Consider the following 243,793-nt stretch of genomic DNA (forward strand, 5'->3'; position numbering starts at 1 on the left):
GATTTCTCAGCAGAAATCTTACAGGGTAGGGGAGAGTGGAATGATATATTCAAAATGCTGAGAGACATAAACTTTCTGCCAAGAATACTCTATCCAGCGAAATTAACCTTCAGATACAAAGGAGAAATAAAAGCTTTCCCAGATAAACAAAAACTGAGGAAGTTTAATGCCACTAGACCTGCCTTACAAGAAATTATGAACTGAGCCTTGATACCTGAAACGAAAAGGCGAAGGTTTACAAAGCTTTGAGCAAGGAGATAAATAGACAGACAGAATCAGCAAATTGCAGCTCTCTATCAGAACAGCTTAGCAAACAATTATAACATAAAAGATAAACAGAAAGAAAGCATCAAAAATAACAATAAACACTTCAATTTAGTCACAAACTCACAACACAAAAAAAGATAATTTGTGACAACAATAACTCAGAAGGGGAAGAGAAAAGTGATAGAACCTGCTTAGACTAATGGAGACAAGAGGCTATCAGAAAATGGACTATCTCATCTATGAGACCTTTATTACAAACCTCATGGTAACTACTAAACAAAAAGATCAGAGTAGAGCCACAAATCATAAATAAAGTGAAAACTGAGAAAACCATCACAGAAAATCACTGAACTGAAATGGCAGTCAGAAACACAAGAGAAAAGACATAATGGAAATATAGAACAACCAGAAGACAAGAGATAAAATGGCAGTATTATGCCCTCATATATCAATAATCACTCTAAATGTAAATGGATTGAATTCTCCAACCAAAAGACACAGAGTGGCTTGATGGATTAAAAAACAGGCCCCAACAATATACTGTCTCCAGGAAACATATCTTATCTCTAAAGACAAACACAGGCTTAGAGTGAAGGGATGGAAGATGATACTCCAAGCAAATGGCAAACAAAAGAAAGCAGGTGTTGTCATACTTATGTCAGACAAAGCAAACTTCAAAATTAAAAAGACAGCGAAAGACAAAGAGGGGTAGTATATAACGATAAAAGGGACATTCCACCAAGAGGACATAACACTTATGAATATATATGCACCTAACACAGGAGCACCAAAGTATAGAAAGTAACTATTAATGGACCTAAAGGGAGAAAATGACAGCAACACAAGAATGGTAGGGGATCTCAATACCCTATTTACATCAATGGATAGATTGTCCAGACAGCATGCCAACAAGGAAAAAGTGGCCTTAAATGAAATACTAGACCAGATGGACTTAAAAAAATATATAGAACATTTCATCCAAAAACAGAAGAATACACATTCTTCTCAAGTGCACACGGAACATTCTCAAAGATAGACCATATGTTAAGAAACAAGGCAAGCCTCAACAAATTTAAGAAGATTGAAATCATATCAAGCATCTTTTCTGACCACAATGCTATTAAACTAGAAATCAACCACAAGAAAAAAGCTGAGACGAGCACAAATATGTGGAGACTAAACAACATGCTACTGAACAACAATTGGATCAATGAAGAAATCAAAAGAGAAGTCAAAAAATACCTGGAGACAAATGAAAATGAAAACACAACATACCAACTCTTATGGGATACAGCAAAAGTGGTACTAAGAGAGAAATTTATAGCAATACAGGCCCACCTCAACAAACAAGGAAAACCTCAAATAAGTAACTACACCTAACAGAACTAGAAAAAGAAGAACGAACAATGCCCAAACTTATCAGAAGGAGGGAAATTTAAAAATTTAAATACAGTAATACATTAAAAGGATCATACACCACAACCAAGTTGGATTTATATCAGGGACAGAGGGATGGTTCAACATCCACAAATCTGTCAATGTGATATGCCACATTAACAAAATGAGGAGTAAAAACTACATGATCATCTCAATAGACACAGAAAAAGCATTTGACAAGATCCAGCATCCATTTATGACAAAAATTCTCAACAAAATGAGTATAGAAGGAAAGTACCTCAACATAATAAAGGCCATATATGACAAACCCACAGCCAACATCATACTTAATAGTGAAAAACTAAAAGCCATCCTTCTGGGAACAGGAACAAGACAAAGGTGCCCACTCTCACCACTCTTATTCAACATAGTACTAGAGATTTTGGCCAGAGCAATTAGGCAAGAAAAAGAAATAAAAGGTATATAAATTAGAAAGGAAGAGGTAAAACTCTTGCTGTCTGTGTATGACATGCTTCTATATATAGAAAGCTCTAAAGAATCTACCAGAAAACTATTAGAAATAATCAACACTAGAGCAAAATTGCAGGGTACAAATCAACCTACAAAAATCAGTTTCATTTCTACACACTAATAATGAACTAGTAGAAAAAGAAGTCAAGAATACAATCCCATTTAGAAACACAGTAAAAGGAATAAAATATCTAGGAATAAATTTAACCAAGGAGGTGAAAACTATAAAGCATTACTGAAAGAAATCAAGGAAGACATAAAGAAATGGAAAGATATTCCATCCTCATGGATTGGAAGAATAAACATAGTTAAAATGTCTATTTTACCTAAAGCAATCTACAGATTCAATGCAATCCCAATCAGAATCCTAATGATTCTCTTCACAGAAATAGAACAAAGAATTCTAAAATTTATGTGAAACAAAAGACCCCAAATAGCCAAAGGAATCCTGAGATAAAGGAAAAAACCTGAAGGCATCACAGTCTCTGACTTCAAAATATATTACAAAGCTGTAGTAATCAAAATGGCATGGTACTGGCACAAAACAGACACAGAAATGAATGGAACAGAGTTGAAAATCCAGAAATAAAACCACATATCTACAGACAACTAATTTTTCACAAAGGAGCCAAGAACATACAACGGAGAAAAGAAAGTCTCTTCAATATACGGTTTTGGGAAAACTGCACAGTCACATGCAAAAGAATGAATGTAAATCGTTATGTTACCTTGTGCACAAAAATTAACTAAAAATGTATTAAAGACTCGAATGTAAGAACTGAAACTATAAAATTTCTTGAATAAAATATAGGCAGTACACTCTTTGACATCAGTCTTAGCAGGATCTTTTTGAATAATGTGTCTACTCAGGCAAGGGAAACAAAAGAAAAAATAAACAAATGGGTCTACATGAGACTAAAAGGCTTCTGCAAGACAAAGGAAACCATGAACAAAATGAAAAGACAACACATAACTGGGATAAAATATTTGAAAATCATCTATCAGACAATGGGCTAATTTCCAAATTATATAAAGAACATACAAAACTCAACAACAAAAAATGAACAACTTAATCAAAAAATGGGCAAAGAATATGGACAGATATTTTCCAAAGAAGATATGTGGATGGCCAACAGGTACATGAAAAGATGTTCAACATCACCACTTATTAGGGAAATGGAAATAAAAACTATGATGAGATACTACCTTATGCTTGTCAGAATGACTGTAATTAACAAGACAAGAAATAACAAATGTTGGAGAGGATGTGGAGAAAAGAGAACCCTTGAACCCTGCTGGTGGGAGTGCAAACTGGTACAGCCACTGTGGAAAACAGTACGGAGATTTCTCAAAAAATTAAAACTAGAAATACCATATGATCCAGCTATCCTACTACTGAGTATTTATCCAAAGAACATGAAATCAGCAATACAAAGAGATTTATGCATCCCATGTTCATTGAGCATTATTCACAATAGCCAAGAAGTGGAAGCAACTGAAGTACCCATCAGGTGATGATTGGATAAAGAAGATATGGCATACATACACAATGGAACGCTACTCTGCCATCAAAAAGACAAAACATCCCATTTGCAACAACTTGGATGGAACTTGAGGGTATTATGTTAAGCGAAAAAAGCTAGACAGAGGAAGATAAACACTCTATGATTTCACTCATCTGTGGAAGATAAACACATAGATAAGGAGAATAGATTAGTTTTACCAGAGGGGAAGGAGGTGGGGAGGTAGGTGAAAGGGGCAAAGGGACACATATGTATGGCGACAGATAAAAACTAGACATTGGGGGTGAGCAAGATGCAGTCTATACAGAAACTGACATATAATAATGTACACCTGAAATTACACAATGTTATAAACTAATATGACCTCAATAAAATAGTTAAAAATATCTATGATAGGCAAATAAAAACTAAATGGGTTCAATAGTAAAGTCTCTTGGAAAGCCAAACAAAAAAGAATTGAAAACAGGGGAGAAAACTTAGGATAATTAACATACCTGTCCACGAGATTCGTCTCCTTTAAAAGGAGTTTCAAAAATAAGAGAACTGAATATAAAAGGCTGAAAGAAATATCAAAGGAATAATAGAATGAGATTTCCCAGAACTTTCCAGATTGAAAGGGGCCACTGAGTGTACAGCACTATGAATGAAATAAAATAAAACATATATCAAGGCACATCATCATGAGATTTTTGAACTGGGATAAAAAGAAGACACCCAAGAGTTCTTGAGAGCAAAACCAAGTCACATACAAAGATCAGGTATCAGGGTCACCCTAGAGTCATCAAAAGTGATACTGAAAGTTGGAAGACAGAATAACATCTCTTAACTGCTAAGGGAAAATGATTTTCAACCTAAAATTCTATACCCAAGAGTGGAGTAGAACAAAGACATTTTCACATATGCAATGGATCAAAAATTTACTTCCCGTGTCAGTCAGCATGGGCAGGAAACAGAGGGCTTACTCAAATTGAGGAGAGTTTAATTATTTACATTTTTTCTTTTTGAGATTAGCCCTGAGCTAACTACTGCCAATCCTTGCCTTTTTGCTGAGGAAGACTGGCCCTGAGCTAACATCCATGCCCATCTTCCTCTACTTTATATGTGGGATACCTACCACAGCATGGCTTTTAGCCAAGCGGTGCCATGTCCACACCCAGGATCCAAATCAGCAAACCCCAGGCTGCCAAGAAGCAGAATGTGTGCACTTAACCACTGCGCCACTGGGCTGGCCCTGACTATTTACAAATGTGTGGTCAGGGTTAAGGGAATCCAACCAGGAAGGGTGAAGTACCCTGAAGCTGGCGGGAGCAGGGAGCTGTTGCAAAGCCAAGTGCTGAAGGCACAAAGGGAGGGAGCGGTTCCTGACCCTGCAGAGACAGCTGCAGCTATAGAAGACAACCACCTGATGGAAGCTGTGGCCACCACCAAGGAACGAGCTGGGCACCAAATACATCTACTTCCTTTTTCTCCCACTCAACTTCCATACCTCCCATTGACCAAAATCAACCGGAAGCCAGAAGGCAAGGAGCCTAGTGATGACGTCTCCATAAATGCCAGTCTCTCAGGGCACAGTGCTCTGGAGTGACAGTTGGAGAACTTCTAGCACCCCTGTGTGTACTCTTGCTCAAGAGGCCGCTGAGCAATGTGATTCAGTAAAATGGAAGAGTAAACCAAAGAAGAAGAAGCCACAGAATCCTGGAAACAGAGACTCTAAAACAGAAAAGAGAGGGGGAAAGTCCTAGGGTGATAGTGAAGGAAAGTCCCAAGAAAAAATCTATGCTGTATCCCAAAAGAGCAAAACTCCAAATTGGAGAAGACAGAGTGCTCTTGGAGAGAGGTACCAAGGAAAGAAAGATGAAGCTACGAGAAAAGTTGACATGTTTAGAAATTAAGAGAAGATTATCAGCTTTATCAGACAGTTTAGGCATGAAGTAATAATAGATACTTAAAAAAATAAGCAAATACAGAAAAAAAGAGGCAATTATTAGCTCCAAAGAGACTTAAAAGTTGTATAAAAAGGAGATATAATTATGATTCACTATAACATACAGGATAGTATAATATAGTGAGCAATATTTACCTGGTTGTAGTAAGCAGAATAATGGCCACCAAAGATGTTCATGTCGTAAGCCTTGGAGCCTGTGAATGTTATCTGCATGGCAAAAGGAAGTCGCAGATGAGATTAAGTTAGTTTTAAGATGGGGAGATTATCCTGGAGGATCCAGCTGAGCCCAAGGTAATCACAAGCGTGAGAGGGAGGCAGACGGGCCAGAGTCAGAGTCACAGAAGAGATATGATGAGGGAAGCAGAGGTCAGTGACGCAACGTGAGAAAGACTCAACCCACCATTGCTGGCTTTGAAGACGGAAAGGGGCTCCCAGCTGAGAACTGCAGGCAGCTTTTAAAAGCTAGAAAAGGCAAGAAACATTCTTTCATAGAGCCTCCAGAAGGAAGGCAGCCTTGCCAACACTTTTAGCCCAGGAGGACTCATTTCAGACTTCTGACTTCCAGAACTGTGAGATAGTAAATTTGCATTGTTTTAAGCCACTAATTTTGTGGTAACTTTTGACAAGAGCAATACAAAACTAACACAATAGCCATAGTAATATAATCAAATAATATTATTTAATCAAAAATTGTAAAGAATTTTTGGTGGTTTTAAAAATATATCCACAAATTCTTTGACATTCCTTCTCCCAAAAGGCCTAATCATCTTCCCTTTTGTGATTCGCTTATAATAAATAGAAGATACTAGAAGCAACAGCTTGTGACTTCTGAGACTAGGTCACAAAAAACATTGGAGCTTCTGCTTACACTTTCTTGGATTTCTCACTCTTGGGAAAGCCACTTGTCATGTCATAAGGACATTCCAGCAACCTGTAGAAAGGCCCAAATAGGGAAGAACTGAGGCCTCTGGCCAACAACCCACACCAATTGGCCATCCCTATGAGTGACTTGGAAATCAGATCATTCAGCTCCAGGAACCCCACATTCCTGACCCACAAAAACTGAGAGAATAAATGTTTATTATATTATGCCACTAACTTCTAGAGTAACTTGTTATGCAGTAGTGGATATCTGATATATAATTAAATTAGGAGGATGAGAGGAGGGAGAGAATGTATGTATATGTGGTGAGTGGAGAGAAAAAAGCTAAATAATTATTTTTAATAGAAGAGAGTCAATAGGTGGTAGAAAAAGTTGAAAATCAGAAAATAGAGGAATAAACATATATTACTTAAAATACAGAAGAAACATCTGAAAGAGTGGAACGTGTTTGCCTTGTGGTATCCAGAATTGAGAGTGGAGGGTAAGGTTGAGTCTAATTAACAACAGTAAGAGTAATATTTGGATTTTAAACTATATACATACCATACTTTTCTAAAATAAATTTTTTTAAAAACAACTTCCATGGACCTCCCCACAGGATCCAATGTCAGAGACCATCTTGCTCAGAGAGAACTAAGCTCCCAGTTCTTCGATTCAGCTAGAAGGGTATTAAGAGAGAGTATTCTGAGATAAAGGTCTAGGGATCCTAAGTGGAAATACTCAGGGAGGAGAGTCTGACAGCCAGTCAGAGCTAGATAACCCATCCAAAGCAAGTAATGAGGTCTAAGAGACCCATAGCAACATAGAGACTAATCTGGAGCTTGAAATAAGGGACGGAGCCTTCAGGTTGAAAAGGAGACTGGCTAAGGAGAGGACCAGGAGATGTTAGACCAATCATCAAAATTCCCTGAGAACCCTGGGCAAGATGCTGATCCTAATGAGGCAGAACTGGACCAACCTAAAATATGGGCTATTTTAAGGAGAAGGGCATGGGAGAAATACTTAACTAGTTTTATATATACTTATGGACATCTAATGTAACTAATGATAAATCTACAAAGTGGTTTTTGTGGAACTGCGTTACTACATTATCATCTGTATAGCTGAGGATGTTAACGCCTTTCCTTGACTAAAGACCCCATGCTAAGCAGATGACTATAAGAAATTCACATTCAAATTATAATAATCATTATCATTATTATTATTATTTATTATTATTACTATTCCAGTTACTATATACTTGACATGTCATTTTATAGTGGGCATATATTTTAAATTGTTGAAATTACAGTCTAAGGATTGACTGCTAAATGCCCAGAAGCACTGTCTTCTGAATCCATGCCAGATTCCCATAAATATGAATCACCAACGCCATAAGATTTTTAGTGTCTTATATGTGCAATCCTCCATGATTGCCAAAATGATGATGATCATTATCATAATCTGCTCTAAGTCTTTTATCTTTCCTAGTAACTTCTCCCATGAAAAGCTCATGGTGGTCTGCTGGGAACAGTTCCTACAACCCTCTGCCCTGTATCATGAAGGAATTGCCTAGCTGGAAAAAGAGTGTAACAATACCGAGGTTTCAGGGACTTATTGCCTCTGTTGGGTGGCCTCATCATTCACAGCTGCCTGAGGAAGTGCAGACAAGAGAAGGAAGAGGCCACCCATACTGAAGGGAGAGCAAATCTGGGGGTTGATATTCCTTATTTGCTTCACACGGCTCTTGGCTTTCACTTGACATGCTTTCAGTCTCTGATCATACTTGAATCATTTCCCCTCTCTCGTCTCAGTAAATCCTGACTTTCCCAACCCATGTATGATGCCTGGTCTCTAATCTTGCCTCTCAGATCTGGCTGCCCCTTCCTCCAATCCTCTGATCTTACTTTCTTCTTTCTTGCCTCTTCCCAGCTGTGTCTCTCTGCTTTTCTGGCACCAAATCATCAAAGTACATTGAACTATGTAAATACAATAAGCACATTTGGATGTCCTCATTCTGCACCTCCACATCCATCTTCAGGTCTCCTTTGACTCCAGAAATTCCTTATTTTGTTACTCAAGACGGCACATCCTCTTAAACCACTTCCAAGCAGACATTCTCCCCAGCCAGGCTGGCTCAACCCACTTGCCTATTCTTGTATTTGCTAACATCTATTAGATGATTTTTAAGTACAAATATACATCTCCCTAAAGGTCCTTGGTTCATGATAAGGATAAAAGTGGAAAATTTATCACCAGAGAATTAGATGTCTTTCAATGGTAAAGCCCCAAGTCAAGCCATAAATTATCTCTACATTGTTTGTGTAGACAACAAGCTAGGCTCTGGGCAATAAACCCATCAATAAACAGGGAGACGGAAGAGCAGAAGGATAGTTCCTGCCTCTGGGGCCTTATGTGAGTACCGGAAAAGACCCAGAGAGGTAACAGTCAATTAAACCAGTCATCGTAACTCTTTCTAGAGGTCTTCAGAAAAGTCAAATACCTACTGAAAGCCAAAAGACAGGCTGGAAGTGAATCACATGAAGGAAATGGCCTCTATAACGTGGCTAAAGGAGAAATCAGAAGACAATGGGAAGATTCAGTGAGCTCCACCTTCGGAAGAGGACAGAATACCTTGGAAGCTTCCATTCACGATCCTAGAGGGAGCTTGAAACTATATACAAGGGATCGAGACAATAAGGACTCTGTAAAATGCTGAACTATTTACTGCTTCTCCACCTTTGGTATTTTTCTGCTGCTATTTTCCCTTTGTGATCAGCAGTAAAAAGCTTAAAAACAGAATGGTCTTTCTTGTTTGTCTTTGGAGGGTATTAAGGAAACAAACTCTAAAGGACGGTGGCAGCTTCTGAAGGGAGGGAAGTGGATTGATTTCCTGGAGCCTGCTGCAGAGAGGAGAAAAGAGACCACAGGGAGCTGAGTAGGGTTTTAGGAGAAACCCCAGAGCTGCAATAGAAAATACGTGGTGGAGTTCCACCAAAATTACCCACAGCACGTGTTGTTCTGCAACATCTCTTATCCCACGACATGAATAATATTTCTTTCCCCTTGGGTCTTGCTGCAACTCTGACAAGAACAGCTTTTGGCTGGTAGATTATCTGAAGCCAACTGGTGGCATAAAAATGTAGTAAGGCCCACACTCCGCCACCCCTCCCGGGTGGTGACTATATGCCTCTGGTAATGTTATAAAGCCGTCAAAATGCACCTTAAACCGGAGGCTGGAACTGATCTGTCCAGGGCCAGAACAAACTCCTCATCTTCTTCACGGAAAATTCACTGAGTGCATTGAGTGTCTAGCTCCACAACAGGTTCTAAGACTACAGAGGGATCTTAGAGCTTTTTTTTTTTCTTTTTTTTAGTATAAAAGAGAGACTATTCTAATTGAGCAGCTGCATGGTGTAATGCTTAGGAACACTGATTTTTGGAGACAGTCTTCAAGTGTTCAAAACACAGCTCAGTCACTTACAGGATCTATGATCCTTGATTAGTTGCTTTACCTCTTGAATTCAGCTCCTCATCCATTTAGCAGGGATAAGACTAAACCTCTCTCATGGAGTAGTTTTTATAGCTAGAGGTGCACCTTGATCGGAGCTTGAAGAAGGCATGAAACACATATAAATAAAGAGAAAGACAGGAGCACTCAAGGCAAAGGGGTCAGCCAAAGGCACCGTCAAGTCTGGCATGGAGACTGACAGACTCCATCTGGCATCTCATGGCTTTTGTGATCCTCAATGCTGACCACAGGAAGTGCTGACTGTGGAAATTGTACATATGCCTCTCTTGCTGGGCTTGAAGATTTCTTCTCCCCAGGACCCAGGGTGACTCACAAATAAAAGAGGGAAACTCTTCTGTAGAAGAATGACATTTTTGTCCTTTGGGTCCAATCTTCATTCACCAAGTGCTCACTGAGCACCCTTGAGAGATGGCAGAGAATAAGATTGTTCAAAGTGACAGTCCTGGTTCAAATTCTCTTCTGCCACAAATTTAACTTCACTCGTCCGACTCTCAGTTTCCTTAGAGACCTACGTGATTCTGCTACAATACCACGCAGGCCCAGTGCTCAAGCGTATTTAGTTATTTGCAGCTCCTCAAACAGACTCCACTCTCTCCCACCAATTTGCATCAGTGAATGCTGTAGTGGGGCTGGAATTTGAATCCAGGTCCATTTGATGGTTCAGTTCTGAGCTCTTACTCACATCATAGATAGCCAACACATACATAATGACTCATCAGAGCTACTCTGAAACCTGGGCACGTGTCTCATACATGCACAGAATTCAAATCTGCACCAGCAAATTACAGGCCAGTTTTTCAAAGGACCAGAAGCTCCTCCCAACAGCTCGAGGAGAGGCTGATAATTGTGCACAGAAGCTCCTGCTCACATATACACAATTACCCGGTTTTCACATGCAAATATCCATCTGCACATGGATTCTTTGGTAAATGCCAACTTCATAGGTGCAATCCAGGTGTCCAAATTTGAGAACTTGGCATAGAGAGGAGCACTCAAGCTCTGAGTCCATTATGGACTGGGACCATTATCATAATTAGTCCCAATGGATATGTCTGTCATTCGATAACAATGGTGGATGATTCGGTCTCATTCCCTCATCTCTTTACTCCTCCTTCTTCTGCTCACCCCTTTTATAAGAAAAGCCAGCCACGTCTTGCTTAACTGTCCTCCCTGCCCCCATACCCTCCTTCTAAAATGAAAAGCCCAGATGTGGGTGACCCATCTGTAGCGTCTATCACGTTTTTAGCATCTTCTTTATTTAGAGCTGGGAGAAAGGGACTCATTAGAGAGGAAGTCCACAATGAAATTAGGAAACATTTCATCAGACCATTGTCCCGACACAATACGTGCAATGAGGGAAATGCTGGAATTGGCTGCAAACCCTAAACGTGTTTCAGCCTCAGTGGCTTGCTCATCACTGGCTTCCCCACGCTGACCAGAAAGGGGAGCCTAACAGCTCCCTAAGTAGAATCCAAGCCTCTGGAAGAGAGTACACCATTAGGGCAGGCAAATTCTCTCTCTCTCTCTCTTTTTAAAGACTTCATATTTATAGAGCAATTTTAGGTTCACAGCAAAATTGAGAGGAAGGTACAGAGGTTTTCCACCTATCCCCTGCCCCTACATGTGCATAGCCTCCCCCATTATCAATATCCCTCACCAGAGGGAAGAGCGGTACATTTGTTACAGTTGATGAACCTACATTGACACATCAGTATCGCCATAGTCCACATGTCTATAGTTTACATTACCATTCACTCTTGGTACTGTGCATTCTATGGGTTTGGAAAAAGTATGATGACATGTATTCACCATTATAGTATCGTACATAATATTTTCCCTGTCCTAAAAAATCCTCTGCGCGCTGCCCATTCATCCTTTCTCCCCTCCAAGCCCTGGCAAGCACTGATCTTTTTACTGTCCCCATAGTTTTGCCTTTTCCAGAATGTCACAGAGTTGGACTCATACAGTATGTTGCCTTTTCAGATTGGCTTCTTTCACGTGGTAATACACAATTAAGTTTCCTCCGTGTCTTTTCATGGCTTGATAGCTCATTTCTTTTCAGTGCTGAACAATATCCCATTGTCTGGATGTACCCCAGTTTATTTGGCAAATTCTCTCTTTTTCTTGTGGCTTTGCTCTGCCGTTGAGGCTGGGGGTATCTGAAGCTGCAGGAGTTAGGACCCGTTGGGCCTTTACCAGCTTCAGTCCTTGCCCATTGCCTCAGCGGAGGCATCTACAAGGACCTGGTGGTGAGGTATAACTCTTCCTAAAGCATGTAGCCTTTGGCAGCAGACTTTTCCCTCAGTTTCCTGGCATATGAAGGGCAGAAGTTTGCTGCCAGGGACCTATGCCAAGGACTCAATGCGTGAAAACCATTCCTGAATGCCAGTGCCATTTCTGGTATCTTGACTCTTTTATTAAGCAGAGCAGAAGGTCAGAAATACATAGGCTCCAAAACAGAGGCACTGATGACACATTTCAGGCTCTGGGAAACCCATTTGGCTATAAGGATGTCCAATCGCATCTCCAAATACCTAATCCACATTGCATCAAAATCAGCCCAATACTACATAAGCAGAAATTAAGGTACAAAGAAGTGACGTCGAGAGAAGAGACTGGATTTCAGAGAATACAGATGGGCTTAGCAAGGACTTGGTCACTAGCTTTGGGCCATTAGGATCCTTAACCTCACTTGTAACAGTGTTCAGAGTGGTTGTGTTACCTCATTCAGAAGGTTGTTGTGAAAGTACAATATGAAGATAGTTATTACAGCAATCAGAACAATTAAAACCTCACATTAAAGTGTTCGGTTTTCTTACTAACAGGCCACACAGCAAATTCTCTGCCATTTGTGGGATTAGAATTCATTCCTCATGCGGTGCTGAATCCATTGCTTCTTCATCTGTTTAAATGGCACATGAGATTTGCCATTCTCAAAAGACAGGGAAAATCCATTTCTTGATCCAAGTTACAGAGCACACGGTTTAGGACTGAGTCCAGGAACTTGAATGGAAGCTGTTGACTGAGTAACTCAATCCACGCCAGAGTTAACTCATCCAAGCTCAGCATCTGACACATAGTAGGCACTCAATATACACTTGATGAATCAATTAATTAATGAAAAATATGTAGAGAAAAGTCCTGCTAAAACGAAGACAAATTTATTCAACAAATCATATCAGTGAATACCTAATGTGTGCACGCCTCTGTCGTTCACCTGATACATAAGCTGAATCAGAACTCCTTTATCCACAAGTCAGCTCTCCATCAACTTTCTCTATGGAGAACTGCGGCGAGCAAGCCAAAAACAGTTCATGGTTCTATTTGATCTCATGTAATTCACAAGTCCAACAAGTTTGTCTCCCCATCAACTATCAATTAAAAGAAGAGAGGAGATAAAATAGAAATGCACACAGAAAACAGTGAGAAGCAACAACTGACAACATAGCAACCCATCAGACGGCAGGAAAATTGGAAAAAAATTGATAAGAATTACGAGTTTGGGGTATATACCCCCATACATCTCTGCAACCCTTGAGGACACTGTTATATTTGATTTCTTTGAAAATGTTGTGGTGTACAAGTCCAAGTTTCTTTCATTATCGCATTAATCATGATAACGTTGAAACTGACAACCCTTTCTTAATGACTCACCTTGCAATGTTTAAAAGGCAGGAAAGTCTGTGATACATTTTCAGGGAGGCTGATGTTAACCACAGAGTATGCACAAGGAGTAGCTAACCATAAAAGCTGCTTTATTTTTCCCACTACCCCTTTAAACTTGTTCTGTGGGACAACGATTTCACTGTTCCTGGATGAAATTTTAGGAAATCTCCGTGACTTTTCTGGTTCTCTGAGGTAAAGTCTTACAGTTGGGAGCCAGGGAGCAGTTCCTTGTGCTTTTTGCTTGCAGAGGACACTCACAATCCTGAGTGGTCCCACTGGATTTCCTCCTTGCTTTGGGGGTGTTGAGTGCCTTACTCTAAAATCTTCCTTATAAGGTCCTCCCTGACGTAACCACAGCCTGAGTAAGGGGACACTGGAAGAGGGGCACAAACGTTGTGCAATACGTTTCCAGACATTTTCCTTTGGCATTTGCATCTTGGTGCCTGTCTCACACGTGTTTGCTACCTGATATCTGGGATATCTTGTGGCTTCAGTCCAAACTTCCAATTCAACATTTGATTATATTAGAAATATATATATAAATAATATATATATTTAAATATACATGTATAATATATATAATATATAAATATAAATATAATATATATGTTCCACTTAGAATAATATACAACGGGGAGGAGAGTTAAGACTTTAATGGGATAGCCATTCAGCATGCAGAATTACTCATTCACTGAAGGGTTTGGATAGCTCTTTTTTTCCCCTATATTTGGAAACATCTGTATTTTGGGGTTTTTTTGAGGAAGATTAGCCCTGAGCTAACATCTGCTGCCAACCCTCCTGTTTTTGAGGAGGAAGACTGGCCCTGAGCTAACATCCGTGCCCATCTTCCTCTACTTTATATGTGGGACACCTACCACAGCATGGCTTGCCAAGCAGCGCCATGTCTGCACCTGGGATCCAAACTGGCGAACCCCAGGCCGCCCAAGCCGAACGTGTGAACATAACCACTGCATCACTGGGCCAGCCCCAGGCAACATCTGGATCTTTGATGAGATGTTTCCAATTCAAATCCAGATGTTTGAGATCATGTAAGTAGCCAGAACTTGGAAAAGTAAACTTTAGTATAGCCAAAGAGCCCTGTTTTTGCTATCATTATTTAGACGTGATCTGATTGCACATGGAATTATACCTCAGAAAATCTGGATTCAAGGCTGGACTTGGACAATGAACCTTTCTTTACCTAGAAGAAGTTACTTATGCCTCTGAACTCAATCTCTCCATAACCAATAAAGAGGCCTGTCTACTATATTCCGAGAATCCAATAATGTAAGTAACTACCCTTATTGTGAAAAATCCTTATTTTGTTTGGAATATACACAATAAAAAAATGAAATTTATGCCAAAGAACCTGTGTTGGTTTTACAATGTGTCCACAAATTTCTTTGATACTCGTCCCTTCAAAAAGTGGAGTCTAGTTCTCCTTCCCTTAACTGTGAGCTATATTTAGCAACTTCTAGCAAATAGAGTGTCAAAGGAGAAGGCCGTGCGTCTTCTTCCTTACTCTCTCTCAGATCAGTCCCTCTGGGAAGAGCCAGCTGCCATATCACAAGGGCACTCAAGAAGTCCTGTGGAAAGGTTCACATTGTGAGAAACTGAGGCCTCCTGCCAATAGCCAGCAAGGAACTGAGGCTTCCTGCTAACAGCCGTATGAGAAGGAGCCGTCTTGGAAGCTGAACCTCCAGCCCCAATCAAGCCTTCAGATGATAGAAATCCTAGTTGATAGTGTGACTGCAATCTCATAAGACATTCTAAGTCAGTAACCACGCGGTGTAGCCACTTCCATATACCTGACCCACAGAAACTGTGAGTTAACAAACATCTGTTATTTTAACTCACTAAATCTTGGAGTAATTTGTTGTGCAGCAATAGAGAACTAATCCAGACTTGATCAGATTTTCTGCTCTCTCTGAGAATCGACAATGCTCACAAAATCAGTGATTTCTAAGAAAACAAAAACCCCACAAATCTCACTCTTTGAATCCAAAGAATAGCATTTCCAGATTTTTGGCATTGAAGTTCTACTTAAAAAACAATTCTTGATTCTGGCCCCTTTAAATCAGTAGTTCATTGATGATGCTGTGTATGCTCAACAAATTCACGTGGTAACTAGAATTATTTTTAAATGGGTGGTGAAAACACAGAGTCCCACTACTCTAAACTGTGCTATGTACGTGGCCAACATTGACAAATTTCTTAACAATGCATCTAAAGCTACTTCTAGACACTTCTTGTATTGGCTCCTTTTTATAAGGGTATCAATTTGCTTTTTATTTGTTTAGCAACTTATTTTTTAAAAGGAAAGCAGATGCATGTTTCTTATTAAGATAAAACTTATCTTTTGTGAGCACAAGATCAAAGAAGTTGCACTTAGGGCACTAAATAATGCTTATGCAGCACAGATAATAATGACACCATATATCTGTGGGGTGTGTGCAATTATATGTACTTATCTCATTTAACCCTCCCAACAATCCTGGAGAGTGGGTAGTATTTCTCCCATTTTGCATATGTGATGGTACAAAACTATTAATGTGAGAATCATCAACTTACCTCCTCTTTCAGACCATCAAAGATAATCCTCTATGCACAAGGCAATTTCTCCTTTTCTTTCCCCTCTTAAAGGTTTTCCAGAATCCTTTCTCGAAAGAGGCATAAACCAAAGTGCTGAGAAAGGGAAAGTTGGGGTGAAAGAAAGTCTACAGTTAGGAGGATGGAAGGGTGTCCTCAGGAGAGGAGGATGTTAAGAGAGAGACATTGGAGTAGCTGTAGGATGTGAGGGAAGAAGGATTTTAGTGTATTTTATGGACAGTGTATTTGCATCACCTTTAACCTCATTTGAGAGATGTGAGAAATTAATGGAATTTGTTTTAATTATTTTTGCCTGTTGAACTGTGCTTTTTCAACACAACACTTTAAAACTCCAGAGTTTTAATTTGGCACATTTGAGAATGTTCAGGTGCAGAAGAATATAAATGACCTTCCTGGGAATCCAGATCTTCTAATTAAATCAAGTGTTTTTCCCATTTTATCACTTGACCTCCTCGTTCATACATTCATGCAACAAATAGCAACTGACCGCATGCTAGACTCCAGGCACTATCCTAGGCCTAAAGGAAATAGTTGGCTTGAAGGTGAAAAAACTGTCATTCTGAAACTCAGCAAAAGAGTTAGAGACCTGAATTCAGTCACCTCTGGGTCTGGATTGTTCTCCTATTTGGAATAAACAACTTGGGTGGACTCTTTAATTACCCAAATGAAAAGCCAACACCCACCCATTATTCAGAGCTAAAGCTGTGAAATGACAGTAATACCATGTTTTAGAACGAGAACAAAAGCCTTCTCTAACTGTAAATTTTTACCTGTGGTTGAGCCAAAGCTTTTGTTGATTTTCTTCTTTCGTTGTATTCTTTTCATTGTTTCAGAGATTGAGTGGCAGCAATATGCCTTTTCTCGAAGTGGATCCAGTGCACCCTGTGCCAGTAAACCTTTGTTTCTCTTGAGGAGAGGACGTTCAGGCACGATCCTAACATTAGAATGAAGGAAGGAGAGCTGTGAAAAGGACTCTTTGTAGTTCTGGAGGCTGTACTAGAATGGGTGCCCTGCACGCTGTGTTATTTAAGACTAAATAAAACACACCTTGGGAAATGCATCGATGTTAGAATACTGTGTTGCAACGTGCTAGCCCTGTTGGGGCTATTGTCACTGCCTTAGAATACAAAATGAGACCTTGAGAAGTAGCCCCAGGATGGACTGAAGAAGAGAACAACGAACATTTCTCTGTCTTCTTATTCAAGCTTCCCATATTCTGCTAGACTACTTCCTTTATCTTGAAATTCTCTCCTCTCATGGGTCCTAAAACATTACTCTTTTTGATTCTCCTCCTACATCACTAGATGCTCTTGTTCAGACTTCTTTGCTGGCCCTCGTCCTCCAACCGAGTTCAATTGTCTCAGATCTTTCTCTCTTCTGTAGCTGCATGTTCTCCCTCTGCAATCTTATCCAATATGGAGGCTTTAATTGTCATCAATATTTTGATAACTCTCAAGTTTATATCTCTAGTTTTCATCTTTTCCTTAAACTCAAAACTTCCATATCTACTGTCTTCTTGACATGGCCACTTGTCTACCCAATAGGCATCTCAAAGTAAACATCTAAAAAGAACTTTTGATTTGGCCCCAAACCTATTCCTCCTCTAATCTTCCCCTTCTAAGGAAATGGTGCTTTTACCCACTAATTTGCTCAATTGAAAACTGGGAATCAAATCGAACTCTTCCCTTTTCTCCCGCCTTTGTAACTGATCAGAAACTTGCATCAGTTCTATCTTCCATACACACTCACTCCTTTCCCTCTCTACTTCCACCGCCATCGTTCGAGGCTATTTCAGGATTCTCCTACTGGCATCTCTGCGTAACATATTGCTTAACTGCTCCACTAGTTTTTCAGCAGTCAGAGTAAGCTTTTAAACAAACTTTATTAAATTATGACCCTCTTTTAGGAATATCGCCTACTGCATTTGCACTAAAAACCAAACTCCTTACCGTGCCTACAAGCCTCTACCTCATCTGGCTCCCACCTGACTCTCCAAACTGATTCCCATTTTATACCACTCTCCCCCTCACTTCTGCCATTGTGTCCTCCACTTAGGGGAAGGAAAGCCTCTCCACTGCACCCTACAGGCCAGAATAGTGGCAGCAGCACTGTCCAAGGGGAGTGGTTGGTCCTGGACCTATTGGGAGACTACGGTAGGAAAGCAGTGCAGATCCTGATGAAGGGGAGACAGAAGCAGCACCACAGCCTCACCTCAACTGAGAGCCATGAACATGAGACACCAAGAGATGCTCTGAGAGCACTGGAGGGGCCAGGGCTCATCAGTTGGTAGAATGAAGCTGCTACCAATGAGACAGGGTGCCTACCCGCTGTAATCTACAACATTAATAGAAAGGTGACTTCTCCACTGGTGACAAGCACCTAAGACGTTCAGTTTTTGCACCAACAAATCAGATAGAGCCTCTGCCCTCCAGGACATTTCCGCCTAGTAGGAGAGACAGACAGATAAACAAATAATTGCAAAGCAGTGTGATAAGTACTCTCACAGGAATAGATGGTAGTAAGAACGATGGCACAAAGGTAGCAGTGGGTAATACTTGCGCCAGGGTGGCACTGAGCAGACATGGCTATCAGAGGATTGTTCTGCTGTGGCTGGATTTACGGCCCCTTTGGGCTTTTCCAGAGAAAATTTCTAAATGACCACAATTTCAGATTTCAATATTTTCAGGGAAAAAAAAAAAAGACCAGTGCTATGTTTAAAGAAACAAAGGAGACTATCTTTACTAGATGGTGAACTTGATTTAAAAGTGCTGCTGAAAACACGCATTTGCAACTTTTACAGAAAATAAAATACACAGAAGTTGAGTTTTGTTTTCTTTGCGTACATTTTTTTAGTGCCATGCTGATACTATTAATATTACTACCTTTGGGGGGGTACATTTTTCATTATAATTCCTGAAAAATAGAGAACCACCAAAGGGAGCAATGGAAGTGCCTTGATTACTGTAGTACAAATACTGTCACTTTGAGAGTGGCAGGAAAGCGGACACAGATCAATACATAATTGTTCCAGAAGCCAAGAGATGCCAGCAGGGGCTGGCCTGGTGGCCAAGTGGTTAAGGTCGCACGCTCCGCTGCGGGCGGCCCAGTGTTTCCTTGGTTCGAATCCTGGGCGCGAACATGACATCGCTCGTCAAACCACGCTGAGGCAGCGTCCCATATGCCACAACTAGAAGGACCCACAATGAAGAATATACAACTATGTACCGGGGGGCTTTGGGGAGAAAAAGGAAAAAAATAAAATCTTAAAAAAAAAAAAAAGAGATGCCAGCAAAATCTTTGCTTTTTTCTTCCCCTCTGTGGTCCAAATGACACTTTAGATTTTTATGCCAGTTTTCGCCTTCTGGAAAAGTTAAAAAGAAAACTTCATCCTGAATATTTGTGGCTCTTCCTCCACTGGAGATCAAAATAGTCTCAGAGATAAAGCCTGATGTTTTCCCTAACGCCACTGGGCGGCAGTTTCTGGGCTTGCCTCGGGTACCCTGTCTACCCCATTCCAAAGCTGTCATAGTGCCGTTGGCATTCCAATATACAGATGGCTCCTCATTTCAACACACCAACCATTTGCTAATGATAAGGAGCACAATTAGATTACTTTTCTGGAGGCAGAATCAATATCCTGGTGTATGTGGACCCGATTAGCCATTGCTAATTAGAGCTCTCAGACATTAATCAAACACCATGTATGGAGCTAATCAACCAATGTGGGAAGCAAAAAAATCTATAGTCTCCCCTTGAATTCTCCATCCCGGTTCACCTTGGAATCAGACCCAAAGACAGAAATCCTTGCAGGAGGTCTGCATTAACTGGGCTGGGAGGCTGTGCTCTTTCATGGGCTCCTGAGCCTTCTGGACTGTGGGGCCAATGTGATGTTATCAGCCTCCTTGTTAAACAAACACAGGCTCCATCCTGCAGCCTGGACACACTCCTCATTGACCCTGTGGCAGTTATGGACGTGTGCCAGCTGTGGGCTGGACCCAGAGAGGCAGACCAACGTTCCTAGGCCTAAACAATAAATAAAACTAAATGCTCAATAACTAATATATTATTCATGAAATAGCCCAATTGCCCATCATGCTATGTACTTGTATTCATACAATTATTCCTGTGTGTTTCAATAATGAATGTTAGGTTTGTATTTACTAACGTAAATCGTTGATTAATCCGTGTTCAAATCAAACAGTGCCTTATATGAACTCTCCGAAATGCTATACTAGATCAGTTTGCCTACCTCGATTTGGGGAGAATTTCTATCATGCTCATTCTAAGGCATATGACTGAGCCCTTTAATTTGACAAAATCTGCTGGATAAACCAGGCTTGAATAAAGATTTTGCTGATAACGCTGGGCAAAGCCGGCGGTGATTTAAGATTTGTGGAATGTATTGAAAATATTTTCAGCAACTACGTCCTTAATTTCTGATTCTGTAATGCTTTCGAATGTTACCTTTCATAAAGCTATTTATTGCCCAACAAGCTCTTTTAGTCTCATCATAATCTCCTTTAAAAAGATATTTTGCTAAAAAGTCACAACACGTGTGCATGCCATCATTCTATTTTTTCTTCAGAAATAAAAAGTCAGCTTTAAATGAAGTCAAATCCCCAAAGGTTCACGTGAGATCGGAAATTCACAACCTATAAGGATCGATCAATTTTTAGGCCCTAAGAAAGCACGTTTTTCCAGCCATTCTTAACATTATCAGCTTTAGACGTAAGGAGTGAGAGAGAAATGGAATTCCCAGGACTTAATTACAGAGCGAATTGAACAGCACTGGAGGAAGGAACAGTACGAAATAGTGACAAGAAGTGTGGAGTCAAATCTTGCTTGAATCCTGATTTACAACAACCTGGACAAACATTAAGGACTCCAAGCCTCTAAGATGAGGACAGTTATGCCCAAGGTCATAGCGTGGCTCTGAAGGTGATGCGAAGTAAGACACGTGAGAGCTTGAGACAAGGTCTCCTTAGAGTTGCACGATCAATAGTTGATGCTAGTTCCCTTGACCTCGTCCCTTATTCTGGTTCTATAGACCATAAATTAGTTCTAGAAAGCAGGAATTGCATCTGTACCCTTGGTGCCTAACACTACGGTGGCACATAGTTGACTCAATAAATCATTATTGAGCCAAAATTAACTGCCAGAAAAGCCACCAAAAGGACATTTAGGCGACATGTGAATGCTTTTTTTACCCTCCTTACCAAAAGTCAGCATTGGACAGAATCTCCAAGGAGGCAATTCTAGACATCAGAAGAAACATTCCAGAAGAGCCAAAGCAAATCTCTCCTTTAATTTCCAACATTGGAAAGTATGGTTATTGAAAAAATTCTCTTTCACTTCCTCATGTAATTTTTGGGATATTCATGCATGGAAAGTGTCAGGCAGAGCATGGAACACAAATACAATGGGTATATTTATGGTATGAACTATATAAAGCCCTGGGTAGACTGTTGGTGAAAACAGAGAAGTGGGCTATGGTGCATAGATATTGGAGAAAAGTCAAAGTTTAAATGAGGGACATCACTAATATCTGATGTGATTCTCAAGATAAACACACCAAGTGGGAAACACTGAAATTCAATTCCTTGAGTTTGGATCAAGGGTACACCATGGGCTTCCACTTACAGTCGTGTGTCGCTTAACGACTGCGTTAAGCTCAGAACGGCTGCATTCTGAGAAATGTGTAGGCAAACATCACAGAGTGTACTCACACTAACCTAGATAGCATAGCCTCTACACACCTAGGCAATACAGTACTGGCCTTATGTGACCACCATCGTATACGCAGCCCATCCTTGATGGAAATGTCCTCATGCAGCACACGACTGTAATTGAAGTGTTGAGAGGACAGATACAATGTTGTCTCTCTACAAAGTGCCTTAACCATCAAGAGAAAGGCAGTGAACCCACACACAGGGCCAGGAGTAAAATGTCAGACACTTACTGAAGGGACTGGCCTTAGAACAGGAGCACAGGATGTAATTATGAGCATGTCTTTCTAAACAAAAATCATATTTTCATTTTTCAATGTACACAAATTCAATACAATGTAATTTTCTAAGTTGACTACTAACATTTATGTTGTCCACATGTCATGATGGTGGTAATCTAAATTTGAAAAACTTGTACAGAAGTTAGAAATTTGTTACTTTACCAAATGTTGACTATTTAACATATTATTTAGTGTTTTCCCATGTCCAACCAAACCCCACTGTGATACGTTTTTGCAGGCAAATTGGGAAGAAAGATGGCCCACCAAAGAGGTGTCTCCTGCCAACTTCTGCATTATTGTTGGTCTCAGAGGAACTGTCATTTTTTTCACAATGATTCTTAATTTAGTAAATCGTGAGTCTTTATTTACAACCTAAGAATATCTAAATCGAACAGTCAGCATCATCTCTTTCTGTGTGTTTAGGAATTAAATCTCTGCCATTTGGAACCAAATTCCCAATTCTAAAGATATCAGGAGTCCCCAGAGGAGCCCAGGCCTCACCCAGCAGCTCTAGAGCATGGTAGAAATTCAACCAAGTCGCATAGGGGAGCATCTGGCAGCCAAGCCTTTGCTACAGGGGTTGTTCAGTTTTTATGCAAATGGATATGGGGCTCTGTGAGCCACTTTGCGTTCTAGAAGGAAAACAACAGATGCTGGCGCACAAGAAGGAGAAGGGGCTGAATTTTTCCTTAAAACTATGAGCCTCTGAATTCATGGTTTCATCTCAGAACCCCTTCTCCAGTACCACCCCTGCCAGAACTCTATTTATGATATTCCAGCATCCTGAGTCAATTCAAATACACAACCCAAATTTCCTGTAATGAGGGACTGTTGAGACACAAACACAATACAGCTGTGTTGTATCAAGTTATTGTATTAGGTGGGCATAACTTTAAATATTAAACAATCTTTCCAGCCTCTAATTATTGTCACTCACTACAGTAGACATATGTCATATTATCTGCCCCACATTGTTTCTCCTTTTCTGATGAGAATATCCCCTTTCCTTTAGGTAATTATCCTTCTGCCACTCCATAGAGTGCTGGGGTGTTTGGGGAGATAATGACTTTCCAAGTAGGACCATCAGAGATCTTCCCTAGATTTTGTGTGTGGACACTGAGAGAAGAGAATCTTTTTCTTTGAGTGCCACACTCTGTGGCTTTATAAAACCTGGAACTCTCTCTGCAGACTTGCCCACCCCACATCCAACCGTTGGCCATTTGAAAGTCAAGGAAAAAGATAAGTCAAGAGACCTGATGACATCATCTAAATCCTTGGATACAGTCATGTCTGAGGCCAGCTTAACTTCTGGCCTTCCAAATGACATAAGTCACTATATAACCTTGTGTAACTTAGAACCTTTTCTACAATACGCACACTTTTTAGTCCACAGATCCCCACTTTTAAGCTCCTTAATTTGTTAACGCAACACTTCTGCTACGCACAAGTCTGTGTTGAAAACTTTCTTCCCACACGCCTAAATACAGAACATGGTCTTTTCTTCTCTTGGTTACAGATTCAGCCAATTTTATTTTATAATGAAAGTGCTTGCCTCACCAATTTTGCTGCTGTCCTCAGGGATCTGTCCCCCTGGAAAGGTCTAGTGACACTTTCTTATTAAGGCACAGGCTCTTGTTTTCCTTCCCTGGTATGACTGTCTCTAATTATACTGTCTGGATTTTCCTTTCCACTACTTATTCTGCTCTTCTTATTTTCTTTCTTCCTTTGCTGTCTTTTCTTTTAGGGCACGAGAGTAGGGGTTATTAACAAGGTCCACACGCCATCCATTAGTGGGTTTCAGAGATTTCTCAAAGTCTCTTGAAATTACATTCAAGTTTTGCGTGAATATACATATATACATGTTATCAATTGCTGTATAACAAATTATCCCATAATTGAGCAGTTTAAAAGAGCAAACATTTATCGTTTCACAGTTTCTGTGAGTGCTAAATCCAGACATGTCTTAGTCGAGTGCTCCTGTCTCTCGCGATGTAGCGATCAAGGTATCAGTCACTGGATTCTGGTCACATCTGAAGACCCTGGTAAAGGAAAATGCCCTTCTAAGCTCACTCATGTGATTGTTGACAGGACTCAATTTGTCGTGGCTTGTTAGCTGGGAACGTACCAGTTCCTTGCCACATGGGCCTCTAACAGGGCAGCTCACAACATGGCAGCTGGCTTTCCTCAGAACCAGCCAACGAGAGTAAGACATGGCGAGCGAGACAGATGTCACAGTCTTTTTGTAATCTAACTTCAGTAGTGACATCCCATCCCGTTTGCTGTATTCTGCTGATTAGAAGCAAGTCACTAGGTCCAGCTCATACTCGAAAGGAGGAGGTTATCCAATGGTGTGAAGACCAGGAGGTGGGGATCATTAGGGGTCATCTTACAGGCTGCCTGCTTCCATGTGTTGTGAAGAGGAAGATGAATCATATCTTTATCTTTTATCATATTTTTTATTTCTGAATCAACATTTGTATTCTCTCTTTGTTTCTGTCTCAACCATCAGTTTCACCCACAGTCCTCTACATTTTCACACCAAGTCACTAGAAATCTGTCTGTAACAGACTGGAGTTAGCCCTCACCACCCCTCCCATTACAATAGTCATTATATCTTCTTTTCTTAAAATTTTTGTGATACAAAGATCCTATGATGTCACTCACCCCCATCACACACAGGCGCTTTAGTCCATGGTCATTTGATGAGAAGTGGAGAGTTTTGATCACACAGGACAACAACCCCATTGTGGAACACTGGTACTCATCCTTTCTGACTTCAGAACCCTTTGCATTCTTAAAAATTATTGAGAACTCTAAAGAGCGTTTGTTTCTACAGGTTATGTCTATTCATACGTACTGTGTTAGAAGTGAAAACTGAGAAATTTTTTAAACATTTATTTATTCTTTTAAAAATAATAAACATGTTATATGCTAGCAAATATTTTTATGAAAAGTAAAAATATTTTGTTTTCAAAATCAAAAAAGTTATTAAGAAGATGACAATGTTTTACATTTTGAGAAATCTCTTTAATGTCTCTGGCTTAAAAGAAGCCAATTGGATTCCCATATCTGCCTCTGTGCTCAAACTTTATAATATGCTGTTTTGGTGGAAGTATATGAAGAAAATCTGGTCTCATACAGGCACATAGGTAAGTCGCTGTAAAAAGGAGAAATATTTTAAAACCTTTTCCTTCCATCGTAGTTTTTCTTTTTTAAGATCAGCACCTGAGCTAACATCTGTTGCCAATCTTCTTATTTTCTTTTTCTTCTCCCCAAAGCCCCCAGTACATATTTGTATATTCCAGTTATAGGTTCTTCTGGCTGTACTATGTGGGACGCCACCTCAGTATGGCTTGATGAGCAGTGCTAGGTCCATGCCCAGGATCCAAACCGGTGAAACCCTGGGCAACTGAAACAGAGCTCGAACTTATCCACCCAGCCACAGCGCCAGCCCTTGTAGATTTTTTTTTTTGATACTACACCAAAACTTGACAATGGTAGTTTTCTAAAGGTCGCAGAATGTGGAATTTGAAATTATATCAATGATTTCTTTTCACATTCTGTTATATTAAAATCCATTGGTCTATCTATCTTACACTTAAAATGGATCTTTTATCAATGCATGATTTATAACATCACATCATGCACTGGCTATGTGAAAAAAAAATTGATTCACTGAGATCCACAGATCTTTCAAGTGTTGACATATTTTGTTACAAAATACCACAACCAATTTCATCATAATTCTTTAGGTATTGGGAAGCAGTCAAGCTGCTTCACGGTGGAGAATACAAGTTTTCCAAAATTCTACTTTTCACTTCAAAGCTCAAATTTTATCATTGGCCGTAAATATTGTCAGTTATTTTCCTTGAAATAGCAAGCCCACTTCATACATTTTTGAGAAAATATCTGCCAAATACCCAGGTCTAAATAACTGTTGTTTGTCTGTCAGTTGGTCTTTCAAATAAAAATAGTGTTCCGTGAAAAGGAGGGGCTAGTTCTGCTGCAAACGCTAGCTTTCCTGGAGCCAGCCATCGCGCTTGGGCACACAGCAGAATGCTTGAAGCACACATCCTATTCCATCACACAGCAAAGGACAAAGAGGTAAAGTTTTGAAATTTAATAAAATTAATAATTTTTGTTGCTTTGTCAAGGTCACTTTATGACACTGGCTTGCTTTTTTCTGCCAGCGTGTGAAGCATACAACCACCACCAGTTCATCAGGTACCACTGCCTAGAACTGTCCTAAGACGCCAACGTGTTACCTACCATTGCTTTTGCATCAGCAGTGTGAATATCAACATATTGAAAAAAAATCAAATAGCGTCTTAGTACTACTACGAAAATAGTTTTGACCACATGGTCACGTTGAAAGTGTCTTGTGGGCACCCAGGTGTCCATGGACTATACCTTGAAAACCATTGTTATAGATTGTTTTTATTTTTTTAATTCTAATATTCATTATTACTCTGAGGAAGCAGGATTTCATATACCATGTACTCACTTCTGTTTATCTAGAGCTGATGGAAAAAGATTTCTCTAATAAAATTACTGTTCTGATTTATAGAGTATAAGCCATCCAATATTTCCCAAATGTCACTAATTCTCAAATTTTTCCAGAGAAACGATCGTTTTTTATACTTGAATATTTAAAAGGACCTTTTATCCAGCTTAAAATGAGGCTATCTTACTACAAATAGAAGAAATATATTAACACCCTCAAAGTAAATATATAAACTCAGATTTTAAAAAATCTATAACAATCTCTCTCTACCTTGTATCTCCTTCACTTTGCTGAATTCCATTGTACGCAAATTAATGTCTATATTTCTTTTAGATTCTTCTATCTACAGATTGCAAGTTGCTCCTGTTGGGGATAATTAGAAAAAAGGAAACTGAGGATTAGGAAAAAGAAAAAAGAGGTAAAGCAGATGGCAGGGAAGAAATAGAAGTTTGGGCATGAAGCTCTGGGAGAGATAAAGGGAGAGGAGGAGCAAAAAGCTGCAGCCCCTGCATTGCCCTCTAGGGCCTAGGGAGGCAGGGAGATGAGATAAGTGTAAAAGGGACGAGTGAGATGCTCTTCGATGTGACCAACGTTGGGCTCTGGCATTGGAAACAAAAAATGCCTACCCAGCTGTGTTAAATAAAGCTTGCCGCAACACTTTTCCACTTGAAATATCCAAGCACTATTGTGTCTGTGAGACCAAGGCAGGATTCAGGACATGGGAATAACCAAGTCTAAGTTATAAAATCAGAAAAGCTTTGAGCATCTGGGTGAAAGGAGTGTGCGAGTACACATGTGCACACACACACACACACACACATTGTCTCTTGGTGTGCATATTTTCTGCAATGAATCAAAATAAATTGGAAAGCATCTTATAACTGTGGGAAGAAGAGATCATGAAAAGTTTCCATTAAGCAAGAGAGTGTAAACGGAAATTAATAGTATAATGTCCAGTATAACCCATTCGAGTTGTAAAAAATGCCTTTCATATTCTTGTTTTTCCTATTGTCTTTATTGTTTAGCAGATATTTTATAAAATATTTATGAGAACTTCTATCGGTTCACTTGTTACCTTGGTTCTTAAAAACTATCTTTGCCATCAGGCAGTGTTTTCAAGGTTCAATGGAATACATTAGGAGTCGAAGAGGATCTGAGCTCCTCTTCATTCATTCTATGGGAACATCTCTGCTTTGACCTACTCTGCGTGTTAGTCTTCTCCCGAAGATTTCTTCTAAAGAGAGAACTCTGGTGATATAAAAGAAAAAATTTTTAAGTAAGAAAGCCAAGATCATAAAGTCTAAAGTCCCTTAGCGGGAAGTCTCCTTCCAACTTTCAAAAAAATGAACAAATGCCACACGCCAAAATTATATGCAAAATAACATGCAGAGACGTGAACAGGCACATTACAAAAGAGGACACCCAGATAGCCAACAGGCATAGAAAAAGGTGTTTGACTCTTTTAGATGTCGGGAAAATGCAAATCAAAACCACAAAAAGATGTCATCACACACCCACCAGAATGGCTAAATTTAAAAGACGAGGATACAAAGTTGTTGGCAAGAAAATGGGAAAACCGGAACTTTCATTGACTGCTGTGGGTGGGCCAACTGGTATACCTGTTCAGAAAACTGGCAATATCTACCAAAGCTGAAAATGCACATAGCCTACAATCCTCATTTATACTCCTAGGTGTACACCCAATATACGGCACCAAAAGGCATTCAAGGATGTTCATAATAGCACTATTATTAATTGGCAAAACCCAGAAACAAAGCAAATGCCATCAACAATAAGGTAGACAGACAGTAGCACAGCATATGATGGAAAACTATACAGCAATGAAAAGGAACGAACCACTGCTAAATACAGTGGCATGGAGGAAAAGAAGCTAAGCACAAAAGAGAATATAGGGGCCGGCCCACTGGCATAGTGATTAAGTTCATATGCTCTGCTTCAGTGGCCCAGGGTTTGCAGATTCATATCATGGGCGTGGACCTACACATTGCTCATCAAGCCATGCTGTGGCAGCATCCCACATGAAATTGAGGAAGATTGGCACAGATGTTAGTTCAGTGCCACTCTTCCTCACAAAAAAAAAGACAGAAAGAGAGAGAATATATTGTGTGATCCCACTTATATAATGTTCAAAATCAGGCAGAACTAATCTATAATAGAAGTCAGGATAAGAGTTATTTTTGCAGGAGAAGTGACTGGAGGGTGTCCACGGGGGGCTTTTGGTATACTGATACATTCTGTTTCTTGATCTGGGCTTTGTCAGTTTACTCTCTTGGTGAAAATGAATCAAGATATATACATATGATTTGTGCTCTCTGTTGCATTTCAATAAGAAGTTTGCTTGAGAAAAAGAATAATATGCAATTTAATTTTTAATTATGTAGAATTTTAGGATCTTTTAGTGTCTCAGTGTTTCTATTAACCTCCCTGCTCTCTTTTTTAGCTTTATTTTCTAGATTCTGGACCTATTAAATACTTGCTCACTATTTTTGAAAAAGTTCCATTATAATGAATTGCTACTATAAAAGCAGAGGACCTTGCTTTCCTCATCCCTGTACACATGCCCTGAAAAGACGAATTCATAAGCTAATTAAATACGTGTGTTTTGAGAACCTACCTGGACCAGGCACTACGCTTGGCTCTGGAGATGGACAGGTGACAGAAGCAGACAGTCTCCACCTGAGGGAGTTTACTGTCTAACAAGGGAAATCCACAATTAAAAGCAGTTGTCAGAGATGGTGTTAAACACCAGGGTGAGTGAAGGTCAGGATGCCAGGGGGTCACACAGCAACATGGATGTCTCTTTTCACATCTCTGGGACCACATTTCTCTCCCCTATTTTTGAAGGCAAGTTGCACTTACAGTTAGTACCACAAAGTAGGACGACCTACAATTGTTCTCCAGTTGTTTCCCATGTTTTAACCTGTCACCCCAAATTGAGCATAGGGAATTAGTCTTATTCTGTATCTCCTGTTGGACTTAATTCTGGTCAAGATTTAGACCCTTTAAAATATCTGATGAGGGGAGGAAGGAGGAGCATCTATAAACAAAGAGAATTTTCAATAGAAAAGAGAGGTAGGCATTGCCAAGATCCAAGCAGAAGTGGGAAGCATTTCCGCTGAGGGAAATCAGAGGGCAGCAGCCCGAGGATGGTGGGGGATGGTGGTCTCCCAGAGTTTGGGACTCTAGGCACTCAGAACTGTAGAAGGAGGGTTCTAGAAGCACCTACCTGGCTGAATTCAAAGAAGAAAAAAATTGATCTAACTTTCCTACGACGGAAACCAGGATATGTTTGGGGATAGAAGAGGATCACTCCAAAAATGTATCTACAGCATCAGAAACTTCCTCGACCGCTCATCTGCTATAGCTAACACTTTGACATCCTCCACCAGGGGGACATAAGAAGAGGTACAGGGCTCATCTGATAAGATCTATGTATGGAACTTGCACAATGCCAGGATTCCCAGCAGTAAAACACTAACAGCTTAGGCTCCAGGACAGATAAAAATGGAGGTGTGGGAGGAAGAAGAGAGATGGAGACAGGGAGAGAGGGAGGGAAAGGGAGAGAGTGCTTGTCACAGCCTGAAGGGATCAGGATGCTGAGAAATAAAGGGAAGGGAAAGGTGGTAAGAGGCCAAAAGTGATGCTGCCTTCATTTTGTTAAATTACCAGAGAATGAGCCTAATTACAGTTCTCCATCTGGTAACCTAACCAGAACATTCTACAACCAGCAGGGCCCCCATCAAGCTGGGATTATTGTGGTTATTATTATTATTTATTACGTTTTGATATTCAAATATCTAAATTAGGCAACCAATCCCCTTAAATGCCACTTTCTTTCCAGAATCCTATCTCTCGTTATAGTTTATCAGCTCATTATTTAGCACCACAGGTCCGCCTACCTCTTTACCAGGGTATTCAAAGCAAGCAAAAGTCTAGGCATCATTTTCTTCCTCCTGTATAATCGGCATCAAAGAAATGTAAGTTCCTCCGAAGATTTGCAAAGTTGTGGTTCCTGCCTTTCATTGATCCTCTGTCACGAGCGGCATGAAGGCTGGTCCCCTAACATGCATTAACACGCCACTTTGCACAGGTTCCTGTGTTGCACATTAACTCCGTTTTACAGTTCCGGAGCCCGCAGCCTCGAGACCCCTTCTCCATCCCAGGCATTCATGCTTCCATCAGCTTCCTATGGCAGGATCTGTATTTATAATTCATGCTTCTCCTTTGGTTTCCTTTCCAGGTCTCTCTGGGCTGGTGCTTAAACAAAATTTCTACCCACATCAAGCAAATGCTAGTCCTTCCTCAATTAATAATTAATAGTAATGATGATAATCACGAGCAAGTTTTTAAAGAGTATTTATCTTTTGTCTTTCATCTAGAGGTCAATTCTCTCACTGCTGCAAGGGGTACTACTCATACATCCCCGAACATCGCCAGCTGAGTTGTATGTTGCAGTTAACAAAAAAAGCCCAGAGAGCCCATAGCAGAAATGTGTTGTTTTGCCACCAGAATCCCACCTGTCCTTCATGTGGTAGCAATCCTACATTTTGCTTTGAGGGAATGCTCTCCGCCACTCCCTATCCCAGCTCTCTGCTTTGTCCTCAGTTGAATCCGACTGTACCCTCAGGCCACAGGGATGGAAAATATCACCTAGATTAAGCCAACAAGCCTAGTCTATATCTCTGCTTCTCAGAGTGTGGTCCTTGGAGCAGCAGCACAGCGTCACCTGGGAGGATATGAGAAATGCAGAATCTCAGGTCCCACCTGAGACCTTCTGAGTCAGCATGGGCCTTTTCAGAAAATTCCAGATAATCCATTTCCACATTAAAGGTTGAACGGCAGAAGTCAAAGCCCCCTGCATAGTAATTGTACTGGAGATAACAAATTAGGCCATTTAGGACCAAGGGGACCTAATTCCCAAACTTTCATGTTAGCAGACAGGGAAGTAGATTCCCATGGTGACTGGATTTGAACCTGGAAGTGTGTATTTCCCAGTTGCTGGCGGCTCTTTTGTGAGCAAAAAGGGAAAGGCTGAATGAAAATCCAGTCCGCAGAGGAAGAGAAAGGCCAGCTAGACGATCAGTTACATCACTGAGCCTCTGTGCTCACCTGCGTCTGAGGCCACATCTGCGATGAGACTGTTCAGGTACTGGAGACACATACTTTCCCTTTTCCAATGAAGGAAATGCGAACTGGGCTTTCTGTCACTTGCAACCAGAAAAATCCTAAGTGATTCAGGACTCAACTCCCCCCAGAATTTATCCCTTGCCTAACTCCTGGGGCAGGTACTTTCTGACATTCTAAAGGCAGGTCTAAGCCAGTTTTTTTAACCCGTTCTTTCAAAACATCTCCTAGGTTAGACTTTTAAAATATGCACCACCTCAGGCCAAAGGGTACCAAATTGCTTAAAGGTTTCCTCTCTGCTTTTAATATATTAAATGTGACCCCTGCTTCCCCTTCTCTCAGAGATGAAAGACTTCTTGGAAATGCTAGGCACGCAGCTGTCATTTGGAAATGACAGCCAGCCCAGAGAAGGTTAATGCTCTCATCAAAAATGCCCATCTTCTAAGTTGGTTGAACGGATCTTTCAGGTTCACCTGACTGCTTGTTCCTTTCCCAAGCAGCCCAGCATCTCAATGAAGTGCCATTGCAATTTAGTTGGCTTTGCCCAAGTGCCACGGGCGTCCAGGTTTTCCTGTGGGTTCCCGGTTTACTAAAACCCAACCACGGATCTGCCAAGCACATGCCAAAGGAGGCAGGTCAGCACAGTCATCCAGGGCTGTTTTCTACTTCTGTAGGAACAAAGGGACACTAGAGCAACTGTTATGGAGAATTTGTTCCAAAAATGAAGGTGCCAACTGCTTGCCTCCACTCCATTGACTTCCCAATCTATGTTTCTCGGAGATTAGCCCCCCATCCCATGTGTCTCAGAATTGCCTGGGGTGTGCATTACAACTGTGGGTCCCTGGACCCCATTATTCCTCCTCCAGACTGTCTGGGCTCCAAGTTAATTATTTCACTGGAGCTGGAATTGATGTGCTTAATAAAGGTCCTTTCTAACTCTGAAATTCAATGACTGTCAGGCAAGAAGTATAACAGCGTCTCTGAGAGGCTCATGGTAAAAGGGCGTGGTTGACATGACGAGAGAGAAGCTTGCCAGGATGTGAAGAGGGACAGTAATCTTTGCTCAACCACACAGATTAGTTGATTCAGTTACTGATCAGGCCGGACTCTCAGTGAATGAGACACAGAACCAGGCAATTTTATGGGACGTTGGAGAGCGAGTGTGGAACTGGAGAAGCAGCGAAAACGACTGTAAAAAGGAAAGAGGCACCATGGCAAGTCCTGTAGGCAGCTCCTCACCTCCCCAAAGCTCAGACATTCCCAGAAAAATCCAAGTAGCTCCCTGGACAGGGTTAGCAGCATTTATGAAGCATCTTCAAATGTACCTGACTCTAAAACCTACCAACAGACAGAAACATTTGGGGGCATTTTGGATTTTTTTTGTATTTTGGGAAAATTCCCTTATATTATTACGTCAGTTACAAAATTAGGCTTGTTTCTAAGATATGCTCGGACAACTTAACTTTTCCCTGGGCCAGCATAAGTAGATCAGAGCACAAATACTGATCTAATCTATTGGGAGAGCGATCGTCTATTCATTCTGCTATTATTCTCAGCACAGCTCTGCTCTGAGAAACGGCCTGAGTGTACAGATTGGGAACATGAGAATTTATCTCCTTAGAACACACTGTGGATGTGTTTTACACGAGGCAGGCAGCCCTTTAGTGTGCCAGTAGCATCCAGACGGGAACCAGAGAGATGTGTTCCTTCACTCGTTAGCACATCTGAGAAGAACAGTGTATCAGCATCCTGCTATTGCTGCAATGAATTACCACAAACTATGACTTAAAACAACAGAAATTTATTCTCCTATAGTTCTGAGGGCCACAAGTCTGAAAGGACTCTTCCGGGACTAAAGTCAAGGTATTGTCAGGGCTAGATCCGTCTGGAGGCGCCAGCCTTTTCTAGCTTTCAGTGGCTGCCGGCTCTCCTCGGCTTATGGCTGCATCATTCCATCTCTGCCATCGTTATCACGTTGACTTCTCCTCTTCTGTAGTCAAACGTCTCTCTGCCTCCTTCTTATATGGACACTTGTGATTACTTCTAGCGTCCACCCAGACAATCCAGGATAATCTCCTCATCTCAGGGTCTTTAACGTAAACACGTCTTCAGAATTTTGCCATGTAAGATAACATTCACAAGTTCTGGGGGTAGGGTGTAGACATCTTTGGTTGCCCTTATTCAGCCTACTACAACTAGGTTTGAGATATGTGACTTCTGAAGAATGGGTTTTCTGGGAGCGGGGTAAATACAGTGTCAGAAATTCCTGGAGTGCAGCCAGAAATCCGAAATCTTGCCCCTCTGCCATCTAGAAGAGCACATTCAGGCAGCTGCACTGGCTCCATCTCATCTCACAGAGCTGGAACCTTTATAACCCTCCGAGTCACATACATGAAGGTGACAAGGGTTGCAACTTGACTCCCAGAAATGGAGTCAGTTAGGAATCCCTCACCTCTAACTCAGCATTCACTCATACTGGCCAAGTTTCACTTTTAGTTTGTTCTAGACACACCTGCCACGGTTGAAAGAGAAGAGGTTACCAGTCTACAAGTCAGCAGAGAACACTCCCAAAGCAAAAAGAATTGACTCAGAATTCTTCCTGTTGCTGCTTTTCTTCTGAGGTGGAGCCGAGTTTGACAGCAGTACCAGGAAGGGAGAAAGGGAGAAAAATCTACTTTACAAGTTTTCAGTGGGTGCTGAGAGATGCATCTTTCTGTGTGCCTGAAAGAGACGGTTTAAGATGACCTGACTCTGTGGTCATAGCAGGCCTTTAATTATGGGACTTTGCGTCCTTTTATGTTTGCCTAAGAGAAGAATTCTTCGTAAATCAATGACATTAGCCATGTGAAAAAATTACTGATTCTTTGAACTCAATTCCCACAAGGTAAGAGAGAGTCTAGTCTAAACACATTTTCTGAATTCTGACGTCATTTTATGACTCTACGCCACGTTGAAAACTTATCTGGTGTTCGGACAGTTCATTCTTTCCTGCTTCATGGTCTCAAAACCACAGGTCAACATATGAGATGAAACAGTTTAAGAAGTCTCCTAGGATGCAGTTCCCTGAGTCCCAACATTTTCCAGTTCACACGTCCTTGCTCCCACTTCCTCTGGGTCTGGAATGCATTGGTTCCAAATACTTTACCCCAGGGGATCTTTCTGCCAAATATCAAGATTACTCTGAGCATTGACAGCCATTGTTACCCCTTCCTTCCCTCCTGTATCTAACCTGCAAGTACTTTTCTATTCTCAACATATTCTCTCCTCCTCCTCCTTCTGTCTCCCACAAAGCTAGACATTGCTTTAACCTCTTCTAGCCTAGATCCTTCTCCTTCAGCAAAACCTTCTGGGCCTGGGATTTTTATTTGCACAATCAAATAGCCTTTGAGGTATTGACAACTAAAATGTAGCTATATTTGGTTGAAGAGGAGCAATGGATTTCCAGCAAGACCAGCTTCAGCGAGAGGCAGATAAACAATCCTGCAATTTATACTGCGCAGAAGGACAAAATGAGGAGAGTGACTTGGAGAGACAAAATCCACCCCTCAAAACTCCTTGACCTTAAGCACGAAATCTCTTCAGAATGGCCCCAGCAGTCCGAAAGGCAAACAGCGTGCTTATTTTTCTAAGTCTATAAATGTGCTTTACCTGCCAGCAGAGCTGTTAGAATTTAATAGGCTCATACCGATGCTCAAGTGTTTTGAAACACCTATTACAAGGGGTGTTTTCAAAACTGACTTTGTCCCAACCAAAAGCAAGGGAAATCAACTCATAAGAGAAACAGGAAATTAACTGCATGGATTGGACTTCAATGATGAAGATTAGAAGGTTCTGAGTTGCTGCTGCCACCATTTAATGGAACTTGATCTCCACAGGTCTGTTGACTCTGCACAAAGAAAAACCTTGTTCGGGCTTCCAGCCAGCCCCATTAAGTGGGAGACCTGGATCATGAGGAACAGCAGTGCAGTCCCATGACCTAGCCCCTCCATTCAGATCACACCTGGCACATGGAGGCACCTGGTCCTCAACTTCACTCATATGGCGGCCTTGAGACCAAAAATTAATGTTCACAACAACCTTGCGGGTTGGTAGTATTATCATTATCATTATCATTATTGTTTTCCCCCTCAAGCCCCAATACATAGTTGTATATCCCAGTTGTAGGTTATTCTAGTTCTTCCATGTGGGATGCCGCCACAGCATGGCCTGATGAGCGGTGTGTAGGTCCATGCCCAGGATCCGAACCAGCGAACCCTGGGCCACCAGAGTGGAGCACATAAACTTAACCACTCGGCCATGGGGGTGGCACCTGTTATTATTATTATTATTTACAGACAAGGAAGCTGAGGCTTAGAGAACTTTAATCACTCTCCCAATGCAGAGAGTAAATGGCAGAGTTGGGGTCTGAGCCCAGGGCTGTCTGCCTCAGGAGACACAACCACTGAGCAATATTCCCTCACAAATGTCAAAGGGCGGTTGGACTGCACGATCACTGAGGTACCTGCCAGCTGTTTCTCTCTGATTCTTTTAATTTATTAAGAAGGACTGGGGCCAGCCCAGAGGCATGGCGGTTAAGTGCGCACGTTCCGCTTCGGCGGCCTGGGGTTCGCCAGTTTGGATCCCGGGTGCGGACATGGCAACACTTGGCAAGCCATGCTGTGGTAGGCGTCCCACATATAAAAGAGAGGAAGATGGACACGGATGTTAGCTCAGGGCCAGCCTTCCTCAGCAAAAAGAGGAGAATTGGCAGCAGATGTCAGCTCAGGGCTGATCTTCCTCAAAAAAAGAAAAAAAGAAGGATTGATTAACTTTGGTGGTTTAGTCACAATTTCTCCCTCCAGAATTTGTCTTTTCTGTACCATTTCTAAACCAGAAAGAACACTCTCTCTCTCAATATAGCTCTCTCTTTCTCAATCTCCCTCTGTTTGTTGGAGACTGCCACAGACTTTACGAAGCAGTTACGCAGAGATAAGCCCAGCGTTTAAAGGATGGACTAGAACAAAGACTCCCATGACTTTTCCCTTTTTTTGCCTTCTCCTCTGACTTCTTCGCATCCAATATCTCTTTTCGGCCCCCCAATAATTCCATGAGGTAGGACTATTATTATCTCAGTTTACAGATGAGGAGACTGAAGATCCAAGACCTTAAGTCATTTGTCCAAGTTTACATGACTAATTAATGGCAGAGACAGAATTTGAGGCCCATTCTGTGTGGCTTCACCACTACATTCTTTTGCCTCCACTGTTTTGCCTTTCTGGCTTCCAGAGACGGAGAGCTAGGCGTGCCCCTCCCTGACTCAGTGGCCTGCACATGACCCTGATGCGGTGTGCTTGTGCCTGGGCTCCTCCTGGCCAGCTGCTGAGTGTCATGAGGCGTTAACTCATTTGGCCGTCTCCGGGGGGGAGGTTCCAGAGCACACTGGCAGCCTCCGCCCAGCAGGCTTGGCAGTTGAGAAACACTGCTCTCCCTGTCTGCAGTGAATAGCCCTCCAGTTAATCTACGATGGACGTCACAAGGCTTTGGATGCACATGCCGGTCAGGGAGTCAGGGTGTCCGTCAGTCACATGCCCCATGGACTACATCTCCCGCACTCCGTGGCCCAACTGCCCTAGGACGGAGGAAGGACCTTCACCCCACAAATGGCCCCTTAACACAAGCCAGGCAAGCTAAGATGCCAAATGCTTGCACACAGGATACCAGGGTGGCAGGCCCTGCAGCTCCTCTTTCCAGCTCAAAGGAACCCTGGAGCACTTCCCTGGACCAGGGGTCACGAGGGCTGCATGGCCACCCCTCAGGGTTCCAAAGGCCTCCCCGGTTCACTTTGGCCTCATGTCCAAGTGAACATAATGAGATTGGCTGACATAATTGAAATAAACAGCGGTGGTCTAACAACTTGGAATTTTTATCGTATTACAAGGCCACGCTACTTTCAGTATACAATAAATAAATATTTTAATAAGTCCTATGATTATCCTGTTTATAATGCAATTCCACATCGTTGTCTTTTTGTGATAAGAGCTTTCAAACTCTTTCTGCAAGGGCTAGTTAGTCAACATTCAAGGCTCTGTGGGCACGCACAGTCTCTGTGGCATATTCTTCTTTGTTTGGGGGGTTGTTTTTTATGACCCTTTAAAATGTAAAAACCCTTCTTAGCTCACAGGCTACTCAAAAACAGGCTGCACGCCAGATTCAGCCTGCAAGCCACAGTTTGCCATCCCCTAAATTTAAACATATAAAATATATTACAACCCTTTTATTAGAGTTTCATTTTTTTACTGGTTGCCTCAAAAAATTATATAAGTGGCTGGACCTGAGGTCCACCAGACGCCAGCCAGACCTCATGGAAAAAGGCCTATGGTCTATTCTTAATGTCTTGGTAAATGCTCCCTGCACACTCCATGGAAATATAAAGTAATTAGCAGGAGGAAGATTTAGGAATAAGTGTGACAAAAATTAAACTATTATCATTGCCTTTGGATGAATCTTTGGAAATCATTCATCTTTCCACTTAGGTTTCCCCATCTGTACAATGGGTATAACAATATTGACATGGATCTTGGGCAGTAACCAATAGGTTACTTGTGTTTCTGTGGTCTGGCACTTTCTGCTCAGAAACTAAAGTTTTTAGGTCAATTCCTGCTCTGCGGCTTTTCAGTGGAAGCATTTACTATTTCCTTTGGCAACTGTAGGAAATCGTTGATGGGAAGGTGAGTAATCCTGAGTCAGCAAAATGCCTTAGGGTTTGAGGAACGGCATCGGCTCTGTGACTCCCTTCCCCGGAGCACTCTGCTCATTGTGCAGTGATATGGAATGACCCTGGAGGACCCTTGACCACACCAGGCTCCCTTCTACACTGACGCCTCTCCTCCAAACAGGCCAAGTGCACTGGAACCAACCTCATGGCCTGGTTGATTAGGAATCCCAGAGGGCCTTGACCAGTCTGCTGTAGGAACATGATCCACCCAGGTGGATGCAGAACAGCGACGCTTTCTCAGGGATGCAGCAAGCATCCTGCAGAGCCGTGGTCCCTGACCTGGGAGCCGGCAGACCTGGGTTTGAGTCCCTGCTCCATCGCTCATCAACATACTACCTTAGGAAATTTTTTTAATCCCTGTGAAGCTCATTGGGTAAAATGAGGGCTGTGAACTAAATGATGTCTAGGAAATTTCTGCCTCTAACTTTCTAAGTCTCACTAAGCCAACCCACTCCTAGTAGATGCCCTTCATTCCTACTTCCCAGTAAGATTCCTACTTCTCAATAAAATAAAGGGTAGGAAAGGTGAACTCGTCCACATCCTCTGCTCTCCCATCCTCTAAACGATGGACATCCTCTCATGTTTCTTCTTCAATTTCATAAAAAGAAAGTAAAGCATCTTTTCTTCTGTAGCTAAGTGCCTCCTTCCACCCCAATTCCATTCCTTTCCACCAATCTCAGGATCAGGTTCCATCAGTTATTTCCTCCTGCCTGCGTCTCCACTCTCCCTCTCTATCTGTCCCCTTTCCCTAGCATGGAAAGGTATCTCAGTGACCCCATTCTTAAACCGCCACCACAAAACCCCCCGCTGGACCCTGGCTCCGCCTCAGGTTGACGGTCTGGAGTCACCTCTAGCAGGTCTGGCAAGTGGTCCTGGAGCACTGAGCTCCGGAAGCCCAGGGAAACTCCCTCTGCCATAGCACAGACGCCTCTGAGGAAGAGCCCCCGAAAAGTCTGTTTCTCCACCAAGCTCACCCAGCCCACACTGAGAACGTGCCTGGAGGGACCCAGTGCTCCTCATTTCTGTATCTCAGAACGTCCAACGGTGCTCTGCATATAGTAGACTCATTGTCGTGTGTTCCCAGTTATGGGAAAACAACAGCACCTAGGAAAGAAGAGTAATCACTTCTGGAAAACTACGCCCTGTTTCTGCTTGGCAAGCTGGCCCCTGCACAAGGTCCTGCTTTACTCCCCTAGTGAACTTGGCTCCCTAGTTTCAGTCCATTGGGAATCCTTATTGCCAGCCTGGAATGCAGGGCATGATGGAAAAGAAGGCTTAAATGGTTCTTTTTTGTTTTCTGGCCATGATTTCCTCTTTCTCCTCCCTCTTAAAAAAAAAAATAATAATGGGGGGGGCAATTGAGAAGCTGAGATTTTAAACCTCCCAAGAGGTCAAACAAATTGCATTTTTGCTACAAAGAGGGGGAGGGGGAGGGGAGGGGAGGGGCAGATGGTAAATCGGCCCGGTGGAGACCCTTCTGGTGATGTCTTTCTCCAGGCCCCCAGCTGGCAAAACTGTCAAGGCGCGGGGCAGCCCCTCCGGTGGGCAGATCCAATCGCAAAGAGAGAAACAAGGCATGCCAGCAGGAGCCTCACCGGCTGGGAAATTATTTCCTAATAAAACTACAAAGGGAAGGACGATAACTGGGCACTGCTGACAAGTATTGTTGTCTTGTATCAAAATCTCTTTATAAACCTGTTTGAAGAACAGAGCTGGCTTCTCTTTGAAGTCCCAGTTCAAAGCCGTTGACTTGCAGGGTTCCCAGCCACGGTGGGGGATGGCAGGGGAAAGAGAAGTCAGGAGGAACTCAGCAAACTCTCAGTGCAAATCCGTACCTCGGTCCTCCAGGGCCGTTTTCTGGTTAGATTTCCTGTTGTGTTCCTAATTGTTAATAACAACCACCCCCACCGAGCACCCCCTCCGTACCGGGCGCTTTCTGCAGACTATTTCATTTAACACCAACATCCCTGGGCAGTAGATATTGTCACCTTCACCTGATGGATGAGGAATTGGGAGCCGGATCTCAGCTCTCAGTCTGACTCCAAACCGGGCTCATTCTCCAGTCCATGCGAGTCCAGCCTATCATTATCATACATGGGCTAAGATGCCCCACAGACCCCAATAGCCAGTCCTGTGGTCAGTGGCTCCAGGCTGCAGGAGCAAGGGTTGGCTTGGAAAGAAAAAGTAATAGCACACGTTCTGCCTCCCAGCAACCTCTCCATGTAGCCTACACAGGCCTACACAAGCCCATTGGACACAGAAACCTCAGGATACCCTGCTGTCAGGGTAAGGACTATTGAACCTCAATTTCCCCACACCCAGGTAGAAATCAGGCCACCAAAGGCATGGACCAGGTCCCTTACTGGAGGAGGAGAAAACCTATTGCAATGAGTTGAATTGTGTCCCCAACAAAAGGTTGAATTCCTAACCCGCAGTACCTGAGAATGTGGCCTCAGCTGGAAATAGGGCCTCTGCAGGTGATGAAGTTGAGGTCAGTAGGGCAGGCCCTAATCTAACGATTGGTATTCTTTTAAAAAGGGGAAATTTGGACACAAAAAGAGGTACACACAGAGGCAAGATGAAGTGAAGACACAGGGAGAAAACCATCTACAAGGCAAGGAATGTCTGAGGCCACCAGCGGCAGGACGGAGGCCTGGGGCAGATTCTCCCTCACAGCATTCAGAAGGAACCCAACTGGGCCACCCCTTGATCTCGGATCTGCAGCCTCCAGAGCTGTGAGACAAATCCATATTGTTTAAGCCTCTCTGATCGTGGAACTTGTTTACAGCATCCCTTGGAAACTAAGACACCCACCAACCCTGGAATACCTGCAAGTTGCCAGAGAAGGAAGCATTTCTGACACTCCTGGAGGCTAAAGAGTGGAGAGCGTGTAGTGGGCAGGCGCTGTTCATACAGCATGGGGAATACGGAAGGTGAGGCAGACCAACCCCCTCAGAATGGGGAGAAGAGTTACAGCCCCGACCTAGGACAACCCCCTTTACCAGCTCCCAGCCACGTCTGTGTCTCATGAAGTCTGTAACTAACTTTTCTTTATCCGGATGCCCCACTGCTGTTAGGTTTCAAGTCAGTGGTTCTCAAAGTGCGTTCCCTGGACCAGCAGCATCAGCATCACCCAGGAAATTGTTAGAAATGCAGATTGCTGGGCTCCACCTGAGACCTTCTGCATCAGAGAGCTTGGCAGTGGGCCCAGCAAGCTGTGTTTTAAGGAGAGCAGCACAGTATTCTGCTGCTTGAGAATGACTGCTTAACCAAAAGTGGCCTGCATCTGGTGCTGTTTTTCCTAAGATCACAGAAACAGTCCAGGTTGGAGTCAGGAACCAGTTGTTTATACAGACGTGGGTGTTTCATCATAACCGCGATATTCCAACGGTTAGTTCAGCTGAGGTTTTAGGAGATTAATAAATGGCAGTGGGGGTGTGAGGGCAGAATGATGACATTTTCTTTGAGGAGGGAGGCCACTGCCTTCCCCCCCTCCCCTCTTCGGGGTGCCTCCTGGAGGACATCCTAGGCTGGATCAAACAGTCTGAACTTCTGAGTTGACAGTGCAAGGTCATGGGCCTTCTGACCCTTGGACTGCTAACAGTTAGCTCCGGAATTAGCTGGGGATCTCTCACAAGGTGTACATGAGACAACCAAGGGGACTCTCCTTGTCTGAAGGAGATAAAAGAAGTATTCGTTGTTCGTGCTTCGATTTTTCTGGTGTAAATTTGTACACATTGGTGTGAACTTCTGTCCAGACTTAATAGCCACTTTTGTGCTCCCTCACATGCATATAACTCAGAGAACGCTACCCACTTTCAAAATTCTGCTCTCTCTTCCACCCGGGTCGGAAGGGGAGCTTGCTGGCAGGACTGCTTGTTTCTTACACACACAGCAAAGGTTGGTAAACACTCTGCAGTTCCTTCACCTCGTCATCCAAGCCTGGGGGTGAGGGTGGGAAATAGTTTGAAAGCAACTGTCCTCAGTCATCTTTTCTCCAGGATGGACACCTGCAAACCCTCACACAGCCACAGACCCTTTCCCAGCACTGGTCTCCGATGTACCTTGTTTGTCCAGCCCTCTCCCTGCCCTCTCTATTTGCCTCACTCTATAATTTTCTTCTTTGCCTTACGGCCACCTGACACATTACCTGTAGAAAGGGCGGGTTGTTTGTTGTTTATTGTGTCTCCCCAACTTAGGCTGTCAGGTCCATGACGTGGTATGGGCATTGTCACTTCTCCCAAACCTGAGCCGGTACGTTTTGGGCACTCCGTCTTCCAAGAGTCTGCCCTCCCTTAACAGTCCCTGCCCATCCCACTCTTGAAGAGCAGACCCAAAGTACCATATTTTTCATCTCCTTTGAAACAAAGCAGCCCCGCAAAATGGAAAGCTGCTCAATGCAAAGACTGTCCCTCAGGCCTGTGACATTAGGACGCTCCCCAGTGTAAAGTGATCCAGTCTTCAGCTTATTACAGATGTCGCTTTCCCACCAGTAAAAATATCACCTCCCACAGCATCTCACGAACCGCTGCCAAGGGAGCAGAGGCCACAGCTCTGGGGCTGACAGGGAGACGTGGCAAGGGGAAGGCAGGGCGTTGAGCGGGGCATCTGTCGTCCCCAGCAGGTCTCCCCCTTGGCAGAGATTCCTTGAATCTGCTCTACTTCAGGCCATGCAAATGAGGTGCTGATGAGGTCACTGCGTTCTGCCGGATTATTATCTCTGACATTTTATTCATAATAATTATAGAGCCTTTCCACCTTCAAAGTGCTTTGCAAACAATAATTAATTAATTAACACTCATAACACCCTGGCGAGGTAGCTTAGTATTATTAATTTCTCTCTACAGTATATTATTATCCACCATTTCCTCCCTCCCCACAAAAACAACCGAGCGTTGAGCTTCTAGGCTGTGTTTCCAGTCCTTTCTGGGCCAGTCCTCCCGGTTTCCTACTTCCTGCTTCCACTCTGCTCAGCAATGGTCTGCCTCGGGGATTTGACAGCCCTACAAATGCGCCTTTCGATTTCAAACCCAGTTCGTTACAACCACCCACCCCATTTGCCTTTATATTGGAGTTAAAGCCATGGATTTTATTTGCTTCTCTCCAGTCCCAGGACTCCCCACCCCCAACCCCTTTTGTTAACTCAGTTCTTACCTGCTTTTCCCCACCCCCTTCATTCTCTCCTGCCCCTGCTGTGTTTCTCCCACCTCCAACTTTGTCTTTTTTTATGATTCTAGTACAAACACATCTCTAAGCCCCATTCTTCATCTTGTCTTTGGCTTTGTGCTTCCTTTCCGTCTTTACAATTCTATCTGCCACTTGGCTCACCATTCATTCTCCTAGTTATTTGGATTTTAATTATGTAAATTAGACTTCTCCAAGGGGTGCTTAAAGGAAGGCTGTCATTTCACTGCTCTCTCCCGGCTCCAACTCCTCATTTTTTTTGTCTCATTTCCTTCTAGGTACATATTGCCCTCTCCCTACCTAATCCTGTCATCCCTCAACCCATCCCTTTATTCATTCACTCATTCTGTGCCAGTCATTGAGTGCCTACTAGGGGCTAGACTCTGTGCAGGGGAGAGGGTAACAGAGATGAATTAGGACCCAGGCTCCATCCTCAAAGAGAGGAGACAAGCACTACAACAGGGGGATCTGAGAAGCTCTGTGGGATTTCCGAGGTGGCGATGAATTGCAATTCTGCCTAGAGTAGGAAGAGGGGAGGGGCGCCGCAATCTTCATCCAGGTGAGGACACTTGAAAGATGAGCGGGTTGGGTTTTGCAGAAAGAGAGGGGAAAGACATCCCAGGCATCAGGAACAGAGTGAACAAGGGAATGTAGGCATGAGCTTGGATTACTTAGCCTCTGAGTAACTGGCTTGGATAACCCAGCCTCTGATTTCCCCTTGAGCCATCTGGAGGCAGGTACTCCACTGCCACTCATTGAAAGAAGAGTGGAGGGGAGGGGCAGAGAGGGGAGGGAAGGGAGAAGGGATGAACGCCAGAAGCACGGAGCGGAGGAGTGATTTCACCAAAAATTTTATAGGGAGAGAGAGCACAGACGATTCACATTACATAGCAGGCAACATTGCTCTCCAAAAATCTCCCCTCAACATCTTCGTCCTTCCTCTCCAAAGCCCCTTGGGAATGAACCCAGATTACCTTTTCCCCAGATTACACAGCCTCCAAGGCCCAAATCACCAGCCCTGCAAATTTTCCCAGGTTCATCACGCACTCCCTTTCACAACTGGAGATATTTCACTTTATTGCCCTTCCTCTCCTCTTCCATCCTCTGACTCTGGCACCTCAATTGTCTTCTGGGGTATAGATGCCCCACAAAGGGGAGCTCCAGGCACTAGGATCTGAGCTGATTGGCAGGAACATTTATAAATATCCAACAATTTCTTCTATGACAATTTTTTTAGTCATGTTTGTGGAATTACAAATAGTCTGTTGTGGCACAGTGTGTGGCTAAAGCATTATGTGTGTGTGTTTGGAAAGCAGAGTGGACCCCAAATGCCAGGCTGATAAATGTGGTTGGTCTCTGCAGGTAACGAGGATTGTATTCCTTTCCAAGGGTGGCCGTCACAAAGTGCCACAAACCAGGTGGCTTAAAACAACAGGAATGTATTGTTTCACAGCTCTAGAGGCTGCAAGTCCAAAATTAAGGCGTCAGCAGGGTTGGCTCCTTCTGAGGGCTGTGAGGGGGAATCCGTTCCACGCCCTTCTCCTAGCTTCTGGTGATGGCTGGCAATCCGCGGCTTGTGGACGTCTCACTCCGATCTCTGCCTCCATCTTCACTTGGGGTTTCCCTGGGTCTCTGTGTCTCCACGTGGCAGTCTTCTTCTAAGGACACCAGTCATACTGCATATTCCAGTTCGACCTCCTCGTGACTAACTATCCTCCTCGTAACTAATTACATCTGTAGCAACTCTATTTCTGAATAAGGTCACACTCCGAGGTTCTAGGGGTTAGGACTTCAATATACATTTTAGGGGAAACAATTCAACCCATAGTAAGGATCAATAGCAGTTTTTTAATCCAGTCAGGTAGTCTGGTGAGATAGTCACAATACGTCTGCATACATATGACCCCCAATGCAAACCGCCTTCTCATCTCCTCCATCCCACCTCTCACAGATCAAGTTCCAACACAATTAGAAACCGTGTGCATTTATTGTATGCTTACTGTTTACCAGGTACTGTGCTAAGCACCTTACGGATAGCATCTTATTTCACTTCCATAATTACATTTTGAAGAAGGTGTTTAGTTAAACAAACAATTACCCAGCACCAACTCTGTACCAGGTATTATTCTAAGTGATTTTCAAATATTCATCCTCAAATGAAATAAATTTCTAGGCCCAAGACGGAGCTGCTTCTGCCTGGGGTGCCACATCAGAAACCAAACTTAGATGATGTTTGTGTTCCTATAAATGCTCCATTTCACCAGAAACATGGTATATCCAGTCAGTCAGTCCCCAAAGGACAGGCCACTCTGGGTCTTCTCACCCCAAACAAGGTTGACTACGTGGCCCCACACAATCAGATATTTTCTATTTTTCTCTTCCTTGTCTTTTATTCTTTGTCCCATAAAGCTTCCTGCCTTCCACCCCATTTTTCAGTTCTCAGAAAGGAGACTGTTCATTTCACAAAGTGTTAAATGAAGTTTGCTTGTATCACCTAAATTGTCTTCTTTAATCATTTTTTAACACCCTGTAACAATCCAGTGAGGTAATACTACTAACGTTCCTGTGTGTTACAGACGCAGTTATGAGGCTGCGTAACTTGGCCACATTGCAGTGTTGGAGCTGGGCTTCAACCCAGGCAGTGAGACTCTTGAGCCTGCCCCTGCCCCGGGAAAGGCACTGTTCTGCCTCCATATACAGCAATAGATGGCCCCAGTAAGCCGGAAATCGTTCACTGATGGGAACGTGGGTTGATGCAGTAAGTACAACAGAGAGAGCATTTTGTGGGTTCAGGGGCACGGGAATGAGTCTCTGCCCATAAGAGAAGTGGAGGAAGGGGGACAGGGAGGAAGGGTAAAGCTTGGGAAAAGGTCTGTCTGTGAATCACTCTTTCCCTCCCCTGAGGCTATGAGATAAGAGCAGAGACTCTCAAAATGACAAAAATGGACAAGCACATAGGGCATGATGTGCACAGATGGCTGAGTAGCCAGTGGAGTGTGGGAAGAGGGGAGGTGATGTCAACCATCATGCTTCCAGGGAGCTGGGAGAGCGGGGGGCTTCTGAGTTAGGCAGAAGCTGTCCCTCTTCTGCAGCCACAGTGAAAGGGGTGAAGCAGGGATGCAGGTGGGGCTCCACCTCTGGGCTCAACTTCATCATCCACACGGCAGCCAGGGTGATCTTTCTAGAACACCAATCTGATTATGTCATCCCCTCTGCCAAGAATACTCAATGGCTCCCATTACCTACCAGATAAAATCTAAACTAGGCCATCCCTCCCCTGGCCTCCCACCCTGCCTTACATCGTAAACTCCAGCCACACTGCCCAGCTGTCCCCAGGGTGCTCTGCTCTCCTCCTTCCAAGGCTCTGTGTGTGTGTGTGTGTGTGTGTCTTTCCTTTGCCCCCACCCCATTCTCCCCAATCCCACCCTCTCCACTTCCACCATCCCCTCCACCCCTTTTCTGCCCACTCAAGCTTCAAGTCTCAATCACTTGGCCCCCGTCTTTGAAGCCTCCCTGACTCCCCTCAGGCTGACTTAGATCTACCTCCATCTTTGCTCCTGGCACTCTTTGGACCAAACTCCATATTTTTTTAATTGTGGTAAAATACATATAAAATTTACCATCTTAGCCATTTTTTATTTTTTTAATAAAAATTGTATATATTTAAGGTTTGCAGCATGATGATTTTATATAGAGTGAATGATTACTACAGGAAAGCTAATTAACGTATCCATTTCCTCACATAGTTACCTTTTGTGTGTGTGGATGAGAGGACCTGAAATCTACTCTCTTAGCAAATTTCCAGTATTCAATACAGTATTATTAACTATGGTCATCATTCCAGTCCATTAGACCTGTACACTGATTCTTCCTACATATCTGCCACTTTGTACTCTTTGACCAGTGTTTCCCCATTTCCACCACCTCCCCACCCTTGGTAACTACTGTTCTACTCTCTGCTTCTATGTATTTGACAGTTTTAGATTCCATGTGTAAGTGAGACCAGGCAGCTTTTTTCATTCTGTACCCGGCTTCTTTCGTTTAGCATAATGTCCTCTAGGTTCATCCACATTGTTGCAAATGGCAGGATCTCCTTTCTTAAGGCTGAATAATATTCCATTGTATATTTACCACATTATCTATTCATCCATCAACGGATACTTAGATTATTTTCCATATCTTGGCTGTTGTGAGCAATGCAGTGAACAAGGGAGCACAGATATTTCTCTGAGGTACTGATTTCATTTCCTTTGGGTATATGTCCAGAAGAGAGATTATTGGACCATATGGCAGTTCTATTATTATTTTTTTGAGGAACCTCCGTACTGTTTTCCATAATGGCTGCATCAATTTACATTCACGTCAATGGCATGTAATGGCTCTCTTTTCTCCACATCCTCACCAACACATCCTTTTTTTCTTTTATAATAGCCATTCTAACAGGTGTGAGGGGATATCTCTGTCTTAACCATTTTTTAGTGTACAGTTCAACGGTGTTGAGTACCTTCACATTGCTGTACAATCAACCTTCAGAACTCTTCATCTTGCAAAGCAGAAACGTACCCATTGAACAACTCTCCAATCACTCCCTCCGCCAGCCCCTGGCAACCACCATCCTACTCTCTGTCTCTGAATTGACTACCTTAGGTATCTCCAACCTCCCTTTTTTTATTGTATCATAGTGTGTCATGGGCTTAGTTTCAGAGAGTATCACTCCAATGTGCAGAATATGTTCTCTTTATTTTAAATCATCTTAGACCCACTCTGAACTCCCACCCTGCTGGGGCTGCAGAAATTCCAGCATAGTCATTACCAGACCCGCCTGCTCCAGAGGACTGTGCAGTGACCAGGCCACCTCTATCACCAAAGCACTGGGGAGCCCTGTCCAATTGCTAGTCAGCCCTTCCTGGTCCCCAGAGTCCCCCACTGTCCCAACCCACATGGACCTCCAGGGCCAACAGCTCCTTGCCCCAGGATCACCTTTGGGGAGTTCGGGGTGAGGCTTGGATCCCGTGTGCCTCACTGGCCTCTCTAGGTCTGCTACACCCATGCCTTCATGATCTTTTCACATTTCCTTGCCTCTCTGCCGTCCTCCCTCTCCTCTTTCATCACCCTCAAAGCCCTCTCTCGCTCAGCCTCTTGCCCCCAGAGTCATCTCTTTCCTCCTGCTGCCCTCAAAGGCCTCCTCTCTCTCCCCTCCACCCCTAGGGCCCTTAGCATCCTTTCTTCAAAGAGCTTGGGAGTTTTACAAAAGCCTTGGACTTCAAGCAGCTTCTGTTTTCTGCCCTGAAAATATCCTGAGGCAAGGACAGGCAAAGGGTCCATCCACCTGATGATCTGAGGAAACGTAAAAATAGAGCAAAATGCAAAACCATCACTCCGCCACATTCACAGGTTCTCATGCTTTTCTCCCCACTAGACTGCACACACCTTCAGAACTGGGTGCTGTCCCCTCTTGTATCTCTAACGTCTCCACACCAGAGCAGCTCCTCAGTAAACATTATAGATATAGGTGAACGAATTCATAAATTAAAGTAACAGGATTTTCTCTCCCTTCAATATGCTCATAAACGCGCTAAAGACCCACTCTTGGGCCCAGGGAGGGAATATATAAGTGTAATCCCACCACTTGAGATATTATTTTTATCCTTGTGTTTCTCCAACTAAAAAAGTATGCATAATTCAGGATTTTAAAATAATAGAAAAACATCTTTTATTTCAAAGTCTTGGTTTGTCGGGAAAGAGGGAAAGCAGAGAAACAATAGGATCCACTCACTCTGCAAGGCAGCCCAAACTCATTTCTCCCACAGCACAGCTTAGAACTCGTTCTCTCCCACCTCGTACAAACCCAGGAATGGGAGCAGAAACCACCATGTTCTTCCTATGGGGTCAAGCTCTGGAAAAGAGTAATTAGAGGGAGAGGAGAGAATGAATTACTAGATAAAGGATTTCACATCAAACTTGGGAGCAAACCCTGGACACAGAGGCATCAGGCTCCACCTTAGCCAATGAAAACCTGCTGTTTGTCACGCCCAGTTGGGAATGTGGGAAGCCACGGTCTTCTGAAACCTTGGCCAGCTCTGATGTAAAGAAAGGTACCGGGTGCTGCAGGTCTCATAGAAAATCTCAGCTCCTGCAGTGGAGCAGCATCCAGACGGGGCTCTCTGGTCTGGCCATCTGGAATGGCCAGCTCTATTAACTGACCCCTGATTCATTCTCTCCTATTCACTTCAAAGGTCGTCCCAAGAGGGGAAGAGACAAAAGGCTGTCAAGGGGATGTGGGGGAAGGGAAGGAATTGGCTAAATAATTAGCCCTCCAACCTTCAAAGTACTCTATAATCATTAATTAATCCACCCAACCGCGATCTGTGGGCAGATGGACGCTCCCCAACCGCCCTGACACACCCATGGCTAAACAGAGCCTGGGGGCTGAGCAAATGCAGACAGGAGCAGTTGGTGCACCTGAGAGGAGAGGGATAAAGACCACGATGCTTCGGCTTTGAGATATGCTGTTAATAAAAATCTTCAGATAACCTGAGCGAGACGGCAAAAAGGGACCAGGAGGCTTTTGAGGAAGAATTCGCCCACTGTAAGGCTGGGGGAAATCGGACCAGTGGGTGGGCTTCCACTTCAAGGCCAGGAGTCAAGGGACTGATGGTCCTGAGTCTGCAGGGAGTGTATCCGAGTCACTGCCGAGCGTATCCCCGAGGAAGATGCTCTTCCTCGAACCATGAGGACCACTGTCTGGATCCCACCGGCAACTGTGACAGCAGCCAGTGCTGCCTTGAGCAGAACCCTTGAAGACACCCAGGGAAGACGCCCTGGACACACATGTTCACACTGCACGGCTTCACCAGATCAGCTCCACCCCTCTCCAGTGGATCCCCCCCCAAGGTAAAGTTGTCTGTCTGGGGGCGATTTCAAATTGTTCTCTCTATGTCTTCTTCCCAGGTCTCCCATCTACCACTGTGCAATCCTTGCAGTATGACCAACTCAAGGAAGGTTGCAGTTTAATATTTCTTCTCCATATAAGAGCTCACACTTCCAAATTCTCTATTTCCACCAATGCTTAGAAAAAAAAGTGAGTGATAAGATTGAGATGTCAACAGGAAGAGAAACTGCTGATTTCTCAAGATTCACAAGGTGTTATTCATCCCAGCAAATTTACAGAAATGCCCAGCCCTCAGGCATGCACACCCCCAAACTCAATTTCAAAGTCTTAAAGCTGTTTGGACTCAAGGATAGGGAGTCATGCAAACAAAACTTACAAGAAACTGATATGTAACATCAGAATGAATTATTCTTGCAAGCATGATCATTACTGAACACTGACTGTGGGTCAGGCATTCAGCAGAGCACTTTTCCATCTTCTGTATTACTGTCTTTATTCCTCACCCTAACCCTGTGAGATGGGGATTCTTCTCATTCCTGCTTTTCACAAGTGGATGCCGAGCCTCCTGGAGTACATGAACTTGCTGCAGGTCTCACACACTGTAAATGGAAGAGCTGGTCTTCAAACGCACGAACAACTCCTACATTCAGGTCCTGACCACTCCTCTCTGTCGCCAAGACCTGCATCAGCACCAAGCTAAAGAGATACCCGTGTCACTCTGTCCCCCGTTCTCCCTCCTGCCGTCAGGCTCCGTGGAGAGTCAGGTTTTCAGAAGGCTGCTCACTGTCAATGAAGTCAAAGCAGGGGAAGCTCTGCGATGTGAGAATCTCAAGGCCTCCTCTGTGGCTGCGGCCATCTCACAGTTGGGCATCCCTGCCAGGTCATCCCCAGCAGAGCACCCCTTCATGGGGCTCGGGGGCTCGTGTCCGGGCGCCTCATGACACTCTACCTTGTTTTTCCATTGCAGTCTCCACCTACTTCTGAGGAACCTCTTGTCAGCACAGCCATATGCTGTGACTCACTGCTCTTCTGTCTCTGGGTGAGGTCTCTGCAAACCTATGTCCTAAAATAATCTGTGCCAAAAACGAGGGAGGTATCGTATGATTCCACTTTCATGAGGTACCTAGAATGGGCAAATTCACAGGCTGAAGACAGAATAGCGGTCACCAGGGGCTGTGGGAAGGGAAGTTAATGTTTAACAGGCACAGAATTTATGTGGAAGATGATGACGAGTTTTGAGTCTAGATAATGGTGATGGCTACTCGACGTTGCGGATGTATTCAATGCCACTGAATTGCGTACTTGTGAATGCTTAAAATGGTAAACATCATGTTATCTATATTTTACTACAATAAAAAATTAGTAAAATAAAGACATGAAATTCTGATACATGGTACAGCCTAGATGAACCTTGAAGATATTAGGTGAAGTGAAATAAGCCAGGCACAAAAAGACAAATACTGTATGATTCCACTTACACAAGGTACCAAGAGTCGTCAGATTCACGGAGACAGAAAGTAGAACAGTGGTTGCCAGGGGCTGGGAGGAAGGGGGAAGGAAGAGGTAGTGTTTACTGGGTACGGGGTTCTGTTTGGGAAGATGAAAAAGTTCTAGAGACGGATGGTGGTGACGGTTTCACAACAACGTGAGTGCACTTCATACCGCATAACTATACACTTAAATACGGTTAAAATGGTAAATTTTATATTATGCATATTTTATTACATTAAAAACATTTTTTTCTTAAATAAGAGGGAGGCTGTTTTGCCTGGCACACCCTCTAAAAAAGCTTCCACAAAACTGAGAGACCCGGAAGTCCCAATGCTGAAGCACAGCGATTCCCCTGCACACGCTTCTGACCCCTGGGAAGGGTTTCCCGATTCTTCAGCAGTGTAAGGACACGACCACACAGGACACAGAGAGAGGCTGGGGTTCTCCTGGGGCTCCCAAAGCCCCCAGTGTCTCTACAGGATTGGCTGTGCATGGCATCACTCTTCCCAAGGCCACCAGCCTCTGGTCCCCGGGCTCAGCATCCAACTAAGGAGCAGAGTTCTTGGAGGCTATGATGGGACTCCTCCGGGCGGCTTGGCGCCTCGGGAAATGTCTGCAATCTTGTTTCCGTTGCCACTATCCTGCTTTCTGAAAACTTAATACTCCCAACTCTCAATGTACAAACAGATAAGCCGTGATTGCACTTCCTCAGCGTCCTACCGAAAAAATGAGCATATCTTCTGTTTAAGATATAACAATACATTTTCAAAAACACACACACTGTTCCTCAAGAGCATGCACTTTTCCTCCAGTAAGATACACTGACATTCCCCAGGGCCGCAAGGAAAATGGTCACCATTGCCTATTCCAGCCCAGAAAAGACAGCAGCCGCCTTCAGATCCCTCCCACAGCCGGGCAGCAACCCCAACAACAACCCAACTTGGAACCTGCAAACTCTTGCCCTCCTCAGAGACATCGGGAGAGCCCGGGCTTCCCCTTCTGGACCAGCTCTCAGGGTCCTGGTGAGAAAGGCACCAACCCATCCCCACCACACCCCCTCTCAGCAGGTGAATCAGGACTGCAGGTGGCCAGGGGACTTGTTAGTGACACAAGCAGCCAGCACTGCCAGGAGGCCAGCTCAGAAAGTTATCTGTTGGTGCCAAGGCCTCGTGGAAACCTCCCGGAGCTGGCCGGGAGGAGGGCGACCTCAGAAGCCTCCTCCGGACAGCTGTTCAAACTCCCTCTCATCTCCGCCTGCTGACAGCGGCCGGCGCTCCCCCGCCCGCCTCCGGCTCCCTCGGTCTCGGTCTCGGGTCTCCCGCAGCAGTCTACAGCTTCAGAGAGTGTGGGTTTTATGACTGGAGCTGTCGGCTGGAGAGACGCATTTTAAAATTCATGACCTTTCCCATCAGGGTTCAGAAATGGATCAGACTCAAGATGAAAGCGTGGTTGATTCTTTCACTGGTCCTGCCGGCCCCCTCCCATCTCCCACCTCCACCCCCTTTCTGCCTCTTCCTTGCAGAGCTTTCCTTTCTCATTGTCCTCCAGGATCTTTTGCATTTATCCCAGTTTTAATCCACCCCCCAACCCCCAGAAACCAAAGCACAATGAAAATGCTCCGTTTTCCAAACGGAGCGTGCCTTCGGTTTGAAATGGACGTCTGACTACCAAAGGTGTCTCCCTCTGCCAGGTAGGGAGGGCACCGCAGGCGCAGCTGGGCAACAGAGATAGAGCAGAGGTTTGAACCGAACGGGAGTCGGGCGGCGGGGGCTGCAGCATTTTCATTTCTCCAGGAAAGGCATTTGCTGAGGGGCCATCCACCTGAGGCTGAGGGAGGTGGGGGTGCAACACGGCCCGCAGACGGGCTGGCAGCAACGCGGCGCGCAGACCCTGCCAAGGAAAATTAAAGAGCAATGTGTTTGCTTCTTGCCACAAGTATAAACAACAACAGAGATTCTCTCCATGGAATTCCTGCCTTCGGTTCTGTCAGCTGTCCTCAACCGCCCCCGACCTGCAGTCTTTACCTCTTGGGACTTTGCTGAGGGCGTCCATGAGCAGCAATGCCCAGTATCCTAATTTATCCTGGGGACCAGGAAAGAGCAATCTCCTGCCAGATGCAGTGGCCACACAGGAGGCACACAGACTCTTTTGCAGCCACAAGGAGAAGGAAATGGAAGAGAGGTGAAAGCTGTTGGCTGCAGGAGTGTTGGCCCAGTGACAGAAATGACATGTCCGAGCCAAAATGAGAGAGAGCATGTCCATTTCTGGGGAAGAATGATAGGTGACACCTGGCCGGAACTTACCTGCGCCAGGAGAGTTCTAAGCTCTTTACACATATTAGCTCATTTACTCCTCACATCAGCCTCATGAGGTAGATTATTAGCCCCATGTGATGGTTCATTTCATACGTCAACTCAGCTACACGGTACCCAGATGTTTGGGCTGACACCAGTCTAGATACTGCTGTGAAGGTGTTTCTTAGATGAAATTAACATCAACAGTAGACTCTGAGTAAAGCAGACTACCCTCCATAATGTGGGTGGGCCTCATCCAATCAGTTGAAGGTCTTAAGAGAAAAAAGACCAAGGTCCACTGAGAAAAAGGGAATTCTGCCTCAAGACTCCCTTCAGACTGAAGCTGCAACATCAACTCTTCCCTGGGTCTCCAGCCTGCTGGCCTGCTCTGCAGATTTCAGACTTGTCAGCCTCCACAATTACTTAGCCAATTCCCTAAAATAAGTATCCCTCTCACTAATATGTATATATATAAACAGAACCACTAAGATGTGTATTAATATGTATATATAAAACAGAACCACATATGTATATTAGATACACACACACACACACACACACACCCTATTGGTTCTGCTTCTCCAGAGAACCCTGACTAATACAACCCACTTTCCAGATGAGTAAACTGAGGCACAGAGAAGTTAGTTCCCTTGTCCGTGGTTTCAAGGCCAGTAAGTGGTACAGGCAGGATAGGAACGCATGCAGCCTGGCTCCAGAATCTGCTCCTTTACCCAGACATTGCTGCTTCTCTCAGCCACAGGAAGTCACAGCCACATCTCCATGGGCAAACCAAGGTGAGAAGGGAGGGTAGTGAAAAATGCACTCCAGTAAAATGTAACCGGGTCGGTGGACATGCACAGGACAGACTTTGAAATCAGTGAGATTGTTTTCATTCTAGGCTTCATTTCGAGGTCTGTGACTTTGAGCATGTGATTTACATCTCTCTGGGCCTCCACTTTCCTGATCTGCAAAGTACCATAAAAACTTTGCAAGGTTAGTGGGGAATCCAACGAGATAATTTTGTGCGCAGACAGTACTTCCCAGGATGTGAATGAAATCACACCGATTATGTGATTAGACAAATATTCCAAAGTTGAGTGTTCTAAGTCCTCCCTTGCTTGACTTACCGGGGATACCGTTTTCTATAATTAACTCTCTCCCAAATGTGTTGCATTTTCTCGAAGCTGCTAACCTGTGTACATCTCAGGGGAAGGCTCCCGTTGGTGGAGATCCCTCCCACCTTGACTTACTACCACTGATCAAAGCAACTAACACCAGGGCGCAAGTGCACCTGCCGCAGGCGCGGGCTGGGCTCCAAAGTGGGGGCAGCTGTCCCAGACCCTCACTGGCCTTCCTCCTTCGGGCTTCCTGCTGGGCCAGCTAAGCACATCAGATTCCTCTTGTTCATGGGCACTGCTCACTCGGGCCCTGCCTCGATGTCCCCATCCCTATCTCTGTCTATCGGATCTGTCTCTGTCTCTGGCCCAAAGCCTGATGGTGAACCGGGCTCCTGTGTTTCTCTCTCCGAAGCAGTAAGTGCACACGACAGGATGCGCAGAAGAAGGAAACTTCATCAGTAACATCTCTCTGACAGACCTGCTGGGGCGAAAGAACAAGGAGCCTCGTTTGGGGGTGTTTGTGTGGTTTCATTTGTTTGCTTTTTGGTTTGGTTTTCGCCGCAGTTTCTGTTATATGTTGGAGATGTTCCGTGTGCTAGGAATCCCCGCCGAATACTTGACCTGCATTATCTCATTTAATTCTCCCAGTGCCTTTGTTGTTGTATCATTATGGTTCCCCTTTATGGATGAGAAAACTGAGGCTCAAAGAAGAGCAGCCACATGCCATTGCCTCACAAATAGCGACAGAGCTACGATTCGCACCTAGGCGTGTCTGACTCCAGAACCCTCCTCCGTAACCACAGTGCTGCATCTGTACAACGGACCGTCTATCTCTTTCCAAGAAATGTTAGTCACCTTTTATGGTAGGCAAGAGACATATTATCCCAGCTCTCTCTCTTAAACGTCAAACGACCTTGAGCAAGTCACTTGGTCCTTCAGGCTCAGTTTCCTGATCTACAAAAGGAGAGAAATGGGGCAGAGGAAGCAAATGTTGTTTTGAAGTTCTAAACATTCACAATTCTAAGAAGAGGCCAGAAAGCCTAAGCTAACCCATTACCCCACGTTCTCCTCAGCTAGTACTCGGCATCAGGGAAAATTCTTAGAAACAGAAACAAACAAAAATATTAGGTAAAAGCTATCTATCAGATTTACATATTATGTTGCAAAATTTATTGTGCTCTTCTTTTTTCTTTGACTGAGAACATCTAGATCTGGGATATATGGTCACAATATTGCTGTGATGGGAGTTATTATTGACCGGCCAAACACATTTCCGATTCCAAGAATCTTCTCTGAAATCACATGCTTGATGATGCTAATAATAAAATGCTCCCTTCGCCCAATAAGCAATATGGAAAAACATTTGTCTTTTTTATTTTAAAATAAACATTGAGAATCTCTCTTTCTAAAAGGGTGAAAATAACAGGCAGATAAGTATAACCAAGAAAAAGCCTGGGAGAGGAAATTAAAGAGAATGAGGGGGAAACTTGATGTAACATCCATCACCTTGTTCGTCTTCTTCCTTTTGGCTTCACGCCACCTCCTTCAAGAGCACAGAATTGGAACTCACTGCAGATGAGGGCTGAGACCCATGTATGGGTCCAAAATAGACAAGGAGGGAATGTTGTCTCAGGCCATTGAAATCACTTCACCTCGAGGATCACATTGTTCCATTTTATTCCCTACACCTTGGCCTCACACCCTCTCGCCATAACCCGTTGGGGAGTTTCTCATTTTGATTAAGAATGCCAGGGCATCAGTCAGAAGTGCACACACTCTGGAAATCTCTCCTCTCTTTAATTTTTCATTTTTTAACCATTTTGAATTCATTTATGTATTTACTTGTGTATCGCAAATGCACAACTTAAGTGTTCCCATAGGAACAGTCAGAACCCAAAAGAGAGGAAACCCTCGCCTGTTCTTTCTACAAATATTTATCACAAGCCTACCATGCCAGGCGGTGTCCACACAGGAACCAAAAGACACAGTTGCTGCCCTAAGGTACTACCTGTAGGATTCAGCAGGGGGCCCACCTCCTCCAGGATGCCTTCCCTGGCACCCAGGTCAGGATGAGAAGCGGGTCCTCAGGGTCCCATGGCGTTGGATCTTTGGCATCCATGCCCCGAGTTCCCTGTAGTGTACCTGGCAGTTTACTCAGGCAGGCTCTCCTTGCCGCAGCTCCAGTGGGAGAGGTTCAAATAGGATGCATCTCATAGCACCCTTGGACAGAGAATTGCAATAATGACGATGATGACGATAATGAAAATGTTGGCGATGTAGAATGAAAAAAAAATGTAACTCCTTTTTCAAGAAGTACTGCCTGCTTATCTCTTTTGCCCCAAATCCCTGGGCATGCCTACTTGCACACTTACAGGGGCTCAGAGTGCATCTGAGAGGAAGCCAAGATGGCAGCATGATGTCAGTTTCTCACCGGGCCCTGCTCTCTCTGATTTGTGCCATCCTGCCTAATACACTTCAGCTGTCCTGAAATGAAAAATGAATAGGAAGTGGATCTTGCTGCTAAAACATATGTGTCAGAAAATCATTATGAGTATTAAATTACAGCAATAAAATGAACCAGAACTAATTTTGCAAATTAAGAGCCAATAAATTTTTTTCATAGCCACACCTTTTCTTTAACAAAAAAAAAAAAGCAAAATAAGATTTCACCTAACAGTATTAAAACTGAGTGTCAGGCTTTTGGGAGTGGGGTAGGATGGGAATATGTAAAGAACTAGAAATTTCAATATGACAAATAGATTAGCATTCTGGAAGGTAGTGGGTGGAGGTTGTCTGGCCGCCAGTAAGAATACTGCCCTTGTGCCAAACAGGATAATGATCAGTTGTTAAGCTGACATACCTATGTATTTTACATGTAAAATTTATGTATACATATTCCCTCTCCTCTCTTCTGCTCACCCCCCCCCCACCCAGACCTCCCCACTTCCTAAACAAGGTTCTGCTGACACAAGAAACTAGTAAATTTCTAAATTTCTGACAACCACTTATTTTTAGAAGCGACTATCGCTGGCGGTCAAATTAAATCTGAAGCTATAAACAAACCTTTAGAGCTTTGCCTGCTCTGGAGAATAACAGGATATCTCGCTCCACCCTCCAGCATGAGAAAGAGGCTGTAATTAGCTCATTGTCCGTGAATGGGCACAAAGGAGGCCGTGCTGGCACCCTGTTCCCTTTCAACTTTCAACTGCGATCTTGGGGCAGACATTAATTAATTACGTGAGTAACTTCTACCACCTCCTGGGAACACGGTAGAGCACAACTCCTCGTTCCGAAAGGGACATTGAGGAAGTAGATGAAATAGCCTGGCCAAGGACTCACAGACAGGGTCTGCCAAGAAGAGGAAAAGACAGGATTCACCTACACGCTGTCGCGTTCCTCCCGGCTCTGGCTGGCTCTGGCAGAACAGCACGGAGCTATGCTGCTACACCCAGCGAACCAAACTATTTATAGCCACACAATCATGATAAATAAAGCTGTTTATAACACCGAACCTTGGCCCCGCATTAGTTAAAACTGTAGGCTGGCAGCTATAAATAACTCTGTTACACGCTGAAGCGTGACTACTGACTGATACTTCCTCAAATTGTGACAAATAATGACAAGTTTGTTTGACAAACATCCCACTGACATTCATCTGATTTTGAATAAGTGCTGCTGCTTTTTTAATTTGGTCCCTGAGGCCCGGGATGTCGGGAACTTTCTTTCTTCTCTCCCTCCCTCACCTCCTGCACCAGGAGGCTCTGTCCTGTGTTAGCTGCTTTTCCCCCTAATCACTGGAAGGGATTTGGGGCCATTTAAGGAAAAGCTTATTAAATCCACCGTTTCTCTCATGGGACAGTTCTGCTGTAGGGGCTTTTAAGGGTCTGGGGAGTTTTGTTAATGACAAAAGAGCAATAGGGAGGGGGAGAGAAATGCGGGCCAGGCGGGTGTTGGATAAAGGTGGAAAGGCAGCATCAGTTTGTTGGAATCTCTGTCTTCAAGGGGGACCTGCAACCTAGAAGTGCAAACCGATGAAAAAAGAGTCTGGACAGAGGGATTAACTCCCAAGGCACCTGATCTGGGAGATCTTACATGATCCTAGACTGCGCTGCCCAAGGTTCAGGTTCCCTCTCTAAGCAAGCTGCCATGAAGAGATGTCAGGAGTTACGTGGGATTTCAGAGTGCTGGCGGACCTCTGGAATTGTCTAAAGTAACTCAGTCATTTTACGTGAAGAGTTGAAGCCAAAGAGGTTCCCACAACAAGTTAGAGCAGAACTAGACTGGAACTCGGCTCTCTGGGCTCCAGGCCTAGGACTTCTTCCCTCATCATCAAATTAATTAATCCGTGAAAAGTGCTGGGAACCATTCCTGGACCATGGTGAGTGCTCGCTAAGTGCGCGCTCATATGGGCATAGTGACCATCAGCCAGTTCTTTTCTGTATTAACTCTTTAAAGGAGCTCTCCTACTGCCCTTCACCTCCCCGGATCCGTGTCTCCTCTGTCGGATTTAACTCTTATTATAACATCTACACAATCTCACCTCCTCATCCCACTTTTTCCACTCTATCCTAAATACAGCTTTCAGAGCAATCTTTTAAACACACAGCTCTAATCGTAGAGCTGCTGCCCACCCACTTCCCCCTTCCCCCCCAGGCTGGAACCACAGTAAGAAGGCATCGCCCTCAGCTCCTACAAGTCCCACACCTGAGAGTGAGCCTCTCCTCAGATTTGTAGCTTCACCCTAGTCCTGACCCCACCCCCTCCTCCCCAGAATAAAAACCCACCAGTTGGTTCCGAGTCCGCCAAACTAACCATAGGCTTCTCACCCTAGGTGACAACATCCTCGGTGACTGACCCCCCCCATTTCTCCAGTCCAAATCTATGCTTTCCTCCAAAGTGGACTCGTCACTCTTCCCAGAATGTGCACCCTTAGATAATTTCCTGTCCCTTTGACAAGGATGTTTTTCCTTTGCATTATAACCCTGGCCATCTTTCAAGACTCATTGCAAACGCCTAGAGAAGTTGCTGACTGACAAGGCCGCCGGTATGTTGTTCCCTAGGACTCTTTATCCCCTTCTGTTATGTCTCTTTCAGCACTGGCCTGTCTTCATCCTGCCTTACAGTTATTGCAAATGTGCTTATGTTCAATCCTCTTTTCTAGTGGCAAGGGGAACTCTTTCTTAATCATTTTGATGATCTAGCACAACATATGTCTAGAAAAGGGTGAGACGTTTAAAAAGCCCACCTTCTAAAAGTGCAAGCAAAAACAAAACCAGAAAAAGACTTTGAAAATGATAAATGACAGTATGCACTAGACAATATTTGCTGAGATGTGTAAATATGTAGCAACCCTTCTAACGGATCCACTGGGTTTGTACCAGCCCAGCCTCCTGCAGCTCCAGGAAGGCTGCATGAGGGACGTCCACCCAGCAAACGTGGGCATCCTCTGTGCTGACGACAGGTGCAGATACTTGCAAATATTGAGAGAACTGGAAATGAAAGAGGCTGAATAACTGGCAACTCGGGCACTTGAACAAGCTAGAGGATTAAAGGCTCAGGTATCTGATCAACCCATCATTCAGCCAGCCAGCAAACATTTATTTAGAGCCTACCATGTACATGACATAGAGCTACCCTTAAAAAATAGATGTTGGGGCTGGCCCAGTGTCACAGCAGTTAAGTTTGCACATTCCACTTTGGCTGCCCAGGGTTCACTGTTTGGATCCCAGGCACGGACCTATGCACCACTTGTCAAGCCATGCTGTGACGGGCATCCCACATATAAAGTAGAGGAAGATGGGCATAGATGTTAGCTCAGGGCCAGTCTTCCCCCCTCCCCCCCAAAAAACCAGATGTTTTCCCTGCCTTCTTGAACTGACAATTAGCCCTACTTTCTACAGACTTTTCCCACCCCTCCAGCTTTCACAATACTAAGACCCATGGAACTCCAAGCCTCTTGTTGGCCCCCAAATTCTTATCTTTACAATGAGGGAATTTGCCAACTTCTGCTCCGCCTCCCGGTGGGCTCCACATCCAGCCCCGGCCCGTCAGCCTCCCGCAGCCTGCCAGGACCCTGGGTTGTTTTGAGGCCCCTTAATACTCCGTGGACACATGACAGAACTCACCACTTCAGAACTAACCCATCCCCAGAGGAGAAGCAGATGAGAAAACTTCAGCTGACAAGCTAACCACCAAAGAGGAAAAGCACAAATTGAACGCTCCTACAAGAGTCCTCTTTCTTCCTTAAAAGCTACGCGAGAAGGAAGGCGCCAGGCAGGAGAGGGGCTTTGGGTCCCTTTGTGCTATTCCATATTAACACAGTCACACTTTGCTATGCAGATGTCACTTCCAATAAACACCAGGGCTTTCCCGGGCCTGGACTCTAATTGAAGGGATTGTTACTGTTGGTGAATGGCTGGGGAATTAATTAATGCAAAGCCAACCACTTCATAAATGCCTGCTTTGTGAGCGGTCCCAGCATCCTGGGGACCGCGACTCCTGTGGTCAGCGCAGGCCCAGGACTCCGTGTCAGCAAATGATATTTATTATCACTGCCAGACCCCTTTTAAAACTGCCAGGAGAACGAGGCCTCACCTTGAGCCTGGTGGGCACAGTCAACCATGCTCCGATTTTTCTGGGGCTGAGCACACAGTGCAGAAAAACTCCCCCAACCTGGATTTTTTGTGCACGATCTGGCTTAGTTTTTCAAGAAAATCTTCCTTTGCAAGTCGGAAAGATGGGGACAGGAATGTAAGCAATAAAAAGCTTTTCTCAACGCACCCCAATGTTAATTTGGTTACTTGAGCTCTATGCAGGGGAACAACATACACACACACACACACAAACACTCAGGCCACACCGCATACACATACACAGACTTTCTCTGATCTGCGTTACTCACAGTCGTCACCAAATTTGAAAATCAGTTCCAATTTGGATGCAGCAAATGGGCTCCTCAGGTAACCTACTTCCTAGGAATGCAGAGTGAATAAAAGAAGTGGTGAGTGAATTTGCCAAGTCTTCTGCCTGATATAGACACACCTCATTGTAAACACACAGGGCGGGTGGTTTGATTTCTCCCCCAGAAAACTGGTCCCAGGTTCTGCTCACGTAGCATCTCCAGGCTCCACTTCTGTTCTGGCTGTGGTGGCTTTGCAGTCTCCTCAGTCTAAACTGCTGTGGATGAAAACTCCGCAAGTTTAAAGCTTAAACTTTAAGCTTTTAAAAAAAAAAGTGCCACGATATTAAGAGTGGTGGAATTGAGGATGCGTTTTTTTTTTTTTTTCCTTTGTACTTTGTTGTGGTATCTAAATGTTTTACAGTAAGGGGATATGTTTTACAGTCAAGAAAAATGATGATGTAAAAAAAGAAAATTATTTCAATTTCATAAAAATCCCTCAAGATCCTGAGGTTTGCTTTGGCAGCTTTATCTGATTTTTGTGGAAGTGGTGTTCTGGTCTTGAAAATTAGCCTGGGTCATAAAACAAGGAGACTATGACATTCTCTGAAATTGGATCCTAAACCACTGGTTTCTGTCTAACCTTGGTGAAAAAGCAGTAAGTAAAGGAGAATTTATCTTTGGAAACTCTGTTCTCTCCATTCCATGTTCTTATCCCTCTTCCCATACCCCTGCCATCTATAGTTTCCATTACTTTCCCTGTTTTGTTTTTCCTTACTATTACTTAAAACGTACCCTAAGGGTAGGGTCTGGTATCAGTCATTTACACCTTAGTATGAATTAAGATACTCAGCATTTTTTTAGCTGCAATGTTATAAGTACATATTTGCATTTTAATTCCAAATCCAGTTGTATAACGAAAGATATCAGCTAATGAATGAAATGACTCATCACCTCTCTGTGTCTCTGAAATCAGACACCTAGGCACCTGATTCTTCTGTTTGTGGGAAACGCAGGCCCTGAGACCAGTCACATAGCTGATTGCAATAAACGTTTCCACTTTAGCTATAGAATATCACCATTTAATATCTCTGTCCCTTTAGAAACAGCACACACTCCAGGGGTACTGCTAAATGTGGGAATGGTTGAAATAATGTGCAGTCTGCAAAAAGATTCGCAGGCCCAGGCTTTTGAAAGGCTATATCCTTAATTCTTACTTGGAAAATTACATTTGCTACACATATATGTTGAGTATGTATATTGAGTGTCTAATGAATAAAAATGAGTGATGATTTTGAGTGCTAGATTTGGGAAACAGGTGAGGGAACTATCCCGGGGACATTAAACAACTTGCTCAAGGTCGTTCGCTGGTCACGGTAGGGCTCGAATGAAAAGAGGGGGGTTCTGATTCCTAGTCTGGGCCCTTCTCGTTTCAACACATCATCTCCCAGCCACCTAATCCAAGTCCCAGACAGATCTGACTACCTCCTGCTGTTGGGAAGCTTCAGACTGACCTTCCTAATGGTCTCTCCCTTCCTTTTTGGGAATTCTTGGCAAGGAGGCTAAGAAAAGAGGCTAAATGAGCAAAGACCACGTTTCTGACTCTCCTGAGCCTTCTCTACTTGTTAGACCATGCTCTGCAGACAGAAGGGCAATGCAGAAGAAAGGAAAACTTTGAAAGAGACAACCCTTTGTCATTGCTGTCTTTTCCATCATTCTGATCCGTGTCATGGTTGGTGGATACCTAATTATTCACACACTGTCCGGGACCTAGAGAGAGAGGCATGGCCTCCAAGGAGCTTCCCCAGGGCCCACCCCTTAGGCAGAATTTCCCAGTGGAAGTCCACCTCCCAAGCCAGGAGGGCGAATTAGTGGTGGTCTGCTGTTATGCACAGGTGGATGGTCAACGGTTGACTCTGCACTCGTGGTTAGATCTGGGGTCAACTGCCACCAGGCCCCAAGTGGATAGTGTCTAGGCCCCCTAGTCATTGGGTACACTGTATTTTTGCCACATTACCCTGCCTGCTGTTACCTAAAACGAAAGTAAGATCTTGACCTTGACTCGCCAATGTGTGCTACGTAAAGAATCTCGGGACCTGCCATTTATAGATTAGTTCATTGACTCAGCTAAAACACGGTAAGTGGTCACTGTGGGCCAGGCACTGGGCCAGACTCTTGCTTTATAAAGAAACCCGACACACAACTCTTGCTTTTGACAAGCTGATGCGACAATCAGAAAGAAAGGGACAAATGACAGGGGGCCAAGTTAGTTTATACTCAGATCGATAAACACCTCCTACTGTTTTAAGACTCAGACGAGGCTTCGCCCTCTTCCAAAGGCTTCCTGGTCGTCTGCGGGCTGTGACGTGCTTCTTCTTCTGTGCCCCGATGATATTTAGATTGTTCCTCGACGACAGAATTTCTGATATTGTTAAAGTTCTTTCTATGCACGTGGGCTTCATTCTTTAGACTGTGTGTGAAAGGGGAGGGTAGAGGGAGGAAAGACAGAAACTGTTATGTGACATCTCCATACACCCATGGTCTCTGGGACTTTCCAGATGAATGAATGAATGGATAAATGGATGGATGGATGAATGAATTTCCACGCTGTCTTGTCTTCTACATAGATTTCCTTGATGCAAATGTGTGTCTACCAGCGCAAACAAGTAAATTTCCTCACGGCTCCTTAATATGTAGAGTGTGGTTATTTCCAGTTTATTATGCAAACTGACAGAATTTGCAGAAGTAAAAGCCTCACCTCCTCACTCAGCCAAAAGCTCTATTTTGTCGTCTTTGTTTTCGTTTCTCCAGGAGCATAATTAGAGTATGTGTGAGCATGTGTGCGTGTGGGCGTGTGTCAGTCCTGCACATCATTTGGTGGCACCCTCAAGAACAGGTGTCCTTCCAGTAGGTCTCATTGGTGACGGAGGGCATGGAGGGGTGTGCCAGGAAGATGGGGAGACGCCGCCTGCCAAAAACAATCACGTTAGATCTTCACAGCCGTTTAGGGCCTGCCACAGGAGGAGAAATCCGATGAACATCCAAATGTCGGGGTGGTCATAGCGTCTGCTAAAGGGCTGGTTAATGTGATTGTTGAGAATTTGACACAGAAATGACCGGCTACACTCAAAGCAAGGCAGGCGTGGCTCCAAGCCAGCTTCCGCCAGGTCCCCTCAGCACTCAGGCCGGGTGGCTGGGGGTTCTTGCTGCTACCTGCCTGGCCTCCTGCCATCATTTTGAGCTTTCTCTCTGTGTCTTGTAATCTGTTTCTTTTAAAAGAAGGCTGGTAATCTCTCCCTGAAAAAGATGCATAGTGTCATAACTTTTACCTGTTTTTATAAGTGGAATAAAAATAAGGAGAGCTTGGAAACAATTTGTCACTCTTATCTCTTTCCATGAAATAAAGAAGCAAGACATGAATAGTTAGGTCAAGTGGTACCAGAGTCCAAAGGAAGAAGGTGAAAAACATTGAAGAGCAGAACATAACAACTCCTAGATATTGTCAAGCCAGCCCTTTCTCTTTGGTTTTCTGGACAGTCCACAGCACAGATGATGGAAATCAATACACGATGAGTCACCAACACTTATTGACCGCCGGCTTGGGCAAAAGACTGTCATAGCTGATTTCGAAGACTAAAAAGGAAGAGTTAACACAAGGCTCACCTAGAAGTAACATCGGACTCAAAGAGGATAGCTATAGCTAAACAAAATGAATTTTTGTTATCATACAGATAACTGACTGAAATGAGATTTGGGGTATTAGGCAGTGAAAATCCTTAGAATCCTTTTACAACCCTCCCCCATTCATTTCTTCAACATTCATTCATTGAACACCCACATTGTGCCATCCTAGGATCACGTGGTCCTTTTCTTAGGAATAAGCTTTCCATGTTTATTTTATTTTATCCTATTCTATTCTACTTTTTTTGGTGGGAAGGGGTGTGTGTCAGAAAACATTTCTTGATGGTTTGGGTGTCTCAGTAAGAAAACCTTTCAATGGGCTGAATGCATTTTATTCAATATCCAGGCAGCAACCACTCTTGGTGTTATAGACCCTGAAGTGATCTAGCCAATCTTCTCATGGTAAAGACAAGGAAGCTAAGTTTCTCCTGTAAAGTAACTGAATTACTGACTGGGGGACTGCAGCAATAGCCCAGGCCTCCTGACGTTCAGTCCAGCGCACCTCCCACTCCCTACAATACCTAAACTTCAATCGCCTCACATTTGTCTTCAGTAACGAAAAACACAGGCTGCTCTCTCTGACCTGGCCCTGGTCCTGAGGACATCTCTCACATTTCCCTGCCATGTGCCTCTCTGATCTCTGAAGGATGCTAGGCTCCCCAAAGTGCCATGCAGGCCCCTACCACCCATGTGCATGAAGATTGGGTCCCCATGAGGCAGAGTGACCTCAGGCTGGACAGCACAGGACACTCCAGGGAACAGATGGACCAAACCGGCTTGTTATCCTTGCTTCCTTGGGAGGACAAACCTTGCCTTCCTAGGTCCTTTTCTTTCAACCCTGGTAGTGGCAAAAGACGATTTCTCAAGGACGTGGCTTAGAGAAATGGCAGTCCTCCCTGTACCCACACCCCACTTTTTACTGAGGTACTTCTCTCTCCTCATGTGCAAAGCCTTGAAGTGCTTTTCTGGTCAGTCTGTGTGCACGCTGCAGTGTGCGCTCCAGGTCTACACTATGCAATTGTAGAAAAGGATGAGCTCCTGCTACTCCAACTCTTTAGCCTAGGCTGAAACTTCATTCCGTTCCTCAAGGCCCCTGGAAATTAAGATCCACCCTTCCTAGCCTCTCCGCACTCCCCAGGCTCTGCCAGCAGGAATCCTCCAACTAGCCTTTCCCCGGTCTCTTCTTTGCAATACTATGAGCCAAGCTCCGTGTGTTGGTTTTTTCTGGCTTTTCTTGAAGGTAAGTCACTCTCTGCACTAGTTTCCTAGAACTACTTTAACAAATTACCATAAGCTTGGGGGCTTAAAACAACAGAAATTTACTGTCTCACAGTTCTGGAAGCCAGAAGTACAAAATCACAGTGTTGGCCAGGCCACACTCCCTCTGAAGCTTTCAGGGGAGAATTCTTCCTTGCCTCTTCCAGTTTCTGGTTGTTCCAGGCATGCTTGGGCTATGGCCAAATGATTCCAATCTCTGCTTCCCTCTTCATAGGACCATCTCCTCTTCTCTCTGAGTGTTCTCCTCTTCTGTCTCTTTAAGGACACTTGTCATTGGATTTAAGGACCACCTGGATAATCCAAAGTGATCTCATCTTGAGATCCTCAACTTAATCACATCTGAAAAAATTCTTTGCCCAAATAGGTCACATCCACAGGTTCTCGGGGTTAGGTTATGGCCATCTCTTTCTGGAGGCCACCATCAAACCCACTACACCCTTTTCCAGTAATGCTGTTGAGTGTAAATCAGAGTTATAGCATTGTGCTTCGAGTTACTAAATGATTTGACCAGTAAGTGTTGAGTGTTGCTTGTGTACTGGATGCTGGATATTAGTTTGGCACTGGAGATAAAGATGAATAAGGCATGGTGCCTGCCCTCCCTAAGTTCTTAATCTGGTAAATCAGACAGAAAAGCAAATAGATCATTACAATAAAACATGAAAACAAATTGGGGAAGTCCCATCACTGAAAGACTCTATGGCCCAGTTCCCTGATAATTCCCATATTCCAAGCAATGCTGCTTTCTTTTTGTTCATATGCCACTGAATCAGCTTAACCAGAAGAATGAAAACTGATGAGGGAAGGGAGTGTCAAGGGGGACGAGGGAGATTTCTTCCCTGGAGAAATTTCTCTAGACCACAAATACATCTGTCTGAATATTAAAAAGAGGGGCAGACATTAGGCAAAAACAGCTCACTGGGGGCACAACGCTTCTGAAGTCTGAGCAGAGAGCATCTCAGAGTCAGAAACAGCTCACACGTGGACAGAAGTGATGGCTCCCTGAAAAGGCTTCGACATATTGTGCACAAATCGACAACTTGGATGGAAGCCAAGAAGCAAGCTCGCTCTTTCACTGTTGAATTGTTTAAGCATTTTAATACTTTGGTTCTGCGGGGCCATGTCTCAGCTCCCGTGTGAAACCTTGTGTGGTTAGCACTCTAGATAAGAGATGGCCTGGCTTACAGACAGGGAAACAAGGCAAACGTGTTCTTCCACTTCAAAACAGAGAATCCTAAAACCCTCTCCTAAATTTCCTAAGGGGTGGGCCTGGAGGGCGTGAAGGACCTTATTCAGGATGATGGGGACTCCAGGTGGAGAAAAATCAAACAGAAACCTTATCAAATGATTCTAGGAGGTTCCTATCTCACTACAGAGACTTCCTTCTGTAGGAAAGCCTTCCACAACTGCGAGGCAAATTGTGGATGTTATTTATCCTTCAAAGCTGAGACGTGAGATATAAAGGAGACAGGCAAGCAGACAATGTGCAAATTGGGTGGAATATGGCAGTTCAGAAATAAAACTCAATTTTGTTTGCTAGAAGGACTCCTTTGCTCTGTATTTTTAAGAAACATATGTAGCATCTTATAGTAAAACAACTTTTCTTCTGATTTTCTTTGTAGTAGAATAAGATGAATAAGACATAGATAATCATCCTAACCCAGCCCTCATCCTCAGGGCCCTGCCATTATCTCTGAAAAATGAATTATGTCCTAGAAGAGAGTTTCTAAGAAAATTGGCAAAGACTCACCAGCTGTCCAAGGAAAGTTAAGAACACAACTGCACAATTTTCTAGAAAGTCGTGCTTTGGCAACTCGGCCCAGTAAAGGACTTTTTCTGCCTGAGATAAGTGGCAGTTAGAAAACACCATGTCGTAGCTGCTAATTGTTTCTCTAAAAACGTGACTCAGGTTAAGTCCTGAGTGTAATATTTTGACAAATAAAAACAGTAATAATCATAATTGTTGTAATATCCTCCATACTACAAAGGAGAATACCTCTGCACACCTGCTCATGCAGCTGAGAAATAAGGGTGTTGACCTGATTAACTCCCAGGTTCTCTTGACTTACACTTTAGCCAAAAGAGGATGGTTTATGCTGACCTTATCTAGCTCTCAAAGATCACGGTGACCCCAGCCAGACCCAGGGTTATAATATGCAGGTGAATTCACCACAAAAATGGGTTCCAATCCATTTCTCCTCCCTAATTCAGTCTATCAGAAAAAGCAGGAAACTCCATCCTTCAAAAAACAGAGAGAAAAGCAGATGGTGAATTCCATCTACAGAACTCATTTAGGAAAAGGTCAGCGTGAGGCACTGCTCGTCAGCCCGAGATGATCAGCCCACGGGCTCCTGCAGCCCCAGACTGTGTCCATTGTGTCCCTCTGCCTCTCACTCCTGCCCCAAAGCAGGAGTTCCAGATCTCAGGTCCATTCATGCAGCTGCCACGTCTTAGATGGCACTGCCCTAAGCAAGATGTGGCACCGTAAGACCAAAGTGCAAGAAGGACTCTGTTCAGCCCATTTTCACCTTATGTAGCAGGTTAAGTGGAAGCATCCACAAAGGTGTGGCCCTGTCCTGGACCCTGTGAATGTGACTTTATTTGGAGAAAGGATCTTTGCAGACGTAATTAAGGTAAGAATCTGGAGATGGGATCATGCTGGATTATCCAAGTGGGCCCTAAATCCAATGACAAGTGTCCTTATAAGAGACACATGGAGAAGAGAGGACGTGGGAAGATGGAAGTAGAGATTGGGATGATGTGGCTAGAGCCAAAGAACACCTAGAACCACCAGAAGCTGCAAGAGGCAAGAAAGGACTCTCCCCTAGAACCTGAGGGAGCACCGAGCCCTGCCAACACCTTGATTTGGGACTTTTGGCTTCCAAAACTGTCAGAGAATAAATTTCCATTGTTTTAAGCCATCCGAGTTTGCGGTGATTTGTTACAGCAGCCCTAGGAAACTCATATACCTTACTTCATTTTCAAGGACAAATTACATTCTCATGATCCAAAAAGCCAAGTCACACTATGATCAAACTCACAGGTTTGAAATTTGAAATCTCACAGATTTCTTTCATTTTTTAATTGGTCATATCACTCAGGCTAATCAGTCAATAAATACATTTAAAATCTACTGATTTGTTGTAGCAAGAAAAAGACAGTTGAACTGAAAATATTGCTAGACATATGCTTAAGGTTTTCACTACAAATACATATAAACACGCATATGACATCTTTGAGGTTGTCTGTCCTCAACAATTTAATCTCTTTACTCTGAAAATCACACCCCACATCCACAGAATTGAGCCCCAGGATAAGTTTGAATCACATGACTCCTCTCCACCCCCATTAGACTAGTAACAGCTGATTGGAACAGAGATGGACCTTGACCCAAGCTGGACCAATCCCTCAGTCTCTCCGGGGAATTGGAAATTGGGATAAGGATAGCTAGGCTCACTGGGTTGGTTGGGTGCTGGAGGAGAGGTAAATTCAGCAGCTATAAGGAGGCCGTCTTGCTGCATTTGTACAGATGGAGAAGTTCAGTCCCGAGAGAGAAGAATGGAACAAGTGCCAGAGAAAAACAAAGACCAAAGACACAAAAAGGGTCCTCTCTTGGCTCCTCTTGGCTCCCTAATCATTACCTCATTACAGTTTGTCAAGGGGCCCCGTAGCCCTTGGACTCTATGCAACATTCTAATATGCTTCCTACATCTTCTTTTTCACTTAAACCAGTTCAAGTTGATTTCTGTTGTTAGCAACCAGGAGAAACCTGCTTAAGATCTAAATGAACACCAACAAATAAAATTAATGAATAAATTTACATTTCGTAATGGATATATGTCTATCTATCCATCTATAGATATCTATACATCTTTACCTATATACACAACACTCCTTAACTAGGCACAAAGTACTTTTGGATCTAAAAATTTAAGGAATCCTTAAGAGTTGCATCCTTGTTTTAAAGAAACTACTAATTTTATTCCACTCGCTACTCATTAAATTAGAATTTAATAAGCGTTTATTGCATGCATACTAAAGAGGATTCTGAAGAACTTTTTTGAAAGTCCTTTCTTCCCCTTGAAGTATTTATGATCTAATTAAGAAGATAAAATATACACTGTGACCTAGTGTCCATATCTCAGCTTGTCATAATTACTAGTAGTTTTCAACTTTCATAAACTGAAAACTTCTCTGTACCCTGTCCTTTCACACATTTTACACTGACACCTCTCGATGAATTTTTGTATGCCAAATTCAGATCTCTATAAATCAGCTGAAAAATGAACATTTTGAGCTCTTGCATGGTGGTGCTGTCAGCCAAGAGTTGAGTTTTGGCAGTGTTGTCATTTTTATCTGCAAAGCAATGTTTCTGCAATTATTTGAAAATTTTTGTTGCATTTTGCTCCTATGGTTTTATAAAAATAAGTGAGGAAATGGAAAAATGAAAGCACTTAACTGTCATTCTCATGAACTTAACACAATCAAGACAAAGCCGGAAATAGGGCAGCCCGATGTGGTTAAACACTCAATGGATTTAAGCTGGAGAAGGAAAATAGAAAACTAAGGAAGTTTTATGAAGTGCTGTAAATATATCTTCAAAGAGTGGATCTAAAAGCAGAGGTATGACTTGAGATGTGACCATTTTGCAGCCTTCTGGGCATGGACTCCTTCCCTCTTCTGTTGTTCTGCCTTCACCCATTCCTGGCAGGTGGAAGTTTTCAGGAAGATACTGCTGACAAGAATGATGAGCAGCCTTTAGACCAACATGGGTGTCAGCAGTGTCTTGAATCAGACCTACCGTCTTCTCTAAGCTCTGTGGTAAGGTCGGCAAGGCACAGTCCTAGGCTAACTCGCTCTGCCCCCTCTTTTCATAGTTCATTAATTACACCTTCGTGCTCTAGCTCACAATCGGAGTCTGGGTCTAACTCAGTGGTTCTCAACCAGGGATGTCACTTTTGCCACTCAGGAGTCCTTTGGCCATGTCTGAAGATATTCTTTTTTTTTTTTTTTTTTTTTTAAGATTTTATTTCTTCCTTTTTCTCCCCAAAGCCCCCCGGTACATAGTTGTGTATTCTTCGTTGTGGGTCCTTCTAGTTGTGGCATGTGGGACGCTGCCTCAGCGTGGTTTGATGAGCAGTGTCATGTCCGCGCCCAGGATTCAAACCAACGAAACACTGGGCCGCCTGCAGCGGAGCGCGCGAACTTAACCAGTCGGCCACGGGGCCAGCCCCTGAAGATATTCTTTATTATCATAACTTGCGGTGGGGAGTGCTACTGGCAGGTAGTGGGTAGAACTCAGGGATGCTGCTAAACATCCTACACAAAATAGCCCCCCACCACAATGATTATGTGGCCCAAAATTTTAAATAAGGCTGCCAAAATTGAGAAAACCACTACTTCCTAAACTCTACTCTTAATTTAGGAATTATCTTTCTGTTTTAAAACTTCCTGAATCCAGTTAACTAACCTCTCTCTGGAAGATGGGGTTTCCTCTCTAATTTGTGTGGGGTAAGTGACTGTGCATAAATAGATGGAGCTGGGGTTGGAAAGGAACTAAATAATAACCGTCATTTACTGAGCATTCACCATGAGCTGGCAAAGCACTGCTCTAAGAGCTTTGAATACATGGCCACATTTAATCCTCATGAGAGCCCTGTGGGAGAGGTCTACTACGATCCTCGTTTCACAGATGAGAGATCCGAGGCTAAGAAAGGTTAAGTGAGATGTTCAAGGTCACAGGGGTCTTAAGTGCCAACCCAGGACTGGAATGGAGGGAGTCTGACAGAAGAGCCAGAGGAACAGACCTAGATGCAAGAAAAGCGGATGAAGTTCTAACACAGCATGTAAATGCAAGGAGAGAAGAACTAGGTAGAGACACACTTGGGGAGACCCAGTGGGACAGGAATAGGGTCACACTTGCCCTCAGAGTTCTTTATGCTGACTCGGCTGCAGAAATTGCAGTTCTGAGCCCTTGGACTTGAACTTGGGATCACACCGCAGCCCCACTGTTTAACGCTCTCACACCATCGCTCTCTCCGAGTCCAGAGAGAAGAGGCATTTTCTTCCGTTCGGACTCATTACATTCTGTTAACCCAGAACTTGTTTTGTGCAAAAGCTGCAGAACTGCGAAGAGGAGCAGAAAGCACGTGATATGTTTAAATATGCCGGAGCAATATGCTGACCAGTGAGGTTTGTTTATTAAAATCTTTATGTGGGGTGAAGCTCGATTGAGCCTGTGTCAGCTGGTTTATGGAGAGGCCCTGTTTTCAAGAGCAGGCTGCTGTTTGTCTTCTTTACTGAGCTGACAGAGGACATTCTGGAGAATACATTATGCCGAAAACATCTGTATTATGGAAAATCAACAATGAAGAGCAACAGCTCCAAATGGAGTTAGTATTTTGAAAGGCTTTTATCTGTCAGTAGATTAAACTGCTATTTTTATCTAAGGAGGAAACTAGAGGAAGTGTAAATCAGTTTAAGAACAGCAGAAACAGGCCTTCTCTTTTCTGCCAAGGTATTTTTTGCACACTTGGGTGGACATAGGGAGGGTTTTTGTTTTGTTTTGTTTTTTTAATCAATGTTAAAAAAAATACTTGAGAATTATCTTACTGGGGGCTAATTTATTTTTCCCGACTGGAATGCTTGCCTCTGAATGAGACATGATGCTAGGGTTTGCCTCTGATGAAGAACCGGACCCTTTATAAGCCTTCCTATTGGAAAACCCTGGAGTGTCACAGGCATACCCAGATGCGACAGAAGGTAAATTTGTCACCAATGCCTTTACCAGGACAATAAAAATAGTAACAATAATAAATTGCTAACATGCATCAAGCACTTACTATGGCTGGGTATTTTCCAGTCATTATTTCATTTAATCTTCACATCTCTGTGAGCTAGGTATTGTTATGATCTGGGGTTTTTTAATTAACTTTTTATTAAAGTGTAACATACATACAGAAAATTACAAAAATTTTAAGTATGGAACTCAGTGCATTTCACAAACTGAACACACCCAGGTAACCACCATCCAAAATAAGAAACAGACATCTCCAGCCCTCCCCTGCCCCCCACCCAGTCACACCCCCTCAAGGGTAACCACTATCCCAACCTCAAATAGCATGTCAGTTTCACCGAGCTTTGAACTTTATGTAAGTGGCATTATACAATACATACCCTTTGCATCTGGCTTCTTTCCCTCAATACACGTTTGTGAGTTTCACCTATATTGTTATGTGTACTTGTGTTGTGCAATTGCATTGTGTATTGTGTGAAGTTGTAAATTTCTCATCCTCCTAGCTGCAGAATATTCCATTACCTGAATATGCCACAGTTTATTTTTCCATTTTATTATTGATTGGGTCTATGCTCATTTTAAGGTTGAGGTTAAAGTTTAAGGTAAAGGTTGCAGGTTAACAATACTGAGACTCAAGAGGTTAAAAACTACTTACCCAAGTTCACGAAGCTGGTAAATGGTGGATCTGGGATTACAACTCTAGTTGGCCTGTCTCCAAAGCCCATATTGCCTTTTGGAAAAGCTGGATTTACAGGGATCTCTCCTGCATGGGTTCTCCCTGTTAAGTCAAAAGGTCTTTTGTGTAAATAATTTGGAGGCCCACAGGGAGAGGATGTTTGTATAAAGTGACATGAGTACAACTCTGTCCACCTCTACAGAGCTCATTGCCTTTAGGCACATCTTTTTGCTTTTGCTTCCTATGTAACACTTTCTCCCTTTTCTATTACTTTGACTGACTGTTCCAATAGCCCTATCAAGATCTCAAGCGTTGTGAGAATTGACCGAGTAGAAGAGACTGGAAACACACCATTGTACCTGAGACCTAGAGAAGATGTTGAATGTAAGACACGTGCTTAGACAAGCAGCCACAGAAAAGGTGAAGGCTTCAATGAATGCGTAAGCAACAGAGGGGATAGGCTATGTCCAAATTCAGTGTGTACGTGCACACATTTGTGTGTATTCTCTAATTCATATGTTGGCTCACTCTTCTTCCCTTTTTAATACTTCTCTTACAAATAGTTTATTATACTGTTGCCAGATCATTCCTATGGGGAGCGTCAATTTCACACATCCAGTAAACTGATCCACTATTAGGATAATTGTATCCTAATTAGCATTCATATTTTCTACATGTTTTTAGGAGGAAAGAAAAAGGAAGGAAAGAAAAATAACACTCTCAAAGAATCACTTAATAATAAAGGAAATATCAGCGCTTGCTCTCTTCCTAACAGTTTGTCCACTTCAGATGGATGGAAATCCAATGAAGAGGTTCCATTCAGACCAGTAAAGAAAGAGCATCTTAGGCAACTTTTTTAGTCCAAGCTTTAGATCCTTCTCAATCCTCAATGTTAGAATTGACTGTGGCTGCAGATACAGAGAGCCCAGCATTAAAAGAACTTACAGGAACCTCAAGAAAGACTTTCAACACAGTTCTCACTCACTATGTCTCATCCTAGCTCGCTGGTGTTTTTCTGCAGACAGGAACGGAATTGGCCATGACACTCGTCTACCAGATTATTTGGCCAGTTTCCAACTGATGATGTAGCAAATGCACAACTATTATGGGCCAATGAACACTGCTTGTTAAGACGACAGAAACCACTGAATCAGCTGAGATATAGGCCAGTTGTTTCATCCATGTAAATGCCATTGGGGTTTCCAGGTATTATACCAGAAGAAACCCACCTTGCTTTGCAGAATCTCAAGAATCCTTGTCTTCTCTTCTCCACCCTCCCTTGAAGGAAAGAAGAGGCCACTAGCACCAGCCGACTATTCATTGCTAGCGCTGCTGTAATAAAGTACCACAGATTAGGTTGCTTGAATGATAGAAATTTATTGTCTCACAGTTCTGGAGTCTAGAAGTCTGAAAAGGGAGTGGCCTTGACATGGCCCCAGTTCCAATTTCTTTGTGGTTTTCGAGTATCTTGTCACCACGGGGAATGATGTTTTGGTTGTCAGGGTCTCCTGAGGTCAAAGGAGTCAGAGGTACCCATATAACTTCTAGTTTGCTCTTCTCCAACCCCTTTCACTTGCCTGATGGTCTCAGCACCGGCCCTCTCTCATCGCTCAGTGTAGGCTCATCTTTCCCTCCCTTTGCTGGTGCTAGTCCAGCTTCTTTGTTCTCTTTCTCTGCCCCATGAGCAACCTTTTAAGATCTCACTCAATTCATGTCTTCTGTGACAGGTGCTTCTCACTCACATCATCTGAACAGACAGAGCATCTTGTCCAGTTTGTTTTACTTGATGCGATGAAGGAAGAGGGAGGGGCATTTTCTTCTTCCTTCTGCAATTTCTCAGTAGCTTGAAATAGCTGTCACTGACATCCCGCTTCCACGTCTCGGCTTCCTGGGGCCACGGATTTCTCTTCCAGGTATCCTTCCTTTGAAACTGCTGCCAGACAAGCAGAGATTGAACAGCTTGATCACACGGGTCTTAGACTGTCCCTCTTTTCTGATGGGTACAAGAATCCAGGAGATTTCACCCATGGTTAAATGAGAGGAGAGAGAGTTAGTGCTTGATTTTTCCCTTTCCTGCATGAACATATCATTCTTTAAAAATACTGGTTTTTCCCCAGTCCTATTTTTCATGGAATCTTTTCCTTCAAATTGACTTTTAATTTCAAGGAGCTACTTCATCCCCTCAGAATCTCATAAAAATTCTTCTCGTTCACTTTGCAAGCAGAATCAAATTGCTGGAAGTCATCCGCATGGATAGAAAGGAAGAGATATACTGTTGAAAATGACTTCTAAAGGTGTTTAAAAATATAATATTTGACCTCATTTCTTTAAAAATATAAAATTTGAGGATTTCTTCTGAGAGCTTTGAAGCCATGAATGGATGGCTGGATAGATGTGTATCGACTGGGAGACCTTGAAAGCATTCGCAACACCTGGCTTGGTCTTCCCAGGGAGTGAATTCCTTCTTGGTAAAAACAGGTGCTTAGAGAAGCACATACATTCTTTCAAGATGAAAATCCACTCTTTACAGCACTATTTGTTGACAGATCTAGTTACTATCCCCAATTAACTGATGAAAAACTATAAGAAAGACAGAGAAAGTATGTGCAAGCACCTAGCCCCACACCTGAGACATAACTCTCAACACATGTTATGTTAGGCAAATCTTAATGTATACTGAAAAGTCAAAGATGGAAATAAAAGACATATTTCCTAATCCAGTTAATTTCAATTCACCAAATAGCCTAGTTTTTCATACCAAAATAAAACATGCCTTGCTCCAGTTAGTAGACATGATGCAAAAAAGATATGAATTCAAAATATTTTGATACATTCCTTTGTAATTTGTTTGTGCGATAAACGTTTATTGAATACTTCCTATGTGCATGCAATGGAAATAACTTGCAGTCCGATAGGGGATACAGGAAAGTTCAGACAGTCACAGGATAAGGTACAAGAACATGTAGGCAAGTCACCTAACCAGTCTTGGAGGGAGGAAAAGTTTTGAAAGGCAGTGCTGTCTAAGCTGAGTGCCATCTAAGCTGAGGCCTGAAGTTAGACAGAGGGATTACAATAATCTAGAAGCGAGATGACAGTGGCTTGAGCAGAGCATTGGTGTTGAAGATGGAGAAAAGTAGTCAAATGAGAGAGATTTTAGGAGGAAGGATCTACAGGACTTGGTGACGGCTGTTTCCTTGGTGTCTTGTAGGTCATGGTACTGAATAGACAAGGGGAACAGATGCAAAGGTGATTTATTTTTACAAAATGAATAACAATACACAATACATCTGCTTTGTACATCTCTGTTTTCACACGTAGCAGGCTTGTTTACAGCTGAGTAAATATCTGTTGCACAGCTGCTTGGACTCAATGGGATGTTTTATACCATTAAGTTTCTTCCAGTGTCTCATTCATATAGCCTAGCTGCTGAATTTAGAGTGAAATTCTTCCACCTTCAGTCCTTACAAGCAGGAATCAGACGTTCCTTCAGGCTTCACGCAATAATACGATGAAGGTCACACTGAAGGTGAGTAAACACGAATCTGTCCCACATGGATGAGGCATCACTGATGTAGCAACTTGCATGGGTTAGATACTGGGGATTTTCCAAATGAATCATGCCCCTGCTCCAGAGCTTACAATGTAGTAGAAAAGACAGAGTGTGACAAGTGACATGATAAAGACATGGACCACTTCCTGGAGCACAAAGTGGAGAGTGAGTGCATGGAGCCTGGGGTTGGGGAATAGCGAGGAGGGAGTTCTCACGCAGGAGGGAGCAGTGGGGCTGGAGACGGAGGAACTGGTAGGAGTTGCTCAGCTAGAGGAAAGCAGTGTATTCCAGGGAATAAAATCATCAGGAACGAAAAGTGAAAGTGCCAAAGTAAAGGGAAGATTGAGGGACAGTGAATAGACCTTGTGATACAGGCTGAGTGAGCAGGGTCACTGAGGAAAGTGATGAGAGACAGCCTGAAGGAAGGACAATATGCAGGGCTATGAAGGCCAAAGAAAGGAATTCGAACCATATGCATGCAATGGGGAGCTGTGAGTGACTGCCAAGCAAGAGAGTGAGGTGAGCAGATCTGCTTCTCAGCAGCAGCATGTCCGTGGTAGATGGAGGTGAGAGAGATGAGTGTAGGGAGATCGGCTAATAGACTCTGAAATAACCCAAGTAAGTTTTGAGGGCCATCTGAACCAAGGCTTTGCCAGTGGCGATAAAGAAAAGAAACAAAGTCTACACACATTTCTGCTATAGGATCTAGAAAAGTTGATGGCCAACAGGTTATTAGCTGTGAAAGAGAGAAGAGAATCCAGAGTTTCTGTTTTAGTCCATTTGGGTTGCTATAACAAAATACCATAGACTAGGTGGCTTATACACAACAGAGATTCATTTCCTATGGTTCTGGAGGCTGGGAAGTCCAAGGTCAGGGTGCCAGCAGATTAGGTGTCTGGTGAGAACCTGCTTCCTGGTTCACACATTGTCTTCTAGCTATAATCTCCTGTGGCAGAAGGGGAAGGAGTCTCTCTGGGTTTCTTTTCTAAGTGCACTAATCCCATTCTTGAGGGCTCCACCTTCATGACTAAATCACCTCCTCAAGGCCCCACCTCCTAATACCATCACATTGGGATTAGGTTTCAACATATAAATTTTAGGAGGACATAAACATTCAGTCTATATTAGTTTCCAACTTGGACATTGTGTCATCAAGAGAGATAAAGAATTCAGGAACAGGGAAAAAAAATGTGTGTGGTAGGGAGCACTGTGTACAGTGGAAAGCAGAGCTTGTTATCTTTCTGACTCCTTCCTCTGTTCTTGTCTTCTCCACTTCTCAAGGTGCTGCTACCATGAGCATGAGGAAACTCCTATTAGCAGTTCAGCCCCAGGAAGAACAGCTGGGGGAGCAGGGTGGTAAGGATCCCGAAATCAGGAGGAGAAAATAACCAGAGTAAGGAATGAAGGGGAGGGATGAGAGAGTTTTCTAGGATTTGGAGAGTAAGAGTCTCTGAATAACTGGGAGAAAGGTTAGGATAGAGAATCAAGTAGGAGAACCAGTTGCTTTGAACTCTGTGCTTAGATTTCCTTTACGATGGTCTTTGAAAATGTGAATATAGGATTTGAGTTATTTTCAGGTTCCTTTGGAGGCTAGAGAGTTTCCCAAAATTCATCATTCCCTTCCAGACTGGACCATGTGAGTCTCTGGTTTCTCTGGGTTACGCTGGGTCAGAGTTGCTTTTCGAACGAGTAATAGACACACCCTTCAGCTGTTGCAAGTGCATGGAGTACCTGATAGTCATCTGCACACAGGCTATGGGATGCTTTTGGAGGAAGAAAGTGAACAGTAGGGTCACTGAGGTGAAGAGAGAAGGCATTTGCAGGAAGAATACCAGAACATCACTACAAAGAAGAGATCGCTGGATTTTCACCTTGAAGGTCAATGCTAGCCAATTCCTAACCCATTACTATAGAGCTGCAGGGACCAAGGTGAGCATCCTGAGGAGATAATGAGGAGTGTAAATGGAAACCAACAAAGATAAACAGCTCTTTCCAAAATATTTCATGATTTTAAGAAACAGTGATGTGCAAAAGTATCTATACACAAGGGCTATTTATAATAAAAACATGCTATATATGTAATAAAATTTGCAATTACCTAAAAGACAAAATATTGGCTAATAAAGAAGTGCATTGTAGAAGCATTTTTAATAACATGGGTGAATGTTCACGGTTTAAGTGAATAAAGCAAGATACAAAAGACATAAATAGTATGACCTCAGTTTTGGTGTATCTATAATATATGCATAAAAATACTAAGATGATATACAGTGATTTGTTAATAGTGCTATTTTTGGTTAATAAACTTATAGGTGAATTTTATTTTCTTCTTCATGTTATTCTGTATTTTTCTGATTTTCTGAGTTCCTCTGGAGGCCAGAGGATGTATTGCTCTTTTACTCAGGAAAAATCCCATAAAGTTATATTACGATTATTTTAGTGATAATATTTGGTGGGGCAGAAGGAGAGGGGTGGGACGGCAGCCTGATGGATAGGCAGGACAGAGGGGATGTATTCTGGAATGGGGAGGACTCGGGCAACACCTAGAAGAGAGGAAGGGATTAGAAATCAACGAGAGAGAAAGGAAAACCAAGAGAAGACAAAGTACAGTGGTGAAGGAATTAACCTTGGAAAGGAGTAGGCACACCCCTTCCCTCTAGAAAAGAGAACACCGAAGAGCAGATGGCAATACAAGTTTATCTGGAAGCCATGGTTAGGGAAACGGGGGCAATTTGTGCCTGCTGGCCTCCATTTCTATGATGAAGTAAGAAGAGCGAGGTCGTTCATAAAGAGTGAGGAAATTGAGGAAAACTTAGGTTTGAGGGAAGAGTGGCAAAGATATGAAGCTGGTGCTCAGGAAACAGGAAATGCAAATGAGTAGCTGAAGTTGAGAACCACTAGGGCCAAAATCATCACTTTCTGTGGAGTCCATTAAAATGTGGAGTAGATGCTTATAGTTTCGCCTGGCTGGTACCATCCTCTTTCCCCTGGGACCAGCACTTGCCTCCTTCTGGGATCCCTCCTCACTCCACCCATGTATTTTTCAGAGGAGTGACCATGTTTTCACGACATCTCACTCCCTAACCCACAGTGGACTGGTACAGGCCTGGTATCTAACCCAAGCTAAGCCAACAAGTTCTTTTCCTTGAGATTTTTCTTAGAAACAAAGACATCATCATTTCATTCTCTCTCCAGTGGCTGAAGCTCTAATTCAGAGAATCTCAAGCTTTACAGTAGACAAGAATGAACTAGACGAGAAATCTTTTTTTTGAAATTCAGATTCTCAGGCCACTTCCTCAGAGACTGATTCAGGAGGTCTAGGATAGTTCAGCCCTGATGATGACCCTGCCATTGGATATCAAACTCAAACACTGCTGAGGGCCAGGATGTGTGCGGCGGGAAGACAGTAGATTGCAGCGAGAGAGGAGACAACACAGAGAGAAGAGATGGAAGACAGTGCTGGTTGCATTCCGGGTCCTGCCTCCAGCCACATTCCTATCCTTGGGTCCACATCCCAGACCCTTATAACAAAGGCCCCCTCTTTGTGTAAACCAGTTCAAACTGTGGTCCAGTCACCTGCAGCCATGTAGTTCTAACAAGTTCAGAATTTGTAGGCAGTTTTTTCCTTCAGCGCTTAAGAGACAGGGGCTTGTGCACAATTGTCCCTTGAAACACTTGCATGTGAACACGAAAGCATAATGTGCACCATAAGAAAAGGCATTTTTTGTGGTGCTGATGAGAAAAAGCAGGAAAAGGAAGGAAGGAAGGAAGGAAGGCAGGGAGGGAGGGAAAGAGAATGAGGGAGAGAGAGAGAGAGAAAGGAAGGAAGGAAGGAAGATGATCATGTGCAACTAGCTACTGCTGCCACCTTAATCTGGGGTATTTTTGCTGTCATGGACATGAACCTCAGGCCAGGAAGGCCTGCTACAGCTCCCTTCTGCCTGAGGGGCAGAAACTTTGTCTCAGTCAATTCTGGAGATCCCTTCTTCCTGGGTGGAGCAGTTATGTGGAGCAAGATCTTGTAAGAGGGGCTGTCACCCAGCCCTGGATCCATCTGACAGTGCAGGTGCAGGCTGAGGTAGCCATTGGCCCACGGGTCCACTGAGACAGCCTTTGCCACTGTCCCCCAGGCGCTTCCCAGTCCACTGGCTCTCCTTACTAGTCTGTGCACAGACGACTAAGGGGCAGGGGGATCATCTTGGTCTGGTCCATGCCACATGGGACCTTGGAGGTCTCTGAGGCCACCAGGCTGGTCTCACTCTGCAACCAGCCCCTGGAAGTAGGATGCAGGGTGGGGAGACAGCCATATGATCATCACTTACCCACTGTCTTTACTCCTTTCTTAACCCCAGGGAAAACTTTACGTATTTGGGGGTAATGATGGGTGTAGGGAGCCAGCATCATCTCCTGACATTTCTCCCTAAGGGCATAGTCCTTTGAAACAGTGTAAGACAGCAAAAAGTGCCCAGGCCATTTGCTCTCCATCCTACCACATCCTTCCCCTGAGGCAACGAGCATTAGATGGCCTGGCAGCTTTAAAGGAGGGAGGGGCTGATAAACACAGAAGGATAGGCTGAGGGAGGGAGCAGCCAGGACACAGGTTAACTTTTCAAAACCATCATCCTGACAGCAGACAATGGCAACACTCACCATGCCTGCATGCACACTGGAAGTCCATATGCATTATTAATTCATCTGGACATTTTTACCCTTTCCAGCCTGTATTCCTGGGTTTCTCGACTCTCTCCACCTTCTCTACAGGATACACCAGTTTCCTTAAGCCCCAAATTTGAGCAGCTGTTGTTTCCTGTATAGCCAAGCTCGACAGCTCGTGGAAGAGGACATGCCAGTCCCACAAAGGAATGATATATACCAAAGGTACTGCATTAGGCTCTTCATTAACTGGAGGGCCAATAAATTTATGAAAATCATGAATCAGTTAGTCCATTACTTAGAACGATTAATAGCTAATTAACAGGAGGACGGGGGCTGACCCTTCGATTCATCTCCACTCACTCCTGAGCGCCCGCTTGTAGATACAGACTTCAGGACAGAAAATGGAGATCAGATTGCCTGTCGACTGTGTATTCCAGTCAAATCCTGAGGGGCAAAGTGGTGGGATGGACTAAAGCAACCTTCTCTTAATGTTGGGATTCCCTCTGGGAGCCATGCATTTTTTGAACTTTTTATTATGGAAATAGTCAAACATGAAAAGTAGATAATAGCACAGTGAATCTGACGTATCCATCATCCACCTTCAATAATTAGCAATACATGGCTAATCTTATACCATCTATTCACCCACTTTCCGAATTATTTTAAAGCAAATCCCACACTTCATATGATTTCGTCTATAAGTATTCAACATATATTTCTGAAAGATAAGGACTTTTTAAAGAGATATCCACCATACCATTATCACATCTAAAAAAAAATCAATGATAATTCCTCAATACCATTGAATTTCCTCATGAATCTTACAAATTTTTAAGCTTGTTTAAATTGGTATCTCAATAAGGTCCAGACGGTGCAGTTGGTTGATATGCCCCTTCTTATAATACTCTTTGAATCTGTAGGGTTCTCCTCTACCATTGCCTACTCCTTGCAATTTTTTGTTGAATTAATCGTGTCATCGGCCTTCGCATTTGGCACAGTCTGGATTTGGGGGACTGCAACCCTGTAATGCTGATTAGTTTGTGTGTGTGTGTGCGCGCGCGCGTGCGTGCGCCCGCACGTGCACGTCTGTGTCTCATATTTCTGGGGAAGTTAGATATAGAGGCTTAGTTCAGATGAGTTTGTTTTGGTTTTTGTTTTGTTTTGGCAAGAATTTCAAAGGTGGTAGTTGTGCACTTCCATCAGGAGATAGACAAAACCGGTTGTCCCTCTTTCTGTGGTATTATCGGCCATCGGTGATTATTGCCTAGAGCAGGGGTCCTAGGCCAGGCTGATTTTGCCCTCCCAGGGAACATCCGGCAATATCTGGAGACATTTTCGTTGTCACAGCTGGGGGAGGGGATGCTACTGGAATCTGGTGGGCACACACCAGGGATGCAGCTACAGTGCCCAAGACAGCCCATCACCGCAAAGAATTATCTGGCCCCAAAAGTCCACTATGCAAAGTTGAGAAACCCTGGCCTGAATCTGTTTATTTATTAGGGGCAGTAAAAAGTTATATTCTATCATTCATTTTTTATTTGTTAACCAGACTACTCACATAAAGAAAAACGTCCTAATCAACTTTTTGGCTTCCCTGAGGCAGAATTCATATAGTAGATGTAAGTAAATGCTTGATTCTTTCATTTACCAGTTTTCAAGATGACAAGGTAGTTTCCTAGCATCCTCCAAAGGGGATCAATAAGATTTCTTCTTATAAGGATCATTTATGAACTCGGGGGTATTGGATGGGTTTCTTCCACTGCAGCAATGATTTTTACTGATGCCTAAATTGTCCCACCTTTGGACAGCAGGAGCTTATTCGGGTTGGTTCCTGAGTCTTTCTGACCCACCCTGGTAGTCTTCAAAAGTTTGCTTGCATTTCGGGAGGACAAGATACTCTAGGATCATTCTGCATATTTCCTCTCCTGGATCAGCCACTTCTCCAAGGAGACTTGCTTCCTTTCAGTGATGTTTAGCGATCACCATCTGAGTCCTAGAGGGACTCAGGCATTTTAAGACATAAACAGCCCTCATAATATTGTATTTCTAAGAATGAAACCTTCTGAGCTATATTTTACACATAGAAAAACTTAGACTCAATTAAGTTGTTTTACCCCAACTCAAACTTAAAGCACATTGAAGTTTTTGAAAGCAGACAATAGACACCCACCCCCATCTCCAGATTCTCTCTTTTAGTCAGTAGACCTGGGAACAGAGCGGACTGTCTCAAAAGCCCAATAATAAGGATAAAATGATCTTGGGGGCAAGAAGGCCTAGAAATCCCAGTAGGTCTGAACCCTCGGGCTCTGGTCTCTCCAAGGCTAGAATTTTCCCAGGCTCCTGCTCCTTGGCTGCAGCAGCACTAGTGGGCGAGTGGCATTTCCTGCAGGCAGAGGCTGCAGAAGGACAGCAGGGTGTGCCACGAGGGACGTCAACTCTACGCAAAGTTTAGGGAGATGAGAGGATCTTCTTTGATATTACAAATTGGATACGTAATTTTATACTATAAACCAGATAGATTATGGACTAGTATGCAAGATTTACCACTTCAGTCTAGAATATGTTTCAGCTTGCTCCAGGCCCGTCTGAACTCACCTTTAGGCCCCTGGGGCCAGAGTCCTGGCCCTCTGGCATCAGGATGTTTTAGCGGAAAGCATGAGAAGAATTGCGAGGCAACTCTGAACTCATTTTGCTCCAATAAAGGGCTCTCTTCCTTTATTATAAATGTAGGTAGCTCAAATTGTTTTGAAAAGTTGGAAGATACGTCATTTGTTAAAATCAAGAAATCTTTTATGTAGGGACTCACTATCCCCTAATTTCTCCTTTCTTAAAGAGTATAAGATATTGGAGCTATGTATTTTAGGTTTAAGCTGAAGGATGTCAGATTGAGAACAGCCTTAAGTCCTATCTGGAATAAGCTAGAAGATACATACGTACATACACACATATATATATATGTGTGTATGTATGTATGTATGTATATATATATAATTGTAGAAACATACCTGCTGTCTGCCCTCTCCAAAAAAAGTGCCTAAATTTTTTTTTTTTAGCCCTGCAGCCACCCCTGAGTGAGCTCAATAAACAAGCCCACTGCCCCAGTGATGGGATCGGATTAGCATGCTCCAGCTCTGATGTTCTGTGCTGAGGGAATTGGAAGGAGCTGAGAGTGCTGGAGTTGGGCTACTTTGCATTTCTCAGTGACATCCTCTAATGAGCTGACAACGCAGAACACCAGGCTGCTGTCTTGGAGAAATGAAAACAATACAGTGGTCATTTCACATCGTATCATCCTAATGACAACCCATGAGCTGCCTTCTCCTTGCTTTGATTAAAATACATGGGACCTGCATGAGGAATCGAGAGCAAGCGCCCCGATAGGGAGAGAGACCCAAGAGGGTGGTGTGGAGGGAAGGAGGAGGCACCTAAGGAAAAAGACGTTTAAGAAAGTCAGAGAGGTCAAGGGTAACCAGCCTTGACCTTGGAACTCGCACTCTTGGAAATAGTCACTACAATGCCTGATTAACTTTCTCCAATAGAGCCGATGAATGGTTCCACCAAAGGAATCCAGTTCTACGTCACGGCTCCATCACTACAGCAGCCCAAATTGTAGGGGTGATGTTCCCAAGGCGAAAATTCAGCTGGTGTGCACCGGGAAAGCCAGGCTAGTTGTGAAAATATTGAAATAATGTGTACAGCTTGATTAAACAAACCTCTCCCCAAGCCCTTGTCCCACCCATGGCCTCAGAGGCCCCCACCCCTTTCTTAAAACCCCTAGTTCACCATCACAACTCAGCAACTTTACTAAATGGGCAAAGCTTGGCACAGGAGGAGCCTGCCAGCATCCTGATTCAGGCGACTTCCATTCTGACTGGTCAATGTCCAGGCCAAACCCATTATTAAATAGTTTGCATATTCGATTAGACATGCCCGTTAGACTGCCCAACGCTGCTGAGCCTTCTCAAACCCTGCCAACAACCTGCAGGCACAGCCACCCGCTGCAGACCTGCTCTCCACTGCCTGCTTCCTGGGGCCTGGTGCCCACACAGTCCACTCCCACTGGTCCCAGTGGAAGAACAAAGGAAATGAAGGGCCTGCAATCATTCTGGCTCTGAGGATTGGACAACCTTCACATGCTTGGCAGGCTTATCATTAGGACGTTTTTTACTGCCCTTTTCTGGTCGCCAACCCTCTTTAAGCTTCCTAAATTAATAATGATGAAGCTCTTTAAGCTGTTTCTCCAGTCTTTGTGTTTGATGATTTCCGTTCTCAGGGGCCTTTTTCTCCTTCTCTAGAAGCCCTGTACCAGGCTCTCCTTCATTTGTATCTATTCTCAGATATCCACAATGATAACCATTGTGGATTAGGTCATTGGGAGGAAAAATTTAAAAAAGGAAACACAATTGAGAAAAAGAAAGAAATAGCCCTTTAGGTATTGCTGAGTTGAGGATTTGGGTCAGAAACAATATGAAATTTCATGGGTTCTTTTCCCCAGGGAAAGGACCCACAAGGAGCAAGAGGATGGAGTGCTCCTAAAGGATCATATATAACATCTAGCCCACGGCAAAGGCAGAACAAAACGGTGAGGGTGGAACGCCCAGGACCAACACTTGAACCTGGGCTTGAGTTTGCCTGTATAAGGAGGGGGAAAATTTCCCTCTAAAGCAATCAGTTCATCATAAGGCAATAGTCCTCTGCTTTGGGATAATCATCTATTCTTTCTCCTTAATGAGAAAAATAGTGCTACCAGGTCCAACAGATTCTTCCTCCTTCTCCTCCTCCATCTTACTTCCCTTCTATTTCTGCATCATTAGACTTTTCTTATCCCACTGAAGAAACACAGAGAGGGAGCGTTCCAAAGGACCACGGGCTGCCCACCTGGCAAGGAGGAGTCTCACTGTGCAACATCAGCCTTGGATGGGAGCCAGGGATTCCAGCTGTCAACCTTCCAACAGAGGGGAAGGGCTGCCCGCTAAAGTAGGAAACCAGAACGTCTCAGAGAAGTGAGGATGTCTTTGGGAATTGCACACCGGCTCCGCTGCAAAGTTTAGCTTCTCCAATTCAATCCAATGCAAGAGAGAAGTGTTGAGTACTTTCTGTGTGTCAAGTGCAAGGTACAGAGGATTTCCCTGACTTTATTTTAGGGAAAAAGCTCATTGTCTGGCTATAAAATGACTAAAATTAGCCAATCTGTAAAATAGTGTCAACAAGGACTATCTCTTTGCGACAGGCACAATACTATACGTTCACCAAATCTAGTTTGTTCTCTTTCTGGGCACACAGCTAGACAAGATTTCTTAGCTTCACCTGAAGTGCCCACATGACTGAGCTCAGGCTAATAGAATGTGCATGGAAGGGTTGAGTGCTGCTTCCAGGCCTGGCCTCTGAAACTTTTCCCACAATCCTCCATGCCTTGTCTATTCCTCCTCAGCCAGCTGGATGCAAAACCCCAGCAGAGGGCTCAGAGGCCCTACAGGAGGCAGAGCCACTAGATGGAAGAAGTGCAAAGAGCAAAGCCCCCAAGCCCAACACACATACACACACGGGTCATGTTGGACTGTGATACGAACAAAAATAATCTTATTGTGTTAATCCACTGAGATTTTAGGGTTGTTTGTCACAGCAGCTAATGTTACTTACCCTATCTAATATACTCGTGGGTTTCATTAACAGATGGAAGAGAGAATACATTTAGAGTGCCTAGTTCTATGCCTGATATATAGCAGGTGTCTGGCACTGTACCAGAAACATAGTAGGTGCTTAATAATTGAGGATTGTGAGATGTGAAGCTGTTTGCTTTTCTTAGAGGCCCTAGAGGCAGAATCTTTGCCATGAGCCTTTGTAGCTGATGAAAGGGAGGAAGGTCCCAGAATGGAGAACCAATGGAAACACAGGGACAGAGGTACAGGGAAGCTGTTGAAGAAAAAGGCACACGGGGAAATTTTAAATGGCGTAGATCTTTCTATCTGACTTCTTCAGGGCTTTGTTAAATACTCCAAACCTGCCAGCTTCCTTGAGCCCCTGGCCTCTCTACAGGTCCCGAGCCTCTCTCTCTGGCATGTCTGTTGGGCATCCCTTTGTTCTGGCAATTTCCGAGAGACATCCCTCCTTCTCAGCCTTTGCCTGGCCTCTGGATCCAGCCACCTTGACTCTTTTATAAAGTGCCTACTATATGCAAAGGCACTGCATTAAATACTTACCAAGGCCAGGAGGTTGAGAGTAGTCAGCCCTGGTGCAAAGCAAAAAGAGAGTATATTGTAGAAAATGTAAAAAAAAAACAATAAAACTAGTGTCAGTCTGCTTTTTATTATCACCGTGTGAAGGCAATGCCAAATAAAGTCAGTAATGAAAATCCCTCCCTGTTCAGCTAGTCCCCCTACCACTCCCACACCGCTGGAATGACGCTGGCCGGAGACACAACATCAAACATGACATGGGCCCTGCCTTCAAGTTGCCCGTAGTCTAGACAGCTAAATGAATGAATAGTGTGGGGAGCAGAAAGCATCAAGGAAGGTTCTTCCTTTTGCAGGACCAGACCTAAGATTCCACTAGATGAAAGAACACGAGGCACCGTGACCCAGAAGCCACGTGATGCAGCCGGGAGAAGACAAATAGTTCCCTGTGGCTGGAGGTAAAGATGCACCTGAGCAAACAGATGCTGGTCAGAGGATCCGGCTGGGGCAGCCAACAGAAGCCAGTTCTGGGAGAGCCTTTATCCTGCTGGCAATAAGAAACTAACAAAGCCTGATTTTCCTTTTTTACAACTTTATTGAGATATAATTCAAACACCATACAATTCATCATTCAAAGTGTACAGTTCAACCGCTTGTTGTACATTCACCAAGTTCTGCATCCATCACCACAATCATTTTGGAACCTTTCCATTACTCCCCAAAAGAAACCCCGCACCCCTCAGCTGTCACTCCCAACCCTCCTCTTGGATACATGCCTAGGAGCAGTGAAGGGTTTTTAAAACAGGGAAGTGAAAAATTAGATTTCCATTTTTAAAAGATTACTGGCTGACCTACCAGTGCCCCAGGGCCGGCACACACTGACATGCATGCACGCACACACGCACGTGCACGCACGCACACACACACACACACACACACACTATTTCTTTCATCACACTCATGACCTAAGTGGGAGAACCTACCTGCAGCCCCGGGCGCTTACTCCTCACCAGCTGCAGCCCCTCAAACGCTGCACGTGCATACCCGGCCCACCCCTGCACAGGCCCCACCTGAGACACTTAGCAGAGCCGGCCTGGGCTTCAGGCAAGTTTGCATCTTTGGGTTTGGCTTCCTGGACTGGCTCCTCTGTCCTCTGAGGTTTTCCATCTCTCTTGGCCTGTTCATGACCTCTGAGAGAACTCTTTCCCCTCCAAACACTCCTTCCGTGCTTACCCATCCTGTCAAACCACACGGCTCCCCCTCCCCAACAGGGGCAGAGCCAGGGGCTGTCAACAGCAGCAGTGACCCGTGATGCATCCTGGGCTTACAGAAGCCCCTGGAATTCTCTCAGGACTCCTGCAGGGAAGGTGTTATTGTCCTCATTTTAGAAATGGGGAAACTGAGGCTCGGAGAGTTTAAGTGCCATTCCTTAAAGCTCCACTGCAAGCGAGTGGCAGAGCCGAGCTTCCACCTGACGGGCGAGATGCTGTCAGCCGTTCGGATTGCTTTCGGCCGCACCGGACAAAGCTCTGATACACCAGCCTCGGCCGATGGGGGCAATTTCTTCTCACCAAACAGTAGGACCAAGTGGAGAACTGGCGCAGCACGTCTGCGGCGTCAGAGAAGTCCCGACTCCTTGCGTCTTTCTGCTTTGCCATCCTTAGCGTGGGACTTTCACTTTCAAGATCAAAATTTCTACTCCCAATCCTGTGCTTTTTTATCAGAAAAACAATAGCTTTACCCAAAGACGAATTCACAAGGCTTCTCACTGGCTCATTAGGAATTTGTAACATTCCTGCTACAAACAAAATTAGCATTAGTTACCAAGGGAGAGGGAGCATGGACACTGGGCAGAGAACCTAGGAGACCAGCCCTGAGCACGGTCCAGGCCCTCTGGTCTCTCACACTCTACCTGCACCGACTAAGTCTCGCTGCCTAGGCTCAGCTGCCTCCCCTCACCCGCAACGTGCTCTGCTAAACCGCAAAGCTGAGCATGCGGGAGAGCCTGCTGGATCATCAGCGTCATCAGCTGAGTGCATATTCCCAAGGGCAAGGGGAGATGTTGGTGACTTCCTTTGCTTTGGGCAGAGTAAGAAAGCCCTGGGAAGACTCTCCAGCCCTCACAGCAACGGTGGGCCTCAGTGGAAAGGTATCCGATGGACTCAGTTCCAGGCCTGCCACAAAGCACTTCTGCAGAAACTTCAGACTCTCAAAAGGGCTCAAGAATAGATTACGTACTAATCAGCATCCCAAGACAAATGGAAAAGACGGGACATGTGTGATTTCTGAGCAGCATTAACCCGGAAATTGGAGGGTAGAGGGCAAGGAGAGATGTGAGGTACAGGTAGAAAAGGAACCTCTTAGATGACAATAAAATACAGAGTCCTAGAAATATCCACGTTTACAAGGGCATTAACTTTGCAGTGGTTTCATCTATCCCGTCCTCCACTCCATCTGGCTGAACGGCCGTGTGACTGAGGAAGCTTGATCATGTGATATTTCCACAAAGGAAAAGAACCTCGCAGCTTGGATCACCTCCCCCGGGCAAGCCGGGCCGTGCTCCTCAGGCCTGGTCACCTGGGTGTTACTTTCCCCACATCTCACTCTTCTAAAGAGGCTGGATGTGAGCCTCACTCAGGGCACCTCCTCTCCGGGCTCAACTGCCTCCCTGCTCTCTGAAGATTAAACCTGTGACAAGCCTCACTAAATGTCGAATCATCTCAGATTTTTAGCAAACACCCTTCAAAATTGAGACCCCAGGGGGGAAAAATGTAATGTTTCATGGGAAGTACCGGGTAATGGAAAGATTACAGGCTCCCGGGGTAGCAGCCCTGGGCTGGAGAACCCGGATTCTAGACTCACGACGAGCCTCCCTGGCCCTCCATCCATCTCCTCATCCATAAAATGAGGGTTCAAATTAGCGGAGATTGAAGTTCATTCTGGCTCTAAGCCATGACTCTAGGGATGGGCTCGATCACACTCAGGGACGTCGTACTTCCTTTTTGTATGAATATTCTCAGAAAATGTGACTTAATCAAAGATATTCATGACAATAACAGGTGAGTGGTTACCATGAGCTCTGCAAAGTAGTTTAACCTGGTAACTCTTTTAGTCCTTTTAGTCTTTTAGTGGGGTAGGTAGGTATTGTGAACAGCTCCAGTCTACTGATGAAGTACCAGGCACAGGAAGACAGCTAATCAACCACCACGTTTCCACTTCGGATGTCCTAGAGGCATCTCCAATTTAACAGATCAGCAACTAAACTCTGACTCCCCCGCTCCACCCCATCCACACCTACTTCTCTCTCAATCTTCCCCAGCTTGGTGGATGGCAACTCCCTTCTTCCTCATACCCAAGCCAAAAACCTTCAAGTTTCTGTCACCTCCAATTCATCATGTCAGCTTTGCTATCACAATATATTCAGAACCCACTGTTTCTTACCACTCCTAGTGCAACCATCCTAGTCTAAGCCTCTAACTTGTGTTGTCTGGACCATTGCGTCAGTCTTCATACTGACCTCCCCATTTCTACCCTTCAGTTCCCCATCACGTGTGCGCGCACACACACACACGCACACATGCACACATGCATGCATGCACACACACAGTATTTTCTCTATACCATCGCCAGAATGATTCTTTGCAAATCTAAGCTATGTTATGGCAATCCTCTGTTCAAAACTTTCAGTGGCTTCCCATCTCTCTCTGGATAAAATCCAAAGTCCTTACTCTGGCCTCCAAGGTCCTCCGAGATCTCCCCACCCCCAACCTCTCTGAGCTCCCCTCCTCCCGTCTCTCCGTGGCTTCCTCCTCCCCAGCCATGCTGGCCCCTTCACTCTTCCCCAAGCACACCGGGCATCCTCCTGTGTCAGCCTTGCCTGGGCTGCCCTTTCCTTGGACATCCAAATGCCTTGTTTGAACACTTCAGTGGGTTTCTGCACTGTACCCAAAAGACTCTGACTACATTAATAGCACCTCTCTCTTCTCTCTGTATCTCCCTAGCTTGGCTCATTTTCCTCTTCAGCACACGTCTCTGCCTGACATATTTTATGTTATTTGTTATTTTAGTGTACTTCTCCCTCTACCAAAGGTAAGCTCTATAAAGACAAAGACCGTGTGTTTACTGTTGAACCCCCAGGGCCTGAAGAGTGTCGGGCATTTTAAAAAGTCACTCAGGGGGACGGAGGTGTTAGCTAACGCTATGGTGGTGATCATTTTGCAATACGTAAGTGTATCAAACCAACATTTGTACACCTTAAGCTTACACAGTGTTATATATCAATTGTGTCTCAATAAAGCTGAAAAAAATAATAGATATAGGGGGCTCTTGTTATTTAAGTCTAGTCTTTTCCTGAAATGCCACTGGACAGTGAATTTTTGCATAGCAGAAGCCCATATTCTATTACATTTAAGGGAAAAATAATAATCTGTTCCCTATATCATCTATATTCCTTAATCACCTATAAAACAGCCCACTGTGGATTTCTTCATGATATAAGGCATTTAAAACACCAATTCCTAATTATTTGACTCTTAATGAACTCATTAGTATGTTTGTGAATACTGAAAGAATTACACTTTGCTACTACATGGAAAGGAACCATAGTCTGTAATGTAAATAAACAATAAAATGATTTGTTAAAGATACATAAAGAATTGCAAATATATCTCTCAAAATAAAATAAACAGTTTTTTCAATGCTTACTTACTCAAGGCAGAGTTACCCGAGAGAGAGATGGCAGTCACTCTTCCTGTATGATTGTGGGAAAGAGAGGTCACAGGAGCTGGTGAAGGAGTGAGTTGAATTCCCAGCGTACATCCTTTTCATAATCAAGGAATTCGTAGGCAGTCTTCTCTTCTTGGCGTCCCAGAATTTGGACATGGATGGAGGACATTGGATCATCATCCATAATCATAAATGAGGCAACAGCATCTAAAAAAAACCCTTAAAATAAGCGTCTGTTTTCACGCAACTATATAATTTATTATCCACACCAGGACAATTTTGAAAGTGAAAGAGAGAAAAATAAATAAAAGTATACTTTTTAAGTATGCATTTATAGATTGACAAGTAGTTCTATAAAGTAATTCCAGTCTAAAATTATTTTCAAAAATAAAATCGTTTCTAAAAATAAAAAATCGGTGTACATTAAAACAAAATATTTTAAATTATTTTGATTGATTTGTCTAAACAGTTAAAAATAACCTAAGCAGAATATTATTCTTATTTCATAAACACTTATTGTAATCAGTTTTGGAGTTATATCTCTGTCTAATACCACATCACAGGTATTTTTCTAAAGAATGTATTTTTAATATATATATTTCTATTTTTTCATAAAATTGCCTGCAATCTCTTTCGAAGTTGCATTTTCCAGCTTACAAATAGTTTTGAAATTGTTGACACCATCAATTGCCTCTTCTCAGTTGACCATAGTATTTTCAATTAAGAAAATATTCTTTCTATAGGTGCTGAGGTACCTGGTAAGTGAAGAAGTAATCGTAATAAATGAAAAATAGTCTCAATTTTCATTTTTTTCTTGGCCAACCCTGATGGTCTAGTGGTTAAGATTCTGCACTCTCACCACAGCAGCCCAGGTTCATTTCCAGTCAGGGAACCACACCACCCATGTGTCAGTTGTCATACTGTGGCAGCTGTGAGTTGCTATGACGCTGAAAGCTATGCCACTGGTATTTCAAAAACCAGCAGGGTCACCTACAGTGGACAGGTTTCAGCAGAGCTTCCAGACTAAGACACATGCGAAAGAAGGACTTGGCAACCCACTTACGAAAAAATTGGCCATGAAAACCCTATGAATAGCAGCAGAGCATTGTCTGATACAGTGCTGGAAGGTGAGAGGGTGGTGGGAAAAGACCAGGCAGAGTTCTGCTCTGCTGGACACAAGGTCACTAGGAGTTGGAATCAACTTCATGGCACTAACAACAAAAGTTTTTCTTATTGAAATGTGATACTATTTCAGTACAGTTTTCACAGGTGCCATCTTTTTGTCATTCAGGAAAACTTTCTTTGAGAAATATTTTACAAGATAAAACTCATCAAATAAGTTGTCTCTACTTACGATTTTTTTACAATGTTTTGCCAAATTTAGATGCTACAAAATCATCTCAATTTCATTCCATTCCGGTACAGAATATAAATTCATCCAGTTAAATGTGAAAATTCCACCAAAATATTCTTCCCATAAGTAAGATATTTCAAAGCCTAATTATTTGCTCTCAAATTTAAGTTATTTAATTTGTTCAATTCCTACTTTGATTTTGTAGGTACAAATTTTGTTTTCAATAATTACATTTTCCTAAAAGCTCCCAGAGCTGAAGTCTTTTGGCTGACCATTCCCTGAATACTTGATTAAAGATTACCAACTGATTTTAAACAAAATTAAAACAAAGTTTGGAGGACTCATTCATTTAAAAAAAAAAAAAAACCCTAAAAGGTCAATATATATTGTAGTACACTTGAGCTGATTTACAAAGCAACCCTTCAAAGGCTCAAGCATAGCTAAAACCTAAGAACATGCAGAGAAGAAAAAAGACGGGGACCAGCCCAGTGGCCTAGTTTGCATGCTCTGCTTCAGTGGCCCTGCGTTGCCAGTTTGGATCCTGGGCACAGACCTACACACCACTCATGAAGCCATGCTGTGCTGGTGTCCCACATACAAAATAGAGGAAGCTTGGCACAGATGTTAGCTCAGGGACAATCTTTCTGAAGCAAAAAAAAAGAGGAAGATTAGCAACAGATGTTAGCTCAGGGCCAATCTTCCTCACCAAAAAAAAAAGCACATACTGCCAGGTTGAAGCACTTTTAAATTTGACATCATCTCTTTCACAGATATTTTGTAGCTCAGAATCTCTGTGTATAAATAAAAATATCTATAATGTCTGTCAACTATTGCTTCTATTTTGTTGGTAGACTATCACAGCTTGTCTGGATGCAGTTATGAACTATGAACACACTACATCTAGTTCCAAATACATTTCTGCTCCACAGATTTCTTAATTTAGTAAGAACGCTATTTTTCCCATGATGCTGTGCTCCACCAAAATCTGTATTTGTACTGTATTTGTAGTTCTACAGGCATCTTCGCTGTTGAATTGTTTTTAAGTGAAGTGATAAACTACAATAAAGTCAGAGGCTGTATCTTTGACAGAAGAAACTTTCAAAAGCTTTCCTTTGAGTCCATGAATTAGCTAAAAAAAAAAAATCAAACCATTACTGAAATTAACTGACTTTCTCTTGAAGAAACTGACATAAAACTGCATCATTCAACTGTTTGTGACATTCTGCTGCTGCTCATGGAGCCATCCCCCTAATAAATATCACTTTACTTTTCCTTGGCACACAAGAGAAAATGAAACCAAAATTAAGCAAAATTACCTTGGAAGAATAGTCATCTCACCTAACTGAAGAGTCATACTTCCCAGAGTGACAGAGAAACACAACTGCACGTGTGAAACTGGCATCATCAGGCATGGCTGTCTTAAAATAGCCATGAAATTTTTAAAATAGACGGTGATGATTTTCACCAGATTTTGTCTTCTGGGCTCAGCTGCGGTCAGTGATATTCCTACAGCCCCCAGAGCATCTGGCAAACATTAAGTAGTTGTGCCAGTTTCACATTCATCAACATTCTGGAGCAAAGGATATACAGGACTTAATTTTTCATTAAACATGCACCTTTTTAGCTCAGTGCTGCTGAAAGGGTTTTGTTTTGTTTTGCAAAAAAACAAAGCAAGGAAAAAAACAGTAGTATCACACAATAAGGTAAAAAATATAGATTATAGATTTACACTAAGTGATATCTGAAAAGCCACTGAGGTAGCAGCTGCAAGAGCGTTCAGACCATTCTGTCTACACTGCACGGTGGGACTGACCACTCAAACTATTTTCAGCACACATTTCCCCATCCACGAAACCCAAGCCATCTCATGAGTCCTTCTGAACACGATGACTCTATGTCCTGGTGGCTCCAGGATCTCACACAGGCTGAGGGTCACGCAAGTTGCCAGCAGTGGCAGCAGCCGTTGGATACCTTCTCCCATCATTGACCACTTAGACCAGAATGAGTTCATTGTTCCTGGCCACTCACAGCCGAGGGGAACGGGCTATCCCTCAGAGCCCTCTGGAGGGAATCAATGGTGTCAACACCTTGTCTGTCTATATTATGTTAACATATTGGGGTTTTTTTCTTTTCTCTTTTTTTGGTGAGGAATATTGGCCCTGAGCTAACATCTGTGCCAATCTTCCTCTATTTTGCATGTGGAACACCACCACAGCATGGCTTGATGAGCAGTGTTTAGGTCCATGCCCAGGATCCAAACCCACAAACCCCAGGCCAGTGAAGCGGAGCATATGAACTTAACCACATCACCACAGGGCCAGCTTTTCCTTAAAGCTGGTAGGGATCCTACTTTTCCTTAATTCTTCAATAAAATAGCTTAGTCAGATATCCATGTATTTGTAAAATGCCCAGGGCTTACAATTTCCAGCTCACCTTTTACTCCAAATTTCTGTCTCCACTCTGGGGGCCACCCTTCAACATTTCCTCAGGGCACACTTCATTTAAAACAGGAAAGTGAGGAAGAGTTTACTGAAGGTTTGGGAAGAAAGAAGTAGGTGCTGCACAGCATGGAATAGAAAACAACTTAAAATTGAATATTAGGCGCCATACTTGCAAAGCTTGGACATCTTCCCGCTGTTTGGAATGCAGGACCAGCCATCTTCCTCCCTTCTCGCTGGCCACTCTCTTTCCAGTGCTCATTTACGTCCATGCCCCTTAGAGGCAAAACTCCTTAAGGACATACAGGCTTTTCAAGTAGTTTTCTAGATTCACTTCCCACCTCTGATATCTCCTCCTTGTGTGATCTCAGAGCCATTATTTAACCTTTATACTCCTCCGTTTCCTCATTTGGAAAACAAGTATGACATTATTCAGCCATAAAAAGAAATCGGTATTGATACATGCTACAACATGGATGAACCTCAAACGCATTATGCTGCATGCAAGAAGCCAGACACCAAAGTTCACATATTATATGAGTTCATTTAAATGAAATGTCTGGAATAGGTAAATCCATAGAAATAGGAAGCAGATTGGTGATTGCAAGGGGCTAGAGGAGAGAGGACTGAGGAGTAACTGCTTAAGGGGTATTAGGTGGAACTGTGTTCCCCCAAAAGATATACTGAAGCCTTAACCCCAGTACCTCAAAATGTGACCTTATTTTGAAGTAGGATTTTTAGGGAGGTAGTCAAGTTAAAATGAGGTGATTAGGGTGCACCTAATCCCAAATATGACTGGTGTCCTTATAAAAAGGAGAAATTTGAACAAAGAGACCAACAGGTAGAAGAAAGCCAATGTGAAAACATACAGGAAGGACACCATTTGAAGATGGAGGCAGAGATCAGACTGGCGCAGCTGGAAGCCAAGCATCACCAAGGACTGAGGATTCTGCTCAGAGTCTAAGAAGGAGCATCGCCCTGCAGACGCTGACTTCAGGCTTCTAGCCTGCAGAGCTGGGAGGCAATACATTTCTGTTTTAAGCCACCCAGTTTGTGGTACTTTGTTACGGCAGCCCTAAAAAAACGAATACAATGGATACGGGGGTTGTTTTTCAGGTGATGAAAATGTTCTGGAACTGGATAGAGGCAGTGGTTGCACAACATTGTGAATGTATTGAATGTCACTGAATTGTTCACTTTATAATGGTTAATTTTATGTTGTGTGAATTTCACTTCCGTAAACACACACATAAGTATGACAACATCACTACAGTTGTGAGTATTCAATGAGTCAACACACAGGAAGCACTGAGACCAGTTCCTAATACATAGTAATCACTCAATAGAGGTTGGATACTGTTACTATTCCCAGCAGTCTCTCTTCAAATTTCCCACCTCTAACTATCAAACAAGGAGCAGCAACTTCCCCAAGATCTGTTTCCTCTTTCTGCAGAGACAGCACTGCGTGAAGGTTGAGTCTGAAATGTCTTCCCTTTTCACATAAACTGTCCCAATGACTCATTTTCCCAAGAGTTTCTCACCCACGAGATGCATTGGACTCCCCTCCCACCCACCACCACTACCACCCAAGTATTCAAACATTAGCGGCGGACAAATTTATAAAAATTGCAATTATTTCCATCCCATCTCACTAAGAGGCTGGACAAGCCCTTTCAGTTGTCCTTCTCGGGGGTGAGGGATGACTCTATGGGGCCCACCCACACTCTCTCCTGCCGCTGACCAGCATTTCTCCAGGCTGTGAAGGTAGAAGCCAGCAAGGCCAGTTGTTTACATGGAAATCAAACCTAACCCAGGTCTCTAGGTTCCAACCAAGTGGGTTTATTGTCTTCTACTCGGTTCGTTACATGAGGAGAAAGCCCAAGTGGGTGGATTGTCAATCTATTAAAATAACGCAAGACCCAAAAGAACTAAGAATTAAGGTCTTGCTTTTAGAGGATAAGAAAAACTCAGAGAAAAATTACTTGCTGACTTTGAATCTTCTTGTTTGTCATCCTACCCCCTAGCATTACAGAAGAGAAAGATGGAAAGCTTTGCTAAATATTGAGAAACTAGCCTTTGAGAGATTTGACGCTTTGTGCGAGTGGGAAATTGATCAGAGGAGGAAAGGAATGGAAAAAATTGCGCAAGTAAACTCGAGCAATGAAAGGAAAAATTCAAGGAGACACGTCAGACCATAGCAGCCGATTTGAAGCAAGTGTGCCATAGATTTGGGGCAGGCTTTTTGGAAAATATATGCCTCAAATTACATTTCACAGAATTGCTGTTAATGCCCTACAACTTGTTGTAACATGCTGCATCTTCAGGAAGGCTGTTTTTTATTATTAATGTTTTATTGTTTCTGTAGTAGGCACTATAGGAGAGAGTAAGTGGGAGTGAAAATGCAGCAGCAAGCTCTCAGCCGTGCATCCAGGTGCCTGTGAAAAGCACTGGTTTGAATGATTCTATTACAAGCTAGATACATATTTATGTCTGAGTTGCCTTCTTGTTCATAAATATTTCCTCTGGTGTCTCCACGTTCTTCCCCATCCTTTTAGGGACCAGCTAACCCCATAATCAAACACTACTGGGCGAGCTGTGGAAAAAGAGAGCTGTTTCCCAAACCGTCGCCAAAGGAGGAGAAAGACATCAAACGTGCAATTCTTATCACAATATTAACTGGTTGCTGGGAAAGGAAATTCCCTCCCTTTCATCTGTTGAGATTGTCAGCAAAATGGAGGCTACATTTAGAAAGAAGAAAACAGTCCTTACTATAGGATAGAGCAAGTGAGAAACTTTATGAGTCAAACAAATAATGATGATAAGAATAATTATTAAAACAATTGTAGCCAAGATTGATGGAGTACACAGGCCAGGCCCTGTGCTGAGTGGTCTATGTGATTTATCTCATTTAATCCTCCAGGCAGCCTATGGGGTAAATGTCATTATACCTATTTCACAGATGAAGCAACTGAGACTCAGAAAACATCGCCAAGTTCATAACCTATTAAGCAGAGCCAGCCCTCCGATTTAGGTTTATCTGATTCTGAAGCCCACGGCGTAATTACGATTCTCCTTGCCAAAATGAAAGTTCTCACACGCCCAAGGAAAATGATACCAATTCTGTCTCCAGTGAATTTTTATTCTTTCTGTCATAGGATCCAATTTTTTTTACTGAAAATAATCTGTAGCTTCCATGGGTGGCGTTCCTATTGATGCCAGGCCTGCAGTTCTGAAACTGATGGAGGTCATTTTCTTCTTGCTGACGGAGGTAAGCAAAGCACACTTGGTCTTTGGGATTAAAAAAAAAAAACAAGAGATATAAACAGGTGAATATAGTTATTGCGAAGACAAACAATAAAAATGGAGCCCCTGAAAGGAAGTCTGTGTGCCCTGCAGTCAAGACATAATTGCCAGAGAGTTAAAGGGAAGAGAAAAAGGAGGGAGGGAAAATATGGGGAAAGCCAAGAGACTCACTCAAAGCACAAGATAAAGGCAGAGAAAAGTAAATGCTTTTCTTGGATAATTAAAACTGGGATCTTACAAGATATGAGGTTAGACACTTGGTGAATTATATATTTCTAATTCCTCAACTGGAGCGCCATAGGCTAGAGACAGCCTCCCAGGTGTTAATGAACAGGCCTCAGCATGGTGCTCTAAATTCACTGCAGTCTGCCAAACTGCACAAAATAAGCTCAGAAAACCCGCAAAAAATGGCAAAGTCGATTCCTTTGATCAGTTGATTTCTCTTAATAGCAACTGTTCTCAAACTGACCGCCCCCCACCCCACCCCACACACACACACACACACATGTACATGCACACACACACACAGAAAGAGAGACAATTCTAAGAACATTTTCTGGATGGGCTGCTTTGCCTTTGAAATGTGTTTCGTTATTCTTTGGTCAAATTTAAGACAATATCAGCATCCTGTTGCTGAACTGAGGCCTAATGACTTGCCACTTAGCAAGAACAGGGCTGTTCAGATCCTTAGACAATGGAGGTGCAGCCTAAAACAATAGAATTGCACTTCCTCTCGGGCAGCTTCGTTTCACTCCGTTCTTTGAGGTGGGTGAGGAGCTAGAGTGTTAAAGGCCAGCAGTGCTTAACCCTTTGAAGTGGGCAGCTCACTGTCTGCTGGTGCTGTCTCCTTCTTGCTCAGAATCCTCAAGGCTCTGCTCTCTCCTCCTTCAGAATCTTCTCTCCAACATCTAAGGGCTGCTCAGATCCTACTGGTGGGGGTGTAAATTGATACCATTTTTGTAGCAAGCAATTTGGCAGTCTGTATAAAAACCTCAAGAATATCCTTTTCTGTGAACCACACAAAAATATAATCCATACAAAAGATTTATTCACAAAAGTGTTAATTACGGAATCACTTAAAACAGAAAGGAAAAATACAGTGCCCAATTATGAGAAAATGCTTGGGTAAATAATGATCAACCCATTTACGCAATAATATTTTTATCACTAAAAATGATTATGATATGGTAAAAGTAAAAATAGCTATAAATTTATTTATAGTATGAGCTCAACTATACAAAATACCACCCACAGAATGATGAAAAATGCTAAGTATAGCCACCTCTAGGTGGTAGAATTATGTTTATGTATAAAATAATGAAGGAAATAATATTTTTCTCTTAGCTATGTTTTCCTTTATTGTTCAAGTTGTCTACAGTAAGCGTTAGTGTTTTAAAGGCAGGAAAGTCTAGTGGTTAAGAGCAGTCTCGAGTCAGAAGGCCTGGGCTCACATCCCAGACATCCCAGATCCACCACGTAAGAGCCCCATGACTTTGGACAGGTCACTTAGTACCCCTGAACTTCAGTTCCCTCATCAATAAAATGACAATAATTTTACCATTGTGAGGATTAACTGAATTAATATATGTAAGATGCTTAACACAGTGGCATAGAGTAAATCAGTGAAGGTTGAATGTTAAGCACTGTGGATAAAAAGATGATTAAGATTGGCTCCTTGTTCTTGAGGGAAAACAGACATTCCCAGTTCAATGGGGTAAGTTCTACAAGGAAGGGATGTACAAGATACTGCAGGAGCAAAGAAGAGAGAGTCCTTCCAGGACAAGAATTTTCTCTATCACTGGAGTCAGAATCTCTTAAATAGTTTCAAATCCTAATGTTACTTTATCTTTATATATTTTAGGAACTCAGTGGGGAGTGAGTATCTTCAAAAGGCGATAGCAGCTACCTAATATCTTAAGTCTGCAGAGTATTTTACAGATTCGAGACTGCTCTTATCTACACCCTCCCAATTCATTCTCATATGACATCTCTAAGGCTGGCTGTTTTTCAACAAGGCTTAGAGAGGTTAAGTGAGCTGACTGAGGCTACTTAGCTAATAAAGATTAGAGACGAGACACAAACTCAGGTGCTGTGGGAGAGAATCTGGTGTCATACCAGAGACAATACAGAAAGGACTTCTCTGTAAGGAGAGGCTCATGTTTTCATTCATTACTTCCACAATTTCTAATACTCACAGGAGGAAGAAGGAGGAACTAAAGAGGATCTGAAAAGGAGACTTTGAGCCAGCCAACCCTACGGCTGTCTACGCAATAGAACTTAGGATCTGAAGTATGTGCTCTGTAAACATCTCTATCTCACAAGGGAGTCTCCCACACCAGAATGGTGGCAAAGGAGTTTGTTGCAGCAATGAGCTGGTAGGCAGTCAGGGAAGGACAAATATGAACTCCTGGAGAGAGAAGCTTTGGACAAGCTACTACCAAGAGCTCATGCTTTTTTATAGGAATTCTGGAATGAGACACAGACTGTTTGTTGACCCAAGGATCCATAAGCCTACATTTCTTTATGTCTGCTAATTTAATTTAGGCTTATATCTGCTGACTGCCTTGAGTCTACCATCCATCCATAAGATTTTCTTTTGTGTACCAAGCTACTGAGAAGTAGTGTAGTCTAAAGAAGACAACAATGAACTTAGAGACCAGTGACCTGAGATCAAGCTTAGTTCAGCTATTTATTAGTTGTATGACTTTAGCAAGTGACTCTGACCTCTCTGAGCCCTAGCTTCCTCCTTTACAGTACAGAGTAATAACATTCACCTCTTAAAGTTGTTGGGAGATTAAATGAAATATATGATGTGTTTTTGAAACATTCAGCAAAATGGTTTGGCTCTTAAATGCTACGTGTTCTTCAGAAAAAGAGTAATGGATTCTTGGTGATACTCAACCATGTCATCAGCATCATAGATTAGTCATGTGTCAAAAGTCACATGGTCCTGACAGCTCAGAAACCATGACAGTCAGTTGGACTATTGGTAAGTCACCAACAGAGACATTTTCCACTGGAACTAGAGCCACCATACTGGCTCAAATAAACGGAAGAGTTTCCTTTTTATCCAACTCCCACAGCCTTCACCCAACTGGATGGATTAATCCACTGTTTTGAACATGTAGGTCAATAGTCTTCATTGCTGTCATAGAAAATTGAGAGCTGCTACAAGATAAAAATAAATCTCTACCAGGACCTACACTCTGTATAGAATCTGTGATGCTATGAATTGCTCTTTATCAACACATTTTTCCATTGCCAAAACAGGCCTTCTTCATACACTAACAGCCACGCAGACGCTCAGCGATTTCACCAACCATAACTCTATGCGGTGATTGTCATGAATGATGAAATATGATTAGCAAATTACAGCTCTGGTGTTTTATTTTAAGGGAAGTTAAGGAAAATGAATGGATTGAGCTATTTTGCATTTTTCCGTAGAATCATTTAAAAGGAGTGTGTAATGGAGAACTCAAGAATGATGGCTAAAAGACAAGGCACAAATAATGTTGCCACTTCACAGCCTATCAGCATAATTCATCTTTGCCTCCCATCCTGAACACTTGTGCACTGTTGTTGTACATGGGTAAACAGCTGCTACTTATTTCCGGCATCTTTGTTTTAGTGCTGCATAAATTGACCTGGAATTTTTAAAAAATTACTTTATATCTAAATGGGTAAAAAAAGACGAGCTCTTTATCATGAAATTTTACATTGTGCTTTCTTTGTAAGATAGGTCACTTATAACAATATCTCTGAGACTTGAGTGATAAATGACACTCCTCTGGTAGGTACAAGATGTTTCTTGTCAGATTGCACCTCCTTTACAATGGACTGTGTTGTGACAAAGCTCATGGTTCTCGGAAATCTTGTTAGAAACCAAGGTGCTTTTATACTTTAAAATATCTTATATTGATAACGATAGTGCTTTGACATTGCTAACTTTTTTCCTGTCTTCAACTCCTAGGCTTATGATTCTTGCATCTCTCCCATGGAGTTGGCAGGAAAGGAAAATTCCATATAATCTCTTTTATTTTCCCACTGATACCACTGTAAAATTAGAGATGCACTCCTATGGAAATAATTTGGCCCTGAAATGTAATTAAAAACACACTTAAGAATGTAGCACATATTTAAAAAAGTAAAGATAACTTTTTAAACATAATATTCAAAATAGCCGTAAAGTAAAGGAAAAAGCACTGGACTTAGCTTTGAGTCTAAGGTCTACAATTTACCTGCCACGTGATTTTGGGTAAGTCACTTACCCTCACAGAGGTTTGTTGTTTTTTTCCATTGGACTAAGAATACTTACTTCATAGGGCCATTATAAGGATTAAGGGGCACAGTGATATAATATGATATAGAATATGGGTTTGGTGAGTATTACTCGAATGAAATGAATGACTGAAAATAAGCTACAAAAGTAAAAATGCTGAAACTACCATCAGCTGGGCATTTGCTACATGAAGTGGTAACACCGATAAAAAACCAAAATGGTGTTTAGTTTCTAAGATTTTTTTGAAGAAGAAGATTAGCCCTGAGCTAACATCTGCTGCCAATCCTCCACTTTTTGCTGAAGAAGACTGGCCCTGAGCTAACATCCATGCCCTTATTCCTCTACTTTATATGTGGGATGCCTGCCGCAGCATGGCTTGACAAGCAGTGCCATGTCCACACCCAGGACCCAAACCAGCAAACCCCAGGCCACCGAAGCAGAATATGCAAACTTAACCACAGCACCACCGGGCCGGCTCCAGTTTCTGAATATTTTTAAAGCACAACTCTCACATTGTCCCTATTTTTAAAATCTTTATTGACTTTTTTCAAATTACATATGTAATACATAACCAGACAAAATCAAACATTTCACGAAAACATAATACGAATAATGAAAGGATTCTCATAATTAATGAATTCACAATTTTTGAGCCTGGATCCAAACCTAAGTCCAATAAGGTGACTACCCATTCTGCTTTGCCTAAAATTGTGCCAGTCTATGCCTCTTGTCCTGGCAGAATTATTAATAGTGTCCCGTTCACTTTCAAACTCTCCTAGTATGGGTGATAAATATGGGGTCTCTCAACCCATAACTTGCCTCCCAAAGGGAAGCCACCATCAACAGTTGGGTGCCATACTTCTCTCTGTTCCCCTTCATTATTTGTTATCCTTAAACAGCATTATTTGCTTGTTTTCCACACTTATTTTAACTTTTTCTCTTATTTTACAGATTGAATTTTTGTAGAAACATGACTCCCATATGTGTTAATTTTCCTATTTGAAATTAGACTGCATAATTTTGTTTTAAACACATTATATATTTCCAAGAATGTATGTTAGTAAGTAAAAATGAAACTTAACAATAGTTAATGCTAACTTTTTAAAAGTGCCATGGAAAAGATAATTTTATTTAAGTTCTGCTCTGTAAATCTCATCCAGGTGAGCATAGATGCAGAAGTAAACATTGTTCGAACAAGTGGGGTATAGCAAAATCTCACTAGTTTCAAATCCAATATTTTAGAATTTGAGATCATTTGGACAGGATCTGAACTGAAGTTTACCCTTGCTTAAGAAGTCATTTCTTCATGACAATGAAAATGAATATTTTTAAATAAGATTTTAGGACCAAATGTTTAAGAGATCAAACTACATGCTATAAAAGTATTATAAAGGAAAAAATACATGATTTAGCCCAATTTGACTTATAGCATGAGCTTGACAGTTATTTGATTATCTAGTACACAATTCTATAATTCAACCTATTCAAGGTCGATTGAGATGTTAGCGAGCCCTGGTGGTCTGGAGGTTAAGATTCAGTGTTCTCAGAGCCAAAGCCCGGGTTCATTTCCCAGTCAGGGAACCACACAACCCATCGCTCGGTGGTCATACCGTGGCGGCTGAGTGTTGCTGTGATGCTGAAAGTTATGCCACTGGGATTTCAAATACTAGCAGGGTCACCCATGGTGGACAGATTTCAGTGGAGCTTCCAGACTAAGACACACTAGAAAGAAGGACCTGGTCACCCACTCCTGAAAAAATTGACCTTGTAAACCTTATGAATAGCAGCAGAGCATTGTCTGATGTAGCGCTGGAAGGTGAGAGGATGGCTCCAAAAGACTGGGCAGGGTTCTGCTCTGCTGTGCACAGCGTCGCTAGGAGTCAGAATTGACTGGACAGCACTAACAACAACAAATTGAGATGCGAGGGTTGACTCCATAGATTAGCTACTCAACAGCCACATCCAACTTCCTTCCGTCTTGCAGACCAAATACATTCATAGCCTACTTTGCAGCCAATGGTGACCCAGTCCCAGCTAAGTCCCTGGAGGAGAGAGAGACAAGGAAAGGGTACAAGGTCTTTTAAGATTCGCTCTCCTGATAAAGGAGACAGACATGGCTGGTGCTGACTGTTCCCGCATTGCCTGCCTTGAATGTTTGCAGCCACAACTGCCATACTGCAAACATGAAGGAGAGGCCAAGGGTACCACAGAGACTCCAACTCTGATAAAGTTGAGCAGCTAAGCCAATACCAGCAGCTGCCTCACTTCAGACTTCTTGCTACATGAGAAAAATAAATGCTTATTTGTTTAAGGTACTGTGAGCTCGATTTTCTTGGAGCCAAATGGATTCCTAACACAACGACTTAGAGGGGCAGGTCTCTGAGATGTCCATCCCTACACAGGAGAAGCAAAAGCAAAACTGTGTACAGACCAAAGTCAGGAGGTGCCTTCAAACTGTCAGTGCATACATGGAAGTAACGAGGCTGAGTCGAGAGTAGACTCCAGAACACCGCAGACATACACACACAGTGCTAGGGGCTGGCACTGGGTAAGGTCAAGAATTAAACAGAAATCTTGCCGAGATAAGCCTATTTTACTTTAAGCTGATGTTCTCCATCCTTTTAAGAAGTGCTGTGGTTTCTTTCCAGCAGTAAAGAAAGAAATAGCTCTTCCTGAATCAATTTAGCCTTTTTATTTTATTTCAATTTGGGTCCACTATTTTATTTGGAAGTAAATATTCTCAGAACAGCAGGCAAAGCTATATTCAAATATAAATGTTAAACCTATTCCATACGTATTTTTAAAAATTTTTAACTGCCATTTCATGGTGTTGTGGTAACGAACACAGGTTCGAGAGTTGGAATGACTGGATCCCAATCCTAGCTCTGTCATGTATGGACTCTATGAACTTGAACTTGAACTTCTGCACCTTAGTTTTCTTATCTGTAAAATAAGGGGAAACAGACTACCTCTCTAACGGAATAATTGTGATGAATAAACAATAGGTACAATGTCTAAAACAGTGCATGGTATGGTAAGCTCTTAATAAATACTAGGCATTATTAGGGCATTTAAAAGTTGACTCTACTCCTTGTATACAAATACATATAGACTATGCATGCATGCATACATGTGTGTGTGTGTGTGTGTGTGTATATATATATATATATGGATGGATGTGAACAATTGTTTGTGTTTTACTTTGTATTCTCAAATAAAACTTGGAATAATTTTAAACTTTGATCATCCAGTCCTCCAGACATCCCACATATAAACTCAGACAAGCCCCTAGTGAATAAATTGTCCTTTATCTCTTTTGTCTCTATTTTTTTTAAGTTCTGTGTCTAAGTTCATTTGGCTAATATTTGTGTAATGGAGCTCTAAAAACCATTTACACTTATTTCCATGCAAAATTGAAAGAATTTGAGTACTTCTTTAAAAGTCTTCTTGAGCTGGCCTTCTTGAGCATCAACTGTTACTATTTCTCCACACCAACAATTAGCAAATACATGATTTGATTTTTGGTTGGTTGGCTTTTGTCTTTTTATCTTTTCCCTTCTTGCCAAATTGTTGCACCCTCTGTCTGTTTCTCACTGTCTTCATCTGTGCCCTGGGAACGCTTTCCATTTCTAGGTTGAGATGCATGAACTGTTCTTTTGTACCTCTTCAGTTACTTTTTCTTCTAGATATTCTGCAGATTGTTGCTGGAACTTTAGGTCGTCTGATAATCCAGGTATTAACCAAGTGGGTCTCCTCTAAGGTTGCCATTTTTTCTTTTCTTTAGTGAAAGAGGTTTGTCCTTCCCCTTCCCCTTTTGTACCAGCTGTTCCAAACGACCAGCACCCCTCCATCTCCTCTCCTTACCATTCACATACCTCCCCCTCCAGTGTTTCAGGCTCACTGAAGTCTGTTCTCTCTGCCCAGCTCTTCCCCGCATCTCAGCGTTTAGCATCCTGAACGCTCCCACGGCACGATCCCTATCTTCCAAATTACCTTCCCGAGCTGCAGCTGCCACCACTCCTCTGCCGTGGTCAGTGTCGGGTCTAAAAGACCTGTCCCCTTGCCGGCTTCCCTATCTCCCACATTAAAAAGTTGTCATCGTCACATTTCACTTGTCAGCAAAATGATGCATGAATCAGAGAGTTCCTTTTACTCTTTCATCTTTGCCGCACATAAGAATTAGTGTCTAATGACACAGAGGCGAAAAGTTAATGGAAATTTAATTGAAAAAACTACCATCCCAGCAGGAATTGAACCTGGTGGCCTTAACACGGGAGGCAGCTATTTCATCCACAAGGCTCTGGAGTTGGGTTTAACAGGCTTGGAAATAGATGATATGACTTTGGTAAACAGATAATCCCCCTATTTTCCCAGTATTACTTTGGTCAACAGAAAGAAGAAAAGAGTGGATCCTGATTTAAATGTCAGAGCTATCCATTTTAAGGATTCCGAACAGAGGAGTTTTAATGAAAATAGGATTTAATTTCCTATAAATGTTTGAGTTCTTCAACCCTAATATACAGAAATAATGAATATTTATACACATAAAATATACCCTCCTCTTAGTTAGAGCAGTGTTTAGTCACTCATACCCAAAAGAACTCCAGGAGAATTTTGTCAGGGATTATGAGTCACATCTCAGATTTTTCTGGAGGAAATGACATTCTCTGAATACTTCTGTCCCTTCCTTCCATATTTTTCTCCAGAAGCCTAAGTCTTATGAAGAAGTGGGCAAGGTTGACTCAACAGTGAAGGAAACCTGCAGGAATTTAGACCGTCAGGCTATCATTATGTGTTTTTATTTCAAAAATAAATGAATTAAGCTTAACAAACACGTTATATCCAGACCAACCCAGAGCTTCCGCCCAGTCCGCAAAACTCAAGAGAGATGAGGTTTCCCCAGGAGGTTGAGAGGGATATCTGTCCTCAGCTCTTCTTTTGTTTTCAGCATTTTAGAATATTTGCTATTTCCTTGTGCCTGGTAAAGTGGCTGGATGCATTACAATACATAATTTTAATTAAATGCACTCTCAGGTCATTGAAAAAACTGCAAAAGATTCACAGAAAGAAACCACAGATAGAAAGTCCTACAAATGACAGAAACCCAAGCAAACAATGAGAAAATGGCAGAGCCAACATCCCTCTAGAAAGACAATCTCTTCATCGGTCACACTACACAGTAAAAAACGCTGAAGATTTCACTTTCAAAATGTCAATCACTGAAAAAACCTTCAAAATTATGTTTTGAAAAAACTTATTTAAAATAAGGACTTACACTCGCAATCATTAATGATGAACCTTGCGCTGAGTATCTATTATGACTTAAAATGTTAGCTAGTGATGGTGTGAAATCTTCACCACGACCAAGACACTAAAAGAAAAGCATGCCGAACCAGAAAATAAACGTCTGCAATGCTTTTGACTGGGTTTAAAGTTATGTGAAACACAATTAGGATTTTTAACACTTTACTGAGCTGAAGCCTAATGATAAATATTTAAAAACCTCTTGTTTGTGAAGGCAAAAATGTTTTTTTGAATTGTTAACAAATAAAAATTATGTTTTGTGAAATATTTTTATCTTAATCCATTTAAACTTATTTTTAGGTGTGTTTTATAAAATACATAATATATTAGGACCATAGCACACACGTGTGTGCACAAACATACACACACATAAGAACAAATAAATATACTTCAACTGAGAGAATATGATCAAAAAGTTCATAGCTCTCTGCTCTAGTGAGGCTGTGGGAACAGCAAGTTTTTTCTCAGGAGTCTAGGTCTTTTCATTTTTCCTAATGACTTCTCTAAGAACTCAGTATTAAATTTACTATTTATGCCTTTAGCTCTAAACGTTAATCCCGTACTTTTTATAGCTTACCCATTTGACTTAGGGGTTAACAGCCCATCTAGAATCAGAAGGACCATGTGGAGTCCCAGCTCCGTCATTTACCAGCTGGGTGACTTCGAACAAGTTATTAATCTCTCTGAATCTCAGTTTCCCCATGTGCAAGATAGAAACAACATTGCCCATCTCACAGGTTGAGATAAACCCTGTAAAGCACTGAGCACAGAGTTTGGGTACATGGTAGGAGTCCATTAAACGTTAGGTATGGTTGTTGTTATTATTATTGTTATTATTATTCCCCTTAAAGACAATGAGCTTTCCAGCCACACTGAATCACTCACTGTCTCCTTATGGGCTTTTGATCACTCCTCCTGAGTGGCTTTCCTACCAGCTCCACATGGTCAGATATCATCTGTGCTTTTCAGTCCTTTTTAAATACCATCTGCTCCATTAAGTTTCCACTAACGCTGCCCGGCCGGAAGCAGCTTTCTCTCTCCTCCACATCGAATAATACTGTACTTGCATCCCTCTTGTGGAGCTTATACTTCTCTATCTTGTATATAACATGTATGACTTGCATATGAGTCATTTATGAAGATGTCATACTCCTGCATAGGGCGTGAGTTTCTTGAGGATGGGGGTTATTTCTTATTCATAGGTGTCCTTCCCAAAGCATTCAACATTGAGCCTTGCCCTTAGTGACAATCAATAAATATGAGTTGAATTAATTAATTAATATTTCTGCCCACTCAGTGTAAAATGTTTGCTTGAAGGCAAAGTTCAGGCAACGAGGAGGGCCATTAGGTAGTAAATATTTCAATCTTCATGTCTCCAATCCCTGTCACATGCTACAGTTAATAAGGTGATACAAAGTTTATCTAGACACAAATATGAACCTTCTCTTCCCTCCCCACTCCTCATCTTTAACTTGGTGACCTTGGAGAGGTCAGTAACTATTCTAGCCGTCAGTGCCCTCATTGGTGAAAACAGGGAGTTGAGTTAAACACGCAATGACATTTCTGGTTGTAAATCCAGTGTCTCATATTTCAGACAATGTCTTGCGCCTGCAGAGATGGAGATACGGGGAAGGGAGCTAAAGCATAAACGCACTAAGTATTACCCAAGCACCAAGACTGAGATCAGAAAGTAACAGAAAGAAGCAATAGCCTGGTTAAATTTAAAGCCAGACCTAAGGGCAAACCCATTGGGCTACGGACAAGATTCAAGATGGAGGCTAGAGGCTGGATAGGCAATAGTCAGGGTCTGTGAAAACAAACAACAAAACAGAGTCCACATCAGGTAGCTCAATATAGAGATTTGAATATAGGGATCTTGCCACAAAGTTGTTGGAAGAGCTAAAAAAACAAAAGGAATAATGAGGCAACCCAGAAGTTGGCAATGGCAGGAAGCCACTACCCCTTGTAGGGCTGAGGAAATAAAGGGAGGAGGTGATGTTACCAGTACCCAAGGCTGGGGAGGTCCAGCAGGAGGGATTTTCCAGCAAGAGCTACAACCATAGACAGAGCTACAACCATAGATAAAACCCAACTACCCCCAAATACACCATCCCAAGCAGAAAACAAGAGGGAAAAATACCTTGGCCTCTCGCTTTCTCCTACCTTCTCATTGGCCAAACCCAGCTGTAGGACACTTGGCAAGACAGTCTGGGAATGTAGTCTAGAGGGATCGACCCCAGGCAAAACAAAACAGAGAGGGAGAAAATGAGAAAGGGGTCTGAGAGCAAATAGACAACTAGCAAACCCAGATGGTCTTGAAGCTAGCTTCAGAGATGATTTTTCCAGAATGAGGTTTCTCTTGATCTGTGACTTCTCTGATGTTCCCAACCCCAGCTGCTGCCATCACACCTTGCTGTAAAGTATCAATGCCTTGGGGTAACTAAAAGAAAAGTTGCTGACAAATGGTCTGATAAAGTGGTGTTTAGATGTAAAGACCAGTCATACGACGCTCATCTGTATAAGTTCCAGAATTCTTCCCTAGATGCTTTCCAACATGTGTTATACTTGCTTATAACTAGGGCATCCCAGAATAGAACACTACTGCTGTTTTTGCAAAAGGGCGTTGATCTCACTGGCTTAAACAATGTAACATCCCCCATGTAAACTACTAATTTAACATTAACAATAAACCTACATTCCATTATAGGCTCATCCTTCCAATAAAAACATAAAATCCGTCAGTGTATTTTCCTGCCAAGGAACACTAGAAAGCAGCAAGCTTTCTTTCTACTTTTTCTTGTGTTTCACAGTGACATTGATTGACTTACAGATGGCATTTGTGAAACCTACGGTAAAATGATATCACATACATAATTAACTGTTACAAAATCAACTATCTCTATTTAGGGGAGAAAAGTAAAGAGAACCAGAGAGGGGGGAACACGGGGTAGGGGTAAGGAGAGAGAAGAGGAGGGGGGAAATTTTCCAATAACATAGCAATTCTACTCACTATTTCACTTAGCGAGCAAATGCCCTGAAGTGAGCAGGAGACAAGAGATGTGATCTGCTCTGTGCTAAATCAATCTTTGCTCCTGCTTATCTCTCAGAGCCTCTTGCCAAGACTTTGTTTAAAGATTTGGCACTGAAAAATTAAACGTTACTTACATAGTTTTAACTATATATGTATTTTTATATATTCTATACATACCAATGCTGTAAACTATGTATACTGCATGAAATAAGCAAATTAGATATTTTGAAGGTGAATTTTTAAAAATGTAACAGATTCTCGCCTCCCATGCTGACTTTAGAACCTAACCCTCTCACGTACATGTACACGGGGACTGAAAATTCAGTTGAGAGATTGGTAATTGTGCAGGAACAGGAGAAAAGGAGTTTCACAGTCTACCAAAGCAAGAATATTAGCCTTAGCTTCCAAAAGAGAGAGAGAGAGAGAAAAAAAGGCACTGCTGAAAATGAGTATAGCTGCAGGATTTATCGTCATAGGTTGTCCCCAAGATGTCCAGGTATTGCTTTGAAATTCATCATATGACTAACCCAGCTACTTGCTTTCCTCTGCCCCAGCTACACCTGTCCTGAAATGGGGGCATAATCTCTGCTTGTTGCTTATCGTCACAATAGAATATATAGGAATTAGATCTAATTACTAGGTAGTCCATTCTCCAATGCTGAAGTATTTAACATTCTAGAGAATCCAAGAAGACAGCCAAATTTTGGTTGCAATAACCCACCCTCATTCTGTCCACCTCAAAAATGAACCAAACTTTGGCCTCAAAGATGATTGAAAGGTGTGGGGACAATTATGATAGTGAATGTCACTTTGTAAGACAAATATCACAGTGATGTTCTTACTTAATTCAACGTATCAAGAGAATTTTTCCCAACCTTAATCCAAATCTTTTCTTTACTTCCAAATCTGGACTACTTCAACTCCCTAATCTGAACTGCATAATGTCCAAAATACATAAACAAATGAACAACTAAACCAAGAAAATCTTATACAAGCTCCTGCAACCTGAAAAGCTGCCATTGGTAATAGGCCTTCCGGGACTCACCCCGCCCTGAACCCTGGGCCCCTTGCTGTGTTCCACAGGACAGCTCTCTCTAACATGCCAGGTCAATGCTGAGAAGGAACTTAAACCACAAAGGACCAAAAAGCAAATATTTTTGCCCAAAGCTAATGTAGCAAATTACATGCAAGATCTAAACTCCAAGAACCTTTTAAATGGTGCAAGTCTACACAAACACACAGCATCCAGTTTGCCAAGACTTAAAAACTAAATTAAATCTAAGTCAAGCCCCACTAGGGGATTTATAGAACCAGTTAAAAGACCAAGTTCTGGTCTTGGCAGGACCACTGGCTTAACATTGTCCCCTGGGTAAGTAATTTCTCTCACTGGGCTTCTGTTTGCTCATCTATGAAGCTAACATTCTGCCCTGAGTGTACAGGAATGGTGAGGTAAGAATGTAGACAGTGGACTCAGAGCTCCACGCAAGAAAGGTATCTATGCATAGACAGAAATTCATCCAGAATGTTTTCTGCCAAGGGCTCTATTGCCCTAACTGGATGACTGCACAGTCTCTGAACTGCAAAAGGGCGCAGTAGGAGCTGAAGTCAAGTCCTCTTTCCACCCGGATCAAGGCTTCATCCAACTGGAGGAAACTGCCTTATCTTCTCACGTGTTGCTATTTGCCTCCAGGCCTGGAAGGCTCATAGGCTCAGAGAGGGTGCCTTTTTCTAATTCCCTGCAAGGTACCCCATAGACAAAGGCCCAAGCCCTAAACAGAAATGGAGCAACTCTCAGAGTTGATGTCATTTTTCAGAAAGCTAGATGAAGGAAACATTTACAAACTGAGCTGCTTTGGCAAGAGTCATATTCACAGTGAACATTTGTGGTCAAAAGGTTGGAAACGAGCAGACATATTGAACTGAGAACCCTCTTTGCACCATGGCCACATTCCCTAGCAATCGACCAGATTCTCCACGTCCTGCTCCTTCACTTGCAGCTGTAGCCCCAAGAAGCAATGCAGATGAAACTGAGGAAGCTCATTTAGAGAACATAAATGCAGTAGGGAAACTGGCCATGGCAGTGTTGCATAAGAAAGCCTGGAAGTTAATCGACTGCATCTGGCTTTGTTTTGCTCACACAGTCAGTTGGACACCAGACAGCAGTGGTAGTTATTTTTTGAGCACTTGGGGGAAAATGTACTTTTTTTAAGTCAATGTGTGCCATCAGTTCTGCATCATTTTCATTCCTTTCTTTATGCTTAGATTTCAAACTGTATTTCAACGAAGGATTTTCGTCCTTATCTGTAAGTAGGGAAATGAGTTACTGTCAATAATTTATCACACACTTTCACAGATCCTGTGGCCACAAATGTCATCCTGAAAAAACAGGCTAGTAGACTATCCTCCAGTGCCTGCGAAGAACAACAAGAAGCCAGCCACCAAGAGAAGGCGCAGTGGCTTGATGCAGATTCAAGCGTGGAAGATTGGCAATGGGAAAAATCTCGCACACAGTGCACGCTGGCCAGATATAAACAGTGATCCAAGCCAGCATGTAGATCTATCAACAAACTGTTTTTAAAAAATTCCCGTGGATTCTGAATGTTTCTGAGCTGGGGAGAAGGAAGGAAGAGGAAAAGGAACATAAACCATCAGGAAATTAGCATTCAGGATGACACCTCTGATAATGAGTCATTTTTGTTATCTCTCCTCTCTTCTGTACTGTCCGAGTTTTCTACAGTGAGTAAGTGGTTTCTAATAAGCAAGAGGAGGGGAAAGTACCCCTCAATTTCTAGGTTTCTTTGATTCCTAATTTCTGATAGTATTTAGACAGTGAGTTGGGAGGGAAAAATCTATTTGTTTCTTAAGTTTCAATAAACAAGAATTGAGATTTCAGAGCATGATGGGTTTATCTAAATTGATTTGTTACCTGAATTCTGAGGGGGAAAATTTGGATGGTCGGAGGTCAAATAGCAAGAGACACCCATACTGAACTTTTAATAAACAACCCTTTCCCTCCTCTTTCTACACACAAGAACCAAAATTATATCCTGATGCGCAACTTCACAATGTCTGTCTCTGGAAAAAGTTTATATCAAAGTAGTTTTTGTTTTTCTTTTTTAGAGGATGATTAGCCCTGAGCTAACATCTGCTGCCAATCCTCCTCTTTTTGCTGAGGAAGACTGGCCCTGAGCTCACATCCGTGCCCATCTTCCTCTACTTTATACATGGGAGGCCTACCACAGCATGGCTTACCAAGGGGTGCCAGTCCACACCCAGGATCCGAACCGGCGAACCCCGGGCCGCCGAAGCAGAACATGTGAACTCAACTGCTGCGCCACCCGGCCAGCCCCCTAAAGTACTTTTATCTGACAAAACTTCACACTCATTTTGGTTACTTTCTAAAGGAAGGAAGTTTCCAGGGCAAGTCATAAAAGCAAAGACATTGGGGACAACACAGGTAAAGTAGGTTTCTTTGTCAGATTCACACAATGGAAATAGTTGAGTAAGGATTATTTTTTAATCTGTGTTCTCTCAACTCTTCTGTCAAGGAGCTAAGGATCTGAAGTCTATAGGCAAAAAGTCTTATGCAAGAATAAAGTGTCATGTCTTGGCATCAGCCCACAAAGTTTTCACTTGTGCTTTAGACAGATGACATCAGACAAAGGAAAATCTTGGCCAAACCCAGGACTGTTCCAGACTTTCTATGCCAAGGAAGTAGAACTCATCAAGGAACTAGGAACTGAAATTTCATCCTACATACAGCACTAAAAAGGAAATATCATAGTTGTCAAATGAGCACAGTACTACTAATATATCTCAAGAAAAGATGTAACCAGAGAACCAAAATGTTTTCTATAAAGAGTGAAAGATGAGATCAGACCTCTTGGACATTTTTTTCCCCATTCTTTAATGTATTCCAAATATATTTGAACTTATTTCCTGCTTGAACTTATTTAATTTTCCCTGATATATTTCACAGATGTGAGTTACTTTTGGAAACACAACTCAGGTGGTTTTGACACACATGTCGGGCTCATGGAGTCCTCTGTAGTTTCCCACAGCATCAGCATCAGTCACTCTCTGTGCTCCTTCCTAATGCTGCCCACTTCCCTCCCAGCAAGAGCCAGGTTACTCAGAACACAGTGACGCTTACTCAGTCAATGTGGAAGAAGACCGCCATCAAGGCCAGTGTGAGTCTAGGAGAAAAAGATCCCAACTAGCCTATGAAGACTGTTGGGACTTGACAGATAGCCCCAACACACAGGAGTAATTCCCTCTTCTTCCCTTATTGTGCGTAAACATGGCATAATTTGCAACTTGTTGAAAAATACTGGCTTACATCCAGTTACCTGGCCTCAGCACCCCAAATTCCCAATCACAAATCTAAGTAGACCTGTTTAAGTAAGTGAGGAGTGAGAGAGAGAAAGGAGAGCCATGGGGAAGAACGACTCATAGTGAAACACACAACTCCTCTGAAATTCTAATTTTAAAATAACAATAGCCCTCCTTTGTTGGAATCTAACATTTATCTTCACAAGAGCCCCATAAGAAAGGTATTGTTATTCCCATTTTACAGATGAGAAAACCAAGAGTGGAATGTTGGGCAAGTTGCCCAAGATCTCACAATTAGGAAATGATTGAGTTGAGTTTCCAAACTAAGTCCAATTCCTTCTCTTTCAACTTCTAAAATCTATCAAAAAATATTAACCAAAGGGTGTTTAATAAAATAAGTTTGGACAGAAAACAATGAAAATCTAAAGAAATTTGGAAAATGGTTTGTTCCAAGACCTTCTAAGTTGGTGATCTTATCATTGTCATATTATTCATGCTACTGTTGACAACCTAACTTCCTCCTTGTCGAGAAGGATTAAAGAAAACACTTAATTCTCTGTTTCCTTCTTGAATAATCTCCTTCCAGCTTCCCTAATTCTTCTTCCTCTTGGCTTATTGTCATGTTGGCCAACAAGGTCTCCCTAAGACCTCATCGGCACAAGACTGCCTCCACCTCCACCAGTCTGCTAACCCCTCAGACTCTCCTCCCATTCCTCCAGAATCCTCCCCACAGCCAAGGAACCTTGTACTCAGCTGTATAAATGCTGCCTTCATCACCAAGAGAGCCTTTATGCTCTCAGATCTTCCCTTCAAGTCAGCCCCACCTACTCCCAATCTCAACCTCTGGAATCACAAAACACAACTGGAGAAAGGCCCAGAGCCCGAGACCTGGCCCACTACAGACTCACAGCATCCAAATACAGCTGGGCCCTGGCAGGTGATCAGTAATCCTGGTATTTGTCCCTCATCCACTCCCTGGCTCCTTTCCCCAGTGGAACTGTTACAGACCTTCTCATCTTGTCTTAAGATCCCAATCTTGGCCAAATACCCATCTCCTTCTTCACTAAGTAGCCGGAGACCTTGTAGAGTCAGTTTTGCCTTTGAGCCCCGTTCACATCCCATGCATCCCTTTCTCCTGCCTCTCCCCCTTCTTCTTCTCTTTCCTAAAACCTATTCCCCTTCAACACTCCTCTACAAAGCCTGCCCTGGATGTTTCCTCCCTCCCCTGAAGTCCTGAAGCACTTCTTGTTTGTAACTCTCATTTGGCTTTTCAGGTACAGTTGCCAAGTATTTCTTATCTTTTTTGCCTTTGAATCTTCCTTTAATGTTTTAAATTGCAAAACAACAGTCTGACTTATCTTTTTTTATGCACATATCCTGTCTACTCAACCAGATTGGGTGTCCTCCAATGCTCTGTCCTTTCCCATCTGCTCATCTCCCTCTCTAATGACTCCCTTGGAGAGAGCTCATCCACTTGTGTAAGCCATGGATGCTACACATATTCTTGACACCAAGCCCCTACTCAGGCTGCCCCTGGCCTTAGGATCCTTTGTCCTTCTCCTTACAGATCTAAATCCATACTCTTGTCCCAAGCCCACTTCAAATTCCAATGAAGGCTTCTCCAGCAAACACAGGTCCACAATTATCTATTCTTTCTCTGTTTCTGTTTTTCAAAGATTGGCACCTGAGCTAACAACTGTTGCCAATCTTCTTTTTTTTTTTTTCCTCTCCCCAAAGCCCCCTGGTACATAGTTGTATATCCTAGTTGTGAGTGCCTCTGGTTGTGCTATGTGGGATGCCACCTCAGCATGGCCTGATGAGCGGTGCCATGTCACGCCCAGGATCTGAACGATTGAAACCCTGGGTCGCCAAAGCAGAGCACACGAGCTTAACCACTCAGCCAAGGGGTGGCCCCTCTCTGAATTTCTGTAGTACTTTTGTCTATACAAACATTAATGCTTATCTATATCCTTGTTTTATTGTGTCTCTGAGTATGTGCACCTCCTATGTCTCTCAATAGCTTCTTGAGGACGTTAACCAAGTCTTCAATCTTGGATCCCTCCTAGTACCCAGCACAGTTCTAGATATTCTGAAGGTGCTTATTAATTACCTCCTGCCTCCATGCATCCTACAGTTCAAAAGTTAAAATACAATCAGATTTTTTGTTTCAGATGTGGAATCGTAAACTAAGGCTGTAGTAGCTCTAAGCTGAGCAAAATTTGGAGCCAAAACTGAGCAAAATCAGAGTGAGGGGATTTATGTGCTTAAGAATCTCCTTTCACAGGACACCAAGTTCAACGGCAGTGTAGACAACACTCACCTTCACAGGGTTGTCTTGTTTAGTTATCTGAGCCCAGAAACACAACACCTTGAAAGACTCTGTCTGAATAAAGAATTCAGCCATCCTTTGCCCAAGTGGAAAGTTGCATGTGGCCAAGCAAAGCTGACCTGAAGAAAGCCAGTGTGTTTAGCTTCCTTTCAAATCAGCAACCATAATTGCCACTAGCATTTAACATGGCACCAATCACACCTGTGTTCTGGGGCCAAGAACAGTGGCCAGCTCAGCACCTTCTGAAACCCCGGGTGGCAGAAATCCAAGGCAAACAAGACTGAACAGATGAACGTCAGCAGGGAGAACCCAGCAGCTGCCATTGTAATCCAGGGAGCTTACCCACAATCCAGCAGGGCAGGGTGTAACCTGTAATGCCCTGGCTTTAGGGTGGATGCAACCTTCGACCCTCGGAAGTTGTGTCTCCACTAATGGCTAATGTTGAGGAATTCTCTTGCCTCTTCCTGATCTGAAAATGTTGTCAGCCTCCCAAAATATTGGATTAGGAAGTTGGGCTCTATCTTAGGAGTGAGGCACGTCAAGCCACTTAGCAGATCCACCCTCACAGATACAGTCTATACACAGACGACAACAACAGAAAGACAACAACCAACATTCCCAGGCTATCTCACTATGAATTAAGCCCATAGCAGCTGCTAACTACTTAGAATGGTCCATAAAGTTCTCAGGATAGTGTTCTAGCACGGCAGCCCCTCAGTGTCCACTAGTTCAAAAGCCAGTTAGAGTGGTAATTGAGGGTAAAGTTCAGACACCACAGTGGCTCCTAAGTTTTGCTGTGGGTCTTTTTTGTTTTGTTTTTGTGTTTGTTTGTTTTTCAGATCTAGCAATAGCAATTGGAAGAAAGGAAAAAGAATTATTACACATTCCTCAAAAGTCTACCCCAAGTCCATGCACACTGTGGGCAGCGCACTGCCAACCTGGCTCTCCCTCACACATCAACGGAGAAAGCATCTATGGTCATTTTCCTACGAGGCCAGCATCCTCTTTAGGATCTCCCCACCTCCACCCAAGACACAAGAACAGGGCCACCTTGGCCTGGGGCACCTTAGTCTTAATCCTGAGAGTCCAGAACTTCAATTCATTTATTCATCCAACCCATATTTATCAAGCATTTACTGCATGCAAGGCATGAGTCCTAAAGCCTGGGATGTAGCAATCATCAAAGTGGGAAAAGTCTCTGCCCTCCTGGATCTTCCATTCCTCTGTTAGGAGGAGACAAGCAACTAACAAACAAGTAAATATATAGACTATCAGATGGTGATAGGTGCTATGGGGAAAACAAGACAGATTTAGAATGATAGGAATCGCCCCGGGGAGGGGAGGTATGTGGATCATGTAGGGTGACCAGGGAACATCTCACTGAAGAGGTGACATATCTGAGAGACCCTAAGGAGGTGAAGGAGAAGCCATGCAGAATGATAGGGAGTGTTTTTCAGGCAAAAGGATGAGAAACAGTATAGACCCTGAGGCTGGAGAGAGTTGGCATTGTTTGCAGAATAGCAGGAGCCAGAGGGGCTAGAAGAGAGTGAGCAGGCAGAGAGTGGAAGACGCTGAGACAGGAGAGGCGGTGGAAGCCAGCTTCCAGACGACCTTACAAACCATTTAAAGGACTTTGGCTTTGACCCAGCGTATCAGTCAGGGCTCAGTCGGGAGCCAGAAGCCACATGAGTTATTTCAACAGAGCTCATTTAATATAAAGAAATATTAATTAGGAATAAAGTCATTAACCAGGCAACTGAAAGGGTAAAAGAGAGGGCAACTGCCGGAAGCCGTCTCCGCCCTCAGACGGGGGAAACAAGAGGCAGATTATTCAAATCTAGAAGCTCAGAAGAGGGTCCCATGGGGCTAGAGTGCAGATCACTGAAGAGGAGGTGACGGCAGCTGGTTCTAGTGTCCCTGAGGACACAGAGTGAGGCTGGTTCTTGAATGTGGGAAAGGTTGTAAAGTGGGTTCAACTATGGCTACAGGAAGGAAGTGCCACTGCCGGGGTGAGGCAGTGGGGCTGGGGTGCCACTCACATGAGCTGCAAGCTGACGGGAAACGCAGAGAAAACAAAACAGGAAGGAGGAAGTCCCTCTCCTGGCACAGTCTCCCTCTAGCACTCTTCTAGCAGGATGAGGATGCAGTCTCACCCTCCGGCTGAGCCCAACAGGGAGGCAGCTGACAGAGGAGAAAGGTGGTTTCCGGGGGCCCAGCCTAGCAACATAAAATCAAGTAGAGAAGGATGGGTTAGGAGTTGAAAGGCAATAACTTAACAGCACACCCTCTGAATGAGACAGGAAGGCACCAAAGGGTTTCAAGCAAGGGAGTGACATAAGCTGACTCACTCTGACGACTTTGTGGGGAACAGACAGCAGGAGAGCACTAACAGTGGAGGTGGGAAGACGTAGTTGGATTCTGGATATTATTAGTCTCAGTGGATTTGCTGAGGACTTGCCTGTGGGCTGTGAAAGAAAGAGAGGAGTCAAGGCTGACTCCCATATGTTGATCTGAGTGACTGAACGGAAACAAATTTATGGAGAGGGGAGAAGACATAGCAGGATCATGCTTATGAAGAGAAAGGATAATCTGGAGCTATGATCGGGACAGGTTAGGTTTGAGGTGCCTGTTGGAAATCCAAGTGATAGTGTTGGTAGGCAGTTGGACACCCAAGCCTGGAGCTCAGGGGAGGGTCTAGGTTAGAGGTGAAAATGTGAGATTTGCCCACCATACAGATGGATTTTAAAGCCATGTGATTGGATGACATTACCAGTGACATGTCAACATGGCTCAGAATGTGCAATGGCTAGGAATAAGACTTGGAGTCAGCATGACATAGATTTAAATCCAACTCTACCACCACTGGATAATCCCAGGCAGCTCTTCACCATTCTAAGCCTTGATTCTCTTATCTGTAAAATGGGGATAATAATAATCACACTGACTGCATTGGCCCTATGTGAGGATTAAATGGGGTAAAGTCAGTAAAGCCCTTATACCAGCGCCTGACACGCATTGTAAGCTGGAGAGTGAATGGGGTAGCAGTCGAGTTTGTCTTCCTCAATGAGAAAACTAAGGACAAGGGAAATAGAGAGGGGAGCTTGAGGGCCTTCTGACGTTTATGAGGACTAAGGTGGAAGAAATCTTCCCGTTACCTGTGAATAACTAGCCAGGGAGTCAGAGGAGATGCCAGACAACCATCAGATATGAACAAGAAGAAAAGACAGATTCACAAAGCAATTCTTTGAAAGAATTAGCAGTCCTTTAAAACGCCAACACTGAGTTTCCAGGGCAAGACCAACATAGAAACAGACTCCTTGCCGGGGGATGAGCTATTGAGACATCAGTGCGTGAGCTGGGTGAGCTATGCATGAGTCAGGATGAGCACCGCATCACGACGACGCTCAGCCCCCGCACACTAGTCACCACTTGCTCCCAGTCTGCCTGGGAACGGAGCTCCATCCTCCCATTAATTGTTCACCTCTCATTAAGCATTTTCACATGAGGCAGGCGTTTCTTTCCAAGAGCTCAACTGCAGGGTTATGTAAGGTTCTACTGTATTCCTGGCCCAAGAACTGAGAGCAGCTGCCTGTGCAGGGTGCTCCCTTCCTAGGGGGTAGGTCAATTCAGGAAACCGAACCACAGATCACAAAGCTTAGAAAATTCTGCAATGGAGTAAAAGAGGCTGACTGTCCTCAGAGTTTGGTCTCCTCAAGTGTAGTAAGCACCCTGCTTACTGGACCCCAATGTGTGAAATCAGAGCTCTCTCTCCCCAGGTCAGTGGAAAGGACTTTTTCACAAAGACTCTCCACGGTCACCTTGTTTGGTATCAAAAACTCTTCACATGGCTCTGCTTACAGAAGCCTTTTCCCACACAAGTTCCCAACACTTTCACAATGTAAAAAACTTGACTGTCCAAGGATTATATTCCAAACAGCTGGTCCTGGATGCTAGGAGGGAACCATCTGGAACAGTGATTCTCAACCTCAGCTGCAAGTGGATTCTCCAGGGGAGACTTTAAAAGTCTGATGGCCAGGATCCACCCAGGCAAACTGTTGAGAGGATGTGTTGTATCCCCCTCAAAATTTGTACGTTGAAGTCCTAACTTGCAGTACTTCAGAATGAGCCTGTCTGTGAGATGGGGTCTTTAAAGAGGTGATAAAGGTAAAGTGAGGTCATTAAAATGGGCCCTAATCCAATATGACTGTGCCCTTGTAAGAAGAGGAGATTAGGACACAGACAAGTAAGAGGGACGATGATGTGGGGACACAGGGAGAAGGCAGCTGTCTGCAAACCAAGGAGAGAGGCCTCAGGAGAAACCAACCCTGCCCACACCTTGGTCTCTGACTTCCAGCCTCCAGACTGGGAGACAATAAATATCTGTTGTCTCAGCCATCCAGTCTGTGGTACTTTGTTATGGCAGCCCCAACTAATATACCGATTGAATCAGAGTCTCTGGGAATGAAGCCCAGGCATCAGTATTTATAAGTTCTTCAAGTGTTTTGACTATGTGGCTGCATTTCAGAACTTGCTATTCTGGAGTATAAATTCCTTCTAGTCTGCTAAAACCAGTGCTGACTCTTAAGACAGTTTCTCTAAGAATGCACCATGCATGATACTTGGTGTAAGTTCCTTCTTTCCTTCTTTCCTTCCTTCCTTGACAACAAGAAACAGGACAGATCACAGCACTCCCCTCAGCCTCAAGCTCAGCCTAAACAAAGTTAAGTCCCATCAAACATCCTTCCATTAAAATCTGAACCACTGAGTGGCCCCTAAGAAAAATTCTAATAGAACCAAGGACCTCTATAGAAAAGGGCTATAATCTAATGAAAGACCCCAAGTGAAGGGAAAGACTCTGCTATAAAGGCAAACAGGGGAAGACGAGGCAACACCTTCCCTCTTTGGAGAACACCCCTGTCAGACACAACGACTTTTTTTTAACTTCTGCTTCATTCAGCCCTTTAGGTAGCTCACTGTCCGCAGCAAATCTTGCTAGGAATGGTCAAATGGCTACTACAAGTGCAGGAAGAGACTGGAGACAAATCTGTGTCAATGGCCAGGCCTCATTTTTCTGCCAATGGTTGGTTCAAAATAAGCCACCAGTGGAAACCTGGTCACCGCACTTCTTTCTTTCTTTCTTTCTCTATCTATTTTAATAGCAGTTTCTCTCTCTCTCTCTCTCTCTTTTTTTGGCAGAGGAGGATTCACCCTAAGCCAGCATCTGTTGCCAACCTTCCCCCTTTTTTCTTCCTTTTTCTCCTCCAAAGCCCCAGTACCTAGTTGTGTATAGTTGTAAGTTGTTCTGGTTCTTCTAAGTGAGCTGCCACCACAGCATGGCTACTGACAGATGAGTGCTGTGGTTCTGCACCTGGGAACCAAACCCAGGCCACCAAAGTGAAGTGTGTGGAGCTTTAACCACTAGGCCATCAGGGCCAGTTCATGCACCTCTTTCAACAATGATACCAAGATGGACATGACAGCTTGCCAGCCTCCAATCCTTCCTTGTGCCTGTTTTCCTACTTGTATCAGAGACATGGGAAATCTGGACATCTGAGCTGGTGTTCAGGGGCTCAGGTGAAGGTGAACTGTCAGAGATTTAATCACCCTCATTTTCAACATCTGAACCCTATATTTATCCACATATCTCCCCAGTACTTGCTTGCTCCCCTCCCCCTCTTTTTTTTATTAATTCCTGAAAGCTTCTATTATCAATCACTGCATGGGGTAAATTTTCAAATCAGCAGCCAGAGTTTTTAAGCTGCATGACTTCTATTACAGCCAAAGGAGGCAGGTGACCAACAGCAATGCAGGCTCAAAAATCCACTCCGTAGCTTACTTCCTTCATGTTCCTATATTCATTTTCATGGTGTGTATCAAAGCTGGGTTTTATCAAGGACTTCATCGAGGCTGGGGCTATCTTTCACAGAGGATCCAGAGGAAGAGGAAGTGGAGGCACTGAACTAAAAGAGAGAAAGGAAGGGATGTGGATTTGCAGAGCATTTTTCTTAGGCATTTTATCACATCTACCAGAGGCAGCTCTGCTAGGTGGCAGAAAGGGACTTCTGTTGAAAGGAAAGGATTTGTGTTGAGATTGGGTGTCTGGTCCTCTCTCCATCATTCTTGCTTCCCTTTTCCTAATCATCAAAGTGTCCCTAAAGGATGCCTTCCAGCCACTGGTGAGGCCATCCCTTTACAAAAGGCCCTGACCCACATTCTAGCAGCTCTGTAGCCTCTTGGCCCCCTCCACTGTGGCCTCCTGGTTTTTCATTTCATCCACGTGTTTGGACCTAATATTCATTCACACTGTGCCCTTGGTGTCTGACCCCATCTTTATGCCTAGGCATGGCCTTTTATATGACATCTATAGGTTAAGTAGGACCACTCTATCCCTTAGAGATTCGGGTAACCTCAACCCAAACATCCAATTCTAGGCTGTTGAATGTCCAAAGTCTTCCCTGTAATTTCAGCCAATCTAGGGGATGACCCTCTCTGCTTCTGGTTCCCACACCTTTACATACTGTTTCCAGGCTGCATCATATTGACCACCCCCATATTCAATACCACTCTTACAAAATAATTAACAGGTACTATAGAGAAGGGAACAAGAGGAAAGATTTGCATCAGGCACATATTAAGAATCTATGACATATATTCTCAAATTCCTCTTGGTGACCCCACAATCTGGAGGTGAGGGAGGCTGGATCCTCTCTCTCTGCCCTCTGACCCAGCACCCAGCCTCTTCGCTTCTCCAGGATCTCCCTTGCAAGTTGAGTCTTCTTCCCTCCATCATGTAGAGAAGTTCAGGAAAAACTTGTAGACACAAGTGTCCAGCACAAAGGTCTCCCCTTTACGACAGCCCACAGCCTTTCTTTGAGGAATGAGCCCACCTTGAGCAATTGTTTCGACAGAGGCTGCTGTCTTCTAAGAGGGTCCTGCCTCCATGGCCTCATCTGATGTGAGCAGCAGCGCCTGAGTCAAACAAGAGCTTCCCAGTGGCCTCTGGCAAGACAAGGCAGGAAAATTCTGCCAGAGGGGACCTCTACCCTGTGGATGAACCAATCAGGTCGCATCAGATCTTCTCTCAGGAAGCTGGGTTGCAAGAGTCTGTCACAGCCAGCAGCAGAAGTTGAAGCAGCTGGTGTAGCAGCAAGTAAGCAGAGAAACATCACAAGAAGCAGCAGGGAGCAGAAGCCAGGAAGCCTAGAAGGCAAGAGGAAGCAAAAATCGTGAGGTGAGGAACAAGAGACAGGAAAGGCTGCCGTAGGTAGCAGCAGTTGAAGCATGGAAGGAGAGAGATGGCCCCACAAGACCTGACAAGGCGCTTGGGAATGAAAGGGGTCACCATTTTCCGCACACGGCCTCAGTGATCGGCTGCAGACTCAATATTCTCTGCTTGCTTACTTCCCTGTGAATGCACACGACAAATCCCTGTTGCCTCGGATACTTGGAGGCCTTCTGTGATCCCTACAACCTCCAACAGTGGGTTAGGGGCCCTGCCCTATGCAACTCTGCATGCCTATATCAGAGCACTCCCCGTCTCCCCCTGCCCCTGTCCTTTGGGGCAGGGACCTGTCTGACTCAGAGTCATAACCTCATGTTCACAGCCTCTAGCACAGAGCCGACACTCAGAATTTGATTTCCTTCCAGCCCAGCCCTTTATATTATGCCTATGACGTTAGCCTAATTTCCTACAATTCCTCATATTTCACTAGGCAAAAATAAACACTGCATAAAAATATATGGCCAAATACAAGACCTTCAACTTTCCTCCTCCACGTTGACAAACTGCAAGGGATAGTTCAAACTAGAATTAACAACAGCCTGGGCCTGTGGAAAGAAAGACATTGCTGTGAAAACAAAAGCAGTGATTCCCTCCCTTACGCACCTGGCCAGCCTTCCCATGTCTGCTGCAGCGATTTGGAGAGTGAGGGGACCCGCGGGTTCTCCCGGGTTTAGATTAACTGTAGACTGGTCATATTTGAAAGTCCTCAAGTTAAGTACAAATTGCCCAGTTCAGGGAAGAGTTTTCTAGTTCTACCATAACCGTTCTCCACAAAAAAATCTGCAGGGGAGTTGACCCTGTAAAACTCAGAGAAGGAGAGAAGGAGCCACTAAAAGCTGTGGAGCTAAGACAAGCAAGCCCCCACAACCTGCAAGGGCGACCCTTCCTGGTGAATGCCAAAGAATCAGTGCCAGCCTTCTGCCTCCTGTCAGAAATGGCTACATGTATCAAAAGGCCAGATTTCAGCTATTTTCTCTGCAGGAGGCTTTCCTTCTCTGTTTTCTTGCTGAAAATTTTTGACTCAGTTGATAACCAATGTCTGAAGGGCTTATGTCAGTTCATTTCATGTGCTATTTACATACATAATAATAATCTCAACTGAGTTTCAGCTTCAGAAACTCAGATTATCACAGTGGCCCATACTCCATAGACCTATACTCCACTGCCACCCTCTTTCTCTACTTACCATTTCCAGTGGGTGACTTGTCAATGGAAACCAGCGACATCCTCTGAAGGTTGTGAGTAGTGGAGGCATGACCTTCCACAGCAGACCTCTATGTTTCTTCTGCTCCAGCTCACAGCCCAGATGATGTTCACGTCAATATGGCCCCATAGGCATGTCCACGGGCCAGATGTTTGTGCACCCCTTCCTCTCCCACTCAAAAAGTATATCAGAATGCAAGAATCTAAGAACCATATTATTGTGGGGGCTCACTCTGGAATACATTTGTAATTTATCAACAAAGTAAATTATCCAAAACCTTGATACTTCATCTACTATTAGTTAACAAATCCCTTCTCACATCCAGTATGGACAATGGTTGAGAACACTGACTTCTCAGACACACTTTTAGATGCCTACCACTAGAATCGTTGACATGTGACAACTGAGCAAAAAGAATGAATGTTACTGTTAACTGGCTCACAGAAGATTCCAGCACTTTAGAGAGAATCAAGACACCTTTCTCTTTCTCAGTAGGTGTTTCCCAAAATTTGCTAATCTCTAGTGACACTAACAAGTGTATGATTACCCAATAAAGGTTCTATCACCCTCTAAACAAAGGAAATAAGATAAAACATAACAACTTTATCATCGTTATGGATGATTTTTATAGTTTTATTTTGTGGTTTCGTATACTTTCTAATTCCCTAAAAATGAACATCCGTTAGTTTTTTTAATGGGATATTGCTTAAAATGTTATGTAAAAAATGAAATATTTTCAACACTAGGAGTGGAAAGTCATGTGATTTGAGGAGATTCTGTAGGGCCCTGGCTCACTCCATATTTATTCAAGAACATACCAGGGCAATAAGAAGAAGGGATACTTTAAAAATACCTCCAACAGGAGGGGGCAAAAGGATCAATAACTACCACTTTTTTCCTATAAGATTTCTTGACTGCCTCCCAATGTGGTAGACACGATAACAAAATTCCAACCCTTTCAACAAACAATTAAAATGCACCTCTTTCTAAGTGTCTGTAACATAAGACACAACTTCTAGGATCTGGTATTTCAAACACGTTTTCCCAGTCATCTATCAGCCAAGCTTCTATAAGTGAAAGACACGGGCCTCCAAAAAAGGCATGTCCCAGAATTGAAAATGAAAAACAACCAAAGGTATGTATGCCATGAACCAACACCAAAATCTAGTTGCTCACTGAGAAAACAAGGGCTGGGGCTATTTCTTTCCAATTGTCTGGGCAGCAGTTGAACCAAAATCAGGGAGTTAAGATGCCGAAAATCCAGAGGACCAATGACAGCTTTTCCATATAACTCACCATTTCTGGGGCTGGAAGGTGTGAGCTTTGAGATTGGGTGGAGACCAGGATAGAAGGGGTGGGGTCCCAGGAAAGGAAGAGAGGGACAGTCACACAGGGGTGGGTAGTCACTGTGGGAACAAGAACAAGAGCCAAGAGAAAGAAAAAGGAGGATAGAGATAAAAATGAAGCCAAGGAAGTCTAGACTCTTTCATCGCCAAAGCTGGGAAGATGATCGAGGTCCGTTCCTCAGACTCGTCAGGAGTGGGAGGAATATTTCACGAACCTCAAAGGACAAGGGGAGGCCCCCTGGGTGACCTAGACTTTGCAATGAAAACACACCAGGGAATCTGAGTTTGCAGACATTTGTGCAACAAAGCTGGGGGAAGCCTCCACGATCTTTCCAGTCTTAGTCTTGTCAAATGACAAATGTCTCTTTTATGTAAGGATCAAACAGTGTCGGAGGCAGTAACATAAGCAAAAACTTCAGTGACATTGATTTTGCCTGTTAGAAGAGTTGCTTCTAAACAGGAACTCCCACGACTGCCGGAGAGTTTCTTCAACTGAAAACTGCGCCTGTACAGCTCCCTTAGCAGCCACATATAGGCCAACAGGAACAAATTCATCCAGCCCTCTGACAGCGTCACCCTGACACTTCAATTACCTGATAACAGCAGCAGTGTTTTCCTAGCTGAGCCAGAAAACTTCAAACGAGTTTAACCTTTTTTCCTCTCCAGCTTCCGCTAACTTCCGCCTCATTCTGCTTCCGCGGCTGTCTCCACGGTAAGGTTGTTATCGACACGTGGATGGAATATAAAAAGAGTCCCAGACCTGAATTCAAGTCCTGACTCCACTGTTCCCCACTGGCGTGACCTTGGGCAAGTTGCCTAACCTCTAATGAGCTTCAGTCTCCTCGTCTATAAAATAGAAGTTGCTGTGAAAAATCAAATAAGATCAGAACGGTTTGGAACACGTAGGTGCTAGGATGACTCATCGTCATGCCAATAATAGCTAGTCAGTAAGGTTTCAGCTTACTCCAACACCCAACATGGGAAGTACGCTTCTTCTCACCTAAAATGCTCACTACCTCTTGAGCAGGTTATAAGAAGCCAATCTACCTTCCGTTTTATGTAAAAATATTGTGCTCCAGTTATACTGGAAGTTTCTCAAGGGGAAATTTGTCTTTAATCTGATAACATCGTCCTCCCAATATAAGCAAAATATATATATCTCTCCAAATTTTGCATATCTAAGAAATAATTATAGGTGATTAGCATAATGATAATGTTAACGATGAAGAAAAATATGCTACGGTCAATATCCCAAAACGATTTATAAGGTTTTTTTCGGGGTTTTTTTTTCAGTCTAAAGATGGCAGCAGAGAATATTGCAAATATCTCTGGGCTCCACTCTCCTTTATACAGATTTCTACTAAAGCAACTGGTCCCTTTACTGCATTGGTTTGCTTCTTGCTCACTGGAATGAGAGGTGGTACAGATAAGATCTACATCTTAGCCATCTTTGAATGCCTGCTGCCTGGCACATAGTAGGCCAGGATGCATAGATGGATGGTCAGTCCACCTGCACTGGCAGACAAAGTAAGATACACTCTTCAAAAGAAAGCAATTTTATAAGTTTATATTAAACCTGTATCAGTTAAGATTAAGCTCAGCTGCAGCCATCAAAACCCTAATAAAAATGGCTTAATCGAATCAGATGTGTACCTCTCTCTCACATGGAAGTCTAGAGGTAGTCTGTGCACAGCCCCACAGTGCCAGGGACTCATGTGCTCATGTGCCCTTAATCTTATTGCTCTGCTGTGTGTGGCTTTTATTCTCAAGTTATGTCTTGATCCAAGATGGCTCTGGAGCTCTAGCAGTTATAATCTCAATCCAGGTAATAAGAAGGTTAAAAAAAAAAAAAGGTATGCATAGATATTTGGGTAGCAAAATGAATGTACTGTGTCACAGGATGCAATTTTTCTCTCAATATCCATTTCTCCCCTTTTCAATAACAGAACCTCAATTTTTATTCCAGCTTATTGCCGTCCATAGTAAATACTATATTCCCTAGCCTACCTTGCAGCTAAGTGTGGCCATATGACTAGGTTTTGGAGAATGGGATATAAGCTAAAGCATTGTATAGAGTTTCTGAAAAGTTCCTCCTCTTTAAAAGTAACACAGATATGATGGCTGGAGCTCTAGCAGCCATTTTTGACCCTAAAGATCATAAAGACAAAAGCTACATCCTAAGAATAACAGACTAATCAACTAGAAGGAAACTGAGTATCTGAAAACCTCAGGGAGGAACCATACCAGCCCTGGACTGCCAACTCTGAGCATCTTTTATGTGATAGAGATTTTAACTTTTATCTTTTCTATGCCACTGCTATATTTTTGTCTCCTATAAAGCTGAATCTAGTCCTAATCAGAACAGTACTGAAATAATTTTTTTCTCCCCATTCCTATCTACCAGGTACCAGCAGCATTATTCTCCTCCAACAATGGCCATCACTGAATCTTCTTTATCTTAACCTTTCTCACAGGGAGTAGCAAATAAAGGACACATAGCTCATAACTTTTGTTTTTGCAAACTATGAAAATTTTGTAACAAAAGGAAATAAAACATGAACAGTCAACAATTCCCTGAACAGCTATTGCAAGACGAAAAAAGAATTAAAAGTCATCTTCAAAATCACAGAGGCACTCCTGTTGCTACTTAACATATATGGCCACGCTCTTGGTGCATACTTGATAAGGTAAAGGACATATGTTTAGGTAACTTGTTCTTAATTAACTATGGACTTTAAAAAATAGGCTTAGCAGGAAAAAAATAGTTATTGTTCTAAATCAAAGGAGCAGATGAAGACCTCTTTGCCATTTGATCTAAAACTCAGTTGGGCAAGAAGTCGACTCCATTTTACGTCTTATAAATCCCTATAATAGAAGTTCAAGGTTCGTATGTTATCAAGACAACTTAAAAAATATGCTGGTACCAACGCACTCATGAATACAAAAATATTTGCCAGCTAATGATCGTCTTCCCTAAGATTCCTTTGGAGTTATACCTATTCCAATAACCTCAATTCTTATTTTATTTTGTTTATATTTAAATGAGTTTAGTGTGCCCACAAGTATAAGATAAAGAGGTTTATAGGGGCCGGCCCCGTGGCAGAGTGGTTAAGTTCATGGGCTCCACTTTGGTTGCCCAAGTTCGCTGGTTGGGATCCTGGGCAGGGACCTAGCACCACTCGTCAAGCCATGGTGAGGCGGCATCCCACATAGCAGAACTAGAAGGGCATACAACTAGGAGCTACAACTATGTAATGGTGCTTTGGGGAGAAAAAAAAGAGAGAGAGAGAAAAAAAAGAAAAAAGAGGAAGATTGGCAAAAGATGTTAGCTCAGGGCCAATCTTAAAAAAAAAAAAAAAGAGGTTTATAAACTGACACTTTGGAGAGATCAAGATTAGTAAATTTTATGAAGGTGGTGAATTGGTAGCTTCTTTGAATCTTTCTGCAAGTTGACATCTGGCCTCCAATGGTCACTCCAGAGCCTATGGTGGAGGAGAAAGACTGGTGGACAAAGAGTTGACTTCAAAGACGTGTGTTCTTGTCCCAACTCCATTTCCAACATGCAGTCTAATTTTGGGCACATGTTTTCATCTCCCCAGCCTCTTTTCTGTTAAATGAGAATAATACCAACTTTAAATAATTTTGGAAAGAAACAAACTACTGGATAATGATTACCCTTTGGAGTAGGGCATTTATTTTTTTTTTTCCTTGAAACATTGTAGATGGTAGCCATACATTATTTTCAAAATTAGGAAAAAATATGTTCCGTAACTGAGGGGTTTTTTCCATGATGAAATGGAGAAGGCCAAAACTAAAGTATTTGGAAGAAGCAGGATAATAATGAGTCCCCCAACTCCTACAATCTCCCAAAGCTCACTCAAGAGGAGGCAGACAATTTGAACAGACCAATCACAAGGAAAGAGATTGAAACAGCAATCAAAAACATCCCAAAGAATAAAACCCCAGGACCAGATGGCTTTCCTGGGGAATTCTACCAAACTTTCAGAGAGGATTTAATACCTATCCTTTTCAAGCTATTCCAAAAAATTTGGGAAGATGGAACACTTCCTGACACATTCTATGAGGCCAACATCACGCTGATACCAAAACCTGACAAGGACACCACGAAAAAAGAGAACTACAGGCCAATATCACTGATGAACATAGATGCAAAAATTCTAAACAAAATTTTGGCAACCAGAATTCAGCAATTCATCAAAAGGATCATACATCATAATCAGGTGGGATTCATACCAGGGACACCGGGATGGTTCAACATCCGCAAATCAATCAACGTGATATGCCACATCAGCAAACTGAGGAATAAAAACCACATGATCATCTCAATAGATACAGAGAAGGCATTTGACAAGATCCAACAGCCATTTATGATAAAAACTCTGAACAAAATGGGCATAGAAGGAAACTACCTCAACATAATAAAGGCCATATATGACAAACCCATAGCCAACATCATACTCAATGGGCAAAAACTGAACGCCATCCCCCTGAAAACAGGAAGGAGACAAGGATGCCCTCTATCACCACTCTTATTTAACATAGTACTGGAGGTCCTGGCCAGAGCAATCAGGCAAGAAAAAGGAATAAAAGGAATCCAAATAGGGAGGGAAGAAGTGAAACTCTCACTGTTTGCAGACGACATGATCTTATATATAGAAAACCCCAAAGAATCCATTGGAAAACTGTTAGAAGTAATCAACAACTACAGCAAAGTTGCAGGGTATAAAATCAATTTGCATAAATCAGTAGCATTTCTATACTCCAGTAATGAACCAACAGAAAAAGAACTCAAGAACACAATACCATTCACAATCGCAACAAAAAGAATAAAATACCTTGGGGTAAATTTAACTAAGGAAGTGAAAGACCTATATAATGAAAATTACAAGGCCTTTCTGAGAGAATTGGATGATGGCATAAGGAGATGGAAAGACATTCCATGTACATGGATTGGAAGAATAAACATAGTTAAAATGTCCGTTCTACCTAAAGCAATCTACAGATTCAACGCCATCCCAATCAGAATCCCAATGACATTCTTTACAGAATTAGGACAAAGAATCCTAAAATTCATATGGGGCAACAAAAGACCCCGAATTTCTAAAGCAATCCTGAGAAAAAAGAACAAAACGGGAGGCATCACAATCCCTGACTTCAAAACATACTACAAAGCTACAGTAATCAAAACAGCATGGTACTGGTACAAAAACAGGTGCACAGATCAATGGAACAGAATTGAAAGCCCAGAAATAAAACCACACATCTATGGAAAGCTTATCTTTGACAAAGGAGCTGAGGGCATACAATGGAGAAAAGAAAGTCTTTTCAACAAATGGTGCTGGGAAAACTGGAAAGCCACATGTAAAAGAATGAAAATTGACCATTCTTTTTCACCATTCACCAAAATAAACTCAAAATGGATCAAAGACCTAAAGGTTAGACCTGAAACCATAAGGCTTCTAGAAGAAAACGTAGGCAGTACACTCTTTGACATCAGTATTAAAAGGATCTTTTCGGACACCACGCCTTCTCAGAGAAGGGAAACAATAGAAAGAATAAACAAATGGGACTTCATCAGACTAAAGAGCTTCTTCAAGGCAAATGAAAACAGGATTGAAACAAAAAAACAACCCACTAACTGGGAAAAAATATTTGCAAGTCATATATCTGACAAAGGCTTAATATCCATAATATATAAAGAACTCTCGCAATTCAACAACAAAACATCAAACAACCCAATCAAAAAATGGGCTGGAGACATGAACAGACATTTCTCCAAAGAAGATATACTGATGGCCAATAGGCACATGAAAAGATGCTCATCCTTGCTGATCATCAGGGAAATGCAAATCAAAACTACACTAAGATATCACCTTACACCCATTAGAATGACAAAAATATCTAAAACTAATAGCAACAAATGTTGGCGAGGTTGCGGAGAAAAAGGAACCCTCATACACTGCTGGTGGGAATGCAAACTGGTGCAGCCACTATGGAAAACAGTATGGAGATTCCTCAAAAAATTAAAAATAGAACTACCATACGATCCAGCCATCCCACTACTGGGTATTTATCCAAAGAGCTTGAAGTCAGCCATCCCAAAAGTCCTATGCACCCCAATGTTCATTGCAGCATTATTTACAATAGCCAAGACATGGAAGCAGCCTAAGTGCCCAGCAACAGATGAATGGATAAAGAAGATGTGGTACATATATACAATGGAATACTACTCAGCTGTAAAACAGAACAAAATCATTCCATTTGCAATAACATGGATGGACCTTGAGGGAATTATGTTAAGTGAAATAAGCCAGCGAGAGAAGGATAATCTGTGTATGACTCCACTCATATGAGGAATTTAAAACTATGGACCAAGAACAGTTTAGTGGATACCAGGGGAAAGGTGGGGTGGGGGGTGGGCATGCAGGGTGAAGTGGTGCACCTACAACATGACTGACAAACATTAATGTACAACTGAAATTTCACAAGATTGTAACCTATCATTAACTCAATAAAAAATTTAAAAAAAAACAGTAATGAGTCCCCCAGATCTACAGTCCTGAAGGTCCCTACCCTCGTGACCACGTAATGCCCACTTCAAATGGAAGTTAATGCTAGGTTGGCCCTAGCAAGAAAGCATCAAGATTTAGAAAACAGAAATACTTCAAATTGCTTGAAGAAGCCCCCGAATAGTCAACACAGGGGGGCTTCTGGCCTTAGGGCCAGCACTGAACCATACCACAGCAGCCATATTTCTAAGGACTACCTTTTTATTCAGGTATTCTCACGATGTCTATTGGGAAAAAGTGGGTGGCTTCCACAGTTGTTTTATCAGCTGCTATTCCCTCCTCTTCTTCACCATCTGTTCTATAAATATGCCAGCACTTACACCTAAAGCCCCAAAGAAAATGTGGATGTGATACATTGAATAGATGTTAGGCCTTTGAATGCCTAGTTATCAAGAACCCCTTTGCCCTCCATCTGCCCACAAACTAAGGCAAAATCATTTATCTTTGTGCAAAATAAGTTACTCCCGCCCTATTTAGTGGAGTCTCCAAGTATCCACCCTGGATTTCCTTGTCTCCAGTCCCTCCTCCCTCGTTTGCTCTAAATTCCCTGGGATAGGCCCATAGAGGGTCCAGACCACCATCGTAACAATGGCTACCACTTCAATCTATGCCTCAGGCTCCCTCTAATGCCACCTAGGAGTCTGCTCAGGAGGAAACAGTCCAGGTGAAAAGGATGCCAGGGTGGTGCGGCCTCTGTGAAAAACAGTATGGCAATTCTTAAAAAAATTAAAAATAGAACCACCATATGATCTAGCAATTCCACTTCTGAGTATATGCCCAAAAGAATTGAAAGCAGACTCTTGAAGAGATATTTGTACACCCATGTTCATAGCAGCATTATTCACAGTAGCCAAGAAGTAGAAGAAACTCAAGTGTCCATTGACCGATAAATGCAAAAACAAAACGTGATGTATACATACGATGGAACATCATGCAACCTTAAAAAAGAAGGAAATTCTGATATGAGCTGCAACACGGATGAACCTTGAGGACATTATACTAAGTGAAATAAGCAGTCACAACAGGACAAACACTGTATGACTCCACTTCCATGATGTACCTAGAGCAGTCGAATTTATAAAGACAGAAAGTAGAGTGGTGCTTGCCAGGGGCTGGGGAGAGGGTGGGGGTGGGGTGTGATTGTCTAATGGGTGTAGAGTTTCAAATTGCAAGATGGAAAGAGTTCTGCAGACTGGTTGCACAACTATCTGAATGTACTTAACACTACTGAGTTGTAAACTTAAAAATCGTTAAGATAGTAAATTTTATATTATGTGTATTTTGCCACAATTGAAAAAAAAGATGCCAGAATATTCAATGTCTTCCCTCGGAGCCAAGAGCCCTACACATCCAGCCCACCTGGGCCTGCTAAGGTCCAACCTCAGGAGGCCAACCCAGGTCATACTCAAATCCTTCCATGAGCAAATCCCTTCCAGGCAACGAGAACCCTTCTGTCTGTGAACTTCCATAGCCACATAATTAAGAACTAAATCTCAGTCCCAAACAGTGTCATAGAAGAATAGCTTTAGATGTAATGGGGTGTCCACATAGGTAGACTGTAAGAAACTTCCAGCTGCAGTAATGTTCTGTTTCTTGATCTGGGTGATGGTTACATGAGTGTGTTCACTTTGTGATCTTTCATCTAGCCGTACACTTAGGATATGTGCACTTTTCTGTATGCAAGTTAGACTTTGTGTTTCTTTTAAGTTATTAAAAAAGTTTTTCAGCCCTACTTGTTATTGCTCGTTTTATTCATACAATTCTCGGTCTCTCACAAGACGATGAGTTCTTGAAGCCCAGAAGAGTGCTGGGCTCTTATTAAAAGCTTCGTTTTTGCCTATTGACTTTATTGAAATTTGGCGATCCCGGGGTATCAGAGGAAACAGGGCAGGGCACAGGCAGTGGGATTGTTTTCCAAAGTCCTTCATCGTCAGGGAAACCAAAGCTCCCTGACCCCAGGGCTGCATGTCAGTAACACAGCCACGGCAATCAGCACAGGCTCAGAGACAGAGGAAACTCAGCTGTGGTGATGAGAACCCACATTCTGGGACAGTCACAACATTGATTTTAAAAAGATATATACATATATATGCAATATGCACACGCACACGCACACAACACACACACACACTCCAAAAGCACAATATCAGTAGAGACCGACTCCAGCCTCCCCATGAGAAGAATTAACACAATGGGGTAAAAATTACTGCCTATATTGAGAAGTGGCTTAAACCAAAATAGATTTGCGAGTGGCAAGCTCTGTTGAACCCTGGGATAAGTCCACGATGGCTGATTCTCAAGGAAAGTCAAAGTTTGAGCCAGAGCTTTGGTCTTGAAAATGCTGATGACTACCATTTACTCCAAGAAACACAAGGGCTGGTCCTGAAGCAGGAGGGCTGGAAGCAAAGCTCCCTCAAAGGGGTAACATAGAGTCCCCAAAACCACTGGTAGGAAGAGGTCAGTCTGAGCCTCCAGCTGGAGAAGACCTTTGAACTCTTAGACACTAGGCCTTAAAACAATCTCGTGCACTGAGGGGTGGAGAGTGGGGGTTGTTTGCACTTCAGCTGTTTCTACACGTTCCAGAAGGAAGAGTCCTGTCTGGCAGAGGCAGGCTAGCAATATCTCAAGTGCAGACCTGTCTCCAAGAGAAGCCGGAAGCCTCCCCATCCTCTGCGGCTGTCCCTCTGCACATGGGTGGAGAGGGAGGCATGGAACAGAGGGAAGGAGGAGGAGGATCTGGTGCCAGGGAGATGACTAAGTTCTGACGCAAACACCGAGAGTGTGGGGGACACGTGGGACAAACAGGTCTGGAGGCAAATGGGTGTTCTAGTCGTGGCCTAGGGAAGCCATGCTCCCCCCCGAAGCTCGTTAGGGAAAACGTACATTCAGTGTCTAGGTCAGTTTAAGATAGAAAGGGAACCCAGATGCCCTCCATTCTCATTTTGCTCTCTCCTTGTTGTTCTCTCTTGTTTGACAAATCAAACAGAATCCCAGAGGAAAAGCATGGGAGGAGGGACGAGGCCTCCTTCTCCAGGCAGATTTATGGCATTCTGGATGCAGCTTGCGTCTGTCAGGCCAAAATGGTTAGGGTGGGCTAATAGTGTAGAGTTACAGCTTCCTATAATGGGGAAAGTTAAATAGACAAGCTCTCCTACCCCGAGGAGAACGAAGCAGAGGTCAGTGCTGCTGGCTTTGAACATGAATGGCCCCTTCCCCTCCGTTCCCTTTCACATGTGGCCCCGCAACAGTAGCAGACAGATGCGACACAAAGACAGACACACCTGATTAACCATGAATACAACAGCTGTCGTTTCCCCACCGCCGCCACTACCCACACCCTGGCTCTTTCCGCTTAGTTTTTTCTGTTTCTTTCAGCTAGCGTGAGGAAATTAAACCTACCATTAAAACCCAAGTTAGTGGGAGGGTGTCAGCAGCCGGGCCTTTGTTTCTCTGCTCACAGACTTGTAATAGGTACCTTCTGATTTGTCCTTTCATCGGAAGAAGAGTTGCGGCCAACTGCTGAGCACTCAGTCAGCTCAAAACCTGAGCCCCAGAGAAAGGCCAGCAGTGGGTGGGGTACCATGGAGCTGACTCAAACAAGGAAGGAGAAAGTGGGCTGAAAGCTGCGCGTTCTATGTGCACCTGAAAGTTCGTCTCTCTTCTCCCCCCTCCTCCTTTCCTTGTCTGCTCTCCAGCCAGCCAGAATTCCCTGCTGCTAAAAACAACCCCCCTTAAGACAAATTGGCGGTCATGAATTTACCCATAGGAAGTGGAACTCAATGCAGCATTGTCTTTCCCTGAGAACTTACTTATTTTGCCCTATTTTGAGCTCGTCTTAACAAAGAAGAATCAGGGCAGGTGTTTTTTTTCCACTTAGGTAGCCAAATCCTTGAGTTCGAGTTAACGTCCAAGACCTTGAGAATCAAGTACAGGAGGAAATCTAAATGTTGAAATGCAAATGATTTCCAAGACATAAATAAAGCGTAAAGTGATTATGTGAGCTTCCAGAAACCTACAGAATGGTAATTAGAGCCCTGAGTGTGAATTCTGATTTTTCTTCAAGGTTTTTTTTTTATTTTTTTTTGGTCAATGTTGAGTTAATCGTTTAACCTCTGTAAGCCTGTGTTTCTGTTTCTTAAAACGGCTCTCGCAATTGTCAAAAAGTCCCTTAAGTAGTTGCAAAGAGAGACTAATAAAAATGACCAGAAATCACTCAGCAAACACACATTATTCTAACATAATAATGGATTGATAACTGGGTAATTTAATTCAATCTCACAAAAATTCAACAAACACCCCTTATTTCCTCATGAGTGGAAAAATAATGGAACAATTCAAGCCTATTATCTGAAGCCTCGCTGTTTCTAAAGAAGCCTCAGGTCCACTGCATATTTCTGACTTGTACTACGAACTCATGGAGATATTTTGATCCGGATAATCGGGAAGAAGTCTAACTGAAATGCGTAGAAATTTTCATTTCAGATAATGCAGTAGAAGTCCCAAGGGCCACATTTGTGTAGGACATTGGAATTTGTCCTAGAACACAGAGGTAGCCACCAGAGGTTGGTACCTTTAGGCTCCATCTTTCATCCAATTGATGAATAGCCATAGCCACTAGCAAATCAACCTGGGTGTCCCACCTCAGAGCTACTTGAAAAGACCCTGTTCACTTTGCCGTCAAAACCATTTCCGCAACTCTTTTTTCTAGTATCCAAATATCTCTTTTTCTTGCTTCACGGAGCCCACAGTTTAAGCAGAGTAAGCCTGTCTGTTTTCAATTCTTAACATTTCACACATGGCAAACGAGTGGAACTTTTGAGCACTGCGATCATCTGGCTGATGAGCAAGCTGTTTTCCATTTCTGGCAACAAACACTCTGGCTTATCTTGACGGGAAGAAAAGGGATGAAAATATACTCTGGTTGGATATCATTGATAACATTTGTCATCTTTGCAGCTAAAAAAAATTAGCTTAGAAAAATTCTCCCTCGGTGTTGCAGGAAATGGCAAAAGAATTGACACCACAATTGAGATGCCAATTAAATCGAATTCATAGGTGAAGTAGCCTAGTGGGATCTTTTTTATAACAAATGCTGTATCACATCACGAAGTGGGATGAGGACTGAACCAGGAGGAAGGATCTTTGGGGCGTGGGCCTGGAGCTCCATTGGTGGACACAGAACCTCGAAAAGCTCACTTCACCTGTATGAACCTGTCCCCCCTCTGTACTGGTTTGCTGAGGTTGCTGTAACAAAGTACCACAAAGTGGGTGGCTTAAGCAACAGAAATGTGTTGTTTCACAGTTCTGGAGGCTAGAAGTCTGAGGTCAAGGCGTAGGCAGAGTTGGTTTCTTTTGAGGCCCCTCTCCTCGGCTTGTAGATGGCCAGTTCCTCTCTGTGTCCCCACATGGTCTTCTCTCTGTTTATGTCTGTGTCCTAATCTCCTCATCTTATAAAGACTCAGTCATATTGGACTAGGACCCATCGTAAAGACTTCATTCTAGCTTGATTCCCTGTAAAGACCCTCTCTCCAAATACAGTCACATTCTGAGATACTAGGGGTTAGGATCTCAACATATGAATTTTGGGGGGACACAATTCAACCCATAATACCCTCTGATGGACTCATTCAACTGAATAAGCTCAGTTCTATCACCCTCTGACACACTTGAGCCTATTTCTTAGATCCACAAATGAAGTGAGTGGAGTGCTCATATGGCATCCTTCTTGCCATGATTCACTCACAGCAAAACACGAAGGAAGTGCAATGGGTGGGCACATCATTCGAAAGCAGGGAAGTCACTCTCATGGATTCCAGGGGCCGTGAGAATCATGATGCCACCTCTCAAAAGAATCAGAAAGACCGATAAATGAGATTGCTTCCGCTCGAGGTTGAAAGTGTTTTATGACTGCATTCTCTCACCCTCATTGACCATGCTCATTCACCAAAGCCATGAACAAAAGGGTTTTCTTTTCCCTCTAACATTTAGAAATGGTGAAAAGCAAAGGAATGAATCATCAAAGGGAGAGAACACTCTTCCTATGACTCTTTTACCTGAGCAAAAACAGTACTTTCTGAAAGAGTAAAAAGAGAGAAAAGTGGCAGTTGATGACTAAGAGAGGGGTCTAAGCTGATGCAAAGAAATTCAGGACACCGTGAACTTTAGAAACAGGCAAAGTTAAATGCTGAAATGAGGCTGGATGAGCACACTCCCTCAGGGAGATAAGGCTCCCCAGGGATTGTGAATAAGAGGTGCCCAAAATAGACGCGTGTGTGTGTAATTTACTTAATAGCTCCACCAACGTGCAGCAGGGGGTGGGGTATGATGGTTCTAAATACCCTGTGACATGTATTTACAAAGGAACTGGGTGGCTTTTTAAATGATAACTTCTTATTCATCACCCCTTCGAACTGCCTGTTCGCAGCACTGCTAGTCACCACGGTTCCTGGAGCAGCACTGTTTAGTCATGAGCCATGTGCTGGCAGAGGCTGGGAAGTGATGGAAAGCCAGCCGCTCGCAACTGCAGAGTTCATGGAGAGGAAAGAACTCTTCATAATGTTACAGGTGACTCGTGTCTCCCAAAAAGATATGTTGAAATTCCAGCCCCCAATACCTCAGAATGTAACCTTATTTGGAAATAGGGTCATTGCAGATATAATTAGTTAAGAAGTCTTCTCTTTTTTTCCTGTAAAGTTTTTCCACTCTTCTGCCTGCCTTTGAGCCTCTGCCAAAACACGTGATGGTGGCTGACTCTCTTGCTATAGCAAGATCTGAACAAATAACCTCTGATTGTTCATATTTGCTCAGTATTCACTTATTTCCACATGACCAAGTGCAAACGAATTCTATGCCGGACTCTTGGAGGATAGGCAAAAATACAAGGAGGTGTAAGACAAGGTCCTTATACTTAAATAACTTTGAAACTTTGGGATTTGAGATAAAATGCACAAAGAGCAAGAATGACTATAGCAACAATTAAGCAGGTAATAAGTCAGTTTATTTGAGTAGTCAGTCTCAAATGCAAGCTCTAGGCCATAGGTAGAAGTTTAGAGGAGAGAGATTAATTTTGGCTGGGGAGGTCAGGTGTTAACTGGATTTCAGTACACAGAAGGGAACTATTCTAGTAACTATTGAGTTTCCCTGGCTCACGCGGATGCTTAAACTTGAAAATTTGTGGGAACCGAAAGGAGCCCTGGCAGGAAACTTGTTTGTTCCATGACTACTCTGACTGTCACATACAGAGAGGGTGACTTATTGGGAAGGCCCCTCCTTTCTCTTCAGAAGCCCCAAGTGAGTCAGGACCTGCCCTGAGTCACTCGCTCTGTAGAAAGGAAACCCTTGCCCAGTTAATCTCGTTGTTAAGTTCCTTTGTGTTCCCATTCCAAACTCTCTCCCCCACATTCTTGGCTACCCACCAAGAGCAGATCTTTTTCCACGCCAGGCCATTGTTGAAGGCCAAGCAGAGGAGCCCTGCCTGAAGTTGATGTTTTAGGAAACCCAATAAGCGGCAGCCCTCTTTCCGGCCCGAGGCCTGAACCAATTAAGAGACGTAAGAATTCAACAGATAGAGGTAAAAATATCACCATCTTTCTAATTGACAAAGTCTTGGCTGGAGACTATGACTTCAGGTCTGTGGGCTTGTTAATACTGTACCACCGAACTGAAGTCACCTGGCGAGTGCCAGGCAATGCTGGAAGACAGGAAACTTTGCCATGTGAGGAGTTGCCCTTAAAACTTAAGGCTTGAAGGAGCAGAAATGTTCACTTTCTCCAGGCTATCCTCAAACAGAGAGAGAGAAGAAAGTGAGGCACACGTGCTCAGTTGCTTCTCCCAGATTGAACACTCTCCTCTTCTTCCGAAAAGGTAAAGGAGAGGATGAAGAGAGCCCAGGGGATTCACTCAATGGGCACATATCCCCCTGGAAACAAGAGGGGTGGGGAATAAATGTTCCCACGTAACACCTACAACAGGCAGGGCTAAGTCTCTGCAGGGTTGAAGTCTCTAACACACACACACACACACATGCACACGCACACACACATGGCTGCCAATGCTGTGGTCACACATTGTAGTTCTGGGATGGGTGACAACTTTTAAGTCTGAGGGGAATGAATGCATTCGGGGAGAAAATCTCCCAAGTGAGGGATTGCCCTCAGCATGGACTAGTGTTAGAGGTACAGATCCATAAGTCAGGAGTCGTGGATTCCCGTCCCAGCACGGGCGTTTAGAGGCTTTATAATTATTCAAGCCCATTTGCCCTCCATGTGCTCTGTCCCCAATTATGCACTGGGGATCAAAGCAGCTGTTCTGCCACACGTGTAAAACAGCAGACAAAATGGGAAGGGGTCACTGAATAACTCAGCTCCACTTCACAGAGGCACCAGGTTGGTCTGTAATAAGAGAAAATAGCAACGTTTTTCTTGAAAAATGGAATAAATGTGGAGCAGCCTTCTGTCATAACTCAGAACTTTTTCAGAACTAGAGAATTCTCCAAGAGTGGAGTCCGTGAAAGTAGAACAGAAGGGAGGAGTAGGGATGGTTCCTAAACCTGTAAGCTTAAGGGCTGGGTGTTGGTGACTCAATTTGGATGGCACGTAGCCAGGGACTTAATAACACGCTTGTGATTAATCACACTGATAATTCTGAAACCTGAGACAGACTGCCTTTACCGCATTTACCTGAATCATTCCTTAGGAACAAGAAACCAGAACATCCCAACTCCAAGAATTATTCATCAGAGAATGGTATGAGTTTGAAAGGGCACCCAACTTTTCTCCCTGCATCATCCTGAAGAAGAACTATTCTCAGTTTAGCCATTGGTCATGACTTCTTTGTAACTCTCTTGGCAACAAATTGGCCTTCGGCTTGGTTTGAAAGATGGTGGGAAGAAAGGGAAGCAAAGAGGAAAGGAGACAAGAAAGTGTTGAGGAAAGAGAGAAGAAAGAGGGTTAGTCTTGCAAATATGAGACAAGAGGAAAAATGAAGTGCAGAATTCTTTCAACTTCCAATTGGCATTTCCCAAGGTGCCCCTGAGAGGAGCTGCATGGGAGCTCAAGTCAGAGCTTCGTTTACTGGTGGATACACAGAAAGGTTCAATAGGAAAGGTAACTTCAGGAGAAAAGATGTAGAAGGACCTGTGTTATTTCATTTTGTCAGTAAGGCTCTCACTCCATTTCTCCACCTCTTATTCTTTTGACTATCTGCTTTCCTTTCACACATATTCATTTATCACAAACCAGGAGCCAGGCACTGTGACCGACACAAAGAGAAATGAGACACTGCTTCCTACCCTCAGAGGATCCCAGTCAGGTTGGGGAGACACCAGAATTGTGGTCTGTTACAGTACAATGAGAGAAGTGCTAAAGTACAGATAAAGGGCACTGGAGGAGCCCAGAGGATAGGGCTCTAACTTAAGGTGTGAGGTAAGGGATCACAGGAGAGGTCCTCGTTGGGTTCCCCAAGAAACACACTCAGAGACAGATTTGTGCGCAAGGGGCTTCCTGGAAAGTGCTCACTTGCAAGGGCGTAAGGGAAGAAGGACCACGTAGAGGAAGGATGCAGAGGATACAGTTGTCAAAGAGGCTCAGCTGATCCCTCAGGGAGTTCTGAAGCTGGGATGACCTTTCAGAACTGTCACTAATTGAGACAAGAGGGTCAAGACTTGGTGCCCTCTGTTGACCACTCATTAGATGTGAGGCATCCCAGGGGAGGGGCATGACCTCAGACAAGGCTGCTCCCTTGGACCAAGGGCAATTCCAGGAGAGGGATTCATTCATAAGCCAGCAACAGGCAACATCTGGATGCTGGGAGGATGAGCACCTTGGGCCTGAAGGGGAGATGGAGCAGCATGACACAATGTCCACTACAGGAGGCTTTCCAAAAGAGAAGAGATCTGAGCTGAATTTTGGAGTACGCAAATACTCACAAGGAGAGAAAAGCGTCCTAGGCAGAAAAAACAGCCATGTGCTGAGGCAAAGGACCTTCAGAAAGCATTGCACCTTTGGAAAACTGCCAGTAATTCAGCTGACTCATGAAGCAGGTTGGAAGGCAGGGCCTAAGCTGAGGTGTGGGAGAGATGAGCCAGGAAACTGGGCAGCCAGACTGTAAAGGACCCCGTTTACCAGGCTAAAGAGTCTAGATTTCATCTTGAAGTCAAGGGAGAAACCAGGAAAGGATTTTCGATATTGTTTATAAAGTTGTTTTCTGATTTATACTCATAAAGTCCAAAAAATAAATTAAGTACAAAGGAGAAAATAAAATACAGCCATAATCCCATCACCCAGAGATAACCATAATTAACATTTTGATGGTTTTCCTTCTGGTATTTTTCTATTTATAGATAGATGTATCTAGACATAGGGGAAAAGGTTTTCAAAACATTGAACAGGTTACAGCATAGGTACAATTTTGTATCTTGTCTTGTAATTTATACCATAAGCGTCTACACATCATTAAATGTCTTTCAAACACATGATTTAAGTAATGGTGTAGAATTCTATTAATTGGATTTAGCTAATGCCTTCCTTATTATTGGACAGTTCGATTTCTTTCCAGATCTTTGTCTACAACATTTATTATACCCGTAAGATAAATTCCCAAAAACGTAAATCATTGGGTCAAAAGAAATGAACATTTTAAGATTGAGAATATCGATGTAGAAGATTTAAGAGGTAAAGCTGAATGCATGGAAATTTGTGTTCTTTATTTTCTTTATCTTCTGTTAACTCACGTCTTTGTCTTCAGTGGAGAACAGGGGGAAAGAGCCAAGCAATTAATAGGTGTTTCAGTTAATCGAAGGTTTGTCATGATGATTGCGAGGTTACGACACGAGCACACGGGGATCACACGGATGCTCTGACGTTATCGGTGTTGCAAAGATTATATCGGGTAGTACCTATGCACTGCATTTAAAATTGTTTGTCCTGACCTTCAACCAACTGGAGAATTCAGATTTCATTTTTTCCTTCCTGTTGGAAAAGATTCAAACTTCCAAAACCTAGCATAAGATGATCTCTAAGGTCCCTTTTCCTGCTGAAATTCTCTGATTGTATCTCTATGAATGTTCCTTACAAGCCAGCTCCGTTGGTAGCAGTGCTTTCAACATAATGCTCCCTCCCCTAAGGCAGACAGAAGGAAGAACCTTTCAGCCTTCTATTGACATAACAGAAATTGTCCCAAATGCTCTCAAATTTATCTTTATTTGTGCTGCTGCCTATAAATTACTTTCTCATGGGATATGGTTTGAATTATAGAAACAATCCGTTCCTTCCCCACTGGTTGCCAGCCCTTCCCCAGGGTTGCAGAATACTTCTTTTTGATGTTCATATCCTAATTTTAATCCAAGTGTATGCTCTGTCAATGGTCTCTGGAGTCTACATCAGACATAATTCTTGAGCAACAGGAAGCTAGTTAATGTGACCAGTTCCGTTCGTTAGGACCCTTCTGACAACAAATTCTTTCTAAACAGCCTTCCTGACATGTGTTTATAATCACTTGGAGTTATCTCTATGGCACTTGAGCTGCCTTCCATCTGAAGTGGCCCTTGGGGTAGGGCTCAGTCCTCTGGTCTGCCCCTGGCTTTTGTTGTTGTTTTTTTAATCTGGCATCTCAGGAGGCAGAATGGTCTAATGAAAAGAGAACCAAACTCATATCAAGAGGTCTAGATTCTTGGCAGAGTTCTGTCACTAAAAATCTAGGTTTAGTAATATGGTTCTATTTTAACTCAACATTCTTATGGACAGAGAGGAATTTGCCTCCCATTTACCCATCTCTCAGAGTTGTCGTAAGAATAAAACAAAATACTGCTCATCAAAATAGAAAATGTGCATGCTTGCCTCAATAAAGGTGCTATTTTATTTCAGTAATCTCGTTTATATGAACAGAGCCAGAAATAATATAGTCCACAAAGAAAATGTATTCCTTCAAAAATGTTTATTAAGCCCACCAGGGACAACAGCAGGCACTTGGAGAACAAAGAAAAGATAATACAGTCCATGCAGTCAAGGCTTTCAGAGACTAGTTGGAGAACAGACATGGGAATGAATACTTAGAATGATGATAAGCATCTTAATGGACGTGTGTATAATGTGATGTGCGAGCGCAGAGGAGGAAGCAACTAACCCCGCCAAGGAAAGTCAGCAAAAGTCAACAGCCACATTTGAGAGAAGTCTTGAAGGATGAAAAAGACAATGTCCAGGCAGATAAATCAGGAAAGAAAATATCACTTGCAAAGTCCCCAAGATGAAAAAAGAACACTGCAAGTTCAGAGAACCACAAGCCCGTCAGGATGCAGGAGTGCAAAGTGTGTGTCAGGAAGCAGGGAGGCTAGAGTCTTGTTCCCCTGCTGAGGGATGTTGCATTTGTCCTCTGGGCAAGACAGAGCCAGTGACATGCTTTACGCATGGCTGTATTAGTCACGGTCCAGGCAAGAAACATATGGCTCACTGAAATCAGTCATTTGAGAAGAGTTTACAAAGAGATTATGTTCAAAGGTGTGGGTAGGGTGTAGTGAAACCAAAAGGGGTCCTGTTGCCATCCTTAGGCTTGGAAGGGTGAGAGGAGAAAACGTTACTAAAAGTTGGATGAGAGAGTCATGCGGAGAAGGCGGACTGATGGGAGCTGTGAGCATCAGTTGAGGGATGTAACCAGGGTGTGGTGACCTCCAGGGAAGGAGTTGGGGAGAAACATGGCCCTTCTCATTGCTCCCACATCCCTGATCTCACCAGTGACCCATTGGCCAAACCCAACCAGAAGCCAGAGGGCAAAGGAGCTTTGGGAGAAGAAGTCAGGGTGGAGACAGAAGCCTCTGGTGGGACAAATGAAAACTTGTGCTAGAGCACAAGGCAAGTAACACCAGATTGGAATTTCATGAAGCTCATCCAGCAGTAATAGGGAAAAATGGGAGCTGGCGAGAAAACGGGAGAAGTAAGACACAATCCAGGTGAGAAATTATAGGGATCTGACAAGGCAGTGGTGGCAGCAAGGAAAGAGTGCAATGGATTCAGAGAATGTTTAGAAGATACAATCTAAAGAACTTGATGGTTATTCACTAGAATATCTCAAAGTTCTTTCTCATACATGTACAGCTCATCAGGCAATAAATAAAACAGCAAAGAAACAAGATGATTCCGTGGGATACAGACCATCATTTTTGACATCTGAGACCGGTCTTTCTTCAAGCAGTTTATTTTGGTGGTGGCACCATTGCCTGGATTTGGAGGCCGAGAACTCATGACAGTCAGTTCCATCCTTGTCAAATATCTCCAAATCCACCATCTGAGAAGAAACATGGCAATTGCAGTGGACTAACTGGTGATCCCCAAAAAGATATGTCCACGTCCCAGAACCTGTGAATATAACCTTATCTGGGAAATCGGTCTTTGCAGATCTTGTAGGTAAGATTTCAAGATGACATCATCTTGGACCGCCCGATGGGCTCTGAACCCAATGATGAGTGCCCTTAGGAGAGACAGAAGAGGACACCACATGGAGACACGGAGAGAAGAAGACCATGTGAACATGGAGGCAGAGATGGGAGTGAAAGAACCACAAGCGAAGCAACACCTGGAGTCAACAGAAGCTGTAAGAGGTGAGGAAGGATTCTCCTCCAGAGCCTTCAGACACCTTATTCCAGATTTCCAGCCTCTAGACTGTGAGAGAGTAAATTTCTCTTGTTTAAGCCACTCAGTTTGTGGTCATTTGTTATGGCAGCCCTAGAAGACGAATACAACAATGAACCAAAGAAAATCATATTCTGATGGCATAAGGTCTGGGCTATACGCAAGATGAGGCCATATTTTAACCACATGTTTTTCCTGTGTCAAACCACTTGGTGAGCTGAGATAGCACCTGGCTGAAAATGTCCATGCTTTAATTTGACGAAAGCCAAGTAGCAAAGTTTTAAAATTCCATATTTATATCTCTAGATGTGCAGAACACCATATGACATTCACAGCACAACCAGGTGAAACCAATTTACCTGCAGAAAACTTCTGAGGTCCACCCACACTTCCCATCACCTTCACCAAAGATCTTGTCAAACCATGGGGTAAAACTTTGGCTCTGCTCACCATTCAGGCCAAAACGCGCCTTTAGCTTCAGCTGCCTCCCTCACACACCAACATTTGCTCCAGAAGAAAACCACAAGGACTGAACTTGTTTATTTGATGTCACACATGCTGGATGCTGCAGTTGGCTCAAATGAAGTGAAATCTACATTAAAGACACGTCATCAGAGACATCTTAGAACATGATTCAAGATAATACCAAATATGTTTATGTCAACTTTCATTTTGCCAACTAAGCTTCATCCCTTTATGGGAAAGAACTTCTGAGACATCCCTGGCATATAGAGGTACAAGAGATTCCTAGGAAATGTTCCACTTTGTTGCTTGGGAGTCTATGCCTATGATGGTGTCATTGAACAAACCAGAGAACTGAGTAGTAAGAGCACGTTTCATGAAGTGGAAAAAAGAGATGATGGGTGCCATTTTGAATACCTTGGATTTAAGATGCCTCAGGTCACAAGGGCTAGATTTCTGGTAAGCAGTTTGAAATATGTCTGCAGCTTAGGTCTCAAGTTAGAGAAGACATTCCAGACAATTGAAGATTGGCCTTGTGACCCAATTCTGCCAATGAAATGAAAGGGCTACAGGCTTCTGGGAAAGGAGGTTCACTCTTTTCTGGAAAAGTACTGGAAACCAGCTCTCTCTCCCACTAACTCTCACTCTCTGAACAGGATAAAGACTACTAGCACTAATGCTCTTGGCAATCACTCTACACCCACAAGGAGAGCCAGCCTTAGCATCAAGTCAACAAAGCACATGCAGAGATGGAGATAACCTGGGTCCTTATGATCATCCTTGAACCACTGGATCAACCTCCCCTGAGCCAATATATGTGCTTATCACTTAGGCCACTTTCACATTTTCTATTAACTGCCAATGCAAGCACCCTAACCCACAGGAGTATCTTCTAAGCACATTATCCCTAATTTCTGGGGAGGCTCCTGGCACTGATCAGCTGTCATTTCTCTGTGACAAATGAGACAACATGGGTTAAAGCTGCCAGCATGGAACTTAGTACACATTAGGCCCTGGGTGAGTGTTAGTTCCTGTTGCTTTGCCTTGCTTCTCAGCTTTGAGCACTGTCTCTTCCGGATCCCCACCATTGTTTCTGAAATGCTTTGTGTGCTAAGAGCCACATCCCAGCAGGCCTCTGGATAGTTGGGTGGTTGGAAGCCTCGCAGCCTGGGAGGATTGTAACTGAGAACTCCACAACCCAGAAACACCAGCAAATGAGCAGGCTTGCTTATTCAACAGCCACCAGGGCTAGTCACAGATTCTTCTTTTTAAGGGGCTCAAATATGGTGGAATAGCATGAACACCAACACCACTATTAGCTCAATAAAATTTGGATTTTGATCATTCAGAACCAGTTCAAGATGTTTCACACCTGAGTCATCATTGCCAGTATTTGTCCTCACATTGCAGATGTGCAAAAAGACTGATTAATAAAGAATTCTGATTACTACGACATTCGCGGTATTACTAAAGGAGAAGGCCAAGAACTCTGACCAGTAACTTCTTTGGAAAAAAGACCACCAGATTTCCCCTGCCCTTTACCTCAATGTTCTAGTTCTGGGATTTGGCCCATCAGAAGTTGCATAAATCCCCATTTAGAGCTATGTCTCAAACTTTCTTGAGCTACAGTACTGCCCTAGATGGGTCTACTCTGTAGCACATCTTAACAAACCTTCCAAAAATGGTTTTGTTTTTGTCCTTTTTGGGGGGTTGATATTCATTCAAATTTGACACGCAGCTCTTACAGTAATCTCATGAGACACTTGAAGACACCTTGGGACATTGTGGAAACAAATGCTGGAAACTCTGGTCTGAGAACACTAGCCTGGGTGGAAAGTGCCCTCCCCATCTTGCCAGTGACTCACTTGGGTGACTCAGTGCTTGTCATACAACACAGCAATCTGCTGGGCCTATCTATAGCTCACTTTCCTCTGCCTCTCTGGAGGGAAACTAGGGATTCATTAGATAAAGTGTACAAAGTGCTTTCAGTTCTTCCCGATACAGGCTATACAAATCCAAGGCATTATCATCTCCCAGGTGTTAAGAAAAATTCAAAATTGGGGGAGGGAAGATGGGGAGGATGGGGAGTGGAGCTTACTCTCACAAGGGTGTTAACTAAACCTGAATGCCCCCAACAAAGCCAACACTTCGAAACTTCATAAAGTAGAGAAGATTCTGATTTTTGCTTCAACTATTAAAATTTTAAATTTACTGTAAACTTTAAGAAAAAATATTGATGTGCCCATCCAAACTTCAGTTTCACATATGTCAAAATTCCTTTCAGCCCTGAAAGACTAAAGTATCTGGTAATGTTGTATTTTTCTGCCACATAATCACCTCAACTTGGACTTTACGCAAATATGTGAAATCTTCAAACATGAAGCCAAGTTACTCACGAGAGGGAAACTCTTTGTCAACCTTCATCACTACATGCCAAAAATGTCAGGCAACTTCACTAATTTACTAAAACCAAGATAAAACTAGCCCATCAGTGCTCAGGAGTTCCCTCTCAAACACCAACAAAATACTGAACCTTCAACTCATTTGGAAAATGAGCCTGTGAATTTTTTCTTTAGCAAATGCCACCGGGTAAGCCCGCCTTCAAGTCAAACAGCTGAAACTCAGCTCGTCCTGTTTCCCTTGAGTAATGAGTTCTAAAAGCCACTAGTTTCGGTACATTTTGCCAGAAATAACTTGAAGGCTTTCCTGAACAGGCACCAAAGGCCTTGTAATGATGTAGTCATTTTAAATTAACATCCTAACTTAAAATAACTAAACTTGATTTTTGTTTATGATCAAAATTTATATAGGAACACCTCTTCGGAGGTGAAATCTAGCACGTTCACCCCAGGCAGAGCATTTACTGACAAATGAAAATTGCAACAGAAAGTCTAAGTCCAGATGCCAAAACCCAAGACTGTTTCTGAAAAGAAAAGTTTACTTTCAATGTTGTCAATCACTCTGGATTGAATCCAAGCCTTGAATAAGCAAAAGAACCAGTGGGTAAGTCTTCCTCTTCCAAAAGATTTTCTTGTCTTGCAAACACCAGCTAGAAAGTAGCAGCCTAGAAGAAAAACATCAGAAAAAGAAAAGATTATTTCTAAGTTAAAAACTAGAAACAACCAAAATGTCCTTCAACAGGTAAATGTACATCCATGCCCTGGAGCACTATTCAGCAATACACAGGTATCAACTATTGATGCATGCAACAACTTGAATGGACTTCAAGGACATTATGCTGAATGAAAAAAAAAAGCCAGTCTCAATAGGGTCATATAATGTACAATATCATTTATATGGCATTCTCAAACTGGCAAAATTACAGAATTGAGGAACAGATTAGTGGTCGCCATGGGGTTAGAGATGGTGGATGAGTATAATTATGAAGAAGGGAAACTCTATGTCAATGCCCCCAACAAATCCAAGACTTAGAAACTTCATGAAATAGAGAATATTCTGATTTTTGCTTTAACTATTAAAATTTTAGCATGAGGTAGATCTCTATGGTGGTGGAAGAGTTCTGTATCTTGATGGTTACACAGATCTACACATGTGGTAAAAGGGTGTAGCACTCAACGCACACATTTTACCAATCTCAGTTTCTTGGTTTTGACATAGCACTGTAATTATGTAAGAGTTGACCATGCGGGGAACTGGGTAAGGTGTACACGGGACCACTCTGTACTATCTTTGCTATCATTGCAACGTTTTGCAAATCTACCATTACTCAAAATTTAAAAGTAAAGAAGGGCCGGCCCTGTGGCCGAGTGGTTAAGTTTGCACGCTCTGCTTTAGGCGGCCCAGGGTTTCGTCAGTTCGAATCCTGGGTGCGGACATGGTGCCACTCATCAAGCCACGCTGAGGCAGCATCCCACATGCCACAACTAGAAGGACCCACAACTAAGAGTATACAACTATGTACTGGGGGGCTTTGGGGAGAAAAAGGAAAATAAATAAATAAAATCTTTAAAAAAAAATTTAAAAGTAAAGAGAGAGCAAAAAAGAATGAAGGAGGAAGTAAAAGAAAGAAAAAGAAAGAACTTGGGATGAATACTGACAACTCCAGAGATGAAAGGTGACAGGAAATATTTGGAGGGAGGGACAACAAGAGTAAATATTAGAGGTTACCATCAGGCAAGCTGACAACCAGGAACTGTTTGGATTGTAAATTGTAAGTGAACTCAGTGGACAGAGAAGGGGAAAGATCATTGAACTGTTACCCGTGAATGACAAGGATAGAAATGAGGCACAGTGAGCAAGAAGACATGGAGTCATTGTGGGAGCAATAGCTACAGGGAGGTCTAGTGGGGAAGAGGGGCATGTGGAGAGGTGGATGTAGCAGCTGATATTCCTTAGGATGTGCCATACATCAAACGAGAGAAAGAAGGATGACTAGGAAAAATGTCTGCCTTAGAAAGAAATGTTGGGAAGGAAGATGTGTTATAGAATCAGTAAGTTGAGAAAGAAGAAAAATTCTTGAGCGTGAGCAGAATTACTGATCAAATAATGATGAGCTAATCAAAGAATATCACAGGTAGGTGAGTCAGAAAGAGAAAAGAGCTCACTCAGGGTTGGGAAAATGACAGAAAACAGGTCTTCAGGGAAGAGAAATGACAAGCAGCGAAACACATGACTTCTGGGAAGGTGTTCCCCACTTAGGTCTAAAAACCAATGACACATCCTAAACTTCCCAGATTTACTTAACAAATATCTTTGATAGCCTAGTACCTACCAAGTATAAATGGAGTCTGATTTTCACTTCAGAAAAGATGACCTTAATGAAAATCATTTCCATAAAAGTAACACAAGACGCAGGAGGGTGAATTGCTGCATGGGAGGAAAGTATTTATAAGCCAACTTTTGAGGAAACATCTTGGAGTCCCCCAGGCTGGGGACCATATGCAGAATCACTAAACTTTGGTGTCCCCAAGAGTATAAGCAACCAATAATGATAAAATCTGAAAATTAGTATAGTTATTCTAAGATCTTAGAATCTGATTCAGTGTGGTCATAAAGGAATTCTTATCACCCAGTGGAAGGCAAAGCCCATGATCTCCACAAGAGACACGGGGAAATTCCAAGGAGGACAGTCCCCAAACAAAGAGAAGGAAGAAAGACGGTTGGCCAGTGCCCAAGGATGGAGAAGTTAAAAAACAAAATACCAGTTTGTCTCCTGGCTACTGGGTAGACATCCACCAGGAATGCTTTGGAAACACTCACTCAAAAGTAAGGGAAGAATTGATGTCATCCTGAAAGTGTAGCTGGACAGGAATCCACTTATCTCCACTGCCACCAAACCCAACCTCTAGCCTTGAATAAGAAATCAGCAAGGAATCTAAAAATTAAGAAACCCAAAGCATATGGTAAACTTTGCCAGATATTGTTCCCTGATAAATTATGTTCCTGTGGCAACACAAAGAAAATATCATTTTTCTTAGCAGTTTTACATGAATTCCCTGCAAGAAGGAGAAACATGTTTTCGGGGGAAATGCTTTGATAAGCCTGATCTAAGGCTGGGTACCCACCTAGGGGCTGTGGGTGGACTGGTGCCAAGGACTGAGAGAGTGAGGAAAAGCTAAATTTTTCTGCAAAAGAATTATGGGCAGGTAGAAGTGAAGAATTCTCTAAAACGGAGAATTTGACAAGCTACTTTGTGGAAGGTTTAAAGGACCCAAAGGCCAATAGCTGAGAACAGAATTGGGAAGAAACATCTAATGGCAATTTGGGGAATGAAGTCTGAGCATTGTGAGATGTAAATTCCCTCTTTAGTCACCCTTATAAAATCTTCAGTAAAATCTGCATTCTCTACCTCGTGGAGTGAATTTTCATTGAAGGAAATGTAAAGAAGGGCGGAGCCTTGCTTCAAAGTTGGCATGAGGGCAAAATCATAGGCTTTAGCAGTTACCTCTTTATTAACTATTAATTACTTACTGTGAGATATAAAGAATCCAAGGAAACAAAGTGCACGGGAAGGAAAGAGAGGGGGAAGCTTGTAGGTTGAGTGCTTGTTCTTGTCATAAATTTTTAAATTCTTGAGTCACTCTTTCTCGGTTCCCAAACAAGCTCTGTGGGAGAGGTGTGATGGCCTAAAGTTTATTATGTAGGTGTCATCTCATTCATTCCCCCCAAACCCTCATGCAGCTTTCATACCACTAAGAGCCTTCTCAGCTTGAATATCCTTTTCCCCTCCCAGTATCTCAAAAGCCTTCCCACCCTCCTCAGAAACAAGTCTAGGTGTCTTTCAAAAGATTAGACATATTTCTGTTGTTCTGTCTTGCTTTATTCTGTGGGATAGCATCTGATTACAGTTCTTCTTTTTGTAAAATATTATGGCTAACTATTTTACCAGATCACCTCCTTACCAGTGCCTGAAACACCATTTTTTCCAGAAGAGTTGTCCATTCTAGGAAGTCGAAAGATGGAAGTGAGTCAATGTCTTTATCCCCTTTGCAAATACATTCTGTCACAGAGGCAGGCTAGATCCTTTTTATCATTTATGCTGAATCCAGACTCTAAGTTTCTTTTTGTACCAAACAGTAAAATAAAATGCAATACACGCGCATAAGAGCCGCAGACTGAGAGAGACCTGTGATGGTTTCACCAACATGCACATCTGTGAAAGTGGAGAGGGAGTTTGCAGAGCTGCTTTTCAACAGGGAGCCAGGGGTCTGGGAAGTGGGACTAGAACAAGTCTTAAAGACCCGTTCTCCAATCCCGCCACCGTCCTTGCTGCTGTCCACCTGAGAAAGTTTCTGAACTGCTTAAAAGTCCTTAAAAATAAGAATAAAGTTTGCCTTACAGATAACAGAAGCAAAAATACAAGGCATACAGTTCCTTATCCCCAAACCATACGAATATTAATTGATCAGAAAAAAGTTAACGACACCCTACTCCCCAGCTCATCTAATTTTCCTTTGTTACTTTTTTTAATGTTGTCCTCACAATGCTGCCTCTTGTTTTTTCCATACTTCCCTCCTCCAGTGTGTAATTATTCTCCCAGTTCTCAGACGAAGCAGAGCTATAATAATCTGCTATAATAATCACAACCGCTCTGGGACCCCTGAGCTACTTGATACTAGGTTACTGGATGAGGAGGGATGGCTGTATCAGGTGTTACCCAGTGTGGATATTGAGGCAAGGGCAACACCATCAGGGCAGATGGTTGATTTTTTTCCAGTTATCAAAGGAGGCCTTATCCTCCTTATTCTCCTGCACAACACCTCCAAAATAGTCTTGGTAAAATATCTTTCATCATGCAATCCCTACTCAAAAATTTGTCAGTCATCCAACCACAAATACCTATTGATTGTTTCTCCCAGGCTCTCTCCCTCAATCATCAATCAAGCTGATGTTTGCTTTACCCAGCCATAAAAGACTAAGGTGAGTGCTCTGCCCACAAGCCTCCTTGCTTCTCAGAAAGCTTTCTTTTCCAGCCTCTCCAGCCTTCTCCCAGGCTGCAGAGCAGAAGCCTCGATTGCAAGAAGTCATCACAAAAGGTTGTGGATAAAGAAAACCACTAGGAACAATTTTTTTAATACTGTTTTGCTTTTCTGTAGTTCTTGAGCCCAACTTTTTGCACTAGCACTATAGCTTCCCTCTGGCTGGTGGCCATTCCTCTCCTGTTGTTTTCTCACGAGGTCTGACACTGTTTTGCATCTCCCACAGCTGTGAGCACAGCACTTTGCAAATACTTCAGCTCAGTGTAGACATATTGTCTTGATTTGATTTCTCCTAGGATGTCAGCAGCTTGATTGGCTTGGTTCTCAGGCCTATGACTCACATGATGGGTAGGGTTGCCAGATTTGTCAAATAAAAATACAAGATGCCCAGTTAAATGTGAATTTCAAATAAAAGATGAAATTTTTATATGCAATATTTGGAGCATATTTATACTAAAAAGTTCCTTACTTATCTGAAATTCAAATGTAACTGGGCATCCTGTATCTTATCTGGAAAACCTACTAGTGTGTCACCCAAAACTGAGCAAGGGAGTAATCCATATATTCAGTTGGTGACACTCAGATAACAGAGATGGCTTCTGTGCAGCAAAACTCTGATAATCCTTGACTACAGGAAAGACAGAAGGAGAAGGGAAGATACATCAAGTCTGGAGACTTCACATATACAAATAATGTCTATGCTAAAGTCAAAATGTCTCCCAAGTCAAAATGTCTCCCAAGTCAAAATGGCCAATGGCACTTTAAGTGATGGTGTAAGCTGCATAGCACAGGGAGGTGTGGAGGCAGAAATTACTGCAGAAGAGTGGTATTCAGCAACTGTTGCTCTTCTAAGAAAGTGAGTTCCTTCACAAGGGTCCCCACTGCCTCTGCCTTGTAAACATGTCCTAAACCAAGGTTGAGTGGAGGTGGGGAGTGTGGTCAAGTGGGCTGCCTGGAAAGTCGTCACTGCCCACTAAGCCACCCCACGCCTCAGAGTCACAGCCTTGGGTACTTTTAGACAACAGAAAAGTAAACACTCATGTCCAGAAGTCAGGAACACCTCCAGAAATTCTTGGCAGCTCCCACAGTATCCAAGAGTTAGCAATCTATTTTCTACCTAGAGAATGAGGGCACTTCTTCCTTTGTAATGTGACTTCTTGGCTGGAGAGGAACTGTTAGGCACCCTGAGATGCTCTGTAGAAATGCAAGATGATATTGTATTGTATTAATGTCACTTAATGGTAGCTGTCAATGATAGTGATGGAATAAATATGGGAAAGAAAATTACTGTAATTGATTGACAGTCTGGAATCTTCCATATTCGACCTAATGAGAGAAACCTATGAGCAGCAGCTTCCAGTGCAGGCTATTAATGCAAATCATATGCACCGTACTGGCATGCTGAATTATGCAATGCCATGTGAATGTCTAATCCATTTCACCAGGCTTGTCTTTATCCAGAAAAAAAATATTTCACTGACATGCTGATTAGTATATTAGGAGAGTTTAAGAAGTTTGGTGCTAAAGTAGGTGCCATCGTGGTGTTATTAATTTAGTTCTGAACAAGACAAACAGCTCTGTGCAGCCATCAAAATCACTACATAAGTCTACAAGATAACTTTGTCAAGACTGATGGGAATTTACAGAAAAGTCTTGTGATATGTGGAAGGAATTAACAAATAGATAAGGAGCACATCATTTTTCTAGAAAACCACTGTCAAGGACTCAGTACCCATGCAGAACCAGACACCTGCCAAGACAACTACAATGTCTGCACGACCGCTTTCTCAGATGTTCAGAAACTCATGGAAACTTTTAACAGAACCAGATGTGGGAGGTCAAGGGAACAACAGGTACAAATAAGGTTTAGAGACTCCTCTGGGGACTCCACGGAGGTTTAAGTACTGCTCAGGCATCATCAACAACAACAAAACACTCCCAGTGAGAATATACTTTATGCGGGAAGAAGTCTGTTGGAATAGAAAAAGAAGTTGCCAATTATCCATTACTTATACATCCCAAGAACTCATAGCTTTGAGAATCCCATAGCTCTAAGCTCTTTATGCCCTGCACATATCAATTCTTCAAATTTGGATCAATAGAGGAAGTGCCTAGACTCCTAACTATGTATCCCACAGCTTTCTATGAGTTCATTGTGACTTGGCTGCTCATAGTTACTCCAAAAGTCTCCACGTTGGAAAGCGCTGAGATAGAAGAAAGAGAAGCTGTCTTGCACTGCAGTTTTCCACTAGTGGTCTCGAGATAGTCTTAAATCAATATGTAGGTGAACTTCTTATCGAATTCTGCAAAAATTTTTTGAATACCTTTTACATTCCAGGACCCATGCTATACCCTGGATATACAAGAACCGCTCCTGCCCTCATACAGCTTCCCTTCTAATGGAAGAGGCAGATATGAGGTGATAATTACAAGAGGGCATGAAGAGTGTTACAGAAGAGGAAACAAGGGTGTATGACAGGGGAATGAGTTAGTCTGGGTGGCTAGGAAAGGAGTCACTGAGGAAGTGGCGCTTAAGCCAGGACTCCAAGACTGTTGTTTTTATGTTTTTTAACTTTAATGACCATATAGTAATACAATGTGTCTTAGAGAAAATAAGCTTGAAAACTTATGATCTCATCATCATCATATATAGTGATGCACATTTTTCCTTTTCAAGTAAACCAATTTAAATTAAAAAGTGAGTCAATTTAAAAGATTGGCACCTGAGCTAACAAGTGTTGCCAATCTTCCTTTTTTTTCTGCTTTTTCTCTCCAAATCCCCCCACATAGTTGCATATTTTAATTGTGGGTCCTTCTAGTTGTGGCATGTGGGAAGCCGCCTCAGCATGACCTGATGAGTGGTGCCATGTCTGCATCGAGGATCCGAACTGGGGAAACCCTGGGCCCCAGAAGCAGAGCACGCAAACTTAACCACTCGGCCATGGGGCTGGCCCCTAAAAAGTGAGTCAATTTAAAGAAAATACTAAGTAAATAATAGTGCAATTGGTGCTCAAATATACCACAAATTGTGAATGTGGTACATGAATGACTGACGTTTAGGAAACCTGTAGGAGGGAAAGATGACAAGAAAGGTGAGGGGCTGCCCTGAAGGGAAGGGCCTCAGGGAAAGAGCTGAAATAACAAAACCAAGGAAAAGAAAGACGAGAGAGAAAGATCCTCGGTGTGCTTTCGCATATATTATTTCATTCTTTGACCATCACCAGTTCCCTGTGGTGTCATGTATTCTCGTCAAATTTTCTATAGAATAAGTGAGGCCCTTACAAGGTTAAGCAAAACACTGAAGGTCACCCAACAAATTAGCAGCAGAAGTGGAATTTCAACGCGGGTCATCTCTCGCCCAGCTGAGAGCCGTGGCTCTTGCCTCCATAGTTCCGAGTGTGCAGCAAGATGGAAAATGAAACTTTATATAAAGCAAGCTAAGTAAAATAGAGGACTTCTAAGGGAAGAGCAAAGGCTGCAACTGGGTTGAAAAATAAAACTGTTTTCATTACTGTATGTCCTTTGAAATGACCCAATTTCAAGGTCCTTGCAGAAGCTTGCTGAATATTTGTTTTGTATCTTTTCCAGGAAGAGATAAGCCCCTAAAAAGTAAGGATGGCCACACTGGAAGTCCATGTCCCATCCAGCCCAAGGTCTGGCTCTCACAGAGACACAAAAGGCATTCCACGGAAGGTGGGCTTGTCCTTCTTAACACCAACTTTATAGTTGGGTTTTCCCCACCTGGCTCCCAATTATCCTAAAACTCATTAAAAGGCAACATGCTGTCCATCACATCCATGAGTTTCTGTAAACCGTAGGGAAGCTAGCTCTATTTTCCAGTCTCTGCCATTCTGGGGATAATGAAACTCTACAAGGCTGTTCCTTGCTGTATAAAGAAGAAAGACTGTTTCACCAAAAGCTCTTCCAGGAATCTGTGCACTCCTGTTTCACGGTCTGAGAACAGTCTGGAAAGTCCAGCTGCCATTAAATTCACCGCCTTACCAGTGCCTTCTCACGTCTCCCATGAAATTTCACCAATTCCATCTTCTTCCCTGCCCTATCTCTTCCACACCTCTTCCCTTCCTCTCTCCCTGACTCCCAGGCTTTCATGGATTTCCAGCTGCAGGGCTCAGGATTCATTCATTCAACCCACATGTATACATGAGCACCTACTACGTGTCCATGTTCTGCTCTAGATCCTGGGCATGCAAACACGATTCTTGCTCTCATGAAGCTTATATTCTAGTGGAGGAGACAAACAAACTACTAAGCTTTTTAAAAAATCAAATATTGATAATGCAACCCATGCAGGAGTGTTTTTTAAAGACTGTTGAGAAAGTGAGTGAACAAGTGGATACTTTACAATCTGGAAAGCCTCTCTGAGAAGATCACATTTGAGATCTAACCAACTGAAGAGCAGGGGGGAACATTCCAGGCAGAGAGAACAGCTCATGCAAAGGCCCTGAGCTAAGGGAGGAAGGGGGCAGGTTCAGGGAATTGAATGAAGGCCAATGAGGTGCAGTAATTCTCCGTGGGGCCATTAGTGCAATACTGTGTGGGACACTTCCATGCATTTGGGTATTTCCAGCCTCCCTGGCCTCCCCTTCCATTAAATGCCAAAAAAAGCCTCTGACTCTAATGACCAAAAATCCACCCCCAACCCCCCCCCCCCCCCGCTTTTCTCAGTGCGATTTGGGCAGCCACAGTGCTGCCCCAGTTGGGAAGCATTAAAGCACAGTGGGTGGGGAGCAAGCCTTGAAGTATCAAGGGAAGGAAGTTCAGAAAGGAAGGTGGGCCCAGGTCACACAGGCTTTGTAAGCAAGTGTTAGTTTCCTAGGACTGCCATAACAAAGTCCCTCAAACTGGAGGCTTCAGGAACAGAAATTTATTCTCTCTCAGTTCTGGAGGCTGGAATCCCAAAATCAAGGGGTCGCAGGGTTGATTTCTTCTGATGGCTGTTCGGGAGGGTCTGTTCCAGGCATCTCTCCTGCTTCCACTGGCTTCAGGCATTCCTTGGCTTGTTGATGGCATTCTCCTTATGTCTTCACATCATCTTCCCTCTGTGCACATCTGTCTCTGTACCCAAATTTCCCTTTTTACAAGAACACCAGTTCTGTTGAATTATGGCCCACCCTATTGACCCAAACTCAATCATTTGCAAAAACCTTGTTGCCAAATAAATGCACATTCACAGGTCCTTAGGACTTCAACATCTTTCGGCGAGGACACAGTTCAACCCATAACACAGGGTAGGAACTTTGGATTTTATTCTAAACGTAACCCAGTGGAGGATGGGAAGCACGTGAGTGATATGATCTGATTTCTGCTTTCAAAGACCACTCAAGTTTGTAAGTGGAGAGTGAATTATTTGGGACAAGAGTAGAAGCAAGGAGACCAGTTGGTGCAGAAATTCAGGCAAAAGATGTTGCTGGCTTGGAAGAAGGTGCCCTGACACCTGTGGTCAAATATTATATAGCATCTAGCCAGGTGTCATCTCTCATCTGGAGAACTGGTCAGTGAGAGAAAGGTGTCTGGGCACAGTCCACCAAAAGAGGTAAATTGGAACCTAAAGACCATCAGCCTTCAAGTAAAGACCAGAACATGCCTTGGATGGGTTTCTGAGTGTGGAGGGCAGAATTAGATAGTCTTTTGGGCACCTTTCCAACTGTAGGGGTTTACAGTGTTAACAATTTCCACACTGTAAGTCAAGACAAGGAAGTGCATCTGCCACCTCCAACAACTAGGCCATGAGAAGGCCACAGTGCCCTTGCCTCTCGTCACCCCACTCCTCTCTCCAGCCCTTAATGGTACACGCCAGGGCCGCACACTGTCACTTTCTTTTCAGAGCTGTACTGATGCACATCCCTTCCAATAAATTAATATTCCCATCTCAGTGAACAACAAGTTAACATGGAGACAGTGTGAGCTACCTTCCAGGGTTTGTCTGCTGACAGATTTAAAAGTGTGTCGACATGGCTTTATATTCACAAATATTGCAAAGCAGAAGCCTGTGTTTGCTTTGTTTCGCTTTGTTTTGCCGGTTTCATGGTAATGTTGGTGAACCCACGCCTGCATCCGTGCAAAGGTAGACAGAGCACGTTAGGTCAGGCCGGCCGGGACCTTGATATGTGAAAGTGTCAGCGAATTGCAGCGGTTGGTCGCTCACTCCTGCCAAATGAATCAGCCTGGAGGGCAATGGCAAGGTGAGTGGGCGTGCAGTTTCTTTATTATGCAATGTGGGGTGAGGACAGGGCTGTCACAAGATGCACTTTTAAGTGCCTGAATTTTAATTTCAGCATCAAAGGAGGAAGATGGCAATGGAAGGGCTGGGGGATAGGAGAAACATTTGGCAACTTTTCAAGAAAAGTTAAAAAAAAAAAGTAGCTTTTAATTCTTTAAATAAGGCACTAACTCTGGACATTTTCCTCACTCTCCATCCCCAGTGGCTGCCTGTTTACAAACAGTGATTAAGGGCTGACCTTGATCCAACATCACTGCAATAGTCCAGGGCAATTCTAGAGCAGGGGTCAGCCAACCATGGCCCACAGGTCAAATCCAGCCCACCACCTGCTTTTGTGCAGCCCCCCCAGCTAAGTGTGGTTTTCATATTTTTAAATGGTTGGGGGGAAAAAAATCAAAGGAATCATATTTCATAACACATGAATCACATTTCATGACACTTGAACGCTAAAATTTTTTGAAATTCAAGTTTCAATATCTGTAGATAAAGTTTTATTGAAACACGGCCATGTTCATTCGGTTACATATTAACTATGGCTACTTTCGTGATACGACAGCAATGTTGAGTAATTTTGTCAGAGACCACACAGCCTGCAAAGTCTAAAATGTTGACTGTCTGGTCCTGGACAGAAAAAGTTTGCCAACTCTTGCTCTAGAGGTTTGAGCAAGAAACCTACTGCATCCTGTTATGTGGTCTTTCTGCATTTTCAATCACTCTCCTAACTCTTTGTGAATTACCATTTTTATTCATTTGGAAATACATACTGAGCTCCTACTTAGTGCCAGGCATCATGCTGGGTCCCAGGGGTATAACTGTGAACAACGACAGACTGTCCCAGCCCTCAGAGCTCAGAGTCCAGTCGAAAAGCAGGTGTTAATCAGAGTCATGCAAATGTGGTGTGCTAAAAATGATAACAGCAGCAAGTGTCCTCAACAGGAGGTACATGGAGCTATAAAAGCACAAAATAAGTGAAGTGACCTCTTGTTCTGGGCTATCAAGTAAGATATATCAAAGTATAGATTACTGATTGATTTGGGATTTGTAGGAAATGTTGAAGTTAACAAGGAAAAGGGAAAGGGAAAGATGACCTATTTCAGTCTCTTGGACACACCCTTCTTATTTTCTTCCACCCTTGACTGTACCTCTGCCTGGGATGGAGTGACAGAAGCATAGAAAATGAGGGGAATGAGGAATGAGACGAGCATGCAGAGTTTGGTAGGGGCCAAGCCATAAAGAGACTTAGAGGCCACATGAGAATTTTTGTCTTTACCCTTAGAGCAGTGGGAAGTTGTCCAAGAGTGTTCTCAGCAGCACTGTCCCCATTAGCAAAACTCTGGAAGCAGCCAAAGGACCCATCCGCTGGAGAACACATCAACAAATCACGGCATAGTCACACAAGAGAATATTATAAAGTAGTTAAAGCCAATCTACAACCACATGCAACGGTGTGGATGAATCCCAGCAATATATTATTAAATGGAAAAAGCAAGTCCCCAGAAGATAACACATAGCATGATAAACTTTTCATAACGTTTAAGGTAATAGGACACTTTTTAGGAATACATTTATATAATAAAACCATATTTAAATAAAGCAAGGGAATAATTAAATACAAGGCTCAGAATAGTGAGTTGGTAGTGTTATGGGATGGGGCTCAATGCATAAGTAGATGAATGTTCTTGTTAATGTTCCAGTTCCGGTGGGCAATGGATTCGTAGGTATTTATGATATTAAAAATTTAAAAATTGCAATGAGAAGCCATTAAAGCAATTTATAACGGAGGGTGACATGGTCTGATTTGCAATTCAAACAATCTCTCCAGCTGCATTGTGGGGACGTCTTTGGAACAGAGCAAGAGTGGAAGCAGGCAGACCAGCCAAGAGGCTGCTATAAACCGACAGCAAGACTATGCTCAGACTAGGGAGGTGGTGGCAGAGATGGATAGCGTCGTCCCTCTGCTCAAACTGACTTGCTGTCTGTTTTTTCAATTAAGGCATCAGTATTAACAAAAACAACAACACAACACTTCATTAAATAGATGGTAGGAAAGGCAGAGGGCAAAGAAACTAAATCAGGACAGTGGCTTTTACCAATAGATTTCCAAGACTTCGCATTTGAAAACTTGTTATCAGATGAATAAACATAGACTACAACCTGAATGAGGATTTGCAGGCCATTAGAACTATTATCAACAAGCTCAGCTAGCTTAGGAGCTCTCATAGAAAACCCTCTTATCTCCTGGAAAAATAAATAAAAGACAATCACAATAAAATTATACTCAATATACAAAATATACAATACACAAAATAAAACAATGTCCCCCATCCTCCGAGAGCAGTTTTCTGCCCTCGCTTGTATGGTACCTACCTCCTACCTCCACCAATGTACTTAAAATTCTCTGAAGTACCAATTCTGGGAAAGCGATTTCTCAACTGGCATGTTTAGTTTGGCAGGTCACTCATTTATGAATGCAATTTGAGATACAAGGCTCAAAACCAAAGTCCAGCGAAGGCAAGCGATGATTTTGATACGCACTCTCATAGTATGCTTTGCATAGTTAACAGGGGGCTGCCATCTTCATTAAGCAGCTGTTAGGACATCGAAAGGCAATGAAGTTTAGGCCTTTCAGGTTTAGACTGCTCCATCTCTCACAGGTTCTTTCCTATGAGCAGTCCAGTGAAGGGACCCTTACTGGCTAAGGGACCTGGGTGGGCACCAACCTGTGAATCTGACCCATGAAGACCTGTAAGCGTTGGTCTCCCATCTCTAAAAAACAATCTCAAGACACATCTGCCTGCCTAAGCTGTCCCCTGTTCCCTGCAACATTTTCAAATGGTCCAAAACAACTTCAACTTCTATTCGATTATTTTTTCTGCAGACTCAGGACCCAGAACAGGAGCAGAAGCCAGTGAAAGTTATTCTTGGAGGTGACAAATTTCTGTTTTTACCTCCTGTTGTGTTCCCCACAGTCACCCGCTGGGCTGAGGACAGGTTTTATCCTCTGCAATGCTGAATGGCTTCCCTTTGTTTTCCCTTCTGCTTGGCGTTTCGTATCTGATTACTTGTTGATTATTACCCTTGTAAATCAAAAAACGTAAAGGAAAAACAAAAGGTGATCAACAGGTCAACCACCCCTTTCTCCACCACACTCCATCTCTTTAACCAACAGACCCCATCTTTTCTTCCTCCTCCTTCCCCAAAAAATAACAATGACATTATTTACAATACAGTTTTCACAGTGTCAAGCTTTAAAGGCTTCCAAGTGAGTTTTCTGACTCTGGGCGGATGTAAGATAAGAATCTGCCCCTCAAATGATGTGAACAATAATAATTGTAATCTTTTCAAGTTGCCAGAATGACAAAGACTGGGCAGGTCCTGGAGAAGAACAGACTTTCAATTCTGAGAAATCTAGAGGGCGGTTCGTTCAAACAGCCTCACACATGCGTGTTCCCGTGATGCTGGGGGATACGGATTCTCACTCAAGAGCTTCCCGAGCACACATTTACATGCCTGGTGGGAATGGGAATTATGCACTCCGGTAACCCTGACGACATCACGTTAACTCATTTACACTGAAAGTTGAACAAATTTGCCTCAAGTAACAGATAAACTTATTGACATGGATTGTAAATTGCAAGACTAAAGAGCTGGGAAAGATACAGAGATCACCCAACTAAACCTGCTCATGTTACAGAAAAGGAAACTGAGCCAGGAATCCCAAGTTACTGGCCCAACTGCACCCAGTGGCAGAGATGTGGCTCGAATGCTGCTTTCCTGACTTCTAGTCCAGTCCACTTTTCTTACAAGTCCCCATTTGCCTCTGAACTTGAGTGAAATGATTCTGTTATCTCACAACAGACAGAAAAGCAATGAGGGAAACAAGATGGAAAAAAAAAGAAATTGAAACAGAGAGGAAAGGATGGAAGAGATAGAGAGTGACAGAAATTACAGGAGAGACTCTCTGTCTGCCCCTATTTGTCTTTATCTTTCACTGCATCTGCCTGATCCCATTCTCTTCTGTAACCTGTCTGTCCTGTCTCCCCACACGCTGGCTGCTGAAAGAGCACAGCGTTATTTAATTTATTCTAAATGCTTTTGGAAGAAGGCCTACAAATGAGCAGAATGCTGGTGGGGCTGGAAGCAGTCAGAACGAATTTTCCAGAACTTTCGCACCATGCTCACCCCGTGCTCACTCCCCCTCCATTGCCAATGAAGAAATGAGATCCGATCATGGTGGCTCATGGGGATCACCCGAAACTGTTAAAAATGCAAAATCTTGGGCCCCACTCCTAAACCTAAGGGATCAGAATTTGCGTTTTAACAGGATGCCCAAATAACTCATACGCACATAAAAGTTTGAGAAGCAGCAATGTAAAGAACTTTGGAAATGTTCTCTTCACAAACATGCCTCCTTTAGTCACAAACTTTCTGCCAGGCCCAGTGGAAGACAGGTCAGAGATTTTGAAGACTGAGTGAGATTTACACAGTCTTCTAAATGCTAAAATCCGTCTTGGGATCTGCCTCAGGAGCAGAGACATTCATTTTAAATAGTTCATTCCAGAGCGCTTGTGGTTCAGTCTTTCCTCTTCAGGCGAGTTGTCATCTGTGACAAATTCACAAGAATTCCTATAACAGGTTGGGTTTTGCAAAACCCGAGGAGATGTAGATTTCCAATATTTCCAGCCACTCCTGAATCAGAAAACTATAAACAGCAGGAAGAATTTAAATATTTGGAACTTGCCAAATTCTGTAGCAAAGCAAATCTCCTTTCATGCTTTGCTGAAAAGGGGGGGAGTCAGAGGGTACAGAGTTGGAAAACGCTGATGGTTCCATTGCTTAGGGAAAGCAACCTTACAGCCAAGGTTTTCTAATGAACAGCCTCACGGCAAAATCACAATAAAAAATTAGCAGGAGAAAATGTTCAAGCGTGGGTTCGAATCAGGAAGTAACCGACAAGGAGTAAAAAGCATGTTACATAGAAGCATTTCCAACTTTGAAGCTGGTGAGGGAATATTGACTTACAGCCTTATTTTTCCCAAGTGTGAAGTCATTCCATGTGTCACGTTGACACCAACAAGGAATTCTCTTAAATAATCCCTTTGCCAACATCGGTGAATGGCCCTGCCCTGTGATCTAAACAGATAGCATCTCCGAGTTACCCTGCTCATACATCTGCAGTTCTGCTGCTTGGCATAAGATTTCTGAAAGGGGAGGAGAGGAGGAAAGGACACACAAAAGTAGAATGAGTAAGCCTAAAAAAAAAGAGAGAGAGAGAACAAATTCTAGAATGTGCATCCTATGAATAGACACTGCCAATGTGTGATGCGTATAAAGCGTTCTCCACCCTTCACAGATTTTATTTAATCTGCAGGTTTTGCCAATCACGTTCATATTTATAGCCACATGCAACTCTTCATAACACAAAAGCTAAAACAAAGGCCGAAACTTCTACTCAGGAGAATCTGAATTCTGTCGCTTTCCTTTCTTTCTACACACACACATACACACAAACCACCGCTGCAGTAAAACCCCACTGTGCCCACAAACATTAACATCGTATTGTGCCTCTACCAGCACAAGGATCTCAGCCACCGAGACTGGAAGCAAGCCTCCCGCGCACCCTGGGCTCCCCCTTGTCACAGGGAGAGGAAACATTCAGCTTGGCTCCTAGATTGGAAACGCTCAGGGGAAAAAAAAAAGAAAAGCTTTAAGATCGAAGCAAAACTCCACAGTTGCCACTTCACTCGTTGCAATGCAATTAGAAAATCACACACACGCATACACTCGTGCCTGCATATGTTTCCTGTGCCTTCGAAAGATATTTTTCTCTACTTTTACTAGACTTTGAATCCAGCATGGTAACATTGAAAGGCTGACGATGTTTTGACCGGCTTCGTGTTGGAGCTGGCTCCAGGCAACGTAAGTAAATTGTTGGTCAGTTCCGTCCTGCTGTAAAAATCAGCAAGCCGGGGCTTAGCCTTCTTTTCATAAGGGGCAGGTTGCTAGGGATCAGGACCCAGTCCTAAAAATTTGGGATATTTTGTCTCTTTCGAAGAAGCTCGAGGGACACAGAGAGGAAAAATCCTTTAAATAAGGAATCAGGCCTCAGAAATGGAAGGCAAGGCAGGGATGGGAGGGTTCGGCTCGCTAACACTGTGCAGGTGTGTTTTCCAAAACCACTCAAGGCGGTGATCACACAGCGCATGTGCTCCTCCACCACACGGCCTGCACCAGTCAGCCGGGCCGGGCGGTCTTGGACCAGCCTCATCCTTGGGAATGTGGGGACAGTTTTCCGCAGTAGCATCTTGAGAGAAGAAAGGATTTCTTTTAAAAAAAGGACATCTTTTATTTTCCCATCTGTTTCTTCTCACAGTCCAATTTGGGGTCAGATCAGGTCTTACAACACTCTGAAGGATAATTCGGCACTTTCCTCCTCTAAATTTGAATATCTAGACAGGAAAGGGCTTGCTACCTCTTACTACCTCTTTCACCACGGGGAAGTCCATGGCTGAAGGGAGCGCTCCCCAACTGCCCCACGCGAGACCCTGTGAGAAAGAGACGGGGAGAATGACTTTGGAAGGGGAAATAAAGGACACCCCCAAAGAAAAGGGTGTTAATTGAATTTGTTTTCAAAAACTGCCAATCGCTGTATCTGCCTAAAGCAAATGAGGCATTAAGCCTGCAAAGCCCGTCGTGCCTGTCGCACAGAATCCCCCTAAGTGGCAGGAGAGTGGATGGCCTCTTTCACACGGCTACTGTGTCTTTTGAAATGGTGGGGTTTGGCTCCTCCAGTTCAAGCTGTTGGGACACCGTGTGAGGTTACTGTGGATACTCGGTCACAAACAACTTAAAACTTTTATATGAATCCAAGAAAAAAGGAGGAAAAAAAATAGAAACAAAGAGACTTTTTTCCCCGGCTGCTAAAAACATGAACCGTCCCTGCTCCCGGCCTTCTTCCCCTCCTTGCATTAGCCAGCCTCAGAGGGGTGAGCTCCCTGAATGGAGAGGTAATCAAGCTGATGTGCATGTGCTGGCTGCCACAGAGCTCGAGCCACCAGAGGAGCCATACAACCTCCGGCACCACCAGCTCATGCTCCCTGGCGAATGGCCAGCGGCAGATCCCCCCACCCACGCCTCCTGCGGGAAACTCACGGGACAGGAAGCAACATCTGCTACAAGCACAGTCCAGGGTTTTGTTTCCAAATATAGTGCTAAAAAGAAATTGAAAATGAAATCGCTTACAATAAAATGGTCCTTGTGAGGGAACAACTAATTCTATACCATTCTTTGTACCACCAGGTAAAGAGGAAGGGGAGGTGGATACAAAAGAGAAATAGGGATTTGCTTAAATGGATAGGTAAGTTTTCCAGATGGCATCAAGGAAAACACCTTGGTGAAATTAAAAAGTTAAATTTTGAAAACCAAAATGATATGAAAAACATATCTTTATTACCTTACATCATAATTAAATGTAATAACTAATTATTAACTTAATATAATTTAAAAACTTCATTTAAGGGGCCTGCCCAGTGGCATAGTGGTTGGGTTCACACACTTTAGTGGCCCGGGGTTTGCAGGTTCAGATCCTGGGCATGGACCTACACTCTGCTTATTAAGCCCTGCTATGGGGGCATCCCACATATAAAAGTAGAGGAAGAGTGGCACAGATGTTAGCTCAGGGACAATCTTCCTCACCAAAAAAAAAAAAAAAAAATTTTAAAAATGTGTGATTTTTTGTTTGTTTGTTTTTGCGGGAGGGGGGTTTCTGGCCAACTAGAAAGCACCAATATCCCCTATCTGGTTCAAAATGAAAGGCTGGTAACTTTTGGTAGAGCTGTAGAGCCCTTGAGCTCTATTCCATAGGAAGTTCTTCTGCCTCCCTCTCCATTCAGTTCATGGGACTATCACCCTCCCCAGGGATGCCAGCCCCACCAGGAAGAGGATTCCACAAGGTCCAGAGTTTCCTGAGGCTGGACCTGACTGACGGAGCAGGAGCAGCTCTTGGTATGCTGGGCATTGAGAACTTTCCAGCTTGCCAGAGAGATATGGGCTGAATGTTTGTGTCCCTCCCCCAAACTCATATGGTGAAGCTTTAACTCTCAGTGTGACGGTACTCGGAGATGGGGCCTTTGGGATGTAATCAGGTTTAGATTAGGTAATGAGAGTGGGACCTTCATGATGGGATCAAGGATTTTATAAGAAGAGGAAGACAAACTCCCTCTCTCTCTCTCTGTCTCTCTCTCTCTCCCTCACTCTCTCTATGGATCGATCTCTAGGTCTCTTTCTCTTCTGCCCTCCCCCAGCCCACCGCCCACCCCTTGGCCACCACAGAAAGACAATGTGAGGACACAGCTATAAGGCAGCCATCTACAAACCAAGAAGAAAATCCTCACCAGAACCCGGATCTGACAGCATCTTGATCTTGGACTTCCAGCCTCCAGAACCATGAAAAATAAATATCTATTGTTTAAGCCCCCTAGTCTGTGGCACTTTGTTATGGGACCTCGAGCTGACTAAGACACATCTAACTCTGTCCCTCCCCACGCCACCACCCAGCTTCTCCAGGAGGTCACCTTCCGCTGGCTGCTAAAAATAATCCCCGCCTTAACCAGGCCCAACTGATCTCCACTTCCTTCCTTCTAAAGAGCATAGGATTAAGCTTCTGACTTCTGGGAGGGAAATACAGAAACAAAAATGTGTGTGTGTGTGTGTACACTGAGCAGACAATATTCTCTCCTCCAAAGACCAACTAGAAAAATGCACTATCTACAGGCAGGTTCCCATGAATATCATTCCAGAGAGAGGCGCGCTCTCTGCCTCTTTCCAACTGTGCTTGGCATCCTCGCACGTTCTCTCTCTAACATGTGCGCCACGTCTGGTTCTTATAAATATCCTCTTGAAGAGGGTGAAAAGGTCATCCTGATTCACATCGGCAGAAACAAGAGGGCATTTGCTCGAGCTGGTCTCCATCAATGATATATTTTTAAAACCTCCTAGCAACAACAAGCCTTTGTTATTGAAGTGAAATGTTTTTGAAACATGGAGACACAAAAAAATACACAAAGTCTGGGTAGACCCAGACATACAAAACTCTTGCAGTTGACAATGCAGTGACGTTTCACTGAAGTTTGTGCGATGAGGGCTGGCAGGGCGGACAACAGAAGGATGGAACCCAAGCTGAGATGCAATTACCACACTATATTTCCCTCTGCCTGTCCCTAAATACGGCCCACTTCCACACACCCTGGAGATTTCAGCTGTAGGCTACACGAGGTGATAGGCCTTCATTTCCCCAAACTTTCCCAAGGTCAAAGGCATCATGAAGGATGTTGTTAGAATTAAACCCACAGTTGTCGTCTCCCCTACACACTGCAGTAGAGCATGAATGTATAAGAAAAAGGAGATGGAATGGCAGAGGAGGAGGTTTAGAGAAGGGAAGAGAATTCTGGAGAAGACTTAAGTGCTGAGGAATGGGGTGGTGGGGGGAGCATAAGTGCCTGCCCTCCAGGGAAAGCAAGGAGAAGGCTTGCTAGGCGGAAGGGGATCCTGGAGAAAGATTACAAATAACCCTAAATAAAGTGGACCGTCACAAGCTTCAGCACTGTACACAGGAGAGGGCGCAGGAGAAGACGTAGTTCCGTAGATAAGCGAGAGTTTGCGGCATTCTTCTAGACAGTCATATCCTGGTACACGAGGCCCTGTGGGCAATGTCCTGCTGTCCAGACTGGCCTAAGAGTGTCGAGGCAGGCTGTTTCGCAGGTCAGGTCAACTGGAAACTGCTCCTGTCTCGTGTGACAGAGAAGTGAAAGCAGGGGGAGGAAGTCCAGGGTAGGGACCAAGCCCTGCTTGCCCTATACCCACAGCATTGAGTCCAGCCCTGCCCAAGCCTCCAGCTCCCGGGGCTGTCATGTCCCTCCTCTCTGTGGCTCATCCTCCCGGTCATTGGTGGTCTCCACACTACACCCTGCCTCTGGTGCTCTCCTGTGTCATCTCCTGGCTGCATAACTCCCTTGACCTGCTGCCTTCACTCAAGACCCCCCGCCAGGAGCTCAAACTTCCTGCTCTCTCCTCTATATTCTGAGTTTTTTAACCTTAGTATGTGAAAGTGACCTTATTTCTGCCTCAGAGATAAGCATGGAAAGCACTCAAAGAATTTGCTCTTCCTCTCATGCTTAGAGGGAGTTTGTCTCCACTAGAGCTCTAACTCCCGCTGACTCCGCCCACTGACCCACAGAGAGGCTGGTGCCAGACCCAGTTCTCTTTGCCTCCAAAGATGACCGGGGTGGTGATCAGCTGTCCCCAGATACTTCCTGACTCATTGGTCTTCATCACACAACTCTGATGGATGTTTAAAGAATTCCTCCCTGGTGGGTCAGTTAAAACTTTCTTTAACTTCACTGTGGAGCACTGATGGATATAATCATATTTAATAGCTCCAGGCATGATATCCTCTTTGGTCCATACGGGGCCCTTCTGTTGTCTGTCTGTCTTTCTGTTTTTTGTTTGACTTCTCCCCGTAAACAATTATTCTAATGTATTTCATATCCATCTTTTTGTCTGTATGTTTTCTTGCAAAGAGCAGTATTTACTGCTCTTTAGTGTATGTTTCCTTAACTTTCAGAAACAGTCTGTATTGTGCATTTTATTCTGTTTCTTACGTTTTCAATCAGCGTTATGTTTTGAGAGAATTCATGTTGCTATTGTCTATTTAGCCCATTGCTTCTTATTACTGCATAAGACTTACACAGAGGACATGCATCTACTATGTCTACATGGTGATTCTCCTGGTGATAGACAGGCAGTCTCTAACTCTCCATCAATACGATAGTATGGCAATACGTTATTGATATGAACAAGCTTATCTATTTCCCCATCCAGACCACTGTGAAAATTTCTCTGGCATATCTACCTAGTCATGGGAATATCTGGCTTACAGATTACGCAGATATTTAACTTACCTCAGTAGTGCCAGATTACTCATGAAAATGGCTGCAAGTGATCCTAGGTAACCCAAATCCCATTCCCCTCCATCAGTTGACATCATTCACTTTTCTAATTTTTTCCAGTCTAAGTTAGTGTAAAGTGAAGTCTCACTGTTCTTATTTGCATTTCTCTGGTTATTGGCACATAGGAGCATTTCTTGATATGTTTATTGCCTTTTAGGTTTTCTCCTTCCTAAAATGCCTGTTCATATCTTTTTTTTGCTTTTCTATTGATTTGCAAGCCCTGTTTGCTTACTCTACATATTAACCCTTTGTCAGTTTTAGACATTGCAAATATCTTCTCCACTCGAGTTCATGTCTATCTTTGAGCTTTCTAGTCTGCTCCGTCTGGTCTATATGTCTGTTTCTGAATACTATTTGCATTACTTTGGCTTCGTTTTATATTTTAATATCTGAATAGATGTCCCCCTTTTTACTTTTGTGTTTCTTCTTAATATTTGCTTAGCTATTTGTGAATCTCTATTCTTTCATAAATTTACTGCATTCCTGGGAGAAAAAATCCAGTTTGAATTTTGACTGAGAGTGGATTGAGACCATAAATTAATTTGGAGAGAATTGCGATCTTTATAATATTAAATCATCCATCCAAGAATGTGATATTTATTGATATCATTTTCAATGTCTTTTATTAGAGTTTTAAAGCTTTTCCCCATGGAGGTCTGATGTAATCCTGGTTAAATCAACTCCTAAATATTATGTTGTTTTTGTTACTATTGGAATGGCATCTTATTCTTTATTATATTTTCTGGATAAGTTAAATGTGCAAAGACCAGCATAGCATAGTAGGAACTGAACTTGTAACTTTGTCTAATTTAATTATTCCTTCCTCCGGAGAGGAGAAGGAGGTCTTCCGGAGCTGAACCTCTGCAAGAATGCTCCATCTGGAAGCTCCTTCTCTCACAGTTCCTTCTCTCTCCAGCCCCGCTTCCTTTCCGTAGTCCTCTTGTTCAAGTCTCCCACATGGAGCATCCACTCCTTCTCTCTGAAAATTCCACCACTCTTCACCGGAAGAAGGGTTCTAGTTTTGATTTGATTCCTTCTAGTTTCTTGCAAATGCCTGACTTCAGCTGATACAACTGGAGGCTAGGGGCATGAGTGGGGCTGGAGATGAGCTCCAGTTCTATGAATGAGAACAAAATCAGGTGCCCAATTCCAGTTTAATATCTTCATCTCCACCAAGAAGCACTTAGGCTAACCCCTAACTAGTTTCCTTAGTAATTGCAAAGAACACCTTGCCAAGTCAAGCACTAACTTTCCTTGGAAACATCGCAATGCTATTTCACATGAAGAAAAGACATCCCTATAGTAAACCTGACTTTGGCCTTGCCATTTTCAAAGTGATCAACTCTGGCAGGATGGGGTGATGGAGCTTGTTACTCTTTCCTGGGCCTGCTTCTATTGCAGTAGTCATCACAGCATCTATAGGTGGCTCCCTTCCTGCCATCCTCAATGGATGACACCAACTCTGAGTAAGTTTCCTAGTTTGTTTTGTTTTGTTGCCGAAGAGTCCTCTAAAAGGTAGAGTGAGCGTTGTGGAGCATTATTCTGGTAGGTTACTATCCGAATCTCTCTCCCAACACTAGTAACACCATGGAAACTATGGGATTCAAAACTTCCTTTCTCTCTACCATTCCAAGATCAACCTAGAAAAGACTACCTTCTCGTAGATAAACTTCTACAGACTTAGAGAGGGCGATGGTGAGAAGACAAAACATTCCAGGGCCTGAGATGTCAAAATGAGGTTTAATTGCAAGGCAATTTGATTGCTTACAGTTTTGCCAAATTCCCAGGTATTTACCTGTAAGCTGGGATCACTCTAAACCTGGAGAGCTTTTCCCTTGCAGAAGACATTAGCTCCATTCATGCGCAGAGCTGCTTCATGCTGCTGTGCCTTCAATCTGACTTTTCTCCCCGTTTTCTCCCTTTTTTAACCAGCAACTCCCAACCTTCAATTTCAAAACCATCCCCAGCTTGAGAACCACTGAATTAGAGACACAAATTCACATTGTAAAGTTTGCAGTGAAATTCAGCTGGATTTTAAAAACCAACTCCTTTGGGGCTCTTTATATGCCTGTTTTCACAATAGAATTCACCACTTCCTCCCCTAGATCACTGTGTACTACTCCTGGGCAAACACACCCATCATAGCCAATTAGGCAAAAAGAGCGGAATCTGAAAGAAATCCAATTGTCTTCTCCTTCCTTCCTCTTTTAAACTGAACTGTGGCTAAAAATAGCACTATTAGTGATACTTATTTGGTACTTAATTATCCGCAGCCTCACATCTTCCCTTAAATCCGTTCACACTTCACCTCTGCACTTAAGCTCCCAAACCGGAGTGTGAGCTTCATATGGAGGATCTATACCTGGGAGATTTCTCCTGGTCTCTTCCCACACAGAGGTCCCGCCTTAGGCGTTCTCAATACGTATTGAACTAACAAGCCAACTCAATTTCTAAAACGTCCATGCAGACCTAGGTAGGGTGTGATGGCAACCCTACAATTCAAACCTGGATTCTTGAGTGAGTCATTTCATTAACAGGCAGGGAGGAACCAGAGGCAGACAGAGTGTTCACACGTGTATTTTAAGTCACTGCCTCTGTACATTTCCTGTATACCCTTTTGTCTTTGAAGAGGGGATTCCTGTTTCTCATTTTACTGTCACATAAGAATTTACTCACATCCAAGTGTGACAGGGAGACACGTTCTGGCCTCCATAACGTGTGCCCAAGGAGCACATATTGCAGCCCTGAGGATTTGTAAGCCCTCTGATGAACATCCCATTCCGCATTCACAACGGAAAGGCACATTGTTATGTTTTCGGCAGCCTGCAAGAGAGAGGCCCTGCTGAGCAGGATGGAGAAAGTGCCGGCAATTAATTGGTAGAGTTGAATTGTTAACATTCTCTTAGTGTTCCCCAGCACTGGGCTCTTGACTGGACTGCTGGAGAAAATAACCCGGGTGGGGAGGAGGGGAGGAGGATGGAGTAGAGGAGAAAAATCTCTCATTAAAGCCCCAATCAAGCCATTTTAGCACCTTTTTTTCCCACAAGGCATTCGCTTTGAGCCCAGAATGTTACACTTGTTGAATGCTATTATCGAGACATCTCTGCTCTTTCCTAAACCTGAAATTATTTGCTTTCCTTGGGAAATTTTTGTGTGAGGTGTGTGTGTTGAAAAGTTCATATGCTGGAATCTCAAGAGAGCATATGTTTGCACTACACTAACTCTGACAGTAGACATTTCTATATGCAGGCACACTATGTACGTACCACAGGGGACAGAGATGTGTGTGTTACAACAGAACCAGGGCTCTTAGAACACATTCCAAATTCTGTCCATTTCTTTTCTTTCTTACTTTTTTTTGTTGTTGAGACGAAAAAGAACTGGCTGTTTCTCAAAAGTGGGCCTTAGGTTAGTGCCTAGGAAACCCTTCCTAAAGACTGCTGTAGAGCAGATGCCTATTAAAGCATATGTGCAGCCCTCCTTTCTGGAACTGCTCTCCACCCTCCTGCCTTGGTCGCAGGGAGTTCCCAGTAGCCATGACTGTTCAACCTGGTCTTTTACCCCCGCCAAGTTGACAGGAAAAAAATAGGCACCATACCCGTTCTAGACCAGCGAGAATTCCAAATTCCAGACCCCAGGACTTTGGAATAGGAATTAAGGGGTGGACACTAGGGTGTGGCTGTGTTTTCCACCATGTGGACTGAGGCGACGATAAAGTCATCCTGCTGAAAGAAGAAGGAAAATAAAACAAGCATACAAAAAGAAATGGAAAAGCAAAATGGAGGGAAATGGCTAACTGGGTGCCCAATGGCCCAACCAATGAGCATATATTCTCTGAGGCCAACCTATGTAGCTGAATTCTGCATTCGTGGAGCGAGGGCCCTCACACTGACGTTCAAGGCTAAGGAAGAAAGGTCAGGAAAGAAAACCCCACCTAGGATCCTAAGAAGGGAATCTTCTTCTTGGGAGAAACATTCCTATACCTCCTATATTATTTCTACTTCCTCTTGCAGTGAACTTCTGGCAACAAAACATTATCATCAAACACATCTTACTCAGGGAAAAAGTATCAGTATATCATTGTCATGATGAAATTTGACTCAAATCAACATGACAACTCAGAAATTCCATGTGCTGTATACTTATCTGCCCACCTTGCTGAGAAACCTACAAATATAACACCGGGGAGGAAAGGCTAACTCTGTTTGTGAACATACCCAAGACATCCCTAAATATTGATATTTACAGAGGTGAGGTCGTTTGAGTGGCAGCAAAAGGGCCCCCTGACCCAAAATATCCCTCTAAATAACCTTTTCTAGCTGCCATGTTGCTGCTTGTAAATTCCATTGTTACCATCATTCCTCTATATTACTATGAGTTCTCTGTTGCGAGAAATTTCCTCTTCAGTTGTGAATATCAGGTGGAAGATTTTACACACTAAACCAGAAACATAATAGTATGGACTTACTCTTCAGATTAGTTAGTTGGTATTTTAGCTTTTAGCTTAAGGATCTGGGCTATCAGATGGTAATCTTTAAGGGACAAGAAAGCAGATTTCCGTCATCTTGGAGAGAATTATTGAGTCTCCACCATATGTCTGAGATTCTATTGGTGATACTTAATGAACATGACCCTGCTCCTTCCTCAAGAAGCTTTCAGTTAAGTGGGAGCTGGAGCGGGCAGACACATAACACGTACACGACCTCATGATATATGCAATAATTGAGGTATATACCTGATACAGTAGGCCCACCTGAGATGGGAAGGGAAGAGTATGGCGTTTAATAGACGAGACGTAGCTTGGGCTGGGTCTTGAGTACAGGTACAAGTCCCTCAGGTCACAGACACCAGCATGTGCACACAAGTGGCATGCTAAGGGGAACTGAGTATGGCATTTGATGTGGGTTGCCATCAAATAGGAGTGGGGAGGGGCTGGAAGGAGCAGATGAGATTGATGTTATTGAGACTGTATCATAAAGGCTCTTAACACATACTAAGAAATTCCAATTCTTTTTATACATCCACTCCTAGAATCTTTGCTAACTCTAACAGGATATCTGCCAGCCAAGGTAAAATATGCAGAGCCAACAGGAACCGTTAAGAGAGGGGTTTCTGAATTCTCATAAGGACTATAAACACAGGCTTGCCCACGGGAAAACCAATTTGGCTCTTTCAGCTTTTCTGAGTCCTGGGCCCCACTCCCTAAGGTCACAAGTACTTTCTCATGCTTTTTTTTCTTTCTCTCTTCTCTTGTTTTGGTTATTTATAGGGGTTATCACAAAGGTGCATGACTTCCTATTTACAACACTTGTAGCCCTATTTCCACAATGGACTGACATGTAGGTAGTTTTTTGGTTAATATTAGGGGCTTCTCTGCATTGAGGCTCAACTGATTAACTCATTGAGGCATGCTGAGGTCCAGATAAGCATGATGCTGTCTACGGCTGCTCTTAAAACATAGCAAAAACTTATCTTACGGTGAAAAGCTACCCACTTTTGCTCATAATCAAAAGATCATTTAGGACCATTCAAAACCAAAGTCTGTAATACATTTTGGAGATGGAAACTTTTTTTTAAGCAAAGGACACCATGGGCAAAGCTAACAAACAACATATTAGAAGAAGAAATTTCCAATGTCAAAACTGTCAAGGGACTACAATCTAGAATGTAAACAAGGAGTTTCTGCCAATCTACAAGATCCCAGAAACGATTCTGGAGAGAATCTGGTGGTAATCAGCCAATGTAGGAACATACACATACTGTGACCCAGAGTCCTGCCCCTGAGTCCTAGGGCATATATGCCATGAATTCTTAGGGATTCTCCCATCGGTCAACAAGGATGCTCATCGCAATGTTTGTGGCCATGGGGAGCTGGAGGCAGCCTAGGTGCCCACCACTGTGGGAACAGATGAGTAAAACAGGATGTCACACACAGCAACACGGACGCCTGTTAACATGCACAGCGGAAAAAGTAAGAAGCAGAATGAGGTTTCTTGTATACCACTTATGTAAACTTAAAACACATGTTCACAAAACAGAAATACATGTTTTGCAAGAATATAGGCAAATCAAAGAATGCACACAAACATGTTAAGTGGTTGCCTACAGAGAGGACAAACATGGGGGTGGGGAATGAGAAAAAGGAAAACATTCCATCTAGAGAAGGGCCTTGAAGAGATCCGTGACTGTGGTGTGTCGTGACCTGGGCGTCTGCACCTGAGGTGCAAAAACAAACAAAAAATGGGTGGGGGGGGGGAGCCATCGGGCCCTCAGGTTCTCGAGGAGAAAGTGCAATGGGCTCATGTCTGAGTCCCTGACAGCAGCCCCACCACATCCTATCTTTGGGCAACGTCTACTATTTGGACAATAGCTATTTGACTGATGGACCTATAAACAGATGGGTGACTAAAAAAACAAATAATCTGTTGGAGAGTGGCTGGGAGATATGGAGCCACTCTCCATAAATAAGTAATAACTGATGCTCTCTATGTGCAGGGCACCGTGCTAGACCCTAAGAATGAAATGAGTGGTGAGGGAGACAGCCCTTGTCCTCATGGAGCTCCGGATGAGTTGGGGAAGTGGATGAGTCAAGCAGCAATGATGACACTTGTTGACAGCTGTGATACAGATCAGCACTGGGGGCCCAGGGAACACTGAAAAGGGGCTCCTAACCCAATTGCGGAAGTTCAGGAAGAGTATCCCAGAAGTGACTGATGACTGTACAGAGTCCCAAAAGATACGTAAAAGGTACACAAGCAAGGAGGAGGAAGGGGGATACATAAAGGCAGGAGAAATCGCATATGCAATGGGGCTTGGGGTCAGAACTTTGCTATGACAACTCTGATACCTACTTCAGAAGGGCCTGTCTTTCTCTCCTTAAGATATAACATAGCAGTTACTTTAACAGGTGAAGCTGCACAGCACTTACTAGTGTTCTCAGGGCATCTTTATCAAACAAAGAACTGATCCTGGGTAAGAAAAAAAAATCCTCCAGTTCTCTTTTCAGAGCAAGCAAATGTGCGCATCCAAGTCGATATTGCCTAGAGCAGTCCAACAGCAGTCGAGCACTTATCACCGTCCTGTGAAATCATTTCAGTTTGACTTAAGAGGGATATAGGATCCTGAACAGAAAGGTTTTTAACTTGCCAAGCTAGTTCACCTTTCTGTAGCTTTCCCTTCATCACGTAATTATAATTCTTCATCCGTGTAAGAGCAAGGATGCTCACAGCTGATACACGTGGCAAGTCTCACCCTGGAAATGTTATCATGTGTATGTAGGACTTTGGGTTTGAACTGACTTGATGAGCTGAAACTATGCGTCATCCAAATGCCACTGCTGGAAACATTTTCCAAAAGTTCTCAAACTTGAGGTTGCATGAGCATCTCCTGGAAGGCTTCTTAAGATAATGCAGATTGCTGGGCCCCACTCAGCGGGTCTGATTCAGAAAGTCTCAGTTGGGGTTTGAGAATTTGCATTTCTAACAAGTTCCCAGGCAATGTTGGTGCTGCTGGTCCCCGGACCACACTTTGAGAACCACTGAACTACTCTAATATTACTGATGAAGAAACGGAAACTCAGAGAACGTAAGTGTAAAGAAACCTACACTTCTCCTCCTGTGTGTCTCCTTTACTCTCACACGACTACCACATTCACAACACTTCTGACACCAGATGTGGGTTTTTTTCCCCACAGCAAGCAATTCTGCAACACCAGCTGGGTGTCCTACAATTTAACTCAATTCTGACACTATCTAGCTGGAGATAACGTCAGATCCCACAGGTTAAGGGCTCAGTCCCACAAGCTCTCAATCAATTTCAGATGCCAATTCCAAGTCCAGATTGTTACCTATGCTTCTGATCATTTATTGGCTATAAATCAGAGGTTCCCATGACCCCCTTCTCAGGTCTGATAATTCACAGGACTTGGGAAAAGAGTTTACTCATTGTTTACTAGTTTATTATAGAAGGATATGATAAAGGATATAGATGAACATCCAGATAGAAGAAATGTATAGGTCAAGGTATGTGAGAAGGGGCCTGGAGCTTCCATGCCCTCTCCGGAAGCATCACTCTCCCAGCACCTCCATGAGTTCACCAAGCCGGAAGCTCTCTGAACCCTGGACTTTGGGGATTTTTATGGAGGCTTCATCACATAGGCAGGGCAATTATTAACTCCATTTCCAGTCCCTCTCCTGTCTCTGGAGAATGGGGGGTGGAGCTGAAAATTCCAAACTTCTAATCACGGCTTGATCTTTCTCGTGACCAGCCTCCATACAGGAGCCCACCAAGAGTCATCTCATTCGAACAAAAGACACTGCTATCACCCAGCAAATTCCAAGGGATTTAGGAACTCTGTGTCAGGAACTTGGGTCAAAGACCAACTATTCGAACAAAAGATGCTCCTACTGTTCTTATCTTAAGAAATTACAAGGGTTTTAGGAGCTCTGTGCCAGGAACAGGGGGCAGAGACCAATATATATATTTTCTACTCTCTCACAGCAAGTGACTTATCATAAGGTCACACAAATTCTTGGTGACCTGATGTGGATCAAGGCTGCCCCACGGGGAGAAGCCCAAGGCATTCTGGCCTCCATGCCTGTCTATGATCTATACCACCCTCTGGGAAGTACAGGACATCTTGACCTGATTCGTATCCAAAGTTATAGACCACCCAATAACCAGACCCCAGCTGCACTGAGATCATTTTAATGACTTTTTTACATGATCTTTCCTTTGTCTTGTAAAGAAATAACTCACACACCTATGCCTTATAAATTTAGCCCTGCCCTCAACACATTGCAGCTCTTCACTGCCCATGGGTCCTGTCCCCAAGATATTTTCTGAATAAAAGAGCACTATTACCAGACCCCGAGAGTCCAAGAAACCTTTCTTTTGACTCCTCCACTCGCCAAGCCCACATCAACCCCACCCAGGTCTTAGGAGAATATAGTGGATGCGAAATAAAGAGCTATGAAGATTTTTTAACCAAGGCTCTGGCAATTACTGATCTCCTAGGTACATATGAGACCACTTATCTGGCTCTTACAAACTTCTTCCTTCTCTCTTCATCCAAACCTGACAACTACCACCAAGCATTGGGGGGCAGGAGGTTGCACAGCAGCCGAGAGGTGGAGGCAGGCCCTGAGCATAACAAAGTCCTAGAGGTCCTTGCAAGTCAGATGCAGATAGTACTTAGCTCTGTGTATCTAAGCACTCTGCACAGTGCTCAAGGCATAAGTCAAAACTGGGAGAACTAGTGAGGACTCTGCCCGAGCCTCCTTGACTCGTGCTTAATAACACTCGAAAAAGGCAAAAATGTGTTCCTACAGATTAACTCAAAAAAGCCTGCTCCACTAGTCAGCCCTCAGTACCTATCTTGGGATGGTTGCTTCAGCCTCACAAATCGGTTGAAACCCTCTGAGGCACAAAGGAATCGCTGCCAGGCTGCCTCTCCCATTGTAGCCCTGCCATTGTGCAGGTTGTGTTCTGGGAGAATGATGGCCACAGCAGTTGTAGGACTTGCAATGCTTTAAACAAATGGGGGAAGGGAGGGAAACTAAACAAAGCAACAGCAGGGCTGTTTACCAGAGAAGGCTTAATGGGTTTAAAGAGAAAGAGCAGGAAGTCTGAGCTTTTACTCTCATTTGTCAGCACTGTGGCGAAGAGTCTAGATGAAGATTCTAGCTTGTCACCCTTGTTTTGTTGTCCACGCACACTCCTGCCTTTTTATGAGGAATTTGATGGGGGAGGAAAAGTCAGTCATCGGCTGGGGCCCTCGCCATCAATGACGTCGGTTATTGAGTTGGAGGTGCATTGTTTAGGCATTAAGAGTTCAGGGGTCAAGCCCCTCTGACTGTTTATTACATCTAGGGCCCAGAATACTCTGGACATCTACAATTATTAACTGAGATTTCATTACAAAATTATTTTCAATGGACTTCATAATGACCTATCAGTACAAAGATGGGAATGCCCTGCTTTGCAAGAAGCATGATTTTCAATTCCACAAAAAAATGATAGTTCTGTCCCATGAACAGGTCTGTCCAACGAGAGGTCACAAGACAATCATCCCAGAGCTGCTAAACAACTGACGTCACCTTAAAGCTCCAAGTTCTAAGTTTGCTTCAGGTTCTCTTTCAAAGCTGCATAGATACACCATTTTTCTGCAGAGATTTTTGGTCGTGGTGTGACTTAGGAAGAGGATTTAGGAATTTCATTCCAATGAATCCCAGTTTTAGTTGACTAGCTGGTAGTTGAGCAAGCCATGTAACAATAAATATTTCATCTTATCATGTAGCTGATGTTTTGGGAAATATTCGTAGACTACTATTCAAGCCAAGTATCAACCTAATTTTGAGAGCTGATTGCTGGTGGATATTCATGGTGATCTGACCACTAGCCTGAGCTACAGCTCACCTGACTCCCGACAGCCACTACTGAAAAGGCTGAAGGCTTTCTCAGGACTGATCTGCTCAACCCACAAAGGTCTTAGTTAGAAAAGTGTTAGAAGCTAGGGCTTCCAAGGGTGGGTCCGGAAGGGCGAATCTCTTTACTTCACCTTCATTTCTGATCTTAACAGCCTAGTTCAGAATTTTGAAAAGTGGTGCCTCCCAGAACAGCAGCACAAACCACGCTGAACCACCACCTCGTGCTGTGCTATAAAGAGAGTTAAAACCTCCCTCCAAAGTAAGTCCATTCTTGTGGTTTGCATCCTTCCCCCATCCTCCCCGCCCACAACGTGCATACTGGCGGAACTCTGATGTGGTTTTGCGTTTCCAAGGGTCATCATCTGACCACCCAAGACTTGTGTAAAATGCCCCCTATAAAACTCTCTATTTTTTGTTTTTAAATCGTAGGAATGGCTGATTTACTTCCAAAAAATGTTTGGAGATCCTCAGAGCTGTGCAAGGATCCATAATTATCAACAATTGCTAAAGCAGCTTAACCCTTATGTAAAATATTATGCATACAAATGGGTTCATTTTGAACCAGTTCACACTATTAAACCTGAGTCTGGTACGGGGTTTATCCCAAGGCAGTGTTCAGTAACAGCACAGTAGCAAACACCTTGGCTATATGTCTTTCTATTTGCTTGGCTCGTTTTATATCTGTGCATGTTTAAATAGGCAATGGGAGTGCTAATTAAAATGCAATCATGCAGACAAATTATACCATGTTTCTAAAAGGTAAAATGAAAAACCTTCTGATTTCAAAATCTTTGTGATGTTCACGGCAAAACCACAGTGTGATACTGAATGCAGAGAAAACCTTTCACGATTATGGCATGTTTAAAACCAAAATTCATTTTTGTTTTTCTTAGATATATGGAATATGTAACAAATTAATTATGAGTAATTTCTTGTGGGAGTCAAAACTCGGGGTTTCTAGTGCAAATGTTCTAGTGGCAGGTCACTCTGAATAATTTGTACTGTCTGTGTTCTGCCTGCAAAATGGGAAGTGTAATGCATATTTCAAGGACTACTCCAGTCTAGGGGCAAGGGCAACCCCAAAACCAATGGTCAAGGGCCCCCAGTGGATTCTCCATTCCACCTATGCTTATCAGCTCTCAGGTGAACTTCACTGCCAGCAACGAAAGATAAAGACAAGTACACTCACCTCTCTGAGCCTCAGTTTCTTCCCCTGCAAAATGAGCCTCAGTAAGGCATTGCTGACTGCTTTTGAGATTATAGGCTCATTTGAGAATCTGATGAAAGCCATTTACACTGCTCCAAAAACCCAGCAGGTGTACATTCCACCACAAAGTTGTACATACTCATCCTCTGATGCACATCCATGGACCTCCAGTTAAGAACTCCAGGTCCCCATAGCAGTGAATTCCACATGTCTTCAGCTAAGACCTTGTTGTGGGCTCTAACCTGCTCCTTTTACTTATACTATGGGCTACAAAATTAACCTTTGCAAAAAAATTATATAAAAATTAATCTTTGCTTCAGCATAAGGCTATTCTGTTGTGTGCACACCTTTTGCGGGCCAGAAAATAACTAGAAACCATTTAAGTGATACAGTTAGTTTGGTGTCCTTGAAAACGTTAGAGAGTCTAGGAGTTCTTGTTTGCCCTCTCCCTCCTTTTAGAAGGCATGTATGTACTTTATCCTCAGCCTTCCCTTCAAGGTCACGGTTTCTCCCACAGATTCCCACTACCTTACGGTTTCCGGTCTCAGGTTCAGATATGCTCTGAGTCCGCTTTGGTGTCTAAGGGAGGACACCTGTGCTGGTGCTTGGTTCTCACACTTTAGCTTTTGATCCACATCCTTCAAGAGGTGCTAAAATATGACCCTGAACTGTCCTCTCCCCTCTCTCTAGGTCTGTTCTAAGATAGCGTTTCCCAGGGAATGTGTCAGAAAACAGTGTGTTCCATGGCCAAATGAATCTGGGAAATTCTGCACCTTAGAGTTTCCCAAAGCAGTTTATCACATTAAAGGCACTGAGAAGTCCTTCCTAAAGAAAACAATTTATTTTGTTTTCCCAGTGTTTCAAAAACTTATGTGATCATGAATAACTTTTCCTATGACGTTATTGGAGCATACTTGGAAAAACTCAAAGATCTGGTTTCTACCATGTCCTCAGCCAGTGGACTCTCAATGAGCTTAACTTAGACTCTGTTTACCAGGTTCATTGATCATTCCTTTCATCTAAACATCATTTTGTTCAAAGACCTCTTAAGTCTTTCCCAACTTTGCTTGGTGGTGTTGTCAAGCCACCTGGGTCCATTCTCCTCCACTAGCAGTTCATATCTACTCTCCCTTTTAGAATTCACAATGCATATTTGCATATGAAAAGACAGTCATCATCCTGTCCAGGAAATAGCCCCCATTGTTTCCCCTTCAAATGTGTTTAAATAGAGTCTTAGCAATTTGGAGCTGAGAGGGTCTTAGAGATCATACAATCATTCTCCCAACTTTACAAATAAGAGAACAGAACTGAGAGGTTAAGTGACTTGACAGAAATGAGCCCAGAGCCCAGATTTTCTGATTTCCAGTCCAGTGGCCCTAGGAAGGAGCTCAAGCTTCCCAGAGGGACATAAGATGCATTCATACCAGAGAGTAAATGTACCAATTTGCAATAAGGAGAGAGATGTGTCTGACTCGAGACTGGTCACCTAGAGAGAGACCTGCCCGATGATAAATTAAAGGGGCTTTCCTGATAAGGCTGGGCTTAGAGGACAGCAGTCAGGGTTTCTAAAGGAATTGCTGTACTAGGGAGACTATTGGACTGGGAGTTAGGAAGCTGATTCTAATTCTAATTCTCCCCCTAAAAGATCTTAACGTCATTGGGCTTCAGTTTCGTCATTGACTAAATGGCAGAAGATTCGACAATTGCCTTTAGGTCCGTCTAGCACTACATTTTAGGAGTCTGTGATTCTAAGTTCTTCCCTTTAAATTACTCTGCCCTTATACGTTCAGCATCCCTTTTTATATGTTGACATACAAACCTCTAGCCCTTGGTCTGAGGTTCTTTGTGTCCATAATTATCCAGTTTTTGGAATGGGTCCTTTTCATCCTGTCATGGACGTTGGATAAATCTTCTCAAGATTCTCAAATAAAAGACTCTTTTAAAAAAATCATCAAACCGGGTGTCCATAGCTGCTGAGTTCATCTTGAAGAAATATTAATGTCCTCCTCTCTTGCTGGAATCCCTGAATTAACATAGTTCCCTCACACCCCCCAATATCTAGTCCTTCTATTTCCACAGTGCGATCTAGAGCTCCCAAGGAAGTCAGAGCCACACTGTGGAGTCTAGACGTCCCCATTTGGTAGTCTCAGCAGCTTTCTGCAACACCAAATCACGGTGTCATTAGTTTCAGATTATTATGACAGGGTCTTCTCATTCAAGTCTATGAGAGTGCTTTTAAATCACAACTACTAAATTGTCTCATGTATTTAAAGAATGCCCACGGCCCCCAGGGCCTCTGGGCATGGGTACAAAATACTGCTAGCAAGGGGAGTCCACGGCAGTTCTCAGCAATCAGCTGGCTGCTCATTATCACTCTTTTTACCCGTAATGCTAAGTACATCAACAAGGATGAACTATAGGAAACGTATGATTCTTGTTCACACTTACATAAAAAATAGTGACAGTGCTGTCAGTAATTAGTTACCACATCCTCCATTGCTTTGTTCTTTGGCATTAGTAATATTCCACTTGAAGTTTTACACCAAATTAACATTACCCATATTCAACTGTTTCCAAGCCCCTTGAGAACCCGCTATCCTTCTTTAGAAGCAAAGACGATGTGCCTGACAATAAGACGTGCACTCTGAATTGTTTGCTTCCAGCCTCAAGAGTGGACAGAGTAGGACCCATTTTGGTACAGGAGCACACAGCCCCAACATTGTTAGCAATTGTCCACAATTATGAAAGATTCCTTTACTATTTGAAGCTAACTTGCCTGACTGCGAAATATGTTTATTAGCACGTAACTGTCAAACCGCCAAACCATTAAGGTTGGGGAAAGCAAAGTCTGAACACAACCAAGGCACTTACTCAACTAGGATTCATTCTGATCCTCGGTCAGCTCATAGACAGAAACAGCATTCCAGAATTTCAGGGACTAAACAGTTTCATAATCAATGCTGCTAAGTCCCTTAAGTTCATTTCTATTTTTCTGTTTGTAGAAAGTTAATGACCTCTGTTGATATCTAAATTCCTTATGAAGATGAGTGAGGTGGTAACTACATAAATCACTTCCATTTTAAATAAAAAATGGTTTTGGAATAAAGAGGAATAACATAGACCAGGCAGAACCCCAACACCAGCCTCCAAATTCTGTTCCCAAAAAAGTGGGCCTCTGCAGCATCAAGAGAAAAAAACAACTGTCTCTAATTCCATTTGGAGTAACTACTCCCACCTTTGTCTTATAAATGACCCTGTAGACAACTAGGAATTGTCGTTGTTGTTTTTCCACTGACACTATAATTCAAATGTTTTCAATTGACATGGAAACTAGAAAACTGGATCTGAATGGCACTGGTTCACACAGCTCTCTAAGATCTGGAGTTTTGTGGCTTCGTTTCCAAATCCATCTGAAACGCCCAGATCTTTGACTATGCATTTCCAATCGAAATATGATTGTGTCAATTAGCTATCTGGCGGCGAGAGTACACACTGAATCCAGAAACTCCAGATTTTGCCACAGGATTAAATATTTTATATGCTATAAATGCAGATCCTAGAATTACATTGGCTCTTTTCTCCCTGTATTTTAATTTGATCAAATGCAATGTCGTTCTTGTTGGTTGGTTAAGGGTGCCGTCGTTCACGTGTGGAAGTTGCGATTCATCAATAGAAAAACATGCTCTTGAGTTTTTTGACTACAAAGACAGACTCCATTGCTATCACCCCTCATTTCACCAAATTCCTCTTGCAATCATATGAAAGATGACTAGTTGGACTGAAGGGGCCCCTCTGTCAAACACGAAGAGAATTGGGGTTTTTTTGCATTAAGTAACACGAAAGAAATTTAGATTCATGATCTTTGATTCTTGATACCACAGTCTAATAAACCGAACTAAACATCTCAGATATTATAAGAAGGGGAACCAACATTTACTGGGGAAATAGTCCCTTAAGCATTGTTAAAGAATGTATTCTAGATTCTAGTAAGGTCTTACCGTGTTGGCAAAGAGAAAAAAACTATAGGATTGCTAACAAATGTTTTGCTCCTGCAAGTAATTATTTCGCTTAAAACACAATACTCAACTTTTTTTCCTCTTCCACAATGTGAATTCTTCGATCATTTTGGATAAAAGGCTCAGATGATCTGTTGTCTCTAGCCAGAATGACTGCATATGTTCAATAATATATCAGTTTCATCAGCCGCCATCAAATAGGCACATATGACAATAAATCATTTTAGGAACTTCCTGAATCCCAGCCAAGTTGTAGACAATAAAAGATCCTGCTTGTAAAGGCAGCTATAAAAGTTAATTTCATACAGGTTCCCCAGCACACATGCTACGGTTCAGTTCCAAACAGATGTGATTTTGGAACAGCAATGGAAAATGGCATGAAGCATTTTCGCGAACTTTCCGTATCAGGAGATTCAAATACTTCGTGTTTTGTGTAACCTTTGGTCATTAACACATTGCAGTAGGGATGAAAAATGAATTCTTGAAGCTCTTCTAATGCCTAAGAAACTATTGTTTCCAATCTGAAATATTCCTGCACATTTGAAAGATTATCCATCAAGCCAGACACGCCGAGATGGAGAAAAGCCTCCCAGAGCAAGACAACAGCAGACACTTGGGGCTGCATTCTGAAAGAATCTCTTGAAACAAGAACTTTTCCTTATCTCCTTATTTGCTGTTGCCTGTAGATGCCCTAGCAGTTAGCTGCAGAGACATCTAGCTGCTCCACTCACCCATGGGGCTTGACAGGAAGAAGAGACTGAAAGCAAAGGAAAAGGTTGGACTCAGGCAACGTGAGCCCAATTACATGAATTGATTTAAAATTCTTCTGTTTGTCAAAGATCACACTTGGTCCTTGCTCACTAAGGCCACTAAAAACTCTTTCCCTTCCTGCCAACGACCCTACCTGCCAAGGACGACTGCTCAGCCTCATTCGTTCCGAAGATTCCCCAGGATACTAGGCTAAAATCATGTTTCTCCTGATTTTAAACAATAGTTAGATTCCTGGGAAGTTGCACAGTTATCTGAATTTTTGTAACTTGAGCCATTCTCTATACACTAGCAGAACTCCCCGGTAATGTTTCTCTGGAATCGATTTGCAACAATAATGTTCAATCCTTTGGTTTATCTTTTGCTGGAATGGGGATTTTGAAAATGTGGTAAAGATATGCCCTCTTCACAAAAGCCCCGCTGCGCTTCAGAGTGCAGAGCACAACTGGAGTCCAAGAAATTGCAGAACACTTAAGGGCTGAGGGCTGAGTGAGAGCGCCATTAACATATTAATCACACACCTGAAATTAATTAAGGCCGACCTAGGGATTAACATGCTCCAGGCCAAAAAAGGGAAAAAAGTGGATTAATGATGTTATGTGGTGGATATTTAAATAATCACATCTTATACCAGCAGATTGCCTTAAAATTACAAATGACACTTTCCGTCCATTCATTTATATAAATGTTTGGCCAACCTTATACATTTGTGAGGAATTCTTATTTTGAGGGTTTCGGGGAACAGGCTCAGTGACATTAGGTGACAATTGCATGAAGGACAAAGGAGACAAAGCTCACAATCCCCGGGGCATGGCCTTGAAAGGGCAGTAGACCAAGAGTCCTGGTACAATTCCAAGCGTACCGCTCACACTGCGTTCTGGGATTGTACTCCAGGAGGATGTTTACACAGAAGACAAGAGAAATAGAGTTCTTCTACTAGCTCAGCCACTGCCCAGTTGTGGCCTTGGCAAGTCGCTTTAACTCTTGGACCTCCCTTTTCTCATCTTTAAAAGTGAGGAGAATGGACTAGAAAATGAACCCTACGGTCTTTTCCATATCTGACCTTTTACATGGATCAGAGTGGAGGTGGCAGAGAATTAACTGTTATTTATTGGCAAAAGGCACTAGAAATGTGTTTTGTGAGCCTCGGGTTGATGGTACCTCTCTACCCCTTAACTATGTTTTGTCACAAGTGCTTTGCATTTTCAAGAACTAAGTACAAACGTGTCAAACCATGGGTGGGGTGACCTCAAAGCCAGAGGATATTGGCTCTTGTACTAGGGTGAGAGACAGAGCAGAACCCAGTGGAGGCAAGTCAGGGAGCACAGAGGCAAGAAATAAAGTCAGTCTCACTAGCCCTACGCAACTTTCAGTTGGTTTCACCAGGGGTTGATTCTCAGTTTAGTGGTTGGTTTTCTCAGAACTAAGAGCAAGTGGTTTTGCTTCACCAAGCAGGTCAGAAACCGAATACCTGGACTGTGACTAGAATGATCCTTGTCTGAGGAACTAAGTCAATTGTGGTGTCTCTCTCCAGATTCCTACATCCTCCACTTTCTACCAGCTGGGCTAGTGCCACAAGCAGAAATGGATCTCACACCCAGTCTAGTACCCAGGGTCCTCCCCTTCCTCCCCCATTTTGCAATTCAGAGCACAGCAGGTCTTCTCTAGCAGTCTCTCTGTTGAGTATTAAAGGTTCCAATTGTTTAAACTGTAATCTGTGGTATTCAGCAGAAGTAGGACTGGTTTGATGTCCAAATTTTACAATGAGAATGATTCCTTCATTTAGCAATCCCATGAAAACCGTGGTCTTATGTTTACAATAACTAGGACATCGATAGCTCGTACCAATTACTCTCTATCGTTGTCTGTTGTCATCAGAATAGAGCAATTTACAAGATAATAGAACTGATTTTGTTTTATTTTATTTAATGGGTCAGCTCTTTGGAAACAAACTGGCTATTCTATAAGGTAACAAATGGTACTTTAGTGGCAGGAAGAGTTCCTATCTGGCTCCCAGGGCATAGCTTTCTCTCTGGCAGGATATAGATCATTGGCTTTCAGTGCGTATTTCATCCTAGAAGATGTGGGCTGCAGAAGAGCTCTTCTTTATATATTCCAGTGTTTGAAATACATCCCTTTCAGCCCACAGAGGAGTGTAGTCCTCTGGCGGTGTCTAAACCAAGACCAGGTGGTTTTAAACAAGCTCCACCCTCAAATGCCTCGTAGCACCCGCGTAGAGCAGCCTTGCAAGGGAAGAATCCAGCAGTGGGCTTCCCATTTGACAGATGAAGAACCTCACACAGAGAAGAGACGAGCCATTTGCCCAGCTCGCATTTGCACAAGGACGTACTCATGGCTTTCAGACTCTTTGCTCTGTATCATCATCGCTGGGTGACAGCCAAAGAACAGTTCAAAGGAAGGGCCTTTTGTATCGAAAATCATGGATTTTCTTTCATCTTGGAATTATTCTGTAGATAATATAATAATGGCCTGGGCAGCTCCTCAAGTAAGCCAGCCTTGATAAAATGATAATCTGTTTTAAAACATTGCCATCCAAATACAAGATCTCTACAAGGTGGCTCCTCATTGAGGGAGAAGAAAGAAGTCACACATGATACTATTAGCCAGGAAGCTTCCCTGGTATTTTCGCCATCACTGAGCAGAGATTTTTTTCCTTCCAATTATAAAATGTATTTTATTACCAAAATAACTGCATAGGTCTTATATTCTGAGAAAGAAAGTGAACCATGAAGACATCAAAAGACAATTCCAAGTACTTTAGAAAACTTGTGTCATATCAAAAGGAGCTTGGCCAGACATTCTTATAGCCCCAATCCAACCATTACAATTCGTTTTGTAGTTTTATACAGTTAAGCTTCAAAATGCCCAAGCTGATACCAGGCCGTTCAAAGTTATTTAAAAATAAACTGAAAATTACTAATAGTGGTTTGTTATTAGTGCCATTGAGTCGATTCCAACTCCTAGCGACCCCGTGGACAGCAGAGCAGAATCCTGCCCGGTCTTATTGCGCCATCCTCTCCCCTTCCGGTGCTCTATCAGACAATGCTCCACTGCTCTTCACAGGGTTTTCACAGCCGTTTTTTGGGGAAGTCGGTGGCCTGGTCCTTCTTCTTAGTCTGTCTTAGTCTGGAAGTTCCACTGAAACCCGTCCACCATGAGTGACCCTGCGGGTATTCTAAATACTGGTGGCCTAGCTGTCAGCAACACACAGTTGCCACAGTGTGACAACCGACAGACAGGTGGTGTGTTTCCCTGACCAGGAAACAAACCCTGGCCAAACCCAGACCGCGGTGGTGAGAGCACCAAATCTTAACCACTACACCACCAGGGCTGGGTAATAGTAATAGTCATAATAAAATCTAACATCTGTACAATGCTTGAGAGGCGATCGAGTGCTTTCACACCAATCACATTTAATCCCCAAAACCTCTCTAAATTGGCTACTATTATCCTCCTTTCATAGATTAACACTGTAGCCAAAAAAGCTCAAAAACGGGATTCATGCTCAAGTCTTCTAAATTGAAATCTAAAGCTCCTTTTATTTTACCACAAATAAATCTCAGCAGTGCCAAGTCAATTTCCAGCACATACTGGGGAATCATGAGGTGAATAAAGAGTAACTTTACATTTCTGAAATTGTACATGAACTAATTTTAAAATGAGGAAAACATCGTCATAAGCACCAAGAGGATTAAGTACTGACCCGATGTATTCAGCAGTTCTCCGTAGGCTTTAATACTTTGCACAATGCTGTGTCCATTTATAATGTTTTCCCAACAGTCAACCAAGATTACTTCAGTTCTCTGGGGCAAAAATCTTTTGGCTCTCTGATGGTTTGCCTCTGTATACCTCAGAGAATTTCATCATCTGCCTCCATCTCTGTCTCTAATACACCTCCAGAGGAGGAGACTTCAGATTCTGGGCATAGCTCTGCTGTCAACATCTATAGGGTTGCAGGTGTTTTGCAAATAGGATTCAGTAACTACTGCTTCTGTTCCTGAAACCTCCTTGGAAAAGAACAAATCATCCCATGATCACCAAGCAAATGCCGCTTAGAGCTGTCCTATTATGGGACTAGCAAGGGAAGGAAGGAAGGAAGGAAAGGAGTGAGGGAGGGAGGAAGGGTTTGTGCTTGTGCTTCTAAGGCTGCCTCCAGGAAAACAAATCAGGGACAAATAGGTTCAAGTGTATAAACTTTCAAAACCAGTTTTATTACAATGTGCTTCTTCCTGGAGACTCTTCCCCCCCACTTCCCTCCCCCCGTATAGTTGGCCAGCCTAGAAGCAAGGATCTCCTCTACGTGACAAACAAGAGCATCTGCCACTGGGAGGGAATGTTTATCGTGGAAGAAATGTGCCATCTCCCACTGTGTCTAACTTCCCCAGGTTTTCACCCTTGGCCTCTGAGGGAGGTCTTCCAGCTTCCCTAAGAGTCTTCCCTTTCTGTCCTGCCTGCCAGCCTGTGCCCTGGCACCCAAACTTGGCCAGTCTTTCCACCCTTGGTTTTGCTCATGCTCCACAGGCCTGGATGGGCCAGCCCCGAAAACCGAGTCAGCTTTCTCCAGAGCCGTATGTTTTCTGTCTCATAGCCCTTCCTTCATCAGGTGGAATCTGTTTCCAGTTTACAACAGGCCCCGTCCTTGACTTCCTTAGCCTCCCCACATAGCTACTAGAGGGCTTGGGGTAGCACGTTCAGCTCCCCAGTCACCTGTCACTTGCCCTCAGCTCCTGATCCTCCAGCTCGGCAGGATCAGTACCACTTAAAGAGGTAATCTTTGCAGAGAGAAGAAAATTTCTCTTGCGTAATTGCCCAAACCTTGTTTCCAGCTCCTCTGGCTGGCTCTGTCCCTGCCCTGTGTTTAGATGGGAACTAAAGTTTTGTTTTCCTTCGGTTACATGTGAAGGATTCCTCCCAGGTTGAGAGCACTCATGGGTAAATCATGGGGAATGCTCCAGAAGGTTTATTTCATTTGCCTACAAGAACAGTGCTCAACCCCTTTGAAGTCAGGAAGAGAGGGAGAGGTCAGGAGGGAAGGCTTTTAGGGGAAACTTAGCTTAGGGACTATATCAGAGGCTACCTGTCCACTAATATTCATTCTCTCCATTTTTAATAATGCAACTCCTAAGTTGAACCTGGGCGTAGCCTCTCAGTGGGAGACTACATTTCCCAGCCTCCCTTGCAGCTTGGTATGGCCATATGATCATGTTGTAGCCAATGGGATGTGAGCAGAAGGATACGTGCCACTTCCAGGTCACTCCCCTGGCTCTTTCCCTCCTTCCTGCTGACCGCAGCTGTAGCTGCTGCCTTGCCTCCAGCCTGTGCCTGCTGAGCTCTGGACTGTTACATAAGAGAAAAAGAAACTTCAATCCTGTGTACCTCACTATATTTTGGGATCTTTCCGTTTCAATACATTAGCCTGTGCCTTACCAAATACAGGGGCTCCAGACTTTCATCTTAGAGTACTTAGCAAGGCATACACCTAAATTGTGATTTACTCAAGTCTCTGGTTCAAGTGAGTTTTTAATTTTATGCCAATTGACTTATTAATCAGTTAATATTTCTGAGCATTCTGCTTGGCACCAGAGATATATATGACGTTATCCAGCCCTTGAGTTTATCATCCAGCCGTGAAAACCAGACAGACAGAAAAACACCACAAAGCGGCACTGTACATTGTTAGTCTCCACACCAGTGGCATCAATGGTGGGTGAAGAGCCACGCTTCTTCCACCTTCACCGGTAATGCTCTTCTTGGCCTGAGGGGCCTCCCAATTTAAAACAAGATTTTGTGGTGTTTGAATAAGTTTTCCCTTTCCCAGATCACTTAGTTTTGCTTTACCTCAAATTTCCCAGTTATGAAATGGTCCCAGAGTGACTGTCAATGTCCTCATGCCGTTGACCTTGTGACTTGGGCCTCCCAACTCCTCCAATATGCCCTCTCCTCTCTGGGCCTAATGCACATAAAAGGGGCCAGGCCTTTGCATCTTTTGTTTGTAAGTCGTGCACTATTAATGTTGGAGATAATCACTCAGCGTCTCTCCTCCTGCCACCCAAACAGCAATACTTGCATTGCTGCACTGGCCACTGCTGTGCCTCATGCTGAACGATTGCTTTCCAGGAGCCAGAGAAAAGTGGCTGTGCGAACTGGCCTGGATGCCCAGGCACCAAAGCCAGAAGAGGAAAAGATAAGCAGGCCTGAACAAAACAGGAGATGGATTGACGAAATGAGGAGGGATATAGATTGATTCTCATTATATGCCACTGGCAAGTAAGTTCAGAGCTGTTTTTTCAAATTGTTTCATTGTTCACTAAAGGTGAGAGTAATACCTGTCCACAGTGTTGACCAACATTAAATAAAACACTCACACATGAAACGGAGTTTCATCTATTACTTTGGATTAATGACATCTCTGAACTAGTTCTGTCCGGGAACTAGAGCAACTTCTAAACGTTATGTGAATTTGAGAGCAAGCTACATCTAGCTATGAGGGAAACCATTTGTGATACAAAGAAAAGAGAACATGTTTTAAGTTAGAAATGCTGCTCGACTGCTTACTACAAGTCTAACTTACCAAGTGACAGTATTTTCGTGTGTAAAAACAGGGTAGCGATGCAGGATTTCTCTGAAAGTAACTGATAAATGAAAGAGCCTAGCATGCTGCCTGACCCAGAGTAATTAATCATTAGTTGTTAGCTCCATTAGAAATGGACATTTAAAAAATGCTAACGTTTGTTCTAAAGTGAAAATAAGAATCTAGAGTGAGACAGAGACAAGGGCTGCAAGGATATGATGTGTAAACACTAGGAAAATGATTCATGGGAGGAAATCTATATCCTCAGAAAAGGAAGGATTTCAGAAAACATGAGAAAACTGGTAAAAACACAGCATGAAGTGACAGGAATGCGGAGGAATGCTCTGAAACCAGACGGGATCTCCAAGGACATGAACCCAGCAAAGAAAAAGAAAAATTCATTGCATTTTTCTATGAACAGGACTTCAGAGCAGTCCTAGCCTAACAGACACTCATTGGGCACTTAGCGATTATTTTCACCTGCAAATGAGGACTGGACCTTGTGCAATGTTGCCTGTGCTCGAGGTTGAAAAGAAGCAAGAGGAAAACCTAGAAGGGGAACTAGAGGGAGACACAAAGGCCTGAGTTATATTGCGTAAAAAATGGCGTAAGATTCGAGACTCCTGTAATTTGCTGAATTGTAGAGTTGATTCCATGAGACTTCCTTATGTGGTAGTAAAGTCGCTTCGGACACTGACTGAGCATGGATGGTGTTTCAGAGATGCCAGCTTTGGCAAGGGGGATGGGGCTGCTGGGGGCTGTAACCTACCTTTATGAGGAGAGAAATGAATCGTAATTCCAAGGACACAAGGGTGGGGCTGTGGGAGCATCCATGTCTCTCCCCTTCTCCAGGGAGGCTCCAGATTCTGTTTTCTGGGCCCACATGGAGCCTGTGATGTCATTTGACTTGTACATTTTAAAACCTTTTTTCTAACAGAGTAAAGGATTGGCATCTGGATTTCGCCGATCCTCCCCTCAGCTTAGACAGCTGTGATGTCATGGCAGAAACATCCACCTCTGGCCGATGGGCAAACAGCCCACAGAACAGAGAAGTGACTCTTCCAAGGGACTGATAATTAGAGAGGAAGAGAGGGAAGAAAATTCTTCCCCAAACCCCTGACTTCAAGGTCACAGCCAAGTCCATGATAAGACACAGTTCTGCTTTGCTTTCGCTCAGTAAGCAGGCGGAAATCCTACACCATTCCCCTGGCCAGCCTCCAGCTTGTGAGCAGAGCCGGGGGTACCTTCCCCACGCCCACGCCTTGGGGGCCCAGAAAGTCAAGAGAACTCTCAGAACTTGGAAGCACCATGTGTGATTTCCCTGTCCGTCTCCAACTGGGTACACTGGCCCTTCCCTTTCATGTGCCTCCAGTCCTGCCCCCCACTCAGTACCCCACATTCCCATCTTAGCCCAGCCCGTCCCTAAGTCCCACACCCCATGGAGAAGAAGGGAAGAGGGAAGACAGCACTGCTGCCAGCAACCTCAAACAAACCCAGGCAGAACTGCGATTTGACCCACATGGGGCGGCCAGATGGCTCTTTTTCTGCCTGGGAATGTGTTTCTGTCAGATAGCCCCAAGTTCTGAGGCAGTAAGAGGGGCTGTCATTGCAGGCAAACATCAGCCTCGCTCTCACTGCCCCATTTCAGCAGGACTGAAAGACCCTAGTGCACTCAAAAAACTCAGAGCCGTTTATTTTCTTTTGCTCAATCTCCCGTTTTCGCCACCAGGAGAGTGTGAAGTCTGGGAATCTGTGCTCAGCACAAGACAAAACAGAGAGAGGAAGAAACCGGCACAAAATATTTTCTTCAACGTGCTGCCTGTGGAGCCAGGCTTTGACTTTGACATGTGCTCGAGGTGTGGTGTCCAAAGTAAACCTTTGAACTATTTTTTTGGAACCTCCAAAAAGACCCTGCACATCAAAGGGGATCCGATCCCTGCTCCGTGCATTGCAGGCATCGTTAAGCATTTTGCATGAATCAACCACCTTCTGAAAAAAGAAAGGAAGGCCAAACTCAAAGCACATTGCCAGCCCGTGGACCCAAACGCAGCCCTGAGCACATGCTCGCCACATGGCTTCTTCCCCTGGTTCAGTGGAATCAAACCCTGCAGGCACGCCCCAGCTCCTCCATCTCACCACGGTCATCACAGAGCCCTTCTCTGCAGCCTCCCTGTTCAGGATACAATGGGGCCAGTTGTTGCAGCAGCCTCATGCCCTGCACCCAGGCCCACCTCGAGGGAACCCACATGAGCTCTGACTCCAGTCACAAGGGGAGCCCTGCTGGGCCGCCCCACCTAAATGTCAGCACCAGGATGCTGTGTAGGGCTGAATAGGGAGTCCTGTGTGAGCTCCTTGGCACCATGCCCAGAAAGCCACATCTTATGCAAGTACCAGCATTGGTGGGCATGGCAGAGAATTCCAGTCCCTGAAAGAAGGCAGAACAGGGAGCAGATTCTGAGTCTTCAGACCCGCCTGCCATCTACCCTCGTGGAATTCCTTTGGTTCACCACAGGCAGCTGTGGCGATCAGCAGTGGATGAGCTGGAACTTCAGAGGTCACAGATGCCCCAGCAGCTCCTAAAAATTGGTAAGATTTTCTCTTCTTGATCAGCCTGAGGAGGAAAGCATTTCCAGGCCCTTACCTACCAGCTGTGCTAGCTACACACTGGCAGGTGGCAGAAATCATTTGAGGGCAGCAGAGAGTGACCTTGGGAGGCCACGTGTGTCCTCTCCAGCCCCTAACAACTTCAACTCACTAACAACCTTCAAAGCACTGGGAAGATATCCGACCCTATGATTTCACTGGAGGTACATGAAACAGTTTTTAAGACAAGATGCTATCGTTCTTGGCAGTTGTCTTTTGTAAAGTCATTTTTCTCTGGTAAGCAAAGTCCTAGATTCAGGAAAGAAAAAAAAAGTTTAAAACAGCTAATGCAACCTGATTGGTAAGAGTTTTAATTAGCAGTTCAAAAACTGCCCGCATTCTGGGTTTTTAATTAATGGGCGCAATTTCTGTTGAGTTCTACTTCAATAGGAGCTATATAAAACCAGTGAGTGGGTGACATGATTCCATTCAAAAAAGAACTAGAAAAAAGAAAGAAAAAAGCTGAATTAGGAGGAACAGAGAAGACAAATGAACTATTTCTCTGGGTTATACTTGTATAAATAAACATCGTTACCTAACCTCTCTCACTGGAAGCCCTTTGCCCCGTGACCAATCAACTTCTTGAACCATTTTAACACTTTGACACTCTGGCCCTTGAGTCCAGATACCAGCGATCCCAGCCAGATACTCTTATTCAACAAATACTGACTGAGCACGCTACGTACCACGCACCAGGCAGGTACCAAGGATGTTGAGGAGAAAGAGCTGGTCCCCACCCTCCAGGGAACTCATAGTCTTATAGAAGATGGTCACATAAGAAAAAAAAAATGGTGTATGACTGGACGATAAGCACCCCAATCACTGAAATGCTGCTTTATTCATTCTTGTATTCCCATGATCCAAGCAAGGTCTAAACAGAGTGGGCAATTATGAAATGTTTGTCGAATGACCACAGAGTAAATAATGGGTGCCTCCCCATGTACAGTAGTGACACGAAGGAGGGATGATCAACTCTGCTAGGGTGGGGTAAACCCAGATGACAGTGACCTGGTGCATTGAGACAAGGCCATATCTGGAGTTGTCCATGGCATCTGTTCTAATTGCTCAGAGGTAAGCCGACCAGTTGTTAAATATCTTGGCCATCATCCATAGGGAGAGACGTGAGACTCTAGAGCTGGATCTTAAAGACCAAGTGGGAGTTTCCCAAACAGAAAAGCTGGGAAGCACATTCTGGACAGAAGGAACAGTACAGAAAGGCAAAGAAATCTGAAATTTACCAAACAAGCTGGGGAGTCGTGAAGAGGGAGACTGGGCTGACACCCGGGAGCTGAATCCCACGGAGTGTTGTCCGCCACGCTCAGGAGGGAAGCCTTTATCCCAAAGGAGATGAGGGGCTATCAGAGGCCTTTAATGGGAAAGAGACCTGATTGGACCACTTTGAGGAGAAAGGAGACAGGTCTGGGGAAAGACATGTTCCAAGGGTTAAGAAACAGGCAAGTGGCAAGATGTGAGGGATTGTAACTAAGGCGCTGACCATGGGTTAGAGGGGATGCATGACTATGAGGATATTTGGGAGGTAGGCTATCTTCAGACAAAATTTAAGAGACTATTAGATGGGAAGGATGAGAGAAGAGTTTAAAATAACTTCCAGCTTTCTGCCTTGGGTAAGGGGAAGGAGTGGTGGAGGAGATTCTACTAACATGATAGGACACAAAGGAGCCCAGGAAGGTGGAGGCAGGCAAATAATGAGTTTTACATGGTGAATGCTGCTTCTGTCATGACAGATGGAGCAATCCAGTGTGGGTCCTACAGTTCTAGAGCTCACGTAAGAGATCTGTCCTAGAGAGCTGGACCTCTGCCGCTCTGGGATTTGCATGGGGTTTCCTTCCACAGTCTCATGCAGAGACGTGCTCACATACACACACTCCCAAGAGTTCCGGATGTGTCATCCTCCTGATAAGAACATTTCCATGTTTGAAGAAAACCTGCTGCTAATTCAGAAGATGCCACAGAAAGCAGTGCACAATTAGAAGGCAGCTATGGCACTGACAGGTTAAAGTTATGATGAAGCAGACTCCAGGAACACTTCCAAACAGGGGAGAAATGCTCTAGCTTCATTCCTCACATATGTTCCAAAGAGCTCAGAAAGAAACCCCAGTTCTCTCTGTAACCTCAGGAAATCTCTTCCTCCTTCAAAGAAGAAAAGAAATAATAATAAAAAAAAGAAAACTTCTTAGTGTACATCATCAAAGTCAGCCTATGCTCAGTTGCTCAGTCTGAACCAGCAGCAGGCTTCTAACACACAGCAATGGTCCCACCAGACATCTATCTAGTGAATTCTGAACAAGAAATCCTGAACAATCAATAGACAGACTGCCTTATTATCTCTGTCCCTTTGGATATTTTTCTTAAAGTCCTGGCTTCCCCAAGAGCCAAGAAATTCTAACTAAACTTTCACATCAATCTGCCCCAAATTCCATGAATCCACTCCTATCTAGTACACACCGTAATTTCCAGGTGGAGAATAAAGCCCAGGAAAAAATCCAAACCTACACAGTTGTACCATAGACAGAGGTATCTTCACCATCCATTTGATCTCTACTTGGCCTGCCTGTGAGATGAGTCAGTCCTGTTAGTCTCATTTTACTACCCGGCTGGAGCACAGAGAGAATAAGGAGCGTCCACGGGATGATACAGTAAGTTGGCTGTCAGAGCTCAGCCTTACAACAAGCCTTCCCAGTTATGACGGTCATTCAGAGAAATGAGTTCCAGCCGTCCATATGAAGGGGGCAGTCTGCACTTGTATTATTGGGCCAACTATTAAACTACCTCCTGTTCAAATACAGTATGGACCCTAAGACCAGCCCAGGTGAGCTGCCCAGTAAGAGGCACTGTGAGGGGTTCACAAGATCTTGTGTGTTACAAGTATGGTTGATTCTCATTATTCGCAGTAGATATGTTCTATAAAGTCACCGTGAACACTGAACCATTGCTCCTAGAGGTGATACAGGGTTAGGTTCCTGTGAGCCTCTGGTTACATTTCCATCCACTAATCAATGTATAACCTTGTATTATGTGAGTTTTTGTTCAAAGACACCTCATTTGATATATATTGTTGATTCATTAACATTGAACTCACAGCCAATGGCCCTGTAACTCATTTCTGAACACAGATTCTCTAACACACATATTTAAGATACATCACAGCCTTCTTGCGTTTAGGAACACTAGACAGTACCTCAGCGCTACACTGGGGGGCCATTTTAAACAGTGAAATCACCAACATAAAGCACAAAAAATGTGGGAAATGTGACATTAAATAGATCCTGAAAAGGACACTTGTTTAAGATATGAGAACCGAAACAAGAAGGGGGAGCTTGGCCTTGTTCCACTTCAGCTGGAAATGTGCACATCAGGCAACTCGAATTCTTTGCCACTCTGCGCGTGTCCACAAATGACTGCGAAAGCACCGCAACTATTGATTTAGGAGTTATAAATAAATGTTAGCCAGTAGGTAAATTTGCAAATATGGATATTTTGGAGTATATTTTTTAAAACATGAAAAAATGGAGAAATGACCAACACAGTTATTAAAAATGCAGTCTATCTTAAATGTTTATAATTGGCAAATTAACGCTTTTAACTTATGGTATGAATATAACACAACATAAGTGGCATTAATCATAAGATAATTAAGGGAGTTTTAAAATATTAATTCATAGATCATCATAGGCAGCATAGTCTGGCAGAGGAACGTGAGTTTTAAGTTATATGATGACAATTGTCTTTTGCTCCCTCTGGGTATTTCTGTGTCTGTCACCTCATTTGAAGAGAATCTCAGTGTCTACATTTGAGTCCCTTTGTGAACAGGTGACTCCAGCAGAACATCTTCCTGGTTGTCCAGGTAACAGGCTCATAAGTGAATGATGATCAAGGTTTCTTCAAGAAGTTGATTACTCCCTTTCGAGTTCACCATGCAGTTAAAGGAATCTATTGCTTCTTCTGCTCGGTGAATGGCAACAGAGGTGCTCAGAAGGAAAGAGGCCAGGACACAGCAAAATAAGAGGTTAAACTAAAGCCAGAGTTGAGACAGTCCTTCCTGGCTATGTGATCTACCACAAGTCACTTTCTGTCTCCAGGCTTCAGCTTCTTCAACTGGAGTTAGAAGATGCTTTAGACTAGAGGTTGGCAAACATTTTCTGGAAAGGTCTAGACAGTAAATATATTAGGCTTTATGGTCCAAGAGGCAAAACCAAGGATATTTGTAGGTACTTACCCAAGAAGAAAGAAAATTAATTTCCACAAATTTTTTTCAACCATTTTGAAATGTAAAAACTATTCTCAGCTCACAGGCTGTACAAAAACAGGCAGTGACCTGAATTCGGTCCGGGGGCCATAGTTCCCCCACCCTGCTTTAGATCAGATCGGCGCTGTCCAACGGAACTTTCTGTGCTGATGGAACTGTTCTCTACCTGCAACATGGCTATCAAACACTTGAAATGTGGCTAGTGTGACAGAGGAATTGAATTTTTGGTTTTATTTTGTTTCAATTAATTTAAGTTGAAAATAGGCATACATGGTTAACGGCTAAGGACAGCTTCAGGCCTTCTCTCTGCTTCCTCTGGTCCTAATATTTTATGGTTCTACAGTTCACTGCCTTCAAGAGCTTCTGTTTTATGAAGGTGGCAGATGTGGACAGGCTTTGGAGATTCTGCTCTCGTTGATGACTTTGGCCTGCGTTGACTTTCTCTTCTCTAGCTTTCTACAATGTCTCTAGTCTGCCATACCCATCCTAATGCTAAATTCCAAACTGTGCAAGGAAGCACCTGAGGGTGCCCCAACAAACTTAAAGGGGTGCTACAGAATACTTTAAATTTGAAGAAACCGTACCATACTCAATATCTATCTATCTATAATAGTTCAAACAATGCCAGCTCAATTTTTATCTAATAGGTCATCTAGTATGACCGTTTCATAGCCTCATCAGGATAGAGTGCTATATTCCTTTCAATGAAGTCATAGTTTTGCAAGGCTGAGTTTTCAACAGTTGCAGTGATCAAAAGCAAGAATTGTAGTGCTCTGACTCTGTTCCGGCTGCTACCACAAAGTATCATAGACTGGGTAACTTATAAACAACAGAAATTTACTTCTCACAGTTCTAGAAGCTGGAAGTCCAAGATCAAGGTGCCAGCATGGTCGAATTCTGGTGAGAGCTCTTCCAGTTTGTGGACTAATGATTTCTCCTTGTGTCCTCACATGGTGAAAAGAGGGAGAGAGCTTTCTGAAGTCTCTTCTGATAACTGCGCTAATCCCACTTTTGAGGGCTCCATCCTCATGACCTAATCACCTCCCAAAGGCCCCACCTCCAAATACTATCACATTGGGATTAGGTTTTCAATCTATGAATTTGAGGTGGTGCGGGGGGTGGGGGACAAAAACCTTCAGACCATTGCAGGTGACCAATTTGATTCCAATATTTTCTTAAAAAACAACTTTTATCCCTTCTTTTTCCTCTCTATCTCAAAAATGTTGCCTCTCAATTTTTCTGATCGACAGAGCTCAACAACTTCCTTCATGAAATTTCCAATACCAGTTAGCCCTGACAAGAACTAAATGAACTTTCCCTGCCAAAATCCAGCTAAAGGCAAAATTTTGCCTGAGGTTTATAAGAAAACTTTATTGAAGTATGTGTCAAATGTAAACTGAGGTTCCCTAATGCACCATCGGGAGTATCTCTTCATTTTATTTTTAGGGCCTTCAGAAGAAGTTCTTGTTTTGTTTGTCTCCTCAATGGTTAACTCCACTGCCACCATTTATTCCTGCCTTTGGAAAAAATGGGAAGAAGCCTGGTTCTAATGCTGATCAACAGTCTCCCTGGCAGGGAATAAGAGCCCATCATACGATCATCCCCACCAGCCAGCCAGTAACCCTTTCTCCACTTGACCTGCAGACACAGAAAGTTTAAGGAGTGACTTGCAATCTTTGCGGTGTTCTTTCCAACTCCCGGGGTTCTCTGGTGTCTGGCTGCCACCTGCATAAATAGCAATGAACCTGAACCATTAACATTTTTTCCATCTTGATCATGGGGAAAGCTGGGAAACAGAAAGTGCCAGCAGGAAAAACATATATAGTTTGTGCCCTGTTTTTCCTCTAGAACCTTCATCCAGAACCTGAAATTCAAGGTAGGAGCTATGTGAGGGATCATCCTCTACCAATTAGCAAGGCATCTCCAGGGCTTCGCCCAGGTTCATGATGAAACCTCTACAATTGGGGCTGCCACTACATCCCACTGCCAGCCCCAAGAGAGTGGGCCACACACAGATGCATTTCACCACAGGGTCAGGTTTTCAGATGTTCTGGCTTTCAACCCTTGGGTGAGACTCAGCCCGCTTAACTTAGTTACTCTCTACTGTGTCATCCTGGGGGAAAATCTCCTTTCCGCTAAAAATGAAAGAAGACCATTAGATCTATTTTACTAAAACTAATAAACTCAAGTCCTGTTAAAACCTCTGAATTCCGGCGACAGTCATTGATGGGCTGGTGGTGGCAGGAAGTGTGAGGAGAGGTAAAAGCCCCAGATTTCTCCCAGACAAAAACTAAGAGCTTCTATTTAAAAGGCTAAAGGACAACTAGAAGACCTCCTCACGCTGAGATTGAATGATTCTATGGATAGCTCAGCAGGGTTTCCTAGGCTCTCTTTGCTTTATGACTATGGACAAAGTCTATAGCCTCTTTGTGCTTTCTCTCCCATCATTTGGCTCAATTTAGGAGTCTACTATGGGCCCAGCAATATGCTAGGTGCTAGAGATATAAAGTCTTTGACCACAAGTAACTCAAAAAAGATATAAGAAACAGATGCATAAGAATAACTGTAAATGTCCTCTAAGAACGTGACAAGGAAGTCAAGGAACTCTAAACAGAGGATGTTGCCTGGGAGGTGGAGCCCAGTTGTCCAGGAGCATTGGGTACCACACAAGAGCATCTCAGGCAGAAGGAAAACCTGAGCCCGGGATGGACACACATGATGCATTCAAGAAAGAGCAAGGGTTAGCATTTCTCAGCTTCTTACCTTGTCTCTCACCTCTGGGCTTCCCCCTTCCAATCCATTCTTCACTCCAAGCCAGAGCAATCTTTCTCAAATGGAATTCTTTTAAAATCCCTTAGTGGCTAATCTTAGCATGGCTTAAAATACACACCAGCCATTCCTATCTCTTCAGTCTCAGTTTATTCATCCAACCAGTCCTGTGTAGCTGCCATTCTGTTCCCACCACCAAGCCTAGCTAACTCTACCTGATCTTCCAGGACTTAGCTTAAGGGTGCCTCCAGTGAGAAGTCTTTCCTTACCCCCAAGGCAGGTTTAGGTTTTTCTGCTAAGTGTCCCTAAGTATCCTGCAGCACATGTCAGACTGTACTGTAATAACCTTCTTCCTTGTCTGTACCCCTCACAGGACTGTCAGCTACTTAAGAGTAGGCACTCAATAAACATTTGTGGAAGAAAGAAAGGAGGGAGGGAGAGAGGAAGGAAAGCAGGGGAGGAGGCAAAGAGTGAGGGAGGATAGAAGAGAATCCTGGAAAAACCTCAAATGTAAGAAATAAACTAAAGAAGAGCTAAGAACTAGGAAAAGAGTAATGAGAAACATGGAGGAGAGTGTAATTGTGTAAATAAAGAAGAGAACTTTACACAGGATGCTCTTCTCATTGTAAGAGAAATGCTCTGGAGAAATCAGGGGGCTAATGATTAAAACTGGGTTCTTTGCCCTTTTTTGTGCCATAGACCTCTCTGGCAGTCTGGTGAAACCAATGGGCCCTTCTCAAAATAATACTGTTACATATATAAAATACAATACATATGATAATAAATAAAACTACTTATATTTAAATATAATTATCAAAATATTAAAGCATTGCACTACATAGTCATGTGTCACAATGATGGAGATACATTCTGAGAAATGCATCTTTAGGCAATTTCATCCTTGTGCAAACCTCACAGAGTGTACTTACATAAACCTAGATGGTATAGCCTACTCCTCATCTGGGCTATATGGTAATAATCTTATGGGACCATTGTCACATATGCGGTCCATCATTGACCAAAATGTTGTTATGCGGTGCATGACTGTAGTCATTTATGTGCTTCTTTATTAATGCATTAAGAAATAAGATCTAGCAGTTAGTCTATAAACCATTGTAATTTCCCAATAGTGATGAAAGAAAACAATACTTCAAGATATCTGCAATAACTGTACTGTGATACTGAAATATCTACGGATACTATTAATACTGCTGTGGTTTGTTGCCTACATTCATAGTTGAAGGAAATGCTAACTTTCAGTTAAAGGTTAGTATTTTCCCCATCAAAATTCATAGACCCCAACCAAGTCACTGAATTGGCAATGAGGCCCTAGTTGACCTTTGCCAGAGCAGTTTCAGGCAAGTGATGGGGCAAAAGCCAGAGCGAAATTAAATGATGAATGAGTGGGAGGAGAGAAAATGGAGGCCATGATTATAGGCTCCTCTTTCCAGATGTTTTCGTGGCCAAAAGAATGAAAAAGCTTGGAGTAGCTTGACAGGGAAGAAATGTCAAGGGGATATGGAAATAGAACATGCCACCTCCTTGTGACCCAAAATGTAATGTCAGGAACGCAGCTAAATCACTGTTGCAAATAGTTCCTGCGTCATGAACAAAGGACAATGGACCAGGCCAGGGAGTCATTAGCACTGTTGTTAGTAGTGTAGAGAGATCGTGAAGACCTGCACAGCCTCCGTGTCAGAACTGCAGGGAAGAAGAGACAACCAATGCCACAGCATTCTTTGTCTCTGAAAGATAACTGACTATCGTTGTTTGGTATAGGAGAGATAGTGGGTCGACTTTGGACTCAGTCTGCAATTTCCACTCTCTGTGTAATGCTGATTACAGAAGGGACCACAGAAAGAGTTGTTCTAGTCTACCGGGAAGGTGGAGTCTCCCAGAAGTCTGCTCCAGCTACAGCCTTTCTGGTACAGATGAGAGATGGTCTCAGGGCTACAAAATTACTTAACCTAATATTTTTCTGCATCAAGATTGAGCACTGTCAATAGCAGTTGATATCTGTGGCACCAGATGCTAAAAAGAGAATGTGTATATGAGAGACAGAAACAAAACTAAAGAATATGGCAGGACAGACCCAACAGTTATTAAACACAGAACACTACTATAACAAAAACAGAGAATATTGGGGCTACTTAATAACGTCCCTTTTTCAGCCAAGTCAAAAGAAAGCCTCGTGAAATCCTATGAGCTGTGCAGCAGGAGCCTTCTGAGAGTTTGGGGAGAAAGTGAACAGGAAAGCTGTGCAGATATGCAAATACCCTATTCAAATCCAGGCTTCACTTTTCCTCCAACCAAGGGTAATTAAGCGGTTCGAGAACAGCCTTTGAGCCTCCGCTCCTCAGAAACAATTGAGGATTTGTTGGCTGGTTGACTTCATCTGGCCTAAGCCAGACCAAGATAAATCAAATTAAATGGCCACTGACACAAACCCCAGAGCCTGGTTGATACCGGGAGTGACTAATACCGAGTCTGTGGTGTGGGGAAGCTGGAAGGCCCGTGTGCTGCTTTGTACTCTGTGACTCTGTGACTGGAACTCAGCCTAAAGGGACAATCACACCACCCCTGTAGTGACCATTGGACATCATTTGTTATGCTTTTCCGTGCAAGGATCCCAAAGCCCTTTACAGAGGTGACCGTCAGCCTCCCCACCCCTCCGTGAGCTCCACCAGCCGACAGCCAGACTGCATTATCAGCCCACATTCCGACTCCAGAGTGGAAAAAGGGATTTATTCAAGGTCACTCAGCAGATGGAAGCCAAGTCTTGGGTAACACTAACTCCTAACCTTGTGTCTTATCTTTTACGGCACTGTTTATCTCAACCTGTGGCTTCCAGGGAAAGGGCAAAACACAACGCTTCCAGGAACATTCAAGGCCATCCTTTGTGGGACCAACCTGGAGTTCTCAGAGAATCTAACACAGGGATTACGGAAAAAAGATCACATTTTCCAAACTTAATTGCTCAGGTTTCTGAAACCCTACCCTCTAGCTGCATGGAGTAAACTAACTCTGGGGTTCCTGGAGACAGTATGAATTGAACACGATGTGTAAACCAGAGAGTGACATGTATCTAAGGAATACAGGACTCAGTCAACCCTCAGCTTTCTGGTGACTCCCGATCTCCAGGATCACGTCTCCAGGGAAGGGCAGGAGTCCTTGGCCCCAAAGCGGCCCTCGGCAGCATCGCAGCTCACTTTGGAGACTCATGACCTCCGCCTCCAGCGCTCAGTGCTCCATTTAGTAACCAATGTGTTCCATGGAAACCCAGACAGCAAAGCTCCTGCCCAAAGCAGCATGGCTTTTCTTGGAGAGGGGGAGACAGGGCCAGACTGCTATCCAGTGGGGACTGCACAGGAACTCTTCCTGGGCTTGGCATAGATGCTGTTTCCAGAACAGAGGGTTCCCACTGAGCAAGCTGTGAACTCTGACACACCTGCCTGGGCGGGTTTGCTCTGTGTGGCCAAGGAACTATTTAATGAGGGCCTGAGAAACAAACACGTTCTGTTTCGTTCTCTCTTGGTAAGAGCACAGGTGAATGAGGGAAGAAAGGGCAAGAAGTGAGGGCAGGTGTCCCCACTTAACTGGAGGTTCCACCTTCCATTGTTCTCTCCCTTCTGTCTCTGTAGTGTGTTTGCTACTGACAGTCACCAGAAGCCACACGGATTCTGCACCCATGCCATCAGGCCACCTGTGGACCCCTCACATCTGGTCAGGATGTGGAAGTGCTAACAACCACATTATTTTTAAAAGGTATTTGCTGTATCTATGAGCTTTGCTTTTGCCTGAAGCTAATAACACCTTGACCGTGTAATAACGCCCATGAGGTACTGCGGGTGAAGGCCTCAAATCGAATTAGAAGAAAGTACAAAAGGGGCTCTAGCTACTCCCCCAACACACAGAATGTGAGGCACACCATTAAAGTCGGAGCAAGCTATTTTTGCTACCCCCTCCTCCATATTTAGTACTTTAGTATGTCTTTACTACTTAACATGTGCCATAGAATCCAAGAATCCAGTGGCCAAAGGGAACCCTGCTTTCACCATCTGCTCTTGTGAAGTAAAATGATCATATGGAGACATTTGCAGAATGATGACTAAATATGCATTATGGGATCCTTTCTTAAGAAGAAAGGCAGGTGGGAACCTCCACATCACCAAGAGACCCCTTTGGCTCCTTCAGGCCCTTGCCAAGTCCAGCATGCCAATCACCAGCGTAGGCCATCGCCCCAGTTTGTCTGCTCCACAATCAGGCACCCATCTCTGCTCCCACTCCAAGAGGCACATTCAACAGAAACCTCTCTGCTGCTTTACAATCCTTTGATGCCTGGGCATCTCCCCTCGCACACTCCCCTGGGGGTTCCAAAGCTCGCTGCCAACCTTCTAACCCTGGCCTCCTGCTTCAGCCTGCTTCTCCCTCTGCTTACCATCTTGTCCTGTGTCCTACCAGCCCCAGAAGTACAAGAGATTTCCTCCCCTCTAAGACAGCCAGCCCTCCTCGTATGATTTAGACCCCTAATACCCAAGGAACTTCACGTCCATGGGCACTCCTTTTCCATCTCTTTATTCTGGTCCTTTCTACAGCTGCTGCTTTTCTACCTTGAAACATGCAATTCTCCCCATCTCAGGGTATGGGCTTGGGGGAGTTCCCTTTGAACTGCTTCACCTCCCTCCTTCTCAGCTAAACCTTTGGCTCAGTCTCACCCACATTGCGTTTCCTTAGCACTCATTCCTTCCTAACCCTCAGGCAGTCTGGCCCACACCATACGGCACCTTTGAAACCTCAAGCTCTCAATGTCAGCAGTAATCCCAGACCACATCCAATAACAACATTTTCTCATTTCTCATTCACCTTTAATCCTCTGAAACATTTCACAATTTGGTAACAACCACCCCCACCCCCATTCCCCTGACATCCTCCATTTTGATCTCTATGGCACTCAGCCCTACTGGGTTAATTCCCCTCCGTGTTTTCTTCTGTGTCCTTTTCTGGTCCTTTTCGGAAGGTGGGAGCAGAAGGATGATCCATCCCCATGGCTTGTATTATTCCTCATCCTTGCTCTTTTATCATTATTCATCTGCTCTGAGATAGCCCATTGGTCCTCATTGCTGATGGAACAAAGTACTAATTCATTGTCGTAGCCGTTGAGGTCTTCCACTTGACCCTACCCAGCCAACCTATCTCCTACTCTTCCTTCTGCTCCAGCCAGGCTGCTGGCCTCCCTGGACCACAGGTGTGAATGCATTGATCAACCCCAAGGCTCTACTCGGACCATCTCCCTCCTACTTTCCTGTTCTCTATCCAAGTCCTACTCCTATTTCAAAGTCCAGCTAAACTCTCATCTTGTCTTACTTGTATTATTAATGCACAGAAAACTAGGGAGGTGTGTCTCATGCCCTTGTACATCCCCTCAAAGCCTATGGTAGACACAAGGAAGCCAAACAAAGCCAAACATATAAAAGGTATTAAACAAATTCATTTAACAAATATGCTTAATCTATACATCCTTTTGTCTTGACCATCACAGCAACAAGCAAAATGTGGAACATAATTTTTATTCAAATATTGCTTATATTGCAAACATTGGTGATTATAAAGTCTATCATTATATATTACAGTTTTCATTCTCCAGATTTAGGTTGACAAATTCAGTACTAAATAGACTTATTTATTTCCTTCTACTTATTGGCAGGGGTCAGGTTCAGCTGTCATCAGCTAATGGCAGTGTGTCACACTAGGCTATGTGGTCTAAACAGGATGGCTTATGCCATCAACGTGGTTTATCTGAAATGGCGATAAGCAGACTTTTCCTATTTTATGAAATAGAGCACTTTGGTAAAACATTTAAGTTTAAAGACCCAATCACATTACACCAAACACTGTGTTTAAAAGACAACACTAGTGTAGCTTACTATTAGAGAAATCAAGCACCCAGAAAAAAATTACTATCTTTCTTATTCATCTTTATTGTTAATAACTTAATCTGAACTTTTATTCTTATTTCCCACATTAATGAAAATATCGCTGTACAGTCCACATGCGCTGTATCAGAAATAGCTAGTTGTCCCCCAGTGTGCTTTCCTTTCTTTAGTAATAGAACCCCTCAATTTTCAGCTGACCATTGCCCAGCGATGAAATGACCTTTCAGCTAGAAATGACCTGTGACTATACCTGGCCAAGGGGATATAAGCAGAAATGTGAAGTGCAACTTCTGGAAAGTACCTAAAGGGAAGAAATGTTCCCTTCTTTCTGATAAACACAGACAAATGACTTGGACCCTACAAGCCTGTCGGGCCATGAGTGGAAGCACGTGCAGAGCATGGTGGAGTAACCAAATAGAAGGATCCCAGTTCTTGATTTTTACAGAGCAGACACACTAGCTCTGCAATATTTGCCTCCAGAGTTCATTTCAGGAGAGAGAAATAAAGATCCTATTTAAGTCACTGTTATTTGGGGTTTTCTGTTATACACAGCTAGACTAATGTTAACTGATACAGCTACCCAAGAATCAAAACTTATAACTCAATTCATAACTTCCAGAAACTCCAAAACAAAATTCTGCCCAATACACACATACAGAGCTTCACTTCTAAAGTCCATGTATATGCCAGTTCCTTTCTTTATACATTAAATGGATCCATGGCTCATTTCAAATAAATAGACTAAAATAAGTACTATTGTCTTTCTCCATCTTTGTTCCTTTGTGACTTTCTTTATGCACATAAGAGAGGCTGAGTTGTATCGTGGAACATGCATGAAATGTGTAGTACAAGAAGCATAAATTGACTGTCATCTCTGCCCTTTATTAGCCATGTGACCCTGAGTAAATGACATCCTGTATTCAAAAAATGAGGTGAATAATTTCCATTTGAATCATCAAAATCCCCCACTGGGGTTGCTGTGAGAATTAAATTACACAAATATGTTAAAGAGCCCGGCCAATGGCTGACATATAGGAGGGGCTCAATAAATGTTTGCAAAACCTATAAAAAATCTCAACCACAGAGCATACAGCTCCGAAGAGATTGGTTTCCAATCAACAATTATTAATGATTTCCATTTTTAAGTGGAGAGAAAAACTGTGCCCCTCACCACAGGTGTTAGAACTGGGCACTGAGACTGTTGACCTTGTAACTTTGGGGCTATGAAGTCCAGCTCCCTCATAGGCAGTAAAGATTCATCGGGAGTCTAAGACAAGAGCCATCATTTGGAGCGAGTTAAAGGGTGCAGTAGATTGTCTGCAAAGATGGCAACCAACCACCCTCTCACCTCCATACGCACATGTGACACCACTCCTCACAGCAAGTGGAGGACTCTTTTTATCCCTTCCCTTGCAACTTGCTTTGACCGATAGAATACAGCAGAGTGGCATTTTGTGAGTTACAGACCTAGGCCTAAAGAGGTCTTGCTGCTTCTTTTTGCTCCCTTAGAAGCCAGCCACCAAGTAAGGCAGCTTAGGCTAGACTACTTACTGAATGAGGGGAGACCTCCTGGAGAGAGGTCAAGTGGAGGAGAACCAAGACCTCCCAATTGACAGCCAGCACTAAGGCCCTAGAAAACCACCCTCTTGGATGTCCCCGCCCTGGCCAACTCCCAGAGGAATGCACCACAAGTGGCCCCAGCTGACATTAGGAGGAGCAGAACTGCCTAGCTGATCCACAGAATTGTGAGGAATAGTAAATCATTAGTGTTTAAGTCACTAAGTTTTGGCATGACTTGTTACACAGCAATAAGTAACTGATAGAAAAGATGAGAGCTATCCCCCATGGATCTTAGGACACAGGACACAGGACCCGTCACCTCAATGCCTCCTTCCGGTAAACCCCCAAAACTATGACCTCAATCAGCAAAGACACATACCTTTAATCTCAGCCACGCCAGCTTAAAGGCACTTTCTTATACCTGCATACCCATACTGTCTGAGGTAATTGCTTTACCATGTCCTGGAGCTCATTTTTATTATTCTTCTCTATTTCTTGTGTATAATCGTTAAAATGGTGAATAAGAAATAATGTAAAAGGAAGACCTGTGACAATAACCCAGGCCTCAACAATAAGTTGGATGAGTTTCTCCCCAAGAGTTGGCTCTGCCAATGCACCGTAATTAAATTCCTATTTTCCATTCCTAAGAGAATTTCTTGTTACTAAACTCTGCAGTAAAAATAATAATAGCTAACATTTATCACATTCCTACCATGTGTAAGGCACTGTGCCAAGCATTTCAGAAATAGTATATCGTTTAATTTCTTAAACAACTCTATGAGGCAGATTCTATTCATTTATTTATCAAATGTTAGTCAGCCAGGCACTATGCCAAGTACAGGGGATACAGAAATAAACAACATACACAGAGACCCTGCCCTCGTGCCACTTGCAATCCAGGGTTGGAGAAAGACAGTAGATGCACAACATGTAGGATGGTGAGAAATGAAAACTACGGGAAAAATAAAGCAGAATAAGAGTCTTATTGATCAGGTGACATTTGAGCAGGAAATGAGGGTGTTAGTCCTGGGGATGGACATATCGGAAGAGCATTCCAGGCCAGTACAATTCCATGAGCCAGGAACATACTTCTTGTGTTCTAAGAATAGCAAAGTGGCTGGAATGGCTGGATGAAGAAGAGAGTATTTAAAGGTGAGGACAAGAAGCCAAATCAAGCAGGGCCTCTTAAGCCATGGCAAGGACTTTGGCTTTACCTTGAATGAGCTGAGAAGGCACAGGAGAGTTTTGACTTATGGTTCAAAAAATCACTCTGTCTACCCTATATACAACCAGGGAAGGAGGGACTGGTTAGGAGACTAACGTAGTGATCCAGGTAGAATATGATGGTGACTTGGACCAAGGTGGCAGCAGAGGAAGTGATGAGAAGTAGCAAGATTCTGGAACTATTTGGAAGGCACAGAAAGCTCTATTACTATTAGCATTATTACGCCCATTTTACAAATGAGGTAACTAAAGGTGGAGCAACCAAGACGAAACAGCTAATAAAACACAGAGCCAGAACTCCAATGAGGATCGAGCTGATTCGAGAGCTCATCCTCTTCACCACGCTGCCCTACTGCCTCACTTTTAAGACCTCTGAGCTTCCTAAGTCAGAAATTCCACGGGGCAAACTGTCCCAATTCTACTCTGCCCCAACCACACGTAAAAGAGAAACAGACCAAACCCCAGGGTCAATCCAGCAGATTGTTGAAGGAGCATTGTGCCCCTACCACTGGAATAATCCCTCCGCTTTAGGGGAAATAAGACCCAAAGCCCCTCTAGGACTTGGACAAACTCTTGGCCTCAGTCACAGCAGGCTTTACCAGTTACCTGGGTTTGCCTAAAATCTGGGTGAATGGCTTTTCTCTCTTGCAGAAGTTGCCAAACAATTCCTCGTAACTGATTACGTAAAGAGATGAGAAGAACAATGTCATAAAACAGTCAGAGAGAAGACCTTCAAAACAGTATGTTTTTAATTGTTACAATGGTTTTATCATAACTTGCCACTCAGTAAAATTAAATGTGATGTTGAGAATGAAGTTTTCCACTGACAATTTCCGTGAATTGGAGAGCTTTGATTCTCTTACTTGGAATTTTCTTGCTCATGAACTTTCACATTGTGACACAATGAGGATCTGAACATGTTTGTGTGGGTACTTCTTAGAAGAGATGTGTGTATACAAGGGCTCTTACACAAAAGAACATGTCACTGTAAGTAATCGGATAGTCATGACCTTGATGTACTTAGTTTTGAAATTTTTTTTAAAAATCTTATTAGTTTAAAGCCTTGTTAAAATTCTCTAACATAAAATATTTTTAATAAGAGGAGCCAAGATCCCTTCTCCCACTTTCAAATTTCCTATCACCAAAGTTGAAAACAAAAGGGCCTTCTCTGCATCTCTTCCTTTCTCTCTCTCTCTCTCTCCTTCTCTTCTTTCCAGAGCAGAGGACTCCAAGATTTTCAGCTGCAAAGCCTTGGAGACCCCAGAGGTTCAGCTGTTAAGAACACCAATTTCCGACTGAGGAGTCACATGCAAAGAGAGTGAAGGATAACTGACATCACAATTTATTGCCCCAAAAACAACCTTCTCAACTCAAAGCAAAACCATAATTATTGGTGAGAAAGACACTGCCTGTTAACTGGCTGTGAAAGAGTGATTTACAATGCATTCTCCCTCACAGTGGAAGGCCTCTTGGCAGTCACAAATACAGGTTTTGTGTATTCAGAAGCAAAGCTTAGAGGAGCAGAAGAGAGTAAAAAGATTATTCAGCACGGGAAGTGTGCCCCTTTCCACCACATTTATTCCATAAAGTCACAGCACTAAGAGGTCTTGGAAAATTCCCCATTAGGAAAACAAACTTGCACCATGATAAGGACAAAGCCTTTCTTTTTTTTCTTTCTCTTTTTTTCTTTTAAGTAGTTTCATATCTATTGAAATCTCCTGCACAGTCTTTATGGCTTTTAGGAAGATAGGACTTGCACAAATGAGGAAAAAGCGAATACAATTTTAAGTCACAGAACAACACAACCTCCCCTTGCCCAAGATAGACGATTTAAAATAGTATTAAATTCTTGTCTCTGAGAGAGTTGTCAAACATTAAAGCTAAAACAACGCTATCAGATAAGCAGGCGTCTAGGAACAGGAGAAAGGCTAGTTAAAAGAGATTGTAGGATTTGGGAAATGAAAAGGATAGGAGAAAGAAAAGGAGTCTGGAGGAAGGAAAAACTACCCGAGGGAGCAGAGCTTCAGAGGAACTGCCTAGAAAGAAACTCCATCTTTCCTACAGTCCCCATCCCAGGTAGCATTTTCCCAGAAGGCACTGGATCAGGAACTCACTGAGCCTTCGCCACAGACCTGGAGAGCTTCCTACACATTTGTCTTAGTTTTTCCCATCAAAACAGGTGCCCCCATTGCAGAAGCACAGGACTCATTTCCCTCCTCAGACAGACATGCTCTCCAAATAGAATTAATCTTTGGAAATTGCCTCCGGCGATTGGGAATTAGTCCACTTTAGGACTAATGGGAAATGGCTATATATTAAGAGAGAAATGAGCGTGGATGACAATTTTCTTTACAGAGCCTGCTTTAGCAGACATGAATGCGTATAGCCACAGAGTGAAAAAATATGGAATTCAGAACAAAATGAAACCTAGGGTTCAAATTCAGTCTGTGTTTAAGCAAGTAACTTAAACTCTGAGTGTTAGCTGTTAAATGGGATTGGAAGAGCTATTATCAAGGGCTTGCTGTGGAGGTGACACGAGCAATTTACCCAAAGTGCCCGGCACAAGGACACCACTAAGTTGGTGCCCAATGCAAGGGGACTCCATCCTGTGCTGCAATACCCAAGTTAGTCACCCTAAGCCCAGACACGTGACTCTGTAGGGTAAACAGTGCTACGGATCAGTTGGCTGTGTTGGCTGTGCTGAGGCTAAGAATAAGAAGATAATAAAATGTCTAAGGAAAAGAAATAGATTGTCCCATGTCAAGAAGACTCGATTATATAGAGAAGGGAGGGGCAATAACCAACAGCTCATCAGCCCACCTGCCACGGGCCTTAGATCATAGATGGGGTTGCCAGACAAAGTGCAGGACCCCTGGTTACCTCTGATTTGCAGGTAAACAAAGAATAACTTTTTAGTAGAGATATGTCCCAAATATTGCATGAGCATACTTGTAGTAAAATTTTTTTTGCTGTTTATCTGAAATTCAAACTTAATTGGGCATCCTGCATATTTATTCACTAAATCCAGCAACCCAGATCATCCATTGCATGGGTCCACCAAAGCAATTTGGAAGGAGATCCAGAAAATTGTTTAGGAAGTCAGAAAAAGAGAAATTCGAGGAGCCCATCATCCACTTCGCACACACTGACTACAGAATGTCACCCCCATTCCTAGGCAGGATCAAGTGGCTGAGTAAGAGAGAGTCAAAAGGAACTGAAGTATGGAGAGGAGCAGAGTTGGGTTTGGGATGAAGGCAGGGAGGGAGGAAGGAAGGGAAAGAGAGAAAGAGAGCAGGACAAAAGGAAAGCAGGCAGACAGACACAAGGAATTCCCTAGCTAGTTTAAAAGGTAACCTAAACACGTAATACATCACGGATTATTTTCTTATAATTTAAGAATGGATGTGAAACTCATTTCCTGGCCCCAGGTGCCGGGTGGTGGGGAGTCTATCACCTACTAGTCCTTTCCAGCACACAGGGAGTTAAGGACCAAGGTTTCATCATCGTTGCAGCATCGCTAAGCCTCTCAGGGAAGCCGGACACTGCTCAGGTTCCACAACAAGAGCTGGGCTTTCTGCACTCAGATGATTGCTTTTCTCCAGACACCTTATTGCATTTACCATAATTGCTGTGTCTCTCCCAACCTGAGGAAATAAGTCCCCCACCCCCACCTCATTGGGTGCTAGGCTGGTCCTCCCACCAGCCGAGATATAAATCACACCTGCAAGTTGTCAGTAGCGATTCCCCTTTCCCCAAAGCCTGTACCACAAGCCAAGCTGGGGAGGGTGTGGGAGGCGAAGAAAATATTGGAGCAATGAGACCTTCCCTCAGGGGTCCACAGTCACGGGCCGAATGGACACATGGAAGAAGGCCTTGAAACCTTCTGAGGGTAAAGTGCAAATGAATACGAGATAGACAAAGTCTATTGGAAAAAACACAGCCTTCAGTTTCTCTAGGCCACAGGGAACGTTCCATTCTTTGTGACATGTTCAGACTTTCCCCACTCAATAAACATAAAGGAAGCTGGACCCAGGACTAGCACAAGACAAAGAAACCCAGGGGCCACAGCAGCAAGCAAAACAGTGGTTTGTTAGCTGCGAAGAAAAGACCAAGTCTTGAATTTCCCCCTTCCTGCTGTGGGAAATGCATAGTTGATGAAGCCCATTCCATCACCCACGACCCACACACATCATGGGGCGGAAAACGCAAGTCTGAAAGTCAAAGGAGGAAGGTAGGGGAGGAAATTGCAAGGTCAAAGTGACTGCCTGGGGAAGTCTGATTACTCAACATGTTTAAAGCATTATTAGACAGTCTGGAAGTAGTAGGCGCAGAAAGAAGAGGGGAGGGGCCCAAAGAGCAAGAGGAAAAGAAGGGGCTGTAAACTTGAGAGTCCCTCCCGGAGTTTTAGTGAACTGCCTGTAACCTCCAGGGGTGCAAGTTAAGAGAGGGCAAATGGGTAAGGAATCAGCCAGCCGAATACAAAAGGAAAGGAGTGGGGAGTAGAGGTTAATTGTGGCCGTCAGAGATGAGTGGTTACATGGGGAGATTCGTTTAAAATTAACGAGGCATTGGTTGCATTTTATAGGTCTTCCTAGGTATGAAGATCATAAGCCAAAGGGGCAGAATGGAATGGCTCCTCGGAAACTTTTCCTGACCAGCCCCTTCAGGCCAAATAGACAAATGTGGGGTCTCCACACCAAAAAAGCACAAAGGTGCGTGGATGTCAAGAGCCAAGGACAGGACAATGTGCACAGGTCAGGGCCAATCCAGGAGAGGGCATGGCGTTCACACGGGAAGGCAAGGCCATGAGGTCCTGCGGATCCACATGCTTCAGACTTGAAGCTGACCCTTCTGGTCTGCCCTGAGATCACCATCAAGAAAGGAAACCTCCATGCCAACTGTTTGAGCTTCTTCATCTTACGACTGCCACCCCCAGACTTAGAAACAGCGTGAACAGGGGAGGGGAGACAAGTTTCTTGGACTCACCCAGGCGGTACCAATAACCATTTGGCACAGATGCTTCTAGAATCTGACTGGGATGAAGTCGGGAACGGACTAGCCTCTTGGTGTCTCTAGCAGGATGATCTTGAATTGGAAAACAGTCTAAAAGTTGCCTCCTCTGGGAAGGCTCCCCTGATGCCCCAGGGAGAGGAAATTATGCATTTTATTCAAAATTCCACTATTTCATTTTCCTGGGTTTTTTACTACTATTTAATTCAGATGTGAGAATTTTGTCTCATTTATCTTTATCCCCACCACATGGCATAATGAAAGCTTAATAAAGCTGTCTGTAGATAAAGGATAACAAGACAGAGTAAGTTTCTAACTATGATAATGAATCAGAGATGATGAAGAACCAGAAAAAGAAGGAGTCAGAAGAAAACCAAATGTGCTTGTCCTACAGCCGCAAACTCAGAAGGAAAGAAGGTCGTGGTCTTGGGCAAGACATCCAGGAATATTCTAGCTGAACTGGGAGCATGAGATTGCAAGGACGGGGCTGGGAAACGAGTAAGGGGAAGAAACTGAAATAAAAAGACAAAGCGCCTCTCTCTTCTCATAGGATCAGAGTTTCCCAGCACCAGGTGGTCGTAAGACTACCAGGAACCAGAAACGTGCAAATGGTCACAGTCTCATCTAGCTCCCAAATGCTTTGGCCTTAATGCCAAAATGTCTACAATTGTAACTTTACTGTTCCCCAGTCGATTTCTCAAATCTACCTTGTAAAGTAACCTGAAATAGTGGAGGAAGAATATTGACATGAATGGACCAGCTCCTCTTCTCCTTCACTAAAGAAAAGAAACTGCAAAATATTCAGGTAATGCCCACAGTCGAGAGAATAGGAAATGAGTTGTTCCGATGAGACGTCAAGATTCAAAGAAATGAACTAGAGTTGCAAGGGTCTAAAGTCCCAAATACATGCTGGTCAACACTTTCTTCCCCTGGGAAGACCCCACTAGGACTGCTGGGGAAATTTCAAGCACAGACCCAGTGACCAAAAGGCCCTCTTCCTCTTTATTCAGTTGTCATTCCACTTGGCACGGAAATACACACATCTGAACCTCCAGGGTAAGGAAAGAATGTCTTATATTTTTTTTGCAAGCTTCCCTGCCTCTTGCTAAAGGGTAGGCTCCTCGTAGGTGTCTCAGGCCACAGGACCAAGGCATAATGAGGACAGGGAAGATGAGCAGTTTAGGACTGTTATTCTAAGTGTAAAGCTGAAGCTGACAGGAATGGGATGGAGAAAGGCCTGATGGGCTACTTAAGAGGCTTTGTCTTCACTCTATAAGAAATGGGAGCTATTAAAGAGCATCAGGGAGGGAGTCACCAGGCCTTCATCTCACATAGGTGACTCTGCAGAGGGTAGATTTGAGGGCAACAAGCCTGGAGACGATTATAATAGCACAGTTAAGGGCTGATGAGGGCCTGAGCTAGGACCTGCAGTATGAGGAAGCGGGCGGAGGGTTGTGAAGGTGGTGTGTTTCAGGCACTGCAGGGGGATGAGGGTAGCTCACACCTTCCCTCCCTTTGGGCTCTAGGGAGGGGCCAGACAGTGAGTTGCTGTGGATCCAAATACTGTCATTGAGATGGTTGGTTGACTTGGAGGCCAGAGTCGCCTTTTGGGTAAACATTGTACTTTCTTCTTAAGAAAATGAACGTCCCCATTATCAACCACATCGGGCCATAGGGAGAGAATGAGTGGGCTTCGAACTTGGGGAAAGGATCAAAGAGAAATTGCACTACACATTTGTTTAAAAATAGCAAGGCAGATTTTATTTGAGCCCCTGCAGTAGGGAGAGACTTCAGTATAAAACTGAGTTCAACTTTGAATACAGCAAAGATAGTTGAAGGTTTATAGAAAATGGTCAGAGTGAGGGAGTCAGTGGGTGGGAAATTCTTAAGCGGAACTTTATTAGATATAAAGAGTGGGGGGATTCTTGCTAAACTGGGTTCAGCTGACCAAGGACGAGGCCTAGTCAAGAAGAGGGTTCATGGGGCCGGCCCGGTGGCGCAGCGGTTAAGTTCGCACGTTCCACTTCTTGGCGGCCCAGGGTTCACTGGTTCGGATCCCGGGTGCGGACATGGCACTGCTTGGCAGCCATGCTGTGGTAGGCGTCCCACGTATAAACTAGAGGAAGATGGGCAAGGATGTTAGCTCAGAGCCAGACTTCCTCAGCAAAAAGAGGAGGACTGGCAGTAGTTAGCTGAGGGCTAATCTTCCTCCAAAAAAAAAAGAAAAAAAAAAAGGGTTCAGGGGCCAGCCCAGTGGCATAGTGGTTGAGTTTGATGTGCTCCACTTTGGGGGCCCAGGGTTCTTGGGTTTGGATCCCAGGCACGGACCTACACCACTCATAAAAAACCATGCTGTGGCAGCAGCTCAAATAAAAAATAGAGAAAGATTGGCACAGATGTTAGCTAAGGGCCAATCTTCCTCAAGCAAAAAGAGGATAGACAACAGGCGTTAACTCAGGGCCAATCTTCCTCACCAGAAAAAAAAAAAAAAGAGGAATCAAAGGACCCTGACTAAAGTTTAGTCAAGGAGGGAGTCCTTGCTAGAGGGACGGACCGTCTCTGCTCCACAGGGCAGAGGATCCAGTGAGGAGGCCTTAAGAGTGCTCCACAGATACATGGAGAAGAGACTTGTGGGAATCTGCTGGAAACCAGGTTTAGGGCATCTAAGCACTGAGAGACCCCCTGCTGAGGTCAACATGGAGGTGGGGCTGAAGGGGAGAAGACAAGTGAGCATGTGATCTGGAAAATTCCATGATAGAAAGAGAGATCAGCGGAGCATAGTAGCAGAACCAAAAAGGGTTGACTCATATATCAGGTTTAAATGACAGGATCCCACCAGGATGAACATGTGAACGAGTTGGCATTCATCAGGGATACCAAGAAACTATAAGGGGAACCTTAAAGAAACCCGGAACTTCTTCCATCTGGATATAACGGGGCTCTCAGAGTGATTGTGGTTTGAACATTACAAGAAACGTGACTGACTTTATTCTCTAAATTGGAGAGGTAGGCCATTCTGGCTACCACAGATTTTATCTGTATAAGTGTATGTTCTAGGGACGAACTCTATTAATACAGATTAGGAATGATTTTGTTTGTGGGGTGGAAGGGAGCAAAGTTAACCTGAACCCAGAGAAATATTTCCAACTTGGGACCCAGCAGATTCTTTTGTTCACCAGTACCCCTGACATCAACGAAATAATCCTTGCCCAAGTGACTCTTCCAACATTCTGCCAGAAAAACCTAAACTTACAAGCTGAGAGCTCAGCTTGATTTAATTCAGCATGTTAAATTCCCTGCCCCACCCCTTAGACCCGATTTCTCTTGGCTTTGTTATATATGGTCAAGTGAGTTTGAAAGAAACTGTCTCCAAGTCCTCGCTTTTATTTCACACCAACAATATTATTTCTATCAAGCTCATATTTCAAGAAGCTTTATTCTATTCTGACTCTCCTGAACCAGGGGAAATTATCTTGTTCCTTCCCTCGGGTTTGAAAGAAAACCTTTCCATAACTAATGTTTATCAGCAGCACAATTTCTTTTGCAAGAAATTGAAACCCCCTCGACATAGAAAGGAAAAGAACACCAGCGCTGAGATGATAGACAGACACCAAGAGTAGCTTAAGGGAAAGGGAGGTTACCTTTCCAGAAGCTCTGTCCACTGTGTGTCTGTGTGTCTTCCTGGACAATGTGCTCTCAGAGTCCAGCCAAGAGTAGTTTCAAAATGTGTAACAGGCAATGCAGCCTGGAAACCGACCAATCAGAGCCGAAAAGGGTCCCTGCCTGGATTCCTGCTGGGCAAGATTTAACTCTTTCACTTCTGGATCTTGGGGGGATTTCTAGGAAAGGGCAGTAAGGGGGTGTGTTATTTAGGGTGCTGCAGAAAAACAGAACCAATAGGATATATACGTATATATATTTAGAGAGAAACAGACAGACAGACACAGACAGAGGCAGAGAGATGGAGGAAGACATAGACAGAGACAGAGAGAAAGAGAGAGATGCTGAGACAGACAGAGAGAGATGGAGATGTTGGGAACTGGCTCATGCAATTACAGGGGCTGACTAGTCCAAAATCTGTAGAACAGGCCAGCAGCCTAGAAACTCAAGCAGAATTTGATGCTGGTATCTTGAGGCAGAATTTCTTCTCTGGAAAGCCTGTTTCCACTCTTCTTTTTTTTTTAAGGATACACATTTTGTTTTATTTTTTTTTCTTCTTTTTCTCCCCAAATCCCCCAGTACGTAGTTGTATATTTTATTTGTGGGTCCTTCTAGTTGTGGCATGTGGGACACCGCCTTAGCGTGGCCTGACAAGCGGTGCCAGTTCCCTGCCCAGGATGTGAACCAGCGAAAGCCTGGGCCGCTGAAGCGGAGCACGCGAACTTCACTCGGCCCCGGGGCCCGCCTCCTGTTTCCACTCTTAAGTCTTTCCACGGATTTGATGAAGCCCACCCACGTGATCAAGGGAAATCTCCTTCACTTAAAGTCGACTGAGAGTCGATGTTAGCCACATCTACAGAAAACCTCACGGCAACACCCGGATGAATGCCTGACTGAATAACTGGACCCTACTGTAGCCTTGTCAAGTTGGCATGGAACACTACCCATCACAGTGGGGTTGAGGGGAGTACGAAAAATGGGGGGGGGGGTCACTCAGGGGATTTGAGGTAGCTGCTATTCACCACTCCATACAGGAGTATTTTAACATTTTAAATAGTAACCCTGGTGTCGTCCCTAAATGGGGTTTCACCGCTCTTTCTTGGTTGTAGCTACAACTTTCTCTCCTGGTTCTGTGCACGCAGCCTCACAAGGGTCACTGGTGGGGAAGGCAGGACAGAAATTGGTACCCCAAAGGGGGCCTCCAGGAGCCGTTCCTAAGACGAGCTGCTCTGCAGTGACTGGGATGGAACATCAAAACATCTTTGATCTTCATGGCAAAATCCATCCTCACTTCTAGGTCATTTAGGGGAACAGCCCCCGTTACCTTTAGAGGAAAAGCAGTTTACTACCATTATCATAGCAATAATAGCTCCTATTTATTGAAAACCTGCTCAACAATATGTCATGAAACCTTCAGTAATAACGTTCAAAAGGTAATAGTTATTATACCCCTTCTGCAGATGAAAAAACTAAGACTTCAAAAGGTCAGGTAGCTGGTCCAGCACCGTCCAGGTGGCAGTGGGAGCGCTGGGATTAAAGCGCAGCTCCGTTTGATTCAAAGTCTGTGATCTTGGCACAAGTCATGGAAGCAAATAGATGTGCTAACAAGAGGTTGGTGTGGGGATTTGGGCTGCTCTAGTTTAGGTAGTCTGCTAAAGCATGCCCAAGGTTAAAGACTGGCAATTTTAACCAGAGTGGAAGAGTAGTTGTCACTGTTGCAATGAGTCTCTGGTAATCAAACCTCAGACGTTACTGGTAGAGCTAATTTTCCGGAAGATCCGTGAATCCTTGGTTTTGCTTTGGTTCTGCCAAACTCTTACATTTCGTTCTGGTTCCATAAGTGTATTGCTGAAGTTTCCAAGAGTTAGAATGCAGACTATTGTTGGTAGCGCTAACACACGTAACTTTTTACTAACAATGCTGTAAGTAACTAAGAATTTATCAGCATATTTTGCTGCTGTATTATTCTGAATGACATCCTCCTTGCCCCCAAAGCAATAACACTCTGATTGCAAACTATTTCCCTAACCAGATATACTCTCTCCCACAGAGGACTGCTACCATGGAAATTTATGCAATCGATTCGTTTTTGTGGCATTGCATATCAAATGTGACAACATAATTTTGACGTTTGGTAAAAGTACATCTTTGTCTACATCTTCATAAGAAGACTTGCTTAATAGCGTTTTTCCCAAATGTTCCTACAGTACATATTTTATCTTCCTTTTGGGTTTGTTTTTTGGTTTATGTCTTTTAGGCACCTGAAGAAGGAGTTTTCAGAAAGTTGGAAAGGTACCTGAAAGTCAGATTGCGATGAAAAACGATTTGCTATTCCAGAGTCTTCATTATTCTGAATTCAATGCTAATGACCAATCCCCTTTTGTAACATCCTAAGCACATGCGTTCCTCAACATTCTCTCTGATGCCAAACTCCTTTGGAAAAATTCCTCCGAATTGGATTCATGGGAAACAAATTGGACTTATTTTACTCCAAGAAATTGGAACCACATATAATAAAATAATGCCAAATTATGCTTGGAACTAGGATATGCTTGGTTCCGATTTCATGTGACAAAATAGTTCCAGATTACAACCAAAGTGTACAATGTGGAATAAATCCTTTCTTATTTTTAGATATTATAAATACCCCTAAGCACTGCATTATTTGCAAAAGAAATTCTTAACTTTACTCTGGGCCCCCACCATATTACTGTTCCCTAAAGGGCAGAATTTTGTATAAAAGGGTGTGTTGGACACCATCGAATGGTGTTTATTTATTGAGGTCGATAACAGGCCTTATTATGCAATGGTCTCATAGTTGATTCCAAGGCGTGAAACCCAGCTAGTGTTTCATAGTGGGGCTCCAGTGAATTCCTCGTAAATATCTAGTACTGAACTCAATGTTAACAGCTTACTATTGACAAAATAATCTGTCATTTTACTCTCTCCCCAAATGAGAATTGCCTCAAGGTTACTTCTGTTTTAATCTCACATGTGAAGAAAAATAGAGAGGGGAGACCTACCTTCTGGTATGTGGATGAACTCTTAATTCCTCGAAAAGCATATTTCAATCAACGACTTTTTAAAATGTGTATAATTGAAGGTGCTGATACATTCAGTTTATATATCCCAATTCATCCTCTAGTATTTCCTGCTGTTATTTTGAACTCAGACAAAAGGCTAAATAGAAGTGATATCCTCCATCTCTTTGTGCCAAAATATTGGCCGAGAAGCTCTTTAACCCTTGCCAATGTCAGGAACAATGAGGGCTACAGAAGTGCATTACAATGGTCCAGCCCTTGAGAAGCTTAAATGCCATTATAGATGATATATGCATTTGACTGACGATTATTAACAGTGCAGAACAAAAAAAGGACAATGAACACTCTAGTTTTTCACACATCTACCCGTTTGTCAGTCTCTTGATCCATCCATCAATCTATCTTATTTTTTGATGGATTTCAAAGTAAATTGCAGACACCCCTAAATGCATCAGCATGCACGACATAGCTAGAGGTCAATACAACAAAGAATGTTGAACACAATCAAATTTGGGCATAAAAAGGACCCACTGGTGTCAGTGGAGAAGATGATGTGCAAGAGAAAGTCTCAGAGGCTGAGGATAGTCAGAGGGGCCATTGCCAAAGTTCCAGAGAGAAATGATGAGGGCCTGGACTAGGGCAAAGATGGAGGGGATAGAGAGGAGGGGACAAGCAGGTGGGATGGTAGAATTGACAGCTCTTGACAATTGATTAGACACAGTGGGGGTAGGGGCAGGATGAGGGAATGGGAAAAATCCACCAGTAACTCTCAAATTTCTACCTTGAGCAACAGTTAGAAACTGACTTGAAGAGGGTGAAATGTATTTTGGAGGAAAAGTTGCAAGTTGAATTTTGGATGTAATCTTGGGATATGGATGAGACATCCAGATTAATTAGCCAGTAAACAGTAAGATAGAGAGGTCTCAGTTAGCGAGACAGATTGGAAAGTCAGCAGGAGTTATGTGATGTTAAAATCTTTGGTCTAGAGAGGGAAAATACGCAGCCAGAGCCAAGAACAGAGCTTGAGGCAGCATGCGGATTTAAAAGCAGGCAGGGGAGAGGTGCCCATAAGAGAAACCGAGAAGCAGTTGGTGAGGAAAGAAGAGAACCAGAGAGAATGGGATCTAGGGAATAAGGGTAGGAGACAGTTCCAAGACGATGGACTTGTCAATAGAATAAAATGCTGAGAAGGTAAGAAAGATGAGGAAGCTGAAGAGTCTATGGGATTTGGCAACTTGAGGGTTGATGGTGACCCTGGTAGAAAACAGTTTTTGTGGAGCTGGGGAACTGGAAGCCAAATTTCAGTGGGTTGAGAATTGAAGGGAAGACGAGGTCACGCAGACAGTACATGAAGACTAATCGTTCTAGAAATTTGCCAATGAAAGGAAGGAGAGAGGTAAGGAATACAGATTTAGAGGAGGCTGATGGTCGTGGGAGGATTTGCCTTATGTGCAGAGCATCCTAGCCTGACATAAATAAATGCCTATACTGTGCATCTGACATCTAAACTACATGGCCTTGGATTGACAACTTTTATTGTGTGCATGCATTATCTCCTTGATAGACTTAACCCTCCATAAACAAGTGGACCATGCATTGCACTCATAGTTTTTGGAATGTAAAGTCTTGAACATGTCAGAGGTCATTTACTACAGCCCCTCGTCTCTTATGGTTGAAAAATCTAAGGCCAAAAGAAAGCGAGCTGCTCCAGGTCACGCACTGAGTGGTTAGTAAGGAAACACCCAGGCCCTTTACATTGCATTTTGCAGTAAGGAGAAAGGTTTTGTTTTCCAACACAGTTGTGTGAAAATTCCAATCTGGGAACCATCTCAGAGATATAGCCCCTGATCACAGGGATTTCCTTCATGTGTCTCATAGCAATGAGTCATCTTTATCCAGGTAAAACAAAGTCTCAACTTGTACCCCCAAACTGGAATTGGTTTGTAGGTACAAAGTCTTAGGACAATGTCATTTTTCAGTCCCTATTTCCTCTTTCCTTTGCTCCTATCTGCCCTACTTAATGTTAAATGGGAATATTTGCACATTGCTAGAGAGAGACTCTTTGTGATTTGTATGGCCTGTCAATAGCAGATGTATAGCAAAGCTTCCAAAGAAACACTTACCTTCAGAACCCCACATACTCTCAGGAACACTATTCTGTGGGTTCATTTTGGATTTCAAGTGATGAATGGACTTGGGCCAAAGCTTTAGGTTAAAAGCTTCAATTTTCTACTCCTGCTTTTCCAGCTCCCTCTCCAAGTTCCTTTAATTAGTGAAACTTCAAGCCCTTTTGAATCACCTAATGTCAGGCAAATGGAGTTGCCCTGTGCAGAGAAGGAGAAGTATGACGTAACCCACTTTCAGGGTGACTGATTTATTACACGCAGAGAAACTTCTTGTTAGCTTCCCAAAAGTTATCTCTTCTCTTGTTATTTGGAAAGCACGGTAATTTTCCACTTATTCTCTACTGATGTAAAACAGATTTGTTTGAATCTCAGAGGAGGCTCCATTTTGCATTCTGGTGTGTGTGTGTGTGTGTCTTTCCTGGTAGACTGCACACACCTATATTGGACTTGGTTACTGCACTGTACTACACTTGCAAAAATGTTCTTTGCTAGACAAGGGGAGAAAAAGCCTCTAAAAACTGAACGAATAACATCTGCCTCTCCAAAATGCCTTAATTGTATTGGCAAAAAGAGCATTTCTTATTTTTTAAAGCCTACTTTAACTGGATTGTTGGAGCAGCACCATTAAAAGGATAATGACAATGTTACTCTTGAATAGATTTTCTTAAAATAATTGCTTCCCTGCCCCACCCCAACCCCCGCCCCCCCCCCCCCCCACGTGCTGATATGGCACTAGTGAAATTCTGACGGGGTCAGCATGATCTTTGATGTTCCCCACCAGAAGATTGTCTCTTTCCGACCCACTCTCTTTTTCTTCTCATCCACGCTCGCTCCAGTTTTATTAGCTATTAAAACTTGTTTTCATACCTGTATCACAGCCCATTCCTTTTTCTTTTTTCAATAGTAAACATGCAGCTTTCTCAATGGGCCAGTGGTTGCTGCTTCTTTATGGTGCCTTGATGGAAATCTTTTTACTCTAGGAGTCAAACAAATATTGATTTGAGGAGCATCACAATCCCAGCAATTGACAAGTTGGCCATGAAATCACGGGTCTGCATATTCTGCTTGTTATCTAGGATGAACTTATGAAACGTGGCAGCCGCCTGCATGAATACAGGGCGTCCGACCCATGCTGAGAGGGAGGTTGAGGTCTGGTCACGCTGCCTACCTGGGCTGTTCTTTTGGGGCTGGGGACCAGGGGGGAGCCTAGTTTGTGTATGGGCTAGGTGAGGCTGGCATGAGGATATGAATATGAAGCAACAGGGAACTGAAGGCTGTGTCTCTGAAAAAGGAAGTTTCTAGAACCAAGAGGAAGTCTAAAACATGAAAAAGTATCCGGCAGAGAACTGAGGAGAGGCAACACAGAGAGAGATAGAGCTTAAAGAGATTCCCGGAAAAAAAAAAAAAGCATGCATATGGAGAGGGCATTTTATAGTTGTCATTTGCTCCGACTCTTGACAAGAAGGAACTTGTTTCAAGAACCAATTTACACAGGAGAAAAATCAGACTACATATTCATTGTTTTTATGTTATGTCCAACTCAAACAGAGGCAGCTCATAAGCTAATGCAGAATATACTTAATCTCTGCGTAAATGCAGTAGCTGATTAGTGGTGTCCATACAGTGAGAGGGTAGAAGGCATTAGCTCAATTTTGTTGACGTTGGACTTCAGTTCAGCCAGTGTCATTGGATTGACAGACCACCTCATCAAAGCTATCCAGAGTTATTGAACTAATGGCTCATATCACATAAGATAAAGTTCTCCTCTCTTTCCCTCTGTTTAGAATTCTATTCTAGATACACAATCAAGACTGTGAGCACTTGGTTTCTCCTTAAGTGATGTATGGAGGATGGATGAAGGAAAATTGAAACACTTTCCCACTATGTTACCTTTTCAACCCATCTGTTTACAATTTATCAGTGACTTAAGGGTTACAAAGAAAATCCACCACAATTTATTGCTTAGAAAGATGATGCAGAGAGTTTCAGAGAGAATCACTAATAAATTGACGGTGGAGTGCTTTGTTAATATAGAGTGCTATTGAAATGCATAATGAGCAGTGCCTCCTTCAAGGTCACTCGCCAAAGAAGAGGCTAGAACTCTGGATACCTTACTCTTCATCTAACAGACCCATCAAACAAAGCCTGAATACAGCATGTCTTTAACCCCACTTGGGTACTCCCGGAAGGGGGCCCCACTTATTTCAACTCAATAGTCTGGGTGGGGTTAACAAAGGAGATAAGAAATAGAGCAGTGCTTCTCAAGCTTTAATGTGCAAATAAATCACCTGGGATCTTGTTAAAAGGAAAGTTGTGAACCCTTAAGTCTGAGGTGGGGCCTGAGATTCTGCATTTCTAGTAAGCTTCCAGGTGATGCCGGTGCTACTCACCCAAAATCCTGCTCCAATCTAAAACCTTTGGAGAGAGACACGGATCCTTTCAGTCACTAAGATTTCAATATGCTGGGAAAAACCATCTCTGAAGGAAGATAAAAGGGGGTTTTTTTCATGTTCAAGATACAAAAACAAAAGTATCCAGGGAGAGGTGCCTAGAAGGCTACTGAAGATGTAGAATTGGAGGTTAGGAAGACAGCAGGCCTGTGGGTAATGTTTTGGGGCCCATCCACATAGACGTGTCAATTGATGCCATGAGTATAGATAACTCGATAGATAAATAGACTGATAGATAAATAGATGAAATATATGAAAGGACCTCAAACTTCTCAGTTCATGGTACATTATCATCTTTGGTTCATGCAAAGCCCCATTTTTGTTTAATTTTTTTAAATTAATTATTTCATTCATCCATTCATTCATTCCCTTTATCCGAATCCTCCCCATCACAGGCAATTGTCTGATGTGTTTGTTGTGTAGCCTTCTATTTTGGTAGATACTCTTGTATAATGTATCTTATTTTGTGTACATGTTTTTTTTAATTGAGGTATAACTACACACAGTAAAGTGAAATAACCTTAATTATATAGTTTGTTGAATTTACACACACATATACATATATGTAACCAGTACCCAGATCAAAACATAGAATATTTTCTGCAACTCTGTGTACAAATTTTAATTTACATAAGTGGCATTGTGTAATAGATATCATTCTGTTTCTTACCTCATTCCACAGCACAGCGCTTTCAAGGTTGATGTATGCATCTGTATTTACATATTTGCTCCCAACTATTTCAGAGTGTCCCCTTTGTACATCTGCCACATTTGATTTAACGTTCCCCAGTGAAGGACATCTAGATAGCCTCCAATTCCCTTTACTGCAAATAATGCTAGAACAAACATCCTCATTTATGTTCTCTTATAGACCTAGATGAGATTTTTTTTTTTTCTGGAATATATAAGCAGGAAAGCATTACTGAGTCATGGTGTGCGCACACACTTCTTTTAACTAAAAGTTGCCATATTGCCTTCCAGAATGGCTCCACCAATCTGCACTTACAAATACTTCTCCCTACCTTCAAATGTATGTTTCTTTTGAACGTTCACTGTGTTAAATTAGATTCAAGGAAGCCAGGTTTTATTAGGGTTACGTTTAGATTTTGTCTATGAATGACAATCCATTCATTCAATGAATATTTATTGAATATCCACAATATGCCAAGTACTCTTTTAGGGGCTGGGAATACAGCTATGAAGAAGACAAATTCTCAATCCACATGAAATTTATGTTCCAGTCATTATAACATAAATGAGTGAAATCACTTAGGAAGAGAATATAAAGTGAATAGGGAAGAAAACTAAGGGTAGTTAATCAAAAGATTAAGGGGTAGAGAGAAAAGAAATCCTGAAAGAAAATCAAAACGTTCTAAGAGGTAGTGAGAAAACTAAGCAAAAGTGATGCCATAGGAGCCAAAAGAGAAGAGAGTTTTGAGGAAAGTGCAGTCCAAGAGAGGGAATGTACTTAATAGGTGGTTGATCACCAAGAAGACTTTGGCAGAAGTCCATGATGGAGAACTGGAGAATGATAGGAATGTACACCCACTGTGGCCTCAGTCATGTCCCTCCGACATGGTAACAATGTCCCTACACCAACCACACGATCTCCACTTCTGAAGACAGTAGGTCCCTCATTTCTTTCAGTGCATTTTTTTCTAAGAAACTCCTTCTTTCCTCAGTAAAGAGACATGGCTTTTCCATCCCCCAGACCAGAGCATAAATTTTGAAGTCTGGTGTAAACACTGCTTAGTGATCAAGGATAAAATTTTGCTGATCATTCCAAAGAGTGGGACTCTGATCCTATCCAAGAACTTTGCAAATCAATTTGCATTTAGCAAAATTAGTCTGTAGAATTAAAGAAGACGGGAGAGTGGGGAATGAATGGAAATGTTTTTGTCTGAGAGTTGAAAAGAAAGCTTCAGATGTCATATTATTGCTTTCATGCAGGATTAACTTCGGCTTTATCTTTGTCTCATTGCTTTCACTCATCCTCTTTAATGTCATTTATCATATACAGTTGGTTTTTTCCTGTAAAATGGCTGCCCCATTTGTTCAGTCTTGTATATTTTCAGTTCTCCTCCACTGACTCGGGCATGATCCTCATTGCCTCATGCCTGAATCAAGACAACTGCCTGAGGACAGACACTCTGCCTCAACTCCCCCAACCTGACCATCACCATCAGGCAGGGCACGTCCACTCACAGATTCATCAATGCTTTCCCGCCACCTCTAGATGAGTCCCTTGTGCCAGATACACAGCCCTTCCCAACCCGGCTCCACACTAACTTTGACTTCCTGTTGTATCACAACCATAATCCTCTGCTCCTGCCACACTGGCCTGCTTTGACCTTCCCCAAACACCATGCTTTTCCTGCCCTTCATCCCTTGTTCCTGCCATTTAGCATATTTGGAATTCCCTTCTCGCTATCCAGAGTCCACCAAGTCCCATCTCCTCAACCACGCACAGCTCTGCCTTAGAACAGCAGTTCTCAAACTTTCTGGCTTAAGGTTCCTTTCACACACTTAAAAATTATTAAGGATCCCAAGTTTATTTTTGTATTATATCTACAAACTTACCGTAATATAAACTGAGAATATTTTTAAATATTTAGTAATCATTTCTAAAAAACCATTACGTGTTATCATAAAAAACATATTATATGAAAAATAACTTTACCTTCCAAAATGAAAAGAAAAAATGAGAATAGCACAATGTTTTATATTTTTTCAAATTTTTTTAATGCCTGGCTTACCAGACGACAGCTAGATTCTCATATCGGCTTAGGCATTCAATCTTTTGTGGTAGGCTGTTTTGGTTGAAGCACGTGAAGAAAATCCAGCCTTACAAAGATTATACTGGGTTAAAGAAGGAGAATTTTAATAGTCTTTTCAGATAATTGTGGACATTGCTTTTTCATATGAACAAAAACTGGAAAAGTGATTGTTTCTTAAAAATTAGCTGCAATGTGGAATCTGAAGCCTTATCAGTAAGCTCTTCATACTCTGTTATATCAAAATCCATTGGTTTATCTTGCACTTTGAATGGATCTTTTATCTACTCACAATTTTATAGCATCAAACATTGATCATTTGGAAAATATTGGTTGGGGTGTTATGCAGAACATCCAAATGTTGAAACATCTCATCAAAGAATATATACATTTTAAAAATCCCATACACTCATATCACCACCAATCTCATCCGAAAAGCCTTCAAGTATTGAGAAACTGTCAAGCTCGTGGCAGCAAATACAGGTTTACCAGAATTCTACTTTTTACTTGGAAGCTCAAATTTTCTAATTGGTAACAAAAATGTCAGTTGCTTTCCTTGAAGTGATAGGCTCACTTTGTTCATTTCCAAGAAAATGTTTGGCAAATACCCAAGTCTACAGAGTTTATCTCTCAGTCACTGAGGTAAGCAGAAAAAAACACCCTCCTTGCACCAAAGATATATTTACTTTCCAATCTCTTGAACCTGACTCCTACTTTATATGGCAAAAGATGTGATTAAGTAAGGATCTTGAGAAAAAGGATATATCCCGGATTATCCGGGTAGACCCTAAATCCAATGACAAGTCCCTTATGTGAGAGAGGTTTGCGATAGAAGAGAAGGCATAAAGATACAAAGAGGAGACGGTGATGTGAAGATGGAGGCAGAGATTGGGGTGACACTGCATAAAGCCAAGGAACTCCAAGGCATGACACCAAAGCATGCCACTAGAAGCCAGAAGAAGCAAAAACAGGTTCTCCTCCAGAACCTCCAGAGAGTGTGGCCTTGCCAACACCTTGATTTTGGACTTCTTGCCTCCAGAACTGTGAGAGAATAAATTTCTATTGTCTTAAGCCACCAAGCCCATAGTAACTTGTTAAGGCAGCCCTAGGAAACTAACACAGTCCTTCTTGCAAGTAAAAATTGGTGTTCCATGAAAAAGGCTGCTAATTCAACTAGCAACCCAAAGAAGCACACGAATACTTTTCCTCAAGATCGTCAGCATCTTTCAACATGGAGCATCAGTGTTCCGTGCACACTTCTCATGTCATCACTCAAAATATTAAAAAGATATGTAATCAAGAAGTGAGAATTAATAAAATTAGTAATTTCTGACGCCTCATCAAGGATACTCTTAATCAAAACTGGCATTTTTTACACTACAAGTGAGTAGCTGTAAAGAATACCGTGACTACTGATACAGTCGTATAGTAGGTGCTGCTGCCTTTAGTCGCGCTAAGGCACCAGAGTTTTATCTACCCTCACTTTTGCTCCATCAGTGCAAAATCGACACAGGAAAAAAAAAAGACAAATAACATTTTAGTATTATTATGAAAATTATTTTGACCACAAGGATCCCCTGAAAGTGTCTTGGGCCCTCAAGAGCTTCCGGGCCATATTTTGGAAACTGCTGAAGCAAATTCAGTCACATGCTGCATAATGACGTTTTGGTTAACAACAGACCACATATACAACAGTGGTCCCATAAGACTACAATGGACCTGAAAAATTCCTATTACCCAGTGACATTGCAGCTGTCATAATGCCATAGTGCAATGCATTACCCACATGTTTGTGTGATGCTGGTGTAGACAAACCTACTGCACTGCCAGTCATGTAAAGGTAGAGCACATACAATTATGTACAGTATATAATACTTGATAATGATAATAAAAATCTATGTTACTGGTTTATGTATTTACTATTCTCTATATATATGTATATATACATTTTTTTTATTTTTTCTTTTGGTAAGGAAGATTGTCCCTGAGCTAACATCTGTGCTCATCTTCCTCTATTTTGTATGTGGGACATCACCACAGCATGGCTTCATGAGTGCTATGTAGGTCCACACCCAGGATCCAAACCCATGAACCCCAGGCCACCGAAGTGGAGCATGCGAACTTAGTCACTATGCCACAGGGTCAGCCCCTATACTATATTTTTTATTGTTATTCTAAAGTGTACTCTTTCTACTTATTTTTTTTAATAAAGGTCATTGTAAAATAGTGCGCTATGTTACACCAGCAACAGCCTCAACATTTCGTGTTTACTGCTTCTCTTGATTGCATCATTTTTCCTTGTGGTTGAGTTAATCTTGTGTTGTTTTGTTCATCATGGCCCCCAAGTGTACAAAACACACTGCTCATGTTCCAGTAAGAGGCCATATCAAGTGATTGATCTGGAAATGAAATTTAAAGTGATTAAGGACTACAAAGGTGGAAAATCAGTGATGGTTATTGCTCTCCAGTCAGACATGTCCCATTCCACCATAGCTATGATCTTGAAGAACAAGAACAAAGTGACAGAAGCTGTTAAAGGATCTGCTTCATTGAAGGGAAGAAGACTAACAAAAATGCGAGAAGTGCCTATATCAGACATGGAGAAACTTCTAGACCTGGATTGAAGACCAGACACAGAAGCATGTCCCTCTCAGCGCCATGACAAGCATGACCAAAGCAAAAGGTTTGTTTGCAATGTTGAAAGAAAAGGCTTGACCTGACTACGATGTTGAGTTTACTTCTAGCTCTGAGGGTTTATGTGATTCAAGAATCATTCTTCATTACATAATGTGAAAGTGAGTGGTAAATCCACGAATGCTGATGTAAGGGCAGCTGAAGGATTTTTGGAAACTCTAGATAAAATTACTTGCGAGAGCAGATATTCAATATGGATGAAACCTCCCTATTCTGGAAACAGTTGCCTAAAGGGACTTTCATCCATAAGGAGGCCAAGTCAACACCAGGTTTCAAGGCTTTTAAGGACAGGATAACAGTCTTGCTTGGGGGCAGTGTTGTAGGCTACAAATTAAAGCCCTTTGTGGTCTGGCACAGTGAGAACCCCAGGGTCTGCAAGCATATCAATAAGCACACACTGCCAGGGTACCACAGGAGCAATGAGAAGTCATGGATGACCCAGCTCCTTTTCCAGGATGCCCTCCTGAATTGCTGTGCCAGCAAAATGGAGAAGCACTGTTTGGAGAATAACACACCTTTCAAGATTATTCTTATTGTCGATAGTGCTCCCAGACATCCCCCTTTTACTGGTGATCTTCTTCCTAATACTAAACTGATGTTTCTCCCTCCACCACCACCTCTTTGTTCAACCAATGCATCAAGGAGTTACAGCAGCTTTTAAGGCCTACTACCTGAGAGGAACTTTGCCCAGGCTGTTGCTGCGACTGAGAAAGACACTGAGAACACACTGATGCAATTCTGGAAGGATCACATCTATGACTGTATCGAGAACTTTGCTTGGGCTTTTGGTGATGTCATCAAGGAGTATATGTATGACATCTGGAAGAAGACACTCAAGAAATTCTTCCATGACTTCAAAGGATTTTCCAAGGACGAGGATGTTGCAAAAATCAACAAGGCTGTGGTTGAGATGGCAAACAACTTTAACCTGGGTGCGGATGAGGATGACACTGAGGAGCTCCTGGGGCGGGGGGGAGGGGGGGGGACGGGGCGGCAGTTCCTGAGGACTTGACTAATGAGGAGTTGTTGGAACTGGAACAGGATTGCAAAGCTGAAGAAGAAGCAAGAGAAAAGGAAACTATAGGAGAAGAAAAAGTAGAATCCTCAAGATAGTTCACAGTGAAGTGTTTAGCAGAAACTTTTGCAGACTTCAATAAGCTTCTTAAAAAGTTTGAAAACATGGACCTCATCACTGCAAGGTTTTCATTAAAAGAGAGGAATGTTCGTGGTGCATTATCAGCTTACAAGGAAATCTACAATGAAAAAAAGAAACCAAGCAAACCACAGCGGACATATTTCTGAAAAGAGTGACCCCTCCTCAAGAAGATCCTCAGGCAGGTCCTTCAGGAGGAGTTCCAGAACGAGGCATTGTTATCATAGGAGATGACGGCTTCACGCATGTTATTGCCCCTGAAGACCTTCCAGCGGGACAAGACGTGGAGGTGGAAGACAGTGATAGTGATGATTCTGACCCTCTGTAGGTCTAGGCTAACGAGTGTGTTGTGTTTTAGTCTTTAACAAAAAAGTCTAAAAAGGTAAAAGAATTTTAAATTTAAAAATAGAAAAAAGCTTATAAAATAAAAATGTAAAGAAAGAAAATACTTTTGTACAGCTGTACAATGTGTTTGTGTTTTTAACTGTTATAACAAAAGAGAGTTTAAAAAAGCAAAAAGTTGGGGCCAGCCCTGTGGCCTAGAGGTTAAGTTTGGCATGCTCTGCTTCAGCAGCCTGGGTTCGGCTCTCAGGTGTAGACCCACACGACTCATTGGCAGCCATGCTGTGGTGGCAACCCACAGACAAAGTAGAGGAAGACTGGCACAGATGTTAGCTCAGGGACCATCTTCCTGAAGCAAAATGAAGATTGGCAACAGATGTTAGCTCAGGGTGAATCTTCCTCAGCCAAAAAAAAAAGCAAAAAGTTTATAAAGTAAAAAAGTTACAGTAAATTAAGGTTAATTTGTTATTGAAGAAGGAAGACTATTTTTTATAAATATAGTGTAGCCCAAGCGTACAGTGTATATAAAGACTACAGTAGTGTCCAGTAATGTCCTGGGCCTTCACATTCACTCACCACTGACTCACTGACTCACCCAGAGCAACTTCCAGTCCTGCAAGCCCCATTTATGATGAGTGCCCTATACAGGAGTACCATTTTCTTAATCTTTTACATCCTATTTTTACTGTACCTTTTCTATGTTTAAATAAGCACATACTTACCATTGGGTTACAATTGCCTACAGTATTCAGTACAGTAACATGCTGTACAGGTTTGTAGCCTAGGAACTACAGGCTACACCATATAGGCTAGATGTGTAGTAGGCTATACACCATATAGGCTAGATGTGTAGTAGGCTATACCATTTACTTAGTGTAAGTAAACTGCATGATGTTCATACAATGACAAAATCACCTAATGACCCGTTTCTCAGAACGTATTCCTGTCTTCAAGCGACACATGACTACATAAGAAGAGACTAATTATAAAACATAGGTGGTGGGTAGGTTGGTGTTCACTGTGCTAGTCTTTAAATTTTTCTAAATATCTTTATATTTTCATAATAAAATGTTGGGGGAAAAGGTCTTCTGTGTATGTAAAAAAAATAAAATTGCCAGCTCACTCGGTGTTGCCGAAGCTGAAGGGTGAAATGACTACCCTTGGCCTCTGCATCCTGGCTCTGGGCTCCCTATCCAGCCTCATCTCTTGCCCTCTAACCACTCCAACCACTTGATGATGCAAACACTGGACACCTTGGGGTCATCCAGACACACCGTGGTCTTTCCTGCCTCCACTTCTTTTCATCTGCGACCCCCTAAGCCAGAACACTATTCTCTCCCCCGCCACTCCTCTTTGTCCTCCAGGAAAAATTTAATGTCGCCTTCGGGTTGGTGCTCCAAGCCTTCCTCCACTGCAGAACCTTCCCTTTCTCCCCTCAGACTGCCTTTGGGGCTTCTACTCCTAGGATCAGATTGCAGCATGGGATGAGAAAACATCGCTGGAATCAATTAGGCGGATGATGCCAATTGACCCAGGTTTCCACCAGTGACTCTTTATGTAATAGGTGAAATATGGATTAATACTGACTGTTGAAGTGCACAGTGATCCAAAATGGAATCATTCTACCTCCCCTGGCCTATCTCTCAGAAGTATTTTTGCCCTGGGTGTGAGCAGTCTCTCTAAACAAACACAGGCCGTTTCTGAGACACTTGCAAAAACTCTGAAACCAAACAATGCATGGTAGGGCAGTATTCACCAGAAGAGGTGGGTCATATCACTATATAAATCTGAAGCACTTTAACATGCCTCCCAAAAAGTTGCCTGGTTTCAAACAGTGCAGTTCCAAAAAGGTTAAACTGTTCTGGTTTATTCAGAGTCTGTCATAAATCCCCTATTTTGAACAAGAAGAAAAAGGCAAACAGTTTTTATTAATGGAGAATTCTTTTTCCTACATTCACCCTGATTATAGGCTGGACATACATTAAAGGAATATCAGTTTGAGGAATATCAGTGATTAGTCGGCCTGGGGTACCCATATGCTTTTAGCCACTCCAGGATCCTCTCTTCCTCTTATTTTGCCCATTCTTCCATCACAGCATGATTTCACTGTTACTTAATTATTTGTCTTGCTGGCTCACCATCTGACTACAAGCTCTTTGAAGGCAAGGACTGTCTATTTATCTTTGTATCCAGGGCCTAGCCCAGCGTCTGATACCTAAGACATGCTTGGTAGTTGTTAATTAAGTGAATAAACGATGATGGATGAGGCCTTGGCACATTCAAAAATTCAGACATCCATTATACAAATTCCACTTATAATACCTGCATTGATAACAGAAGGAGGGGTCCCAAGGAGAGAACCCAGTTCCTTTGGTGATGCACTTAATCAATCAAGTATTTGTTGAATGACAAACACCAGCAGCTCGCCAGCCTCAGAGCTGAATGCTGGGGGAATGCAGAACAAAAGGAGATCCCTGCCCTTCTGGAGTGAATAATGCAAACTCTACAGACAGCCGTGAAACAATTCAAGAAAGATTGAGCGCGTGGAGTTCCATAAAACAGAAACTGGCAGAGGCCCTTCAGGGGACCCAGAATTTGAATGTAGGATGCTACAGAAACCTGTTCCTTCCTTTATTGTACAACAATTGAATGCAGACAACGAAACTAGGGAATCTCAGGCCCAGATTTCCATGGCTAATAGGCCATGCAACAAAAATTTTTAAAATCAAGTTAAGAGTGGAAAGAATTCTAAAAGGCATCTATACACAGTGTATCCAAATGTCTATTCAAGAATGAAAAGAAAATCTAATTTTGAATCCTTTTCTATGTAGCCCATGGGCCAATCAATTGTTTTTCAGGTCCATAGGTAAATTTACAATTCACCATACCCAGGAGAGATTCACAATAATAATAGCCACCATTTATCAAGTCACTTTACATCTGTTACCTAATTTAATCTTCATAACATCTCTAGCATTACAGTCCTTAGACCTGGCAACCAGGGTCCCTGTTCTGGGCCCACATTCTGGAGGCTCCATTCCTGCTCTCCTCCAGCCATGTCCTTCTCATGGGACAAGAGGCCAAAGGGATGGGCCACCCAAATCCTCTATCTCCCTCCACTTCTAGCACAGTTGCCAGATGTAGCAAATACAGGATGCCAAGTTAAATTTGAATTCCAGATAAACAGAGAGCCATTTTCAGGATACGTCCCATACTGTATGCATGTCTCAGAAAAGCACATTTCTACCCAATGTTCATGACGGAGCCAAATGCCCTCATTCCCACCCACTCCTACCCGCAGGTAGAAGCAATCACCTGCTCCTCTGAGCAGGCCCTGCTCTTTACCTGTACTTCTGCTTGCTTTTCCTTTCCTATCCCACGGCATGGGGTAGGCATTCATGTACATGGCTCACCTTCTCTCCTAGACAGAAGCTCTTCTCCCCTAG

At 43.1% G+C, this 243,793-nt stretch overlaps 2 long non-coding RNA genes across 3 annotated transcripts; one reads left to right on the plus strand and one right to left on the minus strand.

The window, feature by feature from the left end:
• Window positions 1-89,982: 89,982 nt before the first annotated feature.
• Window positions 89,983-225,826, minus strand: LOC138919362 (uncharacterized). Of its 2 annotated transcripts, none has more exons than XR_011429519.1 (3): window positions 225,749-225,826; window positions 153,947-154,069; window positions 89,983-94,339 (listed from the first exon to the last, which is right to left on the minus strand). It is a non-coding gene; the product is annotated as an uncharacterized lncRNA (long non-coding RNA). The 2 variants fall into 2 exon arrangements; XR_011429520.1 differs by lacking the exon at window positions 225,749-225,826 and adding an exon at window positions 165,956-167,170.
• On the plus strand, window positions 170,268-173,151 carry LOC138919363 (uncharacterized). Its single transcript, XR_011429521.1, has 3 exons — window positions 170,268-170,604; window positions 172,603-172,689; window positions 172,989-173,151. It is a non-coding gene; the product is annotated as an uncharacterized lncRNA (long non-coding RNA).
• Window positions 225,827-243,793: the final 17,967 nt, after the last annotated feature.

The sequence above is a fragment of the Equus caballus genome, chromosome 20 (genome assembly GCF_041296265.1).
Source record: "Equus caballus isolate H_3958 breed thoroughbred chromosome 20, TB-T2T, whole genome shotgun sequence".
In the NCBI taxonomy this organism is placed as follows: domain Eukaryota; kingdom Metazoa; phylum Chordata; class Mammalia; order Perissodactyla; family Equidae; genus Equus; species Equus caballus.